Consider the following 269,911-nt stretch of genomic DNA (forward strand, 5'->3'; position numbering starts at 1 on the left):
CTTTCCGAAGTCAGTAGTGCTCCCTGCCGTCAGGTTGCCCTTCTTTAACTGTAAGTTTCTCACATCATTCTCCTGCTCAACAGCCTATTCACGTTTGCTAAGAACAAAATCCAGCCTCCTTACTACCTCCTGTCTTTCTTTCCAATCCCACCTCCCACCACTCTCCCCTTCTTTCATTCTGACCTTCCTGCCTGTTCACCAAACCCATAAAGCTATTTCCAGCAGACATGCTTGTATTAGTTTGCTAAGGCCACCATAACAAAATACAACAGTCTGGATGGCTTAAACGATAGAAATTTAGTTTTTCATACTTCTGAAGGCTAGAAGGACAGGATCAAAGCATCAGCAGTTTTGGTGTCTTCTGAGGCTTCTCTCTCTGGCTTGTAGACCCTTCCTTTCACTATATCCTCATATGGCCACTCTTTCTGTGTATGTGTCCAAATCCCTTCTTCTTCTAAAGAAACTGGTCACTTTAGAGGCCCATATGAACTCGTTTTACCTAAATTACCTCTTTAAAGATCTTATCTACAAAGACTGACACATTCTGAAATACTAGGGGTTAGGACTTCAATGTATGAATTTGATGTGGAGAAACGAGAATCCTCTTGCACTGTTGGTGGGAATGCAAATTGGTGCAGCCGCTCTGGAAGACAGGGTGGAGGTTCCTCAAAAAATTAAAAATAGATCTACCCTATGACCCAGCAATAGCACTGCTAGGAATTTACCCAAGGGATACAGAAGTGCTGGTGCATAGGGGCACTTGTACCCCAATGTTTATAGCAGCACTTTCAACAATAGCCAAATTATGGAAAGAGCCAAAATGTCCATCAACTGATGAATGGATAAAGAAGTTGTGCTTTATATATACAATGGAATACTACTTGGCAATGAGAAAGAATGAAATGTGGCCTTTTGTAGCAACGTGGATAGATGTGGAGAGTGTTATGCTAAGTGAAATAAGTCATACAGAGAAAGACAGATACCATATGTTTTTACTCTTATGTGGATCCTGAGAAACTTAACAGAACCCATGGGGGAGGGGAAGAAAAAAAAAAGTTAGAGAGGGAGGGAGGCAAACCATAAGAGACTCTTAAAAACTGAGAACAAACTGAGGGTTGATGGGGGGTGGGAGGGAGGGGAGGGTAGGTGATGGGCATTGAAGAGGGCACCTTTTGGGATGAGCACTGGGTGTTGTATGGAAACCAATTTGACAATAAATTTCATATTAAAAATAAATAAATAATAAAGAAATATGAAAAGGATGCAATTCAGCTCATGACAATAATCTTTCCTCTGGCTAAAATATTCTTTCCCAAGAACTTTTATGGTTCCTTCTTTCTTCCCCATTCAGTGTTCTGCTCAAATGTCCTCTGCTCAAACAAGCTGTCTTTTGTACAGTGGCACAGAAGTGTACTTCATTCTATGCCTTACCTATTTAGTTTCCTTCATAGCACCTCATGTCTTCATAACACTGTATACTTTTTTCCAGAGTATGTCAAACACTTTATTTTTTCATATTTTTATTTTAATTCTAGTTAGTTAACATATAGTATGATATTGGTTTCAGGAATAGAATTTAGTGATTCATCACTTACAAATAACATTCAGTGCCCAACACAATAATAAATGCCCTCTTAATCCCCATCACCCATTTAGGCATCCCCTGCCCACGTCCCTCCATCAACCCTCAGTTTGTTCCCTATCTTTAAGAGTCTCTATTATGGTTTGCCTCCCTCTCTTTTTTCCCCTTCCCTTATGTCCATCTGTTTTGTTTCTTAAATTGCACATATGACTGAAATCATATGGTATATATGTCTTTCTCTGACTATTTCACTTAGCATAATACTCTGTAGCTCCATTCACATCTTTGCAAATGGCAAGATTTCATTCTTTTTGATGGTTGAGTAATATTCCATTACACACACACACACACACACACACACGCACACACACACACATACCACCTCTTCTTTTTTTTTAATTTTTAAATTTGATTTAAATCCGTTAGTTAACATATAGTGTAATAATGATTTCAGTAGTAGAATTTAGTGATTCATCACTTACATATAACACCCAGTGCTCATCCCAACAAATGCCCCCCTTAATGCCCATCCCCCATCCAACACCCCTCCAGCACCAGCAACCAGTTTGTTTTTTGTATTTAAGAGTCTCTTATGGTTTGCCTCCCTCTCTCTTTTTATCTCTCTCCTTTTATCTTATTTTCATATATATACATATATATGTGTATAAGATTTTTTCATTATTTTCTCATCTTCACTTAACATTTGCATATGTTTTTGTCTATATGCACACACATACATACAAACCACAAATAGACACACATACACACACACACATTAATGCAGGGGTTTTTATCTGTCTTATTTATTGCTGTAACCTCAATGTGTATAATTCTACCTGGGACATATTGTCAGCCCAGCAAATATTTACTTAATGAATTAATATTTTGAATATTTAATACCCTTGAGGTATCCATGATGTCTTTCTAATAGCATAAACACAAAAGATTAAAAAATAAACAATCCCTTATATAGACCACGCACAAAAAAGAGCATAGAACACATTATAGTAATAATGGCCATGCTCCCTACAATTAACGTTTGCTGTTGTCTATTTAACACGAAATTTAACAGAATCTGCCTTTATCATAATTGGTGTAATTTAATTATGCACTGAATTACACCAATTTTTCTAAACCAGGGTCAGTTTTATCCAAAGGACACTTGGCAGCATCTGATATATTTTGATTGCCACAACTGGGGTGGGAGATGCTGCTGGCATCTAGTAGGTAGAGGCCAAGGATGCTGTTAAACATTATATAATTCAGTAGACAGCTCTCCTGAACAAAGAATTACTGGGCTCAAAGTGTTAATGGTGCTGACATTGAAAAACCTTGCTCTAAAAAATTTTAAGTAAGAGTAACATAAAAAAAAAAAAAAAGGAAAGAAAAAGTAACAGAAGGGTGTCTGGGTGGCTCAGTCAGTTAAGCATCCAATTTCAGCTCAGGTCATGATCTCATGGCTTGTGAGTTTGAGCCCCGCCTTGGGCTCTGTGCTGACAGCTCAGAGCCTGGAGCTTGCTTCGAATTCTATGTCTCCCTCTCTCTGCCACTCGCCTGCTCGCACTCTGTCTCTGCCTCTATCTCTGTCTCTGTCTCTGTCTCTGTCTGTGTCTCTCTCTCAAAAGTAAATAAACATTAAAAAATTAAAAAAAGAAGAATAACAAATTCTTTGACTACTAATTCACTTCTAACTTATCCTTATGGCCTTTTTTGCATAAATTATTGAGTTTATAAAATACTAACATATCAAAAAAGTATCCTATTCCTAGACAGCTCTAGATAAAATTGCAAATAATGGATTTTATCTTAGGAAGTTTTTCATTTTTCCCTTTCTGCCTGACTCCTTTTGATACCTTTTCGTCTCTATCAGCTGGTCCCTTAAAGGCCAGGATGTCTTCCCACCCAAGCGCATTCTCTAGGGTCCAGAATTTTCACTAGATAACCATCTTTATGGCTCCATCCTGATAGATACCATACTATCTTTACTTGGGCTAAGCCCAAATTGCCCACCAAACTTTGTCACTTGTCTGTGCTAGCTCAAAATGCTAGAATGGTGGGAACAAAACCATGAAAAAAAATTAGCAGGGAAAAACAAAACTCTGCATTTAAATTTTATCACCTGAATTTCACCAGGAGGGGATCAAGGAGAGGATTTCACTAAGTTTCGTGTCAAAAAGATCTGGGATATTTTATTGACCCCCAAGCTAAACATGAGCCAGGACTATAGTGGAAGTTTAATGCCCTGATCCAAGAACATGGTAGACCAACTTAAGTTGAGCTGTTAAGCAGCACTGGAATATACAAGAAAGTGTTGGGAACCCACAATCATTATGGGAGAGTTAATTTCTAGGGGTACAATGGCAAATCGCTATATTCAGAGGAAATACTAAAATGGCCAGAAATCTCAAAGTTGTACTTTATATGGAACAACTAAAGAAACTTGAAGTTGCTAGTGCATCAGAAGAGAACACTTAGAATAGATAGAATGACAATCTCTAAATGTTTGTGCAACGACTACCAAAAAAAGAACAAACTTCCCTTTGCTTTAGAGGGAAGAACTTATTTTGAGCTAAAGTTGTAAAGGACAGGGTAGCCGACTTATGCTCAATATGGAAGAATTTTATGACATCTTGGTAAAAAGCGTTGCTTCACAAATAGCGTGTTTCTTATTACTGGAAGTATGTAAGTGGCGACCACAGGACTGCTTCTCAGAGACACTGCAGAAGGGATTCCTATTTTGGGTAGGAAGTGAGACTAGCAATCTCTACACGCCCTTCCAATTCTGGGATTCCATGAGTCCAACCATTTTTTTTATTAAAAGCAAAAATATTTAATTATTCTTTCCCAAATGAAAATGTATTTGAAATAAGGTTTTCATCTTACTCTGAATAGCTATAAGACAATCTTGAAAGAAATATATTATCTACCATCTTTAAAAGAGCAGAAGATTGTGGCACTAAATAAGCACCCTTATTTGAAGTTATAACAAAAATTATAATTTATGTCACTTTTTCTTTTTTTTTTCAATATATGAAATTTATTGTCAAATTGGTTTCCATACAACACCCAGTGCTCATCCAAAAAGGTGCCCTCCTCAATACCCATCACCCACCCTCCCCTCCCTCCCACACCCCATCAACCCTCAGTTTGTTCTCAGTTTTTAACAGTCTCTTATGCTTTGGCTCTCTCCCACTCTAACCTCTTTTTTTTCCTTCCCCTCCCCCATGGGTTTCTGTTAAGTTTCTCAGGATCCACATAAGAGTGAAACCATATGGTATCTGTCTTTCTCTGTATGGCTTATTTCACTTAGCATAACACTCTCCAGTTACATCCATGTTGCTACAAAGGGCCAGATTTCGTTCTTTCTCATTGCCATGTAGTACTCCATTGTGTATATAAACCACAATTTCTTTATCCATTCATCAGTTGATGGACATTTAGGCTCTTTCCATAATTTGGCTATTGTTGAGAGTGCTGCTATAAACATTGGGGTACAAGTGCCCCTATGCATCAGTACTCCTGTATCCCTTGGGTAAATTCCTAGCAGTGCTATTGCTGGGTCATAGGGTAGGTCTATTTTTAATTTTTTTGAGGAACCTCCACACTGTTTTCCAGAGTGGCTGCACCAATTTGCATTCCCACCAACAGTGCAAAAGGGTTCCAGTTTCTCCACATCCTCTCCAGCATCTATAGTCTCCTGATTATGTCACTTTTTCTGACATACAATTATGCCCATCTACCTTAGGCATTAGAGTAAGAATATATATAATTTTTAGCAGCACAACCTTGCCCTATTTATCTTTTATTTAGATGCTTTCTTAGACATATTATTTTTGGGTAAGTATAAAAACTTTCTATAAATTATGCTTTTCATTTAAGGGTCATTAGGGAATAATGAAGAAAGCTGATTAGACACCAAGGGATAGGTTTCTAGTTTTGTTTTGTTCCCAATGTTCTATGATTTTTTATCTGACCTCTAGCATTCTCGCCACTAATGGTTGTGTCCTCTACCCAATTAATAAGTCTCTAGATCTCATTTTTCTCATCCTTAAAATTGGAGTTTGTACTAGATTATCCCTGGGATTTCTTTCCTCTCGTATTTTTTATTATTCTATTACTTGACATCATAGATAAAGTTACTACCAAAGCTACTAGTGTAAGTCTTAAATATTTCAAAGAATTATATAAAGGAGAGGGGCCAGAAAATCAAAGAAATAGGACAGACCCCAGCCTCCTCATGTGTTATTATTGACATATGGAAGTTTAAACAGTACTGTGGTGCCCCCAATCAACTAATCTTAGAAATTAAAGCTTTTTGAGGGTTAATGATTCATGTGGTCCTATGTTGTATGATGGACTCAAAAAGAGGAATGTGTGGAATGCATATGTGAATATGAGCTAGGAAGATAAGCCTGTATCATATTTGTTCTTTTTCTTTCATTTAATTCTGCACAAAGGCCCCCTATCCTGCAGCAGTTGATAAAAATTGAATTTCTTTGGCAGAAGTAAAGAAGCCATTTTGAAATGTCTATGGCAGCCTGAAATGTCAGTATATTGGTTGGATTAATGATTGGTGCTTCACATTTGATTTTCTTCATTGCCACATCAATGTGACTGTAAAACTACATGATAGCCAAAGGTAATACTATGAGTTGACTAGTAAAATAGAAGTCACCGTAAAAGCTGCTGTGTTCTGCTCTTCACCAGTTGGGGAAAATTTCTCTTTGATCAAAGTAAAAGTCTAACCTCAGTTCCCTTGAGTAGTGTGTGTGTGTGTGTGTGTGTGTGTGTGTGTGTGTGTGTATCACTTGCCAATTGATCCAACATGGATTATTAACAGTCTTTAAAATTGTTAAATAAGCTCTTAGAATTTTTTAATTGGATCCTCTATATTATTTCAAAACTTTACACAAGTTACACTCTTTTTTTTTTTTTTAATTTTTTTTTTCAACGTTTTTAATTTATTTTTGGGAAAGAGAGAGACAGAGCATGAACGGGGGAGGGGCAGAGAGAGAGGGAGACACAGAATCGGAAACAGGCTCCAGGCTCCGAGCCATCAGCCCAGAGCCTGACGCGGGGCTCGAACTCACGACCGCGAGATCGTGACCTGGCCGAAGTCGGACGCTTAACCGACTGCGCCACCGAGGCGCCCCCACAAGTTACACTCTTGACAATAACAAATTATAGTTGTACTTTAAACGCTTTCTCAACTGGATGATGAAACAAAATCATAAACAAAATAATTTTTAATTATTTCTTTTTTTCACAAAGAAAACCCATCAATATTATAATTTAAATCAACAGTTTACTGGCTCCTCCCTTAATGTATGTCTCAGATTTTTAAGTGACAATCTGCAATTTCCCAGCATATAATGTGTAAAAGGTACTACTTGAGACTGGGGGCTCATGCTCTGAATCTGATAATGTGCTGGCAACCTGTTTGTCCCTCCGGATGAACTCCACCATTCTCCACCCTGCTCTATGCTCCAGGAGATTAACCTTTATAGACCATATCAGTGGATAGCCAGGGCTATCTGGCTTCCAGTTAGGTTTCCCAATGGGGAATTCCAGCAGGAGATATGAAAGAAAGAGTAGAATGAGGCTCAGGTATAGTATATATTCCCATGCCTTGCTCTCCACAGAGCCACATCAGGCTAGTTTTGACTCCACTGAAAGCCGCAGAAGGTGGCTTTTCTGCTCAATTGTCTCCTTCCAAGTTCAGATTATAGCTTCTTCTCCCTGTTCTTTCATGAGCAAGTGGTGATGACAAATCTGCTGTTAACTATCTGAAAATACTGTGCTACTCTGTCTTCCATATCCTATGCCTTTATTTTAGCAAGCAGTATCTTTTCAAGCCATCCTGGAATTACTCTAATTTTAGTGAACCATTTGTTTTTTGTTTTTGTTTTGCTGGAGCCTGATGTTATCAGATCCTCAGGTGAGGCTTAATAGAAATAATGTAATTCTCTTTTAAAGAAACTGCTTTGGGACTAATTTATCTTTTTAATGATTTTTGTTTTCCATTTCATTAAGTTCAGGTCTTATATAAGTTAATTCTTATTTCCCAAATTCTTTCGGTTTATTCTGTTGTTCCTTTTCGAAATCATGAAAATAAGTAGCTACTTGTTTTATTGTTACTTTTTAATGGTGATAATATCTAATATTATACTTTTTTTCTGACGTGCTAGTTGTTAGATTTTGTGAAATTTGGAATAAAGCATTCTTCCCACTGATTTCTAGAAATTTTTTTTTCTTTTTAATTTCCCTTTTTTATACAAATGTTATCTAGTACTATTTCTTACTTGTTAAGTATTTTCAGTTTTTGATGAGGTCCCATTTTATAATTTACTTCTAATTTTAATAGTGTTTATGTCTTTAAGAGCCTCCCTTTTTTAATTTAGTTCAGATTTCTTTGTGGCTAAGTATCTGATCAATTGCTTTGTGCTTTGATACTTGAAAAAATTACATTCTCTACTAGAAGAGTATAAGGTCTGTACATCAAACCATCAAGTTTGCTAAAGAAATGCTTATTTTTCTCCCTAGTAAACTGATCTATTTCTGAGAAGGACATAGTAAAAAAATCTTTCACTATCAATGTACTTGTTTTCCTTGCACTTTTAGCAATGTTTGCTTTGTGTATTTTGTCATTGTGTGGTTACTGTGTTGTCATTTTATGGCAAATCTTCATCAACTTAGATTCCTCTCATTACACAATATGCCTGTTTATTCTATTTTTAACTTTTAATTTCATCTTAGTAATATTAGTATTTCATCTTGTAATATTATTTAATATTAAATATTTAATATTTAATAAATATCATTTAATTTCATCTTGTAATATGAGTATTATTATTCCAGTTTTCTTTTAGTTCACTTTCCCTGTGTTGCCCAATCCCTTTACTGGAAGGGAGAAAGGAAGGGAAGAAGGAAGGAAAGAAGGAACTTTTTTTTACTTTTAACATGCACCTGTAAACTCACATCCAAATTTTGTTTTTTAACCCAAAGTACCAATTTCTGACTTTTAATAGGTGAATTCAGTCCATTCATATTTAACAGAGGGCGTACTGTCATTGATTTTGTTCCTTCCACCTTACTCCATTGCTTACTTAACTTACATTGTTATTTTCCTATTTTTCTTCCCCTTGGTTTTGTTAGTTTGATGGAATTGCTGCTCATTCCTATTTCCTCCATGTTAATTTAAAGGTTCTGGTATATTTTTCCGTTCCCTTAATGGTTACCATCTCTTTCCCTGCTCTCTTAACCAGACACATATGTCACTATGATCGCTTTAAAAACAAGATATTAACTACATTCTTGTTTCCCCACCATAATGTTCTAATCCTACCTGCTTCCCCACCTCTCCAATATAAAAAGAATTTGAAATACTTTTATGTTCCCCACATTCTTCCTTCCTTACATAATCCCCCATCTTTTCGGTTAGTTTTATCTTGCCTTTCTTTCCCCACATACCAATGGTTTGCTGAGATAGTTTAGTGATTACCATATCAAAATTTCCCTTATGAAATGTCTCTTCTATTTTAAGAGTCCTTATCCAGCACTTATGTATTCTTAAACAGTGTTTTCTTAAACTGATATGTAGAATACTAATGTGATAACTCTTACTGAGCATATATTATGTGCCAGATTCTCTTCTAAATATTTTTCATTTATTAACTCACTTTTTCCTTGCAATTGTGTTGTGGGATAAGTCCTACCATTATTCCCACTCCCCATTTTATAAATGAAGAAACGAGACAAAGAGATGTTAAATATTTGCCAATGTGTCACGATAAATGAGTGACATAGTCAAGAACTAAATTTGGGTGAACCACTCAGAGCTTGTGTGTATAATTCCTGGGCCATACTATCTCAACCACATTTTGGTCCAGGTTGTGTCTCTTCATTTTGGTCCAGGCTGAGGTCCCTGCTTGGGTTAATCTGTTGTTTTGTTGTAGTCTTTTCTCATGCATTTTCCTAATACAGGGAGTTTGGGTAGCATTCAATCTGAGTTCTTGCCTATCCCTGAGATCATGTCTTTCACCCTAACATGTGAATGCATCTTAGCTATGTATTGGATTCTTGGACTACGGGTCTTTTCTCCATATGATCTGTCTTCTAGTTTCCAAGACTGAAATGAAAAGTCTTCCTAACCTTCACTAAGTTAAGAAACAGTAGTAAGACAGAGAATAGATCAGAAATAGATCAGACTACACACTGTGAGATAGAATTGCTGCATGAGACAGGTGATCACCTGAATAAAAATTAATCATGAGTACTTAAGAAGATTCAGACACAGTACAAAAAAGAAAAAGGATTTTTTAGAGATTTAATTCATTCTTTTCAAACTAAGAAGATCAGTAGGCAATAAATAGTTTGACCACTGAATGACCAGATAAATAACCAGAAATATCTTAAAGTATAAAAATGAAAGAAGTAGAAGTCATGTGGGAAAAGGTGAAAGAGTTGTGGAAGACCTAGCAAGCCAATAATGGTATTTGGGAAGAAAAAAATAGGATACCTGAAAAATAATATCCTTGGACTGAGAAAAGAGCTGACTCTGTACACTGAGACTCAGTCAGTTTTCATGAAAAAGAAATACATCTAGGTATATCCTGATGGGTAAGAAAAATATCCTAAAAGCTTCTAGATAGGAAGAACAAATTACTTATCAGTAGGTATTTCATTTTCAAACTGTGAATAGAAAATTAAAGTGTGTCCCATCTAGAATATTCCATAAAGTCATTCCTCCCATGATTGTTAAACAACACATTCAAGAGTAGGAAACCCATTCTGCAGGACAACTGGCCCTGCTTTTTCAACAAGTCAACATCATGATAAAAAAGGACTGTGCTAGACAAAAGGAGACTTTTGAGGGGCATAAGCACCAGGTTGTTATTTCGATACTGTTTGGACAAAGCAGCACCAATGTCATTCTTGAATCAACTGGAGAAATTTAAATAAGATTTAGGTATTATATGAGACAAAAATTTACTGAAATTGTAAAGTGGAGATGGAGATGGCTAACTAGAAAAAGCAGGTTATAAAACAACAAATCAAATAAATATATGCATGTATTTATATATGTATGTATACACACACATAACACACAAAATAGGTATACCTATATTTAAAACTATATGTATATATGAGAAACTATATATGTATATTATATATGTTATATGGAGATCTAAGATTGGAAAGGATATGTGTTAGAGTTTAAAATGGTGATGTAGGGCTGGTGGCAATATGATTTTTCTTCATTTTCTAATATTCAACAGTGCAAAATACTGCTAGCATAAAATGTATGTATATAGTATTTGAATCTCCTTATGTAAAAAATATATGTTTATATATATTATATATGTTATATACATGTTATATATATGTTATATATATATGTGTTATGTGTATGTATATATGTGTATATGTATATATATACACATATATATGTGTATATATATACATATGTATATATATATGTATATATGTGTATATGTATATATATACATATATATGTGTATATATATATATATACATATATATGTGTGTATATATATATATATATATATATATATATATATACACACACACACTTAGAGACAGAGGAGGAGGAGGAAAAGGACAGGAAGGAGGAAAGGAAGATGAGAAGCCATAGGAGATGGGAAGGGGTGAAGATGGGGGAAGGAGAGGAAGGGAAGGAAGAGGAGGAGGAAGAAGGCAAATCCTGAAAAGAAATCAAACATCCCGTAGAAGTGGGTGGAGGTTCAAGGACAAAAGGCAGCCATTGCCAGGAGTCTGGTACGCAGCACATCTACAGATGCAGAATGTGGAAGAGTCTTGCCTGTTGCAAGTTACCATGAACTACCACAGAAGGAAAATGCAACCTAATCACTTATGTTTAGATTTCCACACATCAAAGTATGGCATAAAAGGTTTCAGAAAGACAGATTCAATTTTGAGGAAAAAAAACCCAAACCTACATTAATTATGGATGTCTCCACATTACAGTGCCTGTTTATGCACGTGCTAGTGATACAAGTTTTATGGTATCCATTTCTCTTACATCCAAAGTTGTTGCAATAAACTTAGACTTTGTTTCACGATATCTCAATGGTTTTAAATATTGTTAATCTAGACTTCACATCTTTGAACTACATAATAGTTTAAGCTGGCACACAGCAATATTTACAGTAAAATTGTCCATGAAAAGGAACTTATGGACAGGTTCGTCTTGTAAATAAAATTGCATGAAGCCTGTTTAGTCTTTATGCAGTACATTTTCTTTCATTAAAGAACTTGTAGTACTCTATATGAATTGAAAATGCTGAATTCAATTAAACCTTAGGGTATGTCAGCAATAGCTGACCAAGATCTTTGGCAATTTTTTTCCTGACTTGACTGATTAGGCCCACTTGACAAAATAGGCCCTACTACTATTCTAATCTTCCCTGCTATTTGTCAAGATTAGGGAACTTTGAATGCTTATATAGTTAAATATATTTAAAACAACTTCAAATTTAGTTTTTCTTTATTTCCTGAAGAGCCACTGCTGGATTAACGGAGTCCCATTCAGGGTTTACCTTGCACATTCCTGCAATAACATCCCTCCGTCAACCTGTGGATAAAACTGTAACCATCATCAGCCAAATGGTTTGATGGATTTCTTTTCACCAATTGATCGACTCTAAATAAATTTTCCCATTTTGGGTTCTGTAACACGTCATTTTTTAGGGTTCCCAGGAACTAACGAACGGCCACAAAACCAACTTAAGAATACAAGTTACTGATATTGTTGAACAATGACCGTGATGTATATACAATGATCTCGCTGAGGCCAAACTCCTTACCGCCAATGTTTGGCTCTGTGACAGCGGGAGGAATCAAATTTCATACTGTCTTTGAGAGTTTTCCTCTTGAGCCTTTAAATCGTGTCTATGTGGCACCATATAAACCAAACGTTCAATCATTTTTGTGTTATTTTTAGTTTGTTATATAGGTAATATTAAGGCAGCAATGTTACCTTTAAAGAACTTTAGTTCTCTTTCAAGTTACCTATATTGTCAAAATATATCAACATATTAAGATTTGGTTCAGGGTCCATTTTTTGTACATAAAATTCTTCTGAAGGCATTCAACTAAATATGGTTCTAATGAAATGCTGGCAGTAATGTCAAAAAGTAGCAAAACCTTCCAGGCAGTCTGAAATTTTGTTTTCCAGGAAGCATGAAACGTAAATGGTTGGAATGTATCTTGGGATGAGGAATATCAGTGGCATGCTTATCCAAACAAAGGAGATAAGTTTTCCAGTTCATTAATATACTAGATCCATCAGAGCACATGGACACAGTTAGCATTATATCATATTATCTTTCCCTCTGTGTGCTGAATTGAACGCACTGTGCTCTGCCTTAAATTATCAACTCTTTCCCATTCATGGTTAGTCTGAATACTTTTGCCTAGCCACACGGCCACAGCTGCCAAAAATGTGTGCAGGCACACCCTCATATTCTTAAAATGGATGTACTTACAAATTTCAGGGGTTTCCTTGCTTACTATCTCAAGATTTTCTGCTGTCAGCCTGTCTGTTCAACTTTAAAATGAGGTTGTTGATGTAATTGTTCTGAATTTATAAAGTGTCCGTGTGCCTAAAATCTGGGTCATGGTTTGCAAACAACCTCAGTAATTCATTTGTGCATTAACTTGTTAGCATTTGTGCAAATTGGGGCCTTCTTTTGATTTGGATGAAGGCAGAAATCTCCTGAAAGGAAGGAAAAGTGTGTAGAAAGAGAGAACATTTACCCTCAAGGTTTGCACAACTTGACCTTTTCTTTTTCCACAGTCTTTCTTTACTCCCCACTGGCTGTGGCTGGTTAACACTTTTCCATAAGGCAGGTATTGTGGTTTCTCCCACTAAAGGTGATAAAACCAGCCTAAGTGATCAGATCCCTTCACTCTTACGACCCGGCCCAGCATGGTGGCTGGCATAGGGTCAGGCATTAAAGCCAGGCTGCCTGTGACAAACAGAAGTTCCCCTAGCTTACTTTAACTGAGGATATTTGTGGCCATCTGGAACTGTGACACCCCAGAGGCCCACTAATACTTCTTTCTGAATGTCTACTCAGCTCTCATCTCCCTCTCATTGTTCTCTTCTTATTCTCTGACTTAACTAGTTCACTGCTTCCCTAGTTGGACAGTGCTGCATGCCAAGCCACCTCATTAGACACTGGCCAAGGTGCAAATGGACACTGTTGGGTCAAAAGCCCAAGTCTGATGGAATGCGAATCTACTTCTGAGCCTAGAGCGGACAGTGCAGCACTTTCAGCAAGATAGAAAACACCGGGATGAGCACCCTGACTGGAAGCTACGGGGTGGGTCTCCAGGTTCCAAAGCCTTACAAAAGGTTTTGTGATGTTGCATGCCCTACATGACAGTATTTCTCACTCAAGCTGTGAGCCACATCTTGTTGGTTACTCTTGAGTTTTGTCCAAGTGGTTTTTAGCAAAACTCCAAATACTTGATAAAGTCCTAATTTTGTTTTCTTATTTGGACAACTTGTATTTTCAGTAATCAGTCTCCTGAATTCCTCAAAATGGCTCTAAGACATCTCTAAACCCAGTTTTCTGGTACATAAGAAGAATTTTAGATCCTTGAGGGAGGAGGTGACTACACAGACAGCATTCTGCATTTTATAGTGAGACGCCATGAAAACCGGATCCCCTTATCAAAAAAACAACAGATTATACTAAGACAGAAATTGACAAAATGTTATAACAGGAAGGGAAGTCAAGGGTCTTCAGTTAAGACTCTGGAAGCTATGCCTTCACTACACTGGGACACTTACCTGGAACCACTGCCTTTCCTCAGTTCTCTCACATAATTTAGAAGTAGGAGTGCAAGAAAAACTGATGTTTTCCTAAGTTGACTCTCAGGACTGTTGGCTCCCCTGTGGAGGTTTGTGCATGTGTAGAGGTTGGGCCCACATTTACTACTGAACACAGCCCCCCATTTATGTAGTCAGCTCTTTCGGTAAATGTCACAGATCTTACATAAAATTGTAAAAGGAAAAGAGTTAGAGAACATCAGCCCCCTAAGCAAAGCAGAATATTTTGTCTTTATTATTTAAAATGTGATGCTCAAACATCAGGTATTTTAAGATTAACTGCAAAAGAAACAGATCCAAAGGAAGACAAAGACAATGAGATAAAGTTAGTGATGCCAGGTGAATTTAAAAAGGATTAAGGGGCGCCCAAGTGGCTCAGTCAGTTAAGTGTCCAACTCTTGATTTCAGCTCAGGTCACGATCTCAAGGTTGTGCGATTGAGCCCTGTATTGGGCTCTGTGCTGGGTGTGGATCCTGCTTAAGAGTCTCTCATTCTCTCTCTCACTCCCTCTCTCTCACACTCACTCTTTCTCTCCTAAAAAATAAATTAAAATAACTTAAAAAAAAAAAGGAATAAGCGAGCTCTAGGCTTGGATCATTAATCAGTCAGATGTTGACAAATTAGACAAGATAATTCTCCTGAATTTCAAAAAGTCACATTCATTTACATTTCCACATCATATTAAGGCACAGCAAGCATATGGCTGCACAGGTTGTTTGCTGCGCAAATCTAGGGAGTGATATTCATATGGACAATATTCATCTGAACTATGTAATAGACTACGAGCCCCTTGGAACTGTGCAGTGCAGCAGCTCTGCCTTCTGGTCTGTGTAGCCTAAGATCAATAGCATTAAAGGAAACCTCTCTATTTATAGATTTCTGTCTTTTGTAGTGTCTCATTTGTTACAGCAATTCTTTATACTTCATGGGAATTAAAGCTTTCCTGGCCTGCACGACAAATAAAAGAATATAAGTTGAAGTCAGTTTTTGACCCGAATTCACACCTTTTCCAAGGTGGCCCATATCCCATGAATAATTGATGGAGGTATAAAATCTTGGTCCTCTACTCTATCTCAAGACAGCTCACAGAGGCCAATCCATCATGAGAACTTCTCTCTGTCTCAGCTGAGGTTTCCAGTGAGGCTGCATCAGAGCCCAATTTCTTGCTCCCTCCTTCTTTCTCTCCTTCCCGTCTGTAGGTGTTGATTTCAAGAGTACTCCTTATTAAACCTCCTACACACAAATCTTCATCTCAGATTCTGTTTCTAGGGGAACCCAAGCTGAAGTATCCTTGAATTCCAAATCCCTTGCTGTCTTTAGCAAATCACATTCATCATCTTCAAGAAGTTTGTCAATTGTAGATTCAGAACAACTCAGTCATATACGGAACAGACAATTAGTCCCTTTTCTGTTATTGCAGGGGATAACCGTAACTACTCTAATTTTTCTCACCCTCAAACATCCCTTTCTCACTGTTAATTCTTGAAATCCCTTTGATGATGCAAAATCCCAATTCTACAGTCTGAGTATATTTTAATGAAAATACCCACAAAAGGCAACACGATAAAAAATTACTACAGTACCTGATATGTTGTCCAAGGAGCAGGCGTCAGCTACTAGAAACATATGGGAATATGTTGAAAAATAACATGATTTACCTGATGAATCTATATGAAATCTGGCCATCATTAACTCTGTGTTGCATCTGTGTACTCAGCAGACATCTTTGTGCAGAATGGTCAACATTTCATAGACTTCTTCCCTCTGCCCTCTGTCATGCTTAAGCAGGACAAAAGATTTAATGTCTCTTTTATTTATGAAGATTTGGCTATGCCTATATTTCAGCATAAACGTATAACAACAACAACAACAACAACAACAAAACATAACATAAAGTCATAAGCTAGGCAGATCTGCAAGGACAGTCAGATTCAATTCTTTCCTAATTAGTAGATAAAAACAAAACATTGTTGCCCTTGTCTTCCTCACCCAACAGGAAATGGATGAAACCAGCTCCAAACTTGACCATGTCTTCTTTCCCATTCACTACTCTAAATTGAAGAGATTCATTACAAGGAGAAATAGTATGAGGAAATGATATGAGGAATGAGGAAGGTTTTACCATCCAGTGTCCACACATAAGCACATGTGCATGTACAGGATCATGCATGCACACATACACACACACAGACACACATTCTTACATCCCTTATCAGCCACTGTGGATTTTTGTTGTTATTATTGTTTACCTAGTTATCATTTTGTTGCAGCCAATGCATCTTAAATTATACTGTGACAATAAACAACCCCAATGGTTTCCGACAGCAAAGCTACTTTTTATTCTTACTACCTGTCCATCACAAGACTACACCATGTAGACTTTATACTGGGATTCAGGCTGCAGGAGCATCTATGACTGGTTTTCTTCCAGTTATATCTAGATCTAGTGTGAAATAGAGAAAAAATGTGTCTAATTTTCATAATGTATACCTGGCATAGAAGCAAATAGAGAATTTTTATGTAAAAAACAACAACTGGATAACTTAGTAATAAAAGGCTTTCTCATCCAAAATTTATAGCATATGAAAAAATGGATTTCTGTTTTACAGATTGAAGAATATTTGCTTTTTAATTTCCTTAAAGAGATAGTTTAGGAAGACATGCTGTTCACTTTGAAGTAAGGAGAAGGCAAATCTGGAATCCTTTGTCACTCAAGACCAAGATGAAGGTGATTATTCAAGTCAATATCAGGTTATCACTTAGAAGCTTATCATCTTACCACCTGCCATCTTTGTTCCTGACTCTTTTGTCCAAGTTTGACTCCCAAACTGGTTACAAATCTCCTTCAACCTCATACCTGTTGAGGAAAGTGTTTCAGTCTGATAGGTCTTGGCCATAGTTAGCGATCCTTCTTAAAACAAACAAACAAACAAACAAAAAGTTAAGATTACTATTTCAATAACATTTTCTACTTTTATCTTGATATTCTGGCTTCTGCTGATAATCTTGCCTAAGACTCTTAATTTCAGATTTAGGTTTTATCCTCCCCCTAAAAAAAATGTCTCCTAATTCTATCTCTGTCCCATACTCCATTTTCTAAGGAAGTAGCCACAAAGGAAACAGAAAGAGAAAAAAAAAGGCCAATAGAAAAATAGTTAAGAAAACGGTAATAAGAATAAATGGCTTAGTTGGGTATTCTGTGAAAAGACTTCAATGATAAGGATCTTGTTTTGATGGAGAAATTAAAACCCAAAATAAATGTTTATTCTCAAGAGGAAGTGTACCATCTTAGATACTGAGAGATCATACCTGAGACTTTAAGGGAAAACATGAAATAGAAGTAGGACCTTTATTCCTGTTATTTGAATGACCTCACACATAAAGTTAGAGAAGTCAGCCACATCTTGATCCAAGCATTCCAAATTACCTCACCCTTGACATACCATACTGCCTAAAGAAACTACAATTAGTCACCTTGGACTAAGATATTTAGGACCACTTGTCAAGTGTTAATATGATTATATTGTTTTTAAAAAAGAAACAAACAATGTTTAGGGTTTTTTTCCTACCATTTATCAAAATCTTGAGATAAAAGAAAACATTTGTAGAAAATGAGAAAGAAATGCTTAAGCTCAGTAGAAGAGTGAAGGGGAAACCCTGGGAGGACTTAAACCCCACTGCCCGTAATCTCCATCAGCCTCTCCCAAAGCCACTTCAAATACGTGTTTGATCTGAAAAAAGTGACGTGTTAGTTCACAAATACAACTTCATGGCAAATCTCACAGACTGTCCCTTTCAATCAGGTCACCATCCGAATTTCCCTATACATCCTTTGCAGTGGCCAGACCACAGGTCCCTCCCCACCATGAGCAGCTCCCAAATGGAAACTCTAGAGAACAAGAAGGTGCCATCTGGTATCTGAGAAGCTGGTTTGGGAAGGTTAGGGAAACACAGAGAGGGGAAGGGCAACCTGTTAGTTCATGGTAGTGTCAAGAATGTTGAAGTGTGGTTCACAGAAGTGATGGTAACAAGAATTCCAAACTGAGGGGCACCTGGGTAGCTCAGCTGGTTGTCTGACTTCGCCTCAGGTCGTCATCTCGTGGTTCACGAGTTTGAGCTCCCTGTAGGGCTCTGTGCTGACAGCTCAGAGCCTGGAGCCTGCTTTGGATTCTGTGTCTCCCTCCCTCTCTGCCCCTTCCCCGCTTGCTCTGTCATTCTCTCTCTCTCTCTCTCTCTCTCTCTCTCTCTCTCTCTCTCAAAACAATACATAAAGGTTAAAAAAAAGCCTTAGTTTGTTTAAAAAAAAAAAGATGTGAAGTCCATGTCAGATGGGACTATGCCCCTCATATAGCTTACAGATATTAAAGATGGATAAAATGACTTGTGTCTCATATTCCATGTTGGCTTGTGTGGAATTTCATTGGCTCTCAAAAAAAAATGGTCAAACATACTTTATATCTTTCAGATTTACAGAGCTGTTAATAGATTTGTGTCTTGTTCCATGTTGATAGCTCTTCAGTGTCAGCACAATTCCTTAGAAACACATAAGCTTACAGTCCTCAGAGTAAAAGAGAGTCAAACATCAGGGAATTTCAGCATTCAAGGGGATGTAGATGCCTATGACCAGACCCACTAGGTGTCACTGTGTGTGGGAGTTACCTGAGTTAGACTGATACAAACAGACAAGGAGACAAAACACTACAGGAGAGAAGCCAAATGACAACAGAGGTAGTGATTGGCATGTGTGTGTACAAGCCTAGGAGCACCTGGGATTGCCAGCAACAACAGGAGCTAAGAGAAAGGCATGAAACAAACTCCAGTGAGGCCTTCAGAGAGTGCATGGCCCTGCTGACACCTTGGTTTTGGATTTCTAGCCTCAAGAACCATGAAAGAATAAATTTCCATTGCATGAAGTCACCTTGTAGTATTTTCTTATGGTAATCCTAGGAAGCTGATACAACCCGCTCCTGGACCAGGTTACCTGACCAGCAACACCCCAAGTCTGGTCATTTCTTCCCACACTCTGCCTATTCAGCAATGTCTAAACTTCCTCAGTGTCTGGATTACTGATAAATGCTCTTTTCAACAGCTACTACTAATTTTTCCCAAGAAGTTCCAGTTACTTTTTCCACTTCTGGCTCACTCCAAAGAGTTCCAGAGGTTTATGAAATGTTTGGAAAACCAGAGGTTTCTTTTTTCAAAAGGAAAAAGAACTCTCTCATCTTAAACCTCTTTCCCAGAATGACCTTAAAAGGCTTGAAATTATAGGTTATCATGGATAGCTGAAAAGCTCATATTTGAAGAGTTGTCTGAGGAATTTCTCTTCTGGGGCTAGCACTGGGGAAAGGAGACAAGAGACATTCCTACTTTAGATTGGCTCTCAACTGCTGTCTTTCAGGTTTGCCTCAAAAGCAACAGTAAATGACTTTCTCAACACAGCAGTAGAGAAGCAGGAAACGTTTTCTTAGGTTAAGCCTGTTGGCCTAGCCATTAGCTCAAAACGTAGACTAGAGTGTTCTTCCCATATACATGTGATCCGAGGGAGATCATTTATCCTCTCTGGATAAATTTCTTTATTATGTAAGATGTTGAAATGGCTCTTCATAACCTCCCTTGCACCAGTAAAATCTGATTGAGCTGCACATTGCTTGATCAAATTCTTTACCCTTATGTCTTCAAAGCTAAATTAGAACATTAGACATGTTGTGGTTGTTTTTCTCTCCGGCACTGGTGTATTCAAGAGTTTGGTTGGCTTTTCGGACTTCTGTTACTTCTCTGACCTTTATCAGAAGAGGCTTCAACTTTTGTACTTTGCAATGTATGCAAAGTGTGGATTTATCTCGTTGTCACATGCATGGAAATCACATTTGTATAGCCCTTCAATCTATAGACCCTGAATTAAAAGATTTGGAATATGGGGGCACCTGGGTGGCTCAGTCGGTTGAGCGTCTGACTTCGGCTCAGGTCATGATCTCGCAGTTCACGAGACTGGGCCCCACGTCAGGCTCTGTGCTGACAGCTCAGAGCCTGGAGCCTGCTTCAGATTCTGTGCCTCCCTCTCTCTCTCTGCCCCTACCCCACTCGTTCTCTCTCTCTCTCTCTCTCTCTCTCTCTCTCAAAAATAAATTAAAAAAAACATTTAAAAAAAAGATTTGGAATATAGTTGCAAGGCTGGACATTCCTTTTTTTACCCAAATAAGTAAATCAGGGGTGATATTACTTGGGAGAAGTGGTGGGAAGAATGGAGCCAAGGGGAGTGAGAAGCATACACAAATGTGGCTCTCCCACAAGCAGAATTTTGGATGAACTTTTCAGAAAACCAGAGAATTTGGAAGGGAGATGTACATATAGTAACATTAGTAATGCTGGTAGTAAACTACTTGAGTGAACACACATACCACTCCTCTTCACACACTGTTCTTAATATTTGATCTAAATTAGCTGTTTAGTCTAAAAAAATATGAGATCCCAACCCCAATTTGTCGGCTATGGCAATCTATTGACAAAATTCCAGCCACAGGAAAGCCAGCAGTGGTTTCCCTAGGAACTGGAATTCTCCTCCATTTTTATTGTATAGAATTGAATTTACAAAGATCATAGCCAGGAACACATGTGACTATTTAAACTTTAATTTTAATTCACTAACATTAAATGGAATTTAAAATTCTTCTTTTGAGCCTTGAGAACCACATTCAACTGCTGTATAGCCCTGTATGTCTAGGGACAACTATATTGGACAGCACAGATACAGGCTTCATCCAGAAGAGGCAGTAGGTCTAACAAGAAATTTGTAAGGGGTTCTCAGCCTTGCCTCACTATATGCAACATCCTTTCATTTTTATTTAAAAAAAAAATTTAAGGGTTGCCTGGGTGGCTCAGTCAGTTAAGCGTCCGACTTTGGCTCAGGTCATGATCTCACGGTTCATGAGTTCGAGCTCTGCATCGGGCTCTGTGCTGACAGCTCGGAGCCTGGAGCCTGCTTCGGATTCTGTGTCTCCCTCTCTCTCTGTTCCTTCCCTGTTTTCACTCTGTCTCTCTCTCTCAAAGACAAATAATTTTTTTTTTATTAAAAATAAATAAATAAATAAATAATTTAAGCTTAAATTCATAGTAGTGTGATAATGTATGTATCACATTTTCTTCCTAACTATACAAATATGGAAATAATCTTGTGTAACAGATTTTTTTCAATTTAAGCATGTTTTTCTTCAATACATTTCTATACCCTTAGAAACTAAATATCCAAGATCATTGTAAAAACAGCTATGGTTGGCAATTTACTGCATAATGATATTGAGTCTGCTCTCTTTGTATTAGAATATATAGGTAATTTGGTTTTTAAATGTAAGATATTCTTAAAATATAATAAATTACTATGAAATTAGTAAATTTTTAAGAAAACCTTTCCCAGATGTTTATAATTTCAAAACTGTTTGAATTTAAAAGATGTTTAAAAAAAAACATAGATACATGTGGCAGTGGAAAGCTATAAAAAATTTTATGGCTATCATAAAATAAAACAATATTTATATTTATATACTTGGTGCCATTGATTTACCATCCCAATGTGCTTTGACTAAATGCTTTTCTGTGGACCTCACCATATTTTTAACTTTAAACAGAGTCATACTAACAAAATTCTGATGACAAAGACATTTCAAGCCACTTTTAATTCTAATAAGCAATAACAATTCTATTTCTAGGTTGTTGGTTGTATTAGCTAAAATCTTAGTTTAAATAAATCAATTCTCCATATACATATGACTTGCAAATGTGAGTAGAAAGGGAGGTCATGGGTTGCAAAAGGAAGACAGCAATACCAGTGATTTGTGGCAGCTCTTATTTAAACCCTGAGATACCTGATACATAAAACTATACCCAGATGCCTCCTCTCCCAGGATATAGCCTACTAGAGAGTGTAGATGACTCAAAGACACTGATTACCTTTCCAGTAACAGACATATATTCTCTAGACAATTAGTCAGTAGCTTCTGTTTCTTACGTGAAATAACACATTTCATCTGAGTCACTTAGAGGTTGATGAGCATCTAAATAGACTAAAAATAGATGAAAAATTCATATAAACATGATTTCCTGCTCATGCTTCTCCTCAAAGAAGCACTCTGTAAAAGCAACACAATCCTCAATGAGTTTAATGAATCACAGAGAGCTTAATCACTCTGAACATAGTGTGGACCACAAGCATTGAGTGTGTATTTAGGCATGGTTGAAAAGACTGATATGGGACCAAGAGCATAAATAGAGTCCATGAGTGAAACTCAACTCTATTTCAATTCAACAAATATTAAGTGAGCAGCTACTATATTGAGGATGTGTACTACATCAGTAGTAGGCTGCAGATGGGAAAGTAAGAGGTAAAGGCTAAGACAAAAAGATGATGTTAATTTTTTATCATATATATCTAAGTCAACTTGATTTTTTAAAAACATAAACCGCTCTCTCTACTAAATAAGAAAAAATGGATACTATGTAATAAATCGATGTCACTGATCTGAATTAGATTTAGTTTTTGTCTGTAACTTTTCATTAAAAAGTTAGAGGGGTGGCTAAGTCTTAGTCTGCAAAGGAACCACAGATATATCAAAATAGATCATGTTACTGTGATTTTCTTTTTCATTTCTTTTTTTTAATGTTTATTTATTTATTTTGAGAGAGAGAGAAAGAGCATATGCACAAGCAGGGGAGGGGCAGAGAGAGAGAGAGGGAAAGAGACAGAGAGAGAGAGAGAGAGAGAGAGAGAGAGAGAATATGAAGCAAGCTCCAGGCTCTGAGCATCAGCACAGAACCTGACGTGGGGCTTGAACCCAGGAAACGTGAGATCATGACCTGAGCTGAAGTCAGATGCTCAACTGAGTGAGCCACCCAGGCTCCCCTAATTCTTTTTTAAAAAGAACAACTGGATTTCTGCCTCCTCTTGAAGCACAGTGAACAGACCGGGCACACCCATATCACCTTAATAGATGGCAGAAGCTGGGGCTCCCGGGTGGCTCAGTCGGTTGAGTGCCCAATGTCGGCTCAGGTTATGATCTCACAGTTCGTGAGTTCGAGGCCCAAATCGGGCTTGCTGCCATCAACACAGAGCCTGCTTTGGATCCTCTGTCCCCTTCTTCTCTCTGACCTTCCCCCCGTGTGCATTTTCTCTCTCAAAAATAATAAAACGTTTTAAAGTTAAAAAAAAAAAAACATATGGCAGAAGCTGATTAGCAGGACATCTTCTGGGACCTATGCATACCCTCTACCAGCCTCTCTTGACCACCAGCCCCTGTTGTCTCCTAGACCAGCAGTGTTTTTGAGGCATTGGAATTTGAATCTCCCAGCTCTACCTTGGGTTCCCTAATGTCTTTTGTCTGCTCGAAGAACCTCAAGCAACTCATTTCATTACCCTTCCAACAATACCTCCGGAGCCATTCATGGGAAGATGAAGGATGTAGGGACACAAGCTTTGGAACCACATGGACTAGGGTTCAAGGATGGGCCTGATGCTTTACAAAGACCTCAGGGAATTTCTCATGTGGCAGCAGTTTTATTCTCAGATGAGTCACAGAGACAAGCTGGTTCACCACTTCTTTTCTATTTGATCTTTTCATAATTTTGCTTTGTTCTCCCCTAACTTCAATTTATGCAGATCTTTGTTGAACCTGACTAAAGCTCCTTATTATTTGTTTCATCTAACTTTCCTGCCAAGATAGAATGTTTCCCCTACACTGTGCATTTGACCTGAGTTCGGGGCTATTATCCCTCAGCATGACCAGTGGTATCTTTAGTTTAATAAAGCCTACTCAGAATCAGCGTATCTTTTTCCAACCTCCAGCAAGATGTCAAATTTATCTGTAAAGTTTGATTTTTATGTCTGTTGGTTCCACTGGAGCTTCAGTTTCTTAGTCTACATTGATCGGCTGGTTAGTATTGTGCTTACTGTTTTTACCCATCAAAAGGAATTTGTATTTTCCTACATTGTTGTTGGATTATTTCCTATTCATAGTTTCTCCATCTAGATTTAAAGATCCTTATGGGCAGAGATTGTTCTTTTATGTCTTTCATGCATAGACACTTAAAGCAGTATTAGGCACTGGATGGATGGGTGACTCAGTCGGTTAAGTGTCCAACTCTTGATTTGAGTCAGGTCATGATCTTGTGGTTCATAAGCCCTGCATCAGGCTCTGAACTGACAGTGCAGAGCCTGCTTGGCATCTACCTCTTCCTCTCTCTCTCTCTCTCTCTCTCTGCCCTTCCCCAGCATGCATGAACAGTCTCTCTCAAAATAAATAAATAAACATTAAAAAACAAAACAAAACAGTGTGGGGCACTTGGGTGTCTCAGTTGGTTAAGCGTCTGACTTCTGCTCAGGTCATGTCTCACAGTTCAAGGGTTTGAGTCCTGTGTCGGGCTCTGTGCTGACAGCTCAGAGCCTGGAGCCTACTTTGGATTTTGCGTCTCCCTCTCTCTCTGCCCTACCCCCTCCCCTTTGCACTCTGTCTCTGGTTTCTCAAAAAATGAACAAACATTAAAAAAAAATTTTAAAAAAACAGTGTTAGGCACATCACAGGACTCCAATAAATACTTCTTGGTCACTGACTCAATTTTTGTCATTCCATTTCATTTGCTGGGAATTTGATGTGTATGCTTTGATTTGAAATAATATTTCATTTTATTTACTTTAAAAATAACCAATAAACAAATTATTATGAAATCACAACAGGAATTTCACGAATCTTGGTCTTTTGTTTAGGATTTTAGTCTGGAACACAACCTTGGGATTACATTCATACTAGAAAAAATTCTGTTAGACAATGAAGCTTCAAAAAATGTACAAAACAAGCCTTTCTGCCTTAAAGAAATTGACACCATACCTGCACTGGGAAACACCTAAGAAGATTTTTAGCATGAATTGCATCTGTGTGTTGTTACATGTTGTCCAAAAGACTAATTCATCACATATATTTTTTTAAAATAACAATACTGCTTTAAATGGAAAGTCAAGACCAGAAAACGAGTAGAATAGAGTCAGATAGCAAGAAAAGCAGACATAGTAAATCAAACAAGAGTCACATGTTAGGAGCAGTAGGAGGATGAGGGAGTGGTAAGATTCAGGATTAAATCTACAACCCACCGTGTTTACCAGGATACTCTGCATTGCCAACCCAGAAGTCATGGCTATAAGCAGCAATACTGGCTCTATGCCATCCAACTCCAGGGGATGCCATGCACGCAGATCCTATGGGAATCATGCCCTGAGTTGTACAACAGAGGCCCGGACAATGTTAAAGAGACCTAACTGGCCCAGACCAGCAAGCCCTGTATCTGCATTACCAAAATAAAGGAGCCAAAGAAGGTACTTTATAACATGGCAACATACTATTTTATGATTCCATTCTCTCTACTGATTTTAACACAAGAATATTCTCATGGACTTAGAAACATATTCCCAAATGGAAAAGAAGGAAAAGAGAGAGAGGGTAGAGGTGGGAAAGGTCAGGGGTGGGGTGCAGAAAGGAGAGAAACAAATAGGCATGGAAGGGAGGAAGAAAAGAAGAAATAAAGGAAATGTCTATCTTGAGTATTTTTAAATATAATGCCATGTATTTAACCTTAAAAATTATTTAACCTGGGTTCATCTTTGAACTTCCTAATATGATGAAACAAAAGCACTCATCTTTCTCATGATCTGTACCAGTGACCTCTCATCTAATTTCCCTGAATCTAACCTCTTGCTTCCCAAATCTATCCTTAATTTGGCCACCAGTTATCCTCCCAAAACACAGATTGGATCATGTCCCCCCCATTCTCCAACATCTTTTATATAAAGCCTGTTATGCAACAATTAAGCCCAAACTTCACTAAACAGGCCTACTTTGTTCACTTACATTATTATTAACTCACACAATCTCCCACTACATTTATTCAGTTTTTATGCCCACACACCCCATCCACTGGATTGCTCAGCCAGAAAGAGGGCCTCATGCATGTCACAACCATACTTGTGTTTCTATTCATGCTCTTCCCTTAGAGAGTTTTTCCAAGGTCAATTTTCCCTTCCAAAATTTCTATCCCAGTATATTGCAAAGTTCCCTCCACTATACTGTGAACCACATGACCACTTCTATTTCCTTCTCACCACCTGATGCCCAGTAGCTGGGCACTTTGCAAGGCAGGGACGATTTTCTTATTTATCTTTTTATCCCAGGTGCCTAGCCCCACATGCAGTGAATGCCCCAGAAGTGTTAGTTGAATTTAACAAATTTAAACTCCACATTTTGAAATTCTGCTATTCTTTTCATGACCCATCTGAAAGCTACCACTTGTCAGAAAACGCTGGTCTTATCTACTCCATCCTTCTTGCTCCTTCCTGGCACATTTTTAATTAGCTGTGTTGTAGCATAACAGTGGCTTATGTGTCTTTACCTTATAATTTGAACTGAATCTTAGGTCACAAGTAGATAGAGTTTATTTACTACAACTCTTCACATTGTAATAGCTGCTAGTCCACCACCCAATATTTTCAGCCACTGAGTCTGCCCTACATCCTAGCGTTTTACTCAAAAGTTCTGGACCTGTCTGTATCCCAGTGTTTTGACTTTGTTAAATTAACATCTGCTAAGTAGAGCCCTAAGGTGTAAGATAGTGAGTATATTAAATAAAAAACCACAAGGGAAATTGAAATAGAGAAGTCTATTACTCACAGGTTCTGAAGGCGGTACATGGCACAATGCAAGGGACCACTTGGGAAAGTCCTGGCAAGGTACAGGCAGAGATCACAGTACCTCGGCACTTACCTTTGTTAGGGTCTGTGGGTGGAGTGCTTTGGGTTGCAAGGCTGAGGCTGGATTGGACAATTCAAACCAAAAAAGAAAAAGCAGAGTTTTGGTAAGTTCCTGAGGGGTCTTACCTAAGAGGGCACAAGTGGAATGCTATGGGAGGGAGGAGAGATTGTTAATCGCAAAGGCCATCGGAGAAGTTGTATCAGGAACTTGCACTTACTTGTGACTTTGCGGCTGTTACCTAGGGCATGTGCTTGCATAAGGGGTTAGTGTCAGGTTTTGCCAAACAAAATGGATGCCAAGGCAGCAATATCTTGAGTTTTTGAGCTAAACTCTCCATACCTGACCTCTATTCTACTCTCTTAAGTGGCACCCAGAATTAAACTTCTTAATCCAGATACTGTCTGCAACCCAACTGTGGGTTCCTTCCCATAATTATTTCTTGAGGTAGCCTTAGCATTTTCAGAACCTCCTTTCCTTGTTAACTACATATTGACCTTATGACCAAGGTTTGTCTTTAATCCCTATCCAATTACATTTTATTGGTTGGGAGCAGGTTTCAATCTATAATTCTATGTTCTGTCCCAACACTACCCTAACTTTTGAGTAAACAGTTTGCTGAAAAAATTATTTGTTGAAAGAAACTAATTATGCATTAATATGGGGAAAGTCTTGACCGAAAGATACTATAAAAATGTTTTTCTTTTGTCCAGTTTGTTGGCATATAATTTTTCATACTATTCTCTAATAATTGTTTGTATGTCTGTGGTATTGGTTGTGATATCTCCTCTTTCATTTGTGATTTTTATCTATTTGGGTCCTCTCTTCTTTTTGAGAAGTCTGACTAGGGGTTTATCAATTTTTTTTATTCTTTCAAAAAACCATCACAGATTCATTGATCTCTTCTGTTTTTGTTTGTTTGCTTCTTTATTTATTTGGATTCTATATTGTTGATTTCTGCTCTAATATTTATTATTTCTCTTCTGCTGGCTTTAGGTTTCCTTTGCTGCTGACTTTCTAGCTCCTTTAGGTGTAAGTTTAGGTTGTGTATTTCGGACCGTTCTTGCTTCTTGAGATAGGCCTAAATTGCACTGTATTTTCCTCTCAAGACTGCCTTTGCTGCATTCCAAAGGGTTTGGACTTTCATGTTTTCATTTTTATTTGATTCTATGTATTTTTAAATTTTTTTTTGCATTTATTTTTTATTTTTGAGAGACAGAGAGAGACAGAGCACAAGTGGGGATGGGGCAGGGATAGAAGGAGACACAGAATCTGAAGCAGGCTCCAGGCTCCAAGCACAGAGCCTGATGCAGGTGCTTGAACTCACGAACTGTGAGATCATGACCTGAGCTGAAGTCGGATGCTTAACTGACCGAGCCACCCAGGCACCCTGATTCTATGTAGTTTTTAATTTCTTCTTTAATTTCCTGGTTGATCCATTCACTCTTTAGTAGGATGTCTTTAGCCTCCATGTACTTGGGGGCTTTCCAGATTTTTTCTTGAGGTTTATTTCAAATTATATGCCAACAAACTGGACAATCTAGAAGAAATGAACAAATTCCTAGACATTCACACACTACCAAAACTCAAATGGAAAGAAATAGAAAATTTGAACAGACCCATAACCAGTGAAGAAATTGAATCAGTCATCAAAAATCTCCCAACAAATAAGAATCCTGGGCCAGATGGTTTCCCAGGGGAATTCTACCAGACATTTAAAGCAGAGTTAATACCTATTCTTCTCAAACTGTTCCAAAAAATACAAATGCGAAGGAAGCTTCCAGACTCATTCTATGAAGCCAGCATTACCTTGATTCCAAAACCAGACAAACACACCACTAAACAGGAAAGTTACAGGTCAATATCCCTGATGAACATGATGCAAAAATTCTCAATAAGATATTAGCAAATTGAATTCAACAGCATATAAAAAGAATTATTCACCATGATCAAGTGAGTTTCATTCCTGGGCTGCAGGGCTGGTTCAACATTCACAAATCAATCAGTGTGATATACCACCCTAATAGAAGAAAGGATAAAAGCCATATGATCCTGTCAATAGATGCAGAAAAAGCATCTGACAAAATACAGGATCCTATCTTAATAAAAACCTTCAAGAAATATGGGATAGAAGGAACATAGCTTAACATCATAAAAACCATATATGAAAGGCCCACAGCTAATATCATCCTCAAAGGGAAAAACCTGAGAGCTTTCCCCCTGAGATCAGGAACACAACAGGGATGTCCACTCTCACCACTGCTGTTTAACATAGTGTTGGAAGTCCTAGACTCAGCAATCAGACAACAAAACAAAATAATAGACGTCCAAATTGGCAAAGAAGAAGTCAAACTTTCACTCTTTGCAGATGAATGCGTAAGACTCCACCAGAAAACTGCTAGAACTGATACAGGAATTCAACAAAGTCGCAGGATATAAAATCAATGTACAGAAATTGGTCGCATTTCAATACACCAATAATGAAGCAAAAGAAACAGATATCAGAGAATCGATCCCATTTACAATTGCATCAAAAACCATAAGATACCTAGGAATAAACCTAACCTAACCAAAGAGGTAAAAGATCTGAAGACTATACACTGAAAACTATAGAAAGCTTATGAAAGTAACTGAAGAAGACACAAAGAAATGGAAAAAACATTGCATGCTCATGGATTAGAAGAACAAATATTGTTAAAATGTCAATACTACCCAGAGCAATCTACACATTCAATGCAACCCCAATCAAAATGGCACTAACATTCTTCACAGAGCTAGAACAAACAATCCTAAAATATGTATAGAACAACTAAAGGCCCCAAACAGCCAAAGTAATGTTGAAAATGAAAACCAAAGCTGAAGGTATCACAATCCCAGACTTTAACCTGTACTACAAAGTTGTAATCATCAAGACAATATGGTATTGGCACAAAAACAGACACTCAGATCAATGGAACAGAATAGAGAACCCAGAAATGGACCCACAAACATATGACCAACTAATCTTTGACAAAGCAGGGAAGAGTACCCAATGGAAAAAAGACAGTCTCTTTAGTAAATGGTGCTGGGAGAACTGGACAGCAACATGCAGAAGAATGAAACTGGACCACTTTCTATACCATACACAAAAATAAATTCAAAATGGATGAAAGACCTAAATGTGAGACAGGAAACCATCAAAATCCTACAGGAGAAAACAGGCAACAACCTCTTTGACCTCAGCCACAGCAACTTCTTACTTGACATGTCTCTGAAGACAAGGGATATAAAGGGAAAATGAACTATTGGGACCTCATCAAGATAAAAAGCTTCTGCACAGCAAAGGAAACTATCAACAAAACTAAAAGGCAACTAACGGAATGGGAGAAGATATTTGCAAGTGCCATATCGGATAAAAGGTTAGCATCCAAAATCTGTAAAGAACTTACCAAACTCAACACCCAAGAAATAAATAATCCGGTGAAGAAATGGGCAGAAAACATGAATAGACACTTTTCAAAGGAGGCTTCCAGATGGTAAACAGACACATGAAAAGATGCTCAACACCACTCATCATCAGGGAAATACAAATCAAAACCACAACGAGATACCACCGGTCACAGTGGCTAAAATTAACAACTCAGGAAACAACAAACATTGGCGAGAATGTGAAGAAAGGGGAATCCTCTTGCACTGCTTGTGGGAATGCAAACTAGTGCAGCACTGTGGAAAACAGTGTGGAGGTTCCTCAAAAAATTAAAAATAGAATTACCCTATGACCCAGCAATTGCACTACTAGGAGTTTATCCGAAGGATACAGGAGTGCTGATTCAAAGGGGAACATGCACCCCAGTGTTTCTAGCAGTGCTATCAGCAATAGCCAAATTATGGAAAGAGCTTAAATGTCCATTGCCTGATGAATGGATTAAGAAGATGTATATACACACATACAGTGGAATACTAGTTGGCAATGAAAAAGAATGAAATCTTGCCATTTCCAACAACAAAGTGAGTAGAACTGGAGGGTATTATGCTAAGTGAAGTAAGTCAGTCAGAGAAAGACAGATATCACATTTTCACTCATATGTGGAAATTGAGAAACTTAACAGATGATTGTAAGGGAAGGGTAGGAAAAATAAAAGTACAGAAGGAGGCAAACCGTAAGAAATGCTTAAATACAGAGAACAAACTGAGAGTTGATAGGGCTTGGGGGTAGAAGGGGTGGGGAATATGGGAGATGGGCATTGAGGAGGGCACTTGTTGGGATGAACACTGGGTGTTGTAAGTAAGTGATGAATCACGGGAATCTACTCCTGAAGCCAAGACTACAATGTGTGTTAACTAACTTGAGAATAAATAAAATAAAAAAGTAAAATAAAAATGTTTTTCAGTTGCTTTCCTAAAATATACAGATAAAAGCCAAGTTCCAGTGGTTCTCAGAGTTTGCTTCCTGGCCTGGCAGGTGCAGGAGCAGTACCTCGGAACTACTTGGAAATGTAGATTTTCTGGCCCCATGCCAGACCTACTGACTCAGGAGCTTCAGAGGTAGGGCCCAGAAAGCTGGTTTTAACAAGCTCTCCAGTGATTCTAATGCACACTAAAGGTATGAGGTCTTTAGCAAATTATTTAAACTGTTAGACCCACTCAAAATAAGCACAATAGCAATCCTCTTGCAGCATCCGATGAAGTGCAAAATATACATAAAGCTACCACTGTACTTAAGATACATATTTATTCTCATCCCCTTTCCTTCTCCTTCCATTTTATTTTCATTGTCTGTGGAATCACCTATTTTTTTTTTATTGAAGTGTAGTTCACACAAAATGCTTCATTGGTTTCAGGTGTGCACCATAGCGATTCGACAACTCTCTAAGTTATGCTGTGCTCACCACAAGTGGAGCTACTATTTGTCACTATGCTGTTATTACAACACCATTGACTCTATTCCCTATGCTCTACTTTTTATTCCTGCGACTTATTCACCTATTTCTTGATGCTGCATCTTTTTTTTAAATTTTTTTAATCTTTATTTATTTTTGAGAGAGAGACAGACTGTGAGCAGGGGAGGAGCAGAGAGAGAGGGAGACACAGAATCTGTAGCAGGCTCCAGGCTCTGAGCTGTCAGCACAGAGCCCGATGTGGGGCTCGAACTCACACACTGTGAGATCGTGACCTGAGCTGAAGTTGGACACTCAACGGATGGAGCCACCCAGGCGCCCCTCTTGATGCTGCATCTTAATGATCCTGTCTGATTTTGACACAGGAGCATTTCCAAATACTGACTCTTCATAATTCTCATTCAGCTAAATGTTCATTTGGCCCGGAAGTTCCTACTCTCTCTATTCAGTGATGTTATATTTATATCTAGGAAATTATGCTTAATTAAGGAGAACATGAATGTGGAGTGGGTATCATATCTAGGCTATCCATTTAGAGCTCACCTTCAAAAGTCGACGTTTATTTTTTTAAGATATTTTATTTTATGTTTAATTCATTTTTTCAATTCAAACTAGTCACATACAGCATAGTACTGGTTGCAGTAGAACCCAGTGATTCATCACTTCCATATAACACCCAGTGCTCATCCCAACAAGTGCCCCCCTCAATGCCCATCACCAGTTTATCTGATCCCTTCACCAACCTCCCCTCCAGCAACCCTCACTTTGTTCTCTGTATTTAAGAGTCTCTTACGGTTTAGTCTAAGTTTATTAACATGAGGTTTGCTCATAACTAGAGTCAAGAAGTCCTTACGAGTCACCCAGTGAGCAGGGCAATAAGCAATGGGTGATGGTGGCACTACAGGGAGTACAACACAATTCATTTTCTCATGGAGCTTCCAACTGAATGGGTTTATCTTGTTTATCTAGCTGACTTCTTCCTCTACACCAGAATTTATTCTTCTGAAGAAAAAAACTAAAAACTGGCCAGTGACTAAAGTAGGGAAACATGATTTAAATAGAAGTGTAACTATGTGCAAGAAGGAAAAGGCAGCCAGTGTGTCATCAAATATAAAATCCTGTTTTTTAAAACCTGCCCTTCATTAGCCTATGCTCACTAGAAGGATTTCCAGTTGTACCAAATGCTAGCCCTGCCAGGAACTTCCGGGAATGTAAATTTTCTTTTAATTACTACTAAAAGTGGGAAAATTCTGCTTAGAAAGAGCTTGCTTTTTTTTAACATGGTCTTTTTTATTATTATTATTATTTTTAATGCTTATTTATTTTTGAGAGAGAGAGACAGAGCATGAGTGGGGGAGGGACAAAGAGAGGTAGAGACACAGAATCTGAAGTAGGCTCCAGGCTCTGAGCTGTCAGCACAGAACCCATTGCAGGCTCGAACTCACGGACCCCAAGATCATGGTGCAAGCTGGGAGTCCGATGCTTAACCGACGGAACCACCCAGGTGCCCCTAGAAAAAGCTCGATTAATTTCTGTGTTCTAATCATGATTTTAGTCAAATGCATTATTAATGTGTATTCACAGGTTTTTGGTGAAAAGTCCAGTGGGGTTGTGTGGTGTGGTGTGTGTGTGCGTGTGTGTGTGTCTGTGTGTGTGTGTGTGTGTGTGTGTGTGTGTGTGAATTTGGTTTGCTCAAAGTGTGCACATCCTAAGCTTCTTGAGGAAAAGTGAAGAATGGAAGTTTGTCTTGCCCACAAATTTAGCACAGTACTCTCCCAACCATAGACCTTAATAAGGGATAGTTTATGAAATGTGATTTTGGTTTTTCCACCGAAAAGTAGTCTAAAGTGGACCTGCTGATTCCAAGGATCTGCTCACTGAAAATTTTAATAAATATAGATAATTTACCCCTAAGAAAGGTCGCACCAGTTTACATTTTTCACTAACAGGGAAAATAGTGTACATTTTCTCAAACCCTCACCAATGCTAACCTTTGTGAACCTTTCTATTCTTTACAAGTCTAATCAATAAAACATTGTGGGTTGCCTGGGTGACTCGGTCAGTTAAGTGTCCAACTTCGGCTCAGGTCATGATCTCATGGTTTGTGGGTTTAAGACCCACATCACGCTCTGTACTGAGAGTGCAGAGCCTGCTTGGGATTCTCTCTCTCTCCCTCTCTCTCTGCCCCTCTCCTGCTTGTTCTCTCCCTCTCTCTCTCTCTCTCTCTTAAAAATAAATAAACTTCAAAAAATAATAAAACATTGTAATTCAATGTGCTTATTTGCAAAACATTGATGTGAATTTGGACATAATTTCGTGTCTATTTAGTCTGTTGTTTTTCTTTCTGTGAATTGTCTGTGTTCTTGTATTTGTTCTTAATGATATGTTTACCTTTTTTGCTTACTGATTTCATTATAATTTGGCAAGTATTTTTGTAAATTTAGTGTGTATGTCTTTATTTTGTTTTTGTGCCCCAGTGGTCAGTAATAGAGAATTTGCTTAAATAGAAGATAATATATATGCATTATGGAATATTACACAACCATTAAAATGATGATGTGGATCTCTATTCGTGAATACATATATTCATTACACATTACATTGTTGAGTTTACATGAAAACAAGATGAAGATTGGCTTGAGTTTTGTTATCTCATCCATATAAAGTATATTAACATATGAGAAAGTGCTGAGAGGACAGCATGTTCCGGATTTGGGGGTTATGTTTTCCAAAAAGAAATTCCAGTGTTATAAGTTTGAGAAACTTACTACCTAGTAACATTTTCTTAGTGGTTCTCATAGCATAATCAGATGCTGACGTTTCTGAAAATGTTGACAACAGAGAAACATACATAACAGTGCTTAAACTAACATTTCTCAGTCTTAATTTTTTTATTTTAATTTTAATTAATTTTAAAATTATTAGATTTAAAATGATTAAATTAAAATTTTAATTTAATTTTTTAATTTTCATTTGTGAGAGACAGAGAGAGAGAGGCGTGAGTGGGAGAGGGGCAGAGAGAAAGAGAGACACAGAATCCGAAGGAGGCTCCAGGCTCTGAGCTGTCAGCACAGAGCCTGACACAAGGCTCAAACCCATGAACTGCAAGGTCATGACCTGAGCCGAAGTAGGATGCTTAATTGAGCCACCCAGATGACCCTCTTAGACTTAATTTATCACTAAACTCTTCTTTTTAAATAATAATATATAATCTGAGCCAGGGATCTGTGTAGCACAATTTGAGGACTGTACTGTAGAAAACCATTTAGAAGGATATTCACTAAAATGGTAGGAGTAGTTATCCCTGGATTTCTGGAATTTAGGTAACTTTTACTTTGTTTTAATATTTTTCTCTAATGCAGGGATTTTTTACATGTATTATTTTACAGCTAGAATAAGTACGATAACCTTTTTCTTTCTGATAGTAAGAGGAAATGTTTAAAAGAAAACCAAGGGGCGCCTGGGTGGCTCAGTCGGTTAAGCGGCCGACTTCGGCTCAGGTCATGATCTCGCGGTCCGTGAGTTCGAGCCCCGCGTCGGGCTCTGTGCTGACCGCTCAGAGCCTGGAGCCTGTTTACGATTCTGTGTCTCCCTCTCTCTGACCCTCCCCTGTTCATGCTCTGTCTCTCCCTGTCTCAAAAATAAATTAAAAAACGTTAAAAAAAAAAAAAAGAAAACCTAATTTGGGAATCTTAAACATAAATCAGCATCAGTTGAACTGACTTGTCATGATTATGTTAATGGCATTTGTTTTATAAAGAGATGCTGTTGGCATCATCTGGAATTATTTTTCCAGTCACACGGTGGATTTGGGCGGATTCTGTCTTATTCACTTCTCGGATGCTAGAGAGCATGCAAGGGTGTACTGATACACTGAACTAGAAGTTCCCCCAGCAAAGGACAGGTGTTCCCCTGGGCAAGGAGCTAGAGGGGGATACAGAGATGAGGAAGCATGGATTGACTGCTGGGCAGGTTAGTGTCATTACAGACCAGTGTCCCCACCCTCACTTGATGTTCAGCACCTACCCACACCCTTGAGGACTGTTTGCGCTAACCTCATTGTGGTAGTGGTGTTGTTTCAAGACAGGAGCAAAATTAGGGGTATCATTCAAGGAAAACGTCTTTGACTTTCTTCTTAAAATGAAAGTGTCTCGCTATTTCTACTTACATGATTTTTGCCAAAAGTACTCTTTAAAAATTTTTCTAAAACAAGCTTCACTTCAACTCCAGTGAAAATGCAGCTGAGCCTGAATGACCTGAGTTCTCAGGGAGAACGTCTCTTCATCGGCATCTGCGAACAAAACCAGACACAAGTTTTGCAAGATTTGCTCATATGGTGGCAGTTATGGGCATAGCCTTCTGGGGCAAGCAGCAACTTGGAAACCCCAGTGCTGATTCCAGCAAAAAGGCTTTATTAAAAGTGTAGGCAAACTACAAATGGTATTCATATCAGACGGGGTGCTGCCAAAGGCCTTGGGGGAAGAAAAAGTTAGCGCAGGGTGGCACCACAGTCTAGTGACTCAAGCTTAGTCAAAGTGTTATGTCGGGGTCTTTCAAGGTTACTTCAAAAGAAAAGAAACTAAGTCTCATCTGGGGAGAACAATCGGTACTGGACAAAGAAAATATTAGAGCTACAAATGAAAACCAAAATAAGCTTCTACTTAAGGAAAGTCCAATAAATCAGGAGCCCTTCACTCCAAGACAGAACTGTCAGCAGCAATCCCAGTAAATCATTCCACATCCCTGGCATCATCAAAGGCATTTTCAGTGGATACAATAATTAATTTTCATCAAGATGGCTGAATGTACCAGCTCAGCCAATGGAGACTAACTAGCACAAAGCTGAGAAAATCGTGTTATTCAAACTTTACTGACTTTTAACTCTAGAATAGGGAGTGGAATTCAGGAAGAATTCAAGTTCATTTTACGCTGTTTGAAACAGCTTCTGTGCTCTTCAAGCCCAGCGCTCCATCTGTCTGATTATTTCTGTGGTAATGGCAGGTATTAATGACAAGGAAGACATGTCAAATTTCCATAAAAAACATTCACAGATTCTCCTCAGGGTGATTGATTCCTTTCTTGAGTCTAACACATTTCTGATATTTCTGTTTGGTTTCGAGGATACAAATCTAGTTTTTCATATCTTTATCCTTCTGTCTACTTTTTCACAATGAAAATAAAGGGAAACAATGAGCGTCATAAATCAGAGGATAATGTTATTAAGATGTTCTTCCCAGCTTGAGGCAAAAAGTCCCCTAATCCTTTCAGAGCCACGCAAGGTACATAATGGACTCTCAGGAAAATTGCCTTAAATACAACCACATTGACTCACCTTATCTGCCAGTATATTTGTTCTGCTTCTTAATTTTTTTATTATTTTATTTTTTTCATCATGATAAGTGTACTCCTTAATCCCCATCACCTACTTCACCCATTCCCCCACCCCCGCCCCCTGTGGTAACCATCTATTCTCTATAGTTAGGAGTCCGTGTTTCGGTTGATCTGTCTGCTTCTTCCTTTGTTTTGTTTCTTAAATTCCACATTCTGCTTTTATTTTACACTGTAGCCAATACAGCTAATACATTTATACAGCGCTGAATTATAGACACATTTTTTTAGCTTGAAGAGACTTTAGCAAATACCAAGTAATAATAAGGGCCAAAACTTACATTGTACCAGCAGCTTAGTAGTTATTACTCATTTAATCCCCACAAAAATCAGACAGGCCAATACTATTATTATCCTCATTTTACAACAAAGGAGCCAAGGCACAAAGAGTTAAGTAATATGGCTATAGTCAAGGAGTTAGTAAGTGGCAGAATCAGGATTTGAATGTAGGCAGTCTGGCTACAGAGACTGCACCCCCACATCCTCCTCCTGCATTTTGGCTCCACTGCTCCTTTTATAAATAGGCTCAGTAGGGTTGACAGTCTGGGTTGATGCTCTTATCTTCTAAACTTGGGTACACCCTAGCCAGCTACTTGCAAATAGATTCACAGAGATGGATTGTGATATTGATTTACAAGCCTCCTAAAGAAGAGATTTCGGAAAATACTCACAGGAATATATATGATAGCCCTGCTGACAAATTCTTCTTTTCATCCCATCTAGTCACTGCATCACCAGGACAGTCACCCTCTTCAGGACAGCTCTTCGTGGAGAGCCTAATGGGAGCAGAAGAAGCAGCCGTGAATCGGACATCAGTTTCAGTCCTGGTTCTTCACTGGCCTTTGTGAATTTATTTACAAAGAATATTTAATCTCTTGTGATATTATTCCTCACCTGGAAAATAAATGAGTCAGGTAGTTTGCTTTAAAGAAAATGAAAAATGCTTTAGTTTTAGATAATTCCTATGACAGGGGCAGCTGGGTGGCTCAGTCCGTTAAGCATCTGACTCTTGATTGCAGCTCAGGGCATGATCTCATGGTTTGTAAATTTGAGCCCCAAGTGGGGCTCTGTACTGAGGATATCTATATCCTGAGCTGTCAGCACAGAGCCCGAGGTGGGGCTCGAACTCATGAACCGTGAGATCATGACCTGAGCCGAAGTCGGTGCTTAACCAACAGAGCCACCCAGGCACACCACTGTTTCTCTCTTTTAAAAATAAATAAATAAACTTTTAAAAGTATAATAAATAAATAAATAAATAAATAAACAAACAAACAAACAGTTAAATGATTCATATGACAGAGCACCTAGCCCAGCATATAGGTGCTAGAAACATATTTGTTGCACTCAATAAACTTTTGGGAAGACATTCAGTGTTTTAATATTCATTTTTTACACATTCTTAAATCTGTCCTCCTTTAACCATAAATTATTTGGCCCGGTTTTCAAGCTGGAGCATCCCCTGGCAGACAAAGGACGGAGATGGAAGTGCCTGGTGGGCACCACTCGACTTTCCCGGTTACATCAGTGACCTACCTAAAATAACCACCACTTAACTTAGAAAAATAGCTGTGGGTAACACTACCAATACTATTCTTATCCAAATTTTTGGCATGGTGTTTGCTAATCAATTGATTTTCTATAAGCTTTGAAGAGTAAACTGATGTTCCTGATAGAATCCATACTCTGGCTGTCCCCTACCGCCCCTACTCTAACGTCGTGGGGATAAGTGTCCAACTGGCACAGTGTGAATCACGTGCCTGCACACTGAATTGCCCAGGGCAAGCAGAAGAATCTGTGGCTCTTGTACTGAGAGCAAAAAACTGGGAACCACTTCACGCTGAGGCCACTTATGATAATAATGCCCCACAAGGAATTCTGGGTTCTGCTATAAAAGCAAAGAAATACTGGAGAACCAAAGAACAAACAATATGCATCAAAAATTTTGTTTTGTTTTGTTTTTAAGTCAGAAAAAAATAATCTTTGTATCGAATGTACCTAGATTTGGAGTAGAGGAGGGCCACAGGATGGGGTCAGGGCCAGGCCGAGGGGGCTTCATCTTAGGGCCACAGCCAAGCGAGGAGTCCTGGCCCATCCTCAAGAGTGAGGCCTGGCTTACACTAACACTTTTTACCGTTTACTTATTTTTGAGAGAGAGAGAGCGCGCACGTGAGAGAGAGTAGGGGAGGGGTGAGAGAGGTGTGACAGAATCCAAAGTAGGCTCCAAGCTCTGAGCTGTCAGCACAGATCCCGACGTGGGGCTGGAACTCACAAACCCTGAGATCATGACCTGAGCCAAAGTTGGACGCTTAACTGACTGAGACACCCAGGCGCCCCTGAAACTTTTAGTGCAGATATCCCCTCAGTCCTTCTTTAACAAAGTCACAAAGTGGCTAGCCACTTGTTATTACTGACATAACGTGATCTGGAGTATTGTAGCCAGATTTAATAGATTACAGTCTTGCTGCTGAACCTGAGGATAAAGCGTTTGGGCTGCATTGAAATACTCTTTACAAATAATCCATCATGGCCCTTTTGTTCATTGTTTCTGATCTTTGCTTATAAAATATCCCTGTTTGGAATTTCTGAATCATATTAATATATTAAAATCTATGTATAATTCTACTTTAAAAAAAAACAAACTTGTTTTACCTTGTTTAATCAAAATTTATTTAACCATGGAACAACTATTTTATTTTTATTTTACTGTACTTTTTCAAAAAACAAATATCATTTTAAAGGACTGTTTAGCAGGATAGGCATATCAAAATTGTTTGTGGAAATTTTTCTAAAAATGTGTAAGTAGAGTTCCCAACTCCAGCTGGTGAGGGGCTAGAAGGACGTGAAGGATATCTATATGTTTTAAATCACTGGAAGTTACACTCACTCCTGGTTGGAAACTAGAATTAGAGGAAGACAAGAGTCCAATAAAACTCAGCATAAACCAGGCTCCATCTGCTGATATGTGGAAAACATTAGCCATTTTTTTTATTATTCAAAACACAGATTCTTGTCCATATAGATTGGAAGTTCTCCCCAACTAATAATCTGTATATCTTGTAGTTTGTATTTGAGGGTATACCAAAATAATAACTATTTTCTAGATAATCTATACCACAAAGGAAAGAAATCTGCAGTAAAATATAGCAACACTTGGTTGCTATTTCTTATTTAAAAGATGATCACCTAAAAATATAAAGTAACCTACTCAGGTTGCTCTTCTCCAGAATGAGGACAAGTGGAGAGAATTGTTGGGATTTTGTGAACTCATCAGTATGGTTCCTGGGGAATGTTCAAGTTTTGGTCTTGCCATCCCAGAATCGTATGTCTTGCTTGAGCTGTAACTCTTTGAAGCGCTGAGTTTTATCACTTTCTGGTTTCGATTGCTACTATGGATTTTTTTGGTTTAGTTTGTCCTTATTTCTTATTTCATTATAATCAGAGTGGGGAGAGTCCACATTTCACTATCTTATTCAAAAAAATTTCTCTTAAATTTGTAACTATGTTTATGAAATTATTTATAATTATTTACAAATAAAATTATTTGAGTGGAATATTTCACTTTATGTTAGCTCGTTTCCCTCACTCAGTTGCTTTCCTGAAATCTAAGCGCAGAACTTCTTACATGAATCTGAATTAGAGGCTGTGGCACTCCCATTTTGAGAGAGAAAAAACACAAAACTGGAAATGTGATCCTCATTTTTAAAAGATAGCCAGCCATAACTGACAGAAAATTATGAAACCATTCACCTATTTCTGAGGGAATTTTTTTTTCCCCAGCAGTATATCCTACATATTTTCTCTTTGCTGGTGGAAGAAGCTACAGCATACAGAACAATAATGACCCAGGGAGCTAAACTAATGGCACTTTTTTTAAAGCTTATTTATTTATTTTCAGAGAGAGAGAGACAGAGAGGGAGAATGCACACACATGTGGGGGAGAGGCAAAAGGAGAGGGAGAGAGAGAATCCCAAGCAGGCTCCACACTCAGTGCAGAGCCCAACTTGGGCTCGATCTCATGGTTCATGAGATCATGAACTGAGCTGAAATCGAGACTGGGAGGCTCATCTGACTCAGCCACCCAGCATCCTGGGCAATTTTCTAACTATGCTCTAATGTAACTGAAATTATGTTCTGTTCTGTCTTCGCACTACTCAATGTAAAGAAATAAGGGTTATATTGCTATTATTATTTTTTTTTAACTAAAGGCCTTTTTTTAGACATCTGTTCTGCAAAATTCCAAACGCTTTTATGAATGCAAAGAATCATGAAATGTGTTTATGTGATTGTGATAATTCACAAACTGATGACAAAAAAATGTAATTTTTAAATTTCAATTTTTGGGGCGCCTGGGTGGCTCGGTCGGTTAAGCTTCTGACTCTTGATTTCAGCTCAGATCACAATCTCACAGCTCATGGGTTCAAGCCCCGCATCAGGCTCTGTGCTGACAGCAACATCACGGAGCTTGCTCGGGATCCTCTGTCTCCGTCTGTCTCTGTCCCTCCTCTGCTCTCTCTCTCTCTCTCTAAAAAATAAATAAACTTAAAATATAGAAGACAAAAATACAGATCAATAAATAATTTCACTGATTGCTGCAGTAAATTCCGGCAAACCAATTTATTTCAAAAAAGGAAAAAAAGCTAGGCATTTTGCTTAAGATTTACTCAAGACCCTCACTTCATTGTGTTCACCAACCCTAAACTATTATGTCATGAACTTTGCCCAATTTTAATATGTTCCCCACCATAAAAGACCAGCTTTAAGCAACTGGAGTCTGGACACTAATACCCTTTAATATCCTCCCCTGACCTCCCTCTTTTGAGACATTTCTTTTTTTTCGTATTTTTTATTTAATTTATTTTTTAAATTTACATCCAAAGTAGTTAGCATATACTGCAACAATGATTTCAGGAGTAGATTCCTTAATGTCCCTTACCCATTTAGCCCATCCCCCCTCCCACAACCCCTCCAGTAACCCTCTGTTTGTTCTCCATATTTAAGAGACTTTTATGTTTTTGCCCCCCTCCCTGTTTTTATATTATTCTTGCTTCCCTTCCCTTATGTTCATCTGTTCTGGGTCTTAAAGTCCTTATATGAGTGAAGTCATATGATATTTGTCTTTCTCTGACTAATTTCACTTAGCATAATACCCTCTAGTTCCATCCATGTGGTTGCAAATGGCAAGATTTCATTCTTTTTGATTGCTGAGTAATAAGACAGCAATTAAAGGTAGTGTTCTCCCTTATTCTTTAGGTCTGGTAAGTAGAGTTTTGATTGATCAGTATGTTATCTAGTAATCTCCTGGAGAGGTGACATCTCTTGAATATATTTGTCATCTTAATGAGTTTGCATTTTTTTTAATATGAAGAAAAAATGGGAATAGAATAGTATCATTCTCCTCCAAAAGCATGAATAGCAGAATTGCTTGCCTAGTTTTCATAGTTTTAAAGCTGATTTATCATGTGGGACTGAATTTGAGCTTAGTAAGAAAGGCAGATGTCTTCCATTATTTCAGATATGGGAAGTTTGTTTTGTTACATTAGGCAAAATACAGCTGGGCTAAATTCCTAGTTGAATTGTTATCAGTCCAGATATTGTCAACCTTATTGTCTTGGAATTTCTCCAAGAATCTGCAGCAGGTTGTTTGCAAAGGTTATATTTGGGCTGTGTTTTCATTTTTACTACATTTTTATTTTTAAAATTATTTTAAAAGAAGTTGGAAGATACTCCATAAAGAGTGTTTAGGCAGATGTCATTTTTAAGCATAAATGTGTGCTCCTTTTCAAAGCAACACATCTGTGTCTATCATTCAAATTGGCCATTCATTTGTTTTTTCTTCTCTTCATTAAATCAGTATTTATAGATTACCGACCCTGGGCCAACCATTATGAAATGCATTGAAGATTTGCTTTCGCTACTCTCGCAAATAATCTATTAGAATAGACCTGTAAAAGGTAGCTTTTATATACCTATTGTTTATGTGAACATAGACTTTCCCCTTGAGAAGAAAAGATATCCTATAACGAAGAGTTAGGTTGAATGTTAGAAAGGAACAGAAGGTATAAAAAAATTCCAACTATTTAAGAAAAGTGTTTTTGCCTCAAAATCACTTTTGAAAAGGCCACATTTCTAACAGACTTATTTTATCATGTTTCCTCTAAAATAGTCTTGTAAACGGTCACTTACATAAACACTTGAGAAAGGTTGCAATTTGTTCCAGGCTAGAAGTGGATACTCTTCCTTCCCATGCACCTCCATGTCCGAAGGCAGCCCATAAAAAAATTACAGAGAACTGCTATGTGTTTTTTGTATTTGTTGGAAATGATTTTCAAATAAATTCAGTAATCGTATCCTGAAGTCCACTTACACAAGGCTTATATTATGAGTATTACTGAAGGCAAAGTGACTTCTAAGAATTTTTAATAATGTGTTAGCTTTCCCATTGATGTAACTTATGTTTCACCAATTTCCAGAGTTGATGTTAGTAGTCTAAATCTACTGTTAACTAACAGCCAATTAATAAAAATGAGAACATCATGTTAGGAAGGATTTAGATTCACATTAATACAGAAAAAGCAAAATCCATTAAGATACAGTGGATGACTTCTGCAGTGTGTGACAATCCAGTGTCATGATTATTCTGGACAACCCCTCTTTCAAATATTTTGCTTATCATCACATAAGAACAATTCCAAATAGCTAATTTCAGGTCAGAAATTATGTCCCACGTCCCTATATTATACAATTTCTATGGAGTGAATCCAGTCCCTGTTTTATATAATTTCTATGGAGCAGAATCCATTACATAGAATCCTGTCTCCCATGCTACTGATTAATTGAAATTTCACAAAATGTTTTACAATTAATTTTATTCAGTGACTTTTGGTAAGAATATTCCTGGAAGTGCTAACATAGTGTGAATGCATTTTTCATGTTTTCTTGAGTGCAAGTTTTTAAAAGGGAAAGTAGGTAAAAATGAGTAAAATGAGTAGGTAAAAATATGAGTGTTAGGTACAATAAAGTAAGGAAATTGGCATTATAGAAAACTAATAAAAATAGGATAGGGTATAGATATGGAGATTAAAATATAAAAACACATATCCTGTCTCCTCAGAATTTGCCTAGATTTGGCCACATGAAATGAATTTTTTGCTCATGAACAGTTATATTCTCTATTTCTACTCACTATGTATATCAATAGCTATTAAAAAAAGAATATTGTCTAGTTGTTCTCCTTTCCCTGAATACAGAGGGGGAATAAGGATTTTAATGGTAATCTAATGCCAAATTTTGTGGAAAGGGAGGTATTTTTCTACTCCCAGAAATTACTCAAATTCTATTGTAGTTTTAGGGATGTTTACTGAAGCCAAATTCTACAAGTTAAATCCCAGTTTTTGCACTCAGCATAAAAACCTTTATAGCCTGGCCAATTTTAAGGACACCTTGGTATTAAGGTTCAGAACAGAATTTGCTCAAAGTAAGCTTGAGGAGTTCTTAACAACCAGCCTCTGAAATTTGACTTGAGCTAAATCTGGAATTCTCACTCCATTTCAGTGTCAAACTATCCTCTGAAATAAAGAGACAAAGGCTTTGACACCTTGTCAGTTCATATCATCTATACATGTGTGTAAACAGAGGCAGAACTTCTTGAGAGGCATCATTAAGATGCTAGAGAGGAGGTTATAAAATTCCCATTGGCAAAGACTCTGTGTGGGATAAAGTAGGTGAAAGTCTCCGTGGAGGTAGGGGATGGCTTTCAAAAAGTACCCTCTAATTCAAGACATTTCATGAGCTAGCAGTGAACTTTCATCAGAGGGGAGTTATGCTGAGGTAATTATGCTGCTCGCAGTCGTAAACACTTTTATTAAGAATCTTGGCTTGGGGAGCCTGGGTGGCTCAGTTGGTTGAGCGGCCGACTTCGGCTCAGGTCATGATTTCACAGTTAGTGAGTTCGAGCCCTGTGTCAGGCTCTGTGCTGGCAGCTCAGAGCCTGGATCCTGCTTTGGATTCTGTGTCTCCCTCTCTCTGACCCTCCCCCACTCAAGCTCTGTGTGTCTCTCTCTTTCAAAAATAAACATTAAAAAAAAATAAAAAAAAGAATCTTGTGTTTTGTTTTTATTTAATGGTACTCTAAACACTTTAATGGACACAGGAAAAGAAGGTTAATACAATCCCCTCCCACCACCACAAAGAGTGGCAATGATACAGAGGATGAAGGAAGGAAGCAGAAAACAAAGGAAGTAACTGACCAGGAAAGTAACAGGAGTCAAACAATGAGCAAGAGACTTGTAAATAAATACTTCAAAACAAATGCCCCAAAGCTGATGCAATAAGCAAATCCTATTCATTTCTGTATTCCACAGAAACGCAGCTATAGGGTGACCCAGGGCAGAAAGGAACCAGAGTCTGAAAAGAAGGCATAGATTTAATGTGGAAGAAGGAAGAGAGGATATATGGCATTGGATTCTAAAATCTTTAAACATGCAGAATCAAGCTTTCAGTATGTAGATGTTGGTATAAGCCAGTTTGGGACCTCTCAAAATAAGAAATTCCTGGAAGCAGAGGGAGGAGGTTGGTAATGAAAGAGGTAGAGGAATTTTATTAGCCAAAGAAAAGGCTTTCTGCAACTTGGAACTCCCTTTGGGTTTAACTTGCATGCCAAGAACTTATCCATGCCAAGGGCTTTTCAAAGAAGTTTGCAAGTGAAATAAAAACACCTGTCATGACTGTGGGTGAACCCTTCTGGACAATTTGGCAAAAAAAGATCCCCTTGCTCTGTGGTGGAGAGTGCAACCAGTTACACGCTGTAATTATTGAGTAATCTGTTGTGTAGAAGTCATAGTCTATATGTTCCCTTCTTCCAAAGACTGAGACTGGCCTGGCACCTGAAGTATATACTTTTAAATTCTGTAGTCCAGAGCCTTTCTCTATCTTTAAAAGCATGTGAGAGGCTCCTGGGTGGCTCAGTTGATTAAGCATCCGACTCTTGGTTCGGCTCAGGTCATGATCTCATGGTTTGCGAGTTCGAGCCCCACATCAGGCTCCATGTTGACAGTGCAGAGCCTGCTTGACATTCTCTCACTCCCTCTCTCTCTCTGCCCCTCCCCCACTTACTCTGTCTCTCAACAATAAATAAATAAACTTTAAAAAAAAAGCATGTGAATGTGTTTTCTGTTCGTATGACCTCGTTAGGAAAGCCAACCTCCACAAACTGTATAGCATCAGCTCCCATACATGCCTCACCACCTCCAACCCCACCATGCCCTCCACAAAGAGATGGTCCCATGTGTGAAGCCTACAGAATTCCCTGGTGTAGCCTACTATACTGGATACCACCAGAGCCTTTCTGGGAAAATTCAAGAAGTAGGCAAAATTAATCTCTTTCTAACACTTCCATAAGGTGATGGCTGCCTTAGTCACTCAGGACCAAAATGATATGGTAGAATGGACCTGAGAAGCTTCCATTATTCTAGATCATTGCCCCTCCTTACTCTAACATCACCATAAAAAATTTTTTTTAATGTTTTTATTTATTTTTGAGAGAGAGACAGAGCACAAGTGGGGGAGAGGCAGAGAGAGAGAAGAAGACACAGAATCCAAAGCAGGCTCCAGGCTCTGAGTTGTCAGCACAGAGTCGACTCTGGGCTTGAACCCATGAACTGCGAGATCGTGACCCGAGCCGAAGTCAGACACTTAACTGACTGAGCCCCCAGGCGTCCCATTACTCTAATATCACCATAAAATTCACATCATCTAGCGACAAGTCCTTAAGTTAATTAATCAGCTTGCCCAGTCTTGGATATCTTCACTTTTAAATAACATTCATTGGTTTTGAGGTGTCTGGGTGACTCAGTTGGTTAAGCATCCAACTCTTGATTTTGGCTCAGATCATGATCTCACGGTTCATGAGATGGAGCCCTGTGTCAGGCTCTGTGCTAACAACTGGGAGCCTGCTTGGGATTCTCTCTCTCCCTCTGTCTCTGTCCCTTCCCTGCTCACACTCTCTTTATCTCAAAAATAAATAAATAAACTACAAAAATAATTACAAGTGTTTATTGTTTTTATAAATTCCATATTCTAAGCAAGCTTTCATTGATGAAACGGTTCTACAGTTCTATCAGTTAGTGCTCTTAATTACAAACAATAGAAACCCACTACCTCATGGTTGTTGAAACCTTGTGCAAAGTACCTTAATGAATTATCTCACTTGATATTTACTACAAACCAATGAAAGGGATGCTATTATAATCCTGTAAGTACTATAATTTTATAGATAAGCAAACTAAGCCTTCAAGTCACAAAATTAACATACAATAAAGCTGTCATTTGAAAGCCAATAAAGCACATAATCTTAAGTACCTAACCACTTTGAGGAAGAATATATGATGACTTCAATTTAGACCCTTGGAGGGAGAGGTCTCCATGGGTCGTCCAACATTTCTAGTTGGAATTTGGGTAAACAGATCTTTTTCTCAGAGAAGAGCTCAAAAGAGTGAGTATTAGATAACCAGAATAAAAGCTTTGAAGAATAGCACAAACTACTTAGGAATTTTAAACCAAAACCTGGAGTCTGTTTCTATCTCTACCATTAATAAACTGTGAGACTCATAGGTAAAATAAGAGTATGAAATAATACATATGATTTTCAAGGATTTTCTCTTTGATAATTTATACTTTTAAGATATATAGATATAGATATAGATATATATGAAATTACATATGAATGAAAGAGATTTAATTTTCTTTAGAGAAAAATCAGAGAGAAACATAACCAAACTGCAAGAATTCTTAGTTTTTCTAGTGAGTCACCAATATTGGAATTTACACAAGGGAAGGAAATGAGAAAATCAACAGGAAGCATAAAACTTCTCTATCCCAAATAACAAGTCCTGTCCCCAATTCATAGAAATCTATTTAGTCATTTAGGAAGGTGACACATACTATTATAATGTTTCAACTTGTCTATAAGTGTCTATGATTCAGTCTGTCTCCTAGACAGTTTCAACACAAGGCATCATGTATAGAAGCTTGTCACTGAAGAGGGATAACTAGAAATAACTAGAAATAGTAAGAGGAAAAAAAATTGAAGAATCTGAAACAAAGTAAGAGTAGGATAGATTATCTCCTTCAGCCATAAAATAATAATTCCATGATTCTTATGGTACATAAATCTTTATTGAAGTAGAATTTACATACTATAAAATTCACCCATCATAAGTGTACAGGTCATTGATTTTTTTTAGTGGATTCATAGAATTTGGGGACATTTTGTCTCCCTATAAATTTCCCTTAGACCATTTGCAATAAATCTCTGCCACCATCTCCAGCCCCAGGCAACAACTGCTTTGGTTTCTGCCTTTTCTAGAAATTTTACATGAGTGGAATCATACAATACGTAGTCTTTGTGTCTGGTTTTTTTCTCTTAACATAATTTTTTGAGGTCCTTGCTTGCTATGGCATATATGAAACAATTTGTTCCTATTTATTGCTCAATAGTATTATACCGCATGGATGCATCACATTTTGATTATCCTATCAGTAGCTGATGCATGTTTGGATTTCTTCCCCCATTTTTGATTCTTGTGACTAATGCTGCTATGAGCATTCATATTCCAAGCCATTGTGTAGATATATATTTTAACTTTTTTTTCAGTAGGTACCTTAGTGTGGAGCTGTCGTATCATATGATTCAATGATTCTAACAGCAAAATCTGAATTGAAAAGTTATTAAAACAAAGATATTTGGGAAGCATAGAATCAAGGAATAACAAGTAGCCAAGTTTCTCTCCCAAATTGACATCCTCATTTAAGGCAAGTCCATTATTCATTCTTCCATTTTCAGTTCTCTTTCCGATGGTCAGCCTAAAAAACCACTGCACTTCACAGAATAGGTCTTTCTGTTTATCCTTTGAGAGCAGCCTTTTCTTTGCCTCTTAGAAAATAAGAGAAAGCAAGAAAGCCAAGTTCATTACCTCCAGCTCTCTTTCCCTGACACACTTTCCCACTAGAAATTCATGGAACTTAGATTTCTTTAAGTAACATGAGACTAGACAGCTCTTTATGAATTTGGAGGGACTTAACAAAACTGCATACCAATTTCCCTGGAATTTTTTTCTCTGACTCTTTTTTGCTTTCTCTACCTCTCTTCATCCTTTAAATAGCCATATTTTCTGAGGGATCCATTGCCTGACTTTTCTTGCTCTGTACCTTCCCCAAGATGATCTCATCCACCATTCTTCACATACCTTGGGCTTCCCAAACTGTATTCCCTGACCTTTCATTCTACTTCAAGACTTATATTTGCAACTTTTTTTTCAATCTTCTACTCAGTAACCTATTGTAACTCACCATTTCAGAAACTGAATTCCTTATCTTCATCCACGGACTTGCTTCCCTATTCCATTCCTCATTTTAGGAATTGGGATCACTTTTCACCCAAGTCTGCAACATAAAAGTCATCCTTGACTCCTACTTCTCCCTTGGATCTTTCTTCATCTATAATCAAAAACCACTACCTCCCAAAACTGGTGTCTGACCTTCCCCTCCATTCTAAATGTGGATACTTGGCTGTGACCCTCTCACCTGGACCACCCACTCACCTGTCTGTAGCTTGTTGTTTCTATCCTCTGTATTGCTTCCAGAGTGGCCTTTATAAAATGAAAGACGGTCATTTTAAAATTCATCAATAACATCCCATCTCTTACAGAAAAACAGCCAGCATTTTAAGCATGGTTTCCATGTTTCATGTTATCTGGCCACTACTTGTCTCTTGTTTCATTTCCTGACATTCTGGAGAATCCACCACACAGAAAGAGACCCAATGACATCCAATTCTTCAAAAATACAAGACTTGCTTCTCACGTCGTGTCCACATCTTTGCGCATGCAGTTGTCTCTACCTGATGAGCTCATCTCTGCCTTTTCCCACATCTTCATATTGCAAACTCAACTCCAGGAAGCTTCCCCTGTATCCCCAGAATGGCTTACATGCCCTTCCTTTGTGTTTCCAGGATTTTTCCTATATCTTTTAGTGACAATCTCCATTCTGGGTAGTAATGTTTCTTAGTTTATGACTTTCCCCACTCAAGTTTGAATTTGCTTAAGGGCATGGACGTATTACAGCAGAGCATTAAGAGCACAGATCGCTTGGGTTTGAGTGTTGGTACTGCCTCTTCCTAACTCCATGATCTGGGACAGTTTTTTGAACTCTCTGTGCCTCAATTTCTTTATCAGCAAAATGGGAGAAATAATAGTATCTACTCCATAGAATTATTGGGGAAATGAAATTAGTTAATCCATCTAAAAACACTTTGAAGTTGGTATTCTTCATCATAATCATCATCATCTGTATATACCCAGTTCCCAGCTAAGAATATAACATATGGGATATGCTGTTTGCAGGAGATATTTAAAAAATAACAATCTTTATGTAAGGAATTGCTAAAATAGGAAAATGTAAGTCTGTCCTCTCCCATCCCATAGACTACAAAGACAGAACTGCTAAGAGCCAATGAAACCTTGAAAAGCATACATGATTCGTAGGGGTGATATAGTGTCACAAGGGCAAAGGAAGAGACTGTTTCAAAGTAAAGACAATTAAGTTTAGCTTATTTTGGAGACATTAAGAAGATAGGAAACTGAAGGAAGGCCGTTAGGATCTCAGCACTGATATTTCTCAGAGCGCACTTTTACTGAAATGAGCATGGAAAGAGTCACACTATTGGAGGTGTAGAGGCTGAGTGGTGAGGAAATCAGGACATAGGTACAGACCAGATCAAGAGATTTTACCCATGGGAGAGTTAAAGTATGATGGAGGTTAAGGAGAGAAAGAGAATGCTTATGGGTTGAATTTCCTAACCATACCAGTTTACTAATTTTCCCTTTGAGGGGATAAATGTTGCCTTTACCAGAGGAAAGAATTGCTGTCACCTTGTGGCCAACTTTTCTATTTGCTAATCATCAGTGTCTTGCCAAGAATAAAAAAAGGTGACAAATCCCACAGGGAATGTCTGATTTTTTTTTTTTTAATTGCTCCATTTATTTGAAGAAACCCATTGTTCCACTATTCTTGCCACATTTTAAAAATGAAGAGATAGACGTGGAGAAAGAAGAGCAAGGATGTCACCTGCTTGTTAAAACTTGTAAGGAATGTATTAAATGATTGAGTCAGAGATATTCATCAAGACTTTAGTCAATTTTACATAGCTCATCATGAGACATTGTAAGTTCAAAAATTCCAAGTACATTGATCCCATTATTAAAGTAAATACTGAATTTTTAACTTAAAAAGGATATTTTTCTTCTAACTAAAAATTAAATCGAACTTCATGTAAAAACTGTAAAAATTATAAATACAAAAAATAGAATTCATTGTAATCCTACCACCTAGGAAAAAAGTACTATTGACACTTTAATATTTTTCCAACCAGCATTTTTCCTTTGTGTGTGCATACACATACACACACACACACACACACAATTTACAAAATTTATAGCAAACTGTATATAAATTTTCTATCCTGCCATATCTCACTCAGTCATCCCATGGATATTTTTCCATGTTTTTGAAAATTCCTTGAAAACATAATTTACAATAATTATATAATATTCCATTTATTTTGTTTGATAATCTTATTTTTGTTGGACATTTATGGGGAGCATTATTCAAGTTATTTGCCACTATAAATAACCCTGCAAAAAAAATTTGACCTGTACTCTGATGATTTGTTAAGGATGGATTTGTTGAAAACATAAATTGAATGTTATGTTGGAAAAAAAAAATGGATTACTAAAATGATTACAACGTTAAAATGCTCCTCCCCAGAAAGCACACATTCTGTATTTTTTTCCCAGGAGTTACAACAATTGACAGTCTTACCCCTGAGGGTAGATGGGACCAGTGTTCTTGTGCCCACCTTAGCCAGCATTCTTAATATCATTTTCCACATGATAGGTGAGATACTAATCCAATATTTAGTTGCATTTGCACTTACTAATAAATTTGAACCTTTGAAAATCCATTACAGTCCATTTGCATGTTTCATTTTTATGTGGCTTGACCATGTATTAATTGAAGACTTGTTGGTTTTTTTAATCATCTTAATAAATGTCCTTGTAAGAAGGATATTAACCTTTCTGTCTCATTGATTTGTCTTTTAATTTTGATAACACTTTATATTCTTACACAGCAAAAAGTTTGTATGGTTAAACTTTGTACATACGATTATTAAAGTAGTTTCAATATTTGGCATTTCTTCCTGGCTTTTATTCTTAAAAAGACTTCCCCTAATATAAATCAGATGGACTTTATTCACATTTTTCTTTTTAAAAAAAGTTTTATATTATATATTTAACTCTAATCTATCTGAGTTTACTTTGATATATACAATGAGATAAAGTTTTACCTTTATATTTTCTAAACATTGTCCAATCATCACAGCATAATTTTGTCAACTTACAATCCAATGGTGCTTTATAGTACTTATTTGTGAGACCACTTTCCTGGGTAATTCTTCTATCTACTAAGGTCTACTTTTACAGTTTTTATTCTTTCCATTGATGTGTCTATTGATTTTGGTACTAGTAAAGTAACATGTTGCTATCTAGCTTTAGAGTATGTTTTGGTACCTCATAGGGCATTAATGGCATTTTTATTGTTTTAAATCTAGAGATTCCTGCACTTCTACATTCCCAGGGACTGAATCTATCCTCATATTGAATTTCCAAAACGTATGTAGGAAACAGGAGTCTTTGATCCCAGGTGCCATTGAACTTCGTTCCCGGTAAACATTCTTTCTCTGATGATAGAGTCGTGGTGGACTCTAATAAGAGTGGTTAAAGAACAAATCACCCTGAACTAGAAAAGTATCATGTTGAGCACACTGCTTCCTAGGCTATATACTGAAAGATGTGAATGACTAATTTTCAAAAGAAGGATCTCTAAGTTTTCCATAAAATTAAACCAAACATTTTTCTCCTTATTTTTTTTTTCAGTCCTTCAGTCATAAACCTTAATTGAATCAGAAAACTATTTTTTTTTCCCTTCATCAAAGTAGCTAACAAAATATATTCAGTTTGTTAATTGGACTAGTGAAAATAAGAAGCTGAACTGTGCTTGTACTATTATTTTTAACTTGATTAATCAAGTTTCCTTCTTTAGTATAAAGCACAGAAAACAGTAATTCCAACTCACAAATGAAATATTTCTTTGGCAGGGAAAATTGTATTTAAGAGGCAGTTCCTTCCTGGAAAGAAGTAAGAACACAATGGCTATTCACTGAAAATGTACAGCTCTCTCAGTCTGATGAGGATCCAATGGAGAGGCCTCAAGTGCATTCTTAAAAAGAAAAAATAATTACATTCACGGCCATTTTGTCAAGGATGCATTTCCTTAATCACAATACCGCACTAACAAATGCTCTTTTAAATATCAGAAAGCTCCATGCTTAGACCTTGCCAAGTCACTTCCTCAATTTCACTGGCTCGAACACAGACTTAAAATTTTCTCTTTCCTTAAATTAATCCAGTCTAAACATATCAGTGAGTAACCATGCGTGTGCAATCTAAATGTCAGCATTCTCCACCAACTTGGTAAAACGCTTTCTTGTAAGGAAAATGGGAATTCATATTCCAAAGAGATTGTTTCCATCTAAAAACATTAACACTGCTTAACTCTGAAAATAGCCCTGTGTTTGATAGGAGGAAGCAAAGATTTTGGCTTTTTTTGAGAAATTTGCAGCATCTGTGTTTAAAGGTGCTCTAGGGGTGCCCAGATGGCTCAGTCGGTTACGTGTCCAGCTTTGGTTCAGGTCATGATCTCACAGTTTGTAAGTTCAAGCCCTGCGTGGGGCTGACAGCTCGGAGCCCAGAGCCTGCTTCAGATTCTGTGTCTCCTCTCTCTGCCTCTCCCCAGCTCATGCTCTGTCTTTTTTTCTCAAAAATATATAAACATTTAAAAAAAGTTTTTAAAAATTAAAAAAAAATAAAGATCCTCTAGTAAGTATTCCTGAGACCTATATATTGTAAAATAAAAATGTGGTAGTATTTAATTGAATTCAATAAGCTTTCCTTCATTTTATTTGAAAAGAACTAGGGAAAAATTACTTCTGTTTATTATTTTAAAAAGGAGAGCTTAAAGAAGATGAAATTCCCTCTCATGATCTCATTTGCAATTCTTGTAACATCATGAGAGACCTTGAAGTCTTATTTAATATTTCATTGTCTTCATGTCTAATGCCTGAAGTTAACCAGTCCACAATTTCATAACTAATGTCACCGATCCAAAACTTCTGGGAAATCAGTAATGATTTGAAATTAGTTTGGATTGACTTTGACTTAATAATAAAGTGTCCAATAATTTCTTCTCAAATAGCATTCAGACTCAAAGCTTACATAAGCTTATAAGAACTTATAAGAGATTTATAGTGACCTGGAAAAATGTAAGTATTGTATAAGATAAGACAACTATAATGTTGAATAATCAAATATTAGAATGATTTGAAAACCACCAGTAGAATAGAGATATTAGATAAAGGGATATCTGGTGTCCAGAGCCTAAAGTAATAAAGAAACAACAAGGAAACAGGCAACAAGGGATGTGTGTGTGTGTCGGTGTATTGGGGGTGAAGGGAGTAGGGGATAGAAAGTGTATGCTAACCAATATTTTTTAAACTGATTAATAAATATTCATAAAAATACATTAAAGGTGAATTTTTTCATAGGACATTCATTGCTTGTTTTGTCCCACATTTATTCCTTACAACAACTCTGGAAATTAGATACTATTAACCTCAAAGCAAGCACTTCTGATGTTGAATTTAATGCATTATTTAGCATCTACTCTGAGAAGCTGTCTGCTAAGTATCAGCTCTGTGAGCGTCAAGGAGCAAAACACTCAGCAGTATTCCAGTGTTTAGCAGTCCATAGTTTAATGAATGAATACAACAACTTTTTCTATTGATCTTTCCTAGTCAAGTATTGTGTTGACTTTTGCAGAGCCACAGATATTGAAATAAAATTGTTAAAGATTCATTTCCTAGGTTGTAGCTCAAAATTTAAAATGTAATGTATTAAAATAATGAGGTTCTATTTTCTAATGACCCAAGATCAAGAGATCATTCTTGGACTACATTGAGGAGGTCTGCCCTTTCTCTGACTGCCTGCCAGAAGGTAGGATAATTATTCTCATGAGGCATAAAATAATATCACCCAAAGTTGTATAATATTTATAGTGTCTGACATTCAATTAAAAATTACCAGTGCTCCTAAGAAATAAAATCAAGAAAATAAATAAACTAAAAAAAGTCACAGGTGATCCAGATTTTTTAGTTGTCAAGCAGGGACTTTAAAATTGTGACTAATATCTCTAAGAAAATAGATGAAAGTGAAGACTTTACCCACAAAAATTGAAATCTATAAGGAAAACTAAAATAGAAACTCTAGAACTTAAAAATAACTAAATTAAGAACATAGTAATTGAGTTTAACCTGTAAAATGGTCATACTGGAGAAAGAAATAGTGAACTAGAAAACAGATCAGTAGACTATTTCCAAACTTAAACACAAAGAGGAAAAAAATAGAGAACACAGAATAGAATATGAAACATACAGACCATAGTGAATCTGTCTACATATGTATCATTTGAGCTCTTGAGTGGTAAGAGCAAGACAATGGGCAGAAATAATATTTAAAAAGTAATGATTTTTATATAGACTAAGAAAAAAAGAAAATTCAAATTACTAAAATCATGAAGGAAATAGGGATATTACTTCAGAAAAAAATCATAAGGGAATAGTATGAACAACTGTACAACAACAAATTGGATGACTTAGATGAAATGGAAGACTTTGTAGAAGTAATTACCAAAAGTGACTGAAGAATAAATAGAAACTCTAAATAGACCTGTAACAAATAGGGATTTAATTATTAATTTTGGAACTCCCCAGAAAGAAATTCCCAGACCATCTAATAGCATCTCTGGTAAACTCTACCAAACATTTAAACAAGAATTAATACCAATCTTTCACAAGGACTTTCATAAGACAGAAGGGAAAGGAAAGGAACAATTCCCAACTCATTGTATGATAGTGAATTACCCTGATGTCAAAACCAGGCAAAGGTATAACAAGAAAAAAACAAGACCAAATAGTTCTTATAAATATATATGGAAAACTCTTTGCAAACTGAATACAGAAAATTATAAAAAGGATTATACACCTATAATCAAGTGGAATTTAATCCAAGAATTCAAGGTTGGTTTAATACTCAAAACCAATTAATGTAATACATCATATTTGTAGAATAAAATATAAAAACCATATGACCATTTCAATATGCACAGAAAAAGTTGTTGACAAAATCCAACACCTTTCATGACAAGAACACAGTAAGAATAGAGAGAAAGTTCTTCGGGGTGCCTGGGTGGCTCAGTCAGTTGAGCGTCTGACTTCAGCTCAGGTCATGATCTGACGTTTCCTGGGTTCAAGCCCCGTGTCAGGCTCTGTGCTGAAAGCTTGGAGCCTGGAGCTTGTTTCATATTCTCTCTCTCTCTCTCTCTCTCTCACTCTCTCTCTCTGCCCCTCCCCTACTTGCACTCTGTCTCTCTCAAAAATAAATAAACATTAAAAAAAATTTTTTTAAAAGAAAGAAAATTCCTCAATCTGATAAAAGGATTCATGAAAACCTACAACCAACATAGTACTTAACAGTGAAAGACTAAATAATTTCCCTGTAAGATAAAGAACGAATCAAGGTATTAGCTCTCACAACTCCTATTCAACGTTGTACCAGAGCTTCTAACCAGGGTAATTAGACAAGAAAAAATAAATTCATCCAAACTGAAATGGAACAAATAAGGAACATGTTGTTATATAAGGAAAACTCCAACTACTTCACTAGGAGATAATGAGTGAGAATTTTCCAAAAGTTATTAAAAACACAAGCTGTAGATTCATTAAGTGCAAGAAATTCCAAGCAAAGTATATACAAAGAAAACTACGCTTAAGCACAGTTTTTCAGCATAAAAAAAAAAAATGAAAGAGAAAAAAAGCTTCTAATAAACCATCCCATAAAAGACAGTATACCTCAAGGAGCAACATTAAGACTGACATCCCCCCTCTGAACAGAAAGGATAGAAACCATAAGAAAATGCAATCACAACTTTAAAATGCCAAAATAAAAAGAAAAAAAACTGCTAGAATTCTATATTCAGCAAAAACAACTTTTAAAATAAATGTTAAATAAGGGTGTTTCCAGACAAACAAAAACTGAAGGAAAAAAACCCACTATTTGCTAGAAGGCCTAACAAAAAAAAATAAATGCAGAGTTCTTCAGGCAAAAGGAAAATGATCCCAAAGAGAAATATAGAAATTCTGTACAAAATGGAGAGCAATGGAAAGTGTAAATATTTACGGACTCTTTGGGCATATTTACTGAAGCCAAATACATGCATAACCTATGAACTAGCAATTCCGCTCCTAAGTAGAATGCCCCTCCGAAATGTACATTGATGTGTACCAAAAATCATTTATAAAAATGTGAACAGAGAGGGAGACAAAGCATAAGAGACTCTTAAATACAGAGAACAAACCGAGGGTTGATGGGGATGGGGGGGTAGTGGGGGTGGGGGATATGGCAGATGGGCATTGAAGAGGGCACTTGTTGGGATGAGCACTGGGTGTTGTATGTAACCGATGAATTGGGGGAATCTACCCTGAGCACACTGTATACACTGCATGTTATCTAATGTGACAATAAATTATATTTTTTTAAAAATGTGAACAGTAACACTATTAAAAACAGACAAATACTGGGAAAAAATAATCAAATATCCATCAACAGGAGAACAGATGAACAAATTGTGGAAAATTCATATAATGGAATGCAATTCAGATATGGGAAAAATAACTTCCATACACAATAACATGGATGAATCTTGAAAACATCAAGAAGTCCATAACTATATGTCTCCATCTGCATAAATCTCCAAAACAAGTCAAGCTAATTAATGTTGTTATGTATCAGAATAATGGTTAGCTCATTGGCAGTGAGCAAAAAAAGGTTGCAATGGTCAACATCTCGATACAGGTAGTGGTTCTAATAATATGTGTACTTTGTGAAACTTCTTCCAACTATACTCTAGAAATGTGTGCACTTTTATGTATACATGTTTCATTTTAACCAAAAGTTTACTTTCAAAATGTCAGCATGGTGGTTATTTGCAATGACGGATTACTCACTTCAGAATTTTACAAGTAGAAGTTTTCCCATGGTTCTTGAAAATCCCAGTGATCCTCCTTTCAGCTTCTTGGAATCAAGCTTGCACACGACCTTTGGATGGTCTGGACTATTAGGTCTTGACCTCTCTTTCAAATGCCTGTTTGGGAGTAAAATCCCCAGTAAACTCTTCATCTTCTTCAGGGATCAGATTTGGCCCTGCTCAAGGTATTCATATTTCAAAATTATCTGAAGTATGATTTTCCTTAAATATGTGATATAAAATCTATTAATCTTGATTACATCTCATTGCAAGGACAAGAAATAATAATTTTTCCAGTTAAAATTGTGAAATCCAGCTATGTGCTTATGCATTATTGTCTTTAGAAGGAAATAGGATATCAGTGGCCATCACCAACAGTCATTGAACATGGATATGGCAGATATTCATGCCAAAATAAGTTATTGCTCACTCTCTGCAGTATTTGTGTTTCTTCTGCAATAGACAGGGTGGTTCCCTGTACCCCAGGGCTCTGCATGTAAGCGCAGGCCCTGTCATCTCTCATCATACAAACCCATTATTTTGGTCTTCCATTCGGAATTACTTTGCCCACACCCAAATTCATAGTAGGAAGGAATAAAAGTGGGGAGTGGGGAGGAGAAGAGAGGTTCATGTCTTGCAGGACTATCTTTGTAGTTAATCAGGTGTGATGCACAGGCAGGAACCAGGGGCCATGCTGAAGCCATTTGTTCTGCCTCAGATAATCCCCCTCCTTTTGTGGTTGGGTGTGATATGTATCATCATCTTCAAGCTTGTTTGTTTTGGCTGCAGAAAACAAGTTCACACTCTTGCAAGAGAGTAAGTAAGTGAAAGAAAAAAATTTTCCCTTTTCCAATGTCAGGAGAGAGCCAAACACTTGGCTGCGTTTACTTGACATTTTCTGGCTGAGTCTCCATCTTACAGCCTAAGCTGTGTATGTAGAATCAGAAGCTGATAAACCTGCCACAGAGGGGACACCACACTCTGAGTGTCCTCTGGTCCTCTAGGCCAACGGCAGGCCTGCCTCCACTCCTGAAAACTGGCTAAAATAGTAACGTCAGCTGCAAGTATTTCCCACAAGACATCACTGACACATGGCTAAACACAGAGATGAAAACTTTCGGTTGGAAAAACTCTGAGAATCAGTCATTCAACATTATTTAACCACACTGCTGTGCTGCAAATTTGAATTTAGAAGTGGTTTCAACTTAATAAGCCATTGATCTGCTAATTACAGATATTGCAGCCAAAGCCAGAGCTTTTTTTTAAACATCAGGTCACATCATTCCTCTGCTAAAAGCCCTCCATGGTTTGCTCCTCACTCTGAGTGAAAGCCAGAGTCCTTACAATGGCTGAGGGCCAATGAGACCTACCCCATTCTTTCTCATTCCCGAACCTCTCACCCCTTCCTCTGGATACTCCCACCTCAGCATATTGGCACCAGGCATTCTCTGTGTCTGGCACACTCTCTCCAGATACCCACACAGCCACAATGTTCTCTCCATGCCTTTGCTTTATCGTCACCTTCTCTAGGAGGCCTTATTCAAAGTTTCCACATCCACACTACTTCACACTCATGATTACCCCTTATCCTATATGCTTTTATCTTTCCTTACAGCAATGGTTGCCTCAACAAAATAATTTGCTTGTTTATGTCCATTGTTGTCATTCTTTCCCTTTCAAAATGTGAGCCCTGTGAGGGCAGGGACTTTTCCTTTCTTGATTGTTTTAGCCTAAGCACCAGAACAGGGTCTGGACCATAGTCGTTGTGCTATATATTTTTTTAAATGAATTAATTACTAAAATATGAGCATTTCCTCTGAACTCATGCGTAATTATACTAAAGAGAGTCACACAGTGGTGCCATAGAGAGATACAAGGTGATATTCCAAAATTAAAGAGGTCATATCTGGTTGAGACATTTAGAAAATGTAAAAGGGACTGGATTTAGTCTTCTTCCTAAAACTAACAAAATATCCAAACAAAATATTTGAAACAGTTTTCAAGACCCTACCAGGCAACAAAGGACAGTAATCCAGGAGAGACTGGAAATAATCAAGGCGAGCCAACTGCTGAGCTGCCTCCTTGAGAGTTTCCAGGCGCCAATGCAGGCAGAGGGAACCCAAATGGAACCCAGTGGACCCCTGAGTTAAGGAGATGGAACTGAAAGTCCAAGAGACCAAAGTGAATAGAGTTAGCAGGATAGGGTATGGACAATTGGAGAGCATCACAGAAAAAAGAACTCCAGAAATCTACAGAGGGGTCCCTCTGGAGTATTTAAGAATAATGATCAGCACATGCATGTGAAGAAACCACCCTAGGTTAAGGAAAAAGTCACTAAGGATTAGAAGAAAACATGGCCAGTGCTCACACGGGACTGGGAATAGCACCTGGTCTTACCAGGCAGAGAGAAAAACTACATAATTCATGGGGCCTTGAGTAGAGTGATCAGAATGGTCTTACCTCAGTGCTGGTGAATAATTAGCTTTAGACTATCCTATCTAACAAATCTTAAGACCAAGGAATAAAAGAATCAAACTGTTTCCAAGTAGTTTAGCTATATCCCAGCATAAAGTTCAATAGCATTTACTAAAATACAAAAATATCCAATACCCAAGGAGGTAAAATCTCAAAATATTCTGAACAAAAAAAAAGCCAGACGAAAAAACAAAAGCCAAAAAGAAAGAAGAAGAAGAAGAAGAAGAAGAAGAAGAAGAAGAAGAAGCACATACTGTATGATTCCATATATATAAAACTCTAGAATAGCAAACTAACCCAGAGTGACAGATCAGTGGTTGCTTGTAAAGGTTGGGGGGTGGGGGGGAGGGAGTAAGAAAAAGCAAGAGGGAAATCTTCTAAGATAGCACAAGGGAGCTTTTGGGATGATAGACACATTCATTATTTTTATTGTAGTGATGTTTCTCAGGTAGATACATATGTAAAAACTTTCCAAATGTACGTTTATGTATCTACAGTATATTGTATATCAATTATAGCTCAATAACACTGTTTAAACAAAGCATATACACTTGCTTCACTAGAAAATCCTTCTCTGCCTGGGTCCTGTAGTCATGTGAGTTCACAAGAGAAAAGCATATAATTTTACTTAATGAAACACAAAATATTTTTAGAAAAATAACAATGACAAGTGGGAAAGAAAAAGTTGCATGGATATCCTTCAATGGTATCCTAATTGGGTAAAACAATGAGTGGCCAACAAAGGATTTGGGGTTTTGGTTTTTGCTTTTTTTTTTTTCTCAAAAGATTGTATGATCGAAGTTATACTTGATAAAGCTAAATTTGTTAAATTTGGCCAGTAGTGTTTCAACAATATATAGAGAGGACTGTCAAAGTGTGAGGGTTATTTCAGAAGTTATCATATTTGCCTCGTTAATGAAATAAAAGTTAAATCAGAAACCAAACTGCATGATCAAAATGGAGGTGATTTGACAGAAGTTATCTCAAGGAGCCGATTGGGGAACAGGTATTCATAGAAACACTTTCATTCATTTAGTAGTAATTTAGATGCACACCAGCATAGTTTATCTTAGCGTAGTCTAAATAGGAACTCACTGGTAGATCTGTACAGGAAAGCCTGTTTCTAATTTCTCAGAAAGATGATTTATTCCCAAACTATTGTCTCATATAAAATGTTCTGTACATGGTTTTTTGTTTTTTGGGGTTTTTTTTTAGGATCACCCAAGAGCTCTGTTACTCTGGATCCTTATTCTTTGCTCTCCACTCCACTTTTTAAAATCGGAGCTGCCAAATATGCATAAAGTGTCTATTGAGAAGTTTATAGCATCACTGGGAGATTAAAAGGACTTGAGTACTTTCTGAGCAGAGAGATCTTATATCCTGCCAGATAGAATCATATCCAAATCAACAGATGTCATGGATTTTTAAAAAACGCATATATAGTGTTCCAAACTTTGTAACTAATTTGGCAGACAAGGATGAATATTATGTTTGAGAAAAACTATGGTGAGAGAGACCACTGGATTGATGTATTGCCCAGAAAATTCTGGGAGGAAAAAAAGGCTAATTTAAAGTCCAATTTAGCTTGATAAATGAAACTACCCACAGTCTTTGAATTAATTAAGTATGTGAAACTTCAACTCTTTCAAACAATTCACTTCAGAACACAGTAACAAACAATAGGTGTTACATTGTATAGCAAGGTCCCAGTTTCAATACTTGAGTTCTTAATAATGGATCAAAAACATTAGTGAGAGACAGTTAACCTTCGTCAACTGTAGACTAACAAGTCCAAGGATGAGCAGCTCCCTGTTTGCCTGGAAATCCAGCAATTAGTGAGTTGACAAGTTCTTATTTTTATATATGATTTTTATAATTAGTTCCATATTGGGGTGCCTGGGTGGCTCAGTCAGTTGAGTGTCCGACTTCAGCTCTGGTCATGATCTCATGATTTATGAGTTTGAGCCCCGCATCGGGACTCTATGCTGACATCTCAGAGCCTGAAGCCTGCTTCGAATTCTGTCTCCATCTCTCTCTGCTCCTCTCCCACTCATGCTCTGTCTCTCTCTCTCCTTCAAAAATAAATAAAAACATTTTAAAAAATTTATAATTAGTTCCATATTTGCATCATGCAAATGTTGTCCTTCAAATAGCCACCTGGCCTTTCAGATTTAAGATCCTTTTGAATCCCCAAACAAACCAAAAGAATCCCCCCTAACAAAAAGAAAAACAAACTCCTATTTCCAATTAAGCAAGGTAATAACCACAATACATAAAGACTGAAAGAGGGTATAGGACTGACAAATGCCTTAGCAGAGTAAAAGGCTTTCTACACCAAGTGGCTGGAGACGGAGATACTCATTAGAAATAAGCTTCAGAACTCTGAAAAGCTCAGCGTTTGAAGACATCAGTTATGGCAGAGGAAAGAGTGAAATAAAGCCAAAAACCATGGGTATAGTGGCACCCAGGTGGCTCAGTCAGTTAAGCCTCTGACTCTTGATTTCAGCTCAGGTCATGATCTCACGGTTTGTGCATTCAAGCCCTGCATCGGGTTCTGGGCTGACGTCTTGGAGCCTGCTTGGGATTCTCTCTCTCCCTTTCTCTACCTCTCTCTCTCTCTCCCTCCCCCTTGCCTCCCAAAATAAATAAATAACCTCAAAAAAATTTTTAAACACATGGGTAAAATTGTAAAACCTTTATAAGGAACATTAGATCCCCAGTTCCCATCTTCACCCTAACCCCCATATGACAACAACTGGTGGAAAGTACAGTTTTTTTGATGAATTTAATCTAAGATTTGAGATGTTCTGGACTCAAGAACAGAGGCAGAAAGGAGGACTGGAATGAGGTGCTTGACTAAAGACAAGTGTACTGAGTGAAAATGTACACACTAAATAGTGAGATGACTCTGCCTTCACCTACACAGATCCAGAATGCCACCTTTCAATCTTAAACTGTCTTTGAACTTCCATCAGATTGGAGAATCTACTGTTCTCTGAAAAAAGCTAATGTAGCTTAGAAAAAAAAAAAAATGCCTGGTATGTAGGTTGCATCCCCAAACCTGAATGTTGTCTATTTGTTTTACAATGAGTCCTTCTTGCCAATGAGATAAACTATGTTCAGGGTTTTATAACCAATCCTTCAAGAACTCACTTTTAAGTGTGAATGAATAGCCAGGGATCATCAACAGATATTTGAGTAAAGCTTCTCACATGAAAAAGAGAAATGATGTAAAGGAATAAGAAGAAAGTGAGACAGTGTAAGTAGAAGAAAATAAGACAGAAAGAAAAGAATTATATCATCCACCCACAAAGATAAGAATATATTCTATGCATTAAATAAGAACAGGATATTATTTTTAAGGGGAATTTAGAAACTGAAAAAGATCTAAAAATTAAAAATATGGTAGCAAAAGTAGGAATTATGGGCACAGGTGGGACGATAAATAAAGAAATCTTCCTAAAAGTAAAATAAAGAGGTAGACAAAGAGGAAGAGAAGATACTGATAAGAATCTATATCAAAATCTATTAGGAGTTTTAGAAGAGATGGGAAAATATAATATAATAAATTTTACTTGTAAAAAGCTTAAGGTTCCCGACTGAAAACATTCAGGACAAAGAAGATTATATATACATTAACCAGTACTGCTCACTAGCAGTATTTTTACAACGATGTACATAAAATAATTTATATTCAAATCTAACAGGATGCCAAAGTGGAAGTTTCAACTGAGGCACCAAGCTCAATAGACATCAGACACCAAAATGACTTCTGAAACTAACCTGGAGGATTTCACGCTGGGTATCTGATAACCAGTTAGATAAATCAGATATATCTAAGATTGTTGTGAGTTGAATTGTGTCCTGCTAAGAAAGATAAATGAAAATCCTAACCCCTAGTATCTCAGATTATGACCTTATTTGGGAACAGGGCTATTGCAGATATAATTGGTTAAATTGAAGTCATACTGGAGTAGGTGGGCCACTAATTCAATGGACTGGAGTCCTTATAAAAAGTTTGTCTTGTGAAGATAGATATATGGGGAAAGTGCCTTGTGAAGACAGAAGGTAGGAGTGATGCATCTATAAACCAAGTAATGCTAAAGATTGCCAGCAAACTGGGAGAGGCAAGGAAGGACTCCCCAACAGGTTTCAGAGGGAGTATTGACCTACAAACACCTTGATTCAGACTTCTGGCCTCCTGTTTTAAGCTACCCAGTTTGTTGTACTTGATGAAAACTAATGTAAGTGTACAAAAGGTTAAAAGATGCAGTTAAGAGAGTTTTGGGGTTTTTTGTTTTGTCTTGTTTTTTTGAGACAGAGATTTCTTTAAAAAGAACTGCTAATGTACCATGAGCCAGCAAGAGATTTGAAATGTGTTTTCCCCAAAGAAAAAGGCACTTCAAAGACACCAATCGGAGGAGGGATCACAGTGGATTGCTGTCTGATACACAAAAATACTTAAAGAATCTAAAAACAAATGGCTCTGACTATTAGCGGAAGGCAGTAGGGCAGAAAGACCAGAATATATTAAAAACCAGGTATATCTTCACTTATCTAGGTAAGGATTCTGAGTGTCTCTCATAAACAAGATGTGAGATACAAGGGAGAGAGAGCTAATCTGAAGTCACTTTGAGTCCTGTCAAAGATGGACTTCTGGAAAGGGGATGGAATTCAATTAGAAGGAGACCATAAGAAAATCAGAAGATGAGAATAGAGTGGTCAACTGAAGGGAAAGACACTAGCTAAGACACAAGAAGTGCAGATAAACATTTCGAGGGGGCCCTCAGAAGAAATTACCAGAATGCCCACAAGACAGAATCAATGTCAAGTGCCTACTAGACCCAGGGAGAATAAAATTACCTTATTATACTAACAATCAAGTTAAGAACTTACATACACACTTTATCTGCCCTCCGCTGGTCTTTTTTGATGGTGATGAGGCAAATGGGGGAGGGGAAGAAGAAGTAAAGGTGAGAAAGCACTTCCACAACCAGTGGCAATGTCAGCTGGGTCAACAAGATGGAAGACGGACTGCCAAGAGAAGATTTAACTTAAAATCATTTTCAAGGAGGATTCTGTCTATGGTAATCTACCTTGTAGCAGACTAACCACCTCACCAAAAATAACTAGAGATGCTGCATACATTTATAAAATTTATGTTTGGAGGCATGACAGAGATACCAAGGCCTCCAGGACTTGAAGGATCTAGCAGCACGTGGAGGTAACTCCAAAATTCTAACCTGCTTTTTCCCCTCCCAAAAGTGTCTTTTCCATTAGGCAAAATGATCAAAAACAAATGAAAACAGAACCAATGCAGGAGAATTTTAAGTGAAAAATTCCAAAGAGATGAGAATAGTAGAGGCTGACATTCTGCACCTCTTTTTCCCTAAGAGCATAAACCAATTCCTAAATGGTGTGTAGGATCCTGATAAACTCATCAGCATTTCTGTTGTAAGGTATTACATTCTAAGAAAAAGAGAACTGTAAATAGATGAGGCCTTATAAAGACTCAAACCCAACTTGAATTGGCTTTGTACAAAGATGATCTTCCATTATTGTAACTATCTGGCAGAAGCTGTAACTAATCCTCTCAGGAATAAGATAATAGTCTCTAGAGCTTTATAATTTTCTCTCTGTCACACACACACACACACACACACACACACACACCCATCAGGTGTTAAATTAAAATCTACCAGGAATGTCCGAAAATGGGGCCAAGAAAGAAAATAAACAATAGAAATTGAGCTAAAAAGGAAGTTAGATTATCAGACATCAACTTTAAAATAACTGAATAATTTGTTAAGAAAGCAAATGACAAAAATAGAAAACTTTACCATCAAATTAGAACTATAAGAAAAGTGATCTAATGGAAGTTCTCCAATTCAATGAAAATTAATAACACAATTAATTCAACTGATTGGTTTCAGGGAAGATTGTTTTGGGTCAGTAGGAAAACGGGAGGCAGAGCAATTCAGGAGAAACTATGCAAACTGGCACATGAAGAGGAAGAGAGGAGAGAAAAATATACAGAGTGAGAAAGCTGTTGTGTGTGAGTGTGTGTGTGTGTGTGTGTGTGTGTGTGTGTGTGTGTGTGTGTTTGTGTGTGTGTAATAGAAGGGAAAGAAAGCAGGTAGGGTAAAAGCAATGTTTGAAGACATAATGGTTAATTTTCCAAAGTTGAAGAAAGTCGCTAAACAACAGCATGAAAAATTCCACAAATTCAGAGCAGAATACAAACTAAATGATGTCCGGAGACATTATAGTAAAACTGCTAGAAAAGGATAATCTTAAAAGCAGTCAGAGAGGGGTGCCTGGCTGGCTCAGCTGGAGGAGTCTTTCACTCTTGATCTCAAGGTTGTGAGTTTGAACCCCATTTTAGGTATAGAAATTACTTAAAAAAATAAAAGATAGGTAGACAGATGATAGATAGATAGATAGATACACAAATTTTTAATTTTTTTTAACATTTATTTATTTGAGAGAGAGAGAGAGAGTAGGGGAGGGGCAGAGAAAAAGGAAAACACAGATACTGAAGAAGGCTCCAGGCTCTGAGCTGTCAGCACAGAGCCTGACACAGGGCTCAAACTCACAAACCTGCAAGATCATAACCTGAGCCGAAGTCGGGTGCTTAACCGACTGAGCCACCCAGGTGCCCCAAATGAAACTTTTTAAAAAACCAGTCATAGATTTTGTCAAAAACAAACAAACAAAAGCAATGCCTTCAAAGCAACAGGGAGATTTAAATGGACTCCTAGACAGAAATTATGGAAGCCAGAAAATAATAGAATCATAACTCTGAAGAGCTTAAAGAAAATAGCTGCCAACCTTAAATTCTATACATTTTAGAATATACGCTATTGAATATTAAAACTAAACAAAACTAAAAAATGAGAGAGAGAACTTTTCAGGCAAAGGAAAAATAATTTATACCAGAATTATGGCAATTGAGAAGGACATACATTTAAATCAATATGACAGGGGAGCCTCGGTGGCTTGGTCGGTTAAGCGTCTGACTTCAGCTCAGGTCATGATCTCACACTCCGTGAGTTCGAGCCCCGCGTCAGGCTCTGTGCTGACAGCTCAGAGCCTGGAGCCTGTTTCAGATTCTGTGTCTCCCTCTCTCTCTGCCCCTCCCCTGTTCATGCTCTGTCTCTCTCCATCTCAAAAATAAATAAACGTTAAAAAAAATTTAAAAAAAAAATAAAAAATAAAAATAAAAAAATATAAATAAATAAATAAATAAATAAATAAATAAGACAGTATAAAATGATAATAATAATGTTGTATGGGGTTTAAACTGTATGTAGAATTAAAATAGACAATAGCAGATAACAATAATAATAAAAGGTGGTAAGTGGTCAGTGAAGTTCTAAGACCTAAACATTATACAAAACTGTTAACAGTACACATACTAGACTCTAATAGTTAAAGGAAACATGTTTTAACTCTAGGCTAACTCTTGAAAGAATATATAACTGAAAAGCTACTTAAGAGGAAATATGAATTTAAAATAAGCTTGATTTAATAAACAAAACACTGCTAAGTAAAACATCAGTCAAAGAAGAAATCATACTAGAAATTACAAAACACTTAGAACTAAATGATAAACATCAGAGCCAAACTTGGTGAGATACAGCTAAAGCTTTGCTTAGAGAAAACTTTAAAGCCTCTAATGGATATATTAGCAAAGGAAGAAATATGAAAAATCATTTATCTATGATTTATCTTACAGTTAATTCTGTTACAAGTTAAAAGAAAGAACAGAAAATAAACTCCAAAAAAGTAGAAGGAAGGAAACAAAAAGGTAAGAGCAGGAATTAATAAAATGGAAAGCAAAATATAATAAAGGAAAATCATCAAAAACAAAGATTGATTCTTCCATTGACTACTGACCATTGAATAATAAGAGATATGAATGACTTCATGCCAACAAACTTGAACATTTAGAAGTAGAGAAATAATGTGGAAAATATGTGGAAAAACAGCTACCCAAAATTTATACAAAAAGAAATAGAAAGAGTGAGTATTCATGCATCTATCAAAAATCTGTAATTCATAGCTTTCCTACAAAGAAAATTCCCTGCTCCCACAAAGCACTCAGTGACAGCCAGAAATCAAGTGGATCACTCAAGCAGTGACTCTCCAAAGAGCTTAGAAAAGCACAAAAAATGAATTTGATATCAATAACATGAAATAGTTTAGAAGTAAAAGGAAAAACATAGTCAAAAATAAAATTGCTTTCTGAATATGTCCTTTTATTGCATTTGAGAAACAGTTTTTCTTTCAGTTCAGTACAGAGAAAAAGTAAAATCTTCTCTACTTCTCATCTAGTTGTACATATGCCCCCCTCCCTCTTGTTTTCTTTTGTGAGATCAGGCTTGTAGCTGAATAAACATACCATGCTGGCAGAATTCTTTTTAATACCTTTTTGGGTGTATGGTTTTTTAAAATACTACAAAAGCATGTCAGTTGCAAAAGAGGAGAAGCTGATGGCAATGAGAGCACCAGGGACCATGCATAAACGTTTATGTTTCTAAGGAAGCATGAGAACAAGGAGATATGTTCATGCAAAAGTCAGTAAATTATCTTTAACAGTCTCGAGATATCTGCAATAAGTAGATCCATCTGCATAAGTAGGTCCTACAGACTTCCAGCTACCATTTTGTGAAAAGGTAGTGTCAATACATAGGTTAATTGAGTCTCATATTTAGCCAGCTATTAGACTGAATTGAAGGAGGTCACACTCTCTCACTTCTCTCACCTTGCCTGGCTCCATTCTCAACAGTGGGCATGAGTTTACATTGGCAATCACATGCTCCCTGCCAGAAGTGCTGCAAACCTTACTTATATTAAAGACAGGAACTTTGGATTGAATAGAAGCCACTAACTCTGACATGCTGAGTTAGTGTCTGGGGAAATCAGATTCTCCTGTTCCTTGATTCTTGAGGTTTTTAATATTTGCACAATCTTTTTGGCTAAAATACTGTTCATTACCTTTCTATAACAGCACTTCTTTAATAAATCCTTCCATTAAGGTTGACATGCTTAAGTCTTTTGTGAGTTGCGTATCAATAAAACTGAGCAATAATTTCCATTATATTTATTTTGAATAATGTGAAGTTAATTAACATTTCATGGACAATCTCACTTAAAATTTACTTTGATTTTTTTTTCTAAAAGTTATAGGAATACATATTATCATGAGACCTCTCTGGAATTCACTTTAAGAGGGATATGCACATTCCTTCTGATGTACCTGATGGATAAAAATCTAGATTCACAAAAAATCCTGATGGCAACTGACATCCACATCACAAAAGCAATCAGATTAGGCACCTGTTATCTTGTTTTCTTTATGCCTTTACAGTATCTTGTGATTTATCAAAATGTGATTTTATTTACTACATTTCTGAAATATACATGGTATGCTAAGTGTCTCCAGTGGCCGTCATAATTAAATAGCTGAAGAAAAGGGTTCATTTATCAAGTTTGAACTGTGGTAAGTTTTATAACAGGTATTGTGACAATGAATGTGGGTAAGAAAAGATATCCCCAAACCATAAATATATCCAGCCCTGGGAATCAAAACAGTAATCAAAAGAGTAACCAAAAAACTACAAAATAAATTTAAAAATATTTATATGATGTTATGTTATCAGCAAAATATTTTTAATTACTCATATTAAAAATGTTTAAGCAGTAAAAGAATCTTCAATCTTAATACATAATATTGTACAAAAGGCAGTAGTAGTTACAAAGAGGTTTACTTAACACCACTTTGTGGAACTTCGTGCCAAACGATCTGAGTCTGACATGACACTGTGCATATAATCTAGTTAGCAACCAACAAATACCTGTCTGGTGACTGATAGGAATTATAGAGGAAGTAGAAATCTCTCTCCTTTCTAGGCACTGCATTAATTTATGGGAGACACAAAACAAATACTACTGAAAACAACACAAAACAAAAGACAAATGGTAAAACATAAAAATAAGACCTAACCTACCTTTGCAAATTCATCTTCTAATTGATACTCCCAACCATCTACCAGCCCATCTAAATACTGTTCTTTCATCAAGTTCACACTTTCCTTGTTCTGGCGCCTTAGTAAGTGCTATTTCCATTTCCCAAGATGCCCAACCCATCTCCACTTGCTCTTCTCCACCTCAAAAGCTAGCTCCCTTCCTCAGTCTTTTCTGGCCCTTCTGCTCCCCTAGCACCAGCACTCAACATGTCACCATCTTCATGTGTTTTGCATCTCTCTGCTGACTGTGACACTCACCAGGTACCAGCCACAGCCTATAGCGACATCTCCAGCATCCAGCACTGGGAGCAAAAATGAAAACCTGCACCCGTCACCTTCAAAATCAGCATAATGTAAAAAACTGGTTTTGGCTGCAACTGCATTAAATACTGTGATGCCCTTGTCTGCCAGATGCAAGTTGTCACTGAGCAGGTCGTTAGACGACTGGGAACTGCAGAGGTCACCTTGCTGGAGTAGAAAGCAAGAGGCATGCATGGCCTTCTGTTCCAAGGACAAGCATGTGCTTCCTAAAACCAATGAGGGCTTTGCCTTGGGGAGCCTACTGAAGACTCAAGTCATGGCAAGGAGTCAACCCAAAGAGTGGGTTTTAAGGTAACCCTGTTTTCAAGAATTCAGAGCAACTCACTCTATTTTTTTTCTCTGTCTCAGTTCCACTGGCTTGTAGAACAGTTTTTAGCAAAGATTTCTTTGCTCTGTATTTTAGAATAGTTTTCATTGATTTGAACCTTTGATTTTATAGTAATTTCTTTTTTTTTTCATGAAATTTATTGTCAAATTGGTTTCCATACAACACCCAGTGCTCATCCCAAAAGGTGCCCTCCTCAATACCCATCACCCACCCTGCCCTCCCTCCCACCCCCCATCAACCCTCAGTTTGTTCTCAGTTTTTAACAGTCTCTTATGCTTTGGCTCTCTCCCACTCTAACCTCTTTTTTTTTTTTTCCTTCCCCTCCCCCATGGGTTTCTGTTACGTTTCTCAGGAGCCACATAAGAGTGAAACCATATGGTATCTGTCTTTCTCTGTATGGCTTATTTCACTTAGCATCACACTCTCCAGTTCCATCCACGTTGCTACAAAGGGCCATATTTCATTCTTTCTCATTGCCACGTAGTATTCCATTGTGTATATAAACGACAATTTCTTTATCCATTCATCAGTTGATGGACATTTAGGCTCTTTCCATAATTTGGCTATTGTTGAGAGTGCTGCTATAAACATTGGGGTACAAGTGCCCCTATGCATCAGTACTCCTGTATCCCTTGGGTAAATTCCCAGCAGTGCTATTGCTGGGTCATAGGGTAGGTCTATAGTAATTTCTTTTAATTCAATAGCAGATTTTAGATTATTTTTTTATAAAAAGCCCACTACCATCCATTCATACATCTCAAAGTTCAAAAAACAGCAAATAGATATATGTTGCGATGGAATTAAGAGGTAGAGAAAGGCTTGACTATTTTCTATTCTACAAAAGATTATAACTGTGTGGGTCATTTCCCCATTTCTACAAAAATGTGGATTCTAACGTCTTTGCAGTTTAAAGTGGCATATCTCTAAGTAAGAACTTAGAGAAGAGAACTAGATGAGTCTTCAAGGACTTTTCAAGTTCCATGACTTGATTTTAAAATAGTCTTGTCAGGGCACCTGGGTTGCTCAGCTGGTTAAGCATCTGACTCTTGATTTTGGCTCAGGTCATGATCTCATGGTCATGAGATCGAGCCCTGTGTCAGGCTTTGTGCTGACAGCATGGAGTCTGCTTGGGATTCTTTCTCCCTTCCTCTCTTTCTGTTCTTCCCCTGCTATCTCTCTCTGTTTCCTTATCAAAATAAATAAATATACTTTAAAATAAATAAACAAACAAACAAAAAAACTAGCTTTGTCACCAGATCTTCTCCAAACTGCCTAGGAAATAAGTTACCCTAATAATCAAACTAGGAGGCAAATGAAAGATGACTTTAATAAGTATATTTTGTTATTCTGCTCTTTATGAATATATTTAATACTATTTACTGTCAGCTTAAAGATCATATGCTTAATCATCTGCTATAATTTAGTATTACAAAAATGTTATTTTTAGTTAACTTGTGAATTATTCAGTTACATGAACAAGAAAAGGTGATCGTTTCTAATTCATATGGCAATCATTAGGGCTGCAAATAGAATTCATTTCTTCGTGTTAGCAACTTGGGACTCATACCAAGTAAATTTGAAACAGCTCCAGATGTTAAGTAAAAAATTCTAATCAACATACATTTTTTATGCTGTTAGAATTTCTAGCATAAAACAGAACCATTTTCAAAGATCTGGATACTAGTTAAGAAAACAACATCCACATAAACAACATATCCAGAGTTCAGTAGGACATCTGTCCATGAACTCAACAAAACAGATGCTAAGTGTCTAGGAGAAAGTGAGACCACCATGGCTGTAAAGAAGACTGTGTGGAAAAGAACACATGGTTTGATCAGGGTGTTAGATAAATTGTGGAAAAAGAGAATGAGTGGCACAGTATAAGGAAAAGAATACATGTGTGAACAACGTGTATACAAATTACTGTGACTACCCCAGCCTGAACAAAATATTGTTCACAGTCAGCATTTTCTAAAGTTTCTTCCATGGAATGCTAGATCCCAGGAAGAGAATAGGTAGTAAGGCAGTCAATCATGGTCACCAGAGACCAAACAATTGGTTGTGAATCCTAACCCTCTACTTCTGGAGTGTATAACCTTGAACAAGTTATTTACCCTCCCTTGTGAGATGGGGATACCAAGGGTAAATTGGTATTAAATAAGCTAACTAGTCTATTAGTACCTGACACATAGTAAGTATACAATGTACAGTAATTCTCACTAGCTGTTACATTTTCCTATAAAACATTGTATAATCAAATATGCTCAGGAAGAAGTGTGCCATATAAAAGTTCACAGGTTTATTTATACCTGATTTTCCAGGGACCTTAATACAATAATGTGTCATATGAATCTCAAGACATGCAAAGTTTCCAAAATTTATTAGGGTATAGACCCTTTTGGTGTGGAACACGATTAACCTTATGTGCAAGATATTGGGAAATACTATTCTATGTAACATAAGGTAAATGCACTTAAATGTACACCCTTAGAGTTTGCAATGACATTACTGACATATGAAATGACATTATTATTATTAACAATAATACTAATACACACTGAGCACCATATTTTTAACTGCCCCTGTACCAACCTAAGAAGTATACTATTATATATTATTATACTATTATTATATATTATATACTATATATATTATTATATCATAATAATGATGCCTTTTTCCACTCAAGGAACCAGAGTCTCAGGAAAATGACATTTTTAGGTTCACAGACCTCATAAGTAGCAGAGCCCAGATTCTTATCAAAGTTACCAATCAATGATCATATCACACTGCACAGAACACTTCTGTGCTTCTTTGATTTCTTATGGTGTCATCTTCAACTCCCAGCTGGTTTATCAACAACTTTCTTCCAAAAAACACAAAAAGGGGTTTGGTTGACTACAATTTTATCCATCTCCTTACAGGAATAAGACACTTCAGAAATCACATTCCAATGCATATACTGTAGTTTTTTGGTGAGTTCACAGCTGGCTTTAAGTCAGTCTTCACACATCCCAGGAATTCTTAGTTACTCAGTCTATCTTGGAACTTTGAGAAGTGTGTATATTTCAGAGCCAAGTATGTTATGTTCTTTCCTTTTCTTTTTCATTAATTTTATTCTATTGATAATGTTCTGCTCCACACCATGAAGGATCTCTTTTCTGGAAAACTGTAAATACTAATGAACAATAATGTCAAGGACAGTTCTCAAAGTGTGACCCACCACCATCCAGTGTCCCTGAGTTTTTTGCTGCTATCTGTAATAGGATTAATGCAGAACTTGAGATGGGCATTTATAAACTTTTAGATCAACTTGACAGAGTCATGTTACGTTTAAATTTAATATTATATTTGGGGGCTTATGCTTTTGTTTGTATTTTTATTTTTGTTATTAGTTTTGACTTTTAGAAAGATACCAGTCTGCAAAGATGGGGGAAAAGCTAGTCCTCTACCACAAATAGTTTGAGAACCACCAACAGAGGGGGTGGAAAATGATTTTAATAAGCAAATTCTTGCCCACCTCAGACATCTGACCACAATATAATATTCCCCTAAAATGCCAATTTCAGATTCTCTATCTGAAATTAACGACAAAAAAAAATCCACTTTAACTCTAGAATTCTGAACTGACAATGAGATGTAAAAAGAAATTAATTTTTTTCTATGTTGTCCTTTTTTCTCTTTACATTTTATGTAGTTCACCTACATAGTTTCTATAAAGCCATATATACTGTAGTTACAGGGAGTAACATTAAAAACCAAGATAGCGCAGAAAACTTCATTTTGGAGGTTAAATTTCTCACCTTATAACGTTGACGTCATGAAGGCATGCATGACTTTCCACAAAATGCACTTTGATGCTGCTGACAAAAATAAGATTGTGGGTTGACTGAATGACAGAGCTGTCAGAATGACCGAACCAGTGTGACATTTGCTATCTTTCATATCTTACACTGATGCAGAAGGAAGGGACAGAAGAAGAGTGTGAATGCCAAGTGGTGAGGGAGGTTATCACTCAAAAGAAGTGGCTTCTGAGAGCAGAGAGATGAGTCGTCACATCACCCGTACCTACTATCCAAAAGCATGTGTAAAGGGAGCTGTGAACCAGACCCAGTAGACAAAATGAGTCTGTGGGAAGGATGGCCAGAAGTAGTCATCACAAACATTACCTTACCCTTTCCAAGAAGAAAAATGCAATAAAATGTTAAAAGAAATCCCTTCAGAGTTAGCTATTTAAAGTAATTGTTCATTATTCTATTTTAGTTGAGAATTCAGTGTCCCTCAAGAATGAAAAGATAGTGGGCCAAAATGGCTCCTCCTGTATGGTTTCAGAAAGAGATGCCAAAAGGTGAAAGAATTTCCAGAAAGCCATTAGGTACATTTCAGTATTAAAAAATGAAACCTGTTTTTTGTTGTTTGATTTTAAAATCTCAACTTTTATCAGCTTGTGAGTGACTTGGCTACTTCATTGGCATGAAAGGGTTTGTGTGTGTGTATCTGTGCGTATAATACACATCTTTACACACAATTCTATGTATCATCTGTGTCTCTACTTTCTCCTAGGGTTTATATGATGATCATATGTTACTCTGAGGTCTCTCATCACATTCTAAAAATAGCATTTCTGTTTTCCTCCCAGTCTAAAACAAAGGCCACAATACACATCCAATAAAAAACCTATTTAAACAATCCAAATTATGAAGGAATCCTAGTGGCATTGTATTCACAAGCCAAAAACATCTCAAAAGTTAACTTATATCATAGTTTTCCTTCACATAGAGGTTGTACATTATATTACTCATTCTAGGAGGTAGTTTTACTTTGAGATCCCTTGTTCTCTGACAGCTGTGTTTACACAGGGAATGTCTTTGCCAAATTATTTGTTGCCTTTTGCTGTCTAAGGTTGCTTTCTTCTTACATCTCATGTTCTGAATTAGTCTTACTCATTCTTCTGCTTCTCCTGTAGCCTCTATCCCTCCCCCAACCCCCCGCACATTTCTGCTCTTCTGTTTTTTGCCTTTATGGTAAGATTTCAAGGATTGTAAAACAATCAAACATCAAAAACTATAGTTTAACCCCATGTTACCGTATTCACTCTCCAAGCAAAATTGTGTTTGCTAAATGCAAGGAGACATGGATTGGTACATTTAAACCCTGTTCATGCCTATATTATTACAACCATGTCCTGGCTCTTCTCCATTCAATCTACCTGCAGCCTACTACCAAAATGCTCTTTGAGGCACTTCTGTCTGTCACTTTTCCGTGGGGAAATCTATGCTAGCTGACTCTTCCCTTCCATTTCATGTCTAAATTTCTCTGCCTTATCACAATACCTAGTACAATCCTCCCCCACCCTACCAGTCCAGCACTGTTTTTATCCCATTGTCCACTACGTGTTTTACACTTCAGGCAAGTGTGTCTTGCTGTTCAGCAAACTTGGCAGGAGTATCCCTGCCTCTGGGAGGTTGTTTGTGTTCTTCTCCTCCTCTGGAATGTTCTTTGACTTCCTTATAGTTCAAGAACTGTCTTCCCCTTGAGAATCTTTTGTACTGCCTTCACACTTAATTTTTCTCTTGTTTACATAGTCTCTTAGTCACCAGTCATTTCAAGTACATTTGTCATATCTCCTTAATTAAATTTTAACCCATCCATCTAGAAAAAGGAAAAAAGAAAGATTACATAGTGCTCATAAAGATGTCAATTAAGTGGGCAATTTGATTTTTGCTGGTGGAAATATAAATTACAACAATCTCAAAGAAAAGTAATTAAAATTTAAAAACGTCTATTCTTTGACACAACAATGCAACTTCTGGGAATCACCTTAAAAGAATAAAGTTCCAATACAGAAAGACACATGTACAAAAATATTCATTGTTGCTCTGTTTTCTGTGACAAAAGTCCATAAACATCTTCAATATCTACGGTAGGCAATTGATGAAATGAATTGTAGTTACTCGTGCTATATTATGGAGAGTCAGTTACATCGAAATATTTTGACCTTAGAAAATACAGTATGTTGTTAAGTAAGAAAAACAAGTTATAGAGCAACATGTATAGACAATGACTGCATTTATATAAAAACATAAAGAGTAGAAAAACATTCACTGAGTTAACACTGGTTACTTGGTTTGATAGGTAGAAGACTGAAAGGAGAGAGATGGGGACAAAAGACTAAAGCAAAATGGAAAGATGCATGTGATGGTCACTCATTCTGCTCTCTAATATTGGTTCTCCTTACCCTTTGTGCACTCAAAACACTAAATTTCTTGGAATTCTTTTTTTTTTTAAGTTTATTTATTTTGAAAGAAACAGAGACAGCGTGAGTAGAGGAGGGGCTGAGAGAGAAAGGGAGAGAGAGAATCCCAAGCTGACAATACAGAGCCCGACGCAGGCCTCAAACCCAGGAAACTGTGAGATCATGACCTGAGCCAAAACCAAGAGTCCACACTTAACCCACTGAGCCACCCAGGCTCCCCTAAATTTCCTGGTATTCTTGAGCTTAGGTGCCACCATGTGACTAGCTCTGACCAAGAAGTCATGAGCAAAAGTAAATGTGTGGCATTTCTGGGCTAGAGCACTCAATTGCCAATTAGAAACCACCAGGATTTCCTTCTTATTGCTGCAGTAATTATGAAAGTGCAGTTGACACAAAGCCTCCGTCCCTGGGGTCCTGAGTGACTACAGAAATGGAAATCTGAGACTTCCCCTAACACATGTTGAACATACATATAACTTCTCCTGCACTAAACTACTGAACTTTGGAGTTGTTTGTTACTACAGCATAACTTCATCTATCCATGGATAAATAAGGAGACATGACATGCTTTTTTTAATATTTATTTTTATGACATGGAGGCACATGGTTTTAAAAGTTCTAAGACCACTAAAAAAAAAAACTATAAAAAAAGAAAACTTGCCTCATCCTTACCAAAACCTGCTCCATTCCCCGGAAGCAACTAACCACGTTTGTAGCAAATCCTACATTAGTCAACTCTGTAACACTAAATAATGTGCTTCTACTGCTATTCCTTGATTATAGATTTTAAACACTACTTCCTATTATGGTAAGTCAGGATTGTGCTCTCTTACTCCACAACCACCACTTCCAACACCACCGATGATAATGAACTTACTTTACCTCTCCCTATTCTCCTGATATAATTGTATCAAATTTTTTTATTAAAATAATAACGAGTGTCTCCATTATAATGACTTTGTAAATAACTATTAACAGGAATAACTTGGACTTCCCTCGACCATTATCCTGAAAATCCTTTGTCTCCTGTCTTCTGGGTCCAATACTTCTATTTCTTATATCCTTCAGTGGTTCTTTAAGAAAGAATGCAGGACAGATGTTTTTTGAAAACTTGAACAAGCAAGTACTATAATTTCCAGGGAGGATAGAACTTAGTCTCATAATTTTGAAAATATTTCTTTGTTATTTTCTAGCTCACAATTCTTTGAGCAGTTTAGACTGAAAATGTGATGCTTTATCCACCTAGATTTTTTTCAGAATCTTCTCTCTACTTCCTAATAAATCTTGATGTGGCCTTTTTTTAATATTCTGGGTATTTTATAGGCCTTTTAATTTGAAGATTTATGTCCTTACATGGATTATTTGAAATCTCTTCCAATTTTCTGGTCTTCCATTCATAATTTCCCTTAAGTGAATGGTGTCCTCTAAGGACCTTTTAGAAATTAAACCTCAATTTTTTCATATCTTTTTATCTTGTCTCTCTATGTGTTAGTCTGCTTTCTTAGACGTTTTTTCAATATTGCCTTCTATTTATTTTTTTTTAATTTTATTTTTTATTCTTTTAAAATTTACATCCAAATCAGTTAGCATATAGTGCAACAATGATTTCAGGAGTAGATTCCTTACTGCCCCTTACCCATTTAGCCCATCCCCCCTCCCACAACCCTTCCAGTAACCCTCAGTTTGTTCTCCATATTTATGAGTCTCTTCTGTTTTGTCCCCCTCTCTGTTTTTATATTATTTTTGTTTCCCTTCCCTTATGTTCATCTGTTTTGTCTCTTAAAGTCCTCATATGAGTGAAGTCATATGATTTGTGTCTTTCTCTGACTGACTAATTTCACTCAGCATAATACCCTCCAGTTCCATCCACATAGCTGCAAATGGCAAGATTTCATTCTTTTTGATTGCCGAGTAATACTCCATTGTATATGTATATGTGTGTGTGTGTATATATATATATATATATATATATATATATATCCATTGTATATGTATATGTATATGTATATGTGTGTGATATATATATACATATGTATATCACATCTTATTTACCCATTCATCCATCGATGGACATTTCAGCTCTTTCCATACTTTGGCTATTGTTGATAGTGCTACTATAAACATGGGGGTGCATGTGTCCCTTCGAAACATCACACCTGTATCCCGTGGATAAATGCCTAGTAGTGCAATTGCTGGGTCATATGGTGGTTCTATTTTTAGTTTTTTGAGGAACCTCCATACTGTTTTCCAGAGCAGCTGCACCAGCTTGCATTGCCACCAACAATGCAAAAGAGATCCTCTTTCTCTGCATCCTTGCCAACATCTGTTGTTGCCTGAGTTGTTACTGTTAGCCATTCTGACAGGTATAAGGTGGTATCTCATTGTGGTTTTGATTTGTAGTTCCCTGATGATGAGTGATGTTGAGCATTTTTCCATGTGTCGGTTGGCCATCTGGATGTCTTCTTTGGAGAAGTGTCTATTCATGTCTTTTGCCCATTTCTTCACTGGATTATTTGTTTTTCGGGTGTTGAGTTCGATAAGTTCTCTATAGATTTTGGATACTAACCCTTTATCTGATATGTTATTTGCAAATATCTTCTCCCATTCTGTACGTTGACTTTTAGTTTTGTTAATTGTTTCCTTTGCTGTGCAGAAGCTTTTTATTTGGATGAGGTCCCAATAGTTCATTTTTGCTTTTGTTTCCCTTGCCTCCTGAGATGTGTTGAGTAAGAAGTTGCTGTGGCCAAGATCAAAGAGGTTTTTGCCTGCTTTCTCCTTGAGGATTTTGATGGCTTTCTGTCTTACATTTAGGTCTTTCATCCACTTTGAGTATTTTTGTGTATGGTGTAAGAAAGTGGTCCAGGTTCATTCTTCTGCATGTCGCTGTCCAGTTTTCCCAGCACCACTTGCTGAAGAGACTGTCTTTATTCCATTGGATATTCTTTCCTGCTTTGTCAAAGATTAGTTGCCCATACGTTTGTGGGTCCATTTCTGGGTTCTCTATTCTATTCCATTGATCTGAGTGTCTGTTCTTGTGCCAGTACCATACAGTCTTGATGATTACAGCTTTGTAGTATAGCTTGAAGTCTGGGATTGTGATGCCTCCTACTTTGGTTTTCTTTTTCAAGATTTTTTTGGCTATTTGGGGTCTTCTGATTCCATACAAATTTTAGGATTATTTTTTTTTAGCTCTGTGAAGAATGCTGGTGTTATTTTGATAGGAATTGCATTGAACATGTAGATTGTTTTGGGTAGTATCGACATTTTAACAATATTTGTTCTTCCTATCCAAGAGCATGGAATCTTTTTCCATTTCTTTGTGTCTTCTTCAATTTCTTTCATAAGTTTTCTATAGTTTTCAGCGTATAGATTTTTCACCTCTTTGGTTAGATTTATTCCTAGGTATTTTACGGTTTTTGGTGCAACTGTAAATGGGATCAATTCCTTAATTTCTCTTTCTGTGGTTTGATTGTTGGTGTATAGAAATGCAACCGATTTCTGTGTGTTGATTTTACACCCTGCAACTTTGCTGAATTCATGAATCAATTCTAGCAGTTTTTTTGTGGACTCTTTTTTGTGGAATCTTTTCCATATAGAGTATCATGTCATCTGCGAAGAGTGAAAGTTTGACCTCCTGGCCAATTTGGATGCCTTTTATTTCTTTGTGTTGTCTGATTGCAGAGGCTAAGACTTCCAATACTATGTTGAATAACAGTGGTGAGAGTGGACATCCCTGTGTTGTTCCTGACTTTAGGGGGAAGGCTCTCAGGTTTTCCCCACTGAGGATGATATTAGCGTTGGGTGGTTCATATATGGCTTTTATGATCTCGAGGTATGATCCTTCTATCCTTACTTTCTTGAGGGTTTTTATCAAGAAAGGATGCTGTATTTTGTCAAATGCTTTCTTTGCATCTATTGAGAGGATCATATGGTTCTTGTCCTTTCTTTTATTGATGTGATGAATCATGTTAATTGTTTTGTGGATATTGAACCAGCCCTGCATCCCAGGTATAAATCCCACTTGATCGTGGTGAATAATTTTTTAATGTATTGTTGGAGCCAGTTGGTTAATATCTTGTTGAATATTTTTGCATCCATGTTCATCATCGAAGTTGGTCTGTAGTTCTCATTTTTAGTGGGGTCTCTGTCTGGTTTTGGAATCAATATTGCCTTCTATTTAATTTTAATTTGGAGCATTGTATTTTTAATACCAATATGTTTTTTTTTTCTGCTTCTCAAGGTTACTCTTCACAGTACCCTATTCTAATATTATGGATGCAGTGATTTTTATCTCGTTGAGGATATTAACTCTAGGGGTGTTTTTTCTTTTTTAAGTTTTTTTCTATCCCTTTCATTTCATTTACTTCCTTTTTTCTGTTTATTTATTATCATCTCTATTCAATGAAAGAGACTTTTATTGACTATTACTTAATGATCATTTGCTATCAGTTCATGGTTAAGAGTCAGACTAAACAAGGCTGACTGGATGTTCTCCATACAGGGGGAGGTGAAGGGAAGGGAACATGAAGGTTAGAGAGAGGAAGAGAGTTGCCAAGTGGTAGGTTTCACCATTGGGTGAGTAGGCAACAGGATGGATTTCTTGTCAAGGTTTCTCCAAATGTCAGAATGTCAAAGTCCTTTCAGTTTCTTCAGAGAAAGAATCTCCCATGGCCTGCCTAAGAAGTTGGAAGTGAATGCCTGAGAACCAGCGTTCTGGGAGGCAGCCAGTGGGGGGGCAGTGTGGCTCACCATTCAGTATAGACCACTCCATTCCCTTTTTCAGCCCAGCAGCTCACTCCTACTCACTATCTCCCTAAGTCAAGAATGAATCTGATGTGATGACTCCAAAGAAATAAATCTCCAGGTCTCTGCACTGGTAGAGAAGTACTCAGCAGTGCTCCACCAGGAAACAAAGATCTGGGAGTTTGCTTCCTGTACAAAATTTCAACAAGCCCTCTGAATTTTAGTCCCATGACTTTTCAGTACTTGGTGCCTCCATCTTTTGAGCCTTTGCTAAATTCTACAGGAAACACTCCGCTTGCTTTCCTCTCTATCCTTCCCATAGACCCTTTTGGCCGCATCTCACCTTTACATCTATTACAGGCGTGCCTGTGTGGCTCAGTCTGTTAAGTGTCCAACTCCTGATTTCGGCTCAGGTCATGATCTCATGGTGTGGGGGTTCAAGCCCCATGTCAGGCTCTGTGCTGACAGCACAGAGGGGATTCTCTCTCTTTTCCTCTCTCTCTGCCTCTCCCTTGCTCATGCTCTCTCACTTCCTCAAAATAAACCAATAAAAATTAAAAAATAAAATAAAATAAAATCTGTTTAATTTCTAGCTTTAATTTCTAGCTTCCAAAAACTCGCTGGCATCTCTCACCTGCTGTTACCCCCTTCCTCTCTCTCTTCATCCTTTAGCTATTCTATCTGTTTTATTCCCTTATCATTCATCTAGTAGGATTTTGCTACGAACACATATGTTACTGCTTCTATGTTTATCCAAAAGACAAATATAGAATTTTAAATTAAATGCTTAAAAAGAAAATTGCAAGTTCTTTGAGGACAGGCCTCACACTCCAGGTGACCCACAGCACCTTTTGCAGCAAGAGAGTTAGTCAGTCAGTAAGAACTTCATTTATATTGAAAGGAGCTCACAGGTTAAATATTCACTCAAAGTATACTGGTATTTCAAACCTGAAAAAAAAAAGATTTCTCACTTCCTGTGATAGGGCTTCTTTCCAGAGGCATTTACAGTAAATTTGACCAGATCCTTCTGCCACTCATTTTTCTATTTGTTTTCATTTAGGATAAAAAAAGAACATTTTGTTTAGTCTTTTTCTTCTGCAGACATGTGTATGGGTGGGAAATGGAAAAGGGGTTTGGTTACCATTACTCACGTGGGTTTTAAGTGGCCTGGGAATCCATGCACATGTCCTGCCAAACCACAGCCTATGACCCACAAAGCACAATGCTAACTTTTTTCCATGTATCCAATACCAGATAAGTGCATGATACGTTAAAGATGTTCAAGCTAAACTGTTCTAAAGAAAAGCGGTGGAAGGAGAAGGGCACATTTTTTCAGCAATCTGTTGTTTGCCCCTTTCACCACAACATTGGCTTCTTCAGAGCCTGACACGGAGGGACTCAACAGATGGAGGAATGTGGTTTTAAGTTTGCTGAGTTAATTGCACTTTTCCCTACTCACAGCCCTCAGATTTAGATATCAGAGATGCCTGAACCCTTCATCTACATAAACAGACCCAGTTACTGCTGGAGAAGCATATCTGAATGATGTCTAAGAAACAGATCTCTCCTCCATATGCCAATTTCACCACAAAATCCTGTATATATGATTCTCTTCTTAGAGTGATGTTCACTAGAGGTTTAGCTTATTACAAGATGGGGAATCTGATTTATGTAATTCCTCATTTACGAGTCAGTAAACAACAATCTTTTCAAGAAATTTTATAACAAAATCCAATCAAAGGAGCATTCTTGGATTTATAATTAAAATTCCAAAGAGAACCACAAATCCAACTGTTTCTGCCCCAGCCCCAATCCCACCCCATCCTATCATAAAAGTATCACCATCAAGCAATAGCAGACAATGGGAAAGGAGAAGAAAGGAGAGAAAAATTAGATAAGTTTCTATGCTTGTAAGTAACTAGTTTCTTTTTTCTTTGCAATAATCTTAAAGGATATGGAAAATGAGTACGCCATTTGATATTAAATATTTTAACTAGGTTTTATAAAGATCATATGAGGGGGATGTTTTTCATAAAATTTTTTTAACTCCATTGCATTAGGGGAAAGAGAAGCACCTAACATTTGTTTACTATCTACCTTGTGCCGAGTACTTTGCTGTTCATTTACATAGGTTTTCTCATTTATTCTTAACGACAACCCAGTCGGACAGGTATCATTGTGCTTATTTCACAGACGACAAAACTGAGACCTGGTTTCCAGGGTTATTCAGTTGATAGAAGCTCTAGCCAGGATTTGAACTCAAGTCTTTTTGAGTTTGAATTATTGGGAGATGACATGGTGTGTGGTAAAAAGCACAGATTCTGGAACAAGATTTCCTGCACTTGAATTCTGACTGTATCCCTTCCAAATGACCTTACGTATGTTGTTTCAGTTCTCTGTGCTCTAGTTTTCTTATCAATAAGATGGAGATGACCAAATTAATAATCTCAAAAGGACATTGTGGAAATTAATGAAATAAGACCTGAAAAGTCCTTAAGAACAGTGCTTTGCAAATAGTAAGTTTTTATGATATATAATAATATATATCATACATATGATATATATTAAATGTATATTATCTATTACATATTATATAATACTAATTAACAATTATTATCATTGCAATATCTTAACCTCCATGAAAATATTTTTCTTATTATTTCTAATATCAAAAAAATTAAGAAATTTCATAACTAATAGGACTAATAAGAGGACATATTCATGTCCCAAAATTTTACTTCATATATAATAGGAATTGAATTTGCCTGGGCATCCAACCAAACTGGAGTCACAAATAAACTTAGTCATCCTGTTCACTTATACATCCCAAAGGACTTCCAATATCTACTTCCTAAAATCTCAAGTGTTTTTATTGGATCTTCACACATATATTCTGATATTTTAATATTTGAGGCATAAGAGCTAGTTAGGAAGTAGAGTTGGATGACATTACAGGTGGAAAGCACATTTAGTTATCCATATTAAGAGAAAATAAAGGCTAAATTCTCAAGTATTGAATCTTAGACTTGAGGAAGATCATGGCAGACAAAAAGTGAAGTTAAGCTCATGTCCTTAAATATTTTTTTCTTGCTTAATGCTTGACACATTGACGATGTTTTCACACACATATTTCAAGAGATCTTTATATTTCTGATATCACAGTCTGTTCTCTGAATATTTCTAGTAATGAGGGACTCATTGTTATGGGGAGGGAAGAATTGAAGAAATTAATATTTGAAATTTGCCACATGAGGTTAAAGTCTACAGAAGATTTTAAAGAAAATAAATGTTATGAATTTTGCCCCTCTCTGTGGATGCTGCCTTTCTTGGAACTGATTAAATGACTAACATTTACAGACTTCAGGCTATTTTTCCAACCCATAGAATGAACCTGTTAATAAAGCTCTCAGGGTCCCGTAAACATTCAGCCTATGCTATTTCAATGTAGTCTACAGATTAATTAGTGTGCAGAGAATGGGACAATGTAATAGGTGGGATGAAAACTGGAAAAAACAAAAGAAAGAAAACAAAAGCATTAGTTTTTAAAGGCTTTTGTGGCAACAAAAAAATGTGCTTACATTTACATTTATTTCTCTTATAAGATTAAAATAAATAAGATATACTGTTACAAAATATAAGAGCAGGTATGTTCTGTTCATTTGTTAAGAGGTTTATGTTTAAGGAAGACAAGACAAAACAAAATACTTCTCAGTTGTCATTTTTTCCATATATATCCTTTTTGAAGTTTAGAAGAAATGCAAATAATTTATCTTGTATATATGCTTACTGATATACTATGTGTGTGTCCAGAAACTGATGTCCAAGATGGAGGAAGGTAAATGTGAACCCAGGGTGGAAAGAGTTTAGACAACTATGGAAGTGAATTAGAAAGTGAAAAAAAGTATCATTAGAGCCAAATTCATAAATGGATCCAATATGAAGCTGAAATATTATTTGCCCAGACATCACATTTCCAAAACATTACCTCTGAAGATACCCAGGCCTGAGAAAGATCCCCATGCTCTCTTGCCCCAATATATTCCAGATACAAATGAGAAACATGCTCTAGAATTAGTCTTTGCCAGGGAGAGCTGAGAAGACCCTAGGTAAGTCTGTTGGGTAAAGTTCCCTCATTCACATAGTTAAAAAATTAAAAATCATTATTGAAGCAAATAAACATTAATTGATTTAATTAAAAGTACAATGTGTTTCAAACACTATGTTATAAAATTATAACAAACTTTGATAATATAGACTCAATCCTTCATAAATTTAGCATACAATGTTTTTAAGGGGAAAACTTTCCAGCCTGATACCCAAACTGAATTCTTCTTTACACAAAACCGTTAAATCCAACAGGTAAGAACAATCAGAAGTATACCATGTACAAACTAGACAAAATTCTAAGGCTCATCCCCCTCCATTTTGTAGTGTATAATTTTAAAATCAGTAATTATGATACTAGTGTATGTGTGCATATATACACACATATATACATATATATGGTTGTTAGTATCCCACCTTGCTCTAAAACAGAGGGCTGACATTACACAAAGTTACACAAAATAGAGACAGCATAAATTACAAATAAATGAAAAAGAAAAAGTAGACTCACAAATGAAGCAAATACAGAAATTCATGTCACAAATTCCTATGCACTGGTAGAAATGGATAACAAAAGTGCAGCTAAGATTTCTAGCAAACAATGCAGTAGCCTTTTATCTATAATACTTTTATGTGGATTATGTCACTATTAGCACAATGCCTACAATGCAAGTGAGGCAACCTACTACTCAAAGAACTATTCTAACGTGCGGCACATCAGGGAACATAAAGCATCGAGCCCCGCAGAATATAATGGGTGCTATGAACAGCCATCAGACTTTTCTTGAAGGATGCTATAGAAGTCTGCTTTAGGAACAAGATGAAATATATGCAAGAACAAAAGGATTTGTTGAAAGCCTGCTCTATTATGAGCACTTTATCTAAATAATGTATTATTGATGAGGCTCTAAGCTGGTTATCAAAAGCCTTATTTGGACAATGAAATAACTAAAGACCTGAGAAATGAAAGAACTTACACAGGACTGCGCAAGTAGGAAGAGTTAACACCAGGCCACATATCCCAGCCTTTTGGCCCACTGCCAATGTTTATTCCACTGCCGTGTCAATCCCTAAATGGTCATGTTAATGGTTTCTTTTAGACTTGAGGGTCATCATGAAGTACTAACAATCCAAAACGTAAATTTAAAAAGGGCTATAAATTAAATATAAACTCCCTTATAGTTGTTTTTATTATTCAGATACAGTGGATTATCTTTTCTAAGCTTATTTTAAACTTGGGATTTAACTTTTCTAATCTAATTATTTTAGTAGATTTAGTAAACGTTTTGACTTGAACGGTATGAAGTAAATGTTTATAACAAAAGTAATAATAACTGTAGGTTAGAGTCTCTGCCAACTATGACATTCTATGATTATATGGTCCCAAATATTACATATCAATTTATATGAATCTTAGCATGAATCTTACCACCAAGGTAGGTTTTGTGCATTTCATACAAATTTTTGATTTTCACTTTAAAAAAGCAATTAAAGTGAAGTTCTTCTCTAATGCATTCAATCTTCTGCTGTTCATTTGCCTGACAACAAATGAGAATATGAATTTAAAGTAAAGGTCTTGTAACTGACATCAAAGTAACTCCAGAACTAAAACAGAAATTTCCTCTCCCTCAATAACTAGTCATTCAACATGTAATAAACAAGCAACCATTTAACAGATATTATTATTGACAAAATTACTAAAAAGAGCTCAAGGAAAGTTTACACTTTGTTGATAGGTTCTTAAAATTCCATCAGGAAAAAAGTTAATGAAAGTAATCAAATGAGTTAAAAATGTAAATAAGTATATTGAGGCAGATTAAAGTAAACATCATGTCAAAAACATAGTATGGAATGCTCTAAGGGAAAAGTGTAATTGCTATGCAAACTACAAAGGCAAAACCAGTGATGGGATAAAAATAAAAAGATTCATTATCAAAGAATCTGTATTTCATAATGAAAAGAAATTGTGAGATCAGTTAATTCTGCTCTCCAATAACTGTAAGATAAATAATTAATATTCTGCTGCAAATTAAACTAGAAGTCATGGGTCCTCGGTCTGATCTACTTGCTCTCTCTCACATCTTAAATAGTCCTGAAATCTCACTCCTTATGGAGGAATCATAAAAATTAGGATAAAATATTTCCCTTTGACAAATACATTTATATACCCATTCTTCACCAAACAAGCAAAAAATTACACTTGAAAGTTAAGTATGAGACATAGTGCTGTTCTTTATGAGACCTTCCATCAAACTCCACTTCCTGGTGGATGGGGCCATTTAGAGAGTGTCCCATTAACACCGACCCCAGCATGAGGCTGGCACTCAGAGAAATCATCAAGGGCCAGCACTAAAATGAATTAGAGGTCATCTTACTCCAAAGCCCTCATGTTAGAGTTGAGGAAATTGGAGCCAAAGTGTTGAAGTGACTCACTCCTGGTTATATAACCACCAAGCACAGAGCCTGAACTTAAACCCATATGTCTCAATTTCTGGCCTGGTCTTCTTTTCACTCTGACCTTCAAAGTAAATTCTGGTTCACTGGAAAGAGCTCTAGATTACAAATCACCAAGAGTTGCTAACTTTACTTTGATCATCAGGAATCTAGACTGTAGTTCTAGAGAAAAGGTAAACACAGTAGTGCTCATAGTCATGTATACCGTATTGGTTTTCTATTTCTGCTGTAGGAAATTACCATAAATTTATTATTATACACAAATTTACTATGTACAGTTCTGTGGGTTAGAAGTCCAACACAGGTCTCATTGGGCTAAAATAAAGATGTCAGCAGGGCTGCATTAGTTTCTAGAAGGTCTAGGAGAGAATTGGTTCCTTTAATTCTTCCAGCCCTAGAGATGGCATCCATTTCTTGCTTTGTGGTCCCCTTCTCCACTTTTAGTGCCTGCAACATTGCATCTCTCTGGCTATTCTTTCATTGTCACATCTCCCTCTTATTCTGACTACAGCATGGACAGATTCTGTGCTTTTAAGGATTCCTGTGATTAGACTGGGCCCATCCAGATAATCCAGGATAATCTCCCCTGGGAGGGGAAAACTTGCTATTAGCCCAAATCCAAGGAGAATTTTAATTCTAAATTAGAAGTCTTGAATGAGACTCTAACATCTAGAGGCCAGTGCCTACCATCACTAATGGAATTAAAGGTGTAAAATCTGAGCTGGGTAAAAGGCAGATGGAGGAAGTGAGGTGAGGGGGGTAGGGGGAGGAGAGCCACAACAAGAGAACCCTCCGGCATGCCTGTAAGTATCCTTAAATCCTATTCTATATCCATAAAACCATTTTAGCCAGAGATGATCAGATATGGTTTCCATTCCTCCTTCAGCTATTTTACTGGCAGGAAAAGTGTTTACCCTCTATTCTTATTAGAGAACAGAAGATACTCTGGGTAGAAATTTCCAAATCTCAGAGAAGGGGCTCCCACACTAGGTCATTGAAGCACATAGGAACTTCCATTTCTTATCCCAGCCTGTATCTCCTCTGAGTTGGGACCAATATAAAAGAGAAAGGGACACTCTTTAGCTCTGTCAGATGACCATGTATTTCAGGTGTATTTCAAAATTAACTGAAGGTCCTTAGATCTTCAATCTAAGAAGCCTCTACTCCTGGGCCTCCTTGATTCTCTGACTTTTACTTTTCTCTCTCTATAGAACTTACAGAAACCAAATAGCTGTACCCAGTTGAAATTCATCAAAATTGGTTGATTCCAAGAATGTTGAAACTTGAAGTCAATTCACAGATATTGCAATTTAATCCTCATTCTCTTCCCTCATTTTTCAGGTAAATAAAATGTAACCCAGATAATTTACAACTTGTTCTAGGGGCCACTCTGTTGTTGGTGAGAGTGTCAGAGCTTGAATCCAGGTATGGGACCAGTGTTTTTTCTAAAGTATAATGCTGTTATCAGTCCACCTTTAAATATTTGAAATTTTATAATAATATCCTTATCTTTGTTTCAGACTGCAAGACACAGAAATTGCTCAAGCTAAGCCAAGTTGAAAGGATGAGGGGTTCTCACAAATAAGGGGGATGGCAGACACTTCCAGGCACCAAAGGAACTTGGGAATAAGGACCTAAAAGCTTCGTGCTGCTTCATCTGGCTAATGGTCCCTCCCCCTCTGAGCACCTGTGACGCATCCCTACCTCTCCTTTCCTCACTTACTCATACTCTAATTATGCACATGATATAACAAGGTGACCAGCTCCAATGCTCCTCCTGTGATCTCCTCAACCCCAACTCTCTGCCTCCCTCTGGGTCCCTTTTTTCTAACTTTTACAAAATGAAATCCAATCAGATAAGATCAGATAAGATCAATTATGTGTGAGCATAGGTTTTTGCTCTAGGAACACACATGAGTCAGTTGTTCACTTTGGTTCAAACAGTGACCACATCTGAATAAGATCTTTCCCTGCTTTGTGGGTGATGAGTTGAGCTACAGGGGAGAGATGAATATAATATGAATATTGACTGACATGTCTGGAACACCTTTTACTTAACACATTTTCTCCTTTTAGATGTGGAGACCAAGTCTTCTTTTAAGTTTAGCTTTTGCATCTGCCCAAGTTTACATTTTTATGCTTAAAGACTGAGTAAGGATGACTCAATACACCCTGATAAGACCAGACCCTGTTCAGAAACTAGGAACCAGTAGGTTATCTGGTCCTCAGGGCCAGAAGAGACATGAGGGTGCCCTGAGAAGGCTAAGCATCTAGCACTCCTTCAAACATGAATACATAAATCTCTTTTGAACTTTTTTTTGAGTCCAATAAAGAGAATTGGAGTTTTCTACTAATAATAAATGTATGCTCTTGGCTCATATTCAAAATTTGCTACATGTGTTTACTTCACGTGCTTCTGAGTATCTTGGGAGGCATACGAAAGGGTTTAACTTCAGATAATAAAACAAGTGAACCATCTTGGGAAATAGCCTATGTCATATATTATTTGGCTTCAGACTAGCAGCTGACAACTTCAGAAGGAAGAAACTCTCTTGCCTCTTGGTGAATTGGCTTGGAGCTGTCCCATGAAGTTAGTACAAATTCTTGACAGAGATGGATAGCCACTGGGGAAAAGCATTTAAATTTCTAATAAGGCACGGTCTCTGTCCAGTGGATTAAGACAACTGATATTTCTTTAATCAATTATACAAGTTTCCAGTTATTGGAAATCTGAGTTAACTGGTGCCATGCTTTGAACTTATTTTTGTGATTTTTTTTAACATTTCTTAATACACGTCTTATTTATCGCTAATGACTTGGACCTATGAAATTTCTGAGCTTCCTAACTATAATCAGACCCAAATACTTTCTTAAATACTATTTGATAAAAAATACAAATATAAACTATACTTTTTATAAAGTACTTGCCTCTGAAAAAGAGCGTTGGTACTCTAATTCATGGATATCACTAATTTTAAAAAGATAAAGTAAATAGTCTCCCTCAATAAAATGGGAACAAAAGTTCTGAGCTGGTTTTTGCTCTGCACAAATCTACAAAGAATCCCTTAAGGACTCCAGACAACAGTTTAACTTTAAGTTCTCAGTCTCATAAAACAACTATGTTAATTAAATGCAGAGATTCCCCACCAACTTCAACCCCCAATTAATTAAGACTTTTTAAAGTCATTAAAATGGTATTAATAAAGATGCTGACAAACTCATGACCATGAAGAACAGAAATTAATTTTCAATGAAAGTGATGGTTACTGTTGCTAGTATAATAAATGAGGTCCTATAACTAGAAAGGTCTGGACAATTCCTTCATGTTGTTTAAATTAATCCATAAAACTCTGCATGTGTAGTTGGTTCCACACACACCCTGAAAAAATGTGACTGCAGAAAGCAAGGAAAGGAATAAAATGATGCCACCAAGATGGCGACATAGGTTGTTTCTGATTTCACTCTCTCTCACAAGAAGAACTAACAGCTATTCAAGAAAAAGACACCATTGAGTAAATCCTAGAACTCAGGGTGAGGCTGAAACACTCCAAGCACGACAGAGACTAAGACATACTGTATTAGAAAGGTAAAAGAAATGGCTACAGGTTGACCGTATCGCTCACCCACAAAATAGCTTAGCACCACACCAAGAGGTCCCTCAGTCTCTGATTCCTTCAGTAACAAGAGAGAACCTGGGAGGGCATCCAGCCACCACAGCATTATGAGTTGCTTTGCTGGAGCCCCTACTCTGATCTCACAGTATGGGGATTGCACAGGAATCTGCAGGGCTCAACCACTGGGAATCTTACTGATAGAGAAGTGGGAGGGACTTCTAACAACCAGCACAAAAATCTTGGCAGACTGAATTCATTCCTGCAGTGCTCAAGCACTAATCCCCACCAGCAGCTTTGTTCATCGGCAGCTTTGTCCACTCTGACAAGGGAACTTGGCAAGTTATAGATCTGCCTGATTCAGATCCTCGAATGAGGAACTTTGCTGACCCGAGAGCCCAGTTTGCCCATGCTCAGGCAAGGAACTGAATCAGCCCATCCACTATGAAGAGTGTGGCCCCATCTGACCAGAAGAGCTGGCAACAACTCCTGGAAGCTGTGTGATTAAGCAGTGGCCATACCTCGAGGTGAGTGAACAGAGCTGATTGCCCCCAGAGCAAAGCCAGTGCCAGGCATAGAATATTCCCATGCTACACACAGAGAGGGGAATTAATTCACAGCCAAGGTTGATGAAGGCTCCCAGCTTCTCCCAACCAGAGAAACTGGGAACTTAGGAGTATCATAGAGTGACCCCTCACCCTCCTGCTCAGCAAGAGAGCTACAACATAACCCTACATTACTGAGAGTGTCTTTTGGCCCCATTTGACCAGAAAAGCAGGCAACAGTTGCCCCACCTGTGCAACCTACTGGCACTCAAACCAAGAAGGGGACAAACAGAGCTAATAGTTTGCAGAGTGGGGCTCCTGGGTGGCTCAGTGGGCTAAGTGTCCGACTTGGGCTCAGGTCATGATCTCACGGGTTTCTGAGTTCACGCCCTACATTGGGCTGTCTCCTGTCAGCACGGAACCGCCTCAGATCCTCTGTCCCACTCTCTCTCTGCCCCGCACCCGCTGATTCGCTCTCTCTCTCTCTCTCTCAAAATGAATAAATAAACTTAAAAAAATAGTTTGCAGAGCAACACCAGTGGCCCTGTTTAGTCGGGGAAATTGGGGTGTGGGGCAGCTTGAGTTAAGGCGACAAAGAGCTTTATCAGCTTTAAAGCTGCTTCTCCCACTGTGCCCAAGCAGGAAATCTGGTTGATGGCCACCCTCATTGCTGAAAACAGCCTTCAACCAGTCAGATCAGGAAAACTAACCAGAGCACACAGGAGGCTGCAAAGCCCATTCAACAACCCTATGATCCTATGTACAGGGAGTGGCTCTTGGACAGAGAGCACAGCCCATGGCTTCCCCTGTCTTCACAGCAACACCAGTGGCCTTGCTTGACCAGGGAATTCAGTGCACACTCTGGCCTGATTCAGATTCCAAAACACCATGTTGTACAGCCTTGAGTCCCCTTCTGCTGCCCTGCCAGGGCAGGGGAGCTAATTCATAGTCCCATCTATTACTGAATATAGCACCCAGTCCCATAGGGAACCAAGCCAGCAGCCCTATCTAGCTGTTATCAGCACAACTTCATCCCTGATAAAATTACATCAATGCTCCCTTCTAAAATTTATAATTATTTTTTTAATGAACTTTCTATATACATTTCCAGGTCATAGCAATACACTACAATAGCTTCATAGAGATTATTTAAAGGTGTCAAAACAAGACCTGAATGAGTAACAGAGAGAAAGATATATTGTATTCCTAAGTGAGAAAATTTACTACCATTAAAATGATCATTTTATTTCAAAGTGAAATAAAAATTTAAGGAAATTCTAATCATAACCCCAACAGGGTTTTATTTTGAATTGATTAAAATAACGGTATGTGTCACTTTTTGTGACTAAAATGTGTAATAATGAATAAATGAGTGACAATTGCCAAAAAGTATTTAAAAGAAAAGACAAATGTTTAAAAGAAAAGGGGACTGAGACAATTAGAAAAGCTTGTCCTAATAGATATTAAAACTGACTATAAAATCACTATTAACAAAACAATATGTTATTGAAATGAAAATAATCCAGCAGAGAAGTGGAATTAAGTAGAAAGCCCAAAGAAATCTTAATATATGACAAAAGTGGTATTTCAGTTTTGAATGAATGGATTATTTAATGACATGAGTACAACTGCCATCTATCTAGAAAAATAAAGTTACTCCATTTACATAAATACATTTCAGTTAAAGATCAAATTGTGTGTATGTGTGTTTTAAGGTTTATTTTATTTTATTTTGGTAAGAACACTTAGCATAAGATCTTAACACATTTTTAAGCACACAATATGGTAATTTTTATCTATAAGCATAATGTTATACCTCAGATCTCTAGAAATTATTCACCTTGCATAACTGAAATTTTATATACATTGATTAGCAGTCCCCATTTCCCCTTCTTCACAGCCCCTGGCCACCACCATTCTATTTATTTCTATGAACAAAACAGAAGTTTATCAAATTTGACTTCATTAAAATGTAAAAGGCTTCCATAATAAAATAAAGATTGCACCTCTCACTAGAAGAAAATATTTCAACCCTTGTGACTAACCACTGGTAAACGTTTGTAGGCAAAGAGCCCCTCAAGTTGCTAATGAGAAAGGCTAGACAATAGGTGACAGAAAACAGAAGAGGACATTACCATATAATTTATGCTTTTATGTTTATGAGCATATAAAAGCACTCAAGTTCATTGGTAGTCTTGAAAATGCAAAGAAAAAAAAGAATGACAACAAGAGGTCATTTTTACTCACCAGATGAGAAAAATTTAGGAATAGATAATCCCCAGTACTGGCATAGGCTCTCATATAATGGTAATGGGAATATGAATTGATATATTTATAGAAAGTGACTTGGCATATGTATCAAAACCACAAATGTGTGTAACTTCTAACCCATCAATTCAATATCTAAACTTCTACCTAGAGAAATAAGATGACCAATATTTAAAGGTGAATGATCATTAATGCTTTCTGAGACACTGTAGCAGTAAAAGCTGTTAACCTATATCCCCATCAGTAGAACTGGATAAACTATCATAAAATCACACTAGAGAATCTATGGAATACTCTACAGCTATTAAAAAGATATGTAGTGAATTGAAAAGATATTTATTATATACTCTTCACATAAAAGAGAAAACCAAATAATGCGTATAGTATAATACAAATGAAATGAAAAAACTTTTCTTATCTGGATATAGAAAACATGGAACATACCAAATGGTTGACATTAATTTGTAACAGTAGGGAGAGAGGATCTGTAGATCAGAAAGAGAAAGGAGAGGGCTAATATTTGATTTGCTACATTATTATTTCAGGAATTTAAAAATAAAAGTATATTCTAAAAGCATTATAGTGCTGTTGTTTGCGGATTTTTTTTTTTCTTGTCTAAAATGTCACTTGCTCCTTTCCCCACATACCTCCCTACCATTGTCATCTGGCTTCTCAGCCAGGTCACGCATGGATATAAGTTGGCTGATCTAAGACTTTGTGTGATTCAAAGCATTCTACTTACTGAAATATTGCCTATGTGCCACCTAAGAGAAGCTTTCTAATAATTAGTAGTGAACAGGAAATTTCAACCAAATTTTTCCTGTGAGTGTTTAACAAAGAAAGGAAGAAATGTAAGTCAAACCTCTGAGATCCTACCTCTCAGCAATTGTGAAAATCGATCTGTGATCTGAGCTTTATTACTACAGTTATTGCAAAAATTGGGCCCTGAGAGGAAGGTATCTGAAACTAGTTCAATTTATTTACCAAATTACTCTCTGAAAGTATATCCATTGACACATGAGTATTTTTATACACAGATACTCATAAAGTTTTACTTTCTAAAAAAACAGGCATAATTTTCAAAAATGTAAGCATTATATATATATATGTATATATATATAATAAAAAATCACTAAGGTTTTGAAGGCCTACTTTGTGTCAGACACTGTACTCAGTGTTTCACATATACATTTTATTTCACTGTTACAACAATTCCATTAAGTAGATATTATTATATGTGCTATTTTACAATGAAAAACCTAGAGGAAGAGGTTAAGGACTCTGCAAAACCTATACCAAAGTACAATGCCAGGAACTGCTTTGGCCGTTAGGGAGGCCAGTTTGTCTTCCTATAGAGTAGCAGAGGTCCCAACTTGATATGAACATTCTCCCTCAGAATGTCCTTATGGCTGGCAAAACAGGCTGACCAGGAGTCCACTCATGGTTAGAAACACATATGTTCCACAGGATCCACTCATTCTTAGCATGGATGGTTCAAGGACAGTGAGTGAGCCATCTATCTGCCAGCCAATGAGTTTTGACTTCATTATCTAAATTCTATAGAAACAAGGCTGTGATAAATGAGCAAGTAAACACTATATAAGAGTAGAAACAGTAATATTCCCATTGGATACTGAGAATATGAGGTATCAGCAGACCCTGAATCTGCACAGCATTGCCATGGACACTTTGCATCCACTCCCCAGGAACAAATCAGCAGCAAACACATTTAGAGGCCATTTGTATCAGTAAGAGATATTACCCAAATGCCAGAGCAACAGGATGGAGAGAAGACGGCCAGTACCATGCGGCTCTGAGTAGACCAACATGTAGTAAGTAGGCCTCTAAGTTAGATAAGAGTGTCCATCAGATACGGAAGATACAGAAAAATGTTTCATTGTAACTGCTATTTACCCTGTTTTCAAAAGCAAGCATCAGTCTTGCTGAAGCTTCCCTAGATCTGACCTAGATTTTTCTACACAGAGAACTTTGGAGGACTCTTCCTCATCTTTTAATTCTTTGGGCGGAACAGCCTTTAAGGAGAGTTCATTCTATTGAGAATTGAGGGTACAACCTCACATTAAGGTATATATAGTCAGAGGTGAAGAGTACTCCAAAAAACTTGCAAAACAGAATCTTGGAGCAACAAGCTTTAACCAGCTTGTATTTAATTAACCTTGAGGATACACAAAACTAATTTACCTACTGGAAATACAAGATTGAGTTTCCAGTTTTTTTATTTCCCATGCAAATTTTTTGATGAGTTGATTTTAATCGAGGGAAATCAAGCTAAGAAGTGGTATGGCATGACATCAGAGAAATAAAAAAGATTAAGATTTGTTGTAAAGATCCTTCTGTATCAGTCTAGATATCAGCTGGAAAAAGATGGCGTGCTCAAATGAAGAAAGCATGAGATTTTAAGAAAGGGCTAGTTACAGAAATAATGTGCAGGGTGTAAGGAAACCACAAGATCCTGAGGGCTAGTGATTCTAGTTAGCACTCCTGAGGAGTGATATCATGCCTGAGGAGGGAAAAGGAGGTAGTGGTTACCAAGAGAGAGCTGTATGGAGAAGACCATCTTACTGGATTTGTGACCCTCAGGTCAGCTGAGAACCTACAAGGAGGGGTGCCTCCCCATTGGCCAAATCCAACTTATGACCAGAGAGCAAGAGAGACCATAACTGTAATCCCCAAAAGTTAATCTGCCGTTCATAGAGAAGGGTAGAGAATCAGGAGGAGTGGCCCTGAAGGGACAAAGAAGATGCCCAAGTACAGCCTCGGCCTTACCACTCAATGGCTGTAGCAGGTTAGGCTGATAATGGTTTAAGGAAGCACACAGTACCTTTTGGCAGTCTGTGGAACAGAAACATCTCGTTCAGATGGCAAACCGAACGGCATAAACATGCCCTTGGCAGTGAGGTCAGAGACAGGGACTCATTCACTGTTAGGGAATGTATCTTTTCCAAGAACAAAAGGTCATTAATTTTAGACTTGGCTTCTCCTAGTCTGCTTGTAGGACTCGAATATACTACATATATATCCTCAGGGTCAACATAAATCTATAACCCCTTTTTCTTAGCTGCTTTCATTATAGCACCTGATATAAGAGATAATTAAGCGGGAAGGGACACAGAGTAAGGAAGATGAAAGTTATTAAGATTATTATAGGCCATGTGAACATATTTTTAAGCACTATTTGTTTCCAGCAGGTCAAAGTTGTATTGTTAGCTACCTGTGAGTAAGAATATTGTGGTGGTCTCCACTTAGGCCAGTAAACACTCCATGTGTCTAGGAAGATTCACTTTTCTGTGCATGTTGTTGGAAAACTGTGAGCATTATATGAAGGACCTAGACATCCTGTCCTTACATTGGAATACTTCAAGAGTAATATCAACTGACATCCAGGACTTATGACCGTGATGGTATGTCACTATAAGATTTTAACATATGGTAAGTTCAGATGCTAAACTGAGCGTCATATACATCACTACCTATATAATAAAAAGTATGTCAGAATATCTTCTATATTTTCTGCTTGCTAGGGTTTACATCTTCAGATAGATGATAGACAAAAAGATTTGGTAGGTAGATACATAGATACATCGATACACAGAGTCTTAACTGCTTTTCTACATTTTTTTCAATTTAGAAAAATAGGGGCGCCTGGGTGGCGCAGTCGGTTAAGCGTCCGACTTCAGCCAGGTCACGATCTCGCGGTCCGTGAGTTCGAGCCCCGCGTCAGGCTCTGGGCTGATGGCTCGGAGCCTGGAGCCTGTTTCCGATTCTGTGTCTCCCTCTCTCTCTGCCCCTCCCCCGTTCATGCTCTGTCTCTCTCTGTCCCAAAAATAAATAAAAAACGTTGAAAAAAAAAAAAATTAAAAAAAAAAAAAAAAAAAGAAAAATAAAACTTGGCTTATTTTTTTTTTATTCTAAATTGATCAAGGTTTCATTTAGGAATTTCAGAGGAAAGTGGACACTCCTTCAAAAAAATGTATTTTGGTTAACAGTTATTTGATTTGAAAAAAAAAAAAAAAAAAAAGGATGGTCAAAGAAAGATTCACTATTGCAGCACCACTCCTGCTTATTATGGAATGAGCTCTTGACCTCTACAGCCCAGTTGGTAGAAAATTCTAGGCTGGTAGAGAACTTCAGACTCAGATTGTTTCACTCGTGAATTCTACCAAATATTTAAAGAAGAAATAATAACAATTTTGCACAATATCTTCCAGAAAATAAGAGGAGAGAAAACATTAATTCATTTCATAATGTCAGCATTGCCCTGATACCCAAATTGACAAAAGTATTAAAGAAAACTATGGACCAAAACTATGGACCTCATGAATAAGAACAAGGGTCAACAAATAGTCTGTGGGCCAGCCATCTGTAAATAAAGTTTTATTGGAACACAACCACAATTTATTCATTCAGTATGGCAGAACTGAAAAATTTCAGATGCAACAGAAAATACATGGTCCACAAATCAAAAATATTAACCATATAGCCCTTTACAAAGTTTGCCAGCTCCTGACAGAAGAAAAATTCCTCAACAAAACAACAACAAAGTTGAGTCAAGTAATACATAAAAGCATAAACTACATAGTGACTATGTCTGCACAGGGAAAGATGAGGCAGTAGTGGATGCCAGGGCCTAAACAGGGGAAGGAGATCATCTATGCATGGGGATAGGTGCAGCAGCCCAAGCAGACAAAGAGTGTGACTATTCAGAGCTGTGGTACCCTAGAGTGGGCTGTAGGGACCCAAGTAGAATGATCAGGGCATCCATATTATAGACAGCAATGGCAAGAAGAGAATAGTTATCTACACACAGGATTGAACAATATGTAAACATACAGAGAATTTTCTTCCTGTACCAGAAGGTAACTAAAAATCCAAAAGAAAGTCCTAAAAAAAATATGAGGATATGTCAAAAGGTAACAGGGGCACGTGGGTGGCTCAGTCGGTTGAGTGTCCAACTCTTGATTTTGGCTCATGTCATGATCCCATTGTCATGGAATTCAACCCTATGTCTGACTCCTCAGAGCCTGTGTTGGAGCCTGCTTAAGATTCTCTCTCCCTTTGCCCCTCCCCTGCTCGAGCTCTATCTCTACCCAAAATAAAAAAAATAAAAAATAAAAAAGGTAATAGAAGCCAGTTTGAAGGGCTTCTCACTGGCCAAATTGCGGGGATGATTGAGCATCAAAATACGTTAGGATTCTAACCTATTGAATAAAAATCAGTGAGTCTGTACATACATACAAATATACATACATACATACATATATACATACATACATAGATACATATAAATAAATAAATAAATAAATAAATAAATAAATAGTTGTTCTTTAGGGTTAGAAAGCCAACTAATAAGTGTACCAAGAACAACTGAATTATAAAATACTACCATTCAACAGCCATCATAGTAATAATTAATTTATCCAAGAAACATCAACGGATATTCAATTAGAAAGATTGATAAGATGGAGTTAATTGTTAAATTTTCAGCTGACTTATGAATCAGTTGTTAAAATTATTAAATTATAAAATTATTAAAATTGTTAAAATTTAAACTATATGTATGTGCAATTAAATAAACATTATATTTAAACAGAAGTAACAAGTATTTAAACCTCACCACTTGGACTCAAAAACCTCTCTCCAAGCCACTGCAGACCCAAGCACACACTAACTTGCTTTTGCCCTGATGCCCTGCACCACATGGCCGCTGCCTCTTCCCCTCCCTGCATGGATGCCCTCTTTACCTGCTCAGGCTCTGACACCCCAGCCTTCCCCTCTTCATCCTGTGTGGATGCTGACCTCATTTCCTTTTATAGAGGTAAAATTGTCACCTGCAGTTCTAACTTGATTGGCATTATAAAAAGTTAACTTTGCCAGAGACAAAAAAAAAAAAAAAAAAAGCTTTCCTTCCCAATGTTGCAGCAACTTTTCCAGGGCTGACCCTGATCAGCTCAAATTGGGGCAAACAACCATCCCTTAGCCAATCACTGCTTTGGAAAGAGAGGAGGAATGGGATAGAACATGCTGATTGTAGAGGCCAGGGCCAGGTACAGAGCCCTGAAACCAAGTTGCTGGGTCAGCCCCTCTGGGACTACATGGACTGAAGGTGACACAGAAGTTGATTCTCTGAAGGGAAACCAAGGTGCCAGAACCAGAAGAAGAAGAATGGAAGTAAGGCAAACCAGAAAACCCTACAGGTGCCCACATATTCAGGAAACAAAGGGGAGTGGACCATCAGGCAAGAGAGAGCAGCCATTCAGATAACAGAATTAGAATGTGTGAATACCATGGGAAACAAGGGAAGAGAGATTTAAGACAGAGCGGGAGGCCAAAAGTGTCTCATGCAGCAAACATCAAAGAGAATAGTATAAAAAGAAAAAAGCCTTTGTTTACAACAATCTTCAGTGGCCCTACAAGAGCCACTTGAGCTGAGTCATGGGAATCCAGGTCATGTCTGTTGGAATTATGGCTGAAGTCAATGGCGAAAAGATGAAGACAACAGGCAAAGAAGTTTTTCAAGAAGTTTGGAAGTGAAAGGAAAGAATGACATAAAGTGTCTAAAGTGTGATTTTTTAAAGGAGGAAACCTGGATATATTTATAGGCAGAAAGAAAGGAACTCATAAATTGTGCCACATTTAAAACTCTGGAAATTTATTCAGATAAAGGTGTCAGATAGCTAACTGGCTACCATCTCACCTGTCTTCCAAATAATGTTACTTTCATATTTCTAAGAAATGGCCCTGTGCTATAAACAAAGAATAAGAATTTGTGTAAGTGCAAGAGGTGGCTTACTTCATCGGTTTACCAAAAGAGGCTGACACAGTGCTTCTGAATGAATTAATTAATAATAAAAAACACGGGGCGCCTGGGTGGCTCAGTCGGTTAAGCGGCCGACTTCGGCTCAGGTCATGATCTCGCGGTCTGTGAGTTCGAGCCCCGCGTCAGGCTCTGTGCTGACAGCTCGGAGCCTGGAGCCTGTTTCAGATTCTGCGTCTCCCTCTCTCTGACCCTCCCCCGTTCATGCTCTGTCTCTCTCTGTCTCAAAAATAAATAAACATTAAAAAAAAAATTAAATAATAAAAAACACATTTTAAGTGTGCTCTGTTGAAATAGAGGACTCAAGATTGATAAATTGCACTTGGAAAGCCTCAGATTTCAAATCTTCACTATCAAGCAAACAGAAGCAGGCAAAACAAAACAAAATCTGGCCAAAGCTGCGAAAATCCCACAGAGAGATATGTCCAAACAGTTTAGTCTTTACACTGGAACACCATATGTTTTTAAGATAAGTCCTTCAATTCCCAGGGGGATATTTGCTCAATCATCTATTCAAAACATATTTGAGTGTCCACTATGTGTTTTAATAGTAACACATGTCTATAATATGGGTTTCCATTAGCGTAGATTGAGAAGCTCTATTGTTTAATTTCTTCTCAGATAACTTCTCTGATTATCAGTATAATCTAAAATTCTCAATCACTGGGACAGTAATCCAGTTTGAAAATCTTAATACATTCTCAAATGAGAACACTCTGTGCCTGGGGAAGAAACTGAATCTCCTATTCTTCCTTTTCCTCTTGTCTTGAGGATAAGATTGGTTTAGAAGAATGATTGCCCATTTGAACAGTGAACATAGCTGCCTGCTCAAGGGAGTTCTTACAAGTCTCCACCTACACAATTAATGAAAAATGAGAATGAGGAACAAGTGAGGAAAAGCCCCGCCTTCTTTTTTTTTTTTTTTTAAAGAAAAGGCACTTGATAACAATCTAATACCTCTGTTGGGATTTGTAGGATTTGAGTTTCCATTTAGTCAGAATTGGCTAGGAAATGTAAATGTGCTTAAATGCAGTGAAGAAGCATTAGGAGGAGGAGCTATTGCTCTTCTGGTCTACTGACTCTATACAAACAAATATGTTGATGGGCCACCTAAAAGAAATTTCATAAGCAAGTTTAGTTTCCCTCTTGAACTCAGCAAAGTAGCCATTCCCTGGGCAAGAAGAAAACTCTAAGAAACAGTCTCATTCTCTCTCTTCCGGTTCATGGATGCCTCTGTTTCCCAGGCAACGCCTGGAGGAAAGAATTCCAAAGTGACTGAGACCCAGCTGTGCCAGGGAAAAGCCTGGGTTGAATAACTGGGCACTTCTGATCATGTCACACTTGGAGTAAATACCTCCCTCATCCTCTCTTTATCACCTTCATGCTCATCCTTAAGACAAAAGTTAAGTTCCTCAGATTGACTGCAAGATCCTATCTCTACCATCCGGTTCCCGTTTCCCTCTCCCAATACAACGCTATGCCTTCCCAGTCTTCTCTTTCCTCACTTCATGTTCCTTCACATATTTTTTACAAGAAGCTCCATCTGCCAGCACTTCCTTTCCTCTAGGAAACTAAAATCACTTAGTTATGTTGCAATGTTCTTATCTGAGAAAATAGTAAAATCCCAGAGGTAGTGACTCATTGGTGTGCCTTGCCACCAACAAAGTGAGCCTAAGATTTAGCTTAAAGTTTTACTTGTGGTCTTGTCTAAGGAAGTATAAACCCTACATTCAGTAATTTATGTTAAACCAATCATTAGAATTCAAGCGAAAACAGGAATAACACCAATGAAACACCAAGAGAAATATGCAACACCGTATATCTGATGGATGCAATGTGACTTTCAGCTTACCTGCGCATTGGACTATGTTATATATTTGAGACCCCAATATATAGTAGGCAGCCTCTTGCTGCCTACCTTTGCTCACTTACAGCTGAAATGCTGAAAGACGTAAAAATGTCAATGGGGGGCTCCTGGGGGACTCAGTCGGTTAAGCATCTGACTTTGGCTCAAGTCATGATCTCACAGTTTGTGAGTTCAAGCCCTGCGTCGGGCTCTGTGCTGACAGCTCAGAGCCTGGAGCCTGCTTTGTGGATTCTGTCTCCTGCTCTCTCTGCCTCTCCCCCACTCGTACTCTCTCTCTCAAAATTAAATAAAAAACATTTTTTAAAAAATTTTAAAAAAATGTCAATGGGTGTCATCAAAAATTGTTAAGTGAAAAAGACCTTTGAAAATCATAATACAAGGTCTTTGGAAAGTATAAACTAAGCATCTGAGGCACTTGGATATTCAAGAAGTTTATTTCAAATTAACTCTCAAGACTTTTGCATATCATTTCTATAAAGACCACTATAGCATCAGAATAATCAGAATTTAAAAGTCTACAATTTTACAAAGCTATTTACTCTAGTGTCTTATGGAAATAATTACAAAAAATTCCTTATACTCTATGATAAATATCAAGAGAGAATAATATCTTGATAATATGCACAAGAAGTTAGAGAATTGGTCCACCATTTCTCCTTCTGTGTTTTTCCATTGTATGTACTTTCTTATATCTCCAGGTATCACCGGCTCCCACAATAACAATTAGGCTTCCTATTGCTTTTCCAAAGATAATTTCTTGGCGCTTTTGGGTAGAGGGAACAAGAGCTATAGATAAAGCAACAAGGAAAAATAAGATGACCACAGAACTAAGTGCCATGAATAATGATAGTATACGTGCCAAAAGATGACACACTAACAGGGTGAAACATTTAGGTCTTGCTCTGATATGCCAAAGTGGAATTGATTCAAGCTGTTCTTGAAATAAGGATTCCTTGGAACCTTATGTACAGACAATGCTGGCTAGGGAAAAAAAATACCCCAAATAAAATCAAACATAACTATAAAAGCTGGAAGAATTTCAAAAAGATATACATACAGCCATGGTCTAATAGAGAGTGTTCCTTAGCTTTGGAAGATAAAGGATACGTACACCTAGAGAAGCTATTCCAATCACAGACATAAATTAAATGATTATTCTCACTTTATTAAGAAGCCTATGCTCATCTTTGTTGACCTCTTTCCTTTCTCATAGTGAATGGAAAACAATGAAAAGAATCAAGTGGTGGATATTATTCCATTCGTTCATGTTTTCAAAATGAACCAAATTATGTTAGACACCTATCCTTGAGCCTTCTTATAAATGTATTCATCTAATATTTATATGAATATCATATTTTTGTGACTCATCATCTTCAGCATTTCTTTTGGAGATTTTGCCCCCAAATTAAATATTTAATGAGAAGTTCTCAAAATATAACTTTCTTCTACATCTTTCTTTTTTCATTTCTTCTACATCTAGTCAATAAGCTAATATAATACAGCCATCATTCCTCTTTCCATTTTTGAACAAAATTTAGCTCTCAATCTCTGTATCTCTTTCCGAATAGATTCCTTTTCTCCACCAATTTCTTCATTTTTTTCTCTGCTTAATTTCCCCCATACTAACTCATTCATCCCCACATTTGACATTTTGGCAGCTAGCCTTCTGAAAAAGTTCTAACAGTACATTAGAGCCCTCCAGGAAAGCAGATCTCTGTAAGCCTAATGAATAAATCTGGTTTTATTGAAAAATTACCTGCATCTTTTCTTTAATGTTTATTTTTTATTTTTGAGAGAGATAAAGAGAGAGCAGAGACATGCAGAGAGAGAGGGAGACAGAAAATCTCAAGCAGGCTCCTTGCTATCAGCACAGAGCCAGATGTGGGACTCAACCTCACAAACTATGAGATCATGACCTGAGCCAAAATCAAGAGTTGGGTGCTTAACAGACTGATCCACCCAGGCACTCCTGAAATTTTACCTGCATCTTAATAAAATGGAAAGTAATAGTTATTTTTAAACCACCCATTTTTGTGCTTTCTGAGAACTAGGAATGGAAAAGTAAGATTAAAAAAAGAAAAAGTTTCTTAGGAGTGTGCAAGTGTAATTTGACAAAGTCTAAGAACTGAATGAACACACTGGACCCAGAGTGCTCCTGGAACCTTCTAAAACTAGAGTCCACAGGGACACCAAGGAATTTAGGCTGCAACCCTTGGCACATGTGGTTACACAATGATGGCAATCTGCTTGTATCTTCTCTGTGACTTAATTCTGAATTATAGCATTTGGGAATCAACATAAAGGCTGCCTTTTCCTACATGAACCCCTTAAAATTCCAAGTCTCCCCAACTTCCTGTGCCAATACATCAATTTTCCTTATCTAAAAGAAATCCAGCCTTAAATTATATGTGGCCTGAGATTGAATTTCCTCTTAGTATTCCTCCCTTACAAAGATAAAAATTTCCCCACAGTGCCTGATTTCGGCCTGTTTGTTCTTGTATGTTTCCACTACCTAAAAATGATGAGACTTGTCATCCAATCCAGCCTGCCACTTTCTCTTTCAGCCATTTATGCTGTGCTTGGTATAGTCAGAGAATAATTTCCTGTTCTTTTTACAAGAGGCAAGATAGAAGCTAAGAAAAGCTAAAGCCTTTTCCCCAAGGACCACTTAATCAGTTCATTGCCAATCCACTTCTCATTCCAAGCCAGTGTTCTTTTTCTTAAATTTTGACACCTTGTGTATCAGTCAGAGTCTCAGAAAAAGAAATTTCTCCAAAAGGGTACAAAGAATAAGCCTTTAATAAAGATAAGGTTTACAAAGGTGTGAGAAAGTTAAGAAAATAAACTAAGAATGGTAAAGCATCCAGGGACTAGGAATGGTACTTGCTAATAGGAAGGCATTACCACCCTCAGTCAGTTGTGAAGAGATCTGGGGAGAAAAAATGGATATTGTTGTTGTCAGAACTCACTGAGACTTGGAACTGAGGAGAGGAAGACTCCCAGCAGGAGGTACAGTGTGATGGGACATGGCTACTGCCAGAGATGAGACATCAAAATAACTCATCTCCCCTTCCTCTGATCTCCTGCTGGTGCTTCTCATTGCCTGAACCCAAACTAAAGCAAGGCAAGAAAAGATCCCAAGGATCTTTTTTTTCTCAGGAGTCAGCATCCAGAGGCCAAGAGACCAGAGTAGATCTAGGAGTTAGGACTGAAGGGTGAGAAAAAGGAGAACAACCAGCACACTTTTTTTAGGCATATTTGTGAATTAATGATTCTATTTTTGAAGGTGTGATTAATTCACACCACTACAGACATGGCTCACTCCCATTAGAAAAGTCAGCTTAATACTTGACTTGAAATTTCATCCTTGTGCAATCTTACATATAAAAAAGAGCATATGACTTCAAATACTCCTAAAAACTATAAGACTTTTTTTCTGTCCAACCAATGATCTGGCACGAGTAATTCAAGTTGCTCAGCCATGTGCTTTCTGAAGTGCAGTACAAGCCTCCCTAGGAAAGTCTATATGGACCACATGAAAAACTTTTATGCTCTTTCTCATGAGAGGCTCCGTGAAAAGCTGGAGAGAAGTCTGAACATGTGATCAACACAAGACATCCCGATTGGCTAACACTCCCCCTCAGCACTCAGGCACTGCGTCAAATGCAGCCCCTAGCTGCACTGCTCCAAGTACTAAAAGCTCCCTTGTATCTCATCAAAGAGGAATATCCTTTGTTCCTGACCTCTTTACATCCTGCTAGTCTACAGCCCTATTTGTCAACACTTTCTATCCCATGTTTCTAACAGTGCTTTCTCATTCATCTCCTGCGTATTTCCCCTAAGGAAAGGACTGAGGAACTTTGTTTTCTGTAACTTGTGTTACTAACAGAATAAGTATATTGAACTTGCATCTTCAAATCTCATCCTTCAAATTCTGATATGATCTTTACCCATCCCCAGGAAAAATGTTCTTCCCAATAACTGAGAATCATGAACCTAGAGTCCTTGGCCCAAACAGAGGAGAGCATTCAGACTGGAGATATCTAGATAATTTGATAGCCCTATTTTCTCCTCACGTATTTCCAACAACCCAGACAGAGGAGTTTCGCCCAGGCGTTCCATGATTTGACCTAGTCTGGTGCAGCTATTGCCTGCAAAAGTCTTCATAAAAGTAGGACAAAGTCTTTCTTGGCCAGTCCCACCCATACAATGGGGACCTTTACCTGTGGAATTCATGTCTACAAGAATGTGACAACCAAAGTAGAGCTCTAGGTTGAGCAGTGATATTAATAAGGCAGGCTTCTAGTTCTTCCAACATTCCTTTTCTCAGCCTTTTGCAATTCCATTCACCTTCTTTCCATGATACCTAGTGCCTTCACCTTCATCAGGTTCTTCCCCATTTCCCTGATTAAATCTTTTTCCAAAATTGATTTGCCCTGGAGCATAAGTCACTAATAACAACTTAAAAGGTCATCCACGGCACCTGCCCCATATACACTCATATACATACACAAAATAAGATTTGAATATAAGCAATGATCAAGTCAGACATGCAAGGAGCAAGCCAAGCACCAGTGGTAAAATGTCTATTGAGACTTTGTGCCCATTTTTAAATTAGGTTATATGTCTTTTCATTACTTAGATGTAAGAGTTCTTTCTATATACATGTATATAGAAATATATATATATATATATATAAAATACATATATATATATATACACATATATATATATATGTATATAGAAATATATATATCAAATATACGATTTGCAAATATTTTCTCCAATATTGTGGGTTGTCTTTCTTGATATATCTTTTAAAACACAAAAGTTTCAATTCTGATAAACTCCAACATATCTATTTATTTTGTTGCTTGTGTTAACTTCTAAGAAGGCCTTATCTAAAGCAACATCCCAGTGATATACTCCTGCATTTACTTTTAAAAAGTTTATAATTTTACCTCTTACATTTAGTCCTATGATCTATTTTGAGATAATTTAGTGCATGATGTGAGAAAGGAAACTATTTCATTCTTTTGCATGTGGATATCAGGAATCTTGACACCATTTATTGAAAAAACTTCTTTCTGCATTGAATTGTCTGGCTACCTTTGTTGAAAATCAATTCAACATAACTATAAGGGTTTACTTATGTACTTTTCATCTGAGAAGAATTCCCATCTTAACACTATTAAGTTTTCAAATCCATGAATATGAGATGTCTCTCTACTTACTAGGACTTATTACTTATTAATTTCTCTTAATATTTTCTTTTGCTCTCAGAGTGTAAGTTTTGTACTTTTTTGTTAAACTTATTCCCATTTTTTTTGATGCTATGATAAATGGATGTTTTCCATTTAATTTTCAGATTGCCCATTGCTAATACACAGAAATTCAATTGACTTCTGTATATTGATCCCGTATCTTGCAAACTTCCTCATCTCATATACGAGTTCTCATAGTTTTTAGTAAATTTCTTAGAATTTTCTATGCATAACATGATGTCATCTTCAAATAGATAAAATTTTATTTCTTCCTTTCTAATTTGGAAAACTTTTATTTCTTTTTCTTTCCTAAATTCCCTGCTCAGAATCTCCAAAGTAATGTGAATGGCAGTTGCAAGAGTAACCATCTTTGTCTTGTTCTTCATCTTAGGGTACAGATAGATTCAGTCTATCACCATGAAGTTGGATTTTAGCTGTGAGGTTGTTTGTAAATTCTTTATCATATTGGAAAAGTTTTTCTATTCCAAGCTTATTGAATGTTTTTATCTTGAAGTAGTATTGGGTTTTGTCGAATGCTTTTTCTGAGCATACGGAACTGATTGTGTGGTTTCGGGTTCTTTATTTTGTTGAAGTGGTGTATTACATCAATTGATTTTCAACTGTTAAACCTTAAACTGCATTCCTGGGATAAGTCCTACTTGGTCATGGCATAGAATTCTTTTGATATGCTACTGAATTTGGTTTGCTAGTATTTTATTGGACATTTTGGTTTGTATACTCATAAAAGATATTGGTCTACAGTGTTTGGTTTTCCTTTGATATCTTTGTCTGATTTTGGTATTAGCATAATACCAGCAATTACCAGAGTCATATTGGAATGTTATCTTCTCTTCTATGTTTGGAAGATTTCATTAAAATTGATATTGATTTTTCTTTAAAAAAATATTTTTTTAAACATTTATTTATTTTTAAGACAGAGAGAGACAGAGCATGAACGGAGGAGGGTCAGAGAGAGAGGGAGACACAGAATCTAAAACAAGCTCCAGGCTCTAAGCTGTCAGCACAGAGCCCCACGCGGGTCCGAACTCATGGACTGAGAGATCATGACCTGAGCCGAAGTCGGACACTCAACCGACTGAGCCACCCAGCGCCCCTGATTTTTCTTTAAATGTTTGGTAGAATTTACCACTGAAGACAACCTGTGCCTGGCACTTCCTTTGTGGGTAGTTTTTGATTATTAATTCAATTTCTTCACTGTATAGGTCTATTCAGATTCTTTCATGAATCAGGTTCGATAGTTTGTATCCTTCTTGAAATTTGTCCATTTTAGATGAAATTATCTAATTTGTTGGCATGCAATTGTTCATATAATTTCATATGCAATTGTTCATATAATTTCCTTATAATTCTTTTAATTTCTGGAAGTCAGAAGTAACATCCTGATTTTTCTAATTTGACTCTTTTTTCTTTTTTTCCTCGGTCAGTCTAGCGAAAGATTTGTCAATTTTGTTTTTTTCTCAAAGGAGCAAGTTTTGGTTTTGTTACTTTTCTATTCTCTCCTGCCTTTTTATATTCTCTATTTTAATAATGTCCTTTCTAATCTGTATTATTTTATTCCTTATGCTTGTTTTGGGTTTACCTTGTTTTCCTTTACCCAGTGTCTTATAGTGGAAGATTGGAATATTGACTTGAGACCTTTCCTCTTTCGAATATGAGTTTTTACAGTTAAAAGCTTAGTTTTAGCTGTGTCTTAAGTTTTGGCATGTTTTGTCTTCATTAGTCTCAAATATTTTCTGATTTCCCTTGTGATTTGTCTTTGATCCATTGATTATTTATATGTGTTCGATTTGCACATATTTGTGAAATCCAAAAATTCAGTTTGATGAGAGTAGGTTTGGAAGTGATTGTTAGAGGTATACCTTTTTTAGATTTTCAGCACTGAACTAGCCCCAGCCAAGAAGAAAATCTAAAGAGAAGTCTTCCATCTCTACAAAAGAAATCTGGCACCTGTGGTTCCATTTCAGGATACCCCCAGTTTCCAAGAGAGTGAGGGCTGTGGTTTTCAAACTACTTTTTTTCTTTTGTTTTCTGGTTTTTTGGTTTTGTTTTTTTTTTGTTTTTGTTTTTTTGGCTTTCAGATTGAGTTTCCTTCCTGAGATTTCATGAATGTATCATAGGAGCTAAAAAAGAAAGGAATGAAATGAAACAAAAACAATTGAAAGAAAGAGGAAAGAGTAAATACATAAGCAAAAGCACAACCAAGATCTGCTGTTTTGCTGGAGTTTGATAAATGTGGCTGATTGGCAAATTACTTTATGCAAATCTGATGGCAAAAGGCAAAAACCATATACATCCCCAATATAATCTAGGGACTACCAGGTTTGCTTCTTGGATTTCCCAGGGACTGCCACTTGCCTTTACCGACCCCCATGGTGACCTGACTCCTTCCCACTATATGAACCCTTAAACACAATTTTGTTTTTCATGCCTAGTGAGACTTTCTTCTTCCCAGTATTATCAGATTCTTGGTATATCTGTACCCTACCTGTTCATGCATATCTGCTTTATCTCCAGATATTTTTAAATCCCACTAATGAATAAATTCTTATTCTTTACAACATACAACATGTTAATCAGGTCCTTAAAAAAAACTGACTAGCAATAGTCTAGGTTAAAGCAATGTATATAAGCTCATGTTCTTCACCTTTACTTAGTATGAATTTAGTTTACAGGTTTTTAGAGAACAATTTTAATAAACTGAAGAGTATATCATAATGATGCAGGGCATGGGCTCTGACTTAGAGATTCCTGAATTCCAAACCCAAGTTTGTTGTTTACTAGGTCTTTGACCTTGAGTACATTACTTAATCTCTTCAAACATCTGTCCACATATCCATTATGTAATAATAGGTTGTATATACCAGCAGATCTGTCATAATAATAATTGCTAAAAATGTTCTTGAGCATTTACTATGTGGCATGAACTGATCTCAGTGTTTTCCATGTATTGACTCACTTAATGCATATCGTATGTTTGGCACCATAGTGACACATGATAAAACACTTAATAAATGTCTGCTATTATTAATCATGTTAATGAATCAACTTAAATGTGGACTACTCATTAAAGATCAGAAATGAAACAAGAGTCTATCACTTTCTATCACAATAAAGACTACCTGAGCCTTTATAGAATGTAATCTTTCTATATATTATTCGGTTTACAGAATGTTGTAGGAATAAGGAGGTCACATTCTACAAAAAATATTTGAATTAGAACCATGCTTGACAGTGATAAAAGGAAACCCTTCTCTTTTTGGACTTCGCTCAGGCATAACTTTCTTCAAGAAGATTCTCTCCTACTAACCCCCCACTGCGCCTCACCCACCCTGCCAATCTGGTTCAGTTGTTGACATATCTTCTATGACTTTTCTCATATTATCACACTCCATTTTAATAATCTAATAATATTTCACTGAAGAATTAGTATATGAATGTCTAGTTATTTTCAGTGCACTAGTGACCAAAGATTTAATGAGAAGTGGGCCAGCTTTTTAGGAAGTTTCTCCCTATCCACAAGTTCCAGGAAGAGACTTTGAATTTCACATGGAAATTTCTCAGTGGTTATGGCTGCCTGCCCACAAGAATCAAAACCCCAAGCAAAACCCACATGAAGCTCTTGCATCCAGGATGTCTGAGTGCCCCTCCCTTGCCCAGCTGCATGCCACAATATATCAAAGGGTGTTTTGACTCCTGGTTGATATGTGTTATTATTTTGTATTCAATTCTAAAAGAGTGGAATGTTGTCAGTGATTGATGAGATGGCCAAGAGGCATTCATTCTGTCACAAATAAATTATTAAACTAAATTTGTTGGACTCACTTTTTGGACATACATTTTATTCCTCTGCAGACCAGAATATTTACACATTGGATATGCTAGAAGTCCAATGAATAATTCAGTCAACAATTCATTAAATAGCCAGCTCAGTTTGAGCAAGCTCTCAAAATACTCAAGATAAAGTCACAGTAAACAATTTGACTGCATCCAGTTTGGATAGTAAATGTACTTAAACACTCGGTACCATTGTCTGAATTGATAGGTCTTATAAGGTATTTCCACTGGTAACAATACCTATCATTTCTTGAACACATGCTTCACTAACATGATGGCATCTAATCCTTACATCAGTTCTGAAGATAGTTACTAGCTTCATTGACAGCCCTTTAAAACTGAGATCGATTTCTACTAAGAAATAAGCCATGACAAAGATAATTATGCTAACTAGCTGATTAACTTGAGGACTGTGGAAGAATTTCCAGTCAGCCCTAATTTAGACATAGTATAATGTTTTTGAGAAAAGCTGCATATTTTTTCTGGTACATTGCCTGTCTTATAACAGCTTGTTGGTATCTCTCGTTATAATGAGTGACAGAACATCCACATGGAAATAATCCCTATATCAAATATGGAAAAAACAATTCTATCCATTTAAGAATTTCCACTAGATTAAGAGTAAACTAGCACATATCAAGTGTTCTTTAATACAACATTACAAGGGAGATATACTCATTTTATAGATTAAAAGGGTAAAGTTCAGAGAAGTTGAGTTACTCTCACAAAGCAGCTAGTAAGTGGCAAAGCCCAGACTCACATCCAGGTCTTCCTGGCTCCAGAACCTTTCTTTTTCCATTACTGCACTGCCAAGCTCCGGGTGAGTTGCTTTCCCTTTATATTATTCTTAAAATGTAACTCTTGGCTCCACAACCTAAGAACACAATGTTATTTAAGAAAGACATAATTCCAATACCTTTAAAAATTGTGAAACTCTCCTCATTAACAAATTCTGATAGAGGTTACAAAAAAATTATTCCCAGAGTTTTCCTGTTTCACACACCCATTCCATTTTCCTCCTCCACATTCTTCCATCTGGTTAAGTCAAGGCAGGGAACACTAAATTCCTGTGGTATAAGATCTTTACTAAAACCTTTTACAATAGTTTTCACCAAGATCCCCAAGAAGCACTGAGACATCCAATCACTACATTAAGACCAATTTACTGGAGCTATTGAGTGACTAGAGTAGGGAGAGAGACAACACTTATTTTTAATGACCAGTGCACTAGACATGTTCACATAATTATCTCCTCTCAGTCTATTGCAAAGAGTAAAGAAAATAAGGACTACAAGCTATCAAAATGTAAAAGGAGAAACAGGTGTTAAAACTTCAAATGATGGAATGGAAATTGAAGAGAAAGAAAGTTCAGCCAGAAAGTGAGCTGAACAACCTTTGCATGAGCTGGAATAACTACTCGGGAAGTCTCTAATACCTTCCCACAAGATCTGTATCTGGCCAGATTTTTAATATGGTCAAAAATATAACAGTAAAATATATATATATATATATATATATATATATATATATATATATATATATAAAACAGTAATTGGTAATAGTGTGTTTACAACTCTAGAGATAGTCATGAGGCCCAAGTTTTCAGAACTTTGGAATCAGAGGTAAACTAACTTCTTAAGATAACAGAAAGTACCCATGAAAGGGTGCCTGGGTGGCTCAGTCAGATGAGTATCCAACTTCAGCTGAGATCATGATCTCATGGTTTGTGAGTTTGAGCCCCATGTAGGGCTCTGTGCTGACAGGGCAGAGCCGAGAGCCTGCTTCGAGTTCTATGTCTCCCTCTCTCTCTGCTCATCCCCTGCTCATGCTCTCTCTCTCTCTCTCTCTCTCTCTCTCTCAAAATTAAATAAACATTTTAAAAAAATTAAAAAAGAGAAAAAAGAAAGAAAGCACCCATGAAGGACACCTGGGAGTTCAGTCATTAAGTGTCCAACTCTTGATTTTGGCTCAGGTCATGATCTCACAGTTTGTGGGTTCAAGCCCTGCATTGGGCTCCGCGGTGACAGTGCAGAGCCTACTTGGGTTTCTCTCTCTTTCTGCCCCTCCCCACCTCTCAAAATAAATTAATAAACTTACAAAAATGAAAGAAAGAAAGAAAGAAAGAAAGAAAGAAAGAAAGAAAGAACCCACGCTATCATTCAAACCTGGGTCCGAGAACAAAATTTTCACTCTTAACTACATCATGACTTATAGACAGAATTGTGCCTACATCACCATAGGAAGGACAGCATAGAGTAGGAGACAGGCATAGATTGGAAGCCTCTTGTCTCTTCTAACTGTATGACCTGCGGCAGTAGTTTAATTTCTTGCAACTTTTTCCTCATTTGTAATACTTTCAAGAATGCCTACGTGGAGGCATTTAGCATCATGCCAGGCACCAAAGAGCTTACTTGTCTGTTTTATTTCCTGTCTTTAAAACATCCATGGAAAACATTTTATAACTTCATTAGAGGTTCTCTTAAAATCTAACTTAATATGTCCTTGCATCAATTCCATTTTGCATTCTGTTCTAAAATTAATATTGCTAATTGAGAAACTAAGAAATGAAAGGTTGAGAAAAACAAAATGCATTTCACAAGAAAATGTGAAGTTAAAAGTACAGGTAGAAAAAATTGTGTAAATTCTCTTTGTTGTTTGAGATCCACTCAAATAAATTGACCTTAAACATGTTGTAGCAGCATTTGCTTTGAAAGATATGAATAGCAGAAATTTAAATTGATAAATATCTCACACCTGCTTTGACTTGGCAACACTGGGAAATGTTCTGGTTAAAGGTATTTCCCATTTCACATGCTTGGTTCATCCCATTTAGGGTCGCTTTAGCTACAATCAAAAGCTCCAACGACAGACCACAGTTCTTTCAACAAAACATCAGTTTTATAGCAAACTCAATTGTCTAACCATCCTGTGAAGTGCTGGCTCTTGAGGGAGTGGCTTGGACAAAAGAGTTCTTTTTAACGAAAGAAGATAAAGCATCCTTTCTTCTCTTTGGCATTTCCTGAGTACCTGAGACTTTTTGTATTAGGAACTCAGTAAGACTTCGGAGCAACCTCTATTTCTCATTTTCCAGTTATCAGGCTTGACGAAGAAGAGAACATGAAATGTTTCATGTAACCTAGCCAATTATCTACTCTTCATTGTTCACATGGCCTTGAATTCACAAGTATAGGTGTTAGTTCAAAATATCAGGAGCTTCCCAGGTGTAATCTGAAACTGGCACCTATACACAGAGGTCAAGGAGATACTAAAGAAAGAGGCAGACCACTCCCAAGTGGCAGGTAGCAAATTTAATAGCAAGGGAACTGATTTATGAGGCTTGTCTCAGGCAGCTGCAAGACAGATTGATTTTTGCATGTAGCATATGCTCAGTCCAGTACAATGTGACACACTGCTGGGACCCTGGCGAAGCTATCTAAAATGTTGTCAATGTTGGGCACAGCTGCATGAATGGAGAAAATTACTTGTTGAATTCTCGGTAGTCCACAGTCTTCCGCCATGAGCCATCTGGCTTTTTTACTAGCCATACCAGGCTATTGAAAAGCACCATGGACAGGGAGAGCAATACCCACTTGGTTCAGTCCTTGGATACTTTCTCCCATTTCCTTACATCCCTCAGGCAATTTATATTATTTGACAGTTGCCATTGTTACTGGTTCCCAGGTGACATTTCCCCTCAGCACTTGTATACTATAACTGAGAGATGGCATTCACCTGAACAGGTGTTCAGAGTTGGACCTTGTAAAATATCAATTCCCAATATTTTCTCTGGTATTGAAGAGATTAAAACCTCATATTCTTAGAGAAGAGAATGTCCAAACGGGATAGTCAAAGGGATCTTCCTAATCATAATCGTAACCATCGATGGTACTAAGAGGGACAGGAAAGTTTTGAAGGTGACCATGTATTAGAGTACATTCAGCTCTAGTGTCAATGAGAGCCATCACCTTTTGTTTGTTTCTGGGATATCGGTGAATAGTGACCTCAGCATGAAGCCTCTGATTGCCTCCCACAGCCTTTACCTGCAGGCAATCTTGGCCTCCATCCTGTCCCCAGGGTGTGACTGCATTCCTGAGGCATCTGCTGGAGTTGGTGGGGCATAAGCGATAGTAGGAGCAAGTGGGGCAGGTCTGAACTTTGGTTCAATTTCAAAGCTTTCCTTACATTACATTATTAGGCAATACATTATTAGGTTCTCAATCTATATTTTCATGTGAGATCTTGGCAGCAATGAAGTCAAATCACATTCGCTTCCAGGTTACTTTTGCCAGATCCTTTACAACTGATTGAGATAAACTTTTTGCTTTTCGAGTTCCCTCTCTGTCTCTGGTTTTTCCCACAGCCACACCAATTCCCACGATTTGTCAGTTTCCCCCAGACCAGCAAATGGATGACTCAATATTATAAACATGTTGTCCCATAACTAGGCTCAGCATAGATACCATTAGCATCCTTACTGGGTACTAGGGACAGACTGGAGTATCATGGCTCTCATTCCTACAGTGAATGTAACCCAATCAGGGCCTTCAAAGACAGGGGCATAGGTGATCTGTCTCACTCCCGACTCCCTAAGAATTTATTGTATCTCCTCTAGAGATTTCCAGGGTCACACGTGCCCAGGGAGGAGGGAAACACCCTTCATTGGGCTTAGCTTCTCTGCAGATTAGAATAATCCAATCTATAAGGTAGTGAATGCCTTGAACCCCCTAAGCACAGGGGCTGCTGGAGGGCATGGTGTGTAGTAATGTTGTGCTCATTGCTCATTTTCTTTGTTTCCTGCTGACTCAGAAAAATGCCATTGCCTCCCACCACACTCCCACTGCCCCTCCTCATATCCTATAGCTGCACTATGTCTGGATACTTTCCCTGGCCTTTTGCTGGAATTTGGCAGCTATATCAATAAGCTCAGTGGGAGTATATTCTCTCATCATGAACCTGAACTGGGGGCTGCCCCGCTGGCTGGGATTACTGTTGCTGTTCTTTTGCTTTCTTTTGTATTAGGAGTCAGACTGCATGGGGTGTCCATCCATTTCACTGTCCATCACCACAACATCCTCCTTTTTGATCTCCTCACTTTCCCAGGGATTCCACCTCTTCGTGTCCCAATCAGGCTTTATCACCAGTGCTCCAACTTTCATCCAGGGCAGCTTGCAACCACCTAGTTTTGAAGAATGACACGCTAAGGTCACCAACCTATTGTCCTGCTCTCTCACCTCATCTGTCAGCTCCAAAGCCAAGAGAGTTGTGGACAACCTCACATCCTTCTCTAATCTCAGCTCTTCTTCCACCTTTCTAACTCAAGTTCAGCCTCTAATTGGGCATTAGTGTCCAGGCAAACTGTTCGTAGTAGAGCCCAGCCCTCTGTGGCAGCCATTTGTTTCTCTTCTTTGTTGCAGTGCCCTACACTCAGTTCCTCAAACAAGTGCACTAGACCAGTCAGCATTTTCAGGGTGTCCCCATATATGTTCATACTGCAGTCCAGTATTTAACATATGGGTCACCCATCCCCACATAGAAGTCAATGGTCAACACAGGATTTCTCTCATGGGTGCCTCTTTCCCAACACCCATTTGTCCTAGCTCACCAATTGTTGGTTCAAAACCTTGGGAGCTTCCCTAGTAAAATCTGAAGACAAGAAAAGAACAACGAAAGAGGCAGATCACTCCAGATTGGTAGGTGGCAATTTTAATAAGCAAGGATACTTATAAGGCTTCTGTTGAATGGCTACAAGACAAGTAGATATCCATCCACCAGAATCTAAAAAGTACATATAGAGGTCCTAACTGGGTTCAGTCATGTATTCAGTCCAGATGTTCTCAACAACACCTTACTTTCTCAATGTTTCCTCAAAACAGCTCCTAGTGTGGGAATGGTGGATGGAATGAAGAGCCACCAATTGTTCAGGTCCAGCTCATAGATTAACTGGTGGTCATGTGTCTTGTCCTCCTCCAACAATAGGATAGTACCATGAAAAGAAGCATAATTATATAATTGCCCAAACTTTCTATCACTGGTGTCTCCTACAGAGGGTAGAAAAAAGAAAACCATTGGCATCCTCCCCTGCTCTGCGACAAAGCGGACATTAGGAAGTTCAATTATGCATGAATTATTCAATCTTCATACAGTATTTTGACATTTCAGATAGAATCTAATAAATCAAGAAAATAGTTTACTTCACCTAAAGTTATTCATTCAACAAATATTTATGGAACACCACCTAAATACCAGGACTTTAGTGGCTGCTAGAAACACAAGAGTGAATGAAATAAATATGGTGCCTGCCACAAGCAGTGATCTTGAACTTTGGAAGTGATAAGACAGTATCCCAAAGGAAGTGATTATTTCAGCATCAAGTTAAAGGATTAATAGGATGTGACCAAATGAATATAGCACATTCCATGTAAGGAAATAGTGCCTGTGAAGGCTCAAAATAATGGAGGGGCAGGGCAAGAAGTCCGGTATAGTTCAGGCAAATCAATTGAGATAAGAGAGGTAACATGATGTCAGAAAGTAGGAAGAGCTCAAGTTGTCGGTGGCTCATGAGTATTGATAAGGTTTCTGAACTAGACACCACTAAAAGACTTTAAGAAGTATAGTGGTTTGACCAGATTTGCATTCTTAACAATCATTTTGGCTGCTAAGCTGTAAGGAACATGGATTGGAGGGAGGTAAGAGTGGCTGGAAAGAGACCAGATAGACCACTTCTGGAGAATCCAGACAAGTCAATGGGGCCTAGGAGAGAATGTCAGTGGGGATACAGAGAAGTAAACAGTTGAAAGATGCTGAGGAGATAGAATCAAAAGGATTTAGTGACTGATGGGACACAGGAGGTGAGGGAAAGAGAAGTCATGTTAATTCTCAGGTTTCTGGGTTAAGCAATTGAGAGAGTATCACTCACAAAGACAAACTTGTAGAAAAAAACTGGTGTGGAAAAAAGGATGAGGGATTTCATGTTGTTCATTCTGAATTTGAAATGTCTGTAAAATGTCCAACTGGAGATGTACCAAGGTAGTTGTATATATATACCTAAAGGATCAAAAGAAAGGACTGGGCTAGAAATATAGTTTTGGCATAAAAAGTATATCCAAAGCCAAAGACAGAAGGTGTAAAAGTTTCCCATTCTGGCTGATCATATGACTCACCTAAAGAATACATTTAAAATACACATATTTTTGGGTCTCCATCTCCAATATGCTGAATCATTCTGGAACCTGAAGACTTATTTCATGGGGCCAAGGCTACAGAAGAAGAGACCCTTTAAGAGACCATTTATTATAGCCGTGACAAGAAATTCCAAGGGTCTAAAATTGAGTAGTAACGATTCTGTGTCTCCCTCTCTCTCTGCCCCTCCCCCATTCATGTTCTGTCTCTGTCTCAAAAATAAATAAAACGTTAAAAAAAATTAAAAAAAAGAAAAAAAGGGGGCGCCTGGGTGGCTTAGTCAGTTAAGCAGCCAACTTCAGCTCAGGTCACGATCTTGCGGTCAGTGAGTTCGAGCCCCGTGTCGGGCTCTGGGCTGATGGCCCAGAGCCTGGAGCCTGCTTCCGATTCTGTGTCTCCCTCTCTCTCTGCACCTCCCCCGTTCATGCTCTGTCTCTCTCTCTCTGTCTCAAAAATAAATAAAACGTTAAAAAAAATAAAAAATAAATAAAAATAAAATTGAGTAGTAACAATTGAGTAGTAACAGTTGAGTAGTAAGGATGATTCAAATACATATAGGAGTTCAATCAGCTAGTCTTCACTGATTGGATGCAAGAAGTGAAGGAAGGAAGAGTTTAAGGTGATTCTCAAATTTCTGGCCTGAGGAGCTTGATGGGGGAGGTGGAGACAAAGGAGGAAATTAGATTTATGGAGAGGTATGTTGAGATTTGGACATTGTGTCAAAGACTAAAGCCTTGAGTTAACCCCTCTAACATAGTAACAGAGTAGCTGATTTTAGTTTGGCACATGCCTGCCCAAAATAAAGGTAACATTTCACACTTATAGCTAGATACAGCTGAATGACTAAATCCTGGCTAATGGTATGTAATATAAACTTGTTGTTATGCTTGCGACTTCCAGGAAGTGTCTTTAAAAGGAGGGGGTGGGGAGTTCTGAGTGGCTCAGTCAGTTAAGCTTCTGACTTTGGCTCAAGTCACGATCTCACAGTTCATGGGTTCAAGCCCCACTTCAGGCTCTGTGCCTGACAGCTCAGATCATGGAGCCCGCTTCAGAGTCTGTCTCTCTCTCAAAGATAAACGAAAAAAAAAAGAAAAAAAAGAGGGGTGGGGGTTCTTTCTCTCTTTCCTCCTTCCTGCAAGGAAATATGGACATAATAACTAGGCCTCTATTAAAAATCTTGGATCATCAGTTTGACTGAGGCATGGAAACCACACACACACACACACACACACACACACACACACACAAGCAGCAAGATAGAGCCTGGGTCTTTGACTTCTTAAACATGAGAAATAAAGAAGTTTCTACACATTTAGGCTACTGTTATTTTGTGACTCTCTGTTAGTCATAGCTGAATCTAATCCTAATAAATATCAGAAGTGTTAATTTGGAGGTGTCTGTGGAACTACAAGGAGGGAAGTACTGTTGGGTGTACTAATATAGAACCAGGTAAGACATCAGCATTGTAGATAGAGTCTATAAGTAACCACACGCTCTGAAAGCAAGTCCATGTGATTTTTCCAATAGCCTTCATCAGGCAGATCTGACAGTGAAAAAGTTAGTACATGTTCATTTAGACAGTCACATTTAAATTCATTTTCCAACCTCAAGTATAAAGTGACTTAGGGATCAATGTTAGTATGTATTTAAAAGCTTGCCTTTGAAAACAAAAATTTATTGCACAGCTGCTTTTTATATAATTGACTACTCTTTATAAGACACTCAGCCATATAAGGGTAGTATAATCAAAACCCTTTTATTATGGAGAAATTAAAACTAAAACCAAACAAGGACATAACCTAATGTGCCAAATACAGTACAATGTATATGAAAAATAATAAATACTTAGGAATAATTACATTCACCTTATTTGTAAAAAAAAAAAAAAAAAAGAAAAGAAAAGAAATTAAATGACAGGGCACCTGGGTGGCTCAGCTAGTTTAGTGTCTGACTCTTTTTTGTTTGTTTGAATATCTATTTATTTTTGAGAGAGAGACTGAGGATGAGTGGGGGAGGGGCAGAAAGAGAGGGAGACACAGAATCTGAAGCAGGCTCCAGGCTCCAAGCTGTCAGCACAGAGCCTGACCCAGCACAGAGCCTGACCCAGGGCTCAAACTCACGAACTATGAGATCATGACCTGAGCCGAAGTCGGACGCTTAACCGACTGAGCCACCCAGGCGCCCTGAGTTCCTAACTCTTGATTTAGGCTTAGGTGATGATCTCACAGTAGTGAGATGGATCCCCATATTGGGCTCCACCCTGGGCATTGAGCCTGCTTAAGATTCTCTCCCTCCCTCTGCCTCTCCCTCAAGCACAAGCTCTTTTTCTCTCTCAAAGAAAAAAATAAATGTAAGCTTAAGCAACTGCCTAGGTAGCATAATTCTTTACAAACTCAAAAACAGACGCTCACAAATCTGAGAAAATATACATGCTGCCACCTGTTAAACTTACTAAAAACAATGTTAATCCCTTGTACAAAGTATTCTAATAAAAATAATCAGATATTATTATCTATGTATGTGCTATTTTTAAAATTTTGAACAATTTCCCACTGTAGACCTCATTAGAAGCTATAATCCCTTCCCACTTTTCATGTGAGTTTCTTAAAAACAAGAGTCATAGCTTCACATATAAATTATAGAAAATGAAAAAAATAAATTATAGAAAATGAATTTTTTTAATGGTTATTTGGGAGACAGAGAGAGAGAGAGAGAAACACAGTGCAAGCAAGGGAGGGAGGGCAGAGAAGCAGGGAGACAGAGAATCTGAAACAGGCTCCAGGCTCTGAGCTGTCAGCAGAACCCTATGTGGGGCTGGATCTCACAGTGAGATCATGACCTGAGCCAAAGTCGGACGCTTAACTGAGCGAGCCACCCAGGCGTCCCCAGAAGATGAATTTCTTATAACACTTTAAAATTTAAAGAGGTAGAATAAGTGTTTCAGGATGTTCTGTGTTTCCCCTGAACACAGGAAAGCCTGAATAAATAAACAAGCACTCATGTGTTGGATTTTGTGGGGTTTTACCATTAGTTTTAAAACCCAGTCTACCTCTGGTATCTTCTCCCTATCGCTTGTCAGTATGCACTCAATCAGATATTAGAAAAATAATTTTAACATAAGATTCACCAAACTTGAGGAGAAAATACACTATGAAAATAAAAATCAATACATATATCTCAGCTAGATATTAATTTGGTGCTTTTGCCCTGGTTAGAACTGCCTCGGCCCCTCAGCCCCTCTCCCAGCACAGACTAAAAAGGTAGTTAAATCAGTGCAGAGCCAACATCAAGAATCAAACCCACATCTAGCCAGTGAGAAAAGATGGAATTCCTTTGTGCCTCAAATTCATGTGGTATTGGGACTCAGCTGGGTCAGTGACAAGGTACTGAGCCTGTCTTCAATCTCCTGATACAGAGGCTCTTCATTAAGGAGCATCAGAAACCCAAATGAATCAAAAAATTAATCAAAATAAATTTGTAGGACTGGAAGGTTCGGAAGCTCCTGCTAAAGAGTAAGCATTTCCAGGAGGGGAGGGAGAGTATCTGGTAATAAAACTAGCTTAAGAACCACAAGACCTAGAGTCTTAGTCTTATTCTGTTACTAATTAGCTGAGTCTGTTTCCTTCTACATAAAGTGAAGAGAATTAAACTGGATGATCTCAGTGGTCTCTTCTAACATTAAAAATGTAGGTACAGGGCATTACCGGTCAATGACATGGCTTGAAACCTCTTGAATGCAATACTTTCATTTATTGTCGTTTCCTTCTAATATTGGTCCCCAGGAAGTGTTTAACTCAGATGTTTGGCTCCGCAGAAAATTTTTTTATTACTATCTCTCTCCTTCAATTGATGTTGGTTCTTTCAAACCTACATTTACATTGTTTTCTTTGCGATTTAGAATGATGTTACTGAATTCGTAAAAGTGCAAAAGGAAATTTTTACATTTAGGAAATTTTAAAAACTAAATGTAAAAATTTCCATTAAGGGATTTTCCTTTTTGCGTTAAACACGTTATTGGGTAAAATATGGTATAGGAAAGTGATTAAATCAAAATCATGTGGGTTGTTAAAGATTATTTGGTTGTTTGGGGTCTCCTAGGATACCTAGTTGTTTTTCCACCAACCCACACATCCTCTACATTCCTAATAAAGCCTTTGGAATCTGCTGAGCTTTTTAAGGCTCTCAACATTCTCTATGACTTCACCATATCATTAAAAATCTAAAGTTATTTAGCATAATTTAATAGTATTAGCAAGATGTGTGTCCGTATCCAAGGATATAAACTTGTTTGTTGTGACAACCGCCTAAACACTCCAAAAGGCCACTCAAAGAAAAAAACATACCAGGTCAAATTTTCAGTAGTTTTATTGAAAAATGCCTCTTTTGTTTCAGAAATAAATAATATAAGGCAGTGAAATTCACAATCTGCAGTTAAAATATAAAAGCAGCAATTCTATGTTCATAGTCTTGCAAACATTTTCCAACTGCTTTTGATAACTAAGAAACATTATGTTCTGAAAAAAAAAGTTCATACTAAATATACAACACAAACATGCAATTCCGTCTCGGCAGAATAATCTGCAATTTGGCATAAATGTTAGTGTGTCTAAAACAAGGAGGTTTAAGGCAATATGGAACTGTATCCAGTTGATACAATAATTTCAGCTACATGGCTTAAGGTTTGTGGTTGTTAAAGGAGATGTATAAGAGCATTCTATGCCCTAATGTAGAACAGAAGATAGAAGAGGAAGATAAATAATTGCAATGGAGTTGTTTTTTCCCTCCGTTTTGGTTTGAGGAGGGGAATTACTTGAATCGTGGTGTAATTGAATTGCAAAAAAAGTTTTGTAAAAGATGAACTGCCTTCTCGAAATATACAGTAGTCCTGTGGTTCCAGGACTTACTGCTTAACCTAAGAGTTTCACTGAGGCTGCCCTTTGTGCTAACTAAAGGCACAAGGCACGTTCTCTTCTTGCACCTTTGGGGCAAAGTATTTTGCAAGCATTTCAAGGGCAAAGGCAAAAATGTCTACAAGACTGCGTGCAGCGAGCTAGGTTTCCTGCAGAAACAAGGTTCTCTACAATCAGAAAGCGTACTCTTGGATGAAGCAACGCCGGAAGACACATCGCAGATAAGACGTACACCTCTCTGTCTGACCTGTAAATGAAAATCCCAACACCTCCCCCCAGCGTGGCTGCGCTGCGCGCGGTTTCAGGTTCACTGCCCAGGGCCGCGGGGCAGGGCGCGCCGCCAGCGCGCGTGGGGAGGATCCTCGTCGCCAGGCTCGTCGGCGCCGTAGTCCTCGTACTCGTCCGCCGTCCGCTCGGGCTCCACCGGCACGATGAAGGGCTCCCGCTCGGGCAGGTAGGCCCCGCCCTCGGGCACGTACGGCTCTGTCCGATTCAACATTACAGTTATGGCATGATTTGGAAGGCACACACACAGCAAAAGCTAAATCATCACCCGAGGTGATGGCAATCCAGTCTTATCTCATAGCTATAAATAGAGAAGTTACAATGTCCTGATTACGTCCATTTGCTGAGAGAATTTGCTGATGATCAAATAATGAAATGGCACTTTTTTTTTTTTAACCTTCAAGGATCCAGCGGTAAATACAATCATTGCACAAATACCTGGGAAGGGTCAGAGGCTGGGCCAAATAACTGTAAACGCAGAAACCTAGGTAGGATTTTCGCAACTGTGCAGGAGTTCAAACTCCTCAATTCAAAGAACAATTTGGAAAGATGAGGAGATAAGGGAAGGTTTTATTGGCTCCTAGAAACTGAACGCTGGAGGTGGGAATCAACTATCACCAGGTAATATACAGTACATGACATTTTCTGTGGCTGTCTCTCCCACAGACTGAGTTACAGTCGGTGGGTGAGGAACACCAGTGACGACAGTTAAACAGGAAGAAGAAAAAGTGGCTATAAAACTTTGGTTTGAAAATTGCAATTACAAAACCCAAATGAGAGTACATGTACAAAAAATAATAATAGTAAGACACATGCCCTGAATCAGACACATCGCTAACAAGCAAGAGATGAGGAGATTCCATTCGGTGTTATTCCGGCATAGAGCAAGCAGCAGGCTTGGATGCAGAAGCTTATTGTAGAATTGTTAAGTGATTTTAGTGGACAGGATCACATACAAATCATTTACAAGCCACAATTAGTTTATTATTTACATAAGACATTTCCCTTTAACCAGGTTAATTGTTTTTCTCCAAATGGCATAATCTCCGCTGGTTAGTAGTTTTATTATGCGCCTCTTTCACAACTGAGGCTCCTCATGGTTGTGTGTTTGAACTTTTTTTTTTTAATAATACTTTTCTATATTATTACTGAAATGCATCAGGCTTATAAACTAACACCACTGCTTTTATCTCATTCAAGTTAGTATAAAGAGTCTCCACCCTCCTTTATGATGTCCACCCGGTTCTTTAACCATATATCTGTGGTGAAATTTCCATACAGACTCATTTCCTAATAAGCACGTGCGCAAACATCTCAGAAACAGGATTTTCATGTATTCAAACTGTAAGCAGCACTGGCGACTTAGAAAATTTGTTAGCCGGAACCTGAAACAGGTCAAAGATGATAGTTTTTAAAAGTTGAATTACTATGCAAAAAAATATATATACACATCCATCTAAGTATGTAATGGTTAAAATATATATATATATCCATATATTTCCAGTTATTCACACATACCATAAGGCAGAGGTAATTAAAATTTATTTTATAAAAAATTAAATTATAATTTTGTGAATGAGCTGCATGAGAAATTTATATTAAAATTACTACTTTTGGTCATATATAAGTATGCACATAAATATATAGATATATAGATATTTAGATATCAACTACTCATGCACTATTTGCTAGTAGCCAACCATATCAAACAGCAGTATCATTTTTAAAACTTGCAAGATGCTCGAGGGTGCGCTGATGAAAAGGTCACCTCTGACCACAGCATGAGTTTCTTATTCCCAGATCAGCATATCTCCCTTGTCTCCACACTCCCCAAAATCAGGCGTAAGACACCTGGCCTCTGTAATTGTCAGACACTAGATATGCACTACCAACTCTTTAAAAGAAAAAAATTAAGTCCCAGATTTTAGGAACATTAATTCTATGGACAGGATGAGACAGTGTATTATTTTCAGTTGTCTGCACCATGTCAGCAAAAAGTTTGCCTCAACATCAGATTCCCAAAACAATTTTTTAGTATGTATTCTTGATATTCTATAATTATATTCACAAATCTCTCTTCTCAATCTTTAGGTTTAAAAAAAAAAAAAAGTCATGTTATAGCATTCTTTGAACTCCCAGAAGAAGTAAGGAGAGATTTATGATGTGATTGGGCAAATGTAGAAATATAGGAAGGAAGAGCAAATAACCATTTGACCCCTAACAGTGAAGTCATGTTTTATGCTTTGAGGGAGAACAACATTACTGCATAATCAAAACACACAACTGAAAGAGTTTATATCTTCAAAAAATCCTCAAATCAACCTTCCTTCAATCCTAGGGAACTTCATTTCCATAAAGGTTCTAAATTCAGGTGAATTTGGGTTCCTACAATGGCAACAACATACCTGGATAGCCTTGCCCATTGTATGGGATGCTGGCACACTGGGATGAATCACAGTATCCAGGAGGACCTGGGGGGCCTCGGATACCTGAGTTTCCAGGACGACCTGGGGGGCCAGGAGGACCTCTTGAACCTGTGGACCCTGGTGGACCCGTTCTGGATTCTCCTTGTGGACCTAGTATGGGGTTAAAACAGAGATTTCCCCTCTTGTCAAATACATCTCCTGAGGCAGTCCACAATTCTTCCACACCACCACTGCCTCAAGACTACATGATGCACTAGTGTATGGTAAGAAAATATTTCCTTAAGAAATCACCAGTATGAACCAAAGTGTGAAACTTTCTTACCAGTGATCCATCAAGAATTAATGACAGAAATACAACTACTTTAACGATTGTATCCAAAGAAAACTGACTTACCAAGAATTAAGCCAAACTAAAGATCCCAGTGAGTTCCCTGGATGGTTCCCACTCTTACAGAGATAAAACTATCTGAAGGAAATGGTTATATTAGCCGTGTTAGACTGCCAGGAGAACATGGGAGTGCCTGCCCCACACCTCCAGACTATGTAAAGTAATGTTATTTCTGGATCAAGTTGTACGTATTTATGGTTAACACAAATGTAAAGATTTAACCACTAGGGCTGACCTTGGTTACAGGGTCTCATGGACCTTATAACGAAGAAAAACAAGAAGTCATTTTCAATCTAGTAAATGAAATGCATAAAACAATTGGACAACTATTCTTTCTTTCTAAAACATCAATAAAGAAACTGTGAATGAAATCTTGTAATGTGTCAGGATTTTTAGTGAGAATATGTTTTCTCAGCCGCTAGCAACATCTTGAAGAATACTAGAAGAAACAGGAAATAACACCATCCTTAAAGGCTATGTGGCCAAACAAAACAAATGGGAATTCCATAAAAAAGAAAACAGTAACCCTCTGTGTCATTAAAACCCATACCCTCATATATTAAAGTTACAGTGAGTGCTTAATATAACACATTCAAACATTTTTTTTTTTTTTGAACAAAGAGAACATAAAAATGAGCAGGTTTATACAGGTTGAACTTCTTGCTAAAATATATTCACAATGACAGGCCTGCCTGAAGCTAACAGGATGAGATTGTGAATCTCTTAGGGTTGTATACTCTCAGTATTTATGCTGTTTACTTATTTGATTTACTACCAAACGTACCTGGGGGGCCAGGCAGCCCTCGAGGTCCCGGAGATCCAATACCCCTTTCACCCTTCTCTCCCGGCAAACCTAAGGGAGGACAGAAAGAGAACAGGGAGAAAATTATCTGGAAACATGTAGTTTTCATCTTAACTGATAATACTTAATTCAAGTAATTCACTTCTTTTAGTGAAAGCAGAAACTAATTTTTCACAGAAGTTCACTCTTTAAGCCAAATTCTTTCTAGACATTTGGGTAATTCCAGATTCATGGCCAAGAAACAAATCTGGCTACAAGTCAGGGGGAAAATTATTTGAAGAAAACAAACATGTCTATTATATATTTTTTTTAGAAATAGTAATTAAGAACAGGAATCTTGACTACATAGTTACAACTCATTCAGACACACCTTAAAGGTAGCTCTTTAATAGCTCTATTGCATAGCATCCAAACCGTTAGAATTATAGAAGTATCTAAATTTTCCCCAGAATATTAACTGCTGCTTTGACAAAAGGGAACACCCAGCATCCCGAAACATCTGGAATTAAATAATTCTATTTTTCTTCTTTTCCTTCAATGACACTTATCTACCATGAAATTAAAGCCAAACAAACACGTAAGACCAGTGCCAAGCCCTGAACAAAGGAACTAAAAGAATTTGGATCTAAAACTGTAAGGCTGCTTAAGTACATTCTAAGTACATTCAATGTACATTAAGCACATTGCTAGTCACAATAATTAATATTTTAGCATTTGAGTTTGCCAAAACAGTTTTTCCCATCAACAATAACAACAAACAATCAGAACACAGCATTATCTTTACTGAGATCTCCTGACAAAATCCTCCCATGTTCTAAGATACGGATCTCTATGGCCTGCGGCTGCCTAAAGAAAATAACGGGTTCGTGGACACACAGTTTTTCTGGGGCTGTCCAAACAAGAATAATTAAAGCAGTTTGCCAAGTTCAGCCTTCCACGTGTTTTTCAACCTGACCCAGATCCCCCACTTGCAAATTCCTTTCTTTAGCCCTGTACATCGGCCAGAGATGCCCACCTCGTTCACCCGGGGGCCCCTGCATCCCTGGTGTGCCAGGGAAGCCTGGTCGCCCCCCAGGTCCCGGTTCTCCTCTGGCTCCTGCACTGCCAGGAGGGCCTGGGGGACCCGGTGGGCCTGGTTGGTTGCGATTGGAGTGATAATCATTTGGAATCTGATTCAGCATCTGATTGAATCTGCTCATCTGACCTACAAACAGAAATAAGACTTGTTAGTAAGAAACGCAGTAGGGAAGGGATGAGATGGTGAAACTCTTCTCTTAGTGTCTAGTGAAATCCATCTCTATTCCTCCCCCTCCAGGACACATTCTAATTAGAAGCCTAAAAATAAAATAAAACACTCCAGTCATCTAGGACAAAATGATTCCTGATAAACATGTGTCTCCACAAAAATACTGACCAGTAAGTCACAGCATTACTATAAACGTAAAAGAATGGTAAAAGTTTGATATGGCTCTGATATAAAGCCCTGTGGTTTGCCAGATGATGTCATTCAAAAGAGAACCTTTCTTGAATTAAGCAATTTTTTGTGTGCATGTACCTAGAATGATAATCAGGCTTTCGTGTAAATTGGAATCGCGTATAGGATACATTGAAAAATACAGATCTCTGGGCCTCATCTCCAAAGACAATAATTCACTATGTTTAGGGTGTGGCCCAGGAACACTCATTGTTAATGAGCAATATAGGTGATTTATGCAGGTTTCCCTCAGTATCACACTTCAAGAAACACTGTTAAGAATTCTGAAATAGCAAACCCTGAGTTTAAAGCCATGCTGTTTGTAGGCACTGAGCTTTATTACTTAATAGGCTTCATAAAATAAGAAGAAAGAGTCTGTGAAAAATAAGGAGGCAATAAAAAGGTCACCACCAATATGTACTTTCTATGATCAAATTAATCTTGATGGGCCCCCTTCCTTAAAGTCATAGAATAATTTAAAGTTTATAACTTTAAAAATCCAGTGTTTGCTGCTTCTACATGTATCCTGATGAAGATCAGTAAAAATCCTAACAAGGAAATTGAAAAGCCCTTTCAAAATATGATTCTATATCAGATTAAGTATAGGATACAGGCTATTATTTTACTTTGGGTTCTTGTCTTATCTTAATGACAGTCATTAACATATGACTAGTTTTAACCGACCAGATACAAAACCAAGAATGTATAAAAATAAGAGATCATCACAATGAAATAGAAATATATATCTTAGAAACTCTGTGACTCAAACTCTGCATTTTCCTGCAACAAATTTAAAAAGCATTCATACATTAAAAATAAAAGAAATTTTACCACTTATCAATTGTTCACAGACTTGTCTTGCAACTGCTCGCATCATGTTCTGGGAAGCAATGTCTCCCTTGTTGATCAAATCAATGAGAATCATTAGCATATTATTTCTATAGTTTCAGACTTCAATGTTTAACACACAAAATAAAACAGTAAATCAGATTTTAAGAAATACATACTCTATCGCCCTTCTCTCCTTTCAATCCAGATGGACCCTGAAATACAGGAATTTTGTAGATTAGAAACTGACAAACATGATCTAAAATGATTCACGAACAGACATGATGATGAAAGAGAGCAAGGTCTGCTTTCTAACAGATTAGCAAAATGACACTTCATATTTATATCCATCTTACTTGCATTTTGCTTGTCTGTAAAAAGGAATCTTTCTGTCCTTGTCTCTCATAGAAGCACGTATCCTCCAAATTAGTGCTGAGATGTGAATTTTATGATTACACATTTAGAAATTATGTAGTCTGCATGCATTTATGATGCCATTTGCAATATAAGCCTGGAACTAAAATAGAGATGAGAAATTGCCCTTGGTACCATTACTCTTTCCTTTACATCACCATGGCTGGGTAGCTCAGATTGTTTCTGTAGATTGTCCATGAGGTTAATCTTGGTTCAGTTCTAGTAAGAACCAGTGGGAATTGAGTCAATTTCCTAACTAAATATATATCTCTAACTTCTTGCAATTATTTTGTGTGTGTGTGTGTGTGTGCACTGAGTATAAAAGGAACCATGTGTCTCTCTTACTAAAGTGGTCCCGCATCTAAACGCAGCCACAGAATATTTGTCCCTACTCTGTCAAGCCTCTCACTGGCCATGAGAGGATCTTGAAAAAAGTTTTCTATAGTGCCAGAGGGTTTTATTTTTCCATAATGTGTTTCTAGGCTGCCAATTGCTATCATGAAAGGAACATCTAAACCATTGACAAACCCACTGCTCACGTAATGTCCCAAACCGAACCACCTCTTACAGTCCCTAAGAATTTTGCCTAAAGAACTCCAATATCTTCCTCACTGCTCTTCCTGTTTTCCCATTCTTCCTCTCTAGAGTCTATTTTCCACACAGAAGCCAGAGTGATATCTTTAAAAGGAAAATAAGATTAGGTCACTCTTTTAGCTCTAAGCGCCCATCATACTTAGCACGAAATAAGAATTACATATCTTGGGCTAGATGGTCCACACAATCACCTTGTCCAGCTCTCTGGTCTTGCCTGCTACTCTTCTTCCCCTCAACTCCCTTCAGTTCAGGTACACAGGCCTCTCTGTGGTTCCTTTCATATGCCAGACTCATTCTTCAATCATTCTTCACTTGAGGCTTTTGTTCATACCTGGATCTTCTTCCCACAGATTTTCAAACAGCTCTCCCTCCATCCACTCCAGTGTCACCTCCTACGACAGGCTCCCTGACCACTATATCTAAAATAGCCACCTTCTCACTATCACAATTACTCCCTTGGCCCTCACTCTGCTTCTTTTTCTTCACATCACTCAACACTGCTAGAAACTATATTGTTTACGTACACGTTTTGGTCTATATCCCCCACTAGAATCCCCATGAGGGCCAGGACTTTGTCTTGTTTACTGTTGTATCCCCAGACCCCAGAACACAAGAACATGTACTAGCACATTTAGTCACTAAACAAAAAGATTTTGAGTCAATGATAAAAAATATTCCACAAGAAGTTCCTTGAAACATCCGCCCTACAACATCATGTGTTACAAGTTAGCGAGAAGATACCAACTGCTTACAAGAGCTAATGATATAAGCCAACAGCCAAGCTCTCTGCTAAGACCTTTCTATACCCATCTGCTAGTTTTAGTTTTAGAAATTAAAGGTAAGTTAGAAAAGAGAAGAAAAGGAGGAACAATTTTCTACTTTAGAAGGATGAGGAAAATAAAGGGGAAAAAGAAGGTAGGGAAGGTCCAAAAAATGTTACCAAATGATAAGAAGAAACTGGAGTTTGGTTCTCCCTTTGCCAAAACTCTACACTCCCTTTGCCAAAATTCTACACTCTTACAGAAACGCTACTGTTACTTAGTTTGGAGCCTTCTGTAAATTGCAAGGAATTTCTGTTTTGTTTTCTTTTACATTTACTGCTACTTTGAGATTGTTCCTGGTGTGTGTGGTTTTTTTTAATTTACTGCCACTGTGAGATTGTTCTAGTATATATGATTTGTAGAAATCATCTTTATTGCCAGTATCTAGAGATCACATTTCAAGTAAAGGAAGCAGAAATTTCTTTTAGGTTTCTAGTTCCAGCCATCAATTACATCTGGTATATTCTTATGTAAGACTCCATTTCAGTAATACTCAAATGAAATAGAATTGTGAATGGGTAGAAAAGTTCCATGTGCTTTTAACTGCTCTTGTGAAGTTCCTGCTATGATTCACTGAGGAAAAGAGAGTAATAAATTCATGTGCTAGGGTATACACAGATTGTAAAATATATCAGGGGTCCTTTCATCTTAATGCTGCTTGCTTAATTTTATGTAAACGTAGAAGGCAGGCCGTGTCACATAAAGATTCTACCCTAAGTTTCTTTGACATTAGACAGTTTTTAAACTTGGGTTTATATAATTTGGACAATACTTAAAAAAAGAGTTCCGTCCCGAGAACAGCCCTGATAGATTAGTGTCATTGCTAACAGTTGGACTTACTTATCTTGGAGATAAATTTTTATGTTTTAAAATTCATTTCAGACAAATAAACTGCTTAAAATAAATTCACACTTCACACATACAAATAAGAAAAAGGTTGTAAAGAAGAATATGATGCTCAATGTTCATTAAAAATACTTCTGGATTGGCAATTTTAGAACTTCAAATTCAGTTTTGGAGGTACCAACGTGGAAATGCCAGATATGCATAATGCCATTATTTTAACCAGGCCATCTGACCAAAAGGAAGTTAAACTGTATGTGAATTGCAGCAGGACAGTATAAAAAAGTAAAATAGCAGAGCAGAGAAATCCTTTTAATCCTAGGACTACTGTCTAGCAGATGAAAGAGAAATGACCAAATGCATGGCCGGCTGACACTCATCAAGGGTTACCATCTATAAACTACAAATGAAGGCACCACGCACCATCATGTATTTTTCTATCTTAAGCAGCATACCGCTCCTAAATAAAAGAATCGTTCTGCTGACCCAGCTTTGAGTGTTTATACAGTGCAGAAATATGTGTCTTGGCTCAAAATCCCATTCTCCTTTTAAAGAAACCCTATGACCACAGTTTTCATCCCAGAATATTATAACTCAGAGAGAAAAACTTTAGAACTGGTACCAAGTTAAATCCATGGGTTTCGCATAGTTTCAACAAATGCTTCAAACACATTACAGAAGAGATAACATAAATACGCCAAAGTCTTGGCAACATCCTCATTATTTATGGCCACAGAGAAATGACTCCAGACATGCAATCTGTCCACTTACTGGTCTGCCATGGTCTCCAGGTTTTCCTGGTTTCCCACTAGGTCCTGTGACTCCTGGAGAGCCTGGGCTTCCCTGAAATACACAGGCGGAGAAAGGGAATGATGCGATGAAAGAAAAAGCCCATCTAAAGTAAACTAACAAATGTGGCCAGCTCTAAAAGCCTGTAACAGAAACAGCATACAATAGAGAGAGTAAAACCAAATTTTAAGATAGCACGAAAGAAAAAATTTTGAAAATTCTCAATATTTATGGTGTGTATAGTTCTAAAATATATTTTAAGACCACTTGAAAAATATATAGATACATATAATCAGTTTCACAATTCATAGACTGCGATTCTCATAAATTGGTTACAAAATGAATTTGCAGAAAGCAATCCCTATTTTTTTAGTTCATTTCTATTACAAAACCAGGAAACCCCTCAAAAGACAGTAGTGAAAACTTTGGTTGGGGAAGAAATTAAGAAAGTAGCTGTGTCTATGCTAAATCAGGTACCACCGTGGCACAGTCTTCCCTTGTTGCTGGGAGTCTTGGTCTCAGCCTAGAAATTCACTATTTCGTTGGTGCCTTCTCTAAACTTCCACTTTTTTCTGTCATCTCAGCACCCTTCACCTCCTCCAAACCATAGCTTTTAACACAGTTTCAAAAATCTTAGCCATATTTTAGTAGAATATATATAATATCTACTAACCAATACTTTATGTTCTAAAGCCTAAAATTTCCTTAAAATTGATCATCAAATTCTGTAAAACAAATAATCCTTTACTTCATCAATTATGCAAATATTAAGCTCTGTAGTAAGTATTTAAAATACAAGTTTACTATACATTTAAACTCTCCTTTACCTGAGAACATATATAATGTCGAATGTTCATTAAACATCAATAATTAACATTTTTTAACATATGCCCTCATGTCTTCATATCCTGCCATAAGACATGAAGATCATCCATCACTTCAGACAAGTTAATTATGATGTCACCTGGATGCAGGCATATAGATGCCACTCTCAAAATCACTGGCTTTGGTGTTTTCCCCAAAAGATCTTAATTAGAAGATCTAGGGTAAATTTACTTCCTCAGAATGACTGATAGTGTTCAATAATAAATGCCCTTAAAACTGAAATGTCACACACCATAGCTTATCAAAATTTTAGAATAGGAAGTAACCAGTAAGGTCTTAAAACCCCACCACTCGATGTGGGGCTGGAAGGAACTGGGGCACTAGCCAACTAGTGGTCAAGTCACTTAGGAGTATTTTTCTATTTTTCAAATGTAACTTGATTAAACAGACTCTGTATTTTAACACATCTGTTTTCTCCAGCCCATTTTGATTTAGGAAAATAAAACAAACAGCTCCCTTGACAGTGCACCCCATAGTACAGATAGAATGTGCCTCAAAAGCCAGGTTACTGGGTTTTTCCCTAGCAAATGGGGGTAGGGATTTTGGGGTGGGGAGACAATAATGTAACCCATTCAGTTCTTACCGGTGGCCCAGGGGGTCCCCTGGGTCCCATTGCACCATCTTTTCCAGTAAAGCCCTATTGTAAACATAAAATTAATTATGAATTAGTGAAATAATGACCAAGTGAAAAGGAAAGATGCTAAAGAGACTGGTAAGAGTGAAGGGTGAAGTATTTAACCCAGCTGCAAGTAATCTTTCAGTACAAAAACAAATATACCCCCAAAATGCTTCCCAATTTAAGCTATGCCTTTGCTGATCATTTTAAGAGTCAAACTAGTCTTCTCTAAAGAAGGAGACTCCTTTCATAAAGATGCTAACTTTTGCTTTTGTGAGACTGTAAGGAAGCCTAAAGGAAGACTAACCTCTCTACTGAAAAAGTCAGTGTCGACAAACTGGTCCAGAAAGAATCAAAGTGGGATGAAAAGAAATGTTGCTGAGAAGAGCAACATAAAAGCTGAAGGAGAGGCCAACCACCTGATTCAAAACTGTCCCGTTTCCTAAGCAATGGCCAGCCAGTTAGGGAAGGACTTCCCATGTCCCCACTGCTGGTGAACTTCTCTCCCCCACCCCAGAAAAGAGTGAAGTTGTCTTGACTGCCTTCCACGCAAAAGAAAGGAAATCCTCAGTCTTCAGCTAATTTTTTAGTGGTTTGCTGCTCCTCATCTTGCATGAAAGACCAGATCCGCACAAGTGTCAGGTTGACTGGGAAGAGAGATGTGCCCCAGGAGCACCGCGCGTTGCTGCGCAGGCTTGCTCGTTGGCTCTCACGACCTGCCTCCATGCGGTGCCAAATGACCTCTGCCTCGCATGAGTCACTCTGCTACCCAGTTAGCATTCATCCCAACAGAGAGATCCCTGAAATTCAGCAGAGGATTTCTGAGTCAGGTCTTTTTTATAGCTCTTGCATTCCTCTGTCAAAGGAGATTTTTGTCTCATTTTCTGCAGGGAGTAAGAGTGATAATTTCATCCATATTCTTGGATTCTAACAAAAATCAAGAGCCTTTGGATAACTGCCTGGTCTAAGTATCCATGCTTCCATTGGTTTTATAACAGAGGAAGTTTAAATTATTTCCTTAAAATTGTGTTAGAAATATTCCACCACCACTACTCTCCGATTTTTTTCTCCAGAAACTTATACAGATAAAGATTTCAGAATGTTTTCTGGGAGCCCCAGGTCTGCTTCACAAAAAACAGACTCCAAGTTCACCTGATGTAACATCAACATTGCTTCTGAGAGCCACTTAAGAAACAAAAATGCTCTGGTGGTATTGCTTAGACAGTTTGAATTGCACGTCTTCCATCTAAATTTCTCCAGCGTCTAAGACACTCTTTTGTTTATTTGTTTAGGTGAGTATTATATTTCTGAATAATTCTCCTTCCTAAAAACTTCCTGATCAACCATTTTCTCTTTTTTCCCCCAGCTTTACTGAAGTATAATTGACAAATAAAAGTTGTACATATTTACGATGTACCTGTTTTGATATGCGTATACATGGTGAAATGATTACCGCAACCAAGATAATTGACATACACATCACCTCACATAGTTCTCATTTTTTGAGTGTGGTGAGAACATTTAAAGATCTACTCTATTTGCAAATTTCAGGTACACTATATAGTATTATTAACTATAGTCACCATGCTGTACATTAGATCTCCAAAGATCATTCATCCTGCATAACAACTCCAACATAGCCTTTTTGTAGCCTTTTTCCAACATCTCTCCATATCCCCCTCGCCCCTTACCCTTGGCAACCACCATTCTACTAGTTGCCTCCATGAGTTCAACTTTTTTTAGATCCCATACATAAGTGAGATCATGCAGTATTTACCTTTCTGTGTTTGGCTTATTTCACTTACACTAAGGTCCCCCAGGTTCAAGTTTCATCCGTGTTGTTGCAAATGACAGGATTTCCTTCTTTCTTAAGGCTGAGCATTTTATACATATAAAGTGTCCATCTACGAACACTTAGATCTGATCAACCATTTTCTTTTAGAAGAGACATATATCTAAGTTGGGGTGAAGAAGAGCTTATCCTAATGTCCTCAGGTCTAACTGAGCCATCTGCATAACTTTGTGATAAATTTTATTTTTTTTTTCTCCATTCTCAAAGCGGCAGTGACTTTCAAAGCTGCTTTCCTCTAGGTGAGGTTGGATGAGAAGACCTATGGTTGTTTTCATAGGTGCACATGTATTAGATACCTATTCATGTGGTTCTTTTGTTTTTCTCTAGTGGTCCCCAAAGCTGTGCCTCATTTTGAAAATCATCTATGCTGAAGACAACCCATGTATCCAATTCCTACCAACTCCATCTTGGTAACAAGTATTCCTTTCTCACTGTGGTCTTTGGGCTTGCTCTTCTGACCTTTCTTCTCTTCTCTTCCAACACAGAATTCAGGTTTCTTTTCCTTCCTTCCTTCCTTCCTTCCTTCCTTCCTTCCTTCCTTCCTTCCTTTTCTTTCTTTCCAGCCCAGATGCCTATACCAAAGTCTATCTAACTTTCCAAAGTTTATGTTCTATCAGCTGTGCGCCCTGTTTTCAGCGTTAGTGGTAGGGAACTAGGGAGTAGGTAGGTGAACAAGGCTGAGCGTAAAGAGGGGAATGATTTCCTGAGAAGCTTCCTCACTCTCAAGCTGGGAGATCTGGGTGGCCTCACCACAAAGTTGGAGTCACAGATTGGAGTTTGAAAGTGAAAAAGCAAAAAAGCATAGAATCTTCCCACTCCCTCATTTTTCTTGAAACAGTGATGGTGTCAATGGCTACCTGTCCCCAGTTCAGGAAAAGCCTTTTGATGGGACATCCCTGGCAACCCACCATGTCTGCACGAAGCCCACGCTGGGTGGCCATGATGGGCCCAACAAGGCTTTCGTAACAACAGCACCAAGTGAGTCAGTCCATCATCACTTCTTGATTGCAGTGTCTTTGGTTTTGCTTTCTAATTGAATAGACTGACTTGTCACCTCTGCAATCTCACTATTGTCCTTTATTGTAAAATAATTCTTCATTAATAGGCAACAATGTGATATCATTGCCAACATCATCATAGCCTGCCTGAGGAAACTTACTCTATCTCCTGGAGGTCCCACTGGTCCCGGTGGGCCAGGTAATCCTGGGGTTCCCTACACAAAAGAAAACAAAGAAGTGAAATGCTATAATATACTTCCTATATGCAAAAACATACTTTTTGTTCTTCAAAATGCTTGAAAAAAATTCAGGGGACTCTGAAAAGAAGCAGAAAACCAGGACCAAGCCCAGTGCCAGCCATATAGTGGATGATCATCAGTATGCCCACACTTGAATTGAACAGCACAAATTTGACAACTAAGACTAGGGGATGAAATGGAAATAATGCGATGCACATAGCCTGGCTTCTGCTTTGCTGCCTCCTCTGGGTTCACCTTTTGAGGCACTACAAGGGCAACTTTTCAAACAGCACCTGACAAGTAAAAAAAGAGGTAGCTTCAAGAACAACTCACCGTCCGGCCGGGAAGTCCTGGCTCTCCAGCATCACCTTTCATCCCTTGGCGACCCTACAGCAGCAATGGGAAAACAGTCCTCAGGCATTTTACAGAGATGAAGTGAAAAGGGGAGACAGGAGTCACTTCTGAAATCTCCATCACTTCATAAATACAATGTAAACACATTTGGAAGGTAGACAAATAAATCATTTTTCGGATTGATGCTCACTTTTTAAGCTATAAATGCTGTGTTCTGATTTCCATTTGTAATATTAAAGGATAATTTTATATAATTATGGGACAATATACCTACTTTAAATGAACATAGTTTAACATAAGGTATTTTCATAGGAATAAAATTTGAAGGGAGAAAAACTATTTTTTATTTAATATATTTAATTAGTTGCTAATTTTAATAGATATTCAATGAAGTGTTATAATTTTGGTCTTTATAACTACATGCTAGAAAACACTTGTCATAAAGGCAAAGTAGAATTAATTAAAACTGAAATATTTAATTTAATAATAGTAGTAAGAAAGGTAAAAGCCCCAAAAGTCCCTTTTGGACACAAGAAGCTAAAAGTAGATTCAGGCAACCCTTTTGAGTGAGAAAGCCCTATCCCTCCACATGTCTCATTTCCAGCTTTATCTGGTATCAATTATTTTTCCTCTAAGTGCCAAGAAAATGTATCTGTCCTATATTAAGGCATCTTAAAAGGGAGTTTAGACTTGAATTTAAAACTATGCAGTTATCATATTCTTATTCATATGCTGTATTCTTTTGTTTATTTTAAGGTATAGAAAAAAATGTTAGTAGCTAAATAAAATATGAGTCTTAAAAGGTAAAAACACCTTTTATAACTTCAGATGAGCTTTTGGAACAAAAGGTAAACATTTCATTAAAAAGTTTTTTAAGGGGCGCCTGGGTGGCTCAGTCGGTTGAGCGTCCGACTTCAGCCCAGGTCACGATCTCATGGTCCGTGAGTTCGAGCCCCGCGTCGGGCTCTGGGCTGATGGCTCAGAGCCTGGAGCCTGCTTCCGATTCTGTCTCCCTCTCTCTCTGCCCCTCCCCCGTTCATGCTCTGTCTCTCTCTGTCTCAAAAATAAATAAACGTTAAAAAAAAATTTTTTTAAAAAATGTTTTTTAAAGAAGTAGTGACCTAGATAGACAATGCAAGCTTGCCTTGAGGTCATAAATATTAGCAAAGGGTTGCCACACACTAAAAGTAATTTCAAAGCCTTCAGGATGTTGAAGTATATATGCATTACTTATTCATTTTTAAAGGTCAAATTAGTAGCAATAATTTTATCTACACATTTAAATATTATTACATGCACTATTTGCATATCTGAAATCATAATCATAGGAAGTTATCTCAATGGCCGACCTTGTTGAGTTCTCAGGAAACATTTGAGTTTGGCAAAATACAGTAAAAAATATTCTAGTTCAACTTAATGTTAATCTACCATCCTCACTGAAATACAGAAAGCCTTTGTGCTTACTTGTTCTCCTGGAATGGAGAGTCCGTTGGGTCCCTGGGGGCCTGGGGGACCCTGGGGGCCTGGAGGACCTGTATCTCCACGAGGGCCAGGGGGCCCCTAAAGCATACAAGAGAGAAACAATCACAAAGTCACATAATGACCTTCCAGTGCTAACATCCAATCAGAAGTCTGTCGGTGTGTCTTAAGACATCAGTCATATAATGTTTGCAAACATTTTCGAAATCTACACACCTATAAAAGCATTTATTAATGCCATTCCTTTCTTCCCTTTACTATTCATTAAAGAACAATTCAAGTGCAATAAATTCATAAGAGCACTTATATTTCCAAAAGTCCCATTAGAAGCAGATTTTTGCAAAAGAGGTAAAACACACTGGATATGATATATTCATAAATTTATACTCAAGAATTCATATGAGATCAAACCTTGAATTTCAGTGGATTTTCTTAGTTTAGGCTGGTCCTGCTTTCTCTTAGACTTGGCCTTATTTCTGGAACTAATGTGTATATAAAACAAGCAAGGAAAGAACAGATATCCACTAAGAAGATGCTCTATGCTGGAGCTTCTTTGCAACATGCCCAGGTAGAAAAGGTACAAACCCGGAGTCAGGGAACTGGGTTATCATCCCAGCCTCACCCTTTCCTAACTGGGTTAGCTTATCATTAGTAATATCATGACTAAAAGCACACATCATCTTCATAATATATTGCCCTAATAAGCTTGAGTTATCTTATGGAAGACAAGTATGGACCTGGTAGAAAAGGGCCGGTGACCCCCCACTGAACATATACATGGCTGCTCAGCTCTTTCTCTGAGACAGGGTGAAAAAAAGAGCCGCAGAACTTCTCCCAACTCCCTCCAGCTTTCTGGTGGGGCTCTGCCCCCTGTGGGTCTCCCAATGATTGGATTACCTGCTCTATTTCTCCATGTTGTAGCAGAACCCTTAGGTTCTTCTGCAGATTTCCTATGTGTAATTCCTATAGCAGTGAGATGCCTTGGACATTTCTTTCTCTGGCTAGTCTAATCCATCATCTTGACATCCAGAGACGAGACTGAGGTAATTATATTACCTAAGGCACACTAAACTTGAACTAACTTGCTCAAGGTCACATATCCCCTTAGTGGAAATTTTAACAATCAGACTTCAACATATACACGAAAACTTAAATGCACCATAAAATATACTTACAACTGCCCCACTGATACCTCTTTCACCTCTGGGACCTTTAGCACCAGGTCCTCCCTAAAATACATAGTAAGAACACATTTTAGGGTAAATATAAGGAAAGTAGGGAGAAGCTGATATACAGAAATGACTTCAAGAAGCAGCATTCTCCAGGCAATTGATACTCCTATGGTTACTTACAAATATTGAAGTGAATTTAACATATCATACAAATACGTGGGGAAAGAGAATTTCATAACTTTGTACATTTTAAGTGTCTCACTTTTACATTCTGAACTTTTCTTAATCGTTAGCAAATTTTGAAATTTATTTGAAAATTTGAAGCTTACTAGAAAAAAAAAGCATTACTTAAATACAGCAAGGAGAAGATTCTGTTTGGAGTTACATGAGTGCACATTCTTCAGTGAAAATAATATGCAAAGAGAAGAATATCTTGAATCTTTCAGAATCTCAGAACATGTAGTTTAGTAACTGGAAATCAGAGTTCACTGAACAAAGAGGAAATAAATATGATAATGACATCCAATAATGCTACCTTATTAAAAAATCCTTACTTCTCAAAAACATCTACGTTAGATCAGGATATAGTTTTATGATTACAGATATAAATCAGGTAAGTCACTGTTAATAAAAAAAATAAATTAATAAATGGTCAATAATTCCAGTGACATTTTATTCTGTATGAGAGAAGCTGGTTTGTAATTAACCTAAAATCAATCTACACTATTTGCTCTGACCTAAGTACAATAAAATTTGTTGTTCTGAGAATCTCTGAGTGATTCCTACGTTAATTAACCATTTTCTTAAAAGACACCACTAAAGCTTAGAGGTATCACTTCCATTCCACAAAACCAGCCCAGGTCACATGCTGGATTAACTGAATCAAGGGGTTCCACATTGATTAGTGAAATCTATCACTGTAATCTTCAGTGTTGTGCGCCTCCCCCACAAATAGACCTGGTCATAGACTTTTTTACCCAAGTTATTCCAAACCCCAATACTTTCACCCAGAGTTTATGGTATCATCACATATGTAAATTTCCCTACTTATTGTCATGATGTATCTGCTACATAAGGTATACATATCCTAGGTTCCAAACAAGGTGTTCAGCCTCTCATCCATGGCTCCATAGCATACATACAAGAAGCTTTTGGGAAATGTTAAGAAATTTTCAAAATCATGGGATTACAGATGGAAACCCAGATTCTCATCTCTAAGGGGATAGCTCTTGAATACTAGCCAATCATTCATTCCTGCATGACTAGACAAAATGTGTTCAATGTGTTCAAACTTTCTTCTTGATTTATTCCATTTCAGATCTCGAAACATACCACAAAAAAATGGCCTGTCCCAGAAAAGACAGATGGCTGGAAGCATTTTATGCACTACATACTGGCAAAAAGATGATCACTCCAAAGATTTAAGAGGAAGGCTAGAAGGACTATTGCAGTTTCCTTACCGCAGGGCCTGGTGGACCTGGAGGTCCAACACTGTCCTGTGTACATGTACAAGCATTGGGAAGAGCAGGGCACTTTGCTTCATCTCTCTGAAATTTTGAAAAAGAATATTCACCTATGAATTGAAAGTGAAATGTCTTCCAATCCTCCACCCCCATTTGTCTTACATACACAAGGAAATCCGGTTCTCAAGTTGAAGAAATAATTTGTATTTATCAGTAAAAATAGTCTTATGTTGAATCTTGCTTTGGTCTTTTATGTCTTTACATTTTACTTTAGGAAACCTTACATAATGAAGAAATGCTTATAAAACCACCACATAGTCCACTGGTAATTTAATGTGGTTTTCTCTAATCCAGTATTAGAGAAATGCTGAGTATCTCAGATATCAATGCCCATTTTGTTCAGAGTAAGATCTAAAATCCTTTCCATGGCCTAGAAGGCCTTACACATTCTGCAAACCAGCATCACCTTGCCCATCTCATTGCCTAACACTGCCCTTCCCGTTCACTTTACTCCAGCCCCACTGATCTACTTAATATTTCTCAGATATTTAGGGCACTTTGTGGTCTTAGGACCTTTGCATGTGCAGTCTCCCCTGATTGGAATGCAGTCCCCGTCATCCACAATTGTACACTCCCTTACTTCACCAGGTCTCTGCTTAAACCTCACCTCATCACTGAGGGCTGATAGTGCTCACCTGACTCTCTATCCCTTCACCATGATTTGTTTTTTCATCCTAAGACTTTCTACTTTGTAATGTAGCATGTATCTACTTGTTAATTCTTTCTCTCTCCTTTCCTTCCACTAGAATATTCACTTCCACTGCTGTAATCCACGCACATAAAATTGTGCCTGGCTTATAATAAATAGGTGCTCAATAAGCATTTGTGGAATAAATAACACACGTTGATCCTGTGGATGTATGTAGCTCACTGCTTGCCAAAAGCATCCACTCCATCATCATATTCAACTTTGTAGCCACAATGAGGGAAAACCATCATCTCATAAAGTAATATGGTTATGTCTACCCTAAGCCTTAGATGTCCACAAAGGTGATATTTTTTATTCTGTAAAATGCTGATATTTTACAAGCAATAGGAGGGCTTTGTAATTAGTAGATCTATCAAACGCCCTGATCCAGCGGACTTTTCTAACTACGCATAACCACCCTGGCTGTTAGGGAGAATTTCAGATGTGGTCTTGTGTATTCCTGGATTTTAAAGGAGGAGGTCACTGGCCTCAGCTGTGGTAGCTGATGAGCATGCACATCGTGCACATTCCTTGGCTCCGTCTTGGAGATTCAGTTGCTGAGTGCTACTTCCTCTCCCAGACCATCTGCATCCGCATCCCTTATTCCAGGAGGGCTTTTAAGACCACGACAACGGTTCCATTCCATCTTACTTACCCTAGAGGGAATATCACAGCATCTGTCTCTACTGGTCCACACCGGACTGCATACAATATCAAAACTCTGGATTTGGAACTGCAAACAACCAACAGAAACATCAGCTAAAGATGCGTGAAAAACATTTCATATTAACAACTCCACATTTTAACCTTTGCCAATTTCTCACAAAGACTCTCTCAAGAGTGCAAACCCTTGAGGGCAATGTGATCCTTACTTCATACGGGAAGAACATAAAAACCTATGCCTAAGAGAAGGAGATGTTAAAACAAAATGCATATGTGAAATTCCCACATCTGATTCACTTCCCCGGCTAAAATAAAATGCTTGATTGAGTTTTGTTTTTTTTAAGAAAACATTAATTTCTTTAATTAAGAATTAGGAATGTATTTAATTAAGAATTGGAAGACTACATCCATTTAAATCAACTTTTAAAAGTCCACTCTTGTAGAAAAATAACATTAAAAATAACATTCTTCATTTATTCTAAAATTGATGTTTTCTTTTCATAAATTCTTACCTGGGACTGACTAATAACTTTGATGATTCAGTTTAATTATTTCAACATAGCATATACTTTCTATTTTTCCACATTTAAAAAATAAAGTTATTTTGATAAAAAGGAAAAGGCTGCTTAGATGTAGCCATCCTTTTATAAACCTGTTATAATTGTTCTATTTAAGGAAAAAGACAATATTCAATAAAAAGTCTATGTATAAACTTGTTGAGTCACTGTTGTACATCTGAAAGTAATATAACATTATGTGTCACCTATATTTTAATTAAAAAAAATAAAAAGGTGCATGCTAAGTGCTTGATAAATCTTAGTTATCATTATTACCATCGTTATTGATTTATAAGATTAAGCATATTAAGTATTCTATTAATCCTAAAAAATGTTTAAATTTAATTAAATTAAAAGTCCAGATGTTTATCACAATATATTAAGTTTGCACTAATGGTTTCTACATTTCAGAATAAAAATTTCACTTGTGAATCTAAGAGAACAAAATCCTGTGTGTGGAAGAAAGCTAAATTAATAAATTTAATATTTATAAGTAAATTTTTTTAAAAAGCCAAAAATGTTAACCTTGCTTTTATTTATTTTTTTAGACCAGAGAGGGGCGGAGAGAGGGAGAGTGAATCTTAAGCAGGTTCCACGCTCAGCACAGAGCCTGACTCAGGGCTTGATCCCATGACCCTGAGATCATGACCTGAGCCAAAATCAAGAGTTGGACACTTAACCAACTGAGCCACCCAGGTGCCCCTAACCTTGCTTATGCATCAATATTATTATTGATTGACATTTAATATAAACTTAATTAGCTTGATACAGTGAAAACTCTAGATTTAAATTTTTACTAATAGACAGCATTATAAATATGGTTGGCATGCTCCCGCCTCAAACTTGAGCCAGTGCAAATTGTGAGTAATGCAGTCAGCTGGCCGCCCTCCTACACTGATCTTCCTTCTGAGACAGACAGATGATGACTCTTCTCAGAGAGAGCACAGGCTCTATGACAGTCACTGTTTGTGTCTGTGTTATCAAGCTACAAATGCTTCATGTCTTGATTGCAGAAATTTGTATTAACAATTGCTATCTTTGAAGAACAAAAAATGAGTTATTTTAGATTTCACTGATTATCCTGGCAACTATTTGTGTTCTACTCTCCAATTTGATACTGTTTCAAGATGACTACATGATGTTCTCTGGTGTCTTGACATCTTATTTTGTTTCTAGCAGTAAACCACATTATTATGTTCTGTCAGTAGTATATTTCCTCAATGTAACTTTTTCGATGTTTCAATCTGACCAAGGAATTTGACAATTTAAAACCCACTGAGAAAACAAAAACAAAAACAACCCACTGATTATTTTTAAAATGTTATTTCAATCTTAATGAAAAGTACCTAGAAAAATAAAAATGTGTGACTTACTGTAGCTGATTTCCTCTCCCCTTTAAGAAGTTTTCCAAGAATTTCATAGCCATCAGTTGTGATATTTCCAGCTTCCTTGATGTCTTTTTCTATAATTTCATAGCAGTCGATGTAAATCTTAACACTTTTTGAGGTCACTACAATATGAACCTAAAAAGATCATTTGTTTCCATTATAAAGTTTCTACCCCAAAAAACTTGGGTGATTTCTGCATATTTCAGATCACAGGTTAACAAATATGTTCTTTATATTATTGTTATCCCAAATCAAGTCTTGGACTAAAATCCCAATAGTCAGATTACAATGTCAACATCATTTATTAAAAACATCAAATTAAATGAGCCTTCATCCACATATACATGCATAATTGCCTATTTTCCTATATGTACTCTTTCTGAGATGACCAGAGATAATGTAGTAGATGAGATGATCCCATTAACTATAAAGAACTATTCAAATACAAGTTAATAAATTATTAATGTATTGCTATACTCAGTAAACAGGATCCTCAAATGTCTTCCATTGATTTTGCTAAATTCAATTTTTAATTTGTTATTCCCTAATCTCAGCCAAAAAGAACTTGCATACCATATAGACATTTAACATAGTAAAGAATTAGCCCACGTCTTCTACAGAGATTCGGTTCTGGAAATTGATAGATATAAGATTCAATTTCCTTTTAAGGAAAGAATCTTATGTTGATTTACTTCTTATCTGATATTCAGGACACTCAGAATTTAAATCTATTAGTGCAGATAATTAATAAAACATTTGTATTTCAACAGCGTAAAGAATGGCTGCAGGTAATCTTTGAGTTTATAGTTATACTCATAGTTTCCACTTATCACAGCACAAATACTCAAGTAAGCACTCGATAATTACTTTGAAAAGTTTGGCTCCAAGTTAAAAGGAAAAGAAATTCCCTTAAGTTCTTTGAGTCAGTAAGCATAAGGACAATCTCTGGCAATGTTTTTAAATAGTGAATATTTTTCCCACATAGAATCACCACCAAAACATTAATTTAGTGCATCTGTTAAGTTCTAAGTGTGAACTGCATATTGATTGCTTTTATATAAAAGTGATACATAGCTTACTAAAAATTAACTTTAAATGTCCCCAGAACAATCATCTAATATTGAATTCAAGAAGAAGACCATATAAGCATTCCCAAGATATTTATTATCTAATAAGAACTAAAACCTATTTTTGGCTCTTGTATGAACAATCTCAGAGGCAAAAATTCACAAAATATTTTGAAAAAACCATAGTACCCCCAAAATTATTTCAAAATCAAAACTTTTAATTTGTAACAAAATTATTCCAATTGCCAGTCAATACTAGCCATTAAGAAACTCATGCTAAAAACATATTTTGCTACAATCTCTTCAGTGCTTTTCATCACATTTTAAATACAGGCATAATAACATTTCAGAGTGGGTTCTTCATCTGTAGACCACTGTCCCAAGTATTTAGGGGCTATTTCCCAGCTGTGAATCCTTTTTGGTCACAGTAAAGTAGGAAGAAATAGGAACACTCTTATCAACTCATCTCCCTTCCCAAGTTCTACTGTTCCCTAAATCTTTTATTTTTCATCTATTCCACTTTTTTTCTTATGACAAACTTCTCACTTGGAACAGAGACACAAAACGTGTCAAGAGAATCCTTAAAAAGCAATAGCTGTCTGCCATTCCTTACTTAAGCTCTTTTACCCTATGCTCCTTTTCTCCCAAGAGTCCCCTGCATGTCATTTTCATTAATTTCCTACTATCAGAGTATCACTCATTCACATCCTAAAGACTGAAGAAGTTCAATTCCCAAATTAAATGGAAAATGAGAGAAAAGTGTTTGAATCTTTGAATGAGTAAAGAATGTAAACAGACAATAGTGACTGAACTCAGTACTTGAATTGATGAGATAAATGAGAATAGGTTAAAAGAATGGGGTGGAGGAGTAGAGGAGGAAAAAGAGCATAGTGAAAACATAGAGGAGAAACTAAAAAAAGAAAAGTCTGATGAGAAAAAAAGGTAGAGATTGAGGAGACAAGAGAGCTTGTCAGAAGGAAAAAGAAGAGGCATTGCATAAAAACTAAGAACACAAATGCCTCTCCATAAAAGCAAGCAAAGAAAGAAATGTCAAACAAAATTATCTTGATTTGTAATTAATGACTGTCATTATAGACCTCTGCACAAAATACTGCTTTTTTTTTAAGTAGAATGAAGTATTTGATGAGGGTTGGAAATTTAAACATAATAGCGTTTAAGTGGTTATCAGTTGGTTCATAAATTTCTAATATCTTCAGTAGTATGGAAGGAAAAATAAAATAGTTCTTTTTAGCAACTACTGAAATGTAAGTTTAATAGGTGTATTAATGAGCCAAAAAAGTTCATAAGAACTTGGCCAAATTCAACATCTATTATCAGATAAGGAGCAGTTGAAGCTAATAATATTTGTCAAGCTAGAATTTTCTTTCCCAGTGAGGCATTTATTTTACTGTACTTCATCATGGCAGTAGATATGCCATTATACTCAGAGATCTTTGTTTTTCCTTCATTGTTGTTTTGCTTCTCACCAATGTGTACACTAAAGTGACTTTGAGCTTCATGAGGAGAGTCCCTTGCTATCCTTCGCAAGAATGATTCATCAATAAGAAAAAACATTCTGGAAAGAAACCAAGACTCTCAGGAAGAGAATTTGCAAAAAATCTAGCTAAACTACTCAAGTACAGGAAAGTTCAATTTTTACTTGAGAATCAGACTGAACTGGAAATATTTGTCTCCTATGCACAAGGACTAATTTTCTGAGTGCCTTACTGTTGCACAAGTGCTATTCCTCCTGTTAACTCAATCCAATGAATGACGGAATACCATTAAAAAGCCCACTCTAACCTAGATGGCTCTTTTCATTTCTAATGCTCCCAACTGTAGTACTTATTTGTCAATTAATCGTCCTTTAGAAATTTGATAGAGGGGCTCCTGGGTGGCTCAGTCGGTTGAGCGCCGACTTCGGCTCAGGTCACGATCTCGCGGTCCGATCTCGCGGTCCGTGAGTTCGAGCCCCGCATCGGGCCCCTGTGCTGACAGCTCAGAGCCCGGAGCCTGTTTCAGATTCTGTGTCTCCCTCTCTCTGACCCTCCCCCATTCATGCTTTGTCTCTCTCTGTCTCAAAAATAAATAAACGTTAAAAAAAAAATTAAAAAAAAAAAAAAAGAAATTTGATAGAACTTGCGTATTATCCTCTAATGTTGACATACAAAAAATTTTAATGAAGATCAACAAGAATAGACAATCCCCTAAGAATGCATCTTAGAACTTTTAATAATATTTTTTAGAGAATTCATAATGTGTTCATGTTCAAGAGAAATATTTCTCATAAATATATTAATTACTTTAGTAAATAATCATAACTTTCGGACTAGCATGCTTGTAACTCTTTGGTAAACAAGCAGAAGCAGCTTACTGGGCTCTATAAAAGAATTATTTTTATCAATTAAAATACTATCCACAAAAATTAAGCTTTTGAAATGAAATGACATAAAGGTTCACAATAAAATGGTAGGTAGAAAAAATAGGCATACAAAACTATACCTACTACATGATTCAAATTTTGAAGATATTAGCATTGAAAACATATCAGCATGTTAGTAGTAATTATCTCCTTGTTAGTAGAATTACTGTTTTATTTAAAATTTTTTAAATATTTATTCATTTTTGAGAGACAGAGAGACAGAGTGTGAGCAGGGGAGGGGCAGAGAGGGAAACACAGCATCTGAAGCAGTCTCCAGGCTCTGAGCTGTCAGCACAGAGCCCGATGAGATCATGACCTGAGCCAAAGTCGGGCGCTTAACTGACTGAACCACCCAGGCGCCCCTTACTGTTTTATTTTAAATATTCTCAAATTAATCAAATTCTTTAAAAGAAGATTTTGGTTTTAAAAGACATAGCTATGTTTCTACCAATTTAACATGACCTTTTAATAAATAATAAATTAGTTTGAATTTTTAAATCATATGCTTTTTCTATAAATAATCAGATATTTTATGTTTTTACCTTGTGAAAACTGCCATAAAATAATGCCTTCACCTCATCTGTGTCAAATGTAACAGTTTGCACTTCACCTCTTGTATCCTTGTTAAAGAACGATAATGTCTTGCTAGAAGCTGTAACCAACACATAATTGTTATTAAATCACATGCATGGTATACTTTATGTGGAAAATATTAACTAATGATTCTTGTTGGAGAGCTTTCTAAAATATTCAATAATTTCAGTTGAGATTAAATAAAATTAGAATATTTATCAATACGTTGTATTTTTAAACATAAAATCATGTATCAAGTAATTATATATATTCCGTAGGTTTTTAAAGAAAAGGAAAGAGAATTCATAATCAAAAGTAGTATGCATGCGCCTTAAAATAAGATAAAAATCCTTACGATCTGCAATTACTCCAACTTGTGGTTTATAATCTCTATCTGTGATTTGCCAAATTGCAAAAGGGTCACTGGGAGTTTCTGGGAGAAGTCTGAACAATAATATAATTGTATATGAAGAAGGAAGTCCATTTGGGTGTAGATCTCTGTTGGATAAAACATAACTGATTAGTTAATTAACAAAGATTTCTCACCAGAAATAGAGAATATTTTAAATCTTTGTACAATAAACTCATTACCAGCAGTATTAGAAGCTAGTCATAATAATCTGGCTACATATTAGAAAAGGAAAAATTTAGGAAACACATCAAAAGAGCAAACACTAAAGATCTATTATGTAAGTAGTGAATAGATTATTTACAATCGGCTAAATTTGCAAAAGTCTGGGAAATTGCCCAAGGTCTTTTATCCTACCGTTAATAACTGTTAATATCCTACTGTTAATTGTTTCTAGACACAAATATGATTATAAAATTACATAATGATTTTAGAGTGATAGACACTGTATCTATGGATGTAATTTTAAGAAAATGAATCTTACTAAATATGCTTAATTTCCAATGTCAGGGGAATGAGATCATGAGTAATACAGCTTAAGGTTTTAATTTCTCCTTGCCTATTTCTGATAGTTTTTACACTTCCAAATTCCTCCCTTGAAATCAAATAAATCACATAATCTCCAGAAGCTCACGTTCCCAAAAATAAAACCAGAAATAAACGTTAAGCCCATGTACATGTGCAAACGTTTAGTGATGATAAAGGATGTGATCCAATTAAAAGGAAATGCTTCTTGGCTCTAAAGCCATTAGACAAAAAATGTGGTCCCATGTGCTCTTCCAGAGTTGAGTCAGTCATTGTTCCGGGGGAATCTCTGAAGCAGGATTGATGGTTTTCTGTGTGAGACCATTTAATAATACTTTCTTCCTGAAGGTAGCGAAAAGGCTTTAATTATCAACTCTTGGACAGAAAAGAAGCTGTTCCTCCACAAATTTTGACACAGGGCACAGAATGTCTCTGAAGGTTTCATGTCCTAGTACCACACCACTGGTACTTCTGGAACACAATGCCGCCCTGCTTCTTAAAACATATGTTCTCAGCATGCTGACATGATGCCTTTCATATGTGCAAAAACCTGCTATCTTCATAATATTCCATGTTAAAAATAATATCTTCTCCACATTAATTCATCTCTCACCCGGTGCATGTTTCTCCATTAGTTAATGAGTGCTTATGAAAAAAGTGTAATTGCATTCATGCTTCTGTCTTTCAGCCACAGTTCTGACTCTTGAGAACACAGTAGGCTGTCACAAATTAAATGTAGGAATCATACCTTGTGGTGACTGAAGTTAAACACCGGGTATTAAGATTCACTGACAAACCTAAAACTGTGAACCATCATGGTTAACCATAAAAGAGTTAGGAACTTACAGTGTGGTCAAACTACAACAATATGATCTGTGCTTTCTTAAAAGAAATTAGCTTTGATTTTATTCTGAATTTTCCATCAGCTTTCCCAGAGCATTTCAAATTTCAGACATCATTTTCTGACCCTGTCCTAAGTTTCTAAAGGCTTTATTTCTTCTTGTTCTTTTCTTCCCATAAGCTGCCAAACACATATTAAAGTGTTTTAATTCTAATGAATAAAAAAGACATATTTTAGTTATGATTCCCAGGTGCAAACTTTCATGAAGTAAAATAACAACAGCTAGAGCTACCCAACAGATTGCCAGAGCATTGGCCAATAAAAACTAACCGCTGCCTGTCTGATCTTGGACAAGCAAAAGTGCCACAATACTTCATCTTCTGGAGATCTGAAACATTAAAAAGAATGCCGGCTCTCATTCGGCATTTATTCCATTCAGTCCCTCTGCACCACAGGAAGAAATGTTCAAAATAATTAGTTGCCTTCCTGCTTAAAAAGCCTCGCTTAGAAGAAGCCTTAAATCTACAATCCTAGCCTTAAATCCTAAAAGGTCCATTATCCATAATATTTCAGAACCAGGATGAGATTCTTGGGTCTGAGAATAGTAAGGCTGGAGTCTTAGTCTCCTGTGTGACCCGATGGGGAAGACACTTAAACCGACTGTATTTAAGGAAACTAAGCTAAGTCATCCATGAGAGACTTCTGACAATTCTAAAGTTTCTAGATTTTAAGAAGTCAGCAAAAATTCTAAGAACTGCAAAAAAGTGTCAGGCCCATGATAGGAGAAAGAAACTCCTCGTCACACTTACGCTGTAGGCTGATTCACAAACGCATTCTTCTGAAGTTTGTATGCTGAGTAGCTGGGGAAAGAACCAGACTCCAAAGAGACTCCTGGTACGGAAGCAAAATTCTTTTCTGTCAGGTTGTATGCTTCAAGCATCTTAAAACCTTTACACCAGAAAAGAAAAGATCAAAATTAGGTCCTTTTAATTATTTTGTTGCTTAAATCTGGAAATAAGTTAGTCCAAGGGTATAAATGCTTACCGGGTGAGGTGTAGCCGTCCAAATAAATGAGAGGACAACCTGCAACACACAGTGTTCTCTGAGTTCGATTCAGCCACATGATACACAAACATTACACACGCACACGAAGCAGCTATGTACATATACCAAGTCATGGGAGTGTTCGTTCATTTACAAAAATAACATCCATCTAGCCCTTTATAAGTGATTTCTTGTAGACTTCCTTTGTGTAGGAGAAATTATAGTGCTAACTGGTATAATCAATGTTTTCTGAAAATCCTCCAGTCCTAGTGGGAATTTTACAGTATTCTTACAAATAGCAAAAACAGAATTGAAGGGGGAAATTTTCAGATGTTTTTCAATAGATTAAAGAACTCTTCTCCCCGTGGATTTTAGATTTAAGCAAAGGCAGAAGTTTGTCCCTATTCAGCTGTCTGCCAACCCCTCCCACCCCCCAAGCCCCATGTCAGCTATTGGATGTCACACAGCGGTGACAAGCGTGCGACAGTTTTCACCCCGGGACCCCAGAGCCAGGGATCCTAGAGGGTGGCTTTCAGGACCCCAGAACCGCAAGGGAGGCAATGGTACCTCCAGACCCACTACCCCCTCCCCTGCGCAATTCCATTCTGAGCTTTGGCATGAGTTCTGAGAGTAAACCCCAGATTATTGTTCACTGCTGCCACCTCTAAGCACATCTCTGAGTTTTTAGTAATGTGTGAGAAGGCAAGATATAACACCTGTGAAGCGTAGCCCTCCCTAGGACCAGGGGTCTAATACTAGCCACATAAGTGTCTCCATAACACCCCAAGAATCGGTGCTTATAGGTGGGAAAGAGGATAAATTGACTTAAATAATTGATCTTTGGTCCTTCGCTGTATTTGAAAAGCTCCAAGTTCATTGAAGTCTTGGCAAAAACAAGAAAAATCTACACCCAAAAAACCAAAAGAGGACCAAGTGAATTTCTATGGAGTGCACACGCAAAAGTCAGTGTTTTCCTTGCTTCCTTGAAGCACGGATGTTGACAGAACAAATACCAATTGATTACTAATAGGGAAAACCTTCATCTCACAGAAATGTTTCTATAAATGCATTTCTAAGCTGAAGATTAATTTACTCAAACGTCACAGCATTGGGATGGTGGGAAAAGGATATGTTAAAACACTTCATTTCCATACAAGGAATATTACATCCTCAAGGCTAAAAGCGGACCTCTGACAAACACACATTTAGCATGATCTCAATAGGAACAATGATTCATCAGGTTCCCAAGTGATTTCCCCGAATCTATTTACTCACGGACCTGATCCCATACAGGACAGGCCATTGTCTACTAAGTTGTTTTCTTCCAAAACAGGTGAGATTGTGGATCCATCTGGACCATGACTTACTTGAAGTGGCAGTCTCACAGACAAACGTGATAAGGTTGTCCTCAATCTTCTCAAAAGACTCAAAGTCATCCACAATGAACACGTGCCGTTCACTCGGTTTGCTGGCAATGTTAGCGAGCTCATTGTAGTCAACGTCAGCCACACCGACTACAAAGACACTGAACCCTGCAGAGCAGTGTTTATAGAGTGAATTACATGTCCCCTTTTCCATACTTTATTCAGCAGTTCAAAATAAAACCTTTTCAGAAATGACACTGCATTTTTCTCAGTAAAAGCAGTAAGTCCTTTTAATGGACATAAACTCTCTTGGACTTTTCCAGGCCTTCCTGTTTTCTGGCTTAGAAAACTCAGTTATTTGGGTTTCCTAAAATAAAATCCTAACAATTAAAAGGCGCACATCTTAACAGCAGAAAGACTTGATGTGGTGCACATTTCCTTCCAGAGATCCATAGTCCTAACAGACCCATCCATTCGACAGCTCTCTTAGGCACCATTAACACTTTAAGCTTACGTAATTCAGAAACCAAGAATGGGCTCATTTTAAACTTTGAGTTCTTGAAACTGATTTTCTCAACAACTCAGGCTCAAAGGCAGCACTTTGGCCACTCTTGAAATGGAATCTATAATTCCCAGTGGAAATAAACTTTCATTTATTTAGGCTAACACAAATAAACAAAGACTTCACTCCAAAAGTTTAGTTTGAAAGTAGAAAAAGTAGACTATATAAGAAATTAGTTCTCTAATGAGATATAAGTAAGGTAACTTGAGCAAGCATGCATCACCCCAAACTTAAATCAACCAAAAGCCCAAAATATGTAGATATCTGTTCAAAGTGCATGACATTGCACTCATGCAATGAGTGGGTGGCTCAGTCAGTTAAGCGTTCGACTCTTTATTTAGGCTCAGGTCATAATCTCACAGTTGTGGGTTTGAGTCCCATGTCAGGCTCTGCACTGACAGTGTGGAACTTGCTTGGGATTCTGTCTCTCCCTCTCTCTCTGCTCCTCCCCCACGCTCGCTTGCTCTCTCTCAAATAAATAAACTTAAAAAAATAAAGGCAATAACTTATTTAAAAAGAAAAGTCAGTACAAAGAACAATCTGTATTGAAAGAAGACAGTATGACTTAGCACTAATCATGACTCATGCTTTTAGCCAAAGAATTATGTATGTGCCGATGAAAAATTCCATATAACAAAGTACTTTCTAAATTTACTACAGTCAATCAAACACAAAATAGAATTCTCTCTAAAATATGTTAACCTTGGACTCTACCTGGGAGTTGGGATTTGGGGGTGTGGAGGGCGTTAACGCAAGTGCTGGTGAGACCTAATTTCATCTCTAGTAATCCTAAATAACGAATCCAAATCCGTGTTGCCAGGAGGCTCTCAGGATATTTGATTGTCAAGGTCCACTTCAAAGATATCTTCCTCCACCTCCCTTCAGCAATCTGCATTGGGTTTGTATCTGCAAGGATGTGCTAAAGCTAAAGGCTTCCCTATGTTTCTCCTGGCACAGGGAACCGGCATCAAAATTCACTTCTGCTATGGGAGGAAGTCTGCTCTGGGACCATCCCATTACTGCATTCTGTAGCCTTCTAGCCATGATGGGGAAATTAGGTTTGGTCTTTTACATACCCCGAGTCACATCTTACACAAAGATATATATATATACACACCATGTCATTTCTGAGCACTTACTACACCATCCACAAATTAAATATAAACTAACATTTAAAGGGTATGGACTCCAGAGTAAAACAGGAAAAATAAAGTAAAAGCAGCAGTTTCATCTTTCGCAATCATTCCTGGAAACATGTAAAACTGTTAAGATAATGAGTGCGCTCACTGGACATCAAATTCATGCCTGTGCTTACCTGACTGCTGGATGACCAAAGCTGCCTTCTTGACCTCATCCTGTGACCGACCATCTGTGACCACAACCAGCACCTTGGGGACATTCTTCCTCATGCCGCTCTCCCAGGTCAAGACCTTCTCCTTGATAAACGTGAGAGCTTTGCCTATAGAGTGTTGCAGGGAACATTGTACTGTCACCTCAGTGAAAACTATCCAAATGCCAATAGACACACTCAACTGAGAAGAATATGAATATCAGAATGTGGTAGTACACTCAGTTCTACCACTCCAAATGCTTTGGAGAGTGAAGGTCCACGTTCACAGTTGATTAACTGTACCTGTTCTTGTGTTTCCTCCTCTGTACCTAATATTCTGGAGGGCCCCAAGGGCTTGGGCCTTGTCATTGTATGTGTTCAACTTGAACTCAGACTTGACCTCGTCACTGTACTGCACAAATGAGACCTGAAAGGGAATGTAGTTGGTGGTGAGGTTAAGACACCTCTTTCTATAGTTCAATTTTCCAGTGGCTCCTCCTGCTGTTGAATGGGGAAAATAAATATCCTAGATTTGACAGACTATTATAAGCTCTTTATAGCTAATACTATAACACTGACTACTATTGTCTCATTAAATTTACTAATTTCTAATCTTCAATGAAACCACCAATAATTGATATTAACATTGTAAATATGCTGTATTCATATAGTATTCACATCCTTTCTCTAGGATGTAGGAAGAGATGGGCAAGGCTAGGGAAGAGTGAGGTCCCAGGATTAGAAATGAGAACACACCATCTTGAACTCAAATGTTGGCTAAGCAATTTGGTCCTTAGCCAACTGCTTCTTCTCACTAACTGCATTCATTCTTCATCGTAAGATTAAAATGTTGCATGTGTGCTAATAATCAGCACTCACCACAAACAGTGTAATTTACTTGACAGAGTACAGGCTTTGTAGTCAGAATTCAATGGGCTCAAATCCTAGCTCTGTCTCTTAGTAGCTGTGTGACATAGGGGAAGTTCTGCACCTCTCTGGGCTTTCGTTTCCATATCAGTAAAATGGAGATAACTATCCTTACTTTCCAGAGTCATGTTAAGGACTGATAATCACGTATATAAAGTAGATGACACAGTAGTTATTTTTTACTTTTTATTAGAAATCTCAGTGTCTGAATGGATGAAAAAAATGGCTTAATTGCTAAAACATTAATTTAAGACTATAACTAGCTTGAATTTTTTACTCTTCTTGGGTTGGAAAAATGTTCACAGGATTATTTGGGGATTTTAAATTTAGTATATTCCATAAAAGAATACATGATTTGTTTATGAACTTATGTGTGGCTTATGTCAAAATCTCTTATTTTTATAATCAAAGATGCCACAGTGATGAAGTATGAAACGCCACACACCCACGCCAGTCACTGCTCATCACTGTGTCCTCTATCTTAATAGGGATTGACAATCACAATGCATTTAATTTCCAGAACATTAGATGACCTTTTATGGAAATGTATCATTGTCGGAAGTCTTAAGCAGGAAGTCAGAGTCAGAATGCCCTAAATTCTCCAAAAGCAGTATCATCTAGCCAAGAGAATATCTACGGAAGAATTTATTTTTCTATTTGTCATTTATATCCAACTCCTTCCCAAAAATACATGTGTAAAGAAAAATAGTAAATAACAAAAGTCAAAACATAGTTTATACAGAAAAGCCTTTCTACTTAAAAAGAGAAATTCAAAGGAAATAGCAAGACCTTACAAATGAATAGCCACTATGAAACAGCACCCACCTGAATTCCAGCAGGACTGATTTCATCAAAGGCTCCCACAGTATTGAAGATGAATTTTACAACTTTGTTAAAATTATCATCCCCGATACTCCAGGAGGCATCAGTCAAGAATACAATATCTGCCTTGGCCCCTTTGCATACTGGGGGGAAAAAACAGAGAAACCCCAATTCTCATGAATTCTTTTACTCAAATGAAGTTACAAAGCTGAGAAGTGTAGCCCAACACCCCCTACCCAAAGTAGTCTTCAGCAGCAGCAGCAATTCCTGGAAGCTTCTTAGAAATGCAGAATCTGGGCCCTACCCAAGACCTCCTGAATCAGATTAGCAATGACAAGGTACCCTGACGATTCACATGCACAATAAAGTTTGAGAAGCACTAGTCTAATTGTCCCTTAATTTCTGGTCTGGAATTACTCCATCTGCTTAGATCCATTATGCAAATATATGTTCTTTCCTTGTGGAACTTCTCAAGTGGTTTCAAACAATAGATGAGGAGGAAATAAAATGAAAAGCAACAATGTCTAGAATTTAAGAATACCCATCAGTAGGTCTGGAGGTTTTGTATATAATTGTCAAAGATTTGGTGCAAATTAGGTGTCTTTTCATTTTAAATTAGGCCACTAGAATCATACAGAGTAAGGGAAGGGAAGGAATAAATTATCTTTGATTTCAATTTTCAGACCTGGAGGGTTAAAAAAATTAAAATTTTAGTATATAAAAACATGTAGAATATACAGCACCAAGAATGAACCTCACATAAACTGTGGACTATGGATGAAAATGATGTGTCAGTGTAGACCCATAGTAACAAATGCACCACTCTGGTGTTCAGTGTTGATACTGAGGGAGGTTATGTGTGAGAGGGGCAGGTTGTATGTGGGAACTCTATGTACTTTCAGTTCAATTTTGCTAAGACTGCTTTAAAAAGTAAAGTCTAGGGCACCTGAGTGGCTCAGTCCATTGAGCCTCCAACTCTTGATTTCGGCTCAGGTCATGATCTCACAGTCATAGGATCTGGCCCTGTGTTGGGCTCCATGCTTAGCGTGGAGCCTTTTTGGGATTCTCTCTCCCTCTCTTTCTGCCCCTTCCCTGCTCATACTTTCTCTCAAAAAAAAAAAAAAAGGCTATTAAGAAAAATTTAATATATTTTAGGACAAGGTTTTTTACTGAATTTCTTTCAACAGTCTAAAGAAACCCATTATTATTTTACCCTACAATACAATTTACCCTATATAGTATTATTTTATCATATAAGAATACATTTTTAATTTTTTTATTTTATTTATTTAGTAAGTTTAATAAAGTTGTAGCATTCTAGAGCCCTCTAAGAGAAAAGAAAAATACTTATAAAATCTGAAATTCTTTCAGTTAAGTGCCAGAAACAGAAACTTGGGGAAAGAATAAAGCAGTAGTTAATTAGCTTAAACTTGATCTGATAAAACACTGAGAAGTGCCCCAAAGTACTGAGAGACCAGTTTTGTTAGCTCACTATGTCTTTTTGCCAGTTCCCTGCAAGTGACAATTATGTCTCAAAACTGCATTGAATAAACATTTTTTAACTTTGTGCAATCCAGGGCAGAAGCCAGGAATTCCAAAGCCGAAGGCCCTAGGTGTAGGTTGAAGATACAGCCAAAAAGGTTCACAATGCCTATTGATGTCAGCATCCAGGAAAAAGAAATGCCCACCATGGGACTATGGACAATGCAAAGTATCACTAGACATTAATCTGCAAAATCGAGGAAAGAGAGTTCCAACTGAAGAGCTATAGCTTATGACTGAGTTCATTCACACTCCCACCTGAGCGGGAGAAGAACAATTACTGGTAATCTTTTTATTTTTTTTTATCTAAAAACTGTTCGGCAAAGATGATAAATCAGAAATAGCCTATATCAGTCGGAAGTAGCATCTAGGCTACATAAATAAGAAGGCTATAAATCCCTACCAGCTGAATGTACTGCCTGACATGCTGTACTTACCTTCCCGGGCTGGTGGAATTGTGGGAGGGGGAGGAGGTGTGGGAGGCTCCGTAGGGGCTTCTGTTGGCTTCACAGCTGGAATTAAAAAATAATAATTAGAAGAATATAACCTGTGCAAATTTCATATCACAGGAAGTACATGTTAGGAGCAATTTAAGTCCTAGATAACAAATCAAGTCTCATTGGCACTGATATACTGGAAATTCTATTGTATCCAAATTTGATATCATTGGTAGTCATTCAAACATTGACAACAGCTGCAGAAAGCAAAACGACAATTCAAAGGGTGGATGAAAGGCCTTCAAATAGGGTCAAATGAGTAAAGGTCACTAATACGAGTGCATATTCACCTTCTCACTGCCAGCAAAAGCTGTATCTCCCTCCTGTAGCCCTTCCCTTAAAATAACACCAACTCTGTAACAGGGACAACATGGATTTGCTGTAGATAAAAGTCCTGAACCAGCCACAGATTCCTTCTTCATTAATCTGCCATCATTCCAATCATTACTATTGCCCAAAGGGAGAAGTGTCTACACCGGAGCCACTAAAGTCTCCCACACGTAGAACATTCTATTCTGACACCTTACAGAGACTTTCAGATTACTCAAAAACTTACTGGTATGTTCTTTGACAGAGACTCCAGGTCCCTCAAGATTTGGTGTCTGCACAAAAACAGTGACACCATAATCAGTTTCTGGTGAAAGGCCAGTGAAGCAGTGACTGGTTTCCGATCCACGCACTGTAATTTCTTGTCCTCTGGTTCCTGATTATGACAACAAAGGAAAATGCCAGTGTCACCATCAAATATATGTAAAGACATTTTTATATATAATTTTGTAGACAAAATAGCATCTCCATTACTGAAGTTTAAAATGTTGCTACTCTGTGCCCAGTCCTTTTTTTTCTTTTTTAATTTTTTTGTTTGTTTGTTTGTTTGTTTGTTTGTTTATTTGTTGGTGTTACACACATACCATCTGCAGGGCTTAGTTTTAGCCTGTAGGAGGTGGCTGCCCGGTGAGGTGACCATCTAACACAGAACGTATCCCACCCGACCTGGTAAGTTTTCAGATCTGTCACATTTAAATACACTACGAGAAAAAAAAAAAAAAAGAAAGAAAGAAAGAAAGAAAGGAAAAACAGATTTACTTCACGAATAAAGACAAAAATGCATACTTTTAATCAAAACACAATTTTAAAACTTCCACTGTAGCTGAAAAACAAATGCCTATGTTCTTAGTATGTTTCCTTGTAAGAAACATACAAGAAACATACAGGAAAATGTGGTACAGCTAAAACAGACCTCCTGTTCTATCACTAGTTCTCAAGGGAAAGAAATTCTACATAGTCTAGACACTACAAAGAACCAAGACATCTCATGTAAAATAATAATAAGAAATTTTTCTAAAAGGCTATCTTCTAAGTCCTTAAATAGTTATTAACTACTTGGTGACCACAAAATCTATCTTTGGGCCAAGTCATTAATCATGGCATTTCTGTGAAAATTTTCAATTGAATCAATCATTTAAGTAATATATGTTTTAACATCACATATGTCAAAAAAAAACCCAAAGGGGCGCCTGGGCGGCGCAGTCGGTTGAGCGTCCGACTTCAGCCAGGTCACGATCTCACGGTCCGTGAGTTCGAGCCCCGCGTCGGGCTCTGGGCTGATGGCTCAGAGCCTGGAGCCTGTTTCCGATTCTGTGTCTCCCTCTTTCTCTGTCCCTCCCCCGTTCATGCTCTGTCTCTCTCTGTCCCAAAAATAAATAAAAAAAAATTAAAAAAAAAAAAAAAAAAACCCAAAAACTACATGGCATTCCAAATTTAATTTTACAGATAATTCATGGATAAAATCATAATTTCTATACTTTTTATCTTTCAAAATTCAAAGTATATTTTACCAGAAATAAAAATATCACATACATTTTTGTATACTCAATTATATTACTTATATATTTGTGTGGCTAGACAACAAAGGGCCACCTCCTTAATGCTGAGGAAACATGCATATGTTAAGAAGAAATGAAATTAGAACAGGCTGACCTGGCAATCTGCACCACACTCTTTCTTACAACCATGAAAAGATATGTCACTCACATGTAGTGCCTTGATCCGTCAGGGGGACACTGAGTCCAGAATCATACTGAGCGTAAACATCCACATCATAGGTGGTGCTGGGATTGAGATTGTGTAATGTGTATGATGTCATTTCTCCAACAAAAACTTCCATGGGCTCATTGGAACCTTAAGAACAATCACAAAAATACATAGAAATATGCCACCACTAGTCTCAAATTTTCCTTAAAATCAAATAACTTATACTCAAATGATGGTAGGAACACCATTAATTCCACAGCCCCTTATGCACCTGCTCACTGTAGCACATGTTTCATTATATGGTGAATACAAAACTATAAGCAGAGACTGAATTCTTCACCCTCTTATAATCAAAGCATACATAGCACAGTACCTAGAATGTAGTAGGTTTGTAATCAATGTTCCTTTAATGATAGTAACTACCCTAGACCCCTCAAGCCTCTTCTCTAAGCCCCAATTTGGCAGCATAGTGCTTTGTGCATAGTAGATGCTCAGTTAACATTTTTCCAATTTGTTATAGAGATGATTTAAGAAATTCTATCTTGGGGTGTGCCTGGTTGTCTCAGGCAGCCAAGTGTCCGACTTTTGCTCAGGTCACGACCTCACAGCTTGTGAGTTTGAGCCCCACCACCTATATAGGGGTCTCTGCTGTTAGCACAGAGTCCACTTTGGATCTTCTGTCCCCCTCTCTCTCTGCACCTCCCCTGCTCACTCTCTTTCTCTCAAAAATAAACATTAAAAAAAAAGAAAAGAAATTCTATCTTGGTTCTTATTCCATGAGTTTGGTTCCTGAAGGTCCTCAATTAGCAACACCTTCTCCTCCTTTAAGCTCTCTCTCTCGAATCTCACATTTCCTTTCTCTTGCCCTCTCTCCTTTATTTTTCATAGCTCACCCCCTTTCTGGGTGCGTGAACGATACCCTCGCAAATTTGGTACAGAGAGCACTTTTCTTCCATTTTGCTAAGCATACAGGCAGAACATAGAAACAGAGATAACAAATCACTTAATCAAGGTGATATCCACTTAGATGTAAATGTTAATGGGAAGTTGAAAGCAAGCCTGTCAGGGATAAACTAAAATGCATATGCCCTTGACATAATGGGAAAACACAGAAGTTTATATTGATTAAATATGCATTATTTCACAATCATAATAACGTACAGAATATCTGAACACAGATTCCATTTGCGTCATTTTATGAACCAGACCAAACTTTATAATCATGCAATATAAGGAGAGTCTCATCTGCACCCATAGTAACAATGACACTTCAGACCATAGGCTTAGAACACTATTTCCAAAAATATTGCCTCTAGTGGGAGAGGACTTGATGTGACAACCAAACTCTCAAGAGAATCTAATCACCGAGGATGCGGTAAAGGCTCCCTCATAAACAATAAACTCTTTAATGCATTTGTATGGCAATAAAGGTATTTCCTTACCCACTGGCTTATACACAATTTTATATCCAAGAACCGGAGAGGGTGAAGGGTCCCAGGATACTCTGAATCTCGTATACCATTCATCAGAGATGTGTATGTTTTGAGGTGGAAGCAGTCCCACTGCAAACAAATATTGGCACACATTACTGACCTCTCATTGACAAGCAAGGAGAGCATAGGACATTATGAGTATTGATTGCACGGTCCCATGACAATAATTTAACAAGATGCCCTCATCCAGAAAACAATTTCAAAGCTGTGAAACATTCAACGGGAAACTTAGTAGTTTTCCAAATTCAAACAGTAACTCAAATGGCCCCAGCAACTGATGATTCCCAGAGCTATTAGGCTATATAATGCAGATTAACAGAAAATACAAGAGATCTCATACTATTTGTAGCATGTTATACATTACAGATTGTTAGAGCCAAAAAGCAATTTAGAAACTCTCTAGTCCAACCACCTTATCACATAAATAAGATTTGATTTGCCCAAGACCACACAGCTAGCTGGTGACCAAAATGACGTTCTTTCCCAGCACCCTTCTATCCTCCCCCATCATAACCTAGAGCAAGTCAAGTCTCCAGGGGTACTGCCTCCAACTCCACACCCTGTAAAACCAATGCTGTTAGGTAGCATGCTGAGTAGTTACTGCATTATTATTTTTATTTATATTATTAGATACATAACATATATTATAAAGGATTCAACTTAAACTTTTTTTTTTTTGGCAAGAGAAACTGGAAATGGCTTTGGCACTTCCTTGAAAATTTAAGTCTGGTAAAGATTTTTTTTTTATATTTTCATAAGCACAAAATTCTAAAATATGCCATTTCCCAAGAAAAGTACCAGAAAGTATTCTAAAACCTAAGGGAAAGTGAAAAATGAAAAGTTGTTCAATTTAAATTGTCAAGTCGCTGAACTGAGACTCCATTGACTCAGTCCTGCAGACAATAAGTATCAATAAATATATAAATTCCTGGCCTTGAGAGGCTGAGATAAAACAACTCTATAGGTGTTTTTCTCTTGGGAGCTTTCAAATGTCGCCTCCCCCAAATTTTGTAATGTCAAGATTGTTTAAGCACTGAAAGTGTTTGGGCAACTGAGTGTAGCAAGGAACCTGAAATCATTTACTTTAGTGGGTTTTTGCGGAATGAAGTGGAAAGAGGAACACGGATATTTACCGGTAACAGAACTCAGACCTACATAGCCCAGCCTGCCTTTATGCTAAACCAATGACTTTCAATCTCGGCTGTGCGCTAGAACGTAAGTGGATCCAGGTTACAGTTCAAACCAGTTCCAGTAGTATCTCTGGGGGTTTTAAGGCTCTTCAGGTAATTTCAGGGAGCAACCAACTTGGAGGACCTTTGCTCTAAACAATAAGAAATTGACACCAGTGTAAGCTGTAAAAGTGGCCCACCGTGGAGCCCAGGTGGCTCAGTTGGTTAAGCTTCAGATTTCTTGATTTCGGCTCAGGTCAGGAGCCCCGCATCAGCTATGCACTGACAGCGAGGAGGCTGCTTGGAATTCTCTCTCTCTGCCCCTCCCCTGCATGCTCTCTCTCTTTCTCTCTCTCTCAAAACAAATAAACTTTATTTTTAAAAAAGAAAAAAATAAGGAAAAGGGATCCGAGCAATGAGAAAGAATGAAATATGGCCCTTTGTAGTAACATGGATGGAACTGGAGAGTGTTATGCTAAGTGAAATAAGCCATACAGAGAAAGACAGATACCATATGTTTTCACTCTTATGTGGATCCTGAGAAACTTAACAGAAACCCATGGGGGAGGGGAAGGAAAAAAAAAAAAGAGGTTAGAGTGGGAGAGAGCCAAAGCATAAGAGACTCTTAAAAACTGAGAACAAACTGAGGGTTGATGGGGGGTGGGAGGGAGGGGAGGGTAGGTGATGGGCATTGAAGAGGGCATCTTTTGGGATGAGCACTGGGTGTTGTATGGAAACCATTTTAACAATAAAGTTCATATATTAAAAAAAAAGGGATCCGAACACTAATAATTTTCTGTAAATTACTTGGTACTACAGGAAAAAAAGCTAAATTTGCAAAGACAGAGATGATTACCAATCATCTTGCTTCTTTATTTATGACTTAACATTTTATCATGATAGAGCGTTTTTTGCTGATACTAAATTGACTGAGTTAACAGCTACATCCTTTACTGATACCACACAAACTAAACCATTATTCGGAGAAACAATGGTTTTCCAAAGGAGAAACAAAACTATGTCAAGCAAAGCAAAATATGCAGATTTTGTCTCTTTTTCTTCTTTTAGTGGACTTTTAAAAAGTTAAAATACAAATTCTATTTCCATATCATTTTGACAAAATTCAATGTTTAATATAAATGTTAATGCAGTATTAATGTAATATTTGGGATGTACTGGTAAAGGAAAAACTTAAAGATTATAAAAGGATGAAGACAGTTACCAGTTCTTCCATTTCCTGTTAGATGGCCACCGTCTCCATCTTCATAAACAGCAATAACAGTAATTTTATATGGAGTATCAGACTGCAGGGGCTGCAACATTACATTATTTCTTCTGCCTGGGACTGTGGTCTATAAGAAGTTAAATGACAAGTTATCAGCTAGAGAGCTTCCAGATCAAAAGGCAACATTGTTTTATGTATTTCTATAAACAGTAACAGTTTCTTCATCCTTTGTTTTTGTTGCACAATGCTCAATCAAGGTCTACACTGCCTCTGTGCAGCGGCAGGAGAGTGGTTCAGAGTCAGAGAGATCTGGGCTCAAATCCCAGATCAGCCATTTATCAGCCTTGTGACTAAGCAGAAAAATCGTGGAGGAAATGGTGAGGATGAAAGGTAAGAACAAATACAACACCTCGGTGCACATTACTGGGTACTGTGGCAGTCAGCAGCATGCAGCAAGGTTTGTCTCCACCTCTCATCCATGTGTGTTACATTTTCATGTACTCCCGCAGCAAATTCCCACCACGCGGCCACTGTGGGAATGGTAATAGCTGCTGGGAATTCTTTGGTGAACAAAAATGGACTCCTTGTCTGCCCTCAGGGATATCAGTTTGGCTGATACTAATTAGGTGGAAAAGACGAAAAACAGGAAATGGAAAATACATTCAACTACCCCCGTGAAGAGGAAATGAACCAGATATATCTATCTCTCTTCCAACCCTATGCTTTACCTCTACAAACAATTGCATGTGTTTCTGATAAATAAAAATGGGTGTCTGAATTAAAGCTTAACATATCAAGTTCAAAAGATGAAATAGAACATGACGATAACAAAGGGGGGGGGGCGGTGATCAAAGAAGGTCTGTGGCAGAATGATTGCAAACCACAGACCTAGCTGCTTTATAATCAACATTTTATGTAATCTTCAACTGACCTATCACTTCAATTAACCACTAAACTTTTAAAAAAGTGGTAAGTTTTTCCATCCATAGCTAATGGATATGCCTGGTGAGGGCTGTGAGGAAGTTACAAGAAACCTAAATCTGGTTCAAGAGAGACACTGTGACACATAAAAAGTTTTCAGGTAATTTGACAGCATATTATATTCCAAAACCAAAGTACAACAAAAAATGTTAAATGTAAAGAAAAGAGGTATCAGTTAGCACTGGAATACTGAAGGGGCATCTTGTAGAGAAATCAGATTTAAAGAAAGGATAGGCTTTGCAGGGTCATATCATTTGGACATTAATTTAGGTAGCTCAGAATAGTAGGTATCATGTTTCACTAGACTTAGTTCTGAACAAAATTAGGTGGCTAGAAATATGTATTTCATGCAATAAGACAATTTTTCAATCTGTCTTTAGAACAAAATGAACCCAAAGACATTGACTCTCCCTAACGTGGGAGACACATTAGATGTATTTGGGTGTTCCCAGTATTGTGTCAGAGAAAGTCATAACAAATGTGACTGTCACCCAAGAGTCAAGAACTCAGCTGTAATCACAGTACACTCTCAAAGGAAAAAAAAAAAAACAACTTAATTTCACCCCCCTGCCAGGTGAGAGATTATAAAATGCTCAAATAAATGAGAACTGAACTTACATATTCATCAATTGGATCTCCAACAGTGGGAGAATAAATGATCCTGTATTGCTGAACCGGCCCATCAGCATGATCCCAGGCTACAGAGAGGCTATTGGTTGTCTCCCCAAAGACTCTCATATTTCTTGGTCCACTTCGTGGTACTAAGTAAATAAAAATAGAATAAAGTTAGTTGCCCGCTTGTGAGCATGGCAGACATGGGGGTGGCGGAAGGGGCATAGGATAATTTTACAAAGGTACAAAGGAGTTACTTGGGGAAGCCTCACATTCGTTAGGATATTTACTCCCTTATGTTTGAAACTAAATATACAGACTGGGAGAGAAAGGGATTATTTCAACTACTATAAACCACCTCCTGTTTAATGAAACATAGAAGCCAAGCCCTCACATCTCTCAAGTGCCCACTTGGTGAGAAGATCCACTGCAAGGCAGAAGAAGAGAAAAACTCCTCTTTAACTTAGGTCCCAGATGAGAAAATGGCAGAATGAAGTTCCCTCAGCACAGACAGCAGTCATGGGCCCAGAGCTTTAGCCTGGAATTTGAACGTGAGGATGCCCAGGCAGAACCACATACCCAGGCCTACTCTCGTCTGTGCAAAGGTGGAGACAGTGCTCACCACTACTCACTCAGCACCCACCTCCCACTTCTCACTCACTCGGAGGAGCCCTGCCAACCTAGTTACAAGGGAAGGGGGTGGAGAAAGGATTTCTGCCTCACGCGTTCGGCCCTGGCCAGGGCTGGGATTTCCCTCTCCATCGGAGTAGAGAGCTACAATGTTCACAGAATAGGGCGTGTCCGGAATCAGCCGCTCCAGGTGCACCGTGCGGGTATTCCCTGGCACCACCATCTGGAGGGGAGGAAATGCCAAATTCTGCTTGACAACAGCTCAAATGCTTATCAAGTTTTTTATTAGTCAACATAATAACATTTATAATTAAAAGCTGAGCCCAGGCACGTCAGAAGCCAACCACTATGCTTCCTCATGAGATCTGGCAAAGCCACACTATCAGATACAATTTATCCTCAGAAATTCCCCCTCCAAAAAAAACCAAAATTTAGTTCATACTAAACTACTAAACATGCTAAACTACCCTTAGTAGCTTCAGTTGTCTCTCATTTATGTTTACTATAAAGATTCTCAAATCCAGGGCTCATGGTAGTTACCCACAGTGCATCCTGATTGTTAGACACACATAAGAGAAGGGACCCCCCCCCCACACACACACACACACTAGTAGGGGAGAGATTTTGCATTAAAATCGAGAGCTACTCCATAAAATGGACAAGGACAATGTTGCCTGAGTAAGTCCCGCCATACACAGAGACATGCAAATCATTTGTCTATCTTTGTTCACCGCCATTGTCCATTTTTATAAAGACGTAAAGTAGTCCATAATTTTACTTTAGTCCATAAATTAGTCCATAAATGTACTTTTCCCTAGGTGTTCTGATACTATTTCTATTCAAATTACTAATTTCAGATTTCTACATCATCAATCTACTTATAAAACTGAATAGGGGACACCTACGTGGCTCAGTCAGTTAAGCATCTGATTCTTGAATTTGGGTCAGGTCATGATCTCACAGTCGTGAGATTAAGCCCTGAGTCAGGCTCTGTGCTGAGCGTGGAGCCTGCTTAAGATTCTCTCTCTCCTGCCCCTCCCCCATTTGCGCGTGTATGTGCACACCCACTCCCTCTCATCTCTCTCTCAAAAACAAAAACAAAAAAAACTAAATAGTATTGTGAACTGAAACAGACTGGGCAACTTGTAAGAGCCAGTGAAGGCAAACTTTAAGATATTTTCATAACACAGACATTTCTACATTACAACAAAAGCCCATATTGACAAGGTCTGTTAATGATTTGCATTTATTACTGGGGTATTTAACTCATATAGCTGACTTGTATTTTCCCAAAATCCATCTTTGCTAACTAACCCTAAATTTAGTACACCGCCTTAAATCATTAGGTGCAATCATTTAAGCATTATTCATGGTCATGTTTGTGGTTGGCATTCACACAGGCTACCAAACAAGACACAAACACAAGACTAAGCTCATCAGGAAATGAAGTTTGCATGAGACTCGGTGCCACTCCAATAACTGGCTTATCCGTCTGGCCCAGCAGCCACAGCAGGAGGTGCAGTAGAGTCTACACAGCTCTTTTACTGAGCTCGAAGAGGACCAGATTGCTTACAGACTCCGACGGTCTTGTGCCAGCCACAGGAGAATACACGATGCGATACTGCTGCACGGGCCCCGGCGCAGGGTCCCAGCGGACGTCTAGGCTGTTTGGCGTAGGATTGTACACTTGGACATTCCTTGCCAGCCCTCTCACCACTGAGGAAAGAAAAGCCAACACATATTTCTTAAGTCTGTTTATGTAGGTCAAACTTTTGTTATCGCTTCTTCGGGAGTTATACTCTGCAACAGGATAAAATACTGTCCTCCTTAAATTTCTAATTATCTACCCACAAAAGCAGATTAAAACCCTCCAAATCCAAATTTAGTCTAAGTTAGCCAATTATGGCCTTTTTCTATATGGAAGCAAAACTGTTGCCAATAAAAACAAGCTAGTACAAGCAGTAGTACTGGGCTGGCCATAAAAGGACAAGGGACAAGGGAGGCAAAACTGGAAAAGAAACTTTGGTTTTCCAACATAGATAATGGAGATACAGAAAAGGAATTTTGTAGTGTCTGCCTTCTAAGTACAAACTGACAACAGCTATGAAGCCTATCTAATTCAGCTGGCTGGTTTCAATCATTCATTCTTTCATCCAACCCTTCTTCATTCAAGAAATAGCTACTGAGGTGCTCTGTGATTAAGAGAAAAGTCAAAAAGAGGGAGAAATAGAAGATACACTCAGTTCTCAATTAACTTCCCCAACAGGGCCTTAGAAAAACATACAAATTAAATCCATGTATTAACCCCAAACTCTACTTTAGCTAATCACATCATCTTTCCAGAGCACAAATCTCTCACCATAAGAAGCCATCTATACTTGCTTCCTTTTAACCATCAGCAAGTATATTTTTAAGGCCAAAGAAATTATTTATTAGTATACACAAAAGCCTGTAAGCAATACTACAAAGCACAGTAAAACCACTTTAAACTGGTTTCACAAGATGTTAACAGCAAATGAAAGCACACAGATTTTTGACGACCAAAAGCACTTCATCAGCAAACCAGAGAAATGTGCAATCAAGTATGTGATAAACACATTTCAACACTTCACACTATGAAAGCCAATTACAAAACACTGTTTCATACAGATTTATAAAGCACAAAGCAAAGCAAAATCAATTTTTGTCGGTGAAAGAGAATGACTAAAATAGCATATTGATGATCATATTCACATTTATAAGTCCTGAAATTACCACCCCAGAAGAATGCCATTATAAATTTGTTATTTCATATGCAAAAATGTTAGCAGTTGGTGGTGTTTGGAAGACAAATAGCAGGTACCTGTTATGTAGTTATTCTATCATTCTGAATTTTCCAAAATTTTTTAACAGGCCTATGCGGCCTTTATAATGAAAAGCAAAATTTGTAATGAAAAACCTAGAATTTTCCTTCCTTCTCAACTTACATGTCCTTCCGGTATCTGATGTGCGTCCTCCATCTCCTTCAGTATAAACAGGAACTACTGTAACAGTATATGGGGTATCTGGCTGCAGATTCCTAAGAATGGCATAATTCGTATTCCCAGGGATTGGTACCTAAAGATTTTAATAAAACATAAAGCACTTGATTTGAAAAACTTGTAAAAGAAACAATACATCAAACAATATAATACTCAAAATACTAACTCAAGATCAAGTCAAGAAGCAAGTTCTGTAATATCAGAATATAAAGATGTGCCCATATGAATTGTGACAAGAGGTTATAAAGACTTTTTTAGACCCCGACACTCACCCTAGGATCCCCCTTTAGAACATCCTGGAATAATTATTTCCCCCAGCTCAACCTCCCAGAATCCTCCTATCACCCTGGCACTAAGGCAGCAATCTATTACCCTCTACTGAGTTCTATTAAATGAATATGAACTTCCTCAGCCCTAAAGCAAACTGGTTAACATTTTTAGCTCGACTTTGATTTCATTCAGCTACAGTTTAAATAAACATGCATTTTTCGCTACAGAATGTAATTACCAGTTCCTCTGGACCACCTGCTGTTGGTGCGTAGAAGAGCTTGTACTGACGAGGGTTTCCCTCTGCGTGGTCCCAGCGAACATTCAAGGTGCTGGTAGAAGGGTCATACACTCTGAGGTTCCTCACAGTATTCAGAGGTTCTGCAATGCACAGAAATCACATGACAGTATGATCCCAACTACGAAGCACACTCAAAATGCTCATTCGTTGATATTTCCCAGGCACCTTGAATACAGCAGAGACACCATAATGGGCACCCCACAAATATTTGTTGTAGTGAATAAATAAAAGAATTTATTTGGTAATCTGGTACACATGTCTCCTCTCCACAAAATATTTTGGCCCCAAAGTGGTTTCTTTTTCAGTCCTAGAAAGTAATAAATGTCTTTCTCCATAAACAGAGACAGATAACTCCAAGCAAGGATAAGCAATTAATATCATTTTTTCAATGTTTTTTAAAATTTGATTAGCAAAACTGTGTCACTCGCTGTTTCCACATAAAGATGTGATTCTGTTCCAGTGGTAGCTACTAAAGAAGCTACAGGAGTCTGGATTTACTTACTGGTCTTGCCTCTTCCTGTCATCCGACCTCCTTCACCGTCAGGATACAGGGAGGACACAGTGATCGTGTAAGGAGTGTCAGGCTTCAGTTTCTGCAGGACCACACTGTTCTGCCGTCCCCCTATTGTGGTCTTAAGCAAAACAGGGATAAGTGTTAGTCACGTCCTCTCCATCTCACTGATCTGCCAGAGAAAGCTCTTTCTACAGGGGAGCTATTTGAGACCCTTGCCAAGATCTGGAAACACATACCACAGTGAAGGTTTAAAATATATCTTATGGTGTAATTTGAAGTGTAAACTGTGCACCTTAAATCATAAAGAACATTCTAAGCCTTAAACTGGTGACCTCAAAAAGATATTTCAACTTGCCGCCAGCACAGCAAAATTTCGTCCAAGGCACATTTCATAGCTCTTTCCCCAAAAAGGCTTTGATCATAAGTGAGCTACAAAGGAATTTTCAGATAGCAAAGAACTGCCTAATATTAGAAGCTCCACACCATTCACTAGTATTTTTACTTTTTTACAGATGTTTTTTATTTGCTTTAGAAAACACATTAAAATGATTCAGCAAAAGATCTAAAGCACTGGAATTTCTCCTCCCCGCCCTCCCCCTACCCCCCGCCCCAAAAGTGCCATTCTAACAGCATTAGCTGTGTAAACTACGTGACTGGACCCTTTGCCAGGTCACTCTCAGGCCAGGGTTCCCAGCCAGCTCTGTGATACCAGGCTTGAGGTATGAAGCTTTCCCAATTTCCTCCAATTACAGAGTTTGAAGTTTTTTACTCATTGCTTAAGGCCATCTAGCTATCTTGTTGAAAGAAAATTTGTATGAGTTGTTAACAGTCTACCGAATTCAAATACTTATGTGATACTAATTAAAATCACATGAAAATGGCATGCTGCCCACAAAGAGTGTACATCTGGATGGCTGGATGCTCTAGTATGGTCCAGATGTTTCCCACTTAACCACCCACCAACTCTTTGAATTCCAGAAAAAACCTCAATGAAACACGAGTCATCCTCAATATGAGCAAATTGAATGAGGTGGCTAATTTTAGTAAATTGGATATTTGAGGTTATGAGAAAAGAAGTATCAATATCCATACAAACCATTTGATATTTAACAAATATGAAGGCATTCACTTAGTAGAACAAGCCTGATGGGTAAGCAGAGGCATGTCCTACTTCTCCCGTCCAACTCTACAAAATATTTCCAGTATCAGTGATTCATTACTTTATTTCATGGACTAGCAGTGAAATGCAAATATTCCTAAGAATAACAAACCTTGAGGGATTATCATTTAATACTTTCCAGAGGGTGAGTTTATGAGACTCCTTCAAGTTATATCAAACCTCTGAGACACAGTAGAAATGGGGAGGGAAATGCTGAAGACAAGCTTCACCTGCTTTTAAGTTTTACCTAAATCTGGCCTGACATAGATAAAAGAAGTTCTGGAGTTTTTTTAAGTTTATTTATTTTGAGAGAGACAGCACAAGTGGGAGACGGATACAGAGAGAAAGAGAGAGAGAGAGAGAGGAGACAGCGAGAATTCCAAGCAGCCTTCATGATGCCAGAACAGAGTCCGATGCTCAGTGTGGGGCTTGAACCCATGAAGCCATAACCAAAACCAAGTGAGCCACTCAAGCACCTCAAGAAGTCCTGTTTCAGACATCAAATTATCAGTTCATCAAATGTGTCTTTTCTTATTTTCTATAAAAGCCAGTTGATTACAGTTGGTATTTAGTTTATTATTGAAAACTTAATTAAAGTAGACAAAATTTCTATCCAAAAATACTGCCTAAGACTAGTTGTATGGAAACCTCAAAAGACTGACTCAAAAGTCACGCCAGTGACTGGAAGGGTTCCAGTTCAGCTAAACCCACTTAATATGCAGTATCAGAAAACCTTACCCACACACCTTTAACCACTGCCAGCATCCACCTCTGGCATCCATCTAACATCTCTACTGGTAAGGGGTAAGACCCATTTGCTGGATCTCGGCAAGTCCGGTGACTTACTGTTAATAACTCCTACCTCTCTATAGGGCTATGTGAGGAAATGTTATAGCCAAAATTATGTCAACAAAATGCTGGACCATATACGGCAAAAGAGACATTTGAAATAAATCAGGAAGCATCTCCCTGCTGGTATAAAAAATCATGGTGCCTTCTGACCTACGTGCAGTTCTAGTCACATATTTCACAAAGCAAAGGTGGAGAAGGTTCAAAAAAAGACGAAGTGAATGGACAAGGACTTTGTTAAATCAGGGAAGACCAGAAAGATAAAGAATATGAAGGTTGTTTACAGTAATATCATCTTTCTCAGAAACTTCTATTTGGGTAAATATAAAAATAATAAATAATATGAATTAGGTGAACAGAAGCCTAGATCTGGAAACTCCGATATAGGAAATATCTATCACATGCAAAAACAAGAAAATTACAATAACAGAAATTTGGCAAACTTTCAGTATTTGATTAAGTTGGAGAAATATGGATTAAAAATCTAAATAGACTTTAAAAATCTATAAATCTTCATAGATAACCCAGCACTAAGAGTTTTTAAGGGAAATGTGCATGCATGAGGCACATGTCTGATGCTGTGAGGCTGCCTACCATGAAAAGCAATTTTTGCTTCTCATGAGAATGTCCAGAGTTCCCATCGCAAATGGAGTCAAATAAGCCCATTCAATACAATAAATTTTGCATCCCTCAAAGTAGTATGACTAAACACTAGAGGCGAAAAGAGTTTGAGGAGAAAAGGTAGAATTTTCCCAGTTATATTTTTTTCAAAAATATTACCGTTTGCTCATTGCCTTCTCCTGTTGAAGGCTGGTAAGTAATTCTGTATTTCTGCACACGACCACTAGCGGGATCCCACTTAACAGTCAAGCTGTTAGATGTTGCATTGTACACTTGAAGGTTTCGTGGGCCACTTTTTGGAGCTGAAAAAAGATTGTTGAGAAACAGAGTAAGCTCACAGAACGAGGCCTCCTCCCCAAATAATCACTATTCACAAGGAAATCAGTATACTTTTAACTTTAGGACTAAATTTGACCCCAGTAAAGGATGGCCATTGAATCTTAAATGACTTCTTAACAAATGGCAATAAAGCAGTTTTTTAAGAAACGTTTAAAAATAGGTCTCAATCGATGCCTTGCAATTTAAAAGCAGAAAATCTCTTTGCAGTGGATTTCATGGTATTTTTCATTCATTCATTTGTTCATCATTTATTCATTCATTCATTATTTGTCATTCATATGGCTCAGCAAATTAAACTCTTACCTTGTGTTGTTAAGGGTATCAAACGTGCTGAAATTAAAAAAAAAAAAAAACAAAAAAAAAAACAAAACAGAATTTGGGGAAATATTACTAATATAGCCATAGCTCTATTTTTTAAATTAACTTTAAAATAACAAGGTCCTATTTCAAAGCTGAACACCTACGTGTGCGCTCACTGCCAGTCAGGTCATCGCTTTCTGACTCATCAGGATATATGGCAGTAACAGAAACTTCATAAAGAGTGTTCGGGTTCAGGTTTTCAAACACCAAAGTATTTTCATCTCCATTTAAGATGGTCTTAGTGAAAGAGGAAAAAAAAAAAACAAACCCACACAAAATTAAGTCACCATGTACATCATACACTCAATGGAAGTTGGTTGACATTATTTAGCCACTACAAAGCCATTCTGGCTTTGTTGCATCCCAAGAGTTCAAATGTCACTAATAAGAAAGGATGCTTTTCTGGCAACAGAGGTAATACATGCTTCAAACAAGATTCCTTATAATGAAATAAGATGTTTTTCAAAAACGGAAGGGAGAAAGGAAGGAAGAGAGCTAACACTACCTCCATCTTGTCTGAGCTTCCAAAAGGTGCCCAGGTTATTCTGTACAGGGACACATCTGAAGCTCCATGATCCCAAGTCCCTCGGAAACTCTCCGGTGTTACTTCAGTAATCTTTAGGTTTGTTGGTGCTGGCACAGTACCTATCATGAGATAAAGCAGGACCAAGTCTATGAATGTGATCCACAAACAATATAATAAAACTGCTTTGTTTTACCTTCATGGACATGGGGACACTGGCTGAAAGCATTGTTTAGAACCAAGTATCTTACCAGTTCAGTTCATTTGAAAGATAGTGTAAGAGAAAGCTCTGAAAACTACAAACACTACATGGATGTAATAGGTTGCTATTTGTATTCTGTTAAAATGGTGATATTTTTTAAAGTACCTTTTAGTAATACTCTTCTAATTCACTGGTTCTCAATCATTCTGCATCTCAAGTATTTTTTTTCAATGTCCTATTTGAAAGCTGAACATCTACATGTGAAAACCATGGACCTGTTCACACAGCAATACACATAAACCTAAACTTTGGTAGATAATTATCTGAGAGTGCATGGGCCATCATAGTCTATGAAATGTAATGATCTAAGTAATCCATGCGTGAGGTTTTCTGATAAACACTCGTCTATCTTAAGGATAAGTGAAGCAGACTGTACTCACTCTGTCCAGAGACAGGAATAACCCCAGAGTGCTAATGACTGCTTGAAACCCCAATTAAAAGCCTCTCCAGGGGCGCCTGGGTGGCTTGGTCAGTTAAGCGTCTGACTTCGGCTCAGGTCATGATCTCACGGTCCGTGGGTTCGAGCCCCGCGTCGGGCTCTGTGCTGACAGCTCAGAGCCTGGAGCCTGCTTCAGATCCTGTGTCTCCCTCTCTCTGTGACCCTCCCCCGTTCATGCTCTGTCTCTTTCTGTCTCAAAAATAAATAAACGTTAAAAAAAAAAAATTAAAAAAAAAAAAAAAAAAAAAGCCTCTCCATTGACCAGGCACAAGGAATCTGGAATGTCTGCCTCCAGTTATAAGCTTTCATTTTCAATTATTTCTCTACCCGCTACTAACCAAAGCCAACTACACAAAATCCAGACCCATCAAAAATTTATTTCTAATAATTACAGTGAAAAGGCCCAATGAGATACTGAGTGGCACCACTTTCATAAGCACATCTGCAAAGCAAACCACATGTTAAGGATGTACTTTCAATATATCTAAAAGGTATTAGGAAGTCTTAAGGATTAAAAACACATTGAAAGTATTGATTTAGTAATTACTAAATTACCCCCTTCCACTAGTCTTTTTTTCCTGACTTTTTTTCTTTACTACACCTGTTATGTTTATGCAGAGCTGTCTGTCTACTTGCATGCACTGATATTCCCATGCAGGCACTACCCTTTCCAGGTAAGAACCATGCCAAGAAGACAGCTGAGATTGCTAGCAGCAATCACATAAGAAAAGCAGAAGTCGATACTGTCTGATGTTAAGGAGTAGGCTGTAACATTTGACCAGACTCCCTGATCCTGTATAGACAGTTAGGTATGAAAGGAGAAGCTTTGGGGCCTCTAGTGAGGGAGTTACAGGACAGGAAGCAAATGTTCCAGATTTGTATTGATCCCAGCAGTACCTTACTGGATGAGGTGGGGCATCCACCTAGACCTGCGGTGTCTCCTGTCAAAGCTACTAGCCATACAGTAGTAGCTACTGAGTACTTGAAATATGTCTAGTCCCAATTGAGAAATACCGTAAGTATAAAGTTAATACGTACTGGATTTCAAATAATTAGTATAGGAAAAAATTATGAGAAGTATTAATATAATTATTTTACTGATACATATTAAAATGACAACTCTTTTTATATATTGGGTTAAATAGAACACATTGAAATTAGTTTCCTCTGTCTCCTTTTACTTTTTCAACTTTTTTTTAACGTTTATTTATTTTTGAGACAGAGACAGAGCATGAACGGGGGAGGGTCAGAGAGAGGGAGACACAGAATCTGAAACAGGCTCCAGGCTCCGAGCTGTCAGCACAGAGCCCGACGCGGGGCTCGAACTCACGGGCCGCGAGATCATGACCTGAGCCGAAGTCAGCTGCTCAACCGACTGAGCCACCCAGGCACCCCTCCTTTTACTTTTTCAAATGTGGCTACTAGAAAACTTTGAATTTCAGAAGTAGCTCCCATTATATTTCTTTGGAACTAGACCGGCTCTAGACCTCAACTTTTTAAAAAAATTTTGTTTAGTGTTTATTTATTTTTGAGAGAGAGAGAGAAAGAGAAAGAGCGGGGTAGGGGCAGAGAGGGAGGGAGACACAGAATCCAAAGCAGGTTCCAGGATCCAGGCTGTCAGCACAGAGCCTGAAGTGGGGCTCAAACTCACAAACCATGAGATCATGACCTGAGAAGAAGCTGAATGCTCAACCAACCCACACGCCCCCCTAGACCTCAACTTCTTAAGCGCTATTTGATTAGGAAATTATGTGCTAAGCATGGTGCCAGGCACTGGAGATGCAAAGTTGTACAAAGTAAGTATGTCTCTGCCTTCACTGGTGGGGAGGAGGGGTAAGCAGAATAGATAGAAAAAGATTAATGAGCAACAATAATTGGGTTAAATACTATGCAAGTACCATGACAGAGGAAGAAACGGACATCCCTGGAAGCAGCAACAAAATGGAGCAGGAGAGACGGGACCAGGGCAGGTTGCCCTGCATCTCCCCTGCCTTTCCACCGTGCAAGCCTCCCCTTCCTCTGAAACCCGACAGTGCGCAACCTGAGTGCCGCTTACCTCACCTTCCTTACACGAGCCCCTACATTGTCAATTACTTTTTCTTATCTCCACAATGAAATCATGAACTACTGAAGGCAAAGATTTTATATTTTGTTACCGCTGATAGCACTTTATATATAGTAAGATTTCAAAAAATATTTGATAACTAACACAACTTTCCCAGAGAAAATGGCCAACTTACATCAAGAATATACTTCCTCCCCACCCCCCCCACACACACATGCACACACGCACGCACACACACACACACGTACACACACCAGTTGAGTATCTGGAAGATGAATTAATGACAGTGGCTGATAGAATAATAGTAAGATAAACGTATCATAGAAGGAATGGACATGTTAAATCACTATATTGTACACCTGAACATAACACTGTATGTTAACTATACTGGAATTAAAATTTAAAACTTAGATAATAAATAAAAACATTTTTAAAATTTTTAAATAGAGTGCCTGGGTGGCTCAATTGGTTAAGCGTCCAACTCTTGATTTCAGCTCAGGTCGTGATCTCTCAGGGGACTTAGAGTCCCACGTAGGGCTCTGTGCTACCACATGGAGACTGCTTAGGATTCTCTCCCTCTCTCTCTCTCTGCCCCTTCCCTGTTCGTTCTCTTTCTCTCTCTCTGTCTCTCTCTCTCTCTCTCTCAAAATAAATAAAACATTAAATTTTTTTTAATTTTTCAAAAATTAAAAACTTAATTGAAAAAATAAAATAACACAATAAATTTAAAAATAAAAGGAATGGACATGAAGGTAGAAGATGGGCAGAAAATAAATAAAAAGCAATCTGGAAATCCACAAATATTCAAAAAAATTTGTACTAAGAAACAAAATGACCCAATAAGTTCAGTTACACAGTCATGTAATGTTGTTTCTCAATTATCAAGGAAGCATGATCACAACTTACGGGTAGTTTCTTGAGCAGTCACCGGTGGAGACTCCCCTTCATCATACACTGCAGAAACCCCTACTGTGTACAGGGTTTGTGAGAGCAGGTCTTTGAGAGGGGTGCTGGTCCTTGACCTGTCTACTTCTACCTGTAATAGAGCAGTGGAACTATTTTTACGAAGAGTATAGTTTTAACATCTCTGTTGTTTACTGTACCTCTTAGCAAAAGAGCATAAGAATTATGCTACAAAAAATAGCAATGGTTTCTAATATGCAAAAGAGTCCAGGAACCAGAGACAGTTTAAATGCTTCCAATGTGGAAAAATATATTGACACTAGGGTTTGGTAAATAATGACTCTCTACAGATTCAAGCAACCTAACCATTTTGCAAGGACAGTTTCTCTGTTTCCTTTTGTATCACTGCCTTACTTCTTTCAGAAATGTTCTCCTGTGCATTACCTCATTTGTTATGCACAAGAATCCTGTGAGGCCCACTGGTCATTGTGCCTCTTTTGAAATTGAAACTTAGAATGAAATGAATGTGTGCACATGTATAAATTAGCTTTAGTGTAATCCAAATGACCAGCACAGTCAACAAGTGAGTGCTTACGGAAACTATTTCTATCTACCAAAAATGTCATTAATGTGCCCCCAAGCACACATAAGTTTTAAGCCCATTCTTTAGTGAAGGCCCTCAGTTTGCTCCCACCTTGAATCAGGTTGTCATCAAAACAGATCTCTGCCCCAACATCATTTCAAAAACGCTCACCTCCAAAAGGACCCTCCTCTAAGAATACATTTACCCTTTCTCTCAGTCCTGCTGCATTGCCCTATCTTCCTACTATCTGATGAACTCCCCTCTTCTTTCCTGCATTCTTTGCTAGCTTTTATTTTTAGAAACATTATTATGATATTTTTAGTAATTTATAGAATGCAGAGTACCATAAAAGGCATCTTAATGAGAAGGAAGTACCATCTACATTCTACGACTCTATCCATTTAAGGGATAATGATTTTGAGATCAATATCACACAACAAAACATTTCCAAACTAAATGCAACACAGTCCAATATATCATCAAGTATTCAAAAAATGCCTTATTAATATAACAAATTTTCAATACTGTATTAATAAAGTTACAAGTATTCAAACATGCTATTCTCTATACTTATTTGGGTTCTTTTATTAAACCTACAGAAAACAAATATTTCCAAATCCATTCCAGTCTTCAACTTACCTCTTTGACATCCTCTTCTGGTGTTTTGTAGCGAACGATATATTTACGCACTTTTCCAGGCACGGGTTCCCAAAACACATTCATGGTGCTGTGAGTCACATCTCTGAGTCTCAAATCTCGAGGTTTGGGTAAAGGCACTGGAGACGCATGAGAAATGAGGTTTTGATGTGGCTCTCACCACAGAGTTCTAATGCATTTACACACGTTTTCAAGGAGTTGTTTGCAGAAAACATAACAGTGTGCAGCAAAATAACTTTAAAAAATAGCTATGCTGATAAACATACTATGATTCTACTAGGTAGAGCTCAATTTTTCTTAGTAAGGATCTTTAAAAATATGATAAATTTAAATTTTTATTATAATTATAATTTCTCTTTTATATGCAGACTTCCTTCCACACTATTTTAATAAGATCTTACTTGCTATTCAGCTATAATATATCATAATTCAGCATAAATGTGCAGCTTGTGTTTATCATATATTTAAATCAGTTAGGATAGAAAACAAAATCGAAAGAGTTATGGTCCCTTAATAGAAAATGATAGAAAAACAAATGGTTATGAGAATAAAGAATGAAGATGGGCCAAAATTAAGCACCCGGTAAGCTGGTAAGAAAATCCACAGAAGCATAAATGGTTACAAGAAAATCCAAATGACAAACTTTTTGCCAAGTCAAACAAAACCTTACCTTAAAAAGAACAGGGCTAAGGATAACCAACAAAGAATATATTAGATCTCACTTTCTAGCTGCCCGTTGACCACTTTCCTTTGTCTCTCATTTCAACTCTGTACATCCTTCCCCCTGAACGTCACCCTCCACTTCCATGTTTCTGCACCTTTTTCCCTTCAATGTTTTTGTCTCTCTGGATCTCTGTGTCCTCCCTTCCTCCACTGTTGTATTCCAGTTCCATATCAAATCCATGACCACACTCGCCTTTCATGCCATTATGACTCTTGCATCTTCTCTCCAGACACTCTGAGAACACCTATCTCCAATCCCTAGCTGGCTTCCCACTCTTTCCATCTGCCACTACCTCATTTCTAAAAAACCACCACCAGCTCTAAACAGGGTCTAATATATAAAAAATGATTATTTGTTGTCAATGAATTTATACTGTCCCACCTTTCAAGGGCTCTTTCTCTTTTCTGCCTTATCATGCTTCGTATCACTTCCCCTCCCCCTTGAAGTTTCCTTCTAACTTCTTAATTTCCTTAGAAACGTGGGCTGAGACTCAAATTTAAACCTAGTCATCTATTCCAACATGACCACCTCAACAAGCATGAAACAAAAGTTCTACCCAGGAAAAGCAAGGGTCCTAAGTGCAATCATTGTCCTTTTCAAGAAAAAGCACCTGAATGCCAATGAAACAAACCAAAAACACAAAAGGGACTGATCAATAACTCAAGAAAAGTGCAAACCACAAAGGAGTCCATGTGCTTTACACTACCTTGTATTATCTATTGGTGCATTCCCAATACCCAGCAAAGTGACTGAAGTACAACAGATGATCAATAAATATGTTTTTGGATTGAGTAAACTGATTAGCTCACTTAATTGAAACAGACTTATCTACATGTGCCATAAAGTTTCTACTTCAGCAAGAACTTGGAACATCTTAATCTTAAGTCTAGAATCTTCCTGCAAAATTACACTCACCCGACATTCCCTTCTCACCAGTGCTATATATCATAGTTAAATATACCATTATTTTATATTCTATGCCCTAATTGACACTTCGCCAAAAGTACTTGTAAGACACCCACCACTGATTGTTAAGAAACATCCTCAGTATCAACTACGTTAAATGTGAAAAAAAAGTACATCCTAGAATCAATTTAAGATGCTGCCATAAGTCTAGAATTAACTTTAATTCTCAATTGTGATTCCCATAAGGAATAACCCTGTAATTTATGCACAAATTATTCAAGTATTCATAGTGTCATTGGGTGGAAGAAAAATCCTAATGAACATTATATCAACAGCAATAAAGAAAGAATAAAAACTGGTAATATCTTACAGGTGACTTCCCGAGCAGTGACAGGTTCACTAGTGAGATCGTGCAAGGCAGCCTGCACTGTGACTGCATACTCAGTGTTGGGAAAAAGATCAGTCAGCTGCACGTCGTTCACTGTTGGCCCCACACGCATCTGCATACGGACATGCCAAAGGGAAATAAGACATTCAAATCAAACATTTCCATTTACTGGGGCTAGCCAATTATGGCCTATTTGTAACCACTAGATTATATAACACAACGTTTATTTTTCATTTCTCTGAACAGAATTTCTTTTCATGCCAATGTTTTTTTAAAATGTGTCAGAGGTCACAAATCTAATTTTCTATTTTTCCATTTTGCATGTAGTTATAAATGAGTTCATAAGCAACTGCAGTTTAATGCGTCTCTAAAACTATAAAGTCTCAGGAAGACCCAATGATAAAGAAACAAATGTCTCCCACCTCTTTTGGTTTTGCTGGTTCTGTGGCATTGGTGGGTTCGTATGTCACGGTGTAACCAGTAGCCCCTCCCACTGGCTGCCACTGCACATGCATGGTGGTAGGGCTAATATCATAAATATTCATGCTGACCACAGGGACTGGTACTGTTGGAATGTAAAGGCAGACATCAGTCTAAGTCCTGTCAATCTACTCATTTTTAATTGTTGACTCCTATTTAATAATTGGTATTATATATGCTAAATAGAGAATGGGTTGCTGCAAGAAGTCAATGAGGGTCAATATAATTCTTTCCTCTCTCCTGAAAAACCTAATCTCATTGTTCATTGCCACCTCATACTCAGGACAGCAAGTTACAACTATTTTATAAAAAAAGAAAGTTTAAATTTCAACTGGCATTCCAATGAGTCCATATGGAAGTGAAAATAGATACCAACTTCCTGAAATGTCAATCTCTTTTTCTGGAATATCTTTAAGTTGTCTCTTTTCAGACTTCAATCATAAAATTTCATATATAAGTAACAAGTACAGTATTTTATTTCATCATTAATTAAAAAAAATTAAGTGAGAGTGCCATACATTAATAACTGGAACTTAGGGGATTCATGGACTTCTGGAAACCAGGCCCATGAGGCACAGTAAAAGATTTTCAGTTTCCTCTTCATTTAATATCCATATAGCTTTCTATATACTGTCCAAAGATTGAGTTTAAAGTTTCAAGAAAATATCAGATTAATCCTGCCCATTATGAAATACATTATTTCCCACTTCCTATGATCTAATATGAAGGATAGTAAGAGAAGAGATGGAGGACAGGTTCAAGATGGTAACAAAAGAAGACTCTGAAATCACCTCTTCCCATGGATGCGAAAAATTTATAGCCACATATGAAATAATTTCCTCTGAAACAGAAAGACCTGAGAACTAGAGGAATAGTACCTTCCACAACAAAGAGAAAAGAGCCATATCAGGGCAGGTAGGAGAGGTAGGAGAAATATGAAAGTAATAATTTCACTGGAAAAAGTAAATATATAGTAAAGATAGTAGATCAATCACCAATAAGGCAAGTATGAAGGTCAAAAGACAAAAGTAGTAAAGTTAACTAAAATTATAATAATTAGCTAAATGATGCATAAAATAAAAGATGTAATATGTATCATCAAAAATATAAAACATGTGGGGTGCCAGGGTGGCTCAGCATCCGACTTCAGGTCATGATCTCATGGTTTGTGAATTCAAGCCCCACATCCAGCTCTCTGTTATCAGCACAAAGCCCGCTTTGGATCCTCTGTCCCCCTGTCTCTCTCTCTCTACCCCTCCTCCACCCACACTCTCTCTCTGTCTCTCTTAAAAATAAATATTTAAAAAAATCTTCTTACATAAAACATCATTTCTTTAAAAATATGAAAAATGGGGGATAAAAATGTAAAATTTGAGCATGTGTTCAAATTTAAGTCGCTATCAACTTAAGAGACTATCATATGCATAGGATGCTACATATGAATCTTACAGTAACCACAAAGAAAAACTAATACTAAATATATAAAAGAAAATAGGAAAGAAATCTAAACATAACACTAAAGAAAGCCAGAAAACCACAAGAGGAAAGAAAAAGGGAAGAAAAAAGACAAAGAAGAACTGCAAAAACAACCAGAAAACAACAAAATGGAAATAAGTACATACCTATTGATTATTTCTTCAAATATAAATGGACTAAATTTACCAATCAAAAGACAGAGTGGATAAATAGATTTAAAAAAAAAAAAAGAACTGTCTATATGCTACCTACAAAAGACTCATTTCAGAAATAAGGACACATGCAGACTGAATGTGAAGGGATGCAAAACAATATTCTATGCAAATGGAAATGAAAAGAAAGCTGATGTAGCTATACTCATATCAGACAAAACAGACTTTAAAATAAATACTGTACTAAAAGACAAAGGGGGCACCACATAATGATAAAAAGATCAACCCAGCCAGAAGATATAACATTAAAAATAAAAGTTTATTTATAAACACCCAACACAGGAGCACCAAAGTATATAAAACAAATATTTAAAAACCTAAAAGGGGAGATTGAAAGCAAAAAAATAATAGTAGGAGACTTTAAAACCCTACTTACAGCAATGAATAGGTCATGAGACAGAACATCAATAAGGCAATATTGGTCTTAAATGACACATTAGGTCACATGGCCATAATAGATATATGCAGAACATTCTATCCAAAAGCAGTAGAATGCACATGCTTCTAAAGTGCACATGGAACATTCTCCAAGATAGATCACATGTTGGGCGACAAAATAAGTCTCAATAAATTTAAGAAGACTAAAATCGTATCAAGCATCTTTTCTGACAAAAATGGTAAGAGATTAGAAATCAATTACAATGACAAAACTGGAAAAAACACAAAAACATGAAAACAAATAACATGTAACTGAACAACCATGAGGTCATCAAAGAAAGCAAAGGAGATATCAGAAAATACTTAGAAAAAAATAAAAGAGAAATAGCATACCAAAATCTATGAGATTCAGCAAAAGCAGTTCTCAGAGGGAAGTTCATAGCAATATAGGTTTATGTCAAGAAACAAGAAAAATCTCAAATAAACAATCTAACTTTACACCTAAAGAAACTAGAAAAAGAAAAATAAATTGAGCCCAAAGTTAGAAGGAAGGAAGTAATAAACATCAGAGGCAGAAATAAATTAAATAGAGACTAAGGAAATAGAAAAGATCAATGAAACTAAGAGCTGGTTCTCTGAAAAAGATAAACAAAACAAAAAAACCCTTAGTTAAACAAACAAAGAAAAAAAAGGACTCAAATAAAATCAGAAATGAAAGAAAAGTTACAACTGATGTCATGGTGGGGAGGGGGGGAAGATCATAAGACACTACATAGGAGTGCCTGGGTGGCTCAGTCAGTTAAGTGTCTGACCCTTGATTTCAGCTCAGGTCATGATCTCACGGTTGTGAAATCAAGCCTCATGAATGGCTCTGTACTCAGCATGGAGTCTACTTGGGATTCTCTCTCTCTCCCTCTCTCTCTCTCTCCCTCTCTCTCTCCCTCTCTCTCTCTCTCCCTCTCTCTCTCTCTCTCTGTCTGCCCCTCCCCCACTTGTTTTCTCCCTCCCTCTCTCTCTCTCTCAAAATAAATAAACATTTTTTAAAAAGACCTACTACAAAAGACAATATGCCAACAAACTAGACAGCCTAGAAGAAAAGGATAAATTCTTAGAAACATACAATCTCCCAAGACTGAATCAGGAAGAAACAGAACACCTGAGTAGAGTGATTACTAGCAAGAAGATTGAATCAGAAATCAAAAACTCCCAGCAAACAAAAGTTCAAGACCAAACAGCTTCATTGGTGAAATCTTCCAAACAGTCAAGGAGATTTAATACGTAACCTTGTCAAACTCTTCCAAAAATTAAAGAGGAGGGAATACTTCCAAACACATTTTATGAGGCCAACATTACCCTGACATAAAAACCAGACAAGGATGCCACAAAAAAAGAGAGAAACTTATGGGTCAATATCCTTGACAAACATAGATGTAAAAATCCTCAACAACATATTAGCAAACCAGATTTAACAATACATTAAAAGCATTATACATTATGATCAAGTGGGATTTATTCCAGGGATGAAGAATGGTTCAAATTCACAAACCGATCAATGTTATATACAACATTAACAAAATGAAGGATAAAAATCATATGATCATCTCAACAGATGCAGAAAAAGCATTCAATAAAATTCAACACCCATTTATGATTTAAAAAAAACTCTCAACAAAGTGGCAATAAAGGAAATTTACCTCAATATAATAAAGTCCATATATGACAAACCCACAGCCAACATCACATTCAGTGGGAAAAAGCTGAAAGCTTTTCCTCCAAGTTCAAGAACAAGACAAGCATGCCCACTCTCACCACTAATTCAACATAGTATTGGAAGTCCTAAATATAGCAACTAGGCAAGGGGAAAAAAGGTATTCAAATCAGAAAGGAAGAAGTAAAACTGTCACTATTTGCAAATGACATGTTACTATATATAGAAAACCCTAAAGACACCACCAAAAACTGTTAGACCTAATAAATGAATTCAGTAAAATCACAGGACATAAAATCAATATACAGATATCCATGGTATTTCCATACACTAATAACAAACTATCAAAAAGACAAATTAAAAAAATAACCTCATTTGTAATTGCATAAAAAAGAATAAAATATCTAGGAATAAATTTAACCAAAGAGGTGAAAGAACTATTCACTGAAAACTAATAAAACCTAATAAAAGAAACTGAAGATACACAAAGACATGGAAAGACATACTGTGCTCATAGATTGGAAGAATTTATACTGTCAAAATGTCCAGACTATCCATAAAAATCTACAGATTCAATGCAATCCCTATCAAAGTTACAATGTCATATTTCACAAAACTAGAACAAATAATTCTAAAATGTACGTGAAACCGCAAAAGGTGCTGAATAGCCAAAGCAATCACAGGGAAAGAAGAACAAAGTTGTGGGGTGCCTGGGTGGCTCAGTCGGTTAAGCGTCCGACTTCGGCTCAAGTCACCATCTCGCGACTTGTGTGTTCAGGCCCCGTATCAGGCTCTGTGCTGACAGCTCAGAGCCTGGAGCCTGCTTCAGATTCTGTGTCTCTCCATCTCTCGGCCCCTCCCCCACTCATGCTCTGGGTCTCTCTGTCTCCCAGTAATAAATAAATGTTAAAAAAAATTTTTAAAAAAGAACAAAGTTGAAAGTATCACAGTCCCTGATTTCAAACTATATTACAAGGTTATAGTAATTAAAACAGTATGGTATGGGCAAAAAAAACACACATATCAATAGAACAGAATTGAGAGTCCAGAAATTAACCTGCACATATATGGACAATTAATTTATGACAGAGGAACCATTGTATGTGCAATGGAATAAAAACAGTATCTTCAATAAATGGTGCTGGGAAACTGGTCAGCCACATACAAAAGAATGAAACTTAGACCACTCTCATACACCATACACAAAAGTTAGCTCAAAATGGATTAAAGACTTGAATGTAAAACCTGAAACTATAAAAATCCTAGAACCAAAACATAGATGGTAAGCTCCCTGACATCAGTCTTGGTAATGTTTTTTTTATTTTAATTTTTTTAACGTTTATTTGTTTTTGAGAGAGAGACAGAGTGTGAGCAGGGGAGGGGCAGAGAGAGAGGGAGACATAGAATCTGAAGCAGGCTCCAGGCTCTGAGCTGTCAGCACAGAGCCCAATGTGGGGCTCAAACTCATGAACTGTGAAATCATGACCTGAGCTGAAGTCAGACACTTAACCAACTGAGCCACACAGGTGCCCCAGTCATGGTAATGCTTTTGTGGCTGAGACTCCAAAGGCAAGGGAAACAAAAATAAAAATAGACAAATGAGACCACATCAAACTAAAAAGCTTCTGCACAGCAAGGGAAAATGTCATCAAAACAAAAAGCAACCCACTGGATAGAAGAAGATATTTGCAAATCAAAACTCCAATAAGGAGTTAATATCCAAAATGTATAAAAAACTCATACAACACAACAACAACAAGAACAACAAAACAAAGAACCCAATTAAAAAATGGGCAGAGGATGTGAATAGACATTTTTCCAAAGAAGACATACAGATGGCTAACAGGCACATGCAAAGACGTTCAACATCACTGATTATTAGGAAAACACAATTCAAAACTACAATGAGAGGTATCACTTCATACGTGTTAGAATGATTATTATCAAAAAGATATGAAATAACAAGTGCTGGCAAGGATGTGGAGTAAAGGGAACCCTGATACACTATTGGTAGGATTGCAAATTGGTGTGGTCACTATGGAGAACAGTATGGAGATTCTGCAAAAAAATTAAGAATAGATACCATAAGATTCAGCTATTCCACTACTGGCTATTTATTCAAAGAATACAAACCACTAATTCAAAAGATATATGCAACGCTATGTTCACTGAAGCATTACTTATAATGACCAAGATATAGAAACAACCTATCTGTGTGCTGGTGGATAAATGGGTAAAGAAGAAGTGATATATAATGAAATATATATAAGTATATATAAAGTGGAATACTGTTCAGCCATAAAAAATAATTAAATCTTGCCATTAGTGACAACAAGAATGGGCCTTGAGGGTATTATGCTAAGTGAAATAAGTTAAGAGAAAGAGAAATACCACATGACTTCACTCATACGTGGAGTCTAAAAACAAACAAAATCCAAACAAACAAAACCAAATCCATATACGGAGAACAAATCACTAGTTACCAGAGGGGAACAGGGTTGGAGGGTAGGTGAAAGGGATAAAGAAGATCAAGTGTAGAGTGATGGATGGTAATAGACTTTTGAGGGTGATCACTTTGTAGTGTATACAGATGTCAGCTTACAATATTGTACACCTAAACCTTATACAATAAAGAGAGGGGGAAGAGATAAAGACTTAAGGAACTTAACAGTAAGTAGAGTCAATTCTTGTCTTAGAGAGAGTGATGCCCACTCCCTCATCTTATTACTGGCCTCCCTTCCCCTGGAGTCCAGCCAAGAAGGCGGGAAAAGGAAAGAGTTCTTTCATATGGCCTCAGAAACCTTACCAGGAATAGGAGCAAGGAACAACTCTGCCAGAAGCTCTACTCAAAGTCAAAGCCATTAGAACTTCTCTAATAAAGGCCAGGATGAAAAGGCCAGGAAAAAAGGGTTGATGTCATTGACAGCAGGAAGATCTGGCTACATGCAAAACTGAAATAGGTCATCTCTGCACAGCTCCTCTTCCTAATCTTTGTCCCACTCCCCACATGACACCTTTCTTAAGTGAATAACTATACGAAAGGTAAGTGAGCCCTCTCCGTTATCTATGGCCATGACTACCCATTCTACCAGTGGAGTCCCATGATCGCAAGAACAGCCAGTAAGCACAGATGAGTATTTATTGAGCACCTGTACAAAGAACACACTTAGTAAATATTTGTTGAATGGATATTGAACAATGGAATGATATGTAAGGCTGCCAAAAATCCCACACAGACTGCCACCTATTCATCTTAAAAAACAAAATAATGAGAAGATTTTTTTTAATCTGACTTACAAGTTTTTTCTGTGCCCTTCAGAGGCTCACTATATTCATCTTCTACCACAGAATACACATTAACAACATACTCCGTTTCAGGCTTCAGATCTTTCAGTACTGTGCTACTTTCCAGTCGGCTCACATAAAACTAGGGGAAAAAAATTAAAAAATAATAGCAACTTATGCTGCAATCACTTCCTTCTCTTCTACGACCATTACAAAGTAAGTTAGCTGCAATGAACTTAGAAATTATATTTCGATGAAACCATTGTCTTTTGCTTTTGGAAATTACCAGATTACAATGAGATCTTAGACAATTCATATAATTTATTCTCCCAGCTGTTGTTTCCTTATTTATTTGTAAAATGAGTGGGTAAAACTAGATCATCTTTAGTGTTTCCTTCCACCTCAAGGATTCTACTATAAACTCACAAATAAATCAAGCATCCTTTGATTAAAAATCATATTGATATTCTGCAATTCTTAGAAACCATGAGAATTTAAGCAAAGCTCTTTTCCTTTAATTAAGCCCAAATGGAAGTGTTTGCCTAGCAAGGAATAGAAAGCACCACTGTTGATTCAGTTCTGCCGCTCTCTACATCTTTCTTGCTCCACACCCAACATTTTTTGGACCTTAATGTGAAGGACTTAATCTCAATATCAGGAAGGAGTGGGCTGTAGATGTTGTCTACTCACTTCTTGACGTTTCCCTCCAGAAACGGGATAGTATTCCACCTTATACCTGTCCACGCTGTCAGCAGGAGGTGTCCAGCTCACTCTAAGAGAACGATGGGTTCGCTCAGAAATAACTAGGTTAGAAGGTGCTTCCAGGTCACCTACACATGGAAGTAAAATGCATACGCTTTTATCATTATTATAGCAAGGTGATGAAATCTGAAATTAGATCGAAACAGTATTACTCCCCGTATTTCAAATTTGTACACACATCCTGATATAAAGTAAATCAGTCTAGAGTCCCATTGCCCGTAAGACCTCCCTGGGTGGGCAAAGGATTTTTCAGTCCCTGAAGATTCAAGCCTGGGTTCATCTTTCATTAAAACCTGATCCCACTCTTTCTTGTGGCGCTACCTGTTTACCAATCACCTAGACTCTAAAACCTCTGAATCGTCCTTGAATACTTCCTCCTTTCCCTAATCTTATACATATAACTGATGAATAAGGATTTGGGTCCTGACAATTCCACTGTCTCTATCATTGTTGGACCACCCACATTCACCACCCTCATTATCATTTGATTATTTATATTCATGTCTTAATCTCCTTAACAATAAGTTATACTCTGTGTGGACAGAATTGGTTTCTCATTTATGTTTAGTTCTCCTATAGGACCTAGTTCAGTGGTAAGAGAAGCTACCCACTTTCTTTCTCAAGAGAGAAGAAAAACAACCAAGTCTTTTAAAATTTGGGAATATCCTACTGCCTATGATTGTGCTCTCTCTGGTTAAGGAAAGTGAAATGACCAATGAACAACAGAATGACTACAGACCAATATCTAGACGTAACATCAATGAAAATAGAAATATTAAGTTCACAGTGATCATTAGAAAGATGTCCCAAATAATAATTTAAGGAGAATTAATTCAATGACTTCATTAGCATAGCAATCATTCTCCTATAAACTCTTTCAACTTTCTTTGTAAAGCTGGGGAAAGCATTTCCATTCTTAGTACTCTAACCTTTATTATAGTTGGGTCATAATCAAGCCTACAAAATTATCAAGCAATTTTACAGTCTGGGAAGCTAGAATGAATGCAACTATTACACAGCTGATAAAAAATAAATAAAGGAAAACTGATAAAAGATGTTTTCATCCCCACTCAAAGTTCTCTCCAACTAAATAAAACTACAACTCTCTCAGCTAACCCAGAGCCAGAAGCCTAAAAATTCTGGCTTCCTGGCTGGTCTATTTCTCCAGGGAAAAGGTCAGTCTGTTGTTCAAAATCCAAAAGGAAAATCTGCAAATGTTTGGAGAGAGAAACTCAAGGAAAAAAGTCAAATACGTGTATTCTCAATACCCAAAGCATATGAACCATTTCTCCCATATTAGTTGCTTATCTTCAAATAAGCTAGAAGTCATTTCTAATTCGTTGCCATCAGAAACAAATCCGAGAAAAAATCACGGACTAAACTAATGATTCTCAACTGAGGGCATTATTCTTCCCATCAGATATTTGGCAACATTCAAAGATATTTTTAGTTGTCACAACTCAGGGAATGCTACTGACATCCAGTAGGCAGAGCCAAGGGACGCTGCTAAACATTTCACAATACACAAAAGAGTCCCCTTTCCCCATCCAAAACATAATTATCTCTCCCAAATATCAACAGTGCTGAGGGCGAGAAGCCCTAGGCTAATCTTACCTGGACCTTTGACACTGTTACACAAGTTAATGGTGAGGTCATCTACAATCCTAGAGAGTGACTCAAAATCAGCCACGTTGTATGCATGAATATCATCAGGATCCGTCGCAATCATCTTTAACTCATCTTCATCAGCATTTTTAATACCTTGCAAAAAAAAAAGGATACATCAAATTAAAAGCATTTGGATTTTCAGTGTTAACTAGAACATACATATGATTTTCCTCAATAATAAAATGACTATCTCTGGCACAAAATAGAAACAAATAAAAAAATAATGTGAACTAAAGGCTATTCTGAATTGGCTTCTTCTAAATGCTTCTAGCACCAATTTCCCATCAAAAAGTGTCTCTAGAGTGTTTTCTCTGGAAAGTAAAATAATGGATATCAAAAATAAACACGGTGCCACAGAAAACCAAACAGGGATTTTCCTGCATCCTACTAATAGTACATTTGTCCTCCTGACCCATTACTTTCTTCCAAGAAGCCATGTAGTTGCATCCCATTACAAGGGGAAAAGAAGAAAATGAGTTGACTTCTTGGCATATCTTTTTGATAAATTATGTGATAGGGAAAATATGTTTAATAAATTATGTGATAGGGAAAATATGTTTATGTGTTTATGCTTCAAAAATATTTTAATTACAAAAATATCCTCAGCTTTTGTAACCCCAGGGGCACTGCTAGCCTTTCGAGCGCTTACCAATAGCAAACAACTCCACGCCTTCATCCTTGAGTTTCTTTGAAGGTGCCTCAACATCATCTTGTGATTTTCCGTCAGTGATGAGAACACCAATTTTTCGAGCTCGAGGCCTCATGCCAGCTTGGGTCTTGAAGCTCTGTTGACGAATGAAATTCAAAGCCATGCCTAGTGGGATTTTTAAAAGAGAATCAGTCGTATCATTACTCAGCCACAAGTTCTGACCAAAAGCAAGACCTAAAAGTGCACGAGGCTGTCCTTACTCACCTGTGAGAGTATTGCCTCCTTTGTATGGTAAGTTTGCCACTGCTTGCAACAAGCTCTTCTTGTCTCTGTGAGCATTTAACTGCCACTCTGTTCTGGGATCCCCACTGTACTGAGCAAGGGCTAAAATAACACCACTGGCATTAGCATATATAAAAAAGTAGGACAAAAATGTCTAAAGGTCTTCAATATTGCCAGACCTACCAATTTGTACTCTTTTGGGACCAATTTCAAAGACTTCCACAATGCGAGAAATGAAACTCCTCACGGTTCTAAAATTTGCCCGGCCAATGCTCCATGATCCATCCACCAGCAACACAATGTCTGCTTCCGCTCTGGTGAGACACTCCATTCCTGACATGGCAATCATGAGACAGGACAGAGTAAGGAGCAAATTCTTAGTAGAATGACTTCCTAGCCATGCCTCTGCCATCCCTGGATGCTCAGTGTTGCCTAGCTGCTTCAGTTCTGTAGCTTAGCTTGGTGATTTGGAGGTCAAGACTCCAAAAATATGTCAATATGATTCATTAACCTCAAATAACATTCATAAGGATCACCAATTCCTCCAATGATATTTCAATGGCAAATCTTTCCTTCATCTTTGACTCTTTCCTGACTACAGTCATAGATGCTGGAGACTTAAATTAAACCATCATTGTATTTGAAAGGGCTTACAAACCCAAGAGCTGTAATAATTGAATGAGAATGTATAGCCATCTGGCGACAAGGCATTAATAATTTTAATAAAATTTTAATGTGATCTAAAAATTAGATGCAGCATTTTTTTGTAATATGTAATGGTCATTGGCAGACAAATACGAAATGAACTGATAAAATGTGTGAGCTAAAAAAGGTTTTAGCTTAAAACATGTTCTAAAATAATTAAGCTTTGGGCAATTATTACATATATTATGAAGGATTACACACATGAATTTTTATTAGACCTTTTGGAAGTAAAGATACCTTGTTCTAAAACCTGATAGCTACTATACTATTGAGTTGCTAGCTATTTAACTTTATCATGTACTATGTAAAACAATCAGGTAAATACAGATGGTGAAGTCTGCACATTTAAAAAATCAAGAAAGAAGGAAGACAATTTAGAAAAGTATGCAAACAAATATACAAATTGAGAGCTTTAGAGACAACAAGCACAAACACTGATACAAAGCTAGGGTGCTTTGGAAAGAGAAAAATCCCAATATCCTCAGTGCACAAGCTACAAAATAAAAATATAAGTCAGTTAATATCATCATAACAGAAACAACAGAACATTCATACAAAACAGCAGGATTTGACACTTTGACTTATTTTGTCCACATCCACATTTTTTAAATCCCCTCTTTTCTGGAAGCTTACATTACCAGCTATGACTTTTCCAACTTCTTGCCGTAGTAGCATCCGAGAAAATTAAATGATGCTCATCACACTACAACGGCATCCTTTGCATATAGTACCTCCCATCAGGACTGAAGACTCCCAAATACCACTCCAAACACCTAAGCCTTTGCAAGCCTGCCCCTACTCTGCCCAGGTCTACTCCTTTTTATCAAATGATGGAAAACATTTAGAGGTAAATTCTATCCACTACTTCCACCTCTAAGAACATTCAAAGCTAGCTTCATGCACATCAAACCAATAACTGTGACAGGAGCAGAAAAATCTAGAGAGCTTATGCTTCCATGTTGCTTACCAAGTCATGGCTGTCCACCTATTTATGTAACCTAACTCTGCTTGCTCAGCCCAAATAAATCATTTCTGCAACTACTTTAACAAAATAACATTGCATTTTAGTTATTAAAAAGAGAGAAAATGTATGTAACCTACCCATTGCAAAACCTCAGCTTTAAATAATACAGTACTATGTAACCAATGCAAATGCTGACAAGATAGGCCTTAAAAAACACTGTCAAAGGTATGTTTAGCTAGCTGTTTGAAGATACCTTTTTAAGCGTGCAAATTATTTAAGCATATTGTAGTATAAAGTGTTTATATTTGCTTTTCACTGTGTGACTAACCTAACAGTTCACATTTGAAATAGCATCATAATATTAAGTTTTCCTGGGGAAATGTAACTCAGTTTCTTACCAGAGGATAAAATTGGCATGACAGTTGTATCAGAAAGGGTTGTCATTTCTTGTCCAACAAGGGGTGAACTCTCTCCTCCATCGAACATTCCAAAAACATTTACTTTATAGGTGGTACCTGCCCTGAAATGTTAAAATATATAGTTCGTATGTAGAACTGGCTCAAGAGGTAGCACATTTTGCTTTGTTAAACACATTCATCTTGATTTTACAAACGTCCACCTACAGCAAGTTAAAAGGTACTGCTTCTAAGCAATGGGCTTTAAGAAAATAATTTAAATGCTGTATATTGCAAGGTAACATAAAGTACCTAGCACAATGCCTGGCACATAGCAACCTCAATAAATTTCATCCTCTCTAATCTGCTAAAAGTAAACAATGAGTATTTATATAGATTTCAATATCGTTGAATGAATGATTGAGACAAACAACCTTTCCAAAAGGCAATGCACAGTAGTCCATTCTTCCTACTGTGATGAATGTAGGGTGCTGTTCAAACTCAGACTTCCTTGTTTTCCACTGCACAGCCTGAAGCGAGACCTTTAATCAGCCCACCCTTTCCCGTTCCTGCCAGCTGGCACCAAGCACAAAGTCCTGCTTCTCTCTCCCATGGCCCACCCTGGAAGAGGATTCATACTCAGCATCTCAGTGTGAGTCACCTGGGCCTTTCCAGAAGGCACAAGAACCCCCACATTTCAACAGGCCTGGCTAGGGACAAGCTGCTTTTGGTGACATCGTGAAACATGAAAGTTAATTTTTAAAAAAGCAGGATGTTATTGAAAAGATGCCATTCCTAACCATTAAAATGTCACAAAAAACTCAGCTTGGCCTCTGAATCCTAACCTCATCTTCCGTAAGAACAAGACTAAGAAAGCAACTTCAGCTGATTTTAAGCACTCTGCTGGCAATCAGACACATAAGTGATTATCTGTGTAAGTCCTACTAATTTACATAAGCTATTCGATCTTTTAACCATAACTGAATATAGTTCATTCCTACCTAAGTTCCTCCAAAACAACTGTATTGTCATATGGTCCAACCACTAACTCCCCCAGTCTTCTGTCATCCCCCGTAGGGTGGAAAGTGACTTTATAACCCTTTACTTCCCCAGGGGCAGGCTCCCAAGTCACTCGGAAGCTTGACATGGTTGGGTCAGATGTTTTGAGGTTTCTGGGTGATTTAAACCGAGAAGCTGTAAAGATAAAAATGTTTTAAAATATTATCCATAAGACTAGGTTTGGGGTTTTTTATTACCCCCTGCAATAAGAAATCAGATTAGCGATATCTAAGTGATGTACATGGGAATCATCGCAAACACAACACTTCAAATTGTATATTTATAAAATGTGGTAGCACCAGACATAACATCCAATAAAAATCCTGATAACGAAGTGCTACCCAAATGGATATATAAATTCTCACCATTCATAAGATCATATTAGCATTAGAACATTAATATGTAGAATCATTTTACCAGGATTAGTATGCTAATCAGGATCCCATCTGATTATTATAATCTAATTTACTATGGAATTAATTTTAGGCACTAACAAATAAAGTAGATGTATTAAAGCCTTCCTTTAATATATTATACTCTTGCCCCCCCCCCAAAAAAAATTATTTTATACCTGTTGTTCCTGATCCTTGCCTAAGCTTTCCTTCTCCTGTCTTGTATATTGGGAGAACTGTAATGTCATATGTGGTCTGGGGCTGAAGTCGTTTTAACACTGTTGAGGTGACTGTGGGTGGCACTTTAGCAACCATTTGTCTCCCTCCCCCACGGGGGCGATACACAACACGGTAGTTGATGACTTTCCCAGGTGCTGGTTTCCAGGTAACTCTCATTGTGTTTTCTGTTTCTTCATCCACTTTCAAGGTTTTTGAATCTGGGGATACTGTGGGATAAAAGGAGATTACAATGTATACCGTGTTGAAAGAAAATATACATGTCTTCTTTCCCATTTATGTGAAAAGAAACTGTGGTTTCTTAAATATGTACAGTATTCTTTTGCTTAGCAATGTGATCTCTCATAAATTCATGATGGCGTGTGAGCCTAATCTCAGTGAGATCACGGTAAGATGTTTTCTCTTTATCTAGCTAATAACTAAAAAATGGAAGTTCATATTGCACGGATTTCCTTTTGCATTCTAGAGACTTTAGTAAAGAAAACATCCATTTCCGGAGATGAGCTTTAGAATTTTTATTATATTTCCATCCGTAAAGAATTCCAGTAGCAATCATGCTGTGGAGAATACTAAAAATCATGAATGCAGGGTCAGAAATATTATTTGGGTCTTTTCAGTAAAAAGTATGGTCCATAAATGATTAGCCAAAGTTGACTATAGTTAACCCTATTTTTGTGACTGCCACTGACATGAACACAAAAAGAATAGGAAACTCTAACACATAAAAATATCTCCAGGGTTCTAAAAACAAACTGGTATACACTGAGTGTTTTAGGGAACACTATGTAAAAAGTGTTTGATAAATATATAATCAATGTTTTTTATTAAATTATCTTTTAGTAATATTTCACAATTATTAATAACTATATCAGTATCAGAAACAGATCACTAAACATCCACAAAAAGCCAACACACATCCCTTTTCTTTTACAAAGTTAAAGCATATAAGCAAGATCATTTCACTCAGTTCAATAATCTTAGCATTCAAAGATAATAAGCAATTTCTACACGAAGACACTAAACTGAAGGAAACAGTGCAAAGAATATTTCTTGATCCTAAGAGAAATTTTCATGTAAAGAATCTTTCTTGATCCTATGAGAAATTTTCGTGTTCAAACAGGCAAGGGCCACTTGTAACAACTAAAAAATCGAAATAAACTAAATATGTATATTGAACAAAATTTTTCAAACATTGGATATCAGGCAAGGTAGGACAGTGATCCCTGAGAGATAAAAACAAACGGGAGTGAGCTTTATGATTATCCTGGCTTATTGCTTAGACAGAATTTCCAGCCCCAGTTCAGGAAGAGGGAAAGCAGATGGAGCCTGATGATCTCACTTAGATCTCACTTAGAGGAGATGGTTTTGTGAGTTAGGGGAGGCCAAGGCATCTAGAATTGCAGAGCAGAGTACTGAAGAGGAGATGGTGTAACAGAGGGAAAAGCTCCAGAAATCTGCAAGCGGTCCTCCTGGAATCTTCAGCCCAGTGCTAATCAGTGCATATGTATGAGGAAACCACCCAAAGCTAGGGAAAGAACTACTCAAAAGCAGCAGAAGGAACAATTATTTCCTAGAGTTCATGCAGTCCCCCAGTGATGCCCCATTAATGGGGCAAAATTATCCCTAAACTAAGGGATTCTGTGGTCTGGTTGTAACAGAACTTAAATGGAAGCTTGAGAAAGATTAAACTACTCCAAATAACTTAACTGAATCCCAGAGCAAAGCTTAAAGATATTTATAAGAAGGTAAAAATATGTGGCACCCAACAAAGTAAAATTCACAAAGTCTGACATCTCATAAAAATTACCAGACATGCAAAGAAGGAAAAAATATGACTTATGTTATAGACTGAGTGACTGTGTCTCCTGAAAATTCATTTGTTAAAGCCTTCACCTCTAATGTGATGGTATTTGGAGTTAGGACCTTGGAAAGGTAATCAGGATTAAATACAGTAGTAAGATTAGGGTCCTAATCTGATGGCACTGAAATCCTTATAAGAGGAAGAGGAGACATCAGAGCATGATCTCTCTCTCTCTCTCTCTCTCTCTCTCTTTCTCTCTCTCCCCCCCACCTCCATGCGGAGACTGGGGAAAGGCCACGTGAGGACATAGTGAGAAGATGGCCATCTGTGAGTCATGAACTGACTTCTCAATAGAAATCAAATTGTGCCAGAATTTTGATCTTGGACTTCTAGCCTCTAGAAGTATGAAAAAATAAATTTCTGTTGTTTAAGCCACCACTTAATGGTATTTTGTTGTGGCAGTTACAGCTAAGACAACCCATAAGAAGAAGAAAAATCAACCAATAGAAACAGCATCAGAAATGACATATATGACATAATTATTCAAAAGGGACAGTAAAACAGCTATTACAACTATATCCCACATGTTAATAATGCGAGAAAAAGTATTAGGCATGTTAAGTAAAGATATAGAACATATAAAAGAGACTCAAACCAAACTTCGAGTTGAAAACTACAATGTCTAAGATTAAACATTTGGAAATTGTGGAAAGAAAATTAGTGAACCTGTTGACATGGTAATAGAAACTATCTGAAATCAAACACAAGGGGGAAAAAAGATTGAAAGGCTGAACAGCACAATACTAAGCTGTGTGATAACCTCAAACAAATTAATACATGTATAATTGGAGTACCTAAAGAGAATGGGGTGTAATAAAGTATTTTTAAAAAATAATGGTCTAAATATTTTCAAATTTTATAAAAGTATAAACTCGCAGATCCAAGAAACTCAATAAGCCCCAAGCACAAGTATGAAAAAAACTTCATCAAGACCCATCAGAAACAAATTGCTTCAAATCGGTGATAAAAAGAAAATTTTTAAAGCAGCTATGTAAGCAAAAGATACATTATATAGAAAGGACAAATAATGACAAAATAGATAAAGAAATTCAATATATGGTGGGGCGCCTGGTGGGTGGGTCAGTCGTTGAGTGTCCGACTTCAGCTCAGGTCATGATCTCGGGACTCGTGGGTTCAAGCTCTGCATCGGGCTTTGTGCTGACAGCTCAGAGCCTGCAGCCTGCTTTGGTTTCTGTTGTCTCTCTCTTTGGATTCTCTCTCTCTCTCTCTCTCTCTCTGTGCCCCTCACCTGCTCACACTCTGTCTCTCTGTTTCTCTCTCAAAAGTAAATAAACATTAAAAAAAAGAAATTCAATATATGGTTATGGACTGTTTCTGGGAGATGCAAAAGTATACGTTAAACTTAGAGTAAACTGGTTGCAATTTTTTATTTTAGGGTTTAAAGACACTAAGAATTCTCAGCAAAGCCCATTACTTTCTATAAATACTAACATTTATTCAGATTAATCCTCAATTCTCTATTACTATTCTCTAGGTAAGTAAACTATTATTTATATATACATATGATATTTATATTTATTATATTTTTTTCAAAGGAAAAAATGTAAAGTCCTTACAAAACCTTTTGGAAATAGTATAGGAAAGAGCACTATATAGAATAACAATCTATTTGGATTAGTATCATTTCCAATTGTCACAAATATTGAGTAAGTTGATGTGTGTCTAACACTTTTCTAGAAAAGATTGTGCTAATGTTTCTGACCTCTTGTTTCTATGCCTAAATTTTTATTCAGTGGAACAAAGTGTATCTCTCTTGCACAAAATTTCCAGACCAACTTCTCACAACTCAGAATCGAGAAAAATTAACAGTTAATTCTTACAAGTGTTGGTCTTGTAAGACACCTATATCCCCCAAAATATGAGATCCCAAACCTCAAAACAGTCCCAAATTTAGATGTTAGTAACAAATTTTGTAAATCATACTTTGAAATGTTTCAAGGAACGCAATTATATTCCTGCCTTTTAATTCTTTAAAATAAAAGAATCGAGGTGAAATAAGGTACAACATATCTTACCCTAGTCTTCATGGAAAACTTTAAAGTTTAGGGCAAAAAAAAAGCCTCGCTGGCTTCCCATGAGCAAAAAGCAAAAATTTTCACTTCATTGATAGGTATGCCACGTGCTGTAAAAGGGTGCAACATTCACATCTGTAAGTGCTTTTCATGTTTTAGAAGCTCTCACAAGATGCTTTCCAACACCCACTGTACCTCTGCTAACCCAGCTGCCATAAACTCGAGCGCCAATAGAAAGGTTCCCATCTGCTGGCTTTCTAGCCACAATCCATGGTTTTCATTGTGTCAGCAGTTTGCACACCATGTTGCCGAGTTTCAGGTGAAAGCACTCCCGAAAATATTTCCACAATGTCCCCTTGGAAGTTTATGAGAAACTCTGAGAGCATGACCTAGTGACTCTGCCCATTTATCCATACTTTAGGATTCATCCACCACCCAAGTACCACATCTGACTCCAATTTCTCAAGTACTTTCTAAACTGCTTTACTTTCCACAGAGAGGGCAAAATAAAATACAACAACAAACTAGAAGTAGAACAAAGAAAGTTTCTTGTCTTCTCTATCATTTGCTTAGATGTTTGAGCAGTTTGTGTACAAATGAAACTCTGAAAACTGTACGTTTCATTCCTGCCTACTCTGCTCCTAGTTCAAAAGAGGCCTTTCTGTTCACTTACCTTTAACTCAATCAATTAGTCAAAAAAATATTGAAAATTTCTTAGAGGCTCAGCTTCTTAGAGATGAAGGTTTATTTAGGGTTTCTGTTAACATATTTGCTTTTGGCTAAAACATATCCCCTGTGGATATTTTCAGTCCCAAATAAATATTTGAAGACTTAGTCTTTTTGGAAGAAGACACAAATGAGAAGATTTTTGAAAAAGCTCCCCTCTAAATACAGATACTTTTGTAACTGCTCAATCACATGAACTGTATCTTCACTCCTACAAATAAAGTTGGCTATATGTGTAATATCTGGCCTAGTTTATGAAATGATTTCTCTTTACAACAAATAAAGTTCTGCCAGATGAACTTCTGCCAAATTTTTAAACTACATCAGCCAATATATTCAGACACAAGAGTTCATTTACTACCATGGAAACCAATCATGTGAATATCTGAGCAATGTGCCTTTTCACATATTTAAGTTTCCAATAAGGAGTTTGTTTTAAATCTGGTTAATTTTGCACAAATTTAAACTTGGACACATTCTTCTGAGTTTTCCAGTGATTAAAAAAAGAGAGAGATGAGTTCTTCAGACAACTCTGACCAAAAGACTTCAAGACAACTTAAAATCAGGATATAGGACTTATCTAAAATTGCTCATGGCACTTCCCTCTCTTCTCTTTTACCCAAAAAAAAAATTCCCCACTTCTTCCACTTCTTTCTAATAAAAGGAAATTCAAGAAGGTCCCATTCTTTTCCCTTTTCCTCAAATCTTCCCAAAACAAAAGGAATAAAATCTTCTCCTACAAATTCTTAGAAATGCCTATACTTGGTGGTGCCTGGGTGGCTCAGCTGGTTAAGTGTCCAACTCCTGATTTTGGTTCAGGCCATGATCTCATGGTTCCTGGGATCAAGCACCACATCAGGCTCTGTTCTGACAGCAGCAAGCCCACTTGAGATTCTTTCTCTCCCTCTCTCTCGGTCCCTCCCCGGCTCGTGCTTGCACTTGCTCTATCTCTCTCTTAAAATAAATAAATAAAGTTAAAAAAAATAAATTCCTATTGTTAACAAATGGTTTTTTAGGAAAGAGAATTATGAAATGCTGGCACATCTTTCACCAACCAGCTGATAATAAATGATGATAGGTCATTCAAAACTATTCACAGGAAGGAATATTAATGATATTAAGGTAAACCGAAGCCATCAAAAAACACTGAGTGGACTTTTGATTTAACCTTACCAAATATAAAAGGAATAAAATAAAGACTCTAGGAATCTAGCATTAGTCTTGGGTATATAATAATCATAGCTTCAATAGCCACTATCATTTATCAATCAACTCTAAGTGGCTCGGCACTATGCTTAGCGCTTTGCACACTGTCATTTCATTTAATCTCAAGTCAACTCTTAGAGACTTCAATCTACAGATAAGCAAACTGAAACTCAAGGGAAATTAAGTAATTTGCCCAAAGTCACATAGCTATAAACGTGCCTGCATTCTCTTTGTCTCCATAGCTCCTGATCTAACTAGCTGACCACTCTATCAGGAAAAGAGACAAAGAGACAAATATAGGTAGTTGGATGGGATTCGATATTTCAAAATTTGATATAATTTTTATACTAAATGAACCAAGCAAACTTGAATTTAAACCACATTCTTTAAAAGATGCTAATTTTTCAGACCCCATTTGTCACATAAAAAGAAAGAAAGGCAAATGGTTAAACTGTCACTTGAGCTGATAGCTATTAGGTAGCACCAACACAAACACAAACACAAACACCCTCATGCTGTTACCTACATTCAGTCGTGGCTTCTCCATTCAAAGGTTCTCCTTCTCCACTGCTGTAAACTGCAAATACTGAAACTTTGTATTTGGTCTCTGGCTGCAGATTTTCTATCACAGTATGAATTGCATCTCTGGGAAGACTTTTCTCTCCAGTCTCAATATCGTCATAAAGCGATTTCCATGAAACCCTGTAACCTCGAACCATTCCTGGAGCAGATGTCCAATAAGCCCCAATTGATGTGTCAGTGATATCTTTAGTAACTAAATCCTTAGGTGAACCACGTTCTAGAATAGAAATGAAAGGGAAATCATTTTTCTGTTATCTACTAGATACGTAAATATTCCTTCATCCTAGTGCACATGCTAACTTGCTGAATTCAGACTCAGTTTGTCTAAGGTTGCCCATTCCTTCTTTCTGAGCCACCTGTCCTTTCCTGTCAGTGCAGCAGACTGATGCACTCAAACTTTAGAATCGTATCTGATTCCTACCTATCACCCTGGTCCCTGTACGTCCAGTCAGATCGTAAAGCCCCTGAGGACAAGGATGACATCCAAACATGAAGGGGTACGTGCCTAAAAACGTTTTCTCTTCAAAGGGAAAATTGCATCTAAATCCCAAAATTTTACATTTCATTCCGCTTTACAACATAGTCAGCCATCGTTCACAAAGATCTTTATATCTTTAGCATCATCTTTTTCTCTCTGATGTAACTTAAATAAGCTCATTTCAATGGATGACTTATAATAACTTCAACGACTTCATATCACTTGCAAATATTAATTCCAGCAATCGTTTTTTCATGAAAACTCTACTTGTTCATGCTATTTAAAAGTATAAGTGCAACCTTCCAATAGAGCTGAACTCTAATGAAACTAAAAACCACCAATTCCTCTGGAAAACTTAAAAGCCATCAGTCATCAAAATAAAACACACCACTTGTTCTAGCTGATCGAAAATGTCTGCTACTAAATTTTGGCTCTTTCAATTCAAAAAAGAAAAAAAAAATACAACCCAAATGGAAAAATATGGAAACCTCAACTTAATAGGAGGCACAGATGTCTTCCAATAAAACCCTCACTTTCCATAATTTAAATGTAAAATAAATATACAGGTCACTTTATATTGGCTACCTTTACTAGGGTTTATGCCACAGCATGACATAAATATAAAACTATCTGTCTCTACAGCATACATTTCATCAGTAATTGTTTTATATTCAAGCAAATGATATATAATGTTGTTACAAGAATTTTGAAGACTATTATTTTACTTGAAGAGTAAAAATGAGTATCTTAAAAAATACTCATGACGAAACAACTACATTTCAGCACAAAAAGTAAAGGTAAGAATAAATTTAAAAAAATAAATAAATCTGGATAGACAGAAACCTATCATACTGTAGAATTTAGAGGGAAAAATAAATAAAACAGGAGCTGGGCATCTTACCAGAGCCCAAGCACAAATGGAAAATTCTAACTCCATTAAAAATAACTTTAACTGCTGACAGGACATCTCATCTCTGGAGGGAAATTAGTTACATATTTCACTGAAACCCAGAATACTTATTTTCAAGAACACATTGACTTTTTTCCCCCCACAGTGCTTGAGGCTAATACTCATTTGAAGGCCTTCTTGAACTCTATTTCCTACTTAAATGGCCACATATTTTTATATTTTCTCTACTTGGGGGAATATAAACAAACTGTTTGTTTCTGATTCGGTTTGGTTGTTGCTTTTTAAGTTTTATTTTGTTTTGATCATTGACACCCCAGCAACTGGTCTCTAGATTTTCAATGTGCAGCACATGTTTCCTTTGCTTGATATACACCTTGTTTTCATATGTGCCTCTGAATTTCATAAACTGCAGCTAGGCATAGCCATTGTAAAATAGTTGTACTTGAAAGTGACTGAACTTAAATGAGCCAAAAGCTGCATTAATGGCACTCCAAAAAAAAAGTATAAGATAAATAGATAGAATATGGGAATATCCTCCAAATTAATACTGAAGTAACTTACAAATAATGGTTTCAGCATCTTTTCCATTCCAAGGTTGTGTTTCTCAGCCTGTTTTCCTCCCTACTTTGTACAGCACTGAGTTTGTGACACTATTTATTTCCATGACAACAGACATCAATCTCACAAACACAGGCTAATGATTTCTTTGTGAGAAAATAATAGTTAGACAATTATGGCTGAAGCAATCATACATTCACAAAGATATTTCTGGGCTACAAACAAAAGGAGCCTAGTTCACTAGACAAGCATTCCCATAGACTTTAATCAACTGTTTTAACACTCTCAGGACCTGGAAAGTTGGAACAAAATACTAGTAAAATTTCAGTAAATATCTTTGCAAGGTTTATCAATGTCCAGAAAAGAGTCTATAAAAGCACTTTTTGAAATACAAATGAAGCATTAACTAAAAAACATTCTTAAGTTATAATTAATGACATGACAACACTAAATCCAATAAGCACTGAGTAAATTCTCAATTACAGAAAACAATCCTCAAAAAATTATATTATCTGCCAGTGACACCCAAAGGCATTATATACAGGCAGTGGCATTGCAACATTCCTTATTAGTAACAAAGAAAATGAAATCCAAAGAAGGAAGAAAAGCACCTCAATCCAGAAGCCAAGACTGACAAGACAAACTGCTTCAACAGGCTTCAGTCGGCGTGATAAGAATATTCTTAAATATTAAGCTTATGCTCTTGTCAAACACATTGGTAAACTTTTTTTTCTCCCAAAAAAGCAGGAGGGTTGAGTATTCTAGCTGCTGCATTACACCCAAGAATTTTGAGAATATGATGTCCTTATGACAAGTAAATTTTATCAGACCTATAACCCTTTAAAAGTATTATTTAAATGGAATCTTAGCTTGGACAAATATTGGTTTACAAAAAAAAAATGAAGCAATTGAATTGTATCCTATGATACAATTGGCAGACTATCAAGTGGCCAAGCTGGTCTTAAGACCTGGTGTGCAACCAGCTGAGCAAGCCACCAGCAGGCTATGTCGCCCCCTGGGGCCCTGGAAAAAATAAATGGACTGGACTTGATAAGATACATAGAATCACCTGGGGTGCCAAAGAGTAGGCCATGCTCAAATCAATTAAATCGAAATACGTGGAGATATGCCTAAGCACTGATACTTCCTAAAAAATCTTTTAAATCTCTATTATTCTCATTCCCCTACAATTCTTTATTCTTTTCTCATTTCTTTCTTTTTCCTTATGCTCCTCTCTAAGGCCATTATTTGTTAGATGTGCTTGGTCAGTGCAGGAAGAAACCCTCACACTTGCTTTCACTCTGAAATAAGGTTCCTTCAAAATAAAGACAGGTATGGGGTGCCTGGGTGGCTCAATTGGTAAAGTGTTCAACTTTGGCCCAGGTCATGATCTCACAGTCCACGGGTTCAAGCCCTGTGTCAGGCTCTGTGCTGACAGCTCAGAGCCCGGAGCCTGCTTCAGATTCTGTGTCTCCCTCTCTCTCTGCCCCTCCCCTGCTCACCCTCTGTCTCTTTCTATCTCATGGCTGACCCTCAGAGAACTGAGAAGTGTATTGGATCTTCTCATCACATCCTTTCTCCCCCATAACACACGTGTGATGTTCACTGCTCTCTCCTCCCCTTCATCCTGTTTCAAAAGGAAGTGGCTCTCAACACATGCTTCTTATTCAAGAGTTGATCACATTTTCTTGTGAATGAGGTTCAACTGAAGTGTTACCTAGCTAGGCATTTGCTTTGGTTTAAAATACGAATTGCACATTTTGTCCTTGACCTGAGGAACTTCAGACATCAATAACTACAGAAAGAGTATTTGGCTTGGTTTGGTTAGATTGGGTTTGGGAGTCTCTTTAGAAAACCTGGGAAGGAAAAGGAAAGGAAGAGGAATAAGAAAGGAAAGATGTCAGAAGACCAGCGTGTAGCCTTTCGACAGGAGAGATTACTGTTTCTTAAAAGGGGAAGCTATAGAAACGGTCCAGTGAACAGGAACCAATGCCAGTAGTCTTTTTGCCCCTTTGTCACTATGCTTCCCAGAACCTGGATCCACTTCCACTTTAGCAAAGGCTTCCTACCTCCTCGAGTCCCTCTTTTCGCTCTGCCTCAAGACTTATAAATGTTTGTTTTATGATGTTTTAGTTTGTTCAAGATTTCACATAAGCAATATTGTTCTCAATAATATTTAATTTCATGGTACCTGTTTTCTGCTGTTCTGGGGTATATGCTTATGCTTTGAATATTACTTTTATTTCTGGTAATAGAATTTCTGGCAATCGTTTCAAACAAGTCCTCTTCTATAATGATGGCATGCCTTCATCTTCATCCTTCTCAATAGTTTTCCCAGCTACCTTATCCTCCCCAGTATAGTACCAGTATATTTATAAGAAATAACATGCTTTCCTGTCATAAATTTAAACACACAAAATTTATCAGTTTTTGAGATTTTGATACTCAATATCTCTTCTCTGATTATCAAACATATTTAGATATACTCAAAAGTCGTTTTTCTCATGCCTGCTCACATGCATCTCTGAGCAACCGTTGTGGGAAGTAATTTAGACAGGTGCATTTCTCATGATCTGAACATCCACAAGGGGTTGATTTCTGCTTTTTCCACATATGAAGCCAAAGAACTAATGCCTCATTTAAGTAACTTTCCTACGTTTCCTTAGCCCTTTTCCATTTGCTTTCTGAAAAGCAAATCATCATCCAATTCAAATATAATTATAACGCAAATTAGCCAATGATGATAACTGAAAAATTAATCATAATGAAATGAAACTGTATAAATTGTTCCAGTCAGCTTTCATTGAGTTTCACATACCACTTTCAAAAATAGAAATTAAATTGAAAATGTAATGTAAATCCTCTTCTAAATCAATTTGTCTTTTCCGTTAAAGCTCAGTTCAAAAGTCATCCAACTTTCCACAGCAGAATACAGAAAACCTGCTTCCGCGTTTATGTGGAAACATACTTGATTTACAGCCAATGAATTAGATCCACCACTCCAAAGGACAAAGTTCACTATTGATAAGCTAACAAGTACGTTAAGCAGTATGTAGTTCTTAAAAACCGCTTAACAAGTCACTCTTCAACCTCAAAGCCTGAGATTTCTTCCATAACTGTTATGTCTCCAACATGATTTAGATATTTCTCTGATGAGCCATTAATGTGCAGGAAAGGAAATATGAATTGCTGCTTGGTAATTGTGCTAAAGTTCCCAGGAAACCTCAGAGTTGTTATACTCAGAACATATAATTTTTCAAATTATGAGATAGCAATAAATCTAGGGAAACATAGAGACCTTATTTAGTCTGTCTTGGAGAGGCCCCACGCTACTCAACATCATGCAGAGGAATCCCTATGATGTGCTAAAAACCTCATTGTAACAAAATGTCAGCTGAGTTAGCTTGGTTTGATGTACAGGAAGTTCTTCATGTCTAGGAAGTTGGCAGGTTGCTATAGCAACTGCAACAAAGGAAATGTTGAAAAGTCATCTTTTCCATAGCCAAAAAACAACACTCAGAAACAAAACGAACCATGTTATTCCCAAACTGAAATTTTCATTCATTTGTGGTCAATCTTTGCATTAAAAATGGCCATTATTCATTTCAGGGTTTCTATGAACAGGTTTTCCTTTCTCTAAATACTAACAGTGACAATTAAAAGTTCCATCAGGACCTAAAGTACTTTTACATTACAACAGTGCTTTAGTAATTACATTAAATCTACTTTAACAACAACAACGGGGGGGGGGGGGGGGAATCATGTAAATCAAACCCAAGAGTTTGTGCTCAGATTCCTCTGAAGTTTGGATCTGAAATAGTAATAAACACTGTCTTTGTGATTCTATTTCACACAGTCCTAGAGCAAACCATGAACTTCCCCAATGCCAATGCTAATAAATCTCTCTTCCAGGGACAGGGGAATTTTCTGATCATTGGCTACATTTCAACAAACGAGGAAACGGATTTAAGTTAGGGATGGTTGTAGACCATACTAAATATTTTTTTTAATATTTTTTGAATTGAATAGAATGCACTTCAGACAATCCATAAAATTTCAACCTACAGAATGCTCTTGCCGGCTGGACCATGCCTCTGGATGGAAGAAACATTCCTTCAAGGTCTGCTCTTACCACCTTCTCTCCCAAGAGAAAAACAGATTAGAAAAACAGCGGCCCTCAAAAGCAGTTGCCTGGCTCTGTTTCTGGCTTTCCACTCCCTGCATTTACCATCATATCCTATTCCTGTATATGGTATGTGGATTTGGCTGAGTTAATACAATAAAATGAAATGGAATAACCAGGGGCAAAAATCTACTATTTTAATTTAGTCACAACTATGCTTTCACATATTTGTCAAGTTTACCACACATAATGCAATGGGATAAATATGTTAATAAAATCAGGCTGGCAGCATTTTATATAATCCTTCATTGTAGTAAAGAGCTTTGTGTAAATGGGAAAAAAGTATTATTACAATTCAATTATCAATTAACTATAGTTAATCATCTCACTTCCCTCCTTCTCAGGAAATTGAAAACAGTAATTTCTAAGATCTATTTTACTACTCATGTATCTCCCTTAGAGGTAATTTCTGATCAAATATGTGTGTCGGGGGGGGGGGGGGAGAGGGGGCACATGCATAGAAGTTGGTAGATTTTCTATACTACTTGTACAAAACTATAAAATTATAAACAGTTTAGCTATACACTTGGCTTAGAAAAATCACAGCTTAATAGAATATGTTTGCTATTAAATTAAAATGTGTATTTTGTTTTCTAAAGATTGTTAATATATTAGTAACAAAAATGCCCTAATTTTTAGCTTTAAGAGATTTGGACTGAGTATGAATATGGTTTGTTTTAAAGTAATAAAATGCAGAAAAATATCAGAAGGTTAAAAGGTATAAGAAGTAAAACTATTAAATCATTTCCAAGATATTCTTTATGAGAAATTTTCACAAACATCAATAACCTACAATTATTCTGTAAAAAAACAGAAGCTCAAAAGTTTATCCTTAAAAAATCCTATAAACAACCTATGTTGAAAGCCTATGGGAAGCACATGAGAAAGAGAACTTCAAAAGGTCAAAACAAAAAAACAAACTTTTCAGAAATTCTGGACGTTGCTCCAGATAGAAAGATCACATGCTTTACTGATTGGATTATGTCTCTGTAATTAAGGCAAATTCCATTTCTACTTCTTATTGTTTTCAAAACTTTAGGGTAGCTAATCAATATCTCCAAAATACTTACAAAAGCTTTATTTTTAGATATCAATCTTAAAGTGAATATTATTTCTCCTCATGAATTTTATATACATATAGTATTTTACAGTTCACAAAGAGTTTCGCTTAGAGTCTCCCATTCAATCTCCACGATAAATCTGGGAAGAAGGCTGAGCAATGATCATCCCCTCTTATAGATGGGAAAACTGAGACTCGAGGGGTTAAGAAAACATGTCCAGGTCACATGGCTAACTAGTCAAACCAGGACTCTTCTAGTAATCAGTATTGTACACACTGGTATTTAATCTTTCATTTAAATCCTCTTTTAAAAGTAGATTTCAGGGACTATTGGAATTAAACTCTTGGTCACCATTAGAGATAGGATTGATTAGAATATTTGTTTTTGTTTTAACTATTGACAAAGTCTTGAAGTTTTAATCAAAACTGTCTGTTGTGGGCCTTGTCCCTGTTAATTATAATATCTACAATCCTCCAAGCTCCCGGATCCACCAAATTTGACAGATATTTTACCTAAGGTCACTGTGACTTCACATCACAAAAGGTACTTCAGATTTGTTTTCTTCCTATAACTATTTTCAGTAAGTCATATAAAAGATGGTGATAACAAAAAGGAATCAATACCTGATTTCCATTTAGGCTTCCAGCTATGGTACTGACTCATTATTGTAATCATCCACTGATATTTCTTTTTAATATCACAACATTCTTATTGTGGTTAGGTTAAATTTGTATTTTCTCCTTCTTACACAACTTACTTTGTAGTTGTGGTGAGTTAAATGTAAGCTGCCATTATATTTCAAAAGATTCTAAGAAATATGAAGCCCTCTGGCAATTAACTCTGCAGAACCAAGGACATAGCTCCAGTCGTGTTGGTGGTTCTTGCTAAGTACCGCATTAACTTCAAACTTCTAACACAGAGCTGAATTTTAGAGGTCATTCAGAAAACAAACAAAGCAAAAACCTGGATTCTCATATTTCTCAAGCTGAATGCTTTTATGCATGGTGAATGAAATGAGACTCAGAGTCAGAAAAGTCTGAGTCTGTCTGCTCGTGAGTGATGGAAGCAGTCACATTACCTTGGGCAACCCAAATCCTTTTCACCCACAGATGTTCCCCAAGGCCCTTTCCCACCCTGAATATCACACACCTCCTCTCCACTCAACCAACCCATGGCATTAAGAACACATTTCTATGGCCTTATGATGCACTCAGCTTCCCGGTACACCTCTTCCTGATCACACGTGATTTTTTACAGTTGCTTGCATTCTATGTCTCTGAATCACAGGAAGTTTCATAGTTACTTTTCAATCCAAATTCCTTTTAAGAGAAAGGATAGCACATTTCTAGATTTTGTTCTCTGGAAACATTTTCAGCTTCCTAAACAAATCACCAACAAACTCAGGAATTTCTATAAAACATGACGGCAATTACCTTCAAGCGTTGCTCCTTCACCAAACAGGGCATCTCCAGCCCCGGATGCATACAAGGCTGTCACAGATAAGGCGTATTGTGTCCCTTCGTTTAATCCTCTCAGCACAGTTCTGTCTGTATCTCCCGTCACAGTAACCTCTTGAGTTTCACCCCCTGCCGCTGGGGTGTATGTGATGAGATACTGTTTCACTTTCCCCGGTGCTCTAGTCCAAGACAATTTCATAGTTGATGTTGTGGGGTCAGAAACTCTTAAGTCTCTTGGGTTCCCTCTAACTTCATTAAAAAACAAGAACAACATCAAAACTCATTATTGAATAAAATGACTTGAAAAACATTTTGTTGCTTTGCGTGTGGGGGTGCGTGTTGCGAGGGGGAGGGTGTCTGTGTTTGTGTGTGGGCGGCACGCACACCACATCAAATTTATATCCTGAGTGGTATTACAGCAATCGTAACTCTTGATTGGCCAACAGAGCCTAAGCATTTCTAAACTGGGCCTTATTTGTCAGTAGAAACAAATCAAAAGGCAACCCATTCCTCTTCAGTGTTTACATAGGTTAATATCTTTCATGTTACTCTCTTTGATGTTAAAAACTACAATCTTTTCTCTAAAAGTGGAACAAAGCCCTACAAATTGTAAATACGTTGATTAGTATCACAATGTAGGCTTTAACTCCTCCAAGAAATTCTCAATAAAAAGGATTTTATTGGTATCATGCTATGAACTTCTAAATGTAATAACCAGGAAATACACTGATGAGATAAAAATGATAAATGATCAAATGCTATCCTAGAAAAAGTCTTAAGGTAAGAAACAGCCCAAGTGAGGCCTTGCCTTGGGTAAAACTCAGGGGCTGTCCATCCCTTTGCAACTATGATGTTTGGCATTTCATGACTTTTCTGGTAGAGTGGTAATGTCATCTCTGAAGGGTCACAAGGCACCAATCCTATGACACTCTCCACTGGGCACACAACAGCTAACCACTTTCACTCCGAAAAACAGAAAGATGAAGAGCCACTGGATCTTTTTACAGTACCCAGCACAAAGGGTCCTAGATCCCCAACTAGAAAGAGAAAAAAGGAAGTGGTGACTTTCTGAAGGGCAGAGAGGAGGAAGAAATCAGATGGAAAGAGAAGGGGACTCCATAGGACAGGCTATTTAGCTGCTTACACTGGGAGGGAAGTGGTGACGCAGGCCATGCTGGGGTGGATATTCCTTACGAGTGTCTGACTCAGATTCACTGCTTATCGGCAACATGACTCTGAGCTATTATTTAGTATCCTCAGCCTTGACTTCCTTATAAAAAGGGATAATAATACTAACAATTCCATTGACTCTATGCATGGATCAAATAAGAAAATATATGAAAAGCTCTTTGCACAGAACCTGACACAAACAAGTCCTCAACAACTGTTCATTGTTGCGAATATGTTGTTATTGCTATCATTTTAAATTTAGAGAATAAAATGAAATAAATGAAATGAATAAATGAATAAAATGAAAATTATGAATGCCTTAATTTTTCTCAGTAAAACAAATATTTAACATTAATAATTTGCAGCAAATACCAGAATCTATCCTGGGGGCCTAACCATTTAGGTAAAAAACAGGTTATTATTTTAAAATCTTCCTGAAGAAGTAATATATAATCTGTTTCAATGGTGCAGAGCGGTTTGATTTTCAATCCCTAGTCATCCTTCAATTTATATCAGAATATGTAATCATGCTATTTTTAAAAGAATATGTAGATCATAAATAGTATTTGAGTTCTACGACACAAATAAATGCTGTCATAAGTCAGTCAAAAATTTGGGTAACTCCAGTCTAAAAGGACTACAGTCTAAAATACTCAGATAATCGAGATAAAGTAGTATCCTGTAGTGTCCTGATAGTTGCCTACAGCTTCCCCTGCAGTCAAGAGTTTGGTTGTTACCACGCAGTTGGCATATTTCCTCTACCTTCTTCAGTGGCTGCATTTCCAGTCAGCGGAGACCCAGGTCCTGAGAAATATTCCGGAATTACAGATACTTCATATTTTGTGTCTGGAGTCAGGTTCTCGAGTGTTATCCTCCTCTGATTGGCAGGGGTGGTCACTTCTTTGCTCTCTCCGCCAGCAACTGGTTTATATATAATTCGGTACCTTAACACTCTCCCTGGAGCTTGAGTCCAGGTAATTTTGAAGCTGTCTGTAGTTTCGTCTGTCACCTTGAGGTTTCGAGGTGCTCCTTTTACTGAAATATTTTTTTAAAAAGTTTATTTTACACAAAAAAATGCAAAACTAGCTTTTGATCAATAAATTATAGCATTCCTCTAAACAAATCCAAAAGCAGAATTTTATCAAACATCCTGGTTACAGCATTCATTTAGCCAGATATGAGCTAGGTGATGAAACAATAAATACTCAATATACAGAAAGAAAGTAAGTACTGTTAATTTTTTAATCAAATAAAGAGGTACATAATAGTAAACTTTTAAAATCATAAATATGTACTCTATTAAATAGTAAATTCATACTGACATAAAATTCAAAAATAAAAATAACTCATGTTTTCAAATATAAGTAGCCAACCCTTTTCCTCTAACTAGATTTTCTCAGAAACATAGGAAAATAATACCTAATACCCAGTTCTACCATATTTACCCACTTGAATGAACTCTTACCCAGCCAGTCCCACAGCTAACTTTTTTTATCTGCAGAGTCCTTTGACTTGGAGAATAATTAGACCACACATGTGTTGGACCAAACACACTGTAGACACTTAATGAATGCTACCTGGATCTAAATCTTGAGGTCAAATTGCAATGTGTGTAATGTCCATAGACTAACAGTCTTAAATAGATTTCCATTAAGCCTAAATGAGAACATCATTCAGCTTTATAGTTAGTAAACATGTTTAAATTATTTATTTATTTAAGGAGAAAATTGTTCATTTGGACCACACGTTCAGGGAAGACGGACTAAAGGTTATTGTCTTTTCAATCCACTGGAGTGAAAGCACAGTGCAAAACGACTGCATTTATCTCGCATGTAATGAGAAGTTTACCTAAACAGCCAATACGTCAGTAGATCACTTCAGGGAGAAAAGAAGTGTATCCCTTAAGAAAAGCAATGGCAGTTGGCAGAGTTACAGCCATGATTCATTTTACATGGCAAGGAAAAAGACTAAATTAGCCAGAACAAATGAGACAGATAAACTGATGAGTTTGAATATAGTGTTTCCCCCACCACTCATCTGCAAGGGTGACATTCCAAGACTTCCCAGAGGATGTTTGAAACCACGAATAGTACTGAACCTTATATACACTATGTTTTTCCTATAGAAGCATACCTATAGTGAAGTTTAATTTATAAATCAGGCACATTAAGAGATTAACAACAACTAATAATAAAATAGAATAATTATAACAATATACTATAATAAAAGTTAAGTGAATGTGGTCTCTCCCTCTCTCAAAATATCTTATTGTGCTGTACTCACCCTTCCTGTGATAATGTGAGATGATGAAATGCCTACATGATGAGATGCAGTGAGGTCAATGACGTAGGCATTGGGATGTAGCATTAGACTACTATTGACCTTCTAACAATAGCCAGAAGGAAAATCATCTGCTTCTGAACTGTGGTTGACAGTGGGCAACTGAAACCACGGAAAGTGAAGCCACAGATTAAGGGGAACTACTGTACTAGTTTTGAAGTTGAATGTGTAATTTTGAGCCTCAGATTACCCGGAAGGAAAAAACATGACTACTTGTAGGTTTACTGAAGTTGTTAAATGAGATAATCCATGGAAAACAATTATCACAGTACCTGACACATAAGTTGGAGCTCAATAATTAGTAGCTTAACGAAGGTACTGAAATCAGAAACTTCCTTATTGACTAAAGAAAGTTTAAATTTCAGATTTCACTACAGACAATAGAATTAGAAATGTATTACCAAATTGTATCATTGGAGCCCAATGAGCAAAAACTAGAGCGTATATGAATGTAGTTGGCTCTACTCAAATACCCTCTGGATTTAAATTTCTTCTTATCCATATTCCCATCCCCATCCCAAAATGCTGAAGGAAAAGGGCCAGGCTCATCAAGCAACAATATGGGCATTATAGAGAAATTATCAGAAAATCAGAAATATCTAAGTATGGATTTCAGGGTTACTCAACACAAAAAATCATAAGAAAAGAAGTAAACTTTGGCCATTATTTTATTTGCTGGATTTCATATAGAAATTTCCCTAAACCATGCACAGAAAGAAAACATCAATCTTATTTGAAAAATCCTTCAGAGAAAAAAGATTCTCTAGCTTTTATCAGCAAGGTACGCCAACATGTGCCTTTCCTGTTAGCAAATACTTCTTTGTAACCATCTTAATTTCCTCATGTATCTGTTTATGCTTTTTTGCTCATCCCTAGTAAAAATAGAGAACAACTGACATATCTTTTAATATTTGCGATATTTATCTTAAAGAGTAATTGCCTAGTCTTAGTCTTCTCATGGCCAGGTTCCTTGGTACCCTTTGAATATCCAATGTAGTGAAATGTATCAGAAAGTACTCAACTCTATCCAGTGAAGAGGATATACCTAAACAAACACTGCTTGAAACATTTGGTAAAATGTGTACACCCATGTTCTTAGCAGCATTATTTACAACAGCTAAAAGGTGGAAGCAACCCATGGGTGAGTGGACAGTCAAAAAGTGGTATATACATACAATGGAATTTCTTTCAGCCATAAGAAGAAAGGATATTCTGACACAAGCTACAACATGAATGAACCTTAGGGACATTATGCTAAGTGAAATAAGCCAAACACAAAAGGTCAAATACTGTATGATTCCACCCCTATGAGGTAACTAGAGTAGTCAAATTCATAGAAACAGAAAAATAGAATGGTGGTTGTCAGGGGCAGTGGGGAGAGGAATGGAGAGTCATTTTTTAATGAATACAGAGTTTCAGTTTTGCAAGATAAAAAAAGTTCTAGAGACACATGTGGTAATAATAATATGAGTGCACTAACTTCCACCAAAATGTGCATTTAAAATGGTTAAAATGGTAATTTTGTGTTATGTGTATTTTACCACAATTTTTACAAAGAAAAAACATTTGGTAATATATTTGCCATCACATCCATAGATAAAGCAAACAAAATTCATAAGTATTTGAACATAACACTGCTGAAACATGGGACAGAAAAATCTGGAAAAGTAATATTTTGAGAGTTAATTCCATAATTATTAATAGTTCTCTGTATCTCTTAACCTCAAATTCATCAAAATAAATCTAGGGGTTTTTTTACATAAATTTTTTTTCCACTTTCTAAAAGGGTGTATGAATAGCTGTACTTTATAGAGGCTGAATCTTACAAAGACATTCACCATTCTAAACTATAGTTGCAGATGATTATTTCGAACTGTAACCTGGTTCTACAATAAATTGCTAGTTTTTGGAAAACAGGGTCAGAAACCCCATCTCACCTTCCGCAGTGGTCTCTTCTCCGGCTAAGGGAATGCTGAAGCCATCCTCATACTCTGCAGTTACGTTGACTAAGTACAGAGTCTCTGGCTTCAAGTTGTTCAGAATGACACTGGTGCTCGATGCTGGCTCCACCACTGTGACCTCATCATCCCCGGTAGCTTCCTTGTAGGTGATGTGGTATGAAAAAACATTTTCTCCAGCGGGAGACCAGTTCGTTTTGAAACTGTAAGAAGTCACCTCAGAAAAACTAAGATCCTTTGGAGGTACATAAGCTATTAAAAAAAAGAAGAAAAGAAAAAAAAAAAGGCCAGAGTTTGAAATTTTTAAATCTATAAAGCTAAATTGGAACTAATGATTATTTTTCCGAAAGGGCTTATATTCATTGGAAGAATAGTCATTGAGACAAATACATTGAGTAAATATGCCACACATGACCATTGAGAGAGGGCCTCTCACTTACAGCCCTACAAGAAGATCCTGATCATTTGTCTCAACCATTCATAATACTAAGTTACACTGTTTAAATGACTAATTAAAATTGAACTTGGGGGCACCAGGGTGGCTCAGTCATTTAAGTGACCGATTCTTGATTTCAGCTCAGGTCATGGTGTCACAGTTCATGGGATCAAGCCCCACATCAGGCTCTGTGCTGACAGCTTGGAGCCTGCATAAGATTGTCTCTCCCCTTCTCTCTCTCTGCCCCTCCTGCACTCACGTGTGCACTCTCTCTCTCTCTCTCTCTCAAAATAACTAAACTTTAAAAATAAAAAATAAAAATAAATAAATAAATAAATAAAATTGAATTTGAATTGAGTTTCTAAACACAAAGCAGTAATGAAATGGTCCTGCCCACAACTGGAATAGTTAAACAGTAACAAACCTAAAATAAACCATCAGTATTTTCCCATTCATCCTCGGCAATAGGATATTAACTTCTGGTGATAGACAGATATTTCAAGATTATAATTAAGGGACTTTTCCTAACAAAAGAGTATTCGTTAAACTGAGTCATAGGAAAAGCCAACATTTAAGGCACACTGCTGTTCTCAGGGAACAATCAAATTGGAAAGAAAGAGAGTGTGACGTTATTAACAAAACAGAGCAGTACCTATGAACGCCAAATGACCGGAAGTGATACTAAGTGTTCAGCACCAGAGCAGTTAAGGAAGCCTTGATGAAAGAGATGGGACTTTTAACTGAATGTTCAAAAACATAATTTGAACAAATGAAGAAAAGAGGGTAGGGAATTCCTGCTTGAGGAATAATGCCTAAAAGTGTCCCAGGAAAGGGAATGCGTAAGAAGAATTCAAACATCCAGGACTCTGTTCTAGTCACCTTTGATTCAAAAGACTTGGTTCACCATCTAGCACATAGTAGACACTCAACTAGCGGTTGTTGAATTGAATATGACAAATAAGTGTGATAAAGCTGGTAACCAGCCATGCTTAAGGATCTAGGATTGAAAATATCTCGTGACTCATGGTAAACAGCTTTTTCATCAATAAATACATGATCCATACCCAAAATAAAGTCCTATCTCAGAGCTAAATAAACTAAGCTCAAAAGATTTCTATAAGGCAGCAAAATTCCTTTTTCTAGCTCATGAAAAGAACAATCCACAATTATATATCCTCAATTTTATAACCAAATGCTTTGTTCATGAACAGATAACTTTGACTCTACAAAGTCTACTAACCTTTTTTCTTTATAGCTGCCAACTCTTGCTCAATTCTAAGGCAAATAGACTGTGTGAGTTCAAAAGATATTCTCTGAAAAGCATCAAAATCTTCCACTGTGAACACGTGGGTCTCAGCAGGAGGAGAGGCAATAGCTTCTAATTCTGAACGAACAGCATCCTTCACACCAACTGCAAAGATTTCCACATCGGAATTCCTTAGTTTTATAGCAGGATCTCTGAAAGCATCTGAAGATTTCCCATCAGTGATAAGAATCATGACCTTTGGTACGTTGCCTCTTGAACCCTTGCTAGGCACAAATATTTTCTCTCTGACATAAGTCATTGCTTTCCCAGTGTTTGTAGATCCTCCTCTGTAGGGGAAGGTGTTTATTGCTTCGATTATATCTTCAACTTTGTTGAATTTTTTCAAAGTGAACTCAGTATGAGGATCCCGGCTGTACTGGACAAGGCTTATCTGTACCCTATTTGGTGAAATCTCGAAACTTTTTACAAGAACTTCCAGAAAGGCTCTAACTTTAACGAAGTTTGCAATCCCAATGCTATAAGAACCATCAACCAAAAACACAATATCGGCTTTTATATCCACACCACGTGAGCATTCTGTAAGAAGAAAGAAAGTCCATTAAAGTTCAACAAATACAAATCAGTCATTAAAATACAGATATCTGGTTTTCTCAGTATGCACGCTTATTTAAAAGAAAATTATTGCAGGGTGCCTGGGTGGCTCAGTCGGTTGAGCATCTGACTTCCGCCCAGGTCATGATCTCATGGTTCATGAATTCAAGCCCCATGTCAGGCTCTGTGCTGACAGCTCAGAGACTGGAGCCTGCTTCAAATTCTGTGCCTCCTTCTACCTCTGCCCCAACCCACTTGCTTTCTGTCTTTGTCTCTCTCAAAAATAAATAAACATTTAAAAAAATTTTTTTTAATTTTTTAAAGAAAACTATTGTAAATATTTTGTTTAAAACTAAACCCGATGCAGGAAGGCATACTGTCAAATGAACCATCACCTATTCCAAACTCAGTGATATACCCATGAACTTACCCACTTGAACTTTCATGGGCTGAGTCTTCTCCATTATTGAAACGGGTTCACTGGATGTCAGTCCCTTCATGGCAGAAACACTGATCTGGTATTCTGTGTCTGCTGAAAGGTCACGAACACTGAGTGCGGTGGTCTGAGGCCCCACACTCAGTGCGTGCTGTCGGCTTCCGACGGTCATTGGTGTAAGGAGGACTTTATAGCCAGTCACTGGGCTAGGAGATGGACTCCAAGTTAGTTTAATGTATTTTGATGACACTTCCGTGGCAATCAAATTTGAAGGAGGTTCAATAACTAAAAAGTAACAAGTAGAACAGTGATTACAAACAGTGCAATGCAACCCATAGGTTTGAACATTTGAGCCTCCCAAGTCAAATTAATCATGAAGGCAACAAGAAGAGTTGCCCAATCCCAAGTCTTCACTTTCACCTGTACACATCCAAACCAAAAAAGACTCAGTGCCTGATTTTTAATCAGGGAACTGAGAAAATTAGGGGGAAAGAAAGTCATTGGAAGAAATCAATAAAAAGATGTCTGATGCCTGATTCTTCTCCGGGACCAAGGTTTCCATTCTAATTTTGGTATTTTACTCATCATCTTTATTCTTAGGTACCAAAGTGGGCACTCAATAAATATTTGCTCAACCAATGACTTGCTCAATTCTTTTTCTGTTTTCATGATGTTATAAAGATTAAAATGTAATCTTTAAAAGATACTTTATAATATGCAAAGATAAAGGATTCAGCAGTTCTTAAATGACAGTTCTTATAATCTTAGACAATTTTATTCCCACTTGTTTCAAGCTAAGAAAAAACGTTCAACTCTATCCATAATGCCACCAGGAGTGACACATTTTACAACATGTATATCGACAAAGAAATATCAATCATCTAAAACATTTCTATCCTTATACAGTCATGTATGTAACAGACAACAAAGTATTTGAAGACATTTCACATCAAAGTTTCACACTTTCACATTTGTCAATGTAATCAACTTCCCAGAATGTACAGTTCCAATTTTTATTTTATTCTCAGCCTGCAAGAAATGGATGATAAAACAGGCACTAGTTTACTCGTGGCCTCCTCAAAAAGGCAATCATATCTCCATATGCATACATATGTATAAAAATGATGTCTAAAAATTGAGTAGTGGGGGGCATGGAGAAGCAACAGATGTGCCATCTGGATGTTTGGCCAAAACTTTTGAGTGATGCAGAGACAGAATAGGGAAAAGAAGTCACGGGCTAAGCCAGCAAGAGCGAGAGGCCCTGAAGAACAGTGTAAACAGCTGGAATACAGCCCTGCGCATCATACAAGCAGAGTTCAAACAGTGGCAGGACAGAAATTTGGTCTACCCTCACACGTGCAGTGTGGACAGTGTACAACAGGTAAGAAGTAGAGTATTTAAGAGGTGCATGGGTGGCTCAGACTGTTAAGCGTCAGACTTTGGCTCAGGTCAAAGTGTGTGAGTTCTAGCCCCACTAGAGCCCCATGGAGCTCACTGCTGTCAGCCTGTCAACGCAGAAGCCTCTTCAGATCCTCTGTTCTCCTCTCTCTGCCCCTCCCCATCTTTTGCTCTCCCAAAAATAAATAACAGATATTTCAAAAAATAGAGTATTGAAAAGACTACATAAAGAGAGGCTAATCAGGGAAAAGTGGGGTGAGGGGATTGATTTTGTAATAGCACAGATCAAAAGAATCAGACATTAGGCAGTAAAACGAAGAAGATTTGGAGCCCATGAAGTAATGAGAAGGGGTTCTGAAATAGAATTGGGGCCAGTGAACATTGCCAAAACACTTGGGGTTTGGAGATTAAAGAGTTTACATGACTGAAGATGTAGCTATTCTAAACTTATCTTTAATCACTTGTCAATTCTCAGGCTAAGAGGACAACAATCATGGAAATTGTGACTTTCTAATGCCCAAAAGGATGTTTATGAAATGTCTTCTGAAATGTCTTTTCCTTCTCCCATGTATTTAGAAACAATAACTGATAAAAATGGGAACTTTTTCCAGATGTGGAAGGATCAAACTGACTGATCTTTGATATATTCTTAAAAGTTTTGAAAACATGCAGAGAATGATGATAGAAAACCCTTTTTTTCACCACTTAACATGAACATTTAACAGTGTTCTTATTAGTTGATGTTGCCAAATGCTAAGATACATGTCTTCCAAGCCTGCCAATGTTTAAATCAGAGTGTAACACAATGAAAGCAAGTACCTGAATAGCATAATTATGGGCAGACACTCAACATGCACAAAATGGTCTTAGACAAAAAGAGCAAGTCAAACTTGTTCAAATAAGATTTTTTAAGAACTTGATAATGATATAAATATTTTTATTTAATGCTCCACTGGGGGAGGGGGGCCAATACAAATAATATCAAGAAGTTGAGTTACTGAAAAACCATACACATGGAGTATACAACTGGAGAATCACTAGAAGATATGTTTGAGTAAAAATGTCTACCTTTACAATTCCTATAAAGCTACAAATGCCATCAAATAATGGAAAAGGCTAACACATGGGAACAGTGAACAATTCACTCACCTTCCTCTCCACTAACCAATTCACCAAGCTGTTCATCAACACCTGAGCACACCTGAGAGATGATCTCATTCTGAATATCCACAATTGCATCAAAGTTGGCCACGTTGAAAACATGGTTTAATGAAGGCGTGGAGGCGATTTGTTTGAGTTCTTTTGCATCTGCAGCTTTAATGCCTTAAAAACAAAAGGACAAGGATATATTGAAAAGAAAAATGTGCTGAATTCGGGGAGTTCTTTGCTTTCTCAGTCCTTCACAAGTAAAGACATTTTTAAATCCTTATTTAGTCATAAACCAGAATTGGTTTGCTTCATAACGAATGTGCAACTGTTCAAATGACAAAGGCATTTTATAATTTCACATAAAGTGGCCAGCCAAAGAGGAAAATGAATGGTTAGTGAAACAGAGTGGGCTCTCATCCCAACCATGCCATCATTTGTCCCTGCCATCTGTAAAGATAATACTTTCTTCTTCCAGAGTCCTGAATGAGCTGGAACCCTCTGAATTCCGCAAGTATTACATAATATAGGAAACACATTTTAAAAAAAAAGAAACACTTAATGATAATACAAGGAGGATCTTTATTAGAATCAGTGGCCCAGCGTTCTTTGAAAAACAGAGGGCTGGCAAAAATATATATATGTATATATGAATACCACCTCACAATGCATAGGCTGAGGGAGTTCTAGGAGAGAAATACATAAGCAGAATTTTTACTGAAAGATAACCTGGCTTAGCACTACACTATAAAATGCAGTAAACACTTGTAATAGCATCCTTCCTTCAGGAATCAACCTTTCCTCTTCCTAAGCAGGCAGTATTGAAGTAGTTCTAAAGTGAAAATAATCAGCCAAACATGACCTACCCAAAGAGAAAACTTCAACCCCAATACTCCGAAGCTCTCTTGCTGGAATTTCCACTTCATCCTGGGACTTGCCATCCGTAATAATAATTGCCACTTTAGGAAAGCCAACTCTCGCTCCAGCAGATTCCGTGAAAGTATTTTTAATTAAGTAATCAATGGCATCCCCTGAAGTGAAAAAGAAACATATTTGTTCCCTTCTTACTACACAATTTTGCCAAAGTCAAAAACTATGTGGTTAACTTCAAACTTATTTAAGCTATGATAACTGTGTGATGCTTAATTTCTTTCCCAAACAGGTGTTCCACTTATTTTTAAACAATAATGAACTTTGTAAAACATACCTGTCATTGTGTTGCCACCTTTGTATGGAATTCTTTTAATTGCAGCAAGAAGCTCATCCCTTTGGTAGTATTGACTTAAGTTAAATTCAGTCCTGGTATCAGAGCTGTACTGAACAACTCCAACCCTTGTCTTCTCTTCTCCGATGTCAAAAGCGGACACAAGAGCAGCAATAAAGTCTAAAATGTACTTAAAATTATTTCTTCCCACACTCCATGAGCCATCCACGAGGAACACCAGATCAGTCCAGGCACTGACAGAGCATTCTGAAATGCATTGGATATATTTTTAATTGATGTATTATTAACCCGCTTCATAGTTAAAGACTACAAGCTAACACTGAAAAACTGTTGTCTCCTTAAATCATTTTGTTGATCAGAATGAATTCACATTGTTCTTCACCCACAACCGACATGCACAAAAGAATCAACTGTTTTAATTGCGTATACAGAAGCATTTTCAGTGCTTTCATTTAACACGCATTTATGAAACTATATGCCTCTAAATTACTATATAAGACATCGTGCAAGAAAAGATAAATAGATATATGACCTACTCTCCAAGAGCATGTGACGGAAGTATTTATGCTATCAACTTATCTATTTTTATAAATGATATCCTTCCTCTTTTCTCCAAGTAAAAATTACACAAAACATCTGGGAGACATACAAAACGAGTGTAAGCAGTGTCTTCATTCCTTGGTATTTAGCAATAAATACAAAACAACTGCTGTCCTATTCAAACAGATGCAGTTAAGTTGAAGAAAAGAGAAAAACTTTTAAAATTCTTCTGCATTTTATAATGTAATTGTCTGAAGTTTGCAGTCGGTTTGTCTAGAGGGTTAACAGAGTCTAACACAAGTCAAAACAAGCATAAATATTATGCAAGGTAGTCAAAATATCTTATTGTCCTAATTTTCAGTGTATCTAAATTGGAAGCTTAAAACCTACTTTTACAAAACAAAGAGTAGAAAAACACATTTCAATTCAAAAGTAAAAATTCACATTACATCCTTAAATTACTGAAATGCAATGATTGGCTTTTATAACTAAACATCCTATCTTTCTTTTCTTTGTGGTCAGAAGGGAAACAAACTATTCTCATGAAAATCTGTATTTTTAAGGCAACACTAAGTGAATTTTCTGAAGATGTTTTCGTCCTTGCAGTCAGTTGGTGGATAATAAAAGAAATATTTGGCTAGGAAGAGAAGGAAAGGGTCCTGGAAAATTTTGCAAGCTAAATACAAGTTGCATGCCTAAATAATTTTTGCACACCATTTAATGGGCCCATTTAAGTCTACTGAATAGTCAATATTTGGTATAATGCTTTGATTTAGAATAAATATTGATGGCTCAGAGAAAATATTAGCATTATAACTACATACTACAAACTTCACTTGGATTATTAGGCATCAGAAGGAATGCTAAACAATTATTTGCAGGGAAAAATTACAGATAAAGGGGACTTTGTATTCATAATCCTTTTATTGTCATCCTGGGTCATAAATCCAACTTTTATAAGGTGGTAAATTAGGAGTCCAAGAAACTCCTTAAAGGTCCATCCCAGTAAGTCAGACAAAGCAATAGAAGACAAAGGAAGCTAGGAACTGCAAAAGCAAGACTAAATAAAATTCCTTTTGTTTGATTACAAACGCACCAAGGATCACTGTGTACCTTATTTTGTTTGGGGTTGGGCTCCTAATTGTATATTATAAAGAAAATTGTAAACAATGTTTTTCATGCCTTTTTCTTCTCTAACTTGCCTCCTGCATTCTTTGTGGGGGCAGAATAATAATAGAGCTAGTAGTGAAAGAATGTATCAGAATGACCTGGGAAGTTGTTTCAAACTGCTTAAGACTCCATTCCAATTTCTCACCCCACTGATTCCCAGACACCACCTCCCCAACATCATCTCTGGAAAATGTGTAATTATTCTTTAGATATGTCAAGACCCACATGTTGCCAAAGATGTTGTGCACAGACACTGGAAATAGCTACACTGCCATCAATTAAAGTCATCTAAATGCCCTAGAGATGAGCATAACATATACATAGATTGAGAAGTGTATTTTCATGGCAACTGAATTTCTTCAAACACAATGAGGGCATCTCTCTTGTGTTCCAGCCTTATATTTCTCCTATATCCCTATTTCAATCAGTTTCTCTTTGAGAAATGAGTTAAGTCCAGTGATGAGCTTTGTTTTTCACCTACTGCCAAAATCCTGCAAAAAAAAAAAAAAAAAGTGGACACGCACCAGTTCAAAACACTCCCAGTAAAATGAATATTTAGTAACTAGAATGAAAAATTGACTAGAAACCCAGAATGTAAGGTAATATAACTATTTAGTCATATATTACTATTATGTTGCCTGTATTTGTTCTAGATAACACCAATAGAAATTAGCACAGGAATAAAATCAAACTATGTATATAATTTGGAACATCTCCTTTATATTACATCATGACTTCTATAAATCCGAGCAAAAACATTAAGGAAATACTTACTTTGTATCTCTGGTTTTCCAGGTTTCTTCTCCCCTGGCTTTGTTGGGCCACCTGTTTGAACTGAATCAAAACCTGATTATTACAAAAAGAAATGAACCCTTACAAATAGTTCCTTAAAAAAATAAATATGTTGTTTTCTACCACTGTCTTTCAATGTTTATTTATTTATTTTTGAGAAAAAGAGATAGTGGAGGAGGGGCAGAGAGAGAGAGAGAATCCCAAGCTGACTCCACACTGTCAGCACAGAGCCCGAGAGAGGGTTCAATCTCATCAACTGAGAGAGATCATGACCTGAGCAGAAATCAAGAGCGGGACACGCAGCCGACTGAGCCACCCACACACCCCTACACTGCTGTCTCTCAAATGTACGGTCCATGCCCAGCTGCTCAAAGAATACTGCCAAATAAGCAATGCCTTGCAAATAAACTATTTTTAGTGAGATTTTAGATGTACTTCAAAAAGACATTAACATTGTTGCCTGGCAAAGTTTAATGTTTTTAATAGTTTTCATTCATAACACTCCTGCTGCTTCCAGAGACCAGGGTTATAAACCAGGAATGAATTATTAACATCCACTAATGACTACGATCATAGAAAGAACAGCTAATACTGATACAAAGTAACTCTGCATAACAGATTAAATCTGAAGGTTGGAGAAATCTTCTGCATAATAAAAAAGGATAGAAGTACTTTGTATGTGTGCTTACTTGTTAATTGTCCTATAACTGGTACACTCTCTTCTACTTCATTATATGAAGTGATTGTCACCACATACTCTATTTCAGGTATAAGGTCTTTTAATAAAGTTTCAGTGGTACTAGCTGAAAGGGTAAATTCTTTACTAGGCCCATCTGGAAATATAGAAAGGAAAATATGAATGCAATAAAATATCTTTCACATATAACATGACACAATATAATATAATTCCCAGATACACTCAAAATCTAAAAAATTAAATATATATGCATTTTTTTTCAGAACACCCACACATCATCTTCTTCTGTCTTCTAAAACCAGAACTTTGAAATGTAATAAATGGGCTGGCATTGACCCTACTTATTATAATCATATTCAATATTTGTTTGAGGACTCAAGGATTCCTCTGGAATAAAGATATACCAGAATATCAAACCAAAACCCCCCATTGTTTTTTAGGGCTAATGGCAGATAACAAAATTATTTCATAAATGAGACAAAAAAATTAATTTTAATTTTAAATTATGTGTTGGAGGAGAATGAAGAAAGACAAGTAGGGGATGAAAATCAACTCAAAGACATTATAGGTTAAAATTAAACTGTAGTAGGAAGCAGTCTGTGTGGAAGCAATGCATTCTCCGGACTCAAATGGGTGCATACATTAATGGGTAACCATAGTCTTCTGAATTGACTTAACCAGGTATCAAACATTTCAAAATACAATGTACTGGATATACAGTCGTATATAGATTATGTTCATTCTTTTTTTTTTTAATATTTATTTATTTTTGAGACAGGAAGAGACAGCATGAACGGGGGAGGGTCAGAGAGAGAGGGAGACACAGAATCTGAAACAGGCTCGAGGCTCTGGGCTGTCAGCACAGAGCCTTACGCGGGGCTCGAACTCACGGACAACAAGATCATGACCTGAGCCGAAGTCGGACGCTTAACCGACTGAGCCACCCAGGCGCCCCGATTATGTTCATTCTTTATTCAATCAGGAACGATGGTTCCTAGGCATTAAGTGCCTGGTAGGATTTTTTATTATATTAAATTTTCATCAAAAGATAAATAATCAATAAAGGTAACAGGTAAAATAGAACCCTTAGAAACATTCCTGGTTTTTGTGTGGAACGTGCAGAACCAACCAGGGCCCCCACAGGACAAGCCAGCAGGGCTCTGTTGGGTTCGGTGGTCTCAGTGCCAGTTTGGGGAGTACAGGAGTCAGTAATTTCCAACATATGGAAACTGATAGGACTGTTTTTCAATGGACTTTTTGCCGTGGAATGAGTGAACTAGTTAACTGCAAGTATATTTGGGGAGAAAGATTCAAAATGGAAAAAGTAAATTCTTGACCCCTTAAGTTCTCACATCATATTTAAAAAAAAAATTCCAATTCCTTGATAAATTAGCATTTAAAATCACTAGTAGTTTCAGAAAACTTAAATTATATCAACATCATTCATCTCTACTGTCAGCCAGACAAGACTTCTTCCCACCACGGCCAGTGCAAATGGCAATGGTTATTTTTCCGTGCCATGTTAAAACTAAAAGTTAATCAATAGAGACTAGTTCTCCACAGTTGGGCAACATCATGAACACTAAAGATAACTCTTGACAACAACCCAAACAAGATTTTTTGTTTGTTGTTTAAAGACTCTGAGTCTAGGATCTACGGAATCCACCTAGCCAAAGTAAATTCTTATCTTCCATCATGGTAGCTCAACATTATTCTAGAAGAATGTTTCCTGTGTACTGAAATGTATAAGACACTGGGTAAGGCATAAGAACTCACTTCATCACTTGATAATTTAAATGTTAAAAATACTAATTCAAGAAAAATATCAAGAAATGAGAATTCTACTTTATAAAATCAAAGATTAGCAGCAATGTTCTGGTCAGGTAAAAAAAAAAAAAGTAACTCTTTTAATAACAACAGCTTAGCACAGCAAACCATATAATAAAGCTCAACACTACAAAAATATAACAGTGGGTACTAAGCTGGAAATTTGGAGACCTGAGTCCACTAAATATCTGGTGACATTAGCTAAATCCTTAAGGTTCTCTAAATTTCAGCTTTCTTATAATGAAATGGAAGGAGGAGAGAAGACTGGATTATATCACCTTTAATGTCTCTTTTTAAAACCCCAACATTTCAAAACTTACCTGTTGTAGAGTCCACTGTTATTCTGTAACCCACAATTGGATCAGCTGGTTTTGCCCATGACATATGAACAGTATTTTCATCTTTTATTTTAAAATTCAAGTCTGAAGGTGGGTCAACTGCAAAAGAGAGAGTTGATATCAATTACATTTTCCAATGTCACAAAATGGTCAACTTAATCAATAAAGAATTGTGTCGAGCAAAGCTTACTAAAATTGTCTTTGCATAAATTTGTTTCCAACAAATATAGAAGATATCTTGTTGGATAAGAATAAAATTAAAAGCTGACAAGATATGACAAAACATCAGAGAGTATACATATTACAGAAGACAGCACAAAACACTTTTGATTCTTGAGTTGCTAGGTCATCCAAGAATGGCCAGCAAAATCAAGCAAAATAGAAACATATCTGGATACAAGTACATACAAGTACAATGAAATCACATATAATAACCACATATGCAAACAATTCACATAACAATTAAAGGAATCTAATACATGCTGAGTGCATTTTGAATAAGCATGCCAAATCACAACCTGCTTGTAACCATAGAAGTTAATATAGAACATTGACATAGTACTTTTTTTCCATAATGTGGAAAAGAATCAATGATGTTTTTTGTCCATTCTCTGCATCATTGTTTTGTTATTAATTTTTGTTGATAAATCTCAATCTGTGCAGAGATGAAATATGTATTTTAATGAAAGGGAGAGATCATGGGAAATTTAGCACTGTTATGTTGCACAAGGAAATATACATTTAAATGTATATTCATGTTCTCATAGACAAATAATCAAAAGTAGTAATAGGGATGTTAATAATGTCTAAATGTACAAAAAGTAATATACAGATGTCTATAAAACTAATATTCTGCCTGTTTACACCACTACGCTGTATGTTTGCAAGGTGTAAACCAACACTGTTATTTTCCTTTGCAGCAGGTATACTCCATACTAGAAGTGGCATTTTAGGTTAAAATGCCAGTATGGTCCTTTACAAAACAATGGTTAATCATGAAAAGACAACATCAATGTATACTTATGGACATTTATTTATAGAACTTAAAGAAAACAGTGAAGAAGGATCAGCAATCTGAAGACATGACTGTGCATAAAAACTTGGAGAAGTCAATGACAGGAATAATTGAAAAGTACAGAAAGAAATAGTTTACATACAGAACTATATAGCTTCATGCATGTGTCAATGAAATGTTGACTTGCTTTTAGTTTCCCACAATAAACGAAAGCCTCCATGTACAATAGTCATTACACAAAGACGTTTCAGAAATATTTTATAATGATATTCTCTCTGCCATGTTCATGCCTCATCATGCAGCATTGTACTGACTCACTGTCAGTGCATGGTCAAAGCATTATAAATTACTACTCTTGAGGGAGGTCAACAAAGTAAGATGACTTTCAGCCATACTCTTCTTAAAGTGTTTAAGTCTGAAAGTATTCCTTGTGAGTCAGAATTTTTGCATCTGTTTTGAAGGATTACAATCTCCTTTTAGGTTTTCATAGAGGTCAATTGAAATACAGTAGTAGCTTTGAGACATGAGTCATAGAATTTAACTGGGGTTAGGGATTTATGTAATATTAAAAGCACATTTTAATGGAAATAAAACAAAATAAGCAAACATTTGCTTTAATGAACTGCTGCTTCCAACTGTAGGTGATGGCTTTTTATTTTTATTGGATACTCTAGCAATGGAATAAATGTTATTTTCTTACTATCCATACACAGGCAGTGAGATTAGACTATTAATCTACATGCACGGTTTAATTATTCAACATTCTGCTGTCTGTAATCATACTGCAAGGTTTAGCTGTAGTCATCGCTTAGTATAACAAGCATGCAACAAATGTTAATACAACAAGAGGTATTAAGAATATCATTATAAAATATTGTTCCAGTAGCAATGGCTCAGGACAAATTTAATGCAAAGGCAGACGCAACTGGCCTGAGCATGCTTTTAAAAAAAAATCAGTACATGGAAAAACAGTACCACCAACCTTGCAGGGAAATTGACCTGAAGCAGCAGACATTAGGTTAAGACTGCTGAAGGGCAGCAGCGGCCCACCTTGTTGATTTCCAAATGACCAGGATTCCAGAAAAACTGAAAAATTGACTGTTGGGAAAAGTCTTTAACATTTCAGAGGTTTTTAAGGTGTTCATAGAAACTCAGATGTGGTACTTGGGAATCGAAAGAATGGCCGGCTAGCATGTGTACGACAGAGAGCCCACTCCACTCTTCTTCCTGCCACTTTTATCACACGTGAAACCTTTCAGCCTTGCCAGTCCATTTATACGTTTTTGTTTGTTTGTTTGTTTGTTTGTTTTGCAAAAAAAGATAATAAAGCAGATGTGAGTATGGACCCACGTCAACTTGAATCAATGCAAAATGTATTTTAATTAATTTTGAAAATCTTTTATTTTGTACAAAAATAATTCACAACTGTCATTGCATTGTCACAAGCAGTGTCTATGTTCCCTAAAACAATGGAATGTTCCAGATGCTGGAATATTTCAGATATGAGCTACCTACATAGGGATTATGATGACAAAGAGTCATAGTTGCATACAATGAGAATCTGAACCAAGAGAAATAGAACTTAAATTATAAATAAATAATATAGCAATCAGATATATATTCAAAAAACCTGAACACTGATAATGAAAAGACTAAAATTTTAGGTATCCATGACTCTAGTAGTGTAATTTCCCATTTATGAATAATGTTTTCTGTTATCAATAAGCTGTGCTATGCAAACCGCATCCTGGTGATATTCTGGTTTCATGAATTGGCAGGATTTAGGACTTTTTAGGAATGATAATAATAGCTAGCATTCTCTGAGTGTCTGCTATGCAATAGGTAGAGTACAAGTCACTTTATACGTTGTCTCTTTTTTCTCCTGATAACAATCCAGCATAACGTGCCCTGTTACCCCTGTTTCACAGATGAGTCAGTGAAATTTAGAGAGGTGAACACAACTAAAAAGCAGCAAACCTTTGATCCCATAGTCTGACTCCAGAGCACACAACTCTCTACAATACTGGGTTGAATGTAAAGATTAGGAAATATTTGAGAGAACGACTAACTTTAGAAAGCAATATTTGTACACAGGTGCTTATTAACATATATACCTCTACATTTTTCAATCTATAAAAAGCATTGTTTGATACCTGCTCAATAATATATTTGTGGTATTCAGATATAGATAGAATTTGACTAATTTTACACACTTTGTTTAAAACTAAAGAATCTAGCTTAATATATAATTTAAAAAAACTTTTTACTGTGGCAACCAAAAGGAAGATATGTCCAAGAGTTTACCAACTCTACAGAGATTAATGGATGGATGGAAAGATGGACAGGTAGGAGGAGAGAGTCTAGTAAGTTTTGCTAACACATAAAATATGTTAAAGATAAAGCAGAATTCGACAACATCCTACTAAAATACCATCTTGACGAACTAGTAAGATTTTTAGTCTGGTCTTTGTGATAACAACACTGAAAAGGATACTGCCCTAATGGCAAAAACCTTTAGAAGTATGCCAAGAGTGGTTTTACTCTATGCAGTTGGCATTAATTTATATCTTCCATCCAAGGCTAGTATACGTTTAATGATCTTTGCCATGATATATTCATTTTATTTGCATTTATAAGATACCAAAAATAAACAGTTGAAAACTTAATATTTCAAACAAGGGATGGATTATTCCTTACACATTACAGAATGTGTTCCTTCCTTTAACTGGGTTGACCAGTTTTTAAGCAAGAGAGAACAGTGTAAGCAAACCTGCACTAAACCAGGAGAAAATCTGGGTCTCATCTATACCTTATCCCGAAGTAACCACATTAGTTGACTGAGCTACTCAGCCTATCTCCCTCATTTGGAAAATGAGAGAATTAGAATAGATGATTAGAAAGTTCCTCTGTAGTCCAAAGTGTCTGTTTTATGACACGGGATTATCAGATAAACATAGACATACAATCATATATATATATATATATATATATATATATATATATATATATTTATCTCAATTAGCGTCTTAACCTAGACACAAGACAGTTAAAGCTTATGGCCTCAACTCACTGCTGAATTGATAATATCCAGGTACTCCTCATAAATTATAAATATAAATCAAACTTACTAAAATTAAAACACTGTTTTTCACAAGATGTGTTCATCTTGAATTCTAGATTAATGAGAAAGGTGTCTAATTCTCACTAACCTTTAAATGTGAAATGTTAAATTTTCTAAATGGCAATTAATATACCATATGCTACATGAACCAAAAATGATTCATACATTATAGGTCATACAGAACACTGGCCACTATAAAAAAAAAAAAAAAGGAGATGCAAAAAGTATGTGCCAAAACTTTTAAATTAATATGAAAAAGAGCACTGTTCTCAACGTATAAAAAATTAAGTAAGTAGAAATTGGTTGAAAAATAGTATGACTACGACAGTTCAAGTATGAGTTGTAAAAGGGAAAGAAAAGCAATTATGGGCATTTCATAACTAAGATCAAAATGACAAAGCGGGAAACGGGGAGGTCAGTTGAAATTTTGAAACGTGCCCCAATATTTCCAAGAAATTCTCTTTCCAGCCATCATTCCCAGAAGGGTCTTGGCCACAAATTCTGTTAGCTCTTCACAGGCTCGATGGGACCACTTAGTTGGTAGTTAGCACCAAGCTGTGCTGTCCAACACAGGAGCTGTATGCGTCCAGCCACGTGTGGCTATCAAGCACTTGAAATATGCCCAGTTCAAAATGAAATGCGCTGCAAGTGTAAAATACACACCCAATTTCAAAGACTTAGCACAAAATTGTAAAATATCTCACTAATAATCTTTAAATTGATTACATGTTAAAGTGATAATAGTGTGGATATATTAAGTTAAATATACTATAAGAAGTAGTTTCTCATGTTTCTTTTTCCTATTTTAGTGTGACAACCAGAAACTTTAAGTTACACATGTGGCTTGCATATGTGGCTTATAATATATTTCTATCTGACAGTACCAAATTAGAGAATAAGGCACAAAAAATGAATCCCATTAAAATATAATTACTAAATGCTGACCTAAGGAGTTGGGAGACAAGAAAGACACAGCTTAAGAAAGCAAAAGAAAGAGCTGCATCAAATTGAAAAGATAAAATGTGAGAAATATGGAAATCGTCAGTAATGTAGATAGTAAAATGTTCTCCCTTTTGTTGTTGAGTACAGTTGACACACAATGTTAAAACGTTCTTTTTAACTGCACTTTGCTAACCAGCCATTATCCAATTGAGAATTGATTTTTTCCACTTACATCATTTCCAACTTAATTCTTTTCCTAAAAATTCTCAAATCTTTCTGATTTTCAAATAACTATTTTCTTAATGAGCAATAAATAGGCCACTTGAGTGAATTATCTAAAAATATCTTTAGTAGGGCTTCCAGAAGTTCCTCAAATAAAATTCCTTCCTAACAACGACATAGAAAGGAACATTAAAGGCAACCTCATCTGCGTATTACTTCACAGAAGCCACTCTGAAAAGCCTCTACATTGACACAGCATCAGTTAGATAAGAAAACAGCAAGTTTCTGTCACTTTTCTAAGCAGGCCATCCATTTTGGAGCCTCTTTGTTTTCTTTAATCTTAATTTTTTTATACCTGCAGTCCTGAAGTCGAAAACCAAACACAATAGAAAGTTATTGAAAATATCAGTGTTGTCAAGAAACAGCTCTACTTTCCCACAGCCTCTAAAAAAGCACAACCCCCTCTCAAACCCCACAGCTACCCCATGCATGTCTTTTCTCCCTTAACCCCATCAGGGGGCATTTTTTAATTGAAAAAAAAAATGTCTGTTATGGTATTACCCGATTTATCTTGCAGAGCAATAACTCTAGTTTGTCAGGTCTTGAATCATACTTGAGGGAACACAGAAGCTCTCATTGGGTTAATATAGAGAAATAACTTTTTCAATAAATACTGAGAAATTAGGGCATCAAGGGCACACAACAAAAAAGAATAAACTGAGGTTGAAATAAGCAAAGGTCCTTCATTTTCCACAAAGCAGGGCCACACGGAGCTGTTGTGACAGACCTTGGGGCCACGACACCCATCTCCCATTCCCTGACAGACTCTGCTCAGGTCTGATGCTAGAGGGAAGAAGGGAGGGACCGAAGCTGGGCTCCTCTGGCTCCCACTTGCTTCCTGGGTTGGAAACCTTGGCACAGATCCAAGCTAACTGCGCGGGGCTGGGCCTGAGCCACGTTCCTCCCGAAAACCAAACAGGGACAGCAGTCACCCTGGGCCACGCCAACACATCCTGGGTCCGGATCTCGGCTTGCCACCCATCCCCTAGGCGATGTGTGGCTGCCACCTCACTTTGCCTGCACCGTCAGCCTAACGACTGCGCTCCCCACAAAACACACAGAGACGCAGAGCCGGCACTGTTGGAGTCTTTTATTTCATGCTGTCACCGAGGTCGCAGCCCGGAGCCAGGTGGTAAACAGCCACGCGAGTAAGCGTGCCCGCGCTCCGGGGTTCCTGGGTACCACCAGGAGTCATCCTGTTCGTAGAGCTGGGTGCAGCTGTCGCCCCCTCCCGGACGGCCGGTCCTCTCGGAAGGCAGCACTGTAGGTGGCAGTGTGGACAGCACACCGCAGGGACAAGCGCAAGGAGACCACACAGCACTGTACGGAATGGATTAAACAGAATACGAAAGAGCTGGACCTGAGAGCCAGAAAATGGACAGACCTCAGGAGAAGGGGGCGTTTCTCTTAGAGGAGAGAAACCCCGGAGAAAACACGAAGTACAGAAAAAAACAGAGCAAGCAATAGTGGCAAGATTGTTTTTTTTTTTTTACTTTCTAGAATTCTGCATTGTCACTGACAGAAGGGGGAGGAAGAGCATTTTACCTTCTGCCTCAATGGAAGACAGCAGCAGGGCCGCGCCCAGGGCGGCAAGCGCTGGGGGAAGCCTGGTCCGCATGCTCGGCCTCCGAGCTCACAGCCGCATGAAGGGATCTGCGGGAGGAAGCAGTGACCGTATCAGAACCGGGTCCGGGCAGGCCCGGAACCAGGTTAGAACTGGAGCCTGGACCTGGGCCAGGACCCGACCAGATCTGCCTTAATAACCGCAGGGCCCAGCCTCGAATATAATGGGCCTATTGTGGAGCAGTGTAAGTCAAGTTCATCTACTGCAGTTTAATCATGGCACTAAGAGGGATTTCAAGTTTAAAGAGGGTCCTGTTTTCCTGGAGGTTGGTCCTGCTTAGCATCCCCGGGTGACGGCCTTACCAGGCCCCACATGACTTCATCCTGCCTTGGTGATGGCTAATTCAGAGGTCATTTTATCCCTGACTCAACTAAATGTCTCTTCCAGCTGGGGATTTTATTTGGCCTGCAGCTTTTTCCTAGCTGCTGAACTCTTTAGGTAACTGTACTTTAGTGGTCTCAAGGTAATTTGGAAAAGTATAATAAACCTCTTTTACTCTCTTTTTTTCTTCATTTTGTTCTTCCTACCAATATGCAGCTCTTTAAGGTCTGAAATAGATTATACAGAAATATGTAAGGCCCAACTGAAACCTGACCCTACTGCTAGCTGTGTTCTCTTCACATCTGATAAATCCTTTACCCAAAATGAGGAGGTAACAATTCTAAGATATATAATTTTTAAAAACAGGCAATAGAAGAGACAAAACACTCTCATCTGTTTTCCCAAGAGATTTTTAATAAAAATTCCCAATAATAATTAATATTTTCATTTAACTGTCCACTTAATCCAGAAGATTACAAGAATATATCCTCCACAGGAGAATACATTCTATTCTGATTTTTCCTGATTCTGTAACTAGGTTATTAATTTCTTAAACACAGAGTCTTATTCATCTTTCGTGATTCCCAGCACATAGTAGGTGCTTAACTATGTTGGCAGAAGGGAATCTTCTAAAATATTCTAAGGTCCAATCCACAGACAAAAGATACTAGCAATGAGCTGAATTGGGAAGTTGCCAGAGGCAAGACATAAAAAGAGAGTTGACTGTGAAGTACATAAGTTATTGTAAGGCAACGGGCAAGGCTGCTTGAAAAACGAAGTCCTGCTTGGGAATCCAAAAATGAGCCAAAGGTCAAGCCCTCTTTGAGAAAAGAAACTGACAAGCTCCAACCATGCCCTTCCAAATTATTGGCACAATGTATTAGGGCATCTTTCCTCGGCCTGAGTGTAAATTGCGTTTTAAATGTCTGATGAGCAGGCGTGCCAAATTGCCCAGAGCTCCTTTTCATGAGGCCAAGATTAAAATGTTGGCGCTGCTCAGAAGATTCAAGGACTCCAGCAATTTCTTTCTCCCTAATTAACAGCTGTTTGACATTTCTAACCCTCTTCAACCATCAGTGAAAAGCAGGAGGTGAGGCTAGCCCATTGTTCCCATCAGCTGGCCTTAACTTTGCTACAATAATTTCCAACTCAGTTGGCAGTCGTGCTCGCGAAGAGTTAAAGGCTGACTGACAATCCAACCATCAAAAAGCTGCGTTCAGACTTTTTTTTTTTTAAATCCCTGAACTCTTCACACACAAAAAAAAACCCTGAGAAGTGGAAGCGCTTTTGTCTGGGTCGAGAGCGCCACCTATTGGCTGCCTGACTCAGCGGCAAGAATGAATCACGTCGCGTCGGGATATCGGAACGTACAGTCAGTTCTACCAGCCCGCCAGGCATTCCGTCCATATGTTTAAAAAAAAAATTTTCTCTCCTTTTAGCCAAAGCATTTACGTGAACGCAAAGGTCGGTGCTTCATTGAGCATTCTCAGACATAAATGTCTGAAAGCGGCCGCCCCTACGTGTCCGCAAGGATTCCCTCACTTCACCCTCATGAATGAAAATGAGTCAGCTGCGGAGGAGCGGGTGCGGGGAGAGGGGAGGAGGAGGGGGTAGGTCTTAAGAAACTGGTCTGCTTCCACCCACTGCCCCCCTCCCACCCTCCTGGAAAAGACCAATTCTTTAACTCCTGAGTGCAGTTAAAAAAGAAAATTACACCTCCCCTCACCCACGGGGTTCCTCCAGATCCGTGCGCGTCACCTACCTCCTCTTTGACCCACTGCGACCTTGACATTAGTTAGCCAAGGGCGAGTTTAGCGCTCCTTTCCTTTCTTGCTCCATCCTTCCCCAGTACTCCTGCATACTTTACGTAGTCCACGCTGCGGCGGGAGGGGGACAGAAAGGGGGTCCTGGAACGCCCCGAAAGGGTCACCCGAAGGTGCCTAAGGACCCTCGATTTGGGGTACCTCTTTTGCTCCCTGTCTTCGCGTCTCCGCTCCATAAATGAACCCGGCGCCCCACGCTCTCTGATCTTTATACACTATCTAGGATTTGGGATGGAAACTACTTCGAAGGTTCCGCGGACCCCTCGACCAAGGCACTCGGGAAGAGGTCGGGAAGGGCGAGCTTTCTCGAGAAGTTGAGGAAGTCGGCCAAGGCTGCGTCTCCTAGAGCCGGATTAACCCACCATCATCGCAGATGCTTTGAAAAGCCGAGGAGCCAAAACACTCGACGAGGAATCTGTCTCAAGATGCCACACACGCCCGCGCAGCTTCGACGAGCTGCAGAGCACTCAGCCGGCCCGCCAAAGAATTCCGCGCCGTGCGTCACTAAAATACCTTCCCAGCGCCGCGGCTGCACCACCGCACCCCGGGAAAGCTCCGACCAAGAGGCAGCGAGCGGCCGGTGGCCCCAGAACCTGGACCGCCCTTCCTGGAAGTCGACAGCATCTATAGATGAAATCCCTCTACGAGCAGAAACGCGGAACAGGGTGCTTCACGCACACACGGCCGCCCTGCATCAACTCGTAGGAAAAGCTACAACTCTTTGTCCCGCAAAGATAAAATGAATCACAGAACCCCAGGACACTCGGCAAATCCCAGGCACTGCTCCACTCTGACCAGTCCAAACGGTTCTCGCGCGCGGTCCCTAGGGACTTAGGGCAGCGCAAGGAACGGGCTAGAAACAAGGTTCCCTAGTTATCTTTGTGAGGGACGGGATAAGGGGAAAGGGCTAGAAGCCGGACTAACCTGGGGCGGTGGTGTCCGAGGTAGCGGCGGCGACAGCGGCTTCCCGGCGTCGTAGAAGGCTGCGCTCGGCGTGACCCTCCGCACGCCCAGGCAATTGGCGCCGCGCTCCAGGAGCACCTGGCGGCTGCCGGGAGGCGGGCAGCGGCAAGGCCACCAAGGTTGTGAAGTGTTGGAGTGTCCCGGCGGGAGCCGCAGGCGCCGCAGGACGGGCGGAGACTGCCCGGGACCGCAGCTGCCCGCGCGCGGACGCGTCTGCGACGGCTCGCCTTGGTCGAGTGGGAAGAGGCTCCGCGCCGCGGGCTACTTAATAGAGGGCTGTTCCCGGCTCTCAGTTTACTCGGTTACGAAACGCCTGAGAAGGTGGACGGCTGCCACGGGGTGATGTATGCTCCTCCGGCGGTGAAGGAGGTCTACTTTTGGGAACGTGTGCATACTTCCAGCATTCCTTCGGCGTGAGGTGGCGATCCCCGTAGTAGCAATGCCCCGCCGGGAAGGGGGGGGGGGATGTAGGGAGGGGGGAAGAGGGAGGAAGCGGGGAGGGGGACAGCCGCAGCCGGGTTCCCTGCCAAGGGAAGCCGCGCACTCTTCTGCTTGGGGCGGGCTGGGGAGCTCGGGTTTCCCTATCCTTGCGATTTTCTTTAATGAATTTATTTTCCTAAATTAAGAACAATGGGAGGGAGGGAAGCGACTCTCAGTTTCAGAACTGCAAGAATGTGTGACCGACCCCACCCCACCCTAGTCCCATCCCCCATCTCACCACCTACACTTCCCTCCCCCTCCGTCCTGGGTGCACTTAAAACCGATTTACAGGGTTTCCATTAACTAACTGTCTGTGCACGCGGCGCGCCTTCTGTCTTTTTCAATCTCTGAGCGGCCGATTGGAAACCCGTACAGCCGCCCTCGCGGGGCTCAGCGACGGGATGGCTTTCCCAGTCCTGTCTTACTTCGCTAATGCTTCGGGACGGAACTAAGAGGCTTAATTTGAGCCAAGACAGAGGGCAAGGGACGCAATGAAACCTGGGGGTCCTCAGCACAAGAAGCCGCTAGGGAACAAGTTGCAATCACGTTGGAAATTTGGCATCCGGACCACAGCATAACCTGGCCCCCAGCGGAGGCTTTGGACCAGAAACTCTGCCTTCCAACCCCGCGGGGTCGAGACAAATGAAAGTAAATTTCCCCCAACTAGCAAAGAGATGGACGCCAGATGAGAGCTGACATTCTGCCAGCATCTTCCCCTTTTTACCGCCCCCTCCCCCCAATCGGCTCCACCCCCTTGGCCTAGAGCAGGAAGCCTGGCACTCAGGGTTGCCAAATTGTACTAGATGCACGGGAGGAAGCGCGGGGCTCTAACACTGTAGCATCAGAAAAACGCTCCAGGAGAGGTTCAGATTACACACGTCCGTGCCCTGGTCACAAGCTCTGCACTTTTGGCCTTTTGAAGCCCAGAGGTTAACCCTGCAAGGGTGAGCACCCCGGATGGGGGAGGGGGCCCGGAGGGGAACGCGGGAGCTATGCCCCTGGAATTGACCGCCAGCAATAGTAAAAGGGGAGGTCTTGTCGCCAATGTAAACCTCTCTTCCCTATTTGACTGACGTTTGCAAATCTGGCCTTCCCTCCAACAGGCGTGATATCCTCTGAACTTGCCTTTAGAATGACAAGAACTTGCAGAGCGCCCCCCTCCATTCCGCCCCACTCACAGCTGCCTCCAGCTAAAGCCAGAGGAAGCCAGAGAGAAGGTTGGAGGGAAAGAATGGAGAAAAATGGGAATCTCCACCTCTGCACATTCTCTGAGTACACACGGCCCACTCGAAGTCCTGCTGGGCAGCTGTCACAAAGAGCCCACACACGCGCACAGTGCCCAGGCGTTTTGCCCCTTCAAACTCTCACAACCCGGGTGTCCGGCACAAACCCCTAGGGCAGAAGCGCGTCCTGGACGTGAATGACCCGACGTGCACTACGCGGAACGGGCTCATCAGCTGAGTACCAGTGAGCTCTTATACCCAGCTGGTGGAGAGCGGTCCTTCGCTCGCTGGCCAGCCCTCTACCCGCACCCTCACTCAAATTCCTTCTTACAGACGCAAGTGGGCTGGTGGCAGACACAAGGACAGAGCCAAGAGGCAGATAAGTCCCGGCAGCCGCAGGCCGGTCATCCAGTCGCGCTGCGCTGCTCGCAGCGGACACCCTGGCCCGCACAGGGACTTAGAACCGCCAGGGACGCCCCTTGGGAAACCGACACCCACTGTCTAGAAAAGGAAAGCTGCCGCCTCGCTGGCCAGCCAAGGCTGGCTGGGGTTTGCATTTCGCTCAGGTGTGTGTGTGTGTGTGTGTGTGTGTGTGTGTGTGTGTGTGTGTGTAGGCGCGCTTTTCTTTATGTACTTTTTGTTGTTTTTAATTTGTGATGGCAAAGTTGTACACCGGGGAGCAGTGTAACTCTGGTTTTACTGATTTTTTTTAATTGTTATTTAAATGTTAGTTAAATACAGTGCAATATTGGTTTCAAGAGTAGAATTCAGTGATTCATCATTTACATACAACACCCAGGGCTCATCCCAACAAGGGTCCTCCTTAATACCCATCACCCATCTAGCCCATCCCTCACCCACCTCCCTCCATCAGTCCTCAGTTTGTTCTCTATTATTAAGAGTCTCTTATGGTTTGTTTCTCTTTCTTAAAAGAGTTCTTCCCAGTTGATTTGGCTCAGAGCTGCAAATGCAGAGTTGAACAGTCAGTCAGTCACCTGCTGGGGAGCCAAGGGCTGCCTTTTCCAGAGGCGGGAGCACACCCCCCCCCCCCAAAAGCACTCACATTGCACTGCTCTCCAACCCAAAGTGACATCCTGGGGACCCTTGTGGCCATCCTCTCTTGCTTAAGGCATTCTCATTAACAGACTTAGATTTAATGCATTTGAAAATAGTTACTGCAAAGGTCTGTCAGGAACAAACCACTGGCCGCAAACACCCTTGGTCCCTCAGAAAAAAGAATCTCTGCGAAATACTTCCAAAATAGGTTGAGAGGAAAAAGAAGGAAGGAACACTGGTTCGGGGAGTACACAGACATACATCCACAAGCTAATCCAAAAACACCCATTTTCACAAGACAGGAGTGCAACTCAAGGTTATGCAAAGAGGCACCTCGGGAGGGACTTCCAGCAAGACACCTGCACGGTTTGGCCTCTGGGGGCCCTTCTGCAAGCTAGACTCCCGGTATGGTAAGGGGACAAATCGGTAAAAAAAAAAAAACAAAAAAAAAAACGTGTAAACCCTCTTCCAATCTGCCCTCTTTTGCAGAGCGTCCAGTTCTTGATGCCCCTTGGAATCCATTAATGTTTGCAACAAATTGACATTTATCGAGTGAGGCAGAGATGGTTCAATTTATTCACTTTAGATGCTTTGTGTGTCTTTTATTCCTCAGGTTATACCCTGGGCTCACCCTTCCTCACTCTATCATCTGCTCGCCCACCTCTTCTCCCTTCGACTCCTGGGCTCCCGGAGGTTCCAGGGCTTCAGATTCCTTGTCCGACAGCGCGATCTAGCGGTGAGCACCAGCACTGGCGTCGGAGGTCAAAGTTCCAGAATGGAGAGCCAGAAGTTGAGTTACAGGTGAGTTTTTGAAAAATGTGTCATTCATCCATCTGATTCCCAGGAATGTCTGGGAGGCGACAACATGGGAGAACAAGTGAGGAGGTGACATAAACTCTCTTTGTGTCCATTAACTAACCGCCTATAGAAATTCTTGCCCCACGGCTGCTGCAAGGTTCTGGTCAGGGATAAACTTAAAATGTGTGAATTTCAGGAAGGAGTTCAGATTACAGGGTCGTCCCTATTTATAAACAGGCAAAAGCAGCCTCCTTATTGATTTTCTTGGCGTTAACCTAACTAGCACTCCTGCTATAGGTGAAGGTGTTTCCACTGCAAGTTCTTGCTGATGTACCTCTAGGGGAAGGAAAGAGACACCCAGGCTGAATGTGCACAGTTGGTCCAGTTCTTGGGGCTGTGTGTGGGCTGTACCCAGAGTGGACTTCAAGGGTCTTGGGAGAAGAAGCCCTTTGAGATAAGAGTGTGGAGAGAGGAGGTAGTATTCTGTCTACACTGATTCTCAGAGGCAGAGAGGCATTGTATCTGAACAGTCAAGAAGTCACATCAAAAACAGTGTGTCTGAATCCTCTCCTTTAGAACCCTGTGCACGAAGTCAAAATACATTTGATGAGCACCTTCCATGTGTCTGCACAGTGACAAGCTCAGAGCAGTGGATACAAAGACAATTCAGATGTGGTCTTGCTCTCAAAACTCTGTCAAGGAACACCCAGGGCATTTCACTGGCCCACTTACATCTCTTGAGAGATTATGGCTTCAAAATGTTTTAAAATTAAAAATGAGAAGCAGTAAGCAACTACCCTGTCTGTACTAGCAAAGCTAAAGAATCCAGGGACCGAAGCCATCCCTACAGGAAGGGAGAGGGGATGTATTATGTTCCTGCCTCCTTGACTTCTTCATAAAGAACTATTCCAGAGAGGTCTCCAGGCTTGTGCGCACCTCATCCAGACCTCTCACTTGCCCTGAAAGGATCTCTCCCTTTCGGCGTGTGAGCAGCTGTGGAGCAGAAAACAGTAATTGCATCACATTTATCCTCCCACCCAAGGTGGCAAGTTCAACTTCATGTGACCTCAAAAAGTGTGGTTGCCTGGAAGGCTATGAAGCTTAAAACAAAAAATTTGCATCCAAATACACTATCTTCCTAGGATGAACCATTCAGATTTGATAAAAGTCAAATGCTGACGGGAGTCGATTATTCAGTTAGCTCTGACCTCCTTGAGCAACTATGAAAGATAAAAGGAAACACATTCACTTAAGAGTTAAGAAAGCAGCCCTTTGTGACTTCATTTCTATAAGATTCAATACTGTTTCAGTCATCCTTACCACCTTGGGACTCAGAATCTATTTATTTGGTAACTATCAAAGTAGGAAGGAGCAGGTCCAGAATTCCTAATCAGAACACCGCTCTGTGTGTGGACACTTGGTAAGTGTATACTGACATAAATTTGCAGGTTGATGGAAAATGTGAAAAATCATTAGGAACTCATTTTTCAGGATTTGGTCATGGCCTTCAAACTGATTACGTAGTACACTGAAATGCAGTAGTGATGAAATCATAGTCAAAAGAGGTTTTATTGGTCCCAGTTGGAGCTCCTGTGTAGGATAAGTGTAACCAGACCAAGGTTTCATTTGATAAAGCATTTTTATACACTTACTACTTCATTCAGCTACATTTAAGAAGCACAGATACCCAGGTATTCAAGGCAGACAGAATTCCAGACTTTGAAATGTTCCTAAATCCAATATGGAGTGGAATGCGCCCTCTGGTGGAAAAGAGGGAAAGGATGGCCATTATCTGAGTAGACTCCTTTAATCGTTTTGATCTGGATCATTCATTCAGCAAACATTCATGATGTTCACTAGAAACTGTGAGGAATTTTTTTTAAAAAGCAAATCAAAAGAGGTCCTGTCCATAAAAAGCATAAATGTAGTAACAAAGACCAAAGTCGAAAGACTCAAGAGAAGTCTGGAGACAGTGTATAATTGGAAACTGACAGACCAGTATAAAAAATAATTGGGGGGGGAATCATGATATACAGAAACAAGACAAAAGACATTGCAGGAAGCAATCAATTCAACCCACAATTCAGAACATTCTGCATAAAAAAAGCAATTTCTCCACAAACCGGTTTCTCCATAAATCAGTCTCTCCAAAACCCCATGACAAGAAAAAAGGGGGGAAAGAGTAGATTGTTATGAAAAAATATTTAAGAGCCATAGCAACCAAATAATAACAATAACAATAATAGTCGTCAAGAACTATTTTAGGATCTGAAATTGTATCCTACTTGCAAGCTAACAAGTTAACATACTACAGATTCACAGGATGCTGGCAGAACACACGAGGAACCAGAGACAAAGGACTGTGTTACTGACAGCAATACCAGTAGCCAGGGTATCATTATTTGCCCTGGTTCTCCAGGCCCCAGTTCCCACGGGGTAATGCGAAGAAGGCCCAGTGACCCTTACAAACACAGTGGGTTGCACTGAGGGAACTGAACTGAGCTTGGGGAACCCATGTCTTTTCTAAGGGCAGTCAGCCTGCCTGACTTTTGCCCTGAAAGGAGGCATTATCTTTGTTACACTAGACAGTAAACAAACTTGCCCTTTGCTCTGGAGGGAGAAATTACCTTTGGTTCTTAGGCCGCTAGTATACAAACTCCCTGGAAACAATCCTCTAAAATAAAAGCATTCGGTGCCTCTGCAGAAACAGGAGAGATCCACTGGAGAGGTGTCTCCCAACAATAAGAATTGTTGCAAGTTTGTGCAAGGGAGAAAGCAGTGTATGCTGAAGTGGTCCCTAAAGAATTTCTGGAGGAGGAAGATTTTAAAGGACTAGCAGTTAACATTCCAAGCACAAGATTCAAAATGAGAAGTTGAAAAAAATAGCAAAGAGACAAGAAATGTCCTGGGCAATAAATAAAGCAGAGTTGTTTCAGCAGAAACTTTGTGAACACGATGGAATAGTATTGGAGTTTGGAAGTAGCTGAGATTCTGGAATTTAATCCTTTAAATATAATCATTACTGAGCAAATAATTGACAGGGCGTATCCCAGTCATTGCGCAAAGCATTTTACATACATCAGTCCATGACATTTAATTCTTATCTCTATGCTAGAGAGAAGGAATTGAGGCTCAGAGACGTCAGGTGATTTACCTGTTAATTTTGGAACCCAGATCTGAGCTCGGCTTTCTGATATCTAAGCTCATGGTCTTTCTGGTATATTAAAACCACAGAAGAATGATAAAAATCTTGTTGCAAAAAGCCTAATCTGACAATCAGGCTCACAGTAACTTGCTAGGAAGACAGCCTACAAGCAAGGAGACAGGGGGAGGCAGGAGTGGGGGGGGGTGCCTGGATGACTCAGTAGGTTAAGTGTCCAACTTCAGCTCAGGCCATGATCTCAAGGTCCATGAGTTCAAGCCCCGCTTTGGGCTCTGTGCTGACAGCTCAGAGCCTGGAGCCTGCTTTGGATTCTGTGTCTCTCTCTGTCCCTCCTCCATTTGTGCTTTCTGTCTCTCTCTAAGTAAGTAAATAAACTTTAAAAAATAAATAAAAATAAAGGGAGATGGGGTGAGGGGTGGGCCAGAATCCAGGTAAGAGACTCAGAGGGTCTATCTTGTGGCATTCACAACAGTGGCATGCAAAGAGGAAAATGACTGGTGTTAGGAAGTCATGATGGGAAAATATCTTACGATGACTGAGCAAAGTCAGATGACTGAATGACATGCCAGGGACACACAGAGAGAGAGAGAGAGAGAGAGAGAATCCCAAGCAGGCTCTGAGCTGTCAGTGCAGAGCCCGATGCAGGGCTCCATCTCACGAACCAAACTGCGAGATCATGACCTGAGACGAAATCAAGAATTGGTCACTTAACCATTGGAGCCACCCAGATGCCCCTCTATACAGATTTTTTAAGAGAAAGAGATGTATCCTTCCTCCTATCTCCCCCCCCCACCCCGAATTTTGCAAAGTGTGAAAAACTACTGAAGAGGTCACATTTGCACTGTGTGACGCAGTTATTCAAAGGGAAAAGGATGGCATTGTTGTTCCTTGGCTCTCCTGAAAGCTTGGTCATGGGTGGCTGAATACATAACACTGCATGTGATACAAAAAGCATCTGGGAAATGCTTAAACAATTTTCTCCATCCTCCCCCTGTCTATGCTGCCCGGGTGCTGGACTCATCAGGCTGAAAGTACATTAAATCCTCACTCAGTGTTTAAATTCAGAAAATCATTTCAACCTTTCACACGTGGTCTAGTTTTTTTTTTTTTTTTAAGTGTGGTTTTATTTATTGAATGGCTTCTTTTCTTAGATTTTTGGTTTTTTCCTGGTAGCAATAGCTTTGAACAAAACCACTAACTGCCCCCAAAATAAAAGCTTCTGTTCTCTGATGTCAGGAACACTTAAGGCCATGCTCACCACACAAGTGTAAGAAACCAAGTATTGAGGTTATGTTTTTATTAACACTCTTTTGAAATGAAGTCTTGTGCCTTCACTATTTTTATTATTACCTATGAAAATGAAGTTGAAATGTCTGGTCTTGCATTTTCTAAGCAGTGCCTGATGCTCTTTCCCATTTCTACACTGGAACTAAGGTGAGGATTGCAGCAAATAAATAATGGGCTTTCACAATATGGCCATTGTCTGGGCTCTGTGATTGGCTCAGTGATATTCCTCCCACTTCTGTCCTACTGGAAAGCCACCATGTGCCTTGAGGTGACCTAAGCTTAGTAGACCTAAGCTAATGGGACTCAAGCCTACCTGCACAAAATAATCACTCAAGGAGCCTGGAAAACTTCTCTACTGATGTCTGAGCACCACCCTTACACCAATTATATCTGTTCTCCAAGGAAGCTTGGGCATCTGTACATTTTTGAAGCTACCCTGATAATTCTGATGGTCTGTGAGGGTTGACCCGTGCTTATCTAAGCCAAGCGCCCTTTGCTATTCATGAAGTCTGTGCTGAGAAAAGCCGAGAACCCACCTGCCACCTGGAGGGCTAAGGGGAGCCATCTAGAACTGGCAGGTCAGGAGGACCAATCACCTGGAGAGCTGGTCCCCAAATCAGTGTTCCAAGGGAGTGTTTAAATTTGGGTTCGGTGTTGCCAGCCAATTGTTAGAAAATTATTTTGAGGAAACCCCTAAACTGAAGGAAGGTTGATTGGCCAGGGTCAGAGAGCTGGCGGTGGGGCAGCCAGACTCAAACCCGCCCACACCTGCTTCCCAGGCTTCCACCGCCCCCACTCCCATGTTACACCTGGAAGGAGTCTGTTCATTGTTGTCATTGTCTTTAAAGTTTCAGTCAGAAAAAACATGGTCAAATTTAATTGCCAAAGGACACTCAAGATGCTATTTCTTGTTCTTACTAATGTTGACATTAAAATATATATACAAAGATGAGGACAGAATTTGCTTTTATTTCTTCTAATGTAAATACTGTAATTTTTTTTTTACTGTATGTACTTTCAGTAGATGAGTTGAATACTTTTTTTAAGAGGTTTATTTATTTATGAGAGAGAGAGAGAGAAAGCACAAGCAGGGGAGGGACAGCGAGAGAGAGACAGAGGATCTGAAGCAGGCTCCATGCATGGAGGAGTGCTGACAGCAGTGAGCTCAATGCGGGGCTCAAACTCATGAACCATGAGATCATGACCTGAGCCGAAGTTGGACACTCAACCAACTGAGTCACCCAGATGCCCCATGAACACTTTTAGAGATAGAAATGAGATTATATGGTAGCCTCATCTATCTAATGATGATAGAAATTATCACAGAATGATAATAGAACTCTGATGTTTCTATTATTATGGAAGAAAGAGAGAAAAGGAAATGGGGGACAACTAGCAGACTCTATGACCAAAAGGGATCTTAGAAATCATGTAACCCACTGCATCATTTCACATTTACAAAACCTGAGAACCAGAGCAGTTCAGGAGCTTGCTCAATAGTATATTTCTATCATTGGTGCCAGGACTAGAACCCAGGTGCCAACTGCTTAGATTGGTCTTCTTGCCATTATTCTGGGTACTGTATTCTTGAGCATGTCATTAATTTAGCAAAACATGTTGGGACTCATTGCCTCACTACCTCAAGAATGGGGTTGGACTAGAGCAGTGGAAGCTTGCTGCCTGTCACAACATACCTGCATCTGAAATCTTTTAAAGTTAAAGCAAAACAAAATTGCCACAAATAGGTAGTGATATACGCATCTAGATGTGCCTGGCCCACCCAGCACTTACCGGTACAGCTGACAGAGCTGCTAATAAGGAGACCAGATGTCTGAGAGCAGTTGCCATGTGTTCTGAGTGAAGGTGGAAGGACAGACCCAGCACAGCAGACTTGTGTCCTACGACAGGCAGTGACTGCTTCCTTCCTGAGACCATCTTTGGGAATCCATAAGAACAGTGCCACACCCACTTTAATCTCTCATCTCTTAAAAGTGCCCACAACTGGCACTCTACTGCATCAAAAGGGTTCTGCTGCTAGCAACAGGGAACAGAAGTAACAGGGATTAAAACACTCATGGAAGTCAGGAGGTAGGCAATCCACATCTGAGATGGTGGACTTGTTCCATGAAGTCCACCGAAGCCCAGGCTTCTGTCATCTTATCAGTCCACAGATGAGGCTTCTGTTTCAAGATACCACATGGTCTAAGATGGCTGTTTTGGCTTCAGTCATGACACAGAAATTTTAGCCAAAAGGAAAAAGCAAAGGACAAAAAAAAAAAAAAAAAAGTGGGGGAAAGAGGTCAGACAGTAATCTTTGTCGTCTTCAGAGGAAGATTCCCACAGGCTGCTCTTAGATGATTGTGATTATATTTCTTTGGTCAGAACTTAGTCACATGGCCACATCTAGCTACAAAGGAGGCTTGACAATGTAGTTTATTCTGGCCACCCAGGCACCCATCTTAAACTCTCAGGTTCCATTATGATGGAAGAAAGAGAGAAGCAATAATGGGGGGTGACCAGCAGACTGTACGACCAAAAGGGACCTTAGAATTCAGCAGACTCTACCACTGAGAAATAGTAATCCAGTGGTAAACATCCACCTTCTGTGGACATCTGGGCTGGACTGGGCACTTGGTAGCTAAAAAGTAAGCTAAGCCAATCCCCCTCCAAGGTGCCAAATAGTCCTGGTTACTGACATCAGATTTAATAAGACCTTAATCAGAATTTTGACTCATTCCACTCAGTCTGGAGATTCCACTGCCAAGAACAGAGGAATCTCCTTTGTGCTATTGTCTTCAGAAATTCCTTAACTCCTATTAACTTCTGGCCCTCACACTTAGCATAATTTTGAGATTGGCTTCACTTGAAAGCAAAACCATCCTGTGAGCTAGACAGCATATGGAAACAGCAGGTCCCCAGAGAACAAAGGGGCCATGGAATCATCAGTGATGACATCATTGCATAGACATGTGTTTTCCCTAGCGAGTCATTGACTCCGTTAAAACTTCATCTTTCCTATCGTAGAGGGCATTGCAAGGATTACATGACATCTTTTTTATAAATAAACATTATGCTGGAACACAAAAAAAGGCAAAAACAAGTGGAGTTATAAATAGAAAGGGAATATAGGAAAATTTCCAGGAAAACGTAGGCGTTTTATAAATGACTATGACTGAACTTCTCCTGTGAAAAGATGCTTGTGTTAGAGACAACGGAAGAGTCACAGAAGGATGCTTTCACCTCCTCAGATATTAAGAAGGCTCCTAGCATCTCAGATCAATTTGATATAATTTGAGTATTCTTTGTCATGTCACACTAGTTGAAGCTGAAAGGCACATCTCAGTCACATCTATAACCTCACAATTTTAGGGGTGCCTGAATGGCTTAGTTGGTTAAGCATCAGACTTCAGCTCAGGTTATGATCTCAGGGTTTGTGGTTCGAGCCCTGACTTGGGCTCTGTGCTAACAGCTTAGAGCCTCGAGCCTGCTTCGGATTCTGTGTCTTCCTCTCTCTCTCTACGCCTCCCCCCTTGTCCTCTGTCTCTCTCTCACACTCGAAAATAAATAAACATTTAAAAAATCCTTTAAAACCTCACGATTTTGGGGGCGCCTGGGTGGCTCAGCCAGTTAAGCATCCAACTTCAGCTCAGGTCATGATCTCATGGTTCGTGGGTTCGAGCCCTCCATAGGGCTCTGTGCTGACAGTTCAGAGCCTGGAGCCTGCTTCAGATTCTGTGTCTCCCTCTCTCTCTGCCCCTCCCCAGCTCAAGCTCTGTCTGTCTCTCTCTTAAAAATAAAGAAACATTAAAAAATTTTTTAAAAACTCACAATTTTGTTCTCTGGGTCTGAGGTGGACTTAGTGCGAAGAAATTTATGAATGTACCACTGACTACTACTGTAAAGCATGTGGGATGCTCTAAAGGGGCAGGAAAAGAGGTTAAATGAATCAGAGAGAGAAGACCATTGATGTGGTAGTTATAGAATGAAAGTCAAAAGAATGTTCTACAGAAGAGAATTCAGGGGGGAAAGCAGTTTTTAAAATTGGCCATTTAAAAGACATTGATGAAGTATATATTTGCACTTACCAGTACATCTCAATGCAATGCCCACAACAAGCAATTGAAGTAGATGGAGTTACTCGTATTTCCGCAGCATCTCAGATGGAAGAGAAAAAAAAAAAAAATCTGGTATTTAAATCAAAGGTTACAGGATTTGCTTACAGCCACTTGACTAGAAAGCGGCTCGGCTGGTCCTCAAACCCCAATCTGCTGCCATAGCTGGCAGAGAAATAAAACGGATGTCTTGCTCCGGTCTCCTTTCAGCCTGGTTGTTGGCCATTTGCTGTCTGGCTCCCTCATCTTGGAACTCTGCTCTTCCCAGCCTTCGCTCATCCCTAGACTCAGATTCTCCATACTCGGCATGGCTCTCCCACCCCACTCAGAGCCAGGGCTTTGGAAACTGGTCCTGACAAATTTTGGTGAAGTGATCCTATCAGATCAGCTTCCTGAGGACTTTGAGTTCTAACAAAGTATTGGGGGGACAATGACACTGCAAGGAAGGAATTTCAAGTATCGCTAACTAAAACAGTGGAGGAATTATTTGGGAGGAATGGGCCTTATTCAATATCTTTCTACTCTGGCAACCAAAAAAACCCCCAGATCTCAGCACCTCTATCCATTTACTTTTACATATTTTTTAAGTAACTTAGCAATATGTGACAACTATAAAACTAGAAATCTAGCGTACTTATTATATTCGTTGTAAAAGCACTGATGAACTGAAAACCACGTATGCTGCTGGTAGCAGTATATATTGGCATCATTGCTTTGCAAATGGTTAGTATTTTATTATAAGATTAAACACACGCTTACCATACAGCCCAGAAATCTCAATCACACGTACTTTCCCAAGAGAAATGAAAATCTGTGTCCACATAAAGATCTACATGTGAATCGTTTTAGCAGCATTCTCCCCAAGAGTTAAAAACTGGAAACAACCATAACTTCCACCAAGTGGGTAAACTTATTTAGACCGTGCATGAGATGGGTACTGCTTAGACACGAAAAGGAATAATCTGCTGATGTATGCAACATGGGCAGATCTCAAACACATCATGTTCAGTGAAAAGAGTCAAACTCAAAGAAGTGTAAACAAATCTTGGAGATATTGTGGGTTTGGTTCCAGACGACCACAATAAAGTGAATATCATAATAAAGTGAGTCAAATGAAGTTTTTGGCTTTCCAACATGCATAAAAATTACCTTTACACTACACTGTAGTCTAATAAGTATGTAATGGCATTATATATTAAAAAAACAATGTACATGCCCTAATTTAAAAATCCTCTGTTGCTAAAAAATGTTAACGATCATCTGAGCTTTCAGCGAGTCATAATCTTTTCACTGATAGAAAGTCTTGCCTCAGTGTTGGTGGGCACTGAGTGACCAAGGTGGTGCTTCCCGAAGGTGGGGGCAGCTGGGGCAATTTCTTAAAATAAGGCAAGAGTGAAAATTGCCACATCAAATGACTCTTCATTTGAAAACTTCAAGGCCATTATATGGTTATTAAGTGGCCTAATTTCAATATTGTGTCTCAGGGAATAGGAGGCCCACAGAGAGGTAGAGACAGGGGGTCAGTGGAGCAGTGAGAACACACAATTTGTCAAGTAGGCTCACTGTCTTATACAGGCACAATTTGTGGCACCCCAAAACAAATACGATAGTAATACCAAAGATCTTTGACCACGTAACAAATATAATAATAATGATAAAGTTCGAAATATTGCAGGAATTACCAAAATGTGACACAGGGTCAGGAAGTGAACAAATGCTATGGAAAAGCGATGCCGATAGACTTGTTAGATGCCGAACTGCCACAAACCTTCGATCTGTAATAAAATGAGGTATGCCTGCACATGATGCATAAGATTCCATTTGTATTGGCAGCATAGCACTAACAAAACTGTGGAGACAAAAATCAGAGCAGTGGTTTCCAGTGGCTGGACATGGGGTAAGGGAATGACTGCAGAGGAGCAAACAGAACTTTCAAGGGTGATGGAAACGTTCCACATCATAATCGTGGTGTGCTTACAAGACTGTATACATTTGGCAAAGTTCATTGATCTGTACAATTTTAAAATGTTAATTGTATTGCATGTGAATTACTCCTCAATAAATTTAACTTTAAAAGTATATGACGGGTGCCTGGGTGGCTCAGTTGAGCATCGGACTTTGGCTCAGGGCACGATCTCTCAAGTTTGTGAGTTCAAGCCCTGCATTGGGCTTGCTGCTGTCAGCGCATAAATAGCCCACTTCAGATTTTCTGTCCCGCCTCTCTCTGTCCTTCCCCTGCTGGTGCTCTCTCTCTCTCTCAAATATAAATAAAAAAAAACATTTAAAAATCTTTTAAAAAGTTTATAAATTTTTTTTTAACATTTATTCATTTTTGAGACAGAGAGAGACAGAGCATGAATGGGGGAGGGTCAGAGAGAGGGAGACACAGAATCTGAAACAGGCTCCAGGCCCTGAGCTGTCAGCACAGAGCCCGACGTGGGGCTCGAACTCACGGACCGTGAGATCATGACCTGAGCCGAAGTCGGCCGCCCAATCGACTGAGCCACTAAGGCGCCCCTAAAAAGTTTATTAAAGAAAAATATGTTTGAGATATTTTGAATCTCAGATGTGAGAAAAAAATGTTTAAGGAAGAACTTATTGCATATTTGCTATAAGACAGGCACTTTGCTGGGATCTAAGAATATAGAGATGAAAGACAGTCTGTGACTTTAAGGAGCTTATAGTCCAGTGGAGAAGAGACAGGAGCAAACAAAACCACAACATTGAGTGATAAGTGCATTAGTAGAGATACACACAGCAGGGCTGGAGCACACCCTGGGGTACCTAGACCAGGTTTCTAGAAATGATGGACTCCCTAAAGAGAGATGATGCTTGAGTTTGAGTCAAGCTGCCGTAGGGGTTAGTGAGCCAGATAACAGAAGGACATCCTTAACTAAGGAAGTATAAAGTACAAAAATAGAGGGAAAGAGAGAGAGATAAAGTTCTCATGGATCAGCTCTAGTCTTGAAAATTGCCAAAAGGAATAAGGCAATGAATGAATAGGAGAAAAATTAGACTTGTCAGAAAGTAAATTCCATGGCAGTGAGACATATTAAAATGTGAACTGTTATTTCCCCAGGAAATGGTAGATGATCTTGAGAATCCAGAAAACCAAGTTCATAAGATAAACAAGACTGCTACATGTTAAGAACAAGCACTCCTTGCTTTAGCATAGTGGCCTATTAATTCTTCAATGGCTCAAGAATCAACACAGACTTTATTGATCTGTTCCATTTCTAATTTTTACTACTTTCCTCCTATATGTCCTATCTACTTCAATTCACTAATATAATAGTTTGGCTTCAACTTTCTTCGCCCTACATTTTCACCTTTATTTTTTTAATGTTTATTTATTTATTTTTGAGAGAGAGAGAGAGAGAGAGAGAGAGAGAGAGTGAGAGACAGAAGTGGGAAAGAGCAGAGAGAGAGAGAGAGGGAGAAAGAGAGAGAATCCCAAGCTGGCTGTGTGCTGTCAGTGCAGAGCCCGATGTGGGGCTCAAACCCATGAACCTGAGCCAAAACCAAGAGTTGGTCACTTAACCAGCTGGGGTACCCAGGCACCCCACATTTTCATCTTTAAAAAAAAGGTAAGCACACAAAAATATGGCTAGTTGTCGTGCTGTATCATTGTGAGACATATAAAATCGTTTACCTGATGTATTAACTTCATAGTACAAAAGTCCCTTCCCAAAGACGCAACAAAAACAGTACAATCTGATGATCCCTAAAACATATACCTAGTCTCATAAAGCAGGTTCCTGCATGTTATCTCACAATACTTCTATTTCTGTTCTCCTGGCCAAAACTGAGTTGCATGGCCTCACCTAACTGGAAGGTAGGAAAGAACACATAGTCTTTATTCCAAGCAGTCATGTGCCAGCTGCTAGAAAAGGAAGAATGGGTAGTGTAGGATAAGCAGGAATCTCTGAATCAAAGAGGAGATTTCCCTTATCCCTCAGAATACTGGGACCATAGAGATAATGCAGTTTCTTGTTAAAATACAAACTCTAGAACTTCATTGCCAAAATTTTCCTTTGATTTGGAGCTGTTTGTTTTTTCATTCTGTATTCATTCCATTCATGACCCTGGAGCCTCACAGGTTCCTTTACAAAGCACTAAGGACAGTGCCTAACGTAGAGTAAGTGCTAGATAAATACTGGCTGTTATGGTGATGGTCTCTGTGTCGTGAAGCCAAAGAATCTTATAGTTACAAAAGAGATAGTCCAGTCTAATCTCTGCCACCGTCTCCCACCCCTTACCCAAGTAAGGGTGCTCATTTATAGTCTTGGTGCCTCACTAAAATAAGGCGATGAATTTGGTAGATTAGTGCTATACAAAAGCAAATAGCACTTAATAATATATTTATAAAATGAGAAAAAAAAGTCTTTTGCAGAATTGTGTCTCCATTTAAAAATACTTTTTATTGTATTCAATTCCATCTCTTTAGGACTTAAAGTTTCCATGACTGGTGGCTTGTCAAATATGCCTAGGTGTTTCTACCTCTATTAACTGCAACTTTTTATGTGAATTCTTTCCTCATTTATGAAGATCAGAATTTCTGTTCTGTAGATGATAGTACCAAAACCTCCCAAATAAGAAGTTCCACATATATATGCTTATTTTTAATTATTGATTATTAGCTTATTATAAACAGGCACATTTTCTAATGAGCTAACTATATTCTTGGTAACAAAATTGAACAAAATTTACAGTTGCCTTTTTCAGTTTTTGTTTTGTAGCCATTGATAGTCTTTGCAAATTTGCATATTGTTTTCTTTTTATAATTCAGGCTCTTATTTCTAAGAATGTCACTGAAAACTTGGCAAGAAAATACTAAAAATTTTCAGCTTTCTGTGTATCTTTTGCTGTGAACCACAGTCCAAGAAATACCATTTTGTCATATATACTAATGTTATATTTTGATAGATAAGATATTTCCTGATGGCTAATTTTGCAAGACAGACCTGAGAAAACTCAGATAAGATTGTTGACCTATTATTTTTATTTTATTAGAAAGCATCCTGGGTAATTTCCATAGCATCAAAATGACATCGGGGAAAAAGAGTAATAATTACATATTTTTGTTAACTGCAGTGTAATAATAAATAAATACGAGAGAGGACATTTCCATTAGATTTTCTTGTTTTAGAAAATTAAGTAGAAAACAACACTGCAGTTTACTTAGGGACAAACTGTTTTGAGAACTGAATTTATAATTAGCCCAAAAGACGAATCACATGAATTATTATACAAAGGAAACAAATTTGCTTCCAAACAACTTTATGAAAAGGAGTCAATCCAACAGATCTTGGATCATACTCTTTAGGAGACTAATTCATCTCTTGGGAACTCTGATCAAAAATAAAATCTTTCAAGTGTTTCCTTATCCACTAATAAGTCCAAATTATGAACAATGTTTCTAACATCTTCGTCTCATAGCTATCCACAGTCTAAAATCAAGAAGTCAAATTTTATCCCCTGTCTTCAAATTCACAAACACCTCATCATCACAAGAAGTGGCTCCAAGTCCCTCATTCTTTCTGAGGTTAGATTGAGACCTGTGAGCAAATTTGGCAGCCTGGCCATTTAATGCCACCTTTAAACCATTCTGTACCCATTTATTCAACATACAGTGCAGGTAGGATGAAACTGATTACCTGTTAATAAAAATTGTATGCCCTTTCCAAAGAAGTGGCACTGGGTATAACTTTGTATTTTAACTTACTTGCAAACGTCTCTTAATTTGCGTTTTTTTCACCCCTTTCTTTATGAGCAATGAAAGGAAGGAACAAAAAACTGTACCCTATGTCACCATAAGTCAAATGGCACAGATCTGCTGCATTCGTTTACTAGGACTTCCATAACAAAATACCACAGGCTGGGAGGTTTAAATAACAGAAATTTATTTTTTCATTTTCCTAAAGCCTGGAAGTCCAAGATCAAAGTATCGACAGGCTTGATTTCCCCTGAGGCCTTTCTCCTTGGCTGCAGACAGCTGCCTTCTCCCTGGGTGTTTCTGTTTTCAGAAGTACAGGGTGTGGCTTCTCCCTCTGCCTCCTAATCTCTCTCTTTTTTTTTTTTTTTTTTTTAATTTAAATCCAAGTTAGTTAACATATAGTGTAATAATGATTTCAGGAGTAGAATTTAGTGATTCATCACTTACACATAACACCCTGTGCTCATCCCAACAAGTGCCCTCCTTAATGCCCATCACCCATTTAGCCCATCCCCCCCACCCAACACCCCGCCAGCAACCCTCAGTTTGTTCTCTGTATTTAAGTCTCTTGTGGTTTGCCTCCCTCAAAATGATCTCCTCCTCTTATAAGGACACCAGGCGTATTGAATCAGGGCCCAGCCTAATGATCCCACTTTAACTTAATACCTCTTGAAGGCACTACTTCCAAAATAAGGTCACATTCGGAGATACTAGGAGGGTTTCAACATATGCATTTGGGGAAGATGTAATTCAGCCCATAACATCTGGCCATCCTAAAATGTTAAAATCAGACAGGAAAGGACCTTATTTCAACCCTTGACAGCCTTCGATTACAAAATCCTAAAATGTGTCTATCTTACATGGCATTTCATATTTTACTTTGGGATTCCAAATCATTCTCTGCACAAGGACATTTGCAGAAACTGAAGGGACAAACACAGATTCATTTCTTAATTTACTTCTACTTGCTAAGGTAGGGTTAGTATCCTGAGAAGGATAAAAAAAAAAAAAAAAAACCAGCAAAATAGTCCCTGTTTTTACTAAGTGTGAGTCCTCTGTTCAGCTTACCTTTGTGACTTTTGAAACCAGGAAGCTTCTTGGAAGATACACTAAAGGATTTAAAATTTAGAACTTTTAAAAAAAAATCACTCATTCATGGGGCGTCTGGGTGGCTCAGTTGGTTAAGTGTCTGACTTCATCTCAGGTCATGATCTCACCGTTCATGAGTTTGATCCCCGCATCGGGCTCTGTGCTGAAGGCTCAGAGCCTGGAGCCTGCTTTGGATTCTCTGTCTCCCTCTCTCTGCCCCTCCCTTGCTCACACTCTTTCTCTCTCAAAAATAAATAAGCATTAAAAAAAAATTTTTTTTTTAAATCACTCATTCCTTGGAAGCCACATCATGGCAAATATATGTCATGTTTTGAACTACAAATAATAGGATACCTTCATAACAGGCTTAACTGTGAAGGACAATTCTTATCTAACATGCAGCCCAGTAGCTAGCAGTTCCAGTTTGGTGAGTTCAGTACCAAAACGAAGGTGGAACTCAGGGCTTGTCGTCTCCCCTCTGAGGTATCAGAAGTTGGTTTCTGTCCTCTGCTGGTTGCCAGGTTGACACCAGTCATCACCTCCTTTCACAAGTGTGCTCAGAGCCTGGAAGGGAAGCCTTTATCCTCCTGAATCTCTTCTTATCAAGGAAGAAAGCTTTGCCCAGAATATGCTACCTCAAAATACGACTGTAGAAGTCCAGGACGTGTCACCCCAAATATGCTACTTTGGTACATTGATTGTTTTGAGTTATAAGCACTTGAAAAATAGCAAATACAGGGAGAGGCTTTCTCTGAACTCCCTTTTCAGTCTAAAGACACATGGTCCAAAAGGAACTCAATTGTTTTAAATTTCCTCCTTAGGAGTTTCAACAACCATGAAAAATTGGTAAAATTGGACACCACACCCAGACAGACTTTGTCACAAACTACCATACCTCCCATCTATTCTTCTAAATGTCCATTTGTCTTTCCTAAAAATGATTTACTTTCCCCTAAGAGGCCTACATTCCTCCTCTTTGTTGATTAAAATGGTATTTCAGCCTGAATCTTAAGCCTTCTCAGGGAGTTACTCGTGTTCCCCTAGTTATTTTCTATGTATACATGAGGTATACATACTAATCAACATTTGTCTATCTTTCTATGTTGTTTATTACAGGGGTCTCAGCCAAGAACTCAGAAGGGTGAAAGGAAATTATTTTTCCTCCCCTGTAGTCCCAACCTCCCCTAAGGCATCCCTGGTACAGAGAAGTGGAATTTACTCCATTGCTTTTCACACAAATACACAACAGAGATGGTCATATGCCAGAGAAAAGTGCTTCCTAACTAATTTTCTTACAAAAACAACATCCACTCCAGCAGGAGTGGACTTTATTTGCATTTCACCCGAATCTTTGAGAGAACTTGAGTTTATCAGCATTATTCTGTTTTAGTGCCTTGTTTCAATTATCTAGTGCTGAAAACATGGCTTCAAAATAGTATTAATTTCTTTTGCTGACTGATCTTGGGCTGAGTGGACTCAGCTAAGCAGTCCTTACTTGGCTCTCTGTGCAGCTGCAGTCAGGCAGCAGGGGCAAGGGTCACCCTGAAGCTTTCACACGTAGCTGGCACTTGGGCTGAAGTCACTCAAACAGCTATGAGTAGAACAGCTGGGGCTCCTTGGTCATGTCTCCATGTTTCTCTCTGGGAGACCTCCCCATATGGTGACCTTAGGGGGACATTTTGCACAGCAGGGGAGGCTCCATATGCAAGTGTACCAAGAGGAACGATCAGAAGCTGCATAGACTTTTCTAACCTAGCTTTGGAAGTCACACAGTATCGCTTTGGCCACATTTATTCGTCAAGGCAGCCACAAGACCACCCAGATTCAAGAGGTGGTCTTGAAAGGAGAAGTCTCAAAGAATTGGTGGACATATTTTAAATACCACCACACACCCCTTCAAGATTGGCCCTCCCATCATCTATTCAGCTGGACCACCCTCAGTTTACCTGTGAGTCCACAGAACCTGCTTTCCATGGCCATCTGCACCTCTAGGCCCTCATCTCTCATCACTATCCTTGTGGACAGTTCCCACTTTCATTTCACACACCTCCCTTTGCAGGATGGACTGTTTAGAGAGTGAGGTCTTTGTGAAAAGGAACCAGGATTTCTGGTTATCCATAGCTAAGACAAAGACTCTCATAACCAGTGTTTCAAGTTAAATTTTAGTCCTTATTTCCTCTCATGCTTTTTGGTTTCCAAAGAAGGAAAATGCAGAGACAGCCAACTAGCAGTGGGGAAAGCTCTCCTATGCCAGCGAGGCCCAAGCCTACCAGCAGTCAATGGATATAAACACAGAAACAAAAAGCAGTCGGGGCAGTGTGGAAGGAAATGGCTGCCTGTCCTCCTAACCCTCTGAAGGTGGACTGCTTGTATATAGCTTTGCCCACCTGAGCAGAAAAGATGAGCATCTGGAATCTTAGCTTTCTCCCTTGAATGCCTCTCCACTCAGTATCAGTCAAGCTGACCGACTTTTCCTTGAATAAAAAATTCAAGTGAGAGCCTGAAGTAATGAGTATTCTTCAAAAACAATTTCACCAAGACATATTAAATGAAATTTCCAGTGGCAGCTTAACCATTTTAGGAAGAAAAGAACCTTATATAATTTACACATGTTGGTAAAAGGAAAGGAAAGAAATTCCGTGATGCTCAATCTAGGACATAGACTCCATTATGTGGAAATAAATTCCTCAAGACCCCAAATATCTTTGGTTCAGTCTTAATTTATATTAAAGTTACCTTGTTTGTTCATTTGTTTGTTTTGTTTTGTTTTAAGCAGGAAACATTGAGGGATGTGTTAGGAAGCTGTTTTGGTGAGCACATTTAAGAATGCAAACCACAAGATTTACAACTGGCTTTGTTTGGATAAAATAGAACTGAGCATACATACTTGTCAGTTACCATAAAATATAAGTAAAACTTACAGTTACTCTGTATTTTGTCATCACAAAATTGAGTTTCTGTGTAACTGACTATGAGGAGGAAAAAGTTTTCCCATAATCTTCAAAAAATTATCTTACTAGTTTTTAGGACTTCTACTTGTAACTTTTAGGTTATAAATATTTGTTTTGAGAAACTGCATTCGTTAAATTGTTGTAGGGAACTGTTCATGGAGAGTTATAAACTCTGCCAAAAAGGTTGATTTTATCCACCAATCTTGAACTACTGGTTCACTACTTTTTGACCTTGTTCAGTAGTAAAACAAAAACACTATGAACAGTTTCTTAAAATTAGGAACATTGCCAAAAGCATTCTTATTTACAAAAACCGTATTGCAAAATAACTTTAATAGGCCAACTTTAAAACACGGTGTAGAATCCTGATTTGTCATAACCTGAGCATGGAGCCCTGGTGAGATGCCCTTTGATTTCCTGACATTCCACCTAATAGATGTCAAACTCTGAATAAGAAGCATATTTGGAGGATTTTGGGAGAATCAATGTCAAAAGAAAAAATGGGTATGGAAACCTCAGAAACATGGTATAAAGTGAAGAGATGAATATAGGGAGTTAAATTGTGAAATGTCATGATCCTATTTTTTTTTTTTTGACAGCATAAAACTCACATCAAGATTAAAACTGAAAACAAAGGAAATTCGTGTCTCATAGAAGGTTCCTAACCACCCTGTCAAAGGGTGCTCCCCAGTTCCAACCCCAAGCATTGTAGTTACACTGAAGTTTAAGTTTATGGGTGTTAAGAATATTTGATAAAAAAAAATGACCGGATTGACAAAAGAAAAATGGGGAGGAGGAACATCGTTTTAGCTTAATAACAGTGTTATTATATTAGGACATAACAAACAGATACAAGATATGGTCTTTGGTAACAGCCTGACTTGAAAAAACATATAAAAACATTTTGGGGTCACTTGAGGCAATTGAAGATAGCCAGTATACTAGGAAATAATTAGGAGTGATAATGGCACCATGTGATATAGGATTATATGCTGACATATTTTGGAGTGAAACTTCATATAGTCAGTCTACAATTTAAAATGGTTTGGTGAAAAAATACATAGATGAAGTGTATGTGGTAAGACAACAATTGGGTATAAAAGTGTTGAGTATACTCTTTCTTCCCATTTTGTTTATGTATAAAAAATTTCAAATTAAAGTTTTTAAAGTACATGGATGTTACTCCTGTCCCCAGATTTTTTTAATTCTTAAAATAAGAAGGAAATGTGTGTTAAATTTGGCTTAAGAAGATGGGACCTGTAAGTTCAAAGAGCTAGCAAATATAGCCAAAGTGCTGTTGTTCAGATGTGAAGGTCCTCACCATTGAAACAAGTCTAGAAATGTTGCATCACCCTTTGGTTTCTGTGGACAGTCTTATGCCAGCTATGCTTGAATTTCAGGCTAAAAGGTAAAGTGTAGTTACCCCAGGAGCCAACCAAGTCCACGAGAGGTCAAAAGGGTGCACTCTCATCATGGATGGAGCTAGAGGCTAAGTGAAATAAATCGGTCAGAGAAAGACAAATACCATATGATTTCACTCATATGTGGAATTTAAGAAACAAAACAAACAAAAGAGGGAAAAAAGACAAACCAAGAAATAAACTCTTAACTATAGAAAACAAAATGATGCTTACCAGAGGCAAGGTGGATGGGGGAATGGGTGAAATAGGTGAAGGGGATTAAGGGGCACGCTTGTCATGATGAACACTGAGTAATGTATAGCATTACTGGATCACTATATGGTACACCTAAAATGAATATAACACTGTATGTTAACAACACTGGAATTAAAATTAAATAAACAAATAGGTAATAAATAAATAAATAAATAAATAAATAAATAAAAGTGTTGGACTCTCTTTATTGGTTTCAGTGTTTCTGTCTCTCAAACTAAATGAAATAATTGGTCAGAATAAGCCTCTGTGTCATGATATAACAATAATAACAATGAATAACACTATAAATAATAATAATAATAATAATAATAATGCCTAACATTTATTAACCACTCAGGGAAAGGCACCATAAATTGGTTTGGACATTACAGGTGATGCTTCAATATTATGATAGATAAAGCATGTTGCACATACTGAGCTATGTGGTCATTATGAATTGTCTTTCCTTAAGCCAGGTGTTCAACAGAAATTTATTAAAGTCTTTCATAGCATCTAAATGGGCAAACTCCCAAGGTTAAGCACTATTGGCCAACTGTATAGGGGTTATATGGGCAGCTGGGACACCCTTCCCTCCTTATACCTTTTTATCCTCTAACTCCTGCCTGTCCTGACTTCATCCTTCTGCCTTCCAGAAGAACTTCCTCCATTCCAAGCTGGCTGAGGCTGTCTACATACTCCCTTACTCCACTTGTAGCCCTTATTATACATCTAATCCTTTGAGCCACTCTACACAGTTCAAGACCAACATGTTCAGATCTCTATTAATTTTTTTTCATATCTCTACTGATTCATCAACTTATCCCTCCTGCCCTTACTAGCCAGAAATACTGTGTCTTCCTTCTGGGAACCTCCTTTATGCACAAATTCTCAGGAACAGAAGGAATTAACACAGTCTGAAGAAACGAGTGGGGTGTTTTTCAGTCTGGCCTCCCCATCCAGAAACCAGACTGAGTCAATCCCTGAGGGCTGTGGCTTCTCATAGACATCTGGAGCCACCAGCTCAGCTCCCAGGGTTATTAGGAGGATCAAATGACCTAAAGTAGGTGGCAAAACTCCACAAAGAAATAACTATGGCTATGTGACTTGTTAAATAGCCCATGTTGGGTTCATTATGTCTTCCTTATTTAATACTTTCTACTCTACATCAAAACTTCAACATTTTATTTTTATAAAACTTTTTTCAACTGTTAAAACCTGGCATGTATTCAGGAGGTGCTCATAAAATATTCACCTATTCAAAAAATATTCTATAATAGACTAAGGAAGCATAAGACAGTCATCTCCAAGGAACTTGCAATTGAATGGAGAAAATAGTGGATGTAAGACACGCTTGCTGTTACATGGAAGTACATGTAGGCAGTGCCATCGGAGTACAGAGAAGTAGACTTCTGACGGGCAAGAGCCTCATAGTGTAAATTGAGGTTTACTGAAATGTTATTTCAGTCTACAGTGATAGGAGGAAGAATGTGAAGTTTTCCTTTTTCTCCCTATCCAACACTGCCTCCTAGTGGTGCCATGGCCCCTTTGCAGTGCCTCTCAATTCCTCCCAAGGGAGTACAGGGAGGGAAATGGAAACATCGAATCAACAAGTGGCTATAGAATCTGAATCGATTTGTAAACATCACTTTTAAGTTGAGCCATTGTAAGTGAAGCCTTCATTTCTTTTGTTCTTCCAGGAAAACGGTTCTACCATAGATGTGTCACCTACTATGGGTCCTGGCATTTTTATCACAGGGTGCACTGGGAGAAGCAAAGCACCCTCAAAAAAGGACATAAAAAGGAAAAGGAGAGCTCTTCCACTGCCTTCATGGAAGGGCCAACTCCTGTTCCCAAGCTGCAATGAGAGAAGCCTCCTCGTGGAGACTGCTCAGGGGAAGAGGAAGGTCACAGTTCCCTGAGTTTGAGTCTGGGACCTGAAATATGGTCCCAAGAGCATTGAAATCTTGATGCATGTATCAAAAAACAAAAATGCTGTCATGTCAAGAGTGGAGCTGTTTTCTGTTTTGGAGGAAGTGATGGCTTAGGTCCTCTTTGGGGGCAGGCTGTTACTTGCCCTGGAGAGACCCCCACGATAGACCAAGTGACTGTTCAAAGACAAAGCTGAGGCTCTAGAATCATGTGAAAGGTTGTCAATGAAGCAAATGGAATTCCAGCTTTGAATACTTTCTGTTCCATCAACAAAACAAAAATGTTGACATTTTCTTTCTAAATATGTATGGGTTGGGACATCGTGTGCCTGAAAATGGTTATTTCTTTTTGTGGCACGTGAAGGTTTTATTGGAGAGGCACTAACAGGAGCCCAAAGCTGGAGCAGTCATCTTCACCAGAAACTTTGCAAGACTTGATGTAAGTCTTGCACCAGAATTGCTGCCTCCAGGCCTCACTGAGGAAGTGTGGCTCAGAATATAACTCACTGAGAGCAGGAATTTTGTTCCATGGATATACACTCCAGGGACTAGAACCTTACTGGGTTCATAGTAGGCATTTCAATGTTTGTCGAATGAACACATGAAGGAAAAGTGCTACCCGTTTCCCATGCAAACCAGTTCTGCCCTGGGACAACAGGGAAGGGTAGGTTTGGGAACAGAAGACAGAACCTGAGGCAGAGCAGTGCCTAGCTGAGTTGAATTTTCATGGTATTGGTGAAGTAGTCTGACAAGAAGGGCAAAAGGGAGGAATATGGAAAATCATATTTCTGGTCATCTGTGAGGGCCTGATGACACAGAAATGAACCAGGACACCTTGAAGTACAGCAGTGTTTCTGTGTGGACAGGTGGGAATTTTGGTCATTTGGACACTAATGTAAATGTGGCCTCCACGGGCTCCCAAGCTGGGTGACCAGGTTAATTGGTCAGCATAACTAGTACAACCCAGCACTAGCCACTTCTTGTGTCCGGAGCAGCTCTCTTCTGGTCTGCTATTCCCATATTTTAAAATTGGAGCGCATAGACATTGGGTCTCATTTTTGAAGGAACATGCTGTAACTATAAATTATAATTTCTGGTCTTAGATTATCTCCACCATCAGCTTTCTTTTTACCTCTGATTATTGAAGGTAGAAATCTAAGAATAATGTCGCTGGCCCTCTTCACAAATTCACCCATCCTTCTATTACTTCTGCTCTCTTCATGGTGCTTATTCTGCTTCTCTCACAAAACGTGACTCGTAAGACTTTAGGTTATTATTAATATCCTTACTAACACCTCCTGCCACCTTTGACTTACTCTCACCCCAATGACACCCATGACAATTCACTTTCCTCAATATTTTTATTTTTTCAATGTTTATTTATTTTGAGAGAGAGAGTACGAGCAGGGGGAAGGGCAGAGAGAGGGGGAGAGAAAGAATCCTAAGCAGTCTCCTCACTGTCGGTGCAAAGCCTGATGTGGGGCTCAATCTCACGAACCGTGAGATCATGACCTGAGCCGAAACCAAGAGTTGGATGCTTAACTGACTGAGTCACCCAGACATCCCTTCCCTCGATATTTTTTAATCTTGCTTAGTCTACAATAATATCCTCCTTATTAGCCATTCTATCTCCACTCCGGTCCATCTTCAATGCTACTGCTGAAACCTTCTGAAGGTCCCCAGTCATATCTCCTTCTGCCCTCAGGTTTACCTCCTTAAAAAAAAAAAAAATCAAGAAATCCTGCAATGGATCCTTGGATACCAAAATATCATAAATTTCAGATCCCATACATTTCAGAATTTCTCTTTTCCTGCCACTAAAACTTTGAGCAGAATATTCTACACTTCTAGAATTAACTTACTTATCTCATAATTTCATATCAAGATATTTTTCATCTCTCAGTTACTCTTGAGAAAAAGAACCATATACTTTTAAGTATGCTTACCTCCTACTCACCCTTAATTGCACACACCAGGTGCATACAGTATCAAATCTTAATTCTATATTTTTTGAATACTACATGTTTAATCCATGAGAACCTCTTCAGAGTATTATTTCCTTAAACAGAAGCTATTGATTGGCAAGGAGTGAGCCCTAAAACAAATAGGGTCAATTACGATACTTTTCAGATTCACTTGATGAATGCTGGACTAGTCAGAGCCCTTTCCTGAAATTTTTGAACATGGGACCAGAAATAACCCTCATTTTCTTTCAGGTGTGTTTCTCAATATTCATATGTTGAAGCCCTAACCTTCAACATGACTATTTGAAGAGAGGGTCCTTATAGAGGTAACTAAAATTAGATGAGATCATGATCCAGTAGGATTAATGTCCTTCTAAAAGGAAAATACACCGAAGCTCTCTCCACACCACAGAGGAAAGGTCATGTGAGGATGCAGCAAGAAGGCAACCATCTGCAAGCCATGAAGAGAGCTCTCACCAGAAGCTGACTTGGTCAGCACCTTGACTCCTACCCTCCAGAATTGTGA

The 269,911-nt window shown here is 37.9% G+C and overlaps 1 protein-coding gene and 1 pseudogene across 4 annotated transcripts; one reads left to right on the forward strand and one right to left on the reverse strand.

Moving 5' to 3' along the window:
• Positions 1–126,023: 126,023 nt before the first annotated feature.
• Positions 126,024–242,005, reverse strand: COL12A1 (collagen type XII alpha 1 chain). Of its 4 annotated transcripts, XM_042939182.1 has the most exons (66): positions 241,925–242,005; positions 238,778–238,885; positions 231,855–231,971; positions 229,700–229,843; positions 228,993–229,052; positions 226,491–226,754; positions 226,150–226,314; positions 225,287–225,460; positions 222,734–223,024; positions 221,686–222,288; positions 219,989–220,261; positions 216,474–216,746; positions 214,518–214,790; positions 205,839–206,111; positions 199,429–199,695; positions 198,800–198,992; positions 197,802–197,923; positions 195,918–196,067; positions 195,717–195,836; positions 195,453–195,617; positions 194,750–194,896; positions 193,064–193,203; positions 192,386–192,515; positions 185,257–185,399; positions 184,817–184,946; positions 182,799–182,935; positions 181,580–181,709; positions 177,890–178,029; positions 177,489–177,621; positions 177,328–177,354; positions 176,845–176,987; positions 174,045–174,174; positions 173,483–173,622; positions 172,921–173,050; positions 171,528–171,670; positions 170,048–170,177; positions 169,331–169,473; positions 167,729–167,858; positions 165,287–165,406; positions 163,845–163,991; positions 162,722–162,838; positions 162,367–162,513; positions 161,751–161,825; positions 159,775–159,914; positions 158,326–158,449; positions 158,008–158,151; positions 156,134–156,298; positions 154,767–154,805; positions 154,532–154,670; positions 152,303–152,445; positions 151,917–152,026; positions 147,871–148,020; positions 145,933–146,010; positions 144,527–144,613; positions 143,070–143,123; positions 141,880–141,975; positions 140,395–140,448; positions 139,984–140,037; positions 136,940–136,993; positions 135,454–135,525; positions 132,190–132,225; positions 132,014–132,080; positions 130,724–130,912; positions 129,691–129,759; positions 128,498–128,668; positions 126,024–126,290 (listed from the first exon to the last, which is right to left on the reverse strand). In XM_042939182.1, exons 2-66 carry the CDS (start codon positions 238,848–238,850, stop codon positions 126,115–126,117), a joined length of 9,363 nt encoding a protein of 3,120 aa, XP_042795116.1. In that variant the 5' UTR covers positions 238,851–238,885; positions 241,925–242,005; the 3' UTR covers positions 126,024–126,114. The 4 variants fall into 4 exon arrangements, with proteins under 4 accessions (XP_042795116.1, XP_042795114.1, XP_042795115.1 ...); XM_042939179.1 differs by lacking the exons at positions 126,024–126,290; positions 219,989–220,261; positions 221,686–222,288; ... (7 more) ...; positions 238,778–238,885; positions 241,925–242,005 and adding an exon at positions 126,845–127,477 and having other exon boundaries at positions 216,474–216,534; XM_042939180.1 differs by lacking the exons at positions 197,802–197,923; positions 198,800–198,992; positions 199,429–199,695; ... (10 more) ...; positions 229,700–229,843; positions 231,855–231,971.
• A 13,807-nt stretch (positions 242,006–255,812) lies between these two features.
• LOC122220705 overlaps positions 255,813–269,911 on the forward strand; it is an 18,614-nt pseudogene continuing 4,515 nt past the window's right edge.

The sequence above is a fragment of the Panthera leo genome, chromosome B2 (genome assembly GCF_018350215.1).
Source record: "Panthera leo isolate Ple1 chromosome B2, P.leo_Ple1_pat1.1, whole genome shotgun sequence".
NCBI lineage: Eukaryota > Metazoa > Chordata > Mammalia > Carnivora > Felidae > Panthera > Panthera leo.

What these genes read in the sequence shown, in the direction of transcription:
- COL12A1 (XM_042939182.1), bottom strand. Translation starts at nt 238,850, where the DNA reads ATGCGGACCAGGCTTCCCCCAGCGCTTGCCGCCCTGGGCGCGGCCCTG. An exon ending in GACAGGAAGAGGCAAGACCA is followed by an intron (nt 173,623 to 174,044) that starts GTAAGTAAATCC and finishes TGTGCATTGCAG; the next exon opens with AACCTCTGAATACTGTGAGG. An exon ending in AGGGCTGCCTGGCCCCCCAG is followed by an intron (nt 128,669 to 129,690) that starts GTACGTTTGGTA and finishes ACCCCATACTAG; the next exon opens with GTCCACAAGGAGAATCCAGA.